A 237,151-nucleotide genomic window follows, 5' to 3' on the forward strand; every position below is an offset into this window, starting at 1 on the left:
CCAGGTGGGCCACCCAGTCTGGCCTGAGAACCCAGATAAAGGGTGGGCCTATCTGGGCCAGGAGAATGCTGCTGTGTCTAAGCTCGGTTTGGCTGTGGCTTTGGCTTTGGTTGAGTAAATCAGGGATGGTATTCCATTATGGAATACCATGTGGGCAAGCACAGGGAGGGGGAGGAGAGGCCCAAGAGGCAGGGTGAAGGACAGTAAATTCTAGCCACTGCCTCTACAAAAGGCCCCATGTGTGCAGCAGCAGCCACCTGGTGCTGATGGGTTAATGATGGGGGACGGTGGGCGTGTGAGTGACAGGATGTCAGGGGAGCCCGCCTCCCACATAATGGGCCACATGGTCGTCAGAGCAGCAGGGGAGGCTTGGCAAGATTTGGCTCTGTTCCATAGACCCCGGGAGCTTCAGAAAGAACCCCACCCAGATGTGGATATGAGGCAGGGACAGGGAGGGAGGAATTGGGGGTTACTCCCTTGAAGGACCTTGGTCCTGTCTAAGCCAGACACTGGCAGCTGGCCCTCAGAGACTTCCTTCCTTCCATTCATTCATGAGCCACAAGCCCCTGGGGAAAAGCAGAGACTCCCACCTAAGGAGACCAGCGTAGAAACTATGATGATGGACTAGCTCCAGGGGTCTTCTGCACACCAGGCATGCCGTCCCTCACTGAGCTGTCAGCAGCCCCTGTGCAGGGTGTTCAATCCTGCTTCACAGAAAGGAAAACCGTGGCTCAAGGTCACGGAGCCAGCAGGTGGGGAGGCGGCCCCACTGAATCCCCTGGCCTATGGACTCTAAGGTTTTCTTCTCTCCACCACACTTGGGTGGCCCCTAGCCTGGCTACTCCCTTGACGTCCCCTGAGGGCTTTTTGGATGTCAGAGGGTTGATCTCATGTCTTTTCTGCTTCCTGACTTGTCTCTCTGGGTCAGCAGGGGCAAAGTGGGGAGACAGGAGCAAGCTCTGGGAAATCCTGTGACCTCTTCCTTGTACCTGGCTCCGCCCCCTCTTGGCGGCTCTGATCAGCCTGGATCCCGAGGGGCAGTTCTTGTACCTTCTCCCCAGCACCTGAGCCCTCTGACAGCACACCCGGTTGTTTTCACCCCAGCCGCTCTCACACTTTTGCAGCTGTCTTTCTAGAATGTTCCGCCTCAGCCCTGCTTGTGGCTTACTCTTGCCTCTCGGTCCTTCCGGTTCCTTGTGCGGCTGTGGACTCTCCACTCATGCCTTCCTGATGTCCTCAGCTCCACAGCTCGTTACTCTCAGGCCCTGTGTCTTCTGCCAGGGCACATCCCACATCTGGGACCCAAAACTGCTGGTGCTCGGAACCTACTTGGATCTGTATGTTCTCAGGCTCAGAACAACAGAAGCATCCTGGGATGTCACCAGATTCTCGTGCTCTGCCTCAGGCACACCTGAACTCTTACACACTCCCCCATAGAGTGAAAAGCCAGATGTGGTGTGTCCGTGCTCCGTCACACACCTTTCACAGAAGTGAGGAGATCTGGGGACCCAAAGGGGAACCTACCCCAGGGGGCATTCATCTGATCCTCAAGTTCTTCCCTGTTTCCTGGAAAATTCCACTACAGGTGCATCTATGTCCACACAAGGACAGAAATTCCAGAATCCTCCCTGAGATGATGAGACTTGTGTCAGGAGACAGGACAGAGTTGAAAGTGGAAGAGCATGAAGGAGCTCCGAGCATGAGTCCTTGTTAAGATGGGCGCCGAGACCTACAAAGTGGGAGCAGAGGCTCCGATAAGGTGTCTGAAGAGGACCCACGGGGGGGGGGGCTGCAGGTTTCTCCCCAGGCCCAGCATCCCGTGTGACCTTAGCCGAGTGCCTGGCCTTCTCTGGACTTCTGTCTCCTGCCAGTGCATGCAGAGTTGCTGCTGAGGTGGTTCCTAGTCCATGGCCTCCGAAGTTTCTGTGAGCTCTTTCCGATCAGTGCAACCCCACACTTGCCCAGCAAAGGGTTAAGCTCTTGGCGCCAGCTCCACACTGCAACCCCCCTCCTTTTCACAAACACTTGTAGGGAATCCGGCTGGGCGCTTCCTGTGTGGAGGAGGCAAGGCCAGGCCTCAGCTGCAGGGGCGGGGAGAAGTGAGGAGCGATGCTTGTCTGTGAGCCGAGGCGGTTCTGGCTGGCAGAGCAGTCTGGAGGCGGTCCAGGGTGCTGTGGAGGCAGGGGACTCCCCAGGTTTGAAACAAAGACCTCGTGGGCAGCTCCCCTGAGCCCAGGCCGACAGTATGGTGGTGTAGTCCAAGTGAGGTAAGGAGCTGAGCCAGGAGGAGGGCCAGGGGGGAAGGCCGCCTTCCCACTGGATGGGCCAGTCATCGACTCTCTGGACACCCCTGGCAGTCAGCCCAGCCCAGCCAGGAAGTTACAACTGCCACTCCTGTCCAGCTCTGGGAGCCCAGCCCCCTGGCCAGAGTGGACTCCGGGATGCTAGTGTCCAGTTTCAGCTCTGATTTGGTGTCCTTGGTGAACTCAGACCACTGTTGATCCCTCTCGGTGGCCAAGGTGGGCCTATCTCACGGCCAGTTAGTGCTTGGGTTGCTCAGAGTCCGTGAAGATGTGCAGGAGTGAGGAGTAGGCCAGGAGATGACACCTCCCCTCCCCACATAATGTCAGGGACAGAGTCTGGGTGTTCTGGGGGCCAGAGGGTCAGTTTGGACCTAAAGTAGGGCAAGATAAGAGTCAGTACAAGCCTGGCCCCTTTTCTCTTCATCCTTGGCTGCTTGAGTGAGTTAGGGACAGGCTGGGAACATCCACAGTGGGCGTCTCTGCCTCCTGCAGCCCAGAGGCCACTCCTAGTGAAAAACTGGCCCATGCCCTGTCTCTGAGCCGCACTGGCTTTGGAGCCTTACTGCTTAGTCCTTTAGAAGGGCCCAGTAGCTTGATCTGGAGGTCTCTCCGCCATCCTCTTGCTTCCCACATGTCTGATTGCCTTGGTTTAATAGCCAATCTGAACTTCCTCGTTGTGAGGCCTCGTTAGGTGTCTGCCTTAGTTTCCTCCTTGGAGTGAAGTTATGGTAGAGATGCCCTGGTTGTCCTTGGCATAGGGCTTTTGAGGGCCAAGACTGCTGAAGGCTGTGTAGCCATACTAGGGGAGGCCCAGTGGCCCAACCTGAGTGGGCCTTATTACAGAGGAGCTGGCCCTCCTGGGGCAGAACATAGCTAGCTCGTTCACCAGCTTCCACTGCTGCCTGTGACAGCGGCCACCGCCTCACTGCCTGCGTGTGGCACTCAATGACCAGGCTCTCAGCTCTCCTTGAAGTTCAACCTGTATTTTCAGGCCCCCTTGCCTTTGTCTGTGCTGTTCCTCTGTCCCAAATACCCTTCCGCATTCCCCCCTAGATGTATTTGGTCTGTTAAAACTGTCCCCCAAACTTCCTTCTTCAGTGGCTTTTCTGGATTACGTCCTTTTTGGCGGGCAGGATCTAGGCAAGCTTACTCTTTTCTATATCCTAGGGCATGAGAGCCTCCATGTTCATTCAATTCATCTCAGGCCAGTGTGCTCACACGAGCAGGGTGATAAGCACAAGAGTAGCTGGGCTAGGTGACCTCCTCTCCCCATACAGAGAGGAATACTCAGCCAGCCACAATGCCTCAAGAGGCAGCCACACCAGGACTGAGTTCTGCTTCCCCGATGCTCAGTCTACTACCTGGTTGCAGCTTCATCTCTTCCTGAGGTTGGCACTGTTGGCATTGGTGTATGTTTGTTGATTGACTACCTGACTGTCCGCTCCCAGACTCCATGGCACTGAGAGCCGTGGCTTGCACAAAAGACTGGGGTCTTTCTCAGGAAACTCTCACAGGTTGAGGCGCCTGAGGGATGGGTGCAAAACTGTAGCCACAGACTGCTGCTGCCTGTGGCGTGCAGACTCCGCTGAGCACAGTGAGATTTCTGCCCTGAGTCATTGCAGAAAACAGGCTCTTCCTCTTTTTGCATGCAGAGGTCTCTGTGATTGGTCAGGCTGCTCTGCGGTGGACTGAGGGGGTGAAAAATAACCTTTCAAAAGTCAGAAAATCACACACCACAGCCCTTCCTCAGCAGAGACGTCAGGAGGAGGCAAGATGTGGTTGTACCCTTCTGTCTGCCCGCGCGTTCACACTGAGAACCAGAAGCTGGGAGAAGCCCTGTTGTTTTAATCCTGGTTTAAGGATTATGAGGCACTGTCCCGGGGCCACTGAGCCAGGATCCTGCAGACATACAGGTGCTTGCAGTACTGCACTCAGCTGCTATGTGGGTTCAGGTCATTAGGGTTAAACACAGCACTTGGCCTGCCGAACCATCTCTCCAGCCTCAACTTAAGAACTTTTCCATTCATCCCTTTAAAGGTTACCTTTAATTGTTACACACGTGTGTGCTTGTGCACGTATGTAGAGGTCACAGCACTTTTTTTTTAAATATTTATTTATTTATTATGTATACAATATTCTGTGTGTATGCCTGCTGGCCAGAAGAGGGCACCAGACCTCATTACAGATGGTTGTGAGCCACCATGTGGTTGCTGGGAATTGAACTCAGGACCTTTGGAAGAGCAGGCAATGCTCTTAACCTCTGAGCCATCTCTCCAGCCCAGAGGTCACAGCACTTTTGAGAGTCAGTTCCTCCCTATCATGTGGGTCAAAGGGATGGAACGCAAGGTGCTCAGGGTTGGCAGCACTTTTGAGAGTCAGTTCTTCCCTATCATGTGGGTCAAAGGGATGGAACGCAAGGTGCTCAGGGTTGGCAGAAGTCCCTTTGGCTGCTGAACCATCTCACCAGCTCTCGGTGGCGTCATTTAAAATATTCTTTCTAGGACTATAGTCCATTGATTATGCAGATATACTAATGAACGGATACCTAGAAGTAGAGGTGTGCAGATTTTACTATTGGGGATATGTGGTTACAAAACCAAATGAAGCCAACGAAGAGAGCCTGGCCAGGGCTGACCTCTTGTCATCCTCCTTGCTGACCAGGTGACCCTGGTTGAGGCACTGTGCTCTGAGCCTTGTCTTACCCGAGATGGGAAGCAGGAGATGTAGGAGTTCTATAGGAACTGGGACAGAGAGGAGTGCTGGCTGAGGAGCAGGCAGAGAAGCCAGAGTCACAACTCAGGGAGGGTTGTGCTCTTGTCACTGCTGGCCTTTGCGAAGCCAGCCTTTCCCACGCATCCCCGATCTCTGGGGAACTCAGTCTAGAATAGCTGCCTGATGACTTTTCCCAACGACGTACTGAAGGCAGAGTCCAAGAGCCCCAGAAGCTCCAGGGCCACTCTGACTCCCAGTCCAAAGGCTGGGGGGCTACGCTGGCCTGGAGAAGATGCCATGCTGCTACCAAGAGGCCGGCCTCCACCCCGGTCTCGTTTTCATTCTTGTAGTGCTCTGGGCAAGGCCCCTTCCTGTCTGGGCCTCAACTTCCCTTCCTTTATATAAACCAAGTGTGGACAGTCGGGGTTGTTTGTGAACTGGGCGCTGGCAGCGCCTAGCTCCTGGGCCTTTGTCCCGAGGCTGAGTTTCCTGGGCTCAACACAATGATTGACACAGGAAATACCAGGAAGTGTTAGAGATGGAGAGTGAAGGGAGAAGAGAGAATGGGAAGAGGTGCATCCTCCCTGCTGCCAGGCCCTTCCCACAGCCCCTCTGTGGCCAGGCTGTCCACACTGATTTACTGTGACAAAGAGGGCCTTCTCCACTGCCGGAGAGTCACATGCCGCTGCAGACGGTGTCATGAGAGGTTTTCTGGGTTTGGCCTCCCCACCGTCCAGCGCTCCCTGCTGCCAGTCACAGGACCCCTGGCCTACAGAGCTCCAGTTTCTCTTTTTGAGGCAAAATTCATATAACATGACACCAACCGCTTAGCAGCACCTACCGTAGCCACACGGTTGCGTCTTGTCTCTACGTTCACAGCATTTCCCTCACCCACGAAGGAAGCCCTGTGCCCACTGAGCATCTAGGGTCCCTCTCCTCTCCCCAGCATCACTGTGGCGGCCACCACTTGGTCCCCTTCCTGACTCAGACACGGGATTCTTGTATCTGGTTTTCACAGCATAGCACTTCAGTGGTTTGTCTACATTGTCACACATGTCGGGACTTCATTCCTTTTCCTGCTGTAATTCCATCCCTTTCTGCAGCTAAAGAATACTCTGTTGGGTGTAGAGACCACAAATTGCTTCTCCATGTAGATGGACAGATGCCTGAGTGTTGAGTGGGGTTGCCAGGACATGCGTGGAGCTGTGTTTGCGTGCATGCCTGCTTTCAATTAGTCTGGGCATCAGAATCGGTTCTCCACTCCCCACTTAGGAAACCACGTGGTGTCTTCCCTGGCTTCCAGGACTTGGGGTGATGGGATCAGGGCTTCTATCACTCTTCACCTGGACAGTGACTGCTTGCTAATCTGCGCATGTCCTCCCTCGGGCAGTCAGTGCTGTAAGCAGGCCTCTGCCTGGTGCCTGCAGACAGAGGTGTGCAGGGACAGTAGCTGGCATCTAGGGGATGCTGCACAGTGTGCTGACTGTACCCTGAGGAAGAGGAATTCTCACTTCACTGATGACAAATGAGGACAGTGAGTCACCCAGGTCACAGGCAGAGGGTTACCTGCCTCTGAGGAAGCTGACTGGATGATGGAAGACCCTGACAACTGACTTTATCCATTGGTTATGTCCTCAACAGGCCACAGGCAGGATGGCTGCTGCTGAGAGGAGCCCCCTGTGACTTGGACCACCAGCTGCAGCTCAGTCTCTTGAAGATGAAGTGGCCCAGGTGAAGCTAGGCCAGGCCCCATGGCCAGCTCAGGGACAGAGGCACACTGGGCTGGGCCAAGCCTAGGGCAAGAACCCCGGAGGCAGCGCTGGGCTTGGGCTGAGGAAAAAGACGCAGAGGGAGGCAGTGACCAGGGCTGGGCAAACGAGCCGTCCCTTCCTAAAGCCCCCAGCCCTGAGCTCCTGGAAGACTTCCGCCGAGCACAGGAGCACCCGCCACCCGTGGAGTGGGCCCCAGACACGCAGGAATCAGAAGAGTCTTCTGGAGAAGGTGAGGTAAACTCTATCCTGCCGTGGTAATATGTTTCCCAAGGAGTACACCTGCTAGCATAGGCAGGGAAACTAGGGTATCTTTGCAGCCCTTACTTAAATTCTATTTTTTAACATTTAAACTGCACAATAATACTGTGCATTTTGGAAAATGTAAGCAAGTAAGAGGTAAATTTAAAAACTTCATTATTCCACCCCTCCCTGGTGAGATGGCTTTTCAGTGTGGAAAATATGAATATGCAAATGTACTTTGGACTACTCCGTTGTCTCTTGCTTTGTTGTTATCTCAATAACTAGGAACTTACTTTGCCCGTTCTCCCAGCATTCCTCCACAAGTCTCTCGTAGGACCTGCATGGACTGGGGCTCTCCCATAATCCTTTGGGCCAGTTTCTCCTGCCCTGCAGGATACAGCTTCTGGTTTGTGGGGTGGTGAACACCACAGAAGAGAATGCCATCCGACCCTCTCTGCATACTTACCACAGTCCTGGCTTGGGTAATTTGAATTGCCTGGCTCAGGGCTTAGCTTGTTCTAAGGATTCTTCTGAACCCTAGTGAGCAGAGGAAATGTTGGCATTCTTCATCTTCTAAAAGGCTGTGCTCCCATTGCCAGAGGCCAGCTTGGAGGGACTTCTCAGCTTCTCCCATGCAAGTTTGCTCTCCTCCCTAGTCTTGGTTTCTCCATCTGTAAAATGGGCATGATGACAACGTTGGGAACAGTGATGTCTTGACATATGGTGGCTCCTCTGCTGGATTGTGAATAGGATATGCCCGCATTGGATTCCTTTAAATCCCTATACCCTCGGACCATAGAGAAACCACTGTGCCTGCGATAGCTGTCCACTTGAGAGCTGTTTTCTTGCTTTTCTTTTTTTATTTTGTGTGTGTGTATATGTTACTACAAATTGAGTCTTGAGCCTTCTATAAACCTTGCGAATGCTCCAAGGCTGAACTATATTCCTGGCCTCTAAAAAAGAGTATATTTTTGAGATGCAATAATTTCTGAGGGCACAAAGACGGATGTTTAAGGCAATAGGCAGAGGTGCCTCTTCCTAAGAGATACTTGGTATGATGTAACAGCTACTTCCCTCCCTCCACTCTTTGTAAGCAAGTGGAACAAGCCTCACGTTTAAATTAGCCTACCAGGGAGCATGACCTCTTCATGGTTCCAGGCAGGGACCAGAGGAGCATAGAGTGAGTGTGGTCCCTGCGTGGCCTCTGGCAGCAGACCCTTGCTTGAGTTCCAGGTTCAGGACTGCTCTGAAACAGCTTTGGATGTGCTGCTGTAAAACAGAGTGACTGGGTAAATACAGTTTTGAGTAGCTAAGAGATATGCAGTGTCAAGAGGAAGGGGGAAGAGCACTATGGACCTGCAAGTCTTCTCCCTCCCTTTAGAACAGTCTGTTGTGTTACCTAGTGTGTCTCATGAAAAGCTCGATTATTCCAGACAGATCAGACTAGGTAGGTATGCAACAAACATGACTGCCTTCAGGATTTATGTATGTATGTATGTATGTATGTATGTATGTATGTATGTATGATGGATAAGTGAATGCCTTAAAGGATGGGTAGGTGGATGGATTCTTGAAAGGATCAATGGACTGATGGATAGGTAGACGGATGGATAGATGGATGGATGGATGTTAGGATGGATGGATGTTTGGATGGATGGATGGATGGATGGATGATGGATGGATGTTTGGATGGATGGATGGATGGATGGATGGATGGATGGATGGATGGCAGGGTGACAGGATTCATGGATGATTAGGTGAATGCTGTACCTACTACATAATAATTACAACAGCTACTATTCCTTAGAAGCTGTGCACACTTTATCCTTCTTTATCCCTTCTTCCTACTCTGTCAAGGAATAGTACTGAGCACCTGCTCTTCAAATGCAATAGCGCACAAAAGCAGCCAATGTCCTTGGCCTTGGGAAACTTGCAGAGTTCTGGTGACCTATGTTAACAAAATACTCCCCAAACTGAACAAACAGCTGTCACGGCAATCAGAGTTATGGTGCAGAATGCTCCAGGCCTGTGAGAGCCTGCAGAGGGAGAGTTTGACCTTATCCATGAGCTTCTGTACTTCCCTGGTAAGGTTAAGATTGAGATTCAGTCTGAAGGACCAATAGCTCACAAAATAAAGGAAGGAGACAGGACCCTAGTGGAGGATGAATGTAAGCACAGTACTTTTCAGGGTCAGTGGGGTTACAGGTGTTGGAACAGCAGGAACCCCAGGATCCCAGAAAAGGCTCTGCTTTGTGCTGGGAACAATAGGGAGATGTGATGGGATTCCAGGGGGCAGGATGGGGCTGAGGAGGAGATGGTTGACTGGTTATTGCATCTGTCAGAGTATAAAGACATTGGCGTTAAGTACAGCTATAAAGACAGGAGTCTGCAGAGATCTCTGTAGGAGGTAAAGGGGACAGGACAGGAGAGAGTCTGGATCAGGGGCTAAGGAGAGAACGACCAGGGTGCCTCCAGGCCCTGCCTTACCCAGCTATATGGGATGGTGTTGCCATTTCTGGAAAAAGGCTTGAGTTTGGAGGACCTTTGAGGTGACCAAGGGAAGAGTCATATAAGTACCAGGCTGTGTGGAATGTGTCAGGTTCTTGCCATCTACACATCATGAGGTCATGAAGTGACACAGAGCCAAGGCATGCTCAGCAATGAATGACTTATCTTTGCAGAGACTGAAGCTGAGGATGTGAGCAGCCCAGAGGATTCCACTTTGCCTCTTCCCTGGCTCTCCAGACACAATCAACAGCTGGACCTGTCTGAAGAGGAACTGTATGAGGACCCTGAAAGACCTGAGGCGGAGTTATCTGAAGAGAGTTGCTCGGAGCTGGAGTGTGAAGACCCAGAAGATTCCAGCCCTACGGCTCCAGAGCAGGGGCCAGCTGGAGGCTGGGTGGCTTCTATCAAGCAAGGCAATAAACACAGACCTTCTGAGCACCCCACAGCCTATCCATCTGTTGAACACAGCCCTGCAAAGTCCTGGAGCAGTGGGACTGTGAGTCTCGGTCAGCCTAGTGACAGCCTTGATTCTACCTGGGAAGGAGACACTGATGTCCCCCAACCTGACACGCAGACCAAAGCTCTGTCACAACGTCCATGCCATAACCTCCCACAGCCAGATGACAGAAACGGAGATGGCGTTGCTCTGGCAACACCCACGGAATTCCAGGACTCCTTAGCAGCACTGGCCCGGAATCCTCCGTGCTCTGCAGGCACATGGGGGCGAGAAACCACCAGTCTGCCCAGCCCTCGGCCTGAGGACCGAACCTGGAAGAGAACTAAGACCTCACCGAAGGCACTGCCCTCCCGATTTACTGGCTCTATGACCCCCCCGAGTACTCGGCGTGGGGCAGTAAAGAAAGCTGTCTCACAGCACAGTCAAGGAGTCACTCTGGCTGACCACTCTTCCTCAGATGTCCCCAAGTATGGCCGGGGGCGCCTGAACTACCCACTCCCTGACTTCTCCAAGGTGGGACCCCGGGTGAAGTTTCCCAAAGATGAGAACTATCGACCCCCCAAGTCCAGAAACAAGAACAGGCAACAAGGCCCTACCAGACCCCTAATCTTCAAGTCCCCAGCTGAAATTGTTCGAGATGTACTGATGAGCAGTGGAGACAGATCCCTGGCCAACGACCCTTCTCTTGCCCACCCCATCACCAGGGTGCCCCAGGAGTTCCAGACACCCGAACAAGCCACTGAGCTGGTTCATCAGCTACAGGTAAGCAAGACTCTTGTCCCTTTGTCACCCAGGTATCTTGTTGAAGTAGGGAAACTTTGGCTCTGGGCTGTAGCCCCTGGTGGTGAAGGTAGAGTTGTCCCTATGACAAGGATAGACCCTGCCCTTTGCCCAAAGAGGAGCAGTAGAGAGACTGGGGGTGGGACTCATTCGGCAGAGTGCTTGCCTCACATGAACCTTATCCCAGCACCTCAAAAGAGTGGTGGTCCATGTCTGTAACACTAGCAGTCCACCAAGAAGAAGCAGGAGGATCAGATGTTCGAGGCCATCCTTAGCTACTTAGCAATAACCAAGGTCTAGCTTGGACTAGAGACCCTGTCTCAAAGCAACAGATCAGTGAGAATGTCCATGTCTTATTCAACCACTGTTATGAAAACATATAACATTCTGGAAGGAAAACAGTTTAGTGAACACCCTCCTCCCTACCCTGCAACATCTACATAGAGCAGCTCCTGGGATCCTTTTCCATCAATGCCCAACTTCTTCCCACCACTCCCGCAACCCCAACTGAATTAAGCAAAATCCCAGGTATCCAGTCACTTTGTATTTTATTGTTGTGTTTAACTCTAAGAACTTTACTCACACAGTTGCATGCAGAGGCAGAAACAGGTCCCCTACACACTTAGTGCCTTGTTCTTTCAGTCTGGTAGTGTAGACAGAGGTTTCTGTCCTGCCCAGTCCCACAGCCTTAACACACAGAGGTCTACATTAATTGTAAACTGGATGGCCTATTAGCTCAGGCTTCTTATTAACTAAATCCTACATCTTAATCCATAATTCATGTCTGTGTTAGCCGCTTGGCTTTGTACCTTTTAACAGTGAGGCATGCTCATCTTGCTTCCTCTGTGTCTGGGTGACGACCACAGACTGAGCCTTTCCTCTTCCCAGAATTATCCTGTTCTGGTCGCCCCACCTATACTTCCTGCCTGGCTACTGGCCAATCAACATTTTATTAAACCAATACAAGTGACAAATCTTTATAGGGTACAAGACCATTGTCACATAGCACTAATACCCCTCCTTTTTTTCAAAACAAGAGCTCCTCTGAATCTAATCTCCTTTCTTTCAAACATCCACAATCCATTTTTTGGGAGTGTGGGTCTGATTGTGGATGCAGATAATCTTATGAGGAACCTAGAAAATTTAGAATTATGGTCAAGTCCTGACTGGAATATTCTGTGAGGCTTGATCATGTCAGCCAACAGTCTTAAGGCTGTTTCTGGATGTAGAACTCAGAGGAAACTCAAACAGAGGTCCTCTGAAATGTTGGATCATCTGGACCATCCACTTCTATCAGAGATTTTTTTCAGGGGATCTTCCTTGATCAAACCTGCTTTTTCTTAGCCCAGAAGGAATCCACAGCCTCTTATTTCCTGTGGAAACAAAAACAAAACCTCTTCTCCAAAGTCACATATCTTTGACTTAAATTTTGAAGTTAAGGCATTTCCAAAATATATGTTTTGGATTAATCCAACATTTATAAGCAAATGTCTTTTAACAGCTATTGCTCCATCCTCAGCCATCAAATAATTCAAAGACAACACAATACTATACAGTATCCATATTCTCTGTGTATTTTCCATTTTTATGTGGCTTTATTTTAAAATCTATTTCTTTTATTTTTACTTTTAATTTTTTGTTTTTTGAGATAGGGTTTCTCTGTGTAACTTTGGCTGTCCTGGAACTCACTCTATAGACTAGGATGCCCTTGAACTCACAGAGATTCATCTGCCTCTGCCTCCCAAGTGCTGGGATTAAAGATGTGTGCCACCACACCCAACTACTCTCTTTCTTTCTTCTTCTTTTTTTTTAAGGACTTTGTCCTTTTTCTTTTCTCTCCCAAGCCTACATAAATTTTTTAAACACACTGTAAATTGTTTAGAGGTCTTTTTGTTTGTCTGAATCTATCTTTATTGTATATCTCTCTTTTTCTGACAACATGAGTCTTTAATTTGATAAGCGATATGGCTAGGATTAAAGTTATGGCTTTGATGGCTGGATCCAGCCCATTCCTTAGTTTTCTGAGATTCTAGCTTCATGGTGGAGGTACTGTCCAGAGCCATGTTTATTGCCACAACTCTATGGAGTTTCAAGGTTCCTGCCACCACCAAGAAGCATGCTGTTGGCTATTTATAAACACCATTTAAGTGTGTGGTGGTGAGGCCTCTTAAAAGAGTTGCAAGGTTTTTGCAGCTAAAGCTGAGTCAAGAAGCCTCTCTAAATGAGATGTGTTTGCTTCTACCAAACAGAGTCCACCCTAGAAAATGCTGCTACCAAGAAGCTATGTTCTTTTGTGTCTAGAATTACTTTCCAAGCTCTCTCAGGTTTTATGTGAATGTAGCTGTCCATGTTGGTGCCATTTGTTTATAGAGGTCTTTGTCCTGCCTAGTCCCACAGCCATTCAGTCTCAAAGAAACACAAAGAGGCCTACATTAATTATAAACTGGTTGGCCTATTTTTCTTATTAACTAACTCTTACATCTTACATTAGCCCATAATTTTTGTCTGTGTTAGCCACATGGCTTTGTGCCTTTTTATCAGTGAGGCTTTCTCATCTTGCATCCTCTGTGTCTGTCTTCCCAGAATTCTCCTGTTCTGGTCGCCTTGCCTATACTTCCTGCCTGGCTACTGGCCAATCAGCGTTTTATTAAACCAATACAAGTGACAAATCTTTATGGAGTACAAGACCATTGTCCCACGGCATGCTAGAGTCAGATAAGGCTCGTAGGTGGCACTTGACCCATGTGCCCTTCAAGTCTCTGCAACTCTTCTTGCATGACTCCTTTCTGAATCTCTTCTGTCTTTCCCCCTCTGACCTCTTCCTTATAGATGATTATTGTGGAGCGGGCCCTCCCTGTAGTCCACATCTTTGCTGCGGCATGTGCCCTATGTCAGGGGACCTTTCATGTCTTTCCTTTACCCTAACTATTGATATGATCAGAACTCCGGGCCTGGGGTTGTAGTCTCCTATGTACACCTGCCCCCACTGGACCATGAGGTATAGGTCAGAAAAAGTCATCAGATCCCATTCAGCTGAAGCTGTAGATGGCTATGAACCATTTGTGAGTTCTGGGATCCTCACTTGGGTTCTCTGCAAGAACAGCAAGTGCCCCTAACCTCCGAACCATCTCTCCAGCCTTCCTCTTTTTCCCTTTCTTCCCTCCCATCCTCCCTCTTGTATACTTTGAGAAGTTGAAATCCATCCAACATCTTCCTATGTCACTCTTTACTGTGTTTTGTTAGTGAAGATAGAGCTCACAATTAAGTTAAGTTGGTAGGCCGGCGAGCCCCTGGATTCTGCTGTTTCCTTCCCCAAGCTGTAGGCATGCGTTCGCATACTTGGCTTTGTTTGTTTCGTTTTGTGAGACAAGATCTCTTTATATAATTCTGACTGTCCTGGAACTCACAGAGATCCTCCTGCCTCTGCCTCCCATGGCTAGGATAAAAGCCATGAGGCATCGTGCCGGGCTTCAGGCTCCACTCCGCTACAGGTGCTGACATCTGAGCTCAGGTCCTCACCCGTGCACAGCAGTGCATAACAGACTCTTCACCCTCTGAGCCAGCCCACACCCTGAATCTGACCTTTAACAACAGCTTATTTTCAGGGGCTTTTCTTGCATCACAGGCAACAAACGGCATCTGCTTTGTGTTTTCCCTCCAGTGAGTTGTTTTAATAACACGTGGGTTTTGTGTAAAGCCAGTGATCCTGAGTAGATAAGAACTATGATTAATTGTTTTTCTGTCCTTTGTGTGTGCTTGTGCACATGTTCATGTGCGTGTGGATACATGTGTGGATGCTTGCATATGGAGGCCAGCAGTCAGCCCTAAGCATCTCCCTAGTTCTCCACCTTACTTGTTTTTTGGGGGGCGTGGTGGTCAAGGTCTCACTTTTACCTGGTGCTCACCAATTCAGCTAGGCTGGCTGGCCAGAGAGTTCCAAACACCCACCTGGTTCTGCTTCCCCAAATGAGTGCCACCACACCTGACATGACTTGAGTTTTGGGGATGGAACCCGGGGATGCATGTGTGGCTTGGGATGACTGCTCCTTTTCTCTACAGGAGGACTATCACAAGCTCCTTACCAAGTACGCGGAGGCTGAGAACACTATCGACCAGCTTCGCCTTGGGGCCAAGGTAGTTGCTGGAGTGGGCTGAGCAGGGGTTGGGGAGCCAAGAGCTGGGGTCCTTAGGGAAATGGTCTACCCTAGAGTCTTAGAAGAAGGTAACTGGTTCTTGCATTCTGAGACTGTATTGAAGGACCCGAGTCCTTGTATTACCACTGGGCCTTTAGGTGAAGTTGGCATGAACCGAGCCATCCCTTGGCTCTCTCTCTCTCTCTCTCTCTCTCTCTCTCTCTCTCTCTCTCTCTCTCTCTCTCTCACTGTTACTGTGTGGTGGAGTGATGGAGGCTGGTGTACCCAGGAATGTCACCAGATGCTGTCTCTTTCTCTGTGACTTTGGGTATGACCACCTGGGCTGACTCCTATCCCCATTCCTCATTGGCTGGGTGACTTTCAGGTGATGGCTATGCCTATCTTGTAGCCAGGACTTTCTGCTCCATCTTTGGTGCCCTGTTCTTCCCAAATCACACTTTCCCTTTCCCCTATGACTCCCTGACAAAAATAACCCTCCTCCTTGGATCCAGCTGGAACTGAGTACCACATGTGGCAGGTGGAATGTCCTGAAGACCAGCATGCCTCCCGCCATGGCCTGTCTCCAGAGGAGGCTGAGAACCGTCTATGGGGACCTTCCTCTTTCTAGGGTGAGGCAGGAAGTGGGCCAATTGTGGCCTCTTGAGCTTCCTGCTTTCCCCATACCCCCTGCTTTCTCAAGCAGGCAGCATAGAGCAGGCAGGATAGCTATGGGACAGAGATTCAGGGCCTTTCCTGTTCTGGTTGTCCCCCTAGAATGAGAGTACCCCAGTATCCTACAGAATGCTCCCTACCCTAGGCCCCCTGTCAAGTCTTCAGTCACTCCTGGGGAACACAGGTGAAGGCAACCACAGTAAGAAGGAGACCTGAGCCTGTTGTAGGACCAGAGTCTCTGTCCCTACACATGTGGCCCTGCCAGATGCAGGAGGGACCCTGCTCACCTGGTCTCCTGGGACGTATTTTGGGTTGTGATCAGATATCTTCAGGTGCCCCAGAGCTCTGAGCAAAGGGAGTGTCAGGAACAAGGCTGGGGCAGCTGCGGAGAGGGCTCACCGAGAGGCTGTGAGCAGGAGAGGCTGAATGGTTCGCACCACCCTCCCTCAGCTGCTCTTTGGGCCCAAGAGAAGAGTGAGTTCTGTCAGGTGGTTGCACTGAAAATGGCCCATAATTTCCTTCAGCCTCACTGCTGCCCCAGGAGTGATGGTCCCAGCCGGCAGGAGAGAACAGGGCCAGGGCCCACAGATGCCCCCCTTTGGAGCCCCATGTTCTCTACCAGAAGGTATCCTGCTCAAAGCCCACGTCAGGGATCCTGGCTCCTGTGGATTTCCTGCCTCTCACAAGGATCTGTGAACATGACTTCTCCAGGACGTCCCCAGCCCTTTCAGTCTGAGCCCACGGTGATGCAGGAGAGGCGAGGCCCAACTAAGAGGGAGCCAGACTGGAACTTACCTGATGCCTAGGCTACCTCTGTGCTGAGTAACTGGGGACCGCAGTCCAGTGCAACAGATACCAACATTGGCAGAACCAGAGTCCAGGCTCAGACTAAGGGAGTCTGCTTTGGCTTACTCCCCTTGCAGACACAAGGCTAAGACAGGAAAGTCCCACAGCAAGTGTGAAACACAAAGGTGGAATGCCCTCTGATCTGCTCATGCCAGATGGTGTTCTTTTCTGAGGTCTGGAAAGCCTCAAACCCTGGCATGGTCTACAGCCAGGCAGGCCATGGGATAGAAAGAGCCGCCAGTGGTTCTGTTGACTGCTATCTTAAGTCATTTACAGCTGGGCTCAGTGAGGTTAAGCAACTTGTCCGGGGTCTCACAACCCACTGGTGCCAGAGCCAGGGGTGTGCACTTACTCTGCCAAAACCAAGCCAACACTTACTCAATTTGTAGCCAGAAAAGCTGGCCAGGGAAAACCAAGCATCTGTGGAACCAGGGGCTAGGGAGCATGATCTAGAGGACCAGAATGAATTAGGGGTCATGGTGAGTTTTATTCTCCTTGCTGACTTGAGTCTGCGATGGTGTCACCATTTGCTGTCTTGTTGCTGCTTCTCCCCAGTTCCTGTCCCCCCCTTAGCTGTAGGGGGGGTGAAACAGCTGAGGAGACAGAAACCACCCCAGCAGGAATTGGGGGATGATGTTACCACTGTTCCTGAAGGGATTTCTCTCTGGATACAGGAGCTCCAGCTAGGATGCAGTGTGGGGATGGGGTCTTCTGTGCTCAGAGGAGTTGAAGCATTCCTTCCCCCTCCCCTCTTACCTCACTCATAAAGCTCATTACCATTTGAAAGGCTTGCAGACCCCATCTGTGCCCAGAATACTCGTTTATTTAACCCTACGTTTCCCAAACTCACTGGTCCACCCTGCACAGAGTCCTGAGGGCTTCAGAGTATCACCACAGGACCCACTGTGCCTAGAAAGGTCGTTCACAACTGGGACAGGCCCGTGCAGCTCAGCAGTGACTAGGTCCCCTCCCTATTCCTCACTTCCTCTGGAAAGTTCGACAGGCCTCGGACTCTGCTTCCCCTGTTTTCATCCTCTGGATCTGAAAGCTGCCAGGTTTGCCTGGATCCCCAGGTGGGGCCTTGGCACAGTGGGCAGGAAACTCAAGAGGGTGGGGCCTCCCATGAGATTTGGGTCACCTCAGGAAGACAGGGGTGCTAATGTGGAGCCTCCCCACACACACACACAGGCAGAGCTGAGCAGATGGCACAGAGGATTATGAAAATCCAGCTTTGTTCTCTGCTAGTGAGGCTCGATCTGGAGGTGGGGGAGGCAGCGCCACCAAATTGTGCTCAGAACAGCCAGCCCCCAGACAGCATATGCTAAGAGTCTACCTGTCTGGAGGCTGTGGAGCCCCTAGGTCCTGGTGGCAGAGGACAGCCTACTGAGCTCTTAAATAGGTACCAAGGCATGCAGGAGTGTGGCGTTTTCATTGGCCCATCTTCATGGTGACCATATACACATAAGGATAGGGAGGATGTTGAAGGTCGAGGGATGATGATGGAGGCTGATGGTGAAGATGGTGATGGTGGTGATGATAGTGTTGATAGTGATGGTGACAATGATAGTGATGGGGATGGTGGTGATGATAGTGTTGATAGTGATGATGTTGGTGATGGCAGTGATGAGGATAGTGATAGTGATGATGATGGTGATGATAATGATGGTGGAGATGATGATAGTGTGATGATGGTGATGATGATGATGATGATGATGGTGATGGTGGAGATGGTGGAGATGGTGGTGATGATGGTGATGATGATGGTGATGATGATGGTAATGGTGGTGATGGTGGAGATGGTGGTGATGATGGTGATGATGATGATGATGATGATGATGATGGTGATGATGATGGTAATGGTGGTGATGGTGGAGATGATGATGATGGTGATGATGATGATGGTGATTATGGTGATGATGATGGTGATGGTGGTGATGGTGATGGTGGTGATGGTGATGATGGTGAGAATGGTGATGATGATGATGGTGATGGTGATGATGGTGGTGATGATGGTGATGGTGATGATGGTGAGAATGGTGATGATGATGGTGATGGTGATGATGGTGGTGATGATGGTGATGATGGTGATGGTGATGGTGGTGATAGTAATGGTAGAAATGGTAGTGGCTGTATTAGTTAATTGCTGTGATAATTAACAATCCTAGAAGGGTTACTCTGTACATGGCGTCTCCTTTATACATTCAAACAGCCATTTACTACTATTTACTATTATCAGTGTTGCTATTAAAATAGGTAAGATAATGCATATTGTTAGTAACAATTATTGTTAACAGCATAAAACCACAGGCTTTGGGATTTGCCAGAGTGGTATTGTGATGTGGTCCAGATGCTTAGCTGATGACCTTGTGGAACTTCTCAGAGTCTCAGGGCTCATAGGGGCTCAGAGACTGTGTGAGAGAGAAGTAGCAGTCTCAGAGCCTGCATGGGTCCACTCCAGGTTCCCCTCATATTGCTGTGATTGCTTAGCTTGAGATTTTGTGGGACTCGTAACAGTGAGAGTGAGGGTGTCCCTGTTTCACCTACTCTTAGACCCTTTCCTTCAGTTGGGTTGTCTCATCCAGCCTTGATAGGAGGGTGTGTGCCTAACCATATGGCATCTGCTATGCTGTGTCTAGTTGATGTCCCCTGGAGGAAAACGAGGAGCAGTGGATCTGGGGGAGAGGGGAAGTGGGGGGCTGGAAGGAGTGGGGTGAAGGGAGACTGTAGTCAGGATATGTTACATGGGAGAAGAATAAATAAAAAGAAAAAGAAAAGGAAATTCAAGAAAAATGGGTAAACTGGTCCCTGCCTGTCTCCCTTCCAGACCTCTGTAAAGGGAATAGGGAGGGGCTATAAGTCCTCTGCCCAGTGTGGGAACCACTGAAAAGCAGTGTTCATGATTCCCAGGGCGAGTGTGGGGCTCCTGCATCGAGGATGGATGAAGCCCAAATGACAGATGCATTGCTTGCCCTCACCTGACCCCTCCCCTGCCCCCTTCTTCCTCAGGTACACCTGTATTCAGACCCGCCTCAGCCCAGTCAGAGCATCTGCTCTGGGTCGATGCCACAAGGAAGCAAGGTCTTGTCCTTCTCTATCCCACAACCCAGATCAGCAGAGTGGGGGCCTGCGCAGAATCCACAGGCCTCTGAGGCCACAGGTTAGTTGGGGAAGGAGGCAGGCTCGTAGTGTCCTCCTGCTCATGACTCTGCCCCAGGACATTTCGTGGTTTACCCTGGGGTGACACTGGCTTAGAGCCAGGGGAATAGAATGCCAAGGCCCTCTCTGGGCCAACTGATTTGACCAAGCTAAACAGTCAAGTAGATAGACCCCTTAGCTAAGCCACCTGGCCTCTTGTCTCTGGTGTGAGCATTTTCACTCATTGTAACCCCTAACATTGACGGACACATGAGACTTCGGTTAGTCCCCCACAGAGCTGGTGAGGAATACACCTTTTATAACTCCATGATAGTCGGGAGAGCTGGGACTCAGAGAGGCGAAGGCTAGAGTTACAGAGTCTGGAAAGAAAAGGACTGGGGTTTGAATCTGTTTCTCCCTGAATTGGAGTCCACACCCCAGGCTCCACCCCCTCTTAGCTTTCTTCTGGGGAGATCTGTGCCTCATTTTCTCTGGGAGTAGAGCAGCACAGTGACCAGGCCTCTTCCTGGGCTAATGGGAAGTCGCCGGAGGGGTCAGGCTATAGCTTGGTGATAAGGTGGTCTGAGTGAGCCTCAGGCCTTCAGCCTCAGTGGACTGGGGAACTGTCCTCAGCATCAGGGTTCAGCGGTTGTGTATTCCAGGGTGGCTGTCCCCACGAGCAGACCTGAGTCCTTCCTCGTCCCCCAGCATGGCCACCCCAGGGTGGCTTCCTCGGAACCAGGGCATTGTCACAGACCAGCCTGCCACAGGACAGAGCCAGACACTGACCTCTCAGGCCAACCGGCTTCTAGCAAAGGTGAGTGAACCCCAGCTTTTCCGCATGAGACACCTCGTCTATGAAGCCTGTGTGTGTGTGAGATGCTTCCACCAGCCGCAGATGGCTTTCTCTGCCTGCAGAGGTCTAACTCAGCCTTCTAGGAACTTGACTGTCCCCCTTGTCACCCAGGATGAGCTTGGACCTGTCTATTGAGCGGCAACCCTTCTGTTGTTCCAGTTTCTCCAATTACGCATGGGAGTGCCCGCATGGTTGTCCATAGGGTGTCCCTCAGCTCACTCTGACCTCCACCTGACCCTTCCCTACTTATGACGAACTCCCCCTTCTTAGTTCGTTATTACCAAAGTCAACCCTGCTATGCTGCAGCTCAGAATCGCCTGTAGGTCTTTGTCTAACTTCACACTTGGCCTTGTTCCAAAGGTGTCTCATGAAGACACAACGCCTTAACCACATTCTGAAAACGGAAGTGGGGGTGCTGGGGCCAAGGGGAAGTCCACAGAGAGAAAGATAAAGTAAGCTAGCCCAAAGTCAGTAAACAAGATGTTCTATTGGGCCTTGAATTCTACCTTGGGCCTGGAGCTTCCCACTCTCCATTACAAAAATTTAAACACAATCATAACTTTACCTTGTCCAGAAAACCAATGTCTTTCCCTATTACCACACTTTTTTTCCTTTTTTGGGGTGTGTGGTAGGTAACAGCTCCACTGAGGTCTAGTTCACCTATCACACACTTTGCTCATTTCAAATGTGAGCAGTCACGTGTTTTCCTGTGTCGTAGTCCTGCGGCCATCAAGGTCTATGTTAGAACACTTCTGTCCCTGACAGTCCCCCTTCAACCGCCTGCCTTGGTCTCTTCAGCTCTGTTTGGGACCTGCCATTCACTCAGACTCAGCCGCATCCTTCCCTGTGTGTCTTGCCGTGCCCTGGTGTTTCTCAGCTCCTTTGTGGTAGAGCAGTCATTTCATCGCCACCGTTGTTGATCCTGCCTCTAGGACGCCAGCTCTTTGGCAGTCAGGTCACTCAGCAGGGCGGGCATGACTTATGTCCCACCTGGGCACCGCTGGCCTTTATTGGGCTGCTGTGTTCTTGACATGGAGCAGGTTTGAGTGAGGGTGTGCAGAACATTAGAGCTCCAAGTGGGGCTCAGCTATCTCACAGGCCGGTACCTCATGCCGGTAACCCCAACGCTGGAGAACTGGGGCGGCCAGGTCCCTGTGAATTCAAGACCTGCTAAAGGGACTGAGTAAGACCCTGTCTGTAAAAACAACAGCAACACATCTCTCACTGAACTCATTCGTAATTTTAATTGATTGCATATCAAACTGGTAGTTGTGATCAAATAAAAATATTTAGGGCCAACAAGATGGCTCAGCAGAAAAGGGATTACTACCAAGCCCAGTGACCTGAGTTTGAACCCCAGGGTGTGGTGTGCACACCTACACACACACACACACACACACTGTAGAAGGAAAGACCCGACTCCTAAAAGTCATCCTCTGACTTCCACATGCACAACATACGTATACGCAGACAAACGTGTGCATCCACCCATCCTTACATGTGTGTGTACACGCACACACATAATGTAATTTAAAAGAAAAATATATAATATTAAAATTAATTTCACTTATTCCTTTTACATTTTAATTTCCACAAAACTTTTGATTATATAGCATATGTAGCTCACATTACATTTCTATTTTATATATTATATAAGTAACATGTTATAATTCATTTATATAGATTTTTCTATTTCATTTATCCTAGTTCTTAAATAAACAGGCATTGTGATTTTTATTTTAACTATTTCTGTCCTTTTTTTTCTGCAGCACCAGCACTAGAACTCAGATTCTTGTTTTCTTTCCCTTCTATTGTCCAGGTAGAATCCTTCAAAGAATTGGTACTGGCCGGACATCTCCCACCCCAGGACCAAATCAAGGTACCACTATCCAATGTGGTGTTGCAGCAGCAATTACCAGATAGCCTGTCCCCAGAGTTGAGTCTCTGAGCCCCTTTTGCTGAAGGCAGGTGACTGTGCCCCAGGCTGCAGCTTACTGGGTCATGGTAGCAAGCCCCTGCTGAGTCATGATGGCTTACCAGACACGCTGGGTGTGTCTTTACTGTTTCCTGTCTTCATCATAAATGCCCACAGGGGACCTCTTACTACAACGACACAGAAGCCCAGCGAGAAGAGACATTGAAACCAAACTATACAGCCATAGACGGCAGAGCGCGCCCTGAGCCAGGGCTGCTGTCTCCCTAGTCACCCCTGGGCTCCGGAAAAGGACCTTTGTCTTCTAACCTCCCATTGTTTCCCAAATCTTGGGACTGAGGATAAGCAGGAGAAGGGATGATTTGTCCACAAGACTGCAGCTTCAGGGCAGACTTGTCTCCTTTGGATGCAGATTTTAGGTAGTTATAGCCAGAAGTGTCTAATCTCTTTCCTGCTGCTAGTCAGGGCCCTGAGAAGGTGCACGTGGGGTCCTCAAACCTGGGAGTTTGTGTTGGGAAAGACTGGTAGCATGGTGTGGGTAAGATCAGAGTCCCACAGAGGTAGCAATGACCCAGGAGGGATACTTGCTCCACTCCATGGCATGCATGTTCTCCAGGGCTGTGACAAACACCACAGTGGTTCCCAGCTACAGGGTGTGTGGCGTGCACTGTAGCGTATCACCAAGGGGATCAGGGATCTCCCTTGGAAACTAAAGTCATTTCTTCGGGTGCTAGAGTGTTTGCCTAGCGGGTGTAAAGTACTGAGTTTGAGCCCCAGCTCTGCACAAAACTGAGTGTGGTGCCTCACACCCGTAATCCCAAAACTTGGGAGATGGTGGCGAGAAGGTCAGAGTTCATCCTCAGCTCTATAAGGAGTTTTAGGCCAGCCTGGGCTACATGAGACCTTGTCTAAAAATGAATCCCTTTAAAATGTTAATAGACAGCAGTCTTATTTATGGAATACAATTTAATGACTTCATACATGTGTGTAACAAACTCTAGTTCCCTCTCTTTAACTACTGGTCACTTCTTTATGTCAGAAACCTTTTGAATTCCTCTTTTCTAGTTTTTTTTTTTTTTGGTTTTTCGAGACAGGGTTCCTCTGTAGCTTTGGTGCCTGTCCTGGAACTAACTCTTGTAGACCAGGCTGGCTTCGAACTCACAGAGATCCGCCTGCCTCTACCTCCCGAGTGCTGGGATTAAAGGCGTGCGCCACCACCGCCCGGCTTTTCTAGTTCTTTGTGTTGTTGCTTTTGTAGTACTGGGATCTGAAGAAGGGCTCCGCGCGTGTACACTAGCAAAGACTCCATCACTGTCTGTATGCTCCACGCATGTACACTAGGCAGACTCCACCACTGACTGTATGCTCCACGCATGTACGCTAGCAAAGACTCCACCACTGACTGTATGCTCCACACGTGTACGCTAGCAAAGACTCCACCTCTGACTGTATGCTCAGCCTTCTCTTTACTTTAAAATTAAAGGAAAGGCCGGGCGGTGGTGGCGCACGCCTTTAATCCCAGCACTTGGGAGGCAGAGGCAGGCGGATCTCTGTGAGTTCGAGACCAGCCTGGTCTACAAGAGCTAGTTCCAGGACAGGCTCCTGGAAAAACCACAGAGAAACCCTGTCTCGAAAAACCAAAAAAAAAAAATAATAATAATAATAATAAAATAAAATTAAAGGAAAATCTTTCACATTTTTATTTATTATTAGTGTGTGTAGGTATAGGTGAAAGGGGGAGAGAAGCGAATATACATGTGTGTACAAGTACAAGGGCTATTCTCTGTAGTCAGTCCTCTCTTTCCAACTTGACCTGGGCTCTGGGAATCGAACCCAGGTCACCAAGCTCGAGTGATAAGTACCTTTACCCATTGAGCCATCTCACTGAGTTACCCAGGATGGCTGTAAGCTTGTCATCCTCCTGCACCACGCTCAGCTCTCTTCTGGCTCCAAAGTATGCAATAATGTTATAACACAGAACACCAGAGTGTGCTCCTCCTGCCTCACTACTGTGGGGCGTGAGGCCAGCCTTGCCCTTCCCTTCCTGACCTTTCCCAGTCTCTAGGGCCCATTGCTCCCTCTTCTATGCCAGTGTTTTTAGCTTCCACGTGTGAGTGAGGACATGCGACTTTTGTCCTTATCTGTCTTCACTTAGCATGAGTCCTGGGAAACCATGTTTCCTGCCACAAATGACAATTTTAAAATGTCATTTTCTTCCTCTCCATCCTCACTCCTCCATATAGGGAACCTGGGGCTTCTGGGAGATGAGACATGACTGGAAAGTGTATTCTGGGTTCCTGTTGGCCTCCATCTGTTCATTGGCTCATATAGAAAGGGGCTCACAGGCCAGAGACCAACCGCCATGTATTGATTGACTATGTTTGTGCTTACGACTATGAGGGCCTAGCAGAGTTGTTAGGACCGGGCTGGGCCTGGGTTCAAGTATTGCCTGTACAGCTTGCTCACTTACCCTGTGAGTTTCTCTGTGCTTCCCTGGCTAGTTATCTCTAGTTGAGATTCTCTTGGAGTGGAAATGAGTGCACGCCCCGCGACAGTCCCCTTTGTGTAGTGTGGGAGGACAATGCCATCTCCCCTCACTCTCTGTAAGAACTGGAAAATAGAGTGACTTATTTTCTGAATGGTGCAGTTTTATATTGGGGTGACAATCTGGGCCCTCTGGAGTATTAGATCCTTATGGGGCCACAGTGGTAGCAGATTTGATGCTGCTTCAGACAAGGTCCCCAATGGGTCCTATATCAAGTGTTTTGTGGCAGAGAGTTCCATCTGGGCAGAAGCCTCCGGAGGTGCCCAGACACAGCCTTTTTCTCAAGCCCCATGAGAGCCTCCTGGCTCCCCAGAGGCCACCTATCCGTTGTGTGAGCATGGAGCCCCTAGGGAAGATGCTCCAAGCTCCTCGCCCTTCTGTTTCAGAGCTTGGAGCAGCTGCAGGCAGCCCATGCGGCCCTTGAGGCAGACTACCTTCAGGCCTGCAGAGAGCGGCACCCGAACACAAAACTTAACGCCTCCAGCGGCAGTCCCAGGACCCTCAATCTCTGCAGGTAGGTTCTGGAGAACAGGCCCTGGAGGACAGGTGGGACAGGCCCTGACTCCCTCTGTGTCCAGGAAGGATTCATTTTACACACATCACTGACTTACAGGAGCAGAGGGGGCCCCTGTCCTAGGGAGTAGCGTGGCTAGAGCTGAGGATCCAGCACGTTTAGATGCACTTTGGAGATGAGAGGGCAAAGCCCCTCACTAGACAGTGGGGAGGACACTGGGGTATACTTAGAGTCGCATAGCATGGGGTAGTAGAGGGTACTGAGATGAGGCCTCCTGACTCTCAGCTTTGTCATCTTTCTATTAAAGTTCTTGGTGCCATCTATTACTGGCCTATGTGAACCCTGAGAGGACATTCCTAGGGTCTCTGATTTGACACCTATTGCCATGCTGGTATTTCCCCCTTCCAGGGAACTAGAGGCGGAGATATACCAGTTGGGACGGCACCTGGAAGAGCTGCAGAACCATGTGGACCAGACCCAAAGAGAGCCCAAATCATGCAGGCCAGACCTGCAGGCCAGCACCCCCGCCGTGCCCTTCCTGTCCTGGCCAGCTCATCTCCCCACGCCTTCAGGACCAGTCTCCTTGTCAGCTGTCCACACCAACCATGAGGTACTGCTTTGCCCATCACATTGGGCTAGTCCCCATTTCTTTCTTTTATTTATTTCATGTTAATTTCTTCACTTACATATTTAGGAAGTGTGTACCATAGTCTAGACCCCATGACACACAGTGGGGATTCAGTGAGGACAGAAGGAGGAGAAGGTGACCTCTGTCCTTATGGAGTTTTCGAACTAGTAACGAACTAGTTATAGAGTTATCGTTTTGACAGCACTCTGAAAGAGAAGTCCAGGCTCTATGGAAATAAGGGAGGACACTATAGCTGCCTAGGAAGGGCACAGAAACTGTCTGTGCAGAAATGTTTACGTGAGATCTGAGAGTAAGGAGTCACTGAGTAGGGTAAGGATCCTGGCACGGGCACTGCGGCCTGGGTGTGGAAAGGGGGTCTATCGTCTGCCACATTCCTGGAGACACTAGCATGGGCCTTGTGATGAGCTTGTGGCTCATATCTCCAATTGGAATCAGATTCTCCTTGGGTTTTCGGCACCCATGGGTCAACAAGAATGGGGCAAGACATGGCACAGCAGAGGGAGAGATGGATACAGGAACTTGGACAAGGTTCAGAGGTTCATTCGGTCAGATTTGGATGGCAATGAGAGAAAAGGCAGCCAGGTTGGCTTCCAGGCCCCCAGCCTGGAGTAGGGGACAAGGGGTGTCCCTTACAAAACTAAGACACAGAGACAGACTTGGTGTGGAACATGCTTCAACGGGGCCCTCGCTCTACACCATGGTCTGCTGGGGACAGCCACTCTCCCCCTTGGGCTGGTGAGCTGTGATCACACATATGGCAGTAGTGGCAGCTCTGTGTCCCTAAGCTCCTGCCTGCAGATGGTGACAGGGTGGGGCTAGCACATTAGTTAGTGGGCTGAGAAGGCTGGCCCTGGGGTTAGGGGCTCCCCCTGAGCCTTGCCCTGCACATGGAACAACCCAGACAGGCAGCATTTCTTATGCTGACAGGAAGTCTGGGTGGCCAGACTATAGAGGAAGAAGTGAGGACAGGTACCTCTGGCAGACAGTCTGCTCTAGCTGCTGTATGGCTCTAATGCATTGCAACAGCCTCGGTTTCTGTGTGAGGTGTGTGCTGGGGTACTGAGGAGAAATCGTGTCTGCAGTATGCCTGGCAGGTGCCAAGAGCTCAGATCACGGCAGCCAGCCATGAAGACCCTGTGGTCTTCAGGGTGTCACACACACGAGTGACTGTCAGGAGACAGGTCAGCAGGTTCCCTACCGAGTGCTCCTCGGCGTGTGACACAAGATGGCAGAGGCAGGTGCTAAGAATGATCACTCTCTGTCCCTCACTTGCTTGGTCCAGCCTGCCACCACTGCCATCTCCCCAGGGAGCTCTTGCATACTCCCCATGAACAAGGAGGTGAACCTGGGCAGTATCACGGCAGAAGAAAGTCCGAGAGAGCTCCCAGCACCACTCAGGGACAGGGAGCTTCAGGTGGAGCAGGACTTCCATGGCCTTCTGGAGCGGTGAGTGCCCGTAGGGTGGAGGCTGGCCACACTAGGTCTTGTTTGTCCCCGTGGGCGGAAGTGACACTCTCTGGGCATCCTCCTGCAGATACCTCAGTGTGAAGTCCATCCCAGAAGCCTTGCAGGTGGAAGATGAGGAGGACCTGGAGGAGGAGCAGGATCACCACGGTACCTTGGAAACGGATCGTTCAGCCAGAGCTTCAAGGAAAGCAGAAGCCACAAGGGTACCAGCAGAACAACGCCCAGCTCAGGCTGAAGAAGGTCATAGGGCTGCCATCCAGTAAGTCACTGGGCATCTGTCACAAGCTCCAGTGTCCCACACAAGAGTGACCACTGGCAGCACAAGCAAAAGAGTTAGGAATGTAGCTCAGGGGTAGAGCACTGGCCTAACAGGCCCCGAGTTCAAATCCCGTTTCTGGGAAACAAAACCAAACAGCAAAGGGCATCCAGCCTGTGATATTGTTGTCATGTTTCTTATATTATTTTTAAGGTTTTTTTTAAAAAAATTTAAAGTTTATGTTTGCATAACTTTATTTTGGTCTTCCATTTTAAGAACATTGTCTTTTTGAGTCCATGGAAGTCTGTGGAAATAGCTAACATAGGGAAGGAGGCATGTGAGCCCTTGGGCTTTCGCCATGACCCTCACAGTGTTTCTGCTATCGTGTGCTGGGTGAGTTTAGTTGGCTTCTTGCCTTTTATTAAGAGTATGAGGTTCAGAGAGTGCCATGTCCAAGGTCTCGTAGCTAGGTGACAGAGCCACGATGCATGCCAGGATTGTCCCCAGATCTGGGTCACCTGGCTCACATGGGGGCTCAGATGCGGCTGTCTCTCCTTCCCTGCTAGGGAGGAGGAGGGACAGGTAGTATCCATGAAGCCGCCAAGCGTCCAGACATCCACGACCCGAGACAGGTATACCCCAGCCACGGATACAGCTGAAGGGTCTCCACGGGGCACCAGACCCGTGGCATCACACCAGAGCAGTCTAACCAGCCTGGAGGAATGCGGACCCACAGAGCGCCTTCCTCGGAAAGCTCTGCTGCAGGCTGGCGGCTCCCACACTGAGGTGAGTGTGCTTGTGGCATGGGCCCAGAAGATCCCTGGTGGGTGAGCTCTGTCCCCGGCCATTGCTCACCCTGGCCCTTATCATGTGTCACCTCTCGTGTGCCACTGCTCCTGCAGCCATAAGCCTGCCCACCAGTCAGCATTTAGGCCCAGTGCCACCTCCAGCCCTGTACTCCTTCCTGAGCTGTGTCATGTGCCCATGTCACAGTGTGTCTGAGCTGGGACCTGGTTCCTAACTCTCGCAAGGGTGACAGGCCACAGATAAAATGCCAGAGGCTTTGTATATGTGTGTGCATGTGTACATGTATAACAACACAATGTTACATACATGTATACCTACACATACAAATACACACGTGCATGCACATGGCCGCACTTCTGAAGTCCCCATGAGCTTGTGCTCGGCCGTCTCTACTCGAGATGCTGAGAGCACTGACGGTGGGGCACTGACATTACTCACATGTTCCCTGCGTCCTGCTTTAAAGTCATGTTCTGGTATGCGCATGCTGTGTGTTGTCCTGAGCATGTCTGCGGCACACGGAACTGCCCGCACCACAAGACTCTGGGTTAAGGCTTTTCCCACCTCTTCCCTCTCCCGTACCCTGCAAACCCGAGCATCGCTCCCAAGAGCCCAAGTGGAACCCAGTCCTCAGCGCACTGAGCCTTTCTCGGCGTCCTCTTGAGACAGGGAGAGTTATGCTAGCCTGGCTGTGGTTTCCCAATACATGTGAATGTTTTCCCCAAACTTAACAGATATGGCCTATTCCAGGAGCCCTGGATGGTGTCACCAGAGACAGACAGTGGCTTCGTAGGCTCGGAAACCAGCATAGTGTCACCCTTCACCCAGACCCCAGAGCACCGGCTCTCCCATATCAGGTATTCTAACCCACCATTTTCACAAGCCTGGGACATCTTGAAAACCCAAGTGTCTATGGTGGCCCAGAAACAGGTGTCACTTCAACCCCAATGAGGCTCCAGGAACAAGAGTGTCTCACTGAATATTGTTCGGTCCGTTAGTAGCTGTTGGGAGATATTTTTACCAAGGGAGTTCAGGAGTAAATGGAGTGAGAAGATGGGACTGCAGGGAGGGTAGTGAGATAGCAGAAGTCATGAGCAGAAGGGCGTCTGGGTGCAGGTGCAGAGAGACCAGGATGGACTCAAGGGGAAGCAGAGGGTGAGGACATCTTCAGGAAACAGCAGTGGTGCAGTCACCATGGAGACTGGTGGTGCTCAGGTGTGCTCATGAAGAGGGGCTAGAATCGACGAGATGAGCAGGACTTCGCTCCTTCCCTGTACGGCTGCTGGGTGCACTGTGATCAAATGTAAGAACAAGGATGCCCCAGATATACTGAGACCCTGGGGACTGGAGCCCTAAGGCTGAGTTCACACTTCAGCACAGAGCAGCTTGGTTACCATGGCCTGAGGCCTCTCTGTCTAACCTTGGTGTTTTCCTGGCCTCCAGCACTCCAGGGACATCAGCCCAGCACCTCACTGCCTCTGAGCCTGGCGATGGAGCCCCCCGTCCCAAGGCCAGGGGTTCTGTGGTTCCCAGAAGATCCCCAGAGACCGAGACTGGTACACCCAGAAGCCGAACCCAGCGGCATATCTCCGACCTGAACAGCTCTCTCCAGCAAGGAGCACACAGCTACCAGCAGGAACAAGCACCTGCGGCTAAGATGCGTGAGTGGGGAGCCTGGGTAGGCTGCGGCCTGGGGAGCCTGGGTAGGCTGCGGCCTGGGGAGCCTGGGTAGGCTGCAGCTGGGAATGACCAAACTATGAATCGAAGCATCAAACACAGTCTTGTACTGCACTTTAGACTGGGAAATACTATGGAGGTTCACCACAGGAAGATTAAAGATTACACATGAGGGCGCGGGAGAGATGGCCCAATTGGTAAAGTGCGTACATTGCAGGCATGAAGAGTTGAGTTTGATCCCAAAAACCCAAGTGAACATGAGAGTGAGTGCCACTCGTAATCCCAGTGCTAGAGAGGCAAAGGTGGGGAGATTACAGTGGCCCTCAGGCCTGCTAGTCCAGCCGAATTGGCAGCCCCAGGGCAGGGAGAGATCCTGCCTCAGAAACAAAACAAAACATAACAACACACAGGGACTGGGAGGATGGCTAAGTGGTTAAAAGCACCTACTGCTGTTGTAGAAGAACTGAGTTCAATTCCCAGCACCTCCACCAGGCTCTCACACCTGCCTATACCTCCAGCCACAAGGGAATATGACCAGCATGCACTAGTGAGCAACACACACACGCACACATACACACACACACACACGCCCATCTCTTCTTCAGCTGAAGCTCCCAGGCTTATCTCTGCAGCTCATGATGGCCTCTCTACCTCTCTTAGGACTTCCCAAGTCTGAGTTCAAGAGACAGAAGCAGATTTCGAAACAGCAACTTCGTAGTGGGGCAACCAGCCCAGCCTCTGCCCCAGCCCCCACAGCTGCTTATGTGCCCCATGGAGCAGCCGAGAGCACTGCCAACCTCCTCCTCACCAGGACAGAACGCGAGTAAGTGGGCACAGTCTGGGCAATTCCACCTCTGTGGGATGAAAAGTGAGGAGGATGATCTGTGGCAGTTCACCTACCTGCCTTACACATTCAAGGGGCCTTTGCTGGGTCCAGATGTGTTCAGATCTTGCCTCCTAGCTTAGAGCTGTTTTATGGAACCTCAGTGGTATTGACTTCAAGGACTCTTGTTCATCCAATGGGAAATGCTTGACAGGTTCACCTTTCTGACTCTAAGGCCACCCCCCACTAGCCGGGCTATGCAGTATCTGTATTTCAGATTAGAATTGAGCAAGGCATGGGGGCCATACCCTCTAATTCCAACGAATTGGGAGGATTATGGGTTCTAGACAAGCCTGAGTTAGATGTGAAAATCCATCACCTCTCTCAGAAGTTTTCTGCTGAGATCCTTCCCTAATCAAACAGACAACCCTCTGTTAACTCTTGGGACACACTGGGAAGCTCGCAAGGCTGTCCTGGCCAGTACAGTCATGTGTGCTGCCCTGCGCACAGTCCTGCCCAGCAGCTGGTGTTCTGTGTCACGGTCTGAACTGAATTTCTCTACCCCTGCAGTCTACCTGGACCTCAGCGAAGGGGTGTGTGTGTGTGCGTGTCTGTGCATGTGTGTACTTGTGTGTGTGCGCGGATGTGTGCGTGTATGTGTGTGTGCACGTGTGTGTGTGTGCTTGTGTGCACGTGCAGAGAGACAGACAGACACAGAGAGTGATACATTTGCTCACAATGTGCTCGGCTTTGGAGATACAGCAAGGGACTGGACAGGTCTCAACTTTGGGAAGCTCAGTATCTTACAACCCTAGAAGCGTGCACTGCTGCCCAAGTGCCTTCAGTCCATTGGTAGTGGAGTCAGGAGGACTGTGGGAGAGCAGAGGTTGAGCCTTACCATTGAGGAAGCTGAGAGTTAAAGAAAGTTCAAGAGCAGAGCATCTCTGGTGGTGGAAACAGCACTGCAAGGGCTGGGAGGCAAGGGTGATGACCATGATGAGAGACAAGATGCTCTGCGTGTCAGAGCCGCTCGGGTGGGCTGGTGGCCTGTATCCTGCAGGGCCGTCAGCACTACAGGCAGCAGTTTATACAGTGACTAGCTCGCAGGAAGCACCCGTGAATGCTGGGTGACTGTGTTGGCCCTGAGGACAATGAGCAGCTTGATGGCGAAATGGCTTGTCATTATTGGGCTCTGGAAGTTCCCTGGCTGCTACCGGGGTCAGCAGAGGCCCAGAATGATGCTTCACTGGAAGGTGACTCTGGACTCGGGAAAGAGGGCATTTTTAAGAAGAGCCATTGGTGGCCTGCTGCTATGCTGGCATGCACTGGGGATTGGTGGTCGACAAGGCTTGGGGCATGTGGGGAAGGAGGACCTGAAGCTCTGCTGGCTGCTTGACTGGTATCAGGAGTGAATCTACAAACAGAGGTGAACCACAGTCCTCGCTGAACCGTGGGCAACTGAAGTGTTAAGTTAGGAAGCCCAAGAGCCCGACAGACCCAGCCAGAGGACAGATGACACCCAAGTCGCTCTATGTCCCAGGATTAACCAGTTGCTGGGAGCTTACACTCTCCTGCAGCCACCATGGCCCCTGGGCTTTGCCTTGGAAACCCCAGCAAGCATCTCCCTGGGGATCACCTAGGAGACCCATGTTCGGTGCATACACAGCTTGGTTGGACATGGCCAGAGGGAGGTCCTGAGCTTTCCTGTGCAGTCACCACAGAGGTCGTAGCGGCACCAGGAGACGCTCACTCAAGAGTCCAGCAATCCTGAGTGGAGTCCCCAGCCTGGGTATCACACACAGAGCGGATCCTGCCTCAGCCTGGAAGATGGCCACGCCAAGCCCAGCCTCTAGGGGTGCTCCGTGCATGGGGTCTGTGTTGGGGTGTGAGTTGGTTTGTCCTCAGCTGTACTGGCAAGGCCATAGGACCCTGAGAGTTTAGCCAACGAGGAGCCTAGCAGGCCAGAACAGGCAATACTATTTCCTCGAGCTGTGCTGTGTCTTTGGACAGGAGGTGGGCCTGTGTCTAGAGGTCTCACGGGGCCCAGAAGACAGCCTTGCAGTCATCTTCCAGCCTGCTCTCTTCACAGCAACAGAAGCTTGTGGAATCCCCTTGTCTCTTCCTCCTGAAGTCTGGGTCCAGGAATGTTCCCCAGCATCTGACGGATATGGAATCATGACATGGGATGCTTACTCTGCCTGCCTGTGTGTCAGAGCTCGGGAGGCAAATGCTCAGAGCGTCTTCTGCTGGGGGTAACATGGACAGTAGGGGTCATCTGTGGAAAAGGAGCAGAGAGCCCGGCTCAGATAGTTACAGCTTCTGAGAGGAGGCAGGGAAGGAAGGACAACCCTGAGCAAGGCAGGACAGATGTTTGTGAGCTGGGGTCCCAGGCTAGCCTTGAACTCATGGTAATCCTCCTGCCTCCATTTCCTGAGTGCTGGGATTGCAGGGGTGTGCCACCTAGCCAGCATCGATGTTTTCTATTCTGTATCTAGTCTTGTCTTGAGCCGCTAGGCCTTCATGATAGGAGGGTCACCCTCACAGGTGGGTCACCCAGATTTGCTTGTGAACCATAAACTCAGAGAAGTGACAGGGTGTGTGGCAAGGGGCATTCCAGAGTCACTGAACTGTACAATCTGATCTCGTGTGTGCAAAAACAAAAGCCACCCCATTCAGGCATCACTGGGGTCCAATAACTGTTCCTGGCTCAGATATTCTTGTCTCTCTCTCCTCACCGGTCCAGCCAGGCCATCAGGGATCTCCAGGCAGAGGTGTCCCGGCTCCGCCTACAGTTGGAGGACAGCCTGCATCGGCCACACGCAGACAACCCAGCTCCTGTAGCTTCTGCTTTCAACCACTCCGCCCGGACACAGGACAAACTGGTGGAATCCTCTCCCTCCTGGGGCTCCCGCTATGGCAGGTAGAAGACCGCCCCCAGCTCCTACCTCTGCTTCCTATGGAGTTAGCCCGCTTCTGGCCCTCTCTGGGCGCATGGACTCAGACACTCATGCCCCACCCACATTTGTTTAGTTTATGGCGGAGGGGCAGCTATGCCATGGTCATCTGTGGAGGCTGCCTCATCCAGTGATGTCATCTCTCTTTCCATGTTACTAGTAAATCCACAGAGAGGTTGTCTGCTGAGCCCAATGCTACAGAACCAGCTGGGCCGACAGGAAGACGGCGAGTCAGGTCCTCCTCTGTGCCTCGGGATGTGCCCAGACTGTTCCTGAGTAAGTGACCAGAGACTGGAACTGGTTTCTGGGGGGCCCCTGTCAGTGCATTGGCTCTGTGGTCAGGGAACCCAGAAAAGCCTGGAGAAGGTCATCTGTGTATGTCTGGGGCTGGGGCTGTGCTCTGGGCAAAGCACATCTTTAGTCCTAGCCCCGTAGTCTGCAGCTACCATCAGGAGGGAGCCTCAGGAAGGTCACTAACGCCTACACTGCAGAGCCCTCACTGACGGAGAACAGTTGTGGACTTTGAGCTGGGGTTCAACCCCAGTTCCTGTCCCTGGCCAGTTTGTCACCTGCTCTGAGCAGATGAAGTGACAGTAAACCACATAGAAATGAGAGCACCATCTCCTGGGTTTGCTGCACTGGTGCATGATAGTCACAACGCTCCAGGCTGAGATTCTGGAGGTGTGGACCCCTGGGAAGACCCAAGACCCAAACACAAGCACCCCCCTGACCTCTGCCCTTGCATGCTCACTCCTCAAGCAGTTCGAGCCCCTCACCTGCCCCTTCTGAGGCTCCCTTTCCACACAGGCTCAGAATTTAAATCGCTGTCCCCTGGGCTGTCATCTGAGAAGAGCAGGACCTCTGAGGAGCCTCCCCAGGCTGCACAGGAGGGGACAAGATCAGTAGGCAGCATGAGGCAGAAGGAAAGAGTCTCCTTCCGGGGCCAGTACACAGATGAGCCTTGTGCACGCTTGACATGTGTCGACCACAGAGCCCCGCCCTCGGTCCTTGGCTTATTTTTAGCTTGTTTTAGTTCCCATGTAAACATGTTGTGTGTATGAGCATATATATGCATGATCACATGTGCATATGTGTCTTCACATGTGTGGAGACCAGAGGCCACTGCCTGCCATCTTCCTCCATCCCTCTCCACCTTATTTTCTGAGGCAAATCTCTCACTGAACCTGAATCTCACCAATCAGCTAGTCCGATCGGCCAGCTTGCCCTGGGAATCCCAGCCCCTAGCCTCCTCAGCGCTGGGATTACAGCTAGCTGCACCCACCCAGCTTGCCCTGGGTATCCCGGCCCCTAGCCTCCTCAGCGCTGGGATTACAGCTAGCTGCACCCACCCAGCTTGCCCTGGGTATCCCGGCCCCTAGCCTTCTCTGCGCTGTGATTACAGCTGGCTGTACCCACCCAGTTTGTCCTGGGAATCCCAGCCCCTAGCCTTCTCAGCGCTGGGATTACAGCTGGCTGCACCTCAGCTTGCCCTGGGAATCCTGGCCCCTAGCCTCCTCAGAGCTGGGATTACAGGTGGTTGCACCTACCCAGCTTGCCCTGGGAATCCTGGCCCCTAGCTCCTCAGCCCTGGGATTACAGCTGGCTGTACCCCACCCATCTTGTATCTGGTCTTCCATTTGTGCTGTAAGCACTTTACCTGCTTACAGGTCATCTCTCCTGCCTCAGCCCTTGGTTTTTATTAAGTATCCCTAACTGGCTAGGAACTCAGAACATATTTTCTTCCATCCAGTGTGATTTCAGGAGTTTCAGTCCATGCTGGGAGCAGCCAGTTTTCCAGTGCCTTCAAGGACTTTTCAGTAGCCGTCCAATACAGTCCTGTTCTGTCCAAAGTCCCAGGAATTGGTTCTAGGATGTCCCCTCTTCTAGCCATTTAAAAGAGATGCTGCTGACCCCTCAACTGAGCCTGAGGCAAGGAAGGGACAACACCAAGTCCTAATATATGACATCAGTCATGACCTTTCTGTCACACCAGCTTCCATGCCCTGCCTCTGCTGAGTGCGCTAATCACTCCCACAGGGCGAGAGCTGGCAGCTACTTCTAGAAGAAGTCTGTGCACACACGTAGTAAACAGACGTCTGTGTTCTGTACACACACGTAGTAAACAGACGTCTGTGTTCTGCACACACGTAGTAAACAGACGTCTGTGTTCTGTGCACACACGTAGTAAACAGATGTCGTGTTCTGCACACATGTAGTAAACAGACGTCTGTGTTCTGTGCACACACGTAGTAAACAGATGTCGTGTTCTGCACACATGTAGTAAACAGACGTCTGTGTTCTGTGCACACACGTAGTAAACAGATTTGTGTGCACATGTAGTAAACAGACGTCTGTGTTCTGCACACACGTAGTAAACAGATTTGTGCGCACACGTAGTAAACAGACGTCTGTGTTCTGTGCATACGTGCACACACGTTCACAGTGGGGACATCTACATTGTTGCTTCATGTGTGCACAGGAGTCAGGCAGAGGACAACTAACAAAACTGCGGGAAGGAAAGAGACTGTTATTAGACTGGCCCCAAGTCCACACAGGTGTTGACATGATCATTCTGGATTCTTCCCCAGGCCAGGAGTACCACATTCTGTCCCCCAAGGCTGTTCTGAAGGGCGGTGCCACAGCCTCCTGTCCCCATTGCCAACCCATTAGGACCTGGGGCACAGGTAAGAGACAGCGTTCTGGGCAGTTGAGGCTTAGCTTCTAACCACTGGGAAATTTTCTTAGCGCTGGCCATGGGCCGTTTTGTGAAAGGAGAGGCTTAGAGATTAAGTAGCTTGCTCAAGGACTACTTACTTACAAGTGACAGAGCCAGCATTTTAACTCGGGTCTTTATGACTCCAGAGCACTGGCCCCTCACTACCATGAATCGCTGTCCTGACAGACCACATGCATTCATTCACTCTCACTCAGCACCCACCAGTATTGTCCCTAAGGAACCAGCAACAAAACGGGGCGACCACAGACCAGGGGTGCATGACAAGAAGGGGCTTGGGAGGTTCCCAGAGGGTGTACTGGCCTAGCTTGGTCTGGAGAGCAAGAGAAGTCTGATGCTCAGCCAGGGGTAGCAGGAGGGATCTATATTGTATGAACACCATGACCCTCAGCCCCCACTGGTTTCCTGGTTTCCAATGATTGTTCTGAGAGGATCGAGACTATCTCAAAGGCAAAATGGGCTTATCATCTAGAGGGTCTGGGCATGAGATTAGATGGCCACTTCCTTTGGCAAAGTACTGTCTTGTGGCAGCTCAGCTTCCCCCGACTGTCGAGGGAGGTGGGCAGAGTAGCTAGCACAGTGAGCTGCTAGCATGTAGTTGGTACCTAGTTACACCATCGTGGTCGCTGCTTGTGTTGTCCTCTGACGCCCAGTCTTTCCAGGTATCTCTCTCTCTTCCCTTCCAGGCAGTGCTGTCTCTAGAGAGCCACCAGAACCATCCACGGCTGATGCCCTCCGCTGTCCTCTGTGTGGTACAGTCAGGTCCACTGCAGAAGTAGAAGGCCCCAGCTCAGTCCGCTCTAGTAAGAATGCACGCTCAGCATCTTCCTTCAGTCTTGGGCTTGGTCAGAGTTCGGGAACGCTATAGGCTCCGCTGCATCTGCCCATAACGCCACACAATTTCTATGTGTCCTTCCTTCCCTTACAGAGAAGGACACCCCAAGGAAATCTGCATCTTCCACCCCCAGTCCCAAGCTGAAGAACAGGCAGTCGGGCTCACCTGTACAACCACTCCCTGGACTCTGGTACCTGGCTGCTGCACCCTCAGCCCCAACCCCACCAGCCTTGGCCTACATCTCCTCAGCTCCCATCATGCCATACCCACCACCCACTGTGTGAGTCTTCCCTTCCAGCTGCCCTAACCTGCCCGAGTACCTGCAAAGCCAGCTGTCTTACATCACGTCAGAGGGATGGGAGCCATGGTGGCGCCTTCTTGTAAAATAGGGCACAAGCCTGAAATTCTTGTACTCGCTCAACAAACCCTTAAGGGCAGACTACAGGGTGCTGGGGACCCAGCGGTAAAGCAGACTGGCAAGAGGGCCCTGTCTCTGGGAGTCACAACTTTCTGGGTACCGAGAATCCTAGTGATGTAGTGTATTTTTATATAGTGGTAGGAATAGTTTCTTGGTTTTTTTCCTCCCGTTTTTTTCAACTGATTTTCATTGGTGGGATGGTTTTTAGATTTGAGTGGACTTTCCCCAGTTCTCCCACGCACTGTGCCTCCCATAGCCTGCTCTGCTGTCTCTCTTCACACACGCATGTTACTGCTGGAGAATCAGCTCCAACGCTTCAGTATGAGTCCAAGCCTGCGGCTTTCCTCCCCCTGCATTTAACTGGGCTCCTCTTGGTTGTGGCCGCTGCTCCACATTGCCCTGTCCATGCCTGTGTTGTGCAAGGACCACCAACTAGATGGTTTTGATATTGAACACCAGCTACCAAGAAGGGAAGAGTGGGCATGGTGGCCTGGTAACATTTCAGGGTCAGATATGACTGTGCAGGAATACCCTCCACCCTCCCCTCTTATCACTGCTGTGGCCGAGGCAGAGGACTGTTTCTGTAAGCCTCAGTTTCTCCATCTGTTCAATGGGGGCTGGCTCTGCCAGGAACTACTGTGTGAGGATGAAGGATGCATGTCTCAAGACTCCACTGGTTGTCTGTGGAGTGTTTTCTGCACTCTGGGAAATGTCATGACGAACTGAATGATGCCTTGGCCATCTCTCCAGACCCCCTTCTAGGCTTAACTGTCACCAGCTACTTCTCAGCCCGTTTCCACCACTGTAAAGTGAGTTAGTTAGGATGCGATGTTATCCATAGACAGTCTCCCTCTGTGGGGAACAGAGCGGTAGCTGCCTCTGTGGCAGCTGATGCCAGGAGGGACAGAAGTCCAAGGCACCAGCAGGCAGCCTTGCTTCATGTCCAGGCCCCGACTCTCATGGTATGGACACCTGCTCAGGTTTCCTGTCCCCGGGCAGGGAGATTGGTGGCATTTCTCAGCCCTCCGGGAGCCTCAGGGCTCTCTGCTGTTCTCAAGGCAAATCTTTACAGTCTGGGCCTAGGAAGAGCTCACGAGGTTGTGGTGGCCACAAGAAGATGGGATGCAGTAGCCAGCAGCTGGACAGATCACTATAGCTCTCTGGCCTGTTTGTTCTTCTGAGATAAAGATGACTACAAGAAGGAACGTTTGGGAAGCTGGTGCTGCATCAAGGGCGACCAGTAGCCTAGTGTGTTAGGTATAGTTAGAGCAAACCACGCCCCGGGTTCCTCTTGGACCAGACTGCAGGATTGAGCATGCGCCATGGCTGAGCTAGAAATTGCAACGGTGCTGTGCTGCCACCTGCTGGCCGTATGCAGCCCCGCAGCAGAGGCTACATAGTCCAAGCGCCTTTGGCTTCTGCTGGGGAAAGCTTGGGACTCTCAAGCCAAACTGGTCCTCACGTGAGCTCAAAGAATGGGAGCCATTGAGAGCCCAGATTCTCCAAAAAGAGGGAGTGTGAACTGTTCTGATACCTCCAGGAAGCGCAGTCATTCAGCTTAGCATTCTCCATCAGTACCTGCAACCTGCAGATTAGAGAATGTTCCCTATATTGGTAGAATTCCATAACAGCCCCAGGGTGCACACACAGGCAGCGCACGGTGGGTGGTCTATAAGTGACTGCTAAGGGAGAGAATGGTGTGAGCTAATTGTGCCTTGCACCTGCCACACGTATTCTCCTTTACCCGTCCAAGTTCGAGCAGATGTGCAGCTGGGCCTCCAACCCACAGGCTCTCGCTAAATCGTGCTCTTCTCCATTCTCCCCAGATATTATGCAACCCCAGCACCTACCTCAGCCGGGACAGCCTCCCTGCCTGCCCAGGGACGTCGGGGAACCTGGCACTCTGTCCACCTGGGTCTGAATGACCTGGAAGAGCTTCAGGCAGCACTCAACGAGGCCGCGCAGGCTGCTGAGAATGTACGCGCCACCACCCGGCAGCTGAGCCGGTCCCTGTCTACGGACCTGCGCCGCGCCAGTAGCCTGAGAGGCTCTTGCCTCTTCTGACTCCCTGGAGACTCCAACCGAGGAGGCAGGCAACCTCTGTTGTCCCCTAGTCAAGTCTCCTGGAGCCATTGATGGCTGGAAAACGCCATGCCCCCTCCCCAGGAGCTCCACCAGCCTGCTCCACATAGCATGTTTAAAATGGACAGACATTAGCCTGGGCAGTGGTAGATGGAAATCCAGGTGTAGTGATCAGCCCACCTCTGTCCAGGCAGAGCCTCTGAGACTTTCCTTGCCATCCCTTCTGCCCATGACCACCTGCAGCTAACAGCATGGACCTTACAGGACAGGATGTCTTTACACTGGGGAGCTGCCTTGAGCTTGGATCCTTCTCAGAAGGCCAGCAAGGACGAGGAAAGCCTAGGGTTGCTGCAGTGTTCCTGTCCCTGCCTGTGATCGCCACACCGAGGCAGGGAGACCCTGGCTAGGGGTGTTCATCCTAAGTAGCCTGTGGACAGGGAGTGCTTGGAGACCCGTGGAATGTCTTGGGATAGAGGCCTCCGGTGGCACATGTCCAGATCTTCTGTGATTACAGAAGTTTCCCCCATGAGCCCACAGAGCAGAGGCTACCCATGTAGGGCCAGAAACAGACGCCAGCCTCAGACCTTCCCGCGACCTGCCAGGCCCTGGCTGAGGCTGAGAAACCAGGCCAACATCCCTTTCCCCATCCCATAGCAGAGTGATCTTAGCATTTCTGAAATGTGTGTGTTTCACAGATTGTTTATATATTTGAGGCATTTAAAAATCTATTTTCGTTATTAAAGCAAATGAAGAAAAATGAATAATGGTCTTAAGAAAGGGAAAAGAAATCCCCAAAGCTACTTGTGTCTGTGGTGTTTACTGAAAGTTTGCAGCTTTTAAAGATGAAGGTGGGGTGGGGAAGTGGATGCCCAGCTAAGATCTCCCCAGGTACCTGCTGCATGGACTTCCGGAACAATCTGCCTGCCCTTCTATTGTCTCTGAGTATTCCTTCCTCCTGCTGTTAGTCCAGAGAGGCCAGCAACGCAAGGCTGTAGTGGCCAGAGACACCCCAGGCCAGATTCTCCTTGCGGATGGGGCAGCACCTCTGCCCGTGCCCACCTTGACACTGGGCATGCGGGCAGTCCTGCAGTCTCTTTCTTCCCCCAGTGCTGACAGGCAGAGCGGGGCTCCACAGAGCTGTCTGCACACTGCCTGTCCCATTCTGGGTGGAGAGGGACGCCGTGTCAGGAGGCTGGAGACGCTGGTCATCCAGGCAGCACAGATGACCTCAGCAGAGGGCCGAGTGTAGGTGGGAATGGCGCTGCCCACGCTCAAGCTGAGTGGTCCTCTCTGGAAATGTCCTCACAGATACACACACAGAGTACATCTCCTGGATGATTGCACGTCCATTTGAGTGTGAAGATCACCTCACACCTTGTGACTGCCGCTGACACGGAGCCCCTAAAACTCCAGTCGTAATTGTGAAACAGTTGTCAGCTGCCAGCCAGTCTCATCTCACAGTGCCACTGTGTGGGCGCCCTGCGAACTCCTGGGGAACCCACCCCTCGGACCTACACCTGAACCTACCATGCCATCTTGCCTTGGACTTTTATACCATGCCCATGGCAGCATCCACACGAGCCCAGCTGTCTCCCAGCTCACCTCTCCTCAATGGTTAGGACGGCACCCTTGTGATGGGCATTACACTCCTGCATTCTCCATCCCAACTCCTGGGTGGTCTTCTGCCTTGCCGTCTTCAAGTGTGCCCTCTTGGGATTGGCACTTACAAAAACATCAGTTTTTCTCAGCTCTTTGTAGCCTGACTCAGATGCTCCTTCCTGGAAGCCTTCTCAGATTCCCCAGGTGGGGCTTGTTGGACTTAGCTGAGACTCTACTCATGGCAGGCCTCTCGTGAATGAATGAATGAATGAATGAATGAATGAAGCAAAGACATGGTTATTGAATGTTTTCCCAAGCCTTTATTGGTGTGAAGAAAGGACCAAGATGCACAGGGTGGGCGGGGTGAGCATGAAAACAGAACACAGAGGCCAGGCCAGGCCACGCCAGGCCTTCCTAGGGACCCTCCTCTGTCTTCTTTCTCTCCAGCTCACGCTGCTTCTGCTGCTGACTGCACATGTCCTAGGGGACAGCAGGGAAGAGAGCAGAGTGACTGAGCCAGTTGTGGTGGCACATACCTGGCGGTGCTGAGGCAGAAGGATTGTAGAGTTACAGAGTAACCAGGCTGGTCTTGAATTCACAGAGATCCGCCTGACTCTGCCTCTGCCTCCCAAATGCTGGGATTAAAGGTGTGTGCAACCACCACCTGGCTATAAATACATTTTTGAAAGGGAAAAATGATCACAATGATTGACCAGAAAGGCAGGGTAGTGTCAGCCAGCTGGAACTGAGATTTACCACAGCTTCTCTGGAGTATGTAGCTCAAGCCATTCCCCTCTGAGCCTCAGCTTGTACACCCCATTGAGTGGGAGCACAGAGTCCCCCAAATGGGAGCCAGCATTTCTGAGCACGCCTGACCACAGGCGCAGGTTGAGTTTACTGGCCCCACTGTGGTGAGATGAGGCACCTGAGCCCCAGGTGGCTGGGTGACCTTTCTCCGTGCCCTGGTTGTGAGGCGGGTGGTGAGCTGTGAAACACCTCAGTTCTATGATTGTTTCCCCCTGGGAATGTGGCGTTGGGGGTGGCGGGTAGGGCTCAGGTGGAATCACAAAGAGCTGTGATTCTCTGAAACTACGTGCAAGCTCTCTGGCTGATCCTGTGACAAAGTCAAAGCTGAGGAAGCCTTTCCCTCAGCCAGGATTAGAGAAAGCATCAGGACTCTGGGCCACCCCTGCCTCTACCCAAAGCCGGTAGTCTTGCTGGAGTTGGGGTATCACAGAAGACTTCGACCGCAACTCGTAGTGAAAATGGGGGCCAGGGAAAAGCCTGGCACCCTGGCATCAGCTGTCCCCTCGGTTGCCTTTCTCCTGCTCCTTCTCCTCCCCGGTCTTTCCAGGATCTCCTTCTTAACCTCACCCACACCCAGCCTCGTCGCCTCTCTATGGTCTCTGTGAATCTCAGCTGCCACAGCAGGCTGCAGAGTTCTTAACAGCAGGACACCTGCCTCCCTGGGCTACTGCAGCCTCCAGGTCACAGACAACGAGACCACATCCAGGGTGATATCGTCCAGCTCTTCATTTACCTTTTTCCAGTCCGTATAAATGATTTCTGACCCATCCATGCCCAGACTTTTGACAGCTTTCAGGAATTCCTCAAGAAGCTCTGGGGCAGTTTCTGGCTCATTCGCTGCAGGGAGAACAGGTCAGCACATGGGAGGGTGTGGGATGTGGGTGGGGGACCAAGGGCAGGACCCTGTGGAGCTGGGGATCAGGGCGGCGAGGGGCCTACCGTACAAGGACAGTCCCCAGTTCTTCTTGTCTTCTGGGGCAAAGGCAAGCATGAAGCCCCTATGTTTCATGAACACTTTCAGGTGGGCAACATGTTCTACCGCTTCCTCTGCAGGAGGAAAGACTCTGAGTCACGGGATGGTGCCAAGGTCTCCATTCTCAAGCTGAGGAAGCAAGTAGCTGTGGGCAAAGGCCTGGGGCTCCCCAGAGCTGCCGTGTGCCCAGTTTCTGCTGTTCTTCATAGATGAGGAATGCCAGGGGCCTTGGAAAGATGGTGACTATCTACCCCCATTACACAGGTGAGGGACACAAGGGTTAAAAGCCTCGGGGCTGCATCGCAGTGTCTGATCAGGCCCATCAGCATTTGTGTGGCCTTCCTGTGTGTTGTCCCTGGGGACATGGAGGCATGGGTGAAGTCGTGGCTGCCCACCCCATGGGTTGCCACTCTGAGCTCACAGAGAATGGGAAAGATTGTTAAAAGAATGACATAACCACCCTGTGCTGTTTCCTCTTCTGATCCTTGCGATACCCTCCCAGAAAGGGCCAAGTTCACATAAAGTATTTCCAACAGGGCCCAGCACACGGCATGAACTCTCAGTTTCTGCTGGCCAGCTACTGTTCTCTGTGCCCATAGGATCCAGGGCCTTGGCCACCCTCTCCCCTAAACTGGCCTAGCCCCCTCCAGAGGCAGATCCTTCCACATGAGTGCTGGCTCTCACCGAATTTGGAGAGAGTCCCATTCTCTCTCTGGACTTCCAGCTTGCTGGAGTTAAAGACGCACCGGTCCTCCCTATAAGCAAAGAGATGGAGAACAAAAGTGAAAGGTGATCAGGAGATGTGACCAGCACGGGGGTCAAGAGGCAGGTAGAGAAGACAGCTGTCCCCGTTCCTGAAGATGGGTGGGAAGGCCAAGCAGAGGCAGAGTCTGCTCAGGTCCCCAGGCATCCAGGAACGGAGGCCAGGGCTGGGTGGGGAGCTGCTGCAAGGACTCACGTGGTCTGGTACTCCTGGATCAGGATGGTGTCATCTGTCAAGTTGGGGGTAAAGTAAAAATATTCTGCCTGTATCTTTTGAGCCGCCTGTTTGAACTCAGGGTTGTGTAGAGCAGAGCCGATGTAAAACCATTTGCCAGAGAGCTGGGAAGATAAAGGCACACAGGTGAGCAGGCCTTGGTGTGTGGCAGTCAGCAGTGATGAGAGGCAAGTGAGAAAGGGCTCCTGAGCCACACATCGGGGAACTGAAGCCCCAGGCGGGGATCACACAGGCAACTCAAAAATCAGGCCTCCACTGCTCTCGTCCCTTCTAGAGACTTCAGAGGAATGCTTCTGAGTGTGGAGGCAGGAGATTGCCACCAGAGTCCCAGGCAGAGGCAAGGGAAGGAGCCTGGAGATGAGCAGACTGGAAAGGAAAAGCCCGAGGAAAGGTAGCTATGCACAGTGCTCAGAACCAGGCCCTGGGCAGGCACTCACCCAGATCAGCGTGTCGTTGGTAATAGCTGTGCCTGTGATGCTGGCAGGTTCTGGGTTCTGGGCCTCCAGCAGTGGCAAGAGGCTCAAAATGACAAGAACCATGTACAGCACCATGCCAACACTGAGAGGCACCAGAGCCAGGAAAAACTAATTCATGGCTGGAGGGTGCAGTGACCTTTATAGCAAGATGTGGGCACGGCTCAGGAGTCCAGCCAGGGACTGTAGGGCTGTGGCACAATCTCACCAGTGCTGGGAAATACCTTGCGCAAAACATCCTCCCAAGCCATCTCTAAGTGCAGTTCTCACAGCCAGCCCTGACCCAGACTCCTGCCCCACAGTTTCCTAAAAGCCAGAGTGTTGATTCACGGTGAAGGTGGCTACAAAGCTATTCCGAGGACACCTAACGTGTTACCAGCCATAGACTGTTAATATAGATCCCAGCCAGCAATCTCATCCATTTCTTATCCCATGGAGCACGAGTGAGACACAACCCCCAGTCACAAATCAGACCCCCAAGGTGCTATGAAGAGGTTCCAGGTCAGAGTTGGGAGTGAACTTGGAAGACACTTAAGGGGTCAGGTTGGGGGCCAAAGTCAAAGATGAGTGGTTAGATTTCAAATGAGCGTGATGCTTTTGGGGAGCCCTGCCCCCCTGAAGACAGCCAAATACCCAACAAAGGCCGGTGTAGATCTGAGGGGAATATGTAGTCCAGCAAACGTCCCAGTATCTCAGCCAGACAAGGATATGGCAGTGCTTGCCCAACCCAGGAGCTGTGCCCAGCATCCAGCATGCATCCAGTTCTAGTTTCTGCCTGTAGCTCGCTCTTAGTTCACATGAATGAACACTCTCAGAAAGTGTCGCTGTGGCCACACATGGCGACGCCCACTGGGGCCGGGGATTGTTGCTGGGGGCTTGAGACCAGCCTGGCTTACACAGTTTCAAAACTTCAACAACAAAAGTGTTATAGCATGGTTACAATTTGTTCTTTCTAATTCCTGTGGTATCCATTATTTTTATATTTTAGTATAGTCAGAGTTACAGTTTTAATGACACATAACTTGTCACTCACTCACTATATTCTAATTCACGAGGCCCTTTCTTTAATCTGTGGCATTTTGTATTGTATCTCCCCACCCCCTTGACAAGCATTCTGTGTGTGGGTGACTCTGGTGGGGTGATGTGAAGTAGCCCTAGGATCACTATGTTAAATGCACCCAGGAAATTGAGAAGTGCACTGAGGTCTCCTGCAGAAAGAGCGCTGTCAGCACCGGAGGGAAATGAGCAGCACAAATGAAGCTCAGCAGCACCGTAGCCAGTAGCAGAGCTCAGATATTCCAGAGGCAGGATGCTATAAGTCCACTTATAGATGTTCTAGGATAGCCTAGACCAATCTGTAAGGATAAAGATGAAGTCAGTGGCTGCCTAGGGCAAAAGAAAGGGGCCATGGATAGCAGGGAAAGAAAAGGCAGGCTTGACTTTGTTAATCACAGATTAGAGTCCACTTCGAAAGGCACTATAATTAAAAAGCATACCTATCACTGGCTCAAGAAAATAGGAGAGGGGCTAGAGAGATGGCTCAGCGGTTCTTTCAAAGGTCCTGAGTTCAATTCCCAGCAACCACAATGTGATTCCTAACCATCTGTAGTGGGATCTGCTGCCAACTTCTGGCATAAAGTCAGGCATGCCAATGGAGCATTCATACATTAAATAATAAATAAATAAATAAATATTTTTAATTGGTTTTATTGAGCTATATATTTTCTCTGCTCCCTTCCCTGCCTCTCCCCTCCTCTTCAACATTCTTCCATGGTCCTCATGCTCCCAATTTACTCAGAAAATCTTGTCTTTTTCTACTTCCCATGTAGATGAGATCCATGTATGCCTCTCTTAGGGTCTTCATTATTGTCTAGGTTCTCTGGGATTGTGATTTGTGGACTGGTTTTTCTTTGCTTTATGTCTAAAAGCCATTTATGAGTGAGTACACACGATGTTTGTCTTTCTGGGTCTGGGTTACCTCACTCAATATGATGTTTTCTAGATCCATCCATTTGCCTGCAAATTTCAAAATGTCATTATTTTTCTGCTGTGTAGTACTCCAGTGTGTAAATGTACCACATTTTCCTTATCCATTCTTTGGCTGAGTGGCATTTAAGTTGTATCCAAACAATGCCGCTATAAACATGGTTGAGCACATGTCCTTGTGGCATGATTGAGCATCCTTTGGATACATACCCAAAAGTGGTTTTATTGGGTCTTGAGGTACGTTGTTTCCTAATTTTCTGAGAAATTTCCATACTGGTATCCAAAGGGGCTGTACCAGCTTGCATTACCACCAGCAATGAAGAAGTGTTCCCTTTACCCCACAACCTCTCCAGCAAAGAAACAAAAATATAAAATGGAAGCATATTTAACAAATGGTGTTGGCATAACTGGATATCAACATGTAGAAGAATGAAAATAGATCCATATCTATCACTATGCACAAAACTCAAGTCCAAATGGATCAAATACCTAAATATAAATCCAGCCATACTGAACTTCATAGAAGAGAAAGTGGGAAGTACACTTGAATGCATTGACACAGGAAACCACTTCCTAAATATAACCCCAGCAGCACAGACACTGAGAGAAACAATTAATAATGGGACCTCATAAAACTGAGAAGCTTCTGTAAAACAAAGGACACAGTCAACAAGACAAAGCAACAGCCTACAGGTGGGAAAAGCTCTTCACCAACCCCACACCAGATAAAGGTCTGATTGTTGGATCAAAATTATCTTAGGGCCTGTACCTCAAGGCCTATAAGACAGAGAAAAATCTGACTTGAGTCTGAGTGAGGATGAGACAGCAAAAACTCGGTAGTCTTGGCTGTCACTCATTGGATGGAGGATCCCCACATCACACCATGTCACTTGACCTATATAAGCTGATGTTCACAGTAATAAGCCAAGTTCCTGCTTTGACACAACTCCCTATCACGTCTGACTGTCCTTCATGGTGGGGCTGCAGAACAGGCAACTTGTGTCGTGGGGTTGTGGAATGGATGGATAGCAAACTCATCTTTCCCTGGGGAATAAGGTAGCTCAAGGAAGTCTAGCACTGATCTAAAAAATATACAAAGAACTCAAGAAACTGATCATCAAAAGAACAAACAATCCAATAAAAAATGGAGTACAGACCTAAATACAGAACTCTCAACAGAGGAATCTAAGATGGCTGAAAGACACTTAAGGAAATGCTCATCCTTAATCATCAGAGAAATGCAAATCAAAACAACTCTGAGATCCCATTTTACACCTGTAGGAATGGCCAAGATCAAAAACACTGATGATAAAATAAATGAATAAATCTTAAAAAAAAAAAAAACTAGGATAGTCTCTATTGTGTGGATGAGATAACAAGAAGCAGAGAGAAGTTAAGCGACCTGGAGAAAAACACACAGCAGCAGGGCACCAGTAAGTTGACACCTCAGATATGAGGACCCCTTTCTACCTCCTTCTGTAGCAGCATCCAAGAGAAGGACTGCTGATTCTTGATGTGGGATTCACCTTTGTATGCTATGATTACCATTGGTTAACAAAGGAACTGCTTGGGCCTATAGCAGAGCTATAGGGAAACAGAGCTTGTCAGGGATAACTAAACTAAATGCTGGGAGAAAGAAGGGCAGAGTCAGGGAGAAGCCATGTAGCCCTTCTAGAGATAGATGCCAGAACTTTTCCCAGTAAGCCACAGCCTCTGGCAATACACAGGTTAATAGAAATGGGTTAAATTAATATGTAAGAGTTAGTCAATAAGAAGCTAGAGCTAATGGGCCAAGCAGTGATTTAATTAATACAGTTTCTGTGTATTTTGGGGCTGGGCAGCTGGGATGAACAAGTGGCTCTCTCCTTCCTTACAACAAATTGGCACCCACATTGCCAACTAAATCCACTTAAAACCTGAGAGGGCTTGCAAAGGAATTCTGAACACTAAAAAATAAAGTTTAGCCACATTTTTTTCCCAAATGGGTTTTGCTTGCTGGTGGCATGCTGTGGCTCCTTTAAGAGAAGTTGTCCTGATTAAGCCATAGGGGAAAAACCTGCACTATTTTGAAATGCCAGCTTTCTGGGTTGTGCTGCCAATTCGACCTCTGGCTCTTTCAGGAGACTGGGCATTTGAATGGGGTTTGTAAGCAACCTGCTATGGCTTGTTTGGTGGCAACATGGACTGGCTGTGTGCCTGGAGATGGGCATTGTGCATGGCTCTGGGAGGCAGTAGAGGCAGCGAGCAGCTCCACCATGCTGGACTGGGCAGGGCAAGTAGGAACTGCTGATTTCCCCTAGGAATGGTGCAGCTTCAGTTTTAAGAAGTGCTCCTGGACAGTAAAGAATTACAGATACACAATAGGACAGATTCAGACATAAAAAGACCTCTAAATGGGTCACAGTGTCAGATAAATGTACGTAGGCTTAGGAGAGAGAAGAAAAAATAAATTATAGACAGTTCTAAAAGGAAGTAACTGGTTTTAAAAAATAAAACAAAGTTTTTAAAGATACAGAGTACAGATAGCCATAGATTAAAAGGAGTAAAGAAAAATAAGTTATGTAAAAATGGAAAATTCACAGGGAGTCTGGATTATGTATATTATTTGTTTTCTTTGAATTTTCTGACTGCAGAGAAACATTTTATTCTGGGGATTGATAAGCTAAACCAACATATATACTTTAATGGTATCTTGCTTTCAAAATATGGATATAAGGATATGTTACTTTGGAAAAGAGGTTCTTCTTTTGTTTCCACAGAAGATGAGAACCTGTGGATTAATTCTAGACTAATGTGGTTTGATGGACCAAGACCCCCTGAAAGGTTGCCTTGAATACCCCTCAAAAATTACTTCACCCAATAAACAGCAAGAAGCAGATTGGAGAAAACTATGCCTATATTCCCAAATATTCTTTATAAATGTCTGTTTACATTTAAAGAGAGATATGCTGTAGAGATTTGCATTAGTATGGGTCTTGGTTGATTGATCCAAATTTAAGGTCAATTTTGTTATATGATATTTCTGATTTTGATTAAGGTATTGTGTTTGTGCAGCTCGTTAAAAACGTAATGTATAATTAAGAAATATAGGCTAATAGGTAATCACCTATAATAGTCAAGCTTGTAGTCATGTTAGTTAGATTTTCTAGATGTACAGAGATGTATTTCAAATGGATAGGCATTCTTCAAACTTTTAAAAGACTACAGAATATGGCATTTAAAATGTTTTAAGAAGTTAGGACGTTTCATGACAATGAGACACATATGCTCCTGGCAGCATCAATTACTTCAAGAGGAAGGTGGACACCAATGAGGCTCCTTATGGAGTTTGCTAGCCATTTTGGCAAGAAACTGCTCTTGCCTGGACTGCTTGATGGTATGCTGTATGAACTGAACATGCAGCACCCACAGAAAAATAACTGCTTAACTTGCCTAAAGGTGAGACCATCCTTCAGGGTTCCTGCTTTATGAAAGAGTCTGCCAGACATTCTGCAGGACACAGAAGAAAGCAACTGACAAACTGTCAATATATGTGAAACTGTCTTTGAAATTTCCTGCTTCATGGAAAAGTCTGCCCAATGCAATGAGTCTGTAGGCTGAAGATGGATGCCCCAATTTTGCAGAAAAACTTTGAATGACTGTCCAGGCAGTGAGATGTCTCTGTCAATTCTAGAGTTTTGAAAGTTTCTTACAATGAACTTCCTGTTAACTTAGGTAATATTATATCCTTCTGGAGTCTTTGATGGTGTTGAAGAATAAATATAGTTTTCCTTAGTCATGATATTGTAACTGTAATTCTTGCTTGATACCTGCTTTGTTCTATGTAATTTTACTATGTTAAAGTTAAAACTTTTCTTTTTCATTTAAACAGAAAAGGAAAGGTGATGTGGGATTCCCCTCTGTATGCTGTGAATAACATTGGTTAATAAAGGAACTGCTTTTGGCATATAGCAGAGCTATAGGGGAACAAAGCTAGGTGGGGAAAAAAAACTAAACTCTGGGAAAAAGAAGGGCAGAGTCATAGAGAAGTCATGTAGCCCTGCCAGAGATAGACACTGAAACTTTTTCTGGTAAGCCACAGCCTCTGGTGATATACAGGTTAATAAAAATGGGTTAAATTAATATGTAAGAGTTAGCCAATAAGAAAAAAGAGCTAATGGGCCAAGCAGTGATTTTAATTAATACAGTTTCTATGTGATTATTTTTGGGCTGGGCAGCTGGGAACCAACAAGTGGATCTCTCCTTCTACAGATTCTAACTAGAATCTGTAGGTCAGGACTGAGAAAATATACCAAAATTGTTGGGACAAGTCCAGGTCCTGTGTGGAGATCTTGATAACTTACGTATGACTGACCTCTTTGAACTTCAATTCCTTTGTATGAAAGCCTTTCACGGTCTGCCCACATTTCACAAGCCAAGCACATGAGATGAAAGCATAACACACAATGTACTCATTCAGGGGGTGTGGCCAGTGTACAGGAACTATCTCCATTAGGAGCATAAATGGTGTTTTTCCTTGCATGACCCATGTGAAGCTGGCTTCTACAGATCTAAGAGCAGGTGCTGAGGTGTTGGCTCAGTGTGTAAAGTGCTTGCCCTATAACATAGGGACTTGAATTTGATCCCAGGAACCCATATACTAAAGTCTGGCCATGGTGGCACACACCTTCCATCCCTTCAGAGGAAGGACAGAGATGTGCAGGTTCCTGGTGCTCAATGTCCAGGCAAGCTGGCTGACTTGACGAGCTCAAGACCAAATGAGAGATCCTATCTTTTTTTTTAAATTTATTCATTTATTAAAGATTTCTGTCTCTTCCCCGCCACCGCCTCCCATATCCCTCCCCATCCCCCAACCAACTCCCCCTCTCTCATCAGCCCTAAGAGCAGTCAGGGTTCCCTGCCCTGTGGGGAGTCCAAGGACCTCCTACCTCCTTCCAGGTCTAATAAGGTGAGCATCCAAACAGCCTAGGCTCCCACAAAGCCCGAATGTGCAGAAGGATCAAAACCCAGTGCCATTGTTCTTGACTTCTCAGCAGTCCTCAATGTCTGCTATGTTCAGTGAGTCCGGTTTTATCCCATGTTTTTTCAGACCCAGTCCAGCTGGCCTTGGTGAGTTCCCGAAAGAACATCCCCATTGTCTCAGTATGTGGGTGTACCCCTCATGGCCCTGAGTTCCTTGCTCGTGCTCTCTCTTCTTCTGCTCCTGGTTTGGACCTTGGGGTTGTAGTCTGGTGCTCTAATGTGGGACTCTGTCTCTGTCTCCTTTCATCGCCAGATGAAGGTTAATATCCAGGAGGATGTCTATATGTTTTTCTTTGGGTTCACCTTCTTATTTAGCTTCTCTAGGATCACGAATTATAGGCTCAATGTCCTTTATTTATGGCTAGAAACCAAATATGAGTGAGTACATCCCATGTTCCTCTTTTTGGGTCTGGCTTACCTCACTCGGGATAGTGTTTTCTATTTCTGTCCATTTGCATGCAAAATCCAAGAAGTCATTGTTTTTTACTGCTGAGTAGTACTCTAATATGTATATATTCCATATTTTCTTCATCCATTCTTCCATTGAAGGGCATCTAGGTTGTTTCCAGGTTCTGGCTATTACAAACAATGCTGCTATGAACATAGTTGAGCATATACTTTTGTTGTATAATAGGGCATCTTTGGGTATATTCCCAAGAGTGGTATTGCTGGGTCCAGGGGTAGGTTGATCCCGAATTTCCCGAGAAACCACCACACTGCTTTCCAAAGTGGTTGCACAAGTTTGCATTCCCACCAGCAATGGATGAGTGTACCCCTTTCTCCACAATCTCTCCAGCAAAGGCTATCATTGGTGTTTTTTATTTTAGCCATTCTGACAGGTGTAAGATGGTATCTTAATGTTGTCTTGATTTACATTTCCCTGATTGCTAAGGAAGTTGAGCATGACCTTAAATGTCTTTTGGCCATTTGAACTTCTTCTGTTGAGAATTCTCTGTTCAGCTCCTTGCCCCATTTTATAATTGGGTTGATTAGCCTTTTACGGTCTAGTTTCTTGAGTTCTTTATATATTTTGGAGATCAGACCTTTGTCAGTTGCGCGGTTGGAGAAGATCTTCTCCCAGTCAGTGGGTTGCCTTTCTGTCTTAGTGACAGTGTCCTTTACTTTACAGAAGCTTCTTCAGTCTCAGGAGGTCCCATTTATTCAATGAGGCCCTTAATGTCTGTGCTGCTGGGGTTATACGTAGGAAGTGGTCTCCTGTGCCCATGTGTTGTAGAGTACTTCCCACTTTCTCTTCTATCAGATTCAGTGTGTTTGGACTGATATTGAGGTCTTTAATCCATTTGGACTTGAGTTTTGTGTATGGTGATAGACATGGATCTATTTTCATTCTTCTATAGATTGACATCTAGTTTTGCCAGCACAATTTATTGAAGATGCTCTCTTTTTTCCATTGTATACTTTTAGCTCCTTTATCGAAAATCAGGTGTTCATAGGTTTGTGGGTTAAAGTCCAGGTCTTCTATTTGATTCCATTGGTCGACTTCTCTGTTTTTATGCCAATACCAAGCTGTTTTCAATACTGTAGCTCTGTAATAGAGTTTGAAGTCAGGGATGGTAATGCCTCCAGATGATCCTTTATTGTATAAGATTGTTTTGGCTATCTTGGGTTTTTTGTTTTTCCATATAAAGTTGATTATTGTCTTCTCCAGATCTGTGAAGAATTTTGATGGGATTTTGATGGGGATTGCATTGAATCTATAGATTGCTTTTGGTAGAATTTCCATTTTCACTATGTTGATCCTCCCAATCCAAGAGCAAGGGACATCTTTCCATTTTCTGGTGTCCTCTTCAATTTCTTTCTTCAAAGACTTAAAGTTCTTGTCAAATAGATCTTTCACTTCCTTGGTCAGAGTTACCCCAAGATATTTTATGCTATTTGTGGTTATCGTGAAAGGTGATGCTTCTCTGATTTCCCTCTCTGCTTCCTTATCCTTAGTGTATAGAGGCCACTAATTTTTTTGGAGTTGATTTTGTAACCTGCCAAATTACCAAAGGTGTTTATCAGCTGTAGGAGTTCTTTGGTAGAGTTTTTGGGGTCGCTTATGTATACTATCATATCATCTGCAAATAACGAAAGTTTAACTACTTCCTTTCCAATATGGATCCCCTTGATCCCCTTATGTTGTCTTATTGCTATTGCTAGAACTTCAAGCACTATATTGAAGAGGTATGGAGAGAGTGGACAGCCTTGTCGTGTTCCTGATTTTAGTGGGATGGCTTTGAGTTTTTCTCCATTTAATTTAATGTTAGCTGTCGGCTTGCTGTAAATAGCTTTTATTTATTTAGGTATGACCCTTGTATCCCTAATCTCTCCAGGACCTTTATCATAAAGGGGTGTTGGATTTTGTCGAATGCTTTTTCAGCATCTAATGAAATGATCATATGGTTTTTTTCTTTCAGTTTATTTATATGATGGATTACAATGATATATTTGCATATGTTGAACCAGCCCTGCATCTCTGGGATGAAGCCTACTTGATCATAATAGATAATTTTTCTAATGTGTTCTTGGATTTGGTTTTCCAGTATTTCATTGAGAATTTTTGTGTCGATGTTCATGAGTGAGATTGGCCTGTAATTCTCTTTCTTGGTTAAGTCTTTGTGAGGTTTTGGTATCAGGGTGACTGTAGCTTCATAAAAGGAATTTGGCAATGACTCTTCTGTTTCTATATTGTGAAATACCTAAAGGAGTATAGGTATTAGCTCTTCTTGGAAGTTCTGGTAGAATTCTGCATTGAAACCATCTGGTCCTGGCCTTTTTTTTGAAAGGAAGATTTTTTTAAACAGCTTCTAATTCTTCGCGACTAACAGTTCTATTGAGATTGTTCACCTGGTCTTGGTTTAACTTTGGTATATGGTACTTATCTAAAAAAATGTCCATTTCTTTTGCATTTTCCAGTTTTGTGACATTCAGGCTTTTGTAGTAAGATCTAATGATTCTCTGAATTTCCTCTGTGTCTGTGGTTATGTCCCCCTTTTCATTTCTGATCTTATTTATTTGAGTGTTCTCTCTCTGTTGTTTAATTAGTTTGGATAGGAGTTTGTCGATCTTGTTAATTTTCTCCAAGAACCAACTTTTTGCTTCATTGATTCTTTGGATTGTTTTCTGTGTTTCTATTTTGTTGATTTCAGCCCTGAGTTTGATTATTTCTAGTCTTCTACTCCTCCTAGGCACGTCTGCTTCTTTTTTTTCTAGAGCTTTCAGGTGTGCTGTTAAATCTCCAATGTATGCTTTCTTCGTTTTCTTTAAGTGGGCACTTAGTGCTATGAACTTTCCTCTTAGCACTGCTTTAAATGTGTCCCATAGGTTTGAGTATGTTGTCTCTTTATTTTCATTAATTTCAAGGAAGACTTTAAATTCTTTCTTAATTTCTTCCTTTACCCAGGTGTGGTTCAGTAGTTGACTGTTTACTTTCCATGAGTTTGTCGGCTTTCTGGGGGTAGCATTGTTGTTGCCTTCTAACTTTAATCCATGGTGATCTGATAAGACACAGGTGGACACTGATTTTTTTTTTTTGTATCTGTGGAGGTTTCCTTTATTACCAAGTATGTGGTCAATTTTCAAGAAGGTTCCATGAGCTTCAGAGAAGAAGGTATATTCTTTCCTATTTGGGTGGAGCATTCTATAGATGTCTGTTAAGTCCATTTGCTTCATTACCTCCAGTAATTCTCTTAGTTCTCTATTAGGTTTCTGTCTGATTGACCTGTCCATTGGTGAGAGAGGTGTGTTGAAGTCTCCTACTACTAGTGTGTGTGGTTTGATGTCTGTCTTGAGTTTTAGTAATATTTCTTTTACATAAGTGGGTGCTTTTATATTAGGGGCATAGATATTCAGGATTGAGACTTCATCCTGATGAATTGTTCCTGTTATGAGTATAAAATGTCCATCTCGATCTCTTCTGATTGATTTTAGTTTGAAGTCAGTTTTGTTAGAAATTAGTATGGCCACTCCTGCTTGTTTCTTAGGCCCGTTTGCTTGAAAAACTTTTTCCCAACCCTTTACTCTGAGTAGATGCCTGTCTTTGTGGTTGAGATGTGTTTCTTGTAAGCAGCAGAATGTTGGATCCTGTTTTTGTATCCAATCTCTTAGCCTGTGCCTTTTTATAGGTGAATTGAGTCCATTAATATTAAGTGATATTAATGACCAGTAGTTGTTTACTCTGGTTATACTTATTGTTTTTGTTAGTAGAGTTTGTGTGTCTCCCTTCTTTGAGTTGTGCTGGTGAAGGGTCGCTAGATGCCTGTGTTATTGTAGGCAGTGTTGGCAATGTTGGATTCCTTGGGTTGTGATTTTCCTTTTATTACTTTCTGTAAAGCTGGATTTGTGGCTACGTATTGTTTGAAATTGTTCTTATCCTGGAATGTTTTGTTTTCTCCATTGATAGTGAATGATAGCTTGGCTGGGTATAGTAGCTTGGGCTTGCATCCATGGTCTCTTAGTTTCTGTAGTACCTCTTTCCAGGACCTTCTGGCTTTCATGGTTTCCATAGAGAAGTCAGGTGTAAGTCTGATCAGTTTACCTTTATAAGTTACTTGCCCTTTTTCCTTTGCAGCTCTTAATATTCTTTCTTTAATCTGTATGTTTTGTGTTTTGATTATTATATGGCGAGGGGATGTTTTTTTTTGATCCAGTCTATTTGGTGTTCTGTATGCTTCTTGAATATTCAAAGGAATATCTTTCTTTATGTTGGGAAAGTTTTCTTCCATAATTTTGTTAAAAATATTTTCTGGGCCTTTGAGCTGATACTCTTCTCCTTCCTCTATCCCTATTATTCTTAGGTTTGGTCTTTTTATTGTGTCCCATATTTCCTGAATGTTTTGTGATGAGAATTTGTTGGCTTTGGTGTTTTCTTTGATCAGTGCGTTTATTTTCTCTATGGTGTCCTCAGAATCTGAGATTCTTCTACCTCTTGTATTCTATTGATTATGCTTGTTTCTGTAGTCTCCACTCATTGACCTAGATTTTCTTTATTCAGCTGGTACTCAATTTGTGTTTTCTTCCTTGCTTCCATTTCAGTTTTCAATTCTTGAACTGTTTCCATTACCTGTTTGATTGATATTTCTTGGTTTCCCAGGGTATCATTTACATATTTACTCATTTCTTCAAACTTTTTGTTATATTTCTCATCCATTTCTATAAGGGCATTTTTTACATGTTGTTTGAGGGACTCTATTGCTTTCATAAAGTCAATTTTTTCCACTTCTTCTGTGCTAGGGTGTTCAAGTCCTTCTGTCGTAAGATCATTGGGTTCTGATGTTTTCATGTTGTTTTTCAGATTGTTGGGTGAATTCTTGCCTTGGCGTCTGCCCATCTCCTCCTATCAATGCTATCTAATGAGTCTTCTAAAACAGGATCAGGCTTCCCTGCTGGCTGGGAGCCCGCATACAAAATGCCCCTGCTCCGTTTCCTGGGTCCGGCCGCAGGCCAAGATCCCTCACACCACTCAGGAGGGTCTACAGGAACAGGAGCAGGCTCCCTGTTCACCAGGGACCTCGTCAACAAAAGGTCTACCACTCTGTAGGCCAGCCACAAAAACAAAGACACTCCCACTGCCCTCTTCCCCGAGCACCCAACCCAGTGCCTAAACAGGCTGAACTGCGTGATCCCTGCGGAAGGGAGGGAGAAGGAAGGAGGCCTCTGGGGGCAAGCTGGGATGGACCAGGGAGAGAGAGGGCGCAGCAGAGGAGGAACTGCCCTAGCAGGTTGACCGGGGAGTCAGGGGGGTCAGGGAATGCCCCCACTCTGTTTCCTGGGTTCCACCGTGGGTCAAGAACACTCCCAATACTTAGGAGGGTCTTCAGGGGCAGGTCCAGGCTTCGCGTCGCCAGGGACCTTGCCAACAAAGGACCTCCCACTTTGCAGGCCAGCCACCAACACACCTACTTGAGTTAGTTGTAGTGGAATGATCTGCTTTCAGTGTGGGCTTCACTGTTTCAAGCTTGGACCATCAGAAAATATAAGTTTGTGTCTGCCGAGCCTGTGCCCGCGTCTGCGCCGGTCTGCCTGCGCCGCTGCCCGCGTCTGCTGAGAGATCCTATCTTAAGAAACAGGGTTGACTTCTCTGAGGAAAAACATCTGAGGTTTGTCTCTGGTGTATACACACACACACAGAGAGAGAGAGAGAGAGAGAGAGAGAGAGAGAGAGAGAGAGAGAGAAATTCATGTGCACACTCAGTAGCAATTGACCACTATTCTACTCTCCTACTGTGGACTGAGAGCCCTACCCATGACTGGCATGCAAGACAGAGCACACTTCTCGTGGCAAAATGAGGTCCCTCTCAAGGCCTTGACCCAAGCAAGACGCTGGACCCAGAACTTTCAGTGTCTTTCTGTTTTTCCTCTTCTTTTCTTCATAAGCTACTGGACATTGTGGGGTGAACTGGCTTTGACTGACCTTGCAGCATCGTGTACAGGACAAAGCCAGCAAACTGAGCTTTTCTCTGGAAGGCCAGCCTGCAGGGGAACCCATTCTGATGACTTCCTGACACCTAGGTTGCACAATGGGAGGTTGAGAAATGTGGGAATGCTGGCTTAGAGGATGCTGCCAACTGCAACTTCTGGGAAGAAACTGGCTCAGCTCCAGGGTTTTAGCTGGCCAGGTCACAGGGACCCATGAATCAGTGAGGCAAAGCGGTGCAAATACTCCCTTTTCCCCTCCAGCCCTTCCTGTTGGCTACTGTGTCTCCGGTGTCACATCTATGAAGCCAGAGAGGCTACTGACAGTGTCAGAGTTCTGATTCCCAGGCCAACCTGTCCTGTTGTCTCAGCTCACCTGCATAGACTCAGTGACTCTAGTCTCTGTTCTGAGCAAAACAGTGATGTCTGTTTCATGGCATCCAAGCCCCTCTGCCACTGCCCTATCACCAGAAGGGGGCCACTGGCTCTTCCCACTGTGTGAATGAGCAAGGCTTGTTTCCCTAGCTGCAGTCGTGGACTCCAAACCATGCTGATGACTGGACACTGAGGTCTGTAGTAGTAGGTGTCCATATTGCACAGCATAGAGAAGGTTCTCAAACTGAGGAAGCAGTAACTTCAGACTTTTGCCTGAACCTTTTCCAGGCAGGTGTTATGAATTCTCTCAGATGGAGTGTTACGATAGCCAGAAGGGGAACACAGCCAATATCTACCAACTGAAGAACAGATAACTTGCAATCTGTCATTACTGTATGCATTCAGGCTCAACAATAGCCATCTTGAATTAGGCACTTCTTTCAGGGAACTCTCCTGTTTTCCTTGCTTAGTTTCTCAGCAAACTATAAATTGGCACATTAGCATGGTATGTTGAACTTTTGTGTATATACATATATGTGGGTAGGTGTCATGTATGTTCATATATGTATGTATGAGTATACATGCATGCATGTGCCTGTAGAGGCCAGTGATCAACACCAGGTGTTATTTCTCAGGAACTGCTCAGCTTATATTTTTGAGGCAGGATCTTTCACAGAACCTAGAGCTCATTGATTTGGCTAGGCTGTCTGACCAGCAGGTCCCAGGAATCCTCCTGTCTCTACTGTCCCTTTGCTAGGATTACAAGGGTGTACCACCACATCTGACTTTTTATGTGGGTCTGGGGATTGAACTCTGGTCCACACACTTGCACAGAAGACACTTTACTGTTCGGAGCTGCAGACCCTGAGACCCTGAACTTTCTATGACTTCTTGCCTGCTGGAGTAAACAACTTGTTTTCCTATGCTTGCAGCTGCTCTGAGCATGTTACCCTCAGGAGTTCCTGAAAACAAGGAAGTGGTTTCTGGTGGGCTTACAGTGGAAAATTCCCAGATCTAGGAGATTTTCTCCTTTGCTATTAGTCAGGGAGAGCACTATATAAACTGTCTGGGAACATAATAAAATTGGCATTTGTGCTTCAAGGAGTGGCCCATGTCTCTGTGTGTTCTTTAATCCCCAGGCCCTTGCCTGACTGTGGTTCAGGTGGTACAGGAGCCTCACTTTATCAACAGAGTCATCTTCCCAGTCCCAGTACACAGAGCTTTAAAACCAGGCCCTTGTGCCATGAATGCACCCTCCCGTCTAACCCAGACTACAGGGATGCTCTTGGAGTTGCTGTGTCCAGGATCCCAATAGACGTGTACACTCCTAATCAGCCCGCTTCCTTCTCTGCTTTGATGGCACCTATGGTCATCACTTACATCTGGGCTGGGTCAACCCAGAACAATCAGATGTAACAGCATTGCCACAAAATGAAAGAAGAAACAATACATGATTCAACACACACATGCAAAACCGTGGGTCCCATCCCTGAGAAGGGAGCCCAGTGGAGGCTGGAAGGGCCCAGGACAGCTCCAGGCCTAGGGCCTTGGTTAGAGAATGGCTCTTGCTCCTCCTTCAGAACCCTGGCAGATGGCATCCATTTTGTTCTAAGCTTTAAGACTCAGCAGGGCACCAACGTGCATCTTCCCCCATCACTGAAGAAGCTGTCTGTGAGTGAAGAAGCATCAGACCACAGCCACCATTCCATTGCTCAGTTTTAAATATTTATTTAAAGTCCAGAAGGGAACTTGAGAAACAGAACCCACTAGGGGTTTGACCACACTGACATTTAGACAGAAACAAAAGGACGGCAGTGAACACACATCAATGGACTGGAGGGAAACACAGAAGGGCAAACAGGAAGCAGCACTCAGATGGGGACCAGACAATGCACATCTAGCCTGCGGCGGGGTGGGAGGGGTTCACAGACAGTGTCTGGGGAGGGTGGACGGGGGAGGTATTAAATAATGGAAAGCAAATCCAATTCCCCACAAGACACAACTTTAGAAACACACAAATAGACACGGTAATATCAACCTTCTATAAAAATAACTCCATAGTTAAAATAACTTCAAAATCCAACTGGGTCCCAACCTATGTAGGTTGCATGGAAGGTTACTGTTGTGGAGACCGATGAGGTGCTCGTCATTGGTCCTTCCTTCCCCACCCACATTGGCACTTAGGGGAAAGGACAGCTGTGAAATGCTGAGAAAGCGGGAAGGTTGGCTGCGCTTGGAGGGTGGACTCTTGGGAGGGAAGACCTTGGGTCTTCGGAGATGGCTTCATATTTACATCCACCTTCAAGGTCAGCCCTAGCCAATACTCTTTCCTCAGATCCGAGGAATCTTCTCCCAGGGCAGGTCTTCTAAAGGGAACTGAACCCTCCAGGAGCAAGCAGGACCGCGTTATCATCAGGATGCCTCCTCAAGAACAGAAGCAGAAATCTCTATACTTCTGGTTACTGGTAGGATTTTTTTTTGTTTTTCTTTTCTTTTTTCCTTTTTTTCTTTTTCCTTTGCTTCCTCCTCAGCAGATTACAGGGGTAGCAATAGTAACATTGTTAAATCCCCATTTGGAGGAGAGAGAGATTGTGGACAAGGTCCCACTAAAAACATTTCTCCAAAGCCTGTGGTAACAAAAATAGTAGCACCTTCAGAATCTTAAATAAGATTATTTTTTTCTTAGTAAAAAATCACATACATTACAAGAGACAATTGTGAGCACCAGCGATTTCACAGTGGGAGGTAGCATACAGCACCCCAGCCTGGGGGTCAGTCTCTCCACACCCCCAGCTCTCTTGTTCTTCCTCACTTCTCCCAGGTGAAAAAATAGGAATACATCTTCTCTTTGTTTAAATAATATATATAGATAGATTTCTTTCTTTCCTTTTCTCCTCTTTTTTTTCATGTCTCCTTTCTAATATTGCACATCAAAAGCTCTCTAACAGGGACCAGCTGACAACAAGCAGCACCCTTCCCTTGAGGTGGCATCAATGGGGGTGGGGCTCTTTGGGCAGGAAGTTGGGGAGGAAGTTGGGGAGGAAGGGGGTGTCTGCAGAACTGGGCAAGAGGCCATGGCTGGAGTAGGCTACAAGTTCTGCTTGCTCTGATTGGCTCTTTGGTTGGTTCTTGGGGCTAGGCTGAGATGGCAGTTCTCCAGGACAGCCTAGTACAGCCTGGTACCCTTTCTCAGTTCCTGCTGAGCAGATAACCTCTGGGGCCTGCACCAGGGTCCTAAGGTGGCGTCCTGAATCTTCTGGAACTAACTGCCCCCAGCCTCTTCTCTCCCCACAAGACTTAGAGGAGCCTCTAGGTCAGAGGTCGGAGGTCAGAGGAAGCATGCAGGTCCGACTTCGAGGCGGTACTGCTTCCCTGATGAGACAGGTGGGAGGTTGTCCACACTGACAATGGGCAGCTGCTGGGGGTCCTGAGTCCGGAAGGTGAACAGTGTCTGGTGCCAGCGGCCATCATGGATCTGTAGGAAGGTGACAGATGCATTTCTCATCCTTCTGTGTTTTGCAGAAACAATGACTTGTATGTGGCACATCTGGGCAAACATCTGATTGGTTGCTTCCATTTTATTTCCATTTATCTTCTGTCCATCCATTCATCTATGCATCTATCTATATATGTATCTGTCATCTACCTATCTATCTATCTATCTATCTATCTATCTATCTATCTATTTATCTATGTATCTATTTATCTATGTATCTATCTATCTATCATCTATGTATCTATCCCTGTATGTATGTATGTATGTATGTATGTATGTATGTATGTATCTATCTATCTATCTATCTATCTATCTATCTATCTATCTATCCCTGTATGTATGTATGTATGTATGTATGTATCTATCTATCTATCTATCTATCTATGTATCATCTATGTATCTATCCCTGTATGTATGTATGTATGTATGTATGTATGTATGTATGTATCTATCTATCTATCTATCTATCTATCTATCTATCCCTGTATGTATGTATGTATGTATGTATGTATGTATGTATCTATCTATCTATCTATCTATCTATCTATCTATCTATCTATGTATCATCTATGTATCTATCCCTGTATGTATGTATGTATGTATGTATGTATGTATGTATCTATCTATCTATCTATCTATCTATCTATCTATCTATCTATCTATCTATCTATCCCTGTATGTATGTATGTATGTATGTATGTATCTATCTATCTATCTATCTATCTATCTATCTATCTATCTATCTATCTATCTATCCCTGTATGTATGTATGTATGTATGTATGTATCTATCTATCTATCTATCTATCTATCTATCTATCTATCTATCTATGTATCATCTATGTATCTATCCCTGTATGTATGTATGTATGTATGTATGTATGTATGTATCTATCTATCTATCTATCTATCTATCTATCTATCCATCTATCTTTGAGAAAGGGTCTCATAAACCCCAGCCTTGTCCTGTTTCTCCTGCCTTGACTTCCCCTTTCCTCCCCAAATCAGGTACTGGGATCATAAGTGTGAGACACTCCACCAACTTCAATTTTTAATGTTTTTTTCTTTTGTTCTTATTAAGTAATAGTGTGTGGAGTTCACTGTGCTTTAATTTTGGGGCACATTCCTAGTTACTTCCCACGAACAGTTTCTACAGGTGGACTCCAGATCCAAGGATAGCCCGTGTTCTGGAGTCCGTCCTGGTCTCTGTTTACAGAGAGCTGTTCTCCAGCATCTTTTTCTCAGTAGCTTCATGTGGGGTGCCACATCCTAATGATACCGAGGGTTACTAGATTTACTTTATGAAAATAGTTTTACCTTTGGACGACTTTCTGTCTCCCTCAACCCCTAAAGCACATCGTGTTTAAGACATTAGAAAGTGACCAAAACTGTTAAAAGAAAGAAAGCAGCCTGACCAGTGGAGGGAAGAGAATAGGTACTCTTTCAACGAGGCCTTTGCAAGATAACAAATGTTCTTAGCCTGGAGAACTCAGGTTCCCAGAGAGGTTAGCCTGGGGAGGGCAAGGCCCTGGGTTCATACATACGCATGCGTGCACGTGCGCACAGGCACACACACACACACACACACGCGCGCGCGCGCGCACGCACACACATAGGCACTCACACACAGAGGAACGCAAAGTCAGTTTTAAAAATAAATCACTCTAATGAGATTACATGATGATAACAAAGTATATACAATGTAATATAAAATGATAAGACATACACAAAACTAAACAATTTCTCTAGCGTCCCCACATCAAGGGACAATGAGGGGCTCCAACAGTTACCTTGCAGCCATCCACAGACACCTCTGGCCTGAACTGACCCCCAGCTTCGAAGACCTGTCCATTCCAGGCACGGAAGCGCACAGCTTGTCTGGCAGAGGGGTGTCCCGGGCCTTCCTGCCACACTGTCAGGTTTAGGCAGTGGATCGTGATGTGCTGTGTCCCCTCGGAGCTGAGCAGGTGCAAGAAATTCATCTGGACTCGGCTGACAGCAAACTCCAGCTGTGGAGGAGACGCAGGTGGGAAGCAAGCCTCAGAAGCCCCACCTTCCTGGAAGGCACCAGGGTCAGCCCTTTCCTGGCTAGTTTTTTCCTGCATCATCTTTCCACTTGAAAGACGGGGAAACCAAGTTCCATGTGAGCTGGTCCTGTAGCCCAGTGGCTGTTCAAGCCCAGAACCAGAGGTCTGAGAGTCTTGCTGTGGTTTGTTTTCTTTTCTCTCAGGTAGGTGAGCTAAGGGTTCAGCTGGGTTCAGAGGCTGGCAAGGATTTTGCCCAAGCTGAGTGTGGAGGAAATATAAGTGGCCATAAAGAATTTAGTCTATAAAGGACTCAAGAGCTACCAGAGCTGTGGTGTGGGGCTACGGGAAGGTGGGGCTTAGTGGAAGGAGGTTAGTTCACTGAGGGCGTACCCTTCAAGAGGATATTTTTGCTTCCCATCGCCAGGAAGTAAGTAGCTCTCCTCTACTATGTATATTTCATACCTCAGACCCCAAGGCAAAAGAGCTAAACAATCTGTAGGAGACAAAGAAACCTCTTTTCCTTCCAGTTGTATCTGAATTTTGTTACAGAGACACAGAGCTAATTAGTCTGTCATTGTTTCTGCTGGAGAGGACACGGCTGCTGGGCCCCTCTGTGGCCAATCCAGAGCAACACCATGTGGTCCCCAAACCTCAAAGTGGCCCTGCTGAAGTGTGAGCTCCAGCTGCAGGGATAGTGGCAAGTTTGACCTGTCCACACCTGGCTCGGGGTCTGGCTAGGTCAGGAAGCCAGCAGACTTGTTGAGTGGACTCAGCACCATCTCAGTTATGGGGAGGCGCCTCAGAGAGTCACTGGATACAAAAGTCTGGGGCTCCCTACCTCCCCTGCAGCCAGAGCAGCTCTCTATGTGGCACACCCCTACCCTTACCTCACGTGGACAGCCTTGGGTAGCAGACAGACAAGCCATGGAAGGTCATCCTAGCCCCTCAGCTGCTGCCTGCCTGCTTTACTGTTGAGTGGCCTGGTCCCACCCCAGAATGCCTAGCCCAGGGACAGACGTGGTGTGCAGACACTGACCAGGAGTTAAAGGGTACACATGCAAGACCGACGCATGTCCCCGGCAGTCAATGCGTGATTCTCCCGGACTACAGACTATTCCAAGCGGAGCTCTTCAGCGTTGAGACCCCAAGTGTGTGAGAACACGGCACTGTAAAAGGGCTTCTTAATCACACATTAGACCTACACACACCCGACTTCTGAGTAGGAAACTATGTCTGAGAGGGGATGGCTTTCCCACAGCCCTTCAGGAAGTCTAGCAGGGCTCAGGACAGGGACTGGCCAGATGGGCAGAACCTGGTGGGAATGGGGAGCAGATGGTACCTTGGAGGCCGTGATGGGCTTCAGACACGTCTGTCCACCATGTGTAAAGTTACAGGAGACTTCAATGGTGTCAGAGGAGCAGCCGAGGTTGGGGTCCACCCAGTAGGTCCCTGCAGCAGAGCAGGACAGGGACATGTGTATCAGAAGGAGACTGGACGGGTTTCTGTAGGACCTGTGCCTGTGACTCACAGGGCTGCCACGGGGTGGGAAGTTAAGGGGCAGGGCAGACAGACACAAGATTTCTCAAGGCACAGGCAGGGAAGTTTGCCTTCTAGATAGAGCTGACAAACGGGGAGTCCCACGCTCTGGAAACACAACCTGGGCTTCTGCTGGGATGTATTTACTCTATAGAGCACACAACTAGGCTCTCAGCCCCTCTAGCTTCTTCAAGGCTCAGGCTTCCTCTCGACTTGCCCAGGGAGCTGGCGCTCTGGCGACATCTGACTCCCTCCATCTGCCCTTCTGCCTGCATCTGGCATCCCTGCTGGGCTTCCTGGCTGCCAAGAGCTCAGCAGCAAAGGAAGGGGCGCCCCAACATCTACTTCTAGCTCTGTACCGATGTGCACACCCTAACTCACATATGAGGTCAAATGAGGTTAGATGCTGAGGATCCTTGCTCAAGCAGGAAGCCCCTGGGGTTTTCTCAGCCCTTGGAGGGTTTTTTGTTTTGTTTTGCCTTTCAAAGTCCTTATCTCTGTGCTCTGAATGGTCCCAGCTTGCGACACTATGGGGTCCATATGGCCCCTTCTCTCTACAAAGCCCTCAAAGCCTGAACCACACCCCAGGCAACTGAAGCTTGGAGGCTGCTTGCTGAGTGAATAAAGGGGGCTGTGTGTCTCTCTCTGTGAGGACAGAGACTTGGCTGAGCTATGCCAGTGCCAACACTCCGTGGGCCCGAGCGCCTCCTGAATTTGTGCCACCACAACATAGGCAGGAAGCCCCTGCTCAGCCCACAGACACTCTTACCGTCTGCCACCCTCTGCTCACAGTCCAGGAGGTCGCGGCAGACCCGGGCTGGATTCTCCTTGGTGCCCAAGGGCGTCTTAATGCTCTGGATGAGGTTGCTGAGGTAGTGTAAGGTTTTGAAGATCTCTCCTCCCTGGTCCAGCAACAGCTGCTCTGGATAGCTGTACCCCTGCTATGGAGAAGCAGGACCGTTGGCCCATTTTGTCCTGGCCTTGTCCAATGTCCCAGACACATCGCTCTAAAGTTCTCACTGTCTGGGGGACCCGGAGACCTCCCAGTTCCTGGCTAGCTTAGACTGACTACCACTCCATATCACAAATAAGGAGAGGGAGGGTCAGGGACATAACAAAGCAGGGACAAGGGCTGCTTCCGTGTCCCAGGCCTATGAGCCCAGCAGTGTTGGTAGGAGGTCAGAGCTAGAGGAATGAGCTCCCCACCATGAGAAGGAAGCAAGGCTGCATCATGGGCTCTGATATTGGCTGGAACACCTGAGACCATATCAGCCTGGAACTGTGGGGCAGAGCTGACCAGGCATTGTCTCAGCAGCACCCTGAGGCTCCCTTGCTTCTGGGTGACCCCTGGGTGACCCTTGGAACCTGATGTGGGCTATGGTCCAGAAAAGCATCTGTCTCTCACTCAGGGCAGATACACACTAGATGTGAGAGGCTTCCAAGACATGGAAATGAGTGGTGTCTGCATCTGGCCTCACTGTGGTACCACTTTGGACTGTGGTTTCCATCTGAGCCTTAGTGATGATTTCCACCTGAGACTGTGAGGCATCACTATGACACTTGGTGTCAGCCATGGGGACAGCATCCACTTCCATGACCTTTCTTTCTCCCAGGACCAGAGGTCATGTGAGCAGAAGGTCCAGCAGTACCTCTGGTCTGACTGCTCCATGAGCATCCATCCACGTCTGGAAAGCTCTCCCAAGGTCATCTTGTTGCTATACAAGGAAAATAAAAGATGTGTATCTTGTTCCCTTCCCAGGGGAGGCCAGATTCAGAAAGTAGAGCCAGGGGTGCAAGCACCTACTTTCTCACCCGTGTCGCCACCCCACAGAGTCTTGACTAAGACACACATCCTCTGCTGAGTCCCCCCTTCCTTTGCAGAGTCAATGCTGAAAATGCCACTCCCTCCCACCAAGTCCTTCAGTGGGTCCTCAGGGCACTCTTGGTATCAGGTTCAAACTCCCCAACATGGTTAAAAGCCCCATGTGGTACTGTGATCTTCATCCTTGTCTCCCTCCACAGTGAACTAGAACCAGACACACATAGCTCTTCTGCCTAGCCCCAGGACCTTTGTGCATCTTCCCACTGCCTAGGGAAGTCTTCCCTGTCCCCAACACAGTATCTATCCATTTTTCCCAGAGAGGACACTGAGCCCCACCAATGGTGTGTTTTTAATTGTTGTGACTAGGAAAGGGATATTTCTGTATCTCAAGGCTGGAAGCAGGAAATGCTGCTAACCCAGCTCAGGCATGCAACCCAGTGAGCTGGCAGTCGTCAGCAGTGCTCTGGTGTTTCCGCCTCCAGGCTGCTGAGACCCACCCTCCACATCTCCACGGACTCCATGGTTCTGATTATATTGCTCTTGTGTGTGCTTGGCTTCAACCTTGGCACCCAGATGGGTTGAGCACAGTTATAGGCTTACAAAGAGCATGGCAAGGGGATGGGGGCTGGGGCTGGGGTCCAGAGCAGGGCTATTGGGGGATTCCCAGCCCTGAACGTTCCCTGGTCTGGGAGATGACTCCTGGTAAAGCATTATCCGGGAACTACTAAAAGCATTTCTAATACTGCCTGGCATCCGAAGAGTGGCATAGTTCAGCCAATAGTGCTATAGAGCTCGCTCCCCTTTTCCGTGTCTAGGAAGGAAAGGGACTTTGTCTAGCTCTTCTTCCTGCTTGTCCTTCTGATGAAGAGATGGGTGATTATAGGCAAGTGCTTTGTATGTACGACAGCACCAAGGGAGGAATGCATAGAAGCTGGGATGTAAAGAACAGGGACTCTGAGCATCTAGTAGCCGTAGGGCTCCTTCTCCATGTCACGCCCTGGAGATGCTGTCAGGGTCCGAGCCAGTGCTCACTGGAGTAAGGATATCATGGGAACTAACTGGTCTCCAGGCTGGAAGAGTTGAGCTGGGATGGTGTTGCTGTGCCCACCAGAGAACGAAAGGAGCCCAATGCAGCCTCATTCCTGACCCTCTAGACACACAGTCAACCTTCATGTGTAAAGGACAGACAGCCCCGGGGGCTGGTGCTAGAGCAGCCCCTTGCTCACAGTTAGGACATGGTTGGCCTCTTGCTCAGGGCTCCTGTGCAAAGGTACAGCCACTGTGGCCAGAGAAGGCTCATCAGCTTCTTCTCCCCTGCCCACCCTACAGCCTCACCCTAGGAGTCAAAGAGAATGGTTGGTAACTTACAAACTGGACCGGATGCCAAGGAGGACCCTGGAAAAGAAGGTGCAGGGTCAGTATTTGACAGGAACTTGTGCTGAAGGCTCAGGTCTCTGGAGACCAGAGGGGCTATCCAGCAGGAGGACACTTGCTAAGCCACAAGCCTGTGGGATTCAGTAGCTGTTCCTTCGGGTTGGAATACTTCCTCTTGGAGGGAGAGGGCAAGGGGACCTCAGGAAGAGTCATCAGGCCCCTCCCAGGGTAGATAATGAGTTGCAAAGACTGGGGTGTATGTTGAGGGTGGGGCAGACTCTCCTGCCAGTCAAGCTGCTTGCAAGCTGGGGAGGGAGCTCCAGGGACACAGATTTCAGTAACCATCACCCATGTCAGGGAGCTTCTCAGTGATGCAGCTGCCTAAGTCCCCGGTAAGTACACTGAATGGCACACTAAGCTAGACTTAGGTGGGTGTGTTTCTTTGCCCTGCTGATGTCCTGTCTAAATGCTGGTTCACATTTCCCCAGGAAAAGTCACACAACAGGTCTCCACTGGGCCTGCACTATGCTCTCCACAAGTCTGTAGACCACAGGAAGTACACAAGGCCCATGCAGCTTTGGGGCTGGACATTGTCATCAAAATCTTGGTCATATGGCTGGAGAGAGGGCTCAGAAGAGCACTTGCTGTTCTTACAGGGGACCTGGATTTGGTTCCCAGCTCTCATGGCCATCTATAACTCCAGTTCCAGGGCATCTAACCCCCTCTTCTGACTTCCAAAGACACTAGGCATGCTTTCAGTGCCCTTAATGCGTGGAAGCCAACATTCACAGGCATAAAATAGAAACAAATCAATACTGAGAAACAAACAAAAGCAACCCTGGTCTCCCTCAAAGGAACCTGCCTCCTGCCCTGAGAATCCAAAAGGCTCAGCATGCAGCTACCTACCGGTGGACCCGGCCGCCCCCTCGGACCAGGAGGACCCTGTGGAAGAAGAGGAGACAGGAGACAGTTGGCACTGGAGAGTCCCTTACCCAGGCTGGCCTCTGTCCCACCCAGACTCAGGGGTGATGTTACCTTGGGACAGAAGGATATAAAGGGGAAGGATGGAGGGAGGGAGGGAGGGAGGGAGGGAGGGAGGGAGGGAGAAACAGAGAGACAGAGACAGAGGCAGAGACAGACAGAGAGAGAAACACTTAAGAATGACACCATGGAAAGGAGGTCCTGGGAGCCTCCATCTCTGTCACCAGCTCCAAATCCTCACACCAACCTAAGTACCTTTGGGCCTTGCAGTCCCTGAAGACAGAATTGAGAGACAGTTAGGAGTTGTGGGCTGAAGCAGTGGGGCACCTCCCACTGCCCCACTGCACTACCTGCCAGGCCGTCCACTCACCCAGTCCCCTCGGCCGCCTCTGTCACCTTTGGGACCCTGCAATAAACCATATGAGTTGGGGCTCAGAGAGAACTCCTACTTCCCATATGGGAAAATTGAGGCTCAGACTAGCTCCGGGTCATGAAATGCTTGAACCTACAGTGCAGGAGACCCCGCAGCCTCCTCCAGCACATACCGGGAGTCCAGAAGGTCCTAGCATTCCGGGGGGTCCAATGAGACCTTCCTTTCCCTAAAGGAGAGAGAGGCTATGAGTCCTCGATCTGGGCCTGGGGAACAGAGTGACAGAGGAGGGTGGCAGCTGAGTGTCCCATGGGAATGAGAAGGATACCCCATTCAAGCAGGGCTGGGCCATGCATCTTCTGAGCATTCCTGCATGCTGGGGTGGGCACAAAGGACGGGGGCAGTGGCAGCGGTGTGTACAGTGGTGTGTGGTCTGCTCGCAGGGACGTGGCGAGAAAAAGCAAGAAGCTGGCAGCAGCTGCAGGTAGGGAGGGCTTGAATAGCAAATGAGCAGGAAAACTTGTGGGAAAACTTGTGTGTTCAACCAGCTGACGCCGGCCTCGCACCTGGGTGTCTATCAAGATGAGACGGGGAGAAGAAAGACCTACCATCAAGCCAGGGGGCCCCCGAGGGCCTTGGATGCCTTTGAAGCCGAGGTCTCCAGGGGGGCCCTGTGAGAAGCAGAAAAGGGTGTGCCTGGGACAACCACTGGGGAGTACCTAGGAGTCTTCTTACCCCTGAGTTCCGGCTGCTCTGTGCTCTCTTTATTTTAACTGAGAGGCCCTGAAAAGAATAGTAAAGGCCCCTGATTCCTAGACAGGAGCCAGCTGTGTGCCAGCAGTGGGGCTGTGCGGTGTATGTCTCAGGTCTTAATTTCTGCAATAGTCTTTGCCTGTTCTTTCCCGTTCACAGACTGGGAAAGCAAGATTTTAACTGACTCATGTGCCCGGGGTACAGAGTTGCTAGGATGAATACACTTCCACCTTTTGACTGACACTGTGAGGGCTAAGTGCAGACCCAGGTGTGAATCCACAGATGGATGAGCACCTGTAGACACAGTGGGAGGTGCATTGTACCTTGGGTCCAAAGAGGCCAGCCACTCCCGGGAAGCCCATCTCGCCAGAGTCACCCTGAGCAGAGAGCAAGGCAAGATGGTGTTAGTGGAACCAGGACAAGGGTGCTGCCAGTCAGTCGAGGGGTGGAGTGGACAAGCATCTGTGCCCCCTGCCAGAGGAGCAGGCAGAACCTAGCTCCGAGTCCCACAGTGACGATCTACACTCAGGAGCTCCTGTCTGTCTCCCGCCCACCCAAACAGTACTAGTAAGCACAGTCTCCTAACAGCAACCCTCCGCTGACAGCTGGGTAGGAAATCATTTCGTACAACAAACTTCCACTCCTTCCTTTTTGATGTGAATGCCTTTATTTACTTTTCTTGCCATACTGCACTGGCTAGTCTGTGGCACAACACTGCCAGAAGTGGTGATGTGCTTCTGCCCGTGGAAGAAAGCCTCAGCCACCACCACGCTAAGAAACTCTAAGATGTGCTTGGTGTCGGGTATCAAGTTGAGAAGTTCCCTTTACACCTAGTTTACTGGGGTTCCCACCCCATCCCTAATCAGAAATAAACTTATCACATTCTCAAATGCTTTTCTGCACCTACAGACAATAAGTGACCTTTTTTGTTCAGGTTGATGAGTTGGTTTGGTATGAATTATATACCACCTTTCCTTCCTGTGGGCCCTCACTTGGCCTCGATGCATCACCCTTTTTATACAGTCTTAACTTCTATTTTGATAATACTTCGTTGAAAATTTCTCTACGAGTTACACTGGTCTTTTGCGTTCTTAAACGTCTTTGGCCGACTTTCATATGAAAACAATAATGACTTCACCAACTGCCTTCTGGGGTTTAAGCAGAGTCGGTGTCATCACTCCCTCAGGTGCTCAGTAGGACCACCCGGGGAGCCGTCTGGGCGCAGCCTCTCGGTGAGGAACTTTCACCCTCGTTCAGAGGCGCCAGGCGGGGCAGGATAGCCGCTCTTTTTGCCATCTCTTATCCTGACATTAGTTTTCTATATAAACATACCTATTTTGCTTGTTTTGTCTTGAGAAATCTGGCTAGACATATATAAACTTTATTAATCTCGAAAATCCAATTTTCTATTTTTGATCTTCATAATTTGCTTTCTATTGCTTCTATTGTTCCTATTCTTCTCAGAGTCTTAGGGTGGGCTCCGATGCCGCCACTGATTTAAGTTGCTACCAACACTCCTGAGTATAGTCTGGGCAGTATCCTACCAATTTTGGCATAGTGTGTTCTTATTTCACTTGATCCAGAATGCTAATCTACCTTCTGACTTCTCTTTTGACTTGTGGAGTTTCCAGATAGGTAGGGTGTGAGGAGACAGGGTTGTACAGAAAGAACACTGTGCCTGGAGCCCACAGAGCCATGTTCTACCCGTGATCCTGTTCCCCATGCGGAATGGGGCCACTCAAATGTTTTATTCTAGCCCCACAACACCTCCTTCCTGCATGCCATCGTGGAGAACACCATTGAGCGCTTGGATAGTGCATGACTCTGACTTTGGCATCACGTATGTGTACACGGGTAGCTTCTAGGCCCGTGAGTGCACGTATGAACATGAGTGTCTGTGTGTATGTGTGTGCGCGCGCGTGTGTACATGTGCATGGCTGTGTACTCGTGACTCTAAGCATGTAGGGGTGTGTAATCGTGTATATGACCTGGGACTCACTCACCGGCTGGCCTTTGGATCCTGGCTCCCCCTGATTCCCAGGAAGCCCTGTTCCACCTTCTGACCCTCGCTTTCCAGGAGGACCCAGTTGCCCAGGTAACCCATTTTCACCCTTAAAGAAACACATCAACATTACCAGTCAGGAGGACACATGGTGGCAAGAGCAGTGGGGATGGTGTGGAGCAGGAGGGCAGTGATTTCATGAGGTCCCAGGATGGCAGCGGTAGAGGGAGCCATGAGGATCAGTGAGACACGCTCACCCTTGGCAGACGCCTCTCCCATGGCTTTGCCTTTCTCTTTGCTGCCCATCAAGGCTCCCTCTTCACTGTTCCTCCCCAACAAGAAATGTAGGCTTCATCTCCAAACTTGTCTCCCACCCCACTTCCCTGGTCAAATACAGAGGGTCCTAACTTTTCCCCAACTAGACCAAGAACTTAGGGAAGACAAACACCATGTCTGGGTCCTTCTAAGGTGTGGCCCTAAGTCAGACACAGAAGCAGCCCAAGGACTTTTTTTTTTTTTTTTTTTTGGATTTTTCGAGACAGGGTTTCTCCGTAGCTTTTGGTTCCTGTCCTGGAACTAGCTCTTGTAGACCAGGCTGGCCTCGAACTCACAGAGATCCGCCTGCCTCTGCCTCCCGAGTGCTGGGATGAAAGGCGTAGGCCATCACCGCCCGGCCCAAGGATCTTTTCTTAAGAGGCTACGGAGAATTCCAGCGGTAAGCAACCGCTTGTCTCACAAAGGCCCACCAGAGGGCGCCTGTGGACAACTCAACTATTGTGGAAAGTTTGTATGGTTCAGTAGGGGGCAGTATTGCTCGCCACTTGGACAAACTATCCTTTAAACTTGGGTCAAGATGAGGACAGGGATCCCCAAGAAAAGACCGCAACAAAGGTTCCATGTTCACATGGGCCTTAGGACATGGATGCTCAAGGAACCAGTATCATTATAGTCAGGATTAGGGTAGAAAGGAAGATTAATACGAGCTGACCTTGAACCCTGGAGGCCCCTGTGCTCCAGGCAAGCCAGCCACACCTGGGTTTCCTCTTCTCCCAGCAGGGCCCATGGGGCCAGCGGCTCCATCATCTCCCTGCTCTCCCTGTAAAGAAAGCAGGTAGGAGGATGCTTGCTGACTGGGACCCAGTGAGTTGGAGGAAGGAGGTCATACTTGCTAGAGGCAGGACAATATGGTTCACTGACTAGCATTAAGGAGAGGGGTGATAAGAACCCGAACAGATGACACCCAGTTTTCTAACTGACTCCAGCCTGTGGGAGTCCCTAACACCGGTTTTGACCCAATGTCCTGCTTACCTGATATCCCGGCCAGCCATCCTTGCCAGGAATCCCATCAGCTCCAGCAATGCCCTCAGGGCCCTGTCTTCCTACCACACCCCGGGGCCCTGGCAGCCCTTGCAGTCCCTGGAGGCACAGAAGAACCTGGTCAAGGCTTCTCGGGAGGACACAGGAACTGGTGGTGACAGAGGAGCTGTACCACTCACCTGAGGTCCCCTCCGACCTGGTGCCCCAGCCTTGCCAGGCTTTCCCTTTGGGCCCTGAGAAAACAGAAACAAGAGATAGACGTTAGCAGGACCTAGGAGCCCTGCAAGGGGCACCAAGAGGAGGATCATAGGTCCTGTGAACGAGTGTGATCTACCAGAGAGCCTCATGCCTAGAAACTCAGGGCTATGGCCACATATCCCTGCTGCTCTGGGCTGCCCTGACTTCCTTCTCTGGCTCCCTTGCTGCCAAGACCATCCATAGGTGTTACATTTGTGCCAGCTGGGCCAGCGGGCCCTGAGTGTGAACGTCCTTAATGCGCGTGGGCCCAGGGGACACAGTGAGGGAGGTCTTTATCAGGCCTAGCGGAGCAGACTACAGGAGTCGGGGACACACAGCAAGGAGTCCTCTGTGACCATCTTGTTCCTCTGCTTTTCTATCTCCCTCCGCCTTATTCCCCCACTAGCTCCTTCCTGTTCCCACTCCTCCCTTGCAGCCCCACAGAGATGTGAGCTGAGTTCCTGGATACATTAACTTCTACCCAGGCGCTGATCCTTCAGCCCATGCGGATGGCTGCAGAGCCTATGGACATGGTATCTCCCAGCCTGCTTGCTGACTATGCGGCTCTAGGGCAACCCATGCCTTGACTCCAGGACTCAGCCGCCCACTGAACCCCAATACTCTCACCTCTTCGCCTTTTGATCCTTTAGGTCCCGGCTGCCCCCGGGGTCCTGGATGGCCCTGCAAACCAAGGTGAGATGACACAAGGTGGCCCCAGGCCTCTCTCCTGGGGAGGGTGACCAGTATCCGCCTGGAGGGGGATGGGTGGGGAGGGGTGGGGGGGTTTGGGGTGCAGGCTCTTCGGGAGCCCCAGGGTTAGGGCATAAAGTACAGCATGGGCTGCCTTCCCATGTCCCCCTGCAGGGTCAATTCCTTTAAATTTTAAAGGCTCTGTTCTGTCATTTCTGATGCTCCACCCTGCTTATAGTAAGAAGATACAAGACTCACGGGTTGGCCCTGCTGACCCGGCTTTCCACGGAGCCCTTGAACTCCCTCTTGACCCTGAAAGCCAAGGAGAGACAGGTGAGGGCCTTCTGAAGTGGCCAGGGAACCGCTGTTCTGCTGGCCACATCTCTGACCCTGAGCTCTAGCTTCTTAGCTGCTCCGTGGGTGGAAGAGCAGTAGAGCAGCTGGAATGGAGGGAGATGGCTGCTTCTGCTTGGAAGGCTGTTGCAAAAGACAAGTGGGGAACCTAAGCCAGCCCCCTACACCTCGCCCCCAGGTCCTGCTGGAAGGAAACTCAGCCAATCCACTGGCTGTGTGGATGGTTAATGTTCCAAACCTCACCCTTCTGTTCCTCAGCAGATGTCAGGGCTTCCCTTTATGGTATTAACCTGGCCTCATAAAGGGATGTTCTCTGCCCCTATACCAGTGGATGGATGCGGTAGGGGCAGGAGCCTGTGTCCAGTGCAGACTGCTCCGCTTTACCACCATCTCCATGCCCTCCAAAGGTAGAGCTGTGATACTTACAGGGTATCCAGGGTCGCCTGGCTCCCCACGGTCTCCTTGGTCACCCACGGGACCCTGAATGACGAAGACAATGGATAAACATGAGCCCCATCTTCTGAGGGCTCTCAGCAGCCTATGCCTGATTACACTGAGAAGTTCAGAGGAACAGAAAGGGAACTTACCGGAACTCCAGGTAGCCCAGGGGGGCCCTCAGCCTTGCCATCCTCGCCCTGCTCTCCCTGTGGACACCACAGAAGCAGTATTAGGCCAGGAGCACTCTGGGAGTTACCTTCCTCAGGGGTGGAGCCAGCTTCCACAGGTAGGCAGACTAGGAGACCAGCAATCAAGATTGCCATTATAGGTAACAGTGGGGACAATGTCCGCAAGCCACAGGGATGCCTAGGACAGGCTGAAAGAGGAGCAGATTGGAGTGGAGACCTTGGGCCAAGGCAGTCCATCTGAGGCCCGGTTCAGCTGGGGGATGGGCTCTTGGCAGCCACAGAGATGGTTGAAACGCAGTTGCACAGGGCTGACAGGACCTCGGGGCTCAGGCTCCAGCCCTAGAGAACTGCCATCTCCTCTCCTGAGAATCCCTTCTGTACTAGACAGGGCACCCTGAGGCCCCATTGCCCACAGAATTGGAAGGGAGAATTAGGGGCAGAAAGAGGGAAGTGGTCAGAACTAGGATGCAACCTTGGCCAGTCTGAATGTTGGTACCCTACCCTCAGATGGGGTCCTGTGGCTCCTACAGGCAGCAGTTAAAGGCAAGTGAGATCCAGCCTGGTGCCTAGAACAAACCATCCCCAGAGAGGTGGGCTAGAAGGCAGAACCCTCTCTGTTCCTGCCTGCGCTCTTGATCCACCTGTGAACGGTGTCAGGGAACCAGAACTCTCCAGGGAACATTAGGGCTTACCAGATAGTCTTTTGTCTGGCGTGTGTCAGTTCATGTCATATATTGTCTTAGAGATTCTACAGCAACCCTGGGATAGTTCCCTCACCCCCACTTTGCAGACTAGGAAAACAAGGCCCAGGAAAAAGCCATGTTAGCAAGGCCAATTGGTAACCAAGGGCCAAGACATACAGTGCCACCAGCCTGGCTGCAGTGTGAGACCCCATCTGTGCATTACAACATCAGCGCACTACACGGAGACAAGGACAGTGTCTGCAAGTGTAGACCGGTTCATACACTGCTTCTGGTGCTGGCTAAGGCTCAGCAGCACCCCTTCCCACTGTTTAGAAGCAGACCCCTATGCTCCAAGAGACTGGATCTCTCCACTGTTCTGTACAGCAATGTCAGGAGAATTCTGGGGAAATCACAGGGAGAGAGCAGAGCTTCTGCGAATCTCCCTTGCAACCTACTTCCCGTGCCAGCATTGGCCTGTCTGTGCTTGGCTTTTCATTGTGGCCATTCCCATCAACAATGAGCTGTACACACAACCCTCCCACAATATTATGTCACCTGGAGACGTCATACCATCTACGGCATGGTGATACATTATATGCAATGACCCTGAGAGGTGGCGCCAGGGGCTCAGTTCCTGCCTGGCCCCAGGGTTTCATGGCAGCCTTGTGATGGCTGAGGAGAGCAGAGGGCCTGAGTGTGCTCCCTCCAGCCTCTCAGAGTCCAGCCGGGGCCTGCCGGCAGATCTGCACTCAGCTAGGCAGGAGAAGGGGCCAAGGACAGCGTGCCAAGTTAGTGTGACTCACCACAGCAGGACTTAGTTAGATAGGAGCTGCGTCGGCAAAAGAAACGAGGCTGGAGAGGCCAGGGACAAGGAGGCAAAGACACAGTCCGCTAGGAAGCCTTCCAGCTAGGAGGGGAAGGAGGGGGGAGTGGAGAACAGGGGATCCCAGAGTTCTGCCTCCAGGACCACTGGGCCCTGTTGGAGACTTGACCCAGGGGCCATTCCTTACACCTTCGGACCCTCAAGTGTTCCTTTCTATGAACAGTGTCCATGGCCAGCCGAGATTTTCCTCTGGCCATTTCTTTCATTTCCAGAGGCCCATGGGAGGGCACACATCCCTGGGGCCCTCGCCCTCCCCCTGAGCCTTCTCCTTTCTCAGTGTCCATCCTTGCTCATGCTGAGTGAGCTACCGTGTGCAGGTTCAATGCTCCTGTTCACAAGCATGACGCTCGGTGGGGACACCCTGTTCATTTCTGCCAGGCGACCCTGAGGCCACGAGTGAAGGGATGCTATGTCCTGCTCCATGCGATCCTGGCCCCCAAGCCCCAGAGCTGGTCTTGGCTCCAGTTACTACTCATAGACACAACACCTACCTTCTCACCTTTGGGCCCAGGAGGCCCGAGAGGTCCCCTGACGCCTTTGTGTCCCTGCAGGCAAACACAAGGAGAGAACTGAGGGGGTTTGAGGATACAGGAGGGACTAATGACAATGGGGCAGTGTAACAGGACCCCACCCTCTGCCCACACCTCCAGATGACACACTTCCAATCCTGTGTCCTGAGTAGCAGGCCCACTGTGGTGCCCTGGGCAGGTTGGGGTCAAAGGGAGGGGAAGAGGCCATCTGGCAGCTGCAGACAGCTCTGGATTGTCAGGGCATTCCCTCGCTGGTCCTCACCCCCACTGTTCTTGTCCTCTCTTTTCCTGCTGTGTCCCCTGAATTCCCTAGGCCTGGCAAGGGCCACCAAGGCGGGCCAAAAACATCAAGCTACCAGGCCAGGCCTGCACATGTGTGCTCCAACTGCTCTGAGCACCCATGTCCTCTCAGAGGCCTCTTCTCCTGAATGCGTATGTAGGATCAGGGCACACAGTGGTCCCTCTTTAGGGGACAGATGAAGCTGGGCTATGCATGGAGCACCCCCTTACTGCGGGAAGCACTCAGGACCTGGGGTGGGTACTGGCACCCTTCTGCCCTCACCACCACCCTACTTTACCATAGCCAGGAGTTCCCTCCGGCTATGAGACCTGAATCTCCTCCCCTCTGGTGAGAAGGTGATTCTTCTACATAGATGTCACTTACATTATAACCAGCCAATCCTGGCTCTCCTTGGGCTCCCATCCGTCCTGGAGCACCCTAGAGAGGAGTAGATGCTTGTTGGTATGCAGCATGGCTCCCGCAGTGGGGACATGGTGGTGACTCCCTCCCCTCGCACAGCTACTTGGCTCAGCACATACAGCAATGTTTGAAGCAAGGAGGACAAGGTGAAAGACAAGAAGGCAAGCAGGCCTTTCCCCGGGCCTCCCTGCCCTTCCTTCTCTCTGCTCCTATGGTTTGTGAAGATGCCGGTGGCATTTTCCAGAACCTTTATAGCCACCTGAGCTCACTCCCAGTTAATGAGAACTATTGAGGTGCCTCTGCCTACTCTGCTGCCTCCAGCCCCCTGCTCGCATTATCTGGGTCTGGATTCCAGGGGTAAAGCACTGTCTAATGGGTGTTACTGCATATCCCCCCACCTTTTACCCATGACGTCACATGGGTGGCAGGAAACCACCACCATGAAAGCTTTTACACCACGTAAAAGGCTACTGCTCCATCTGTCAAAGATGCCACAAGCCTCCCCTGCCCCACGCTGGAGTCTTCTCTCGCCTCAGGAAAGTCTAGCAGGACCCCGAGACTCTGTTCCAGCCGTTCGAGCACCTTCAGCACCTCACCCTGTACCAGACACCTGACTCCTTCCCCACCCCTCAGTAGAGTGTTTCTTTCAACCAGGGTCCCCGAAAGCACCAGGGACTCACTGCCGCCTGCAGTTTACAAGATACATTTTGCCTGCCATGCCTGTGTGTATCCAGGGGCTGTAGCTTTGGGCCGTTCTCAAAGGGACCTGGGACAGGGATGGGTGGCTGGGATAGGAAAGCTGGGGTTTCAGAGCAGTGGGGTGGGTGATTATTACAGGGAAGCAGGTGCCCCTCCCTGTTCTTGTTCCCTTCCCCAAGCCCAGCTCCTCACCATTGGTCCTAGGGTGCCCCGGGACCCTTTAGGACCTGGGGTGCCAGGAGGCCCAGGCTCTCCAGGGATGCCCATCTCCCCCAGCTGTCCTTGGTAGCCCTTGGCTCCCTGAAGAGAGAAAGAACAAGAAGTTGCCTTTGGCTGCTGGCCCTGGAAGGTGGGTGGGGAGGGATGTGACCGTCGAAGGCAGGGGACCTACCTTAGTTCCCATCTGGCCCTTCTCACCCTGTTTGCCGGGCTTCCCTTCAGGACCCTGAGAGGACACAGAAGCAAGAGCAGTAGAGAGATGAGGCCTGAGGGAAGAAGGGCAGCTCCAAGAAGTTTCCTGATTGGGAGCCCAAGGCCTGGCTCCAAACCCACGTCACCCAGTCCCTATGTGGCTTTGAGCATAACCTAATTTCCTGAGTGGCACCTGTCTGTCATGGTCATGGCATTTTAGATGTCCTCAGAGTTTAAGGATTCAGCTTGGTGACAGGGCACGTTCTTTACTGTGTCAACCACAGCAGGTGTGTGGAGTGTGGCGGGGGCTTCTGCTGCTTCCACCGCTGGCCCAGTTATATGTGAAGCAGGGGACCAGCTATCTGTCCTGAGCTCTGTCTAGGTCCCACTGATGCACAGCTGGCCCTGATACACCCCAGTCACTCTGTAGACTCCCTGGGGGTCTCCTCACAGTGGGCAGCATGCTGGGACCAGACATCCTCCCCTCCCAGGTGCCCAGGCCATTCCCTCTGTAGATCAAATGTACGTTCTCAGCTGCAGATCTGCAGAAGTCTAGGCACAGGTCAGGTGTTCCCAGAGAAACTCACATGTGAGCTGGGCTGTCTGTGCCTGTGCCCGAGTCTGCAAAGCTTAGCACAGAGAAGAGAACAACGGTCCTATTCGTGGTTTTTAAACTTGTATTCCATTACCATTTATCTATCTTGTGTGTGGCAGGGAGCACGAGCCACAGGGCATGTGTGAGGTTGGAGGACGGCCTGTTGTGGTCGGTTCTCTCCTTTCAGCTTGTGGGTCCCAGGGATTGAGCTCAGGTGTCAGGCTTGGCAGCAAGCACCTTTACCTGCTGAGCCATCTTCTGGGCCCCATTAATGCTTTCTAAATATTGATACTATGTTTCAAGACTGTTTCCCATCTGCTGGGCTGAAGAAACGCCACTTCCACTCCCCCGCGCCTTCCTTTCTTACTGGAGGACTTTAAGTTACATGTGTGGTTCTCCTATTTGGACAGCACGGTGCCAGCTGGCCAATGCTGCTGTGCCAATAATAAAAGCCCATCCCTGGGACCTTCTTCTCCACAGCTTTTTAGGCACTCTGGCCTGCCTTCGTATGAATCCCAGAATTGGTACAGTGACGGGGGATGGGACCAAGCCTCTGTGGGGGCAGGGGAGCCCTGTTTAAAGGGGTTCCTCCACTCTGTGGTGGAACCCCGGGATTATAGAATATCCGGAGGCCACTGCTGCGTCCTATCACAGATAGGCAGAAATCACCTATTGTTGGGGGCACTGCTAAGAAATGTATTTCTAGGCAGTTTGGCCATTGCTGTGCATCACAAAAACTAAGGTGGCACCACGGTCCATACAGTCTTAGGTGATCACTCATGCACTCCCTTGAGGCTGCACATCGTCACATAGCGTGTGACCTTGGACACATTTCTAGAGAGGCCCTGGAGGCTGATAAAATGCTATTTTCAAGTCAATAGCTGTCTGCATCCACAGAGTGGAAAACATTCCTCCAGCAGTCACCATGCCAAAGAAACCCAAACGCAGAGTTAGCGTCTACAGTCCCATGTGCATGTAGGCCAGAAACACCCTGGCATATGAGAACTGTGAGGGACCCTGTCACCACGGCCACCACAGCCACGTGACCAACCACAGTCATTACCAGCAGCTTCTATGTATTTTTTCCTCCAAAATTTCCTATTTCTGTGCATTTTTGTAAAGGCTTGGGGGGGGGTTGGAGACAGGGTTTCTCCGTGTCTCCTACCTGGAACCAGCTCTTGTAGACCAGGCTGGCCTCGAACTCACAGAGATCCACCTGCCTCTGCCTCCCAAGTGCTGGGATTAAAGGCGTGCGCCACCACTACCTGACTGTAAAGGCTTTTCTTATTTAATGTTTCTTCTCCCCACTCTCTGGCACATGTATGTATACAGTGTGTGTATCTGAGTATGTATGTCACATGCCTGTGTGTTCATAGGTGAGGGTCAGAGGACATTGCGTGTCTTCCTCTATTGCTCATGACTAATGTCTGGAGACAAGGAGTCTCGTGTTTGGGCTATGCCAACTGGCCACCATGCTCCCAGGATCAAGATCCCATAGTACTGCAGTCACCAGCACACTCAGCTGTGCCCAACTGTTCACATGGCCGCTGAAAACTCCAGCTCAGGTGTCTGTGGAGAATTTAAACTCCACCAGATCATCTCCCCAGCTCCTCATTTTCTCTTCACGACTGAGAAAACCAAGGCTGAGAGATGGGCAGCAGCTTGCCTGATGCACTTCGAAGACCCCAGGGTTGACATCTGAACTCAAGTCCTAAGGATTTGTCTAGGTCAGCTGCTCCGCCCCCACAGCAGAACCACACACTCACTGAGAGAATGGCCTTGGGACTTTGGAACTCAAAATAACCTTGGCACCCATTCTTTCCAAATTTTCAACATAGCAAGACTGAGGCCAGAGAGGGTCGGGGGCAACTGCGAAGACACAGGGGATTAGTGAGGTGAGGGCCACCCCTTCCTGCTGGAGCCCTTCGCACCCACATTCTCAGGGCTGAGGTGAGCAGCAGAGGGCAAGTCTGACAGGCAGCCCGCCTGCACTCTTGGGCTAAGCGGTGACTTCATCCCCTTGCTTCGGAGGGCAGGGCGATTAGCACTTTGGCTCTATTTTTAGGTAACAAATACTTTCCCACGGCTAGTGGCTAGCATGCTGCTGACTAGTCTGGATCCCTCCCAGACTGGTAACTTCGATAGCTGAGAAGCCATCGGAGCAGGCCAGAAGAAACGCCTGCTGAGCCCAGGTAACAGCAAGAATCTGTCATTGGTGGGCAGGCAAGCAAGCGGGGGTTGGGGGCAGTAGGAAAGCATCCAGAGAGTGGAGTTGGGCTAAGGCCAAGGCCGGCTCACAGCAGACACCTGTAGGCCTGACACTGGTGGCTTGTTACAAATACCAGAATACCCTACTTCCCATCCATCCTTGTCCCCACAGCCTGCTCAGGCTCTGAATTCCAGTGAGGCCACAGCAGAGGGACAGGCTGGACACACAGAGGTTGAAGTCCTGACTCTGCTGTTTCTCACTGTGTGGCCTGAGCCAGGTTCCTTTATTTCTCTGAGTCTCCCAGCCATCAGGGCTGCTATCTAAAGAACAATCTGGAAAGCACAAAGCATGCTGTCTGAAATCACTGAGAATGGTTTCTGTCCTCTGCCAGGGATCTGGGCTCAGGGAAGGTACTCATGGCGTCCGTGGTACTCATGGTTTAACCCAGGTGAGGGGTAGAGTTTCTGTCTTCTTGCTCAACCCTGTGTCCCCCCGACTGTCACAGAAAGGTCAGGGATGACTTTCAAGGCTAGAGATTATGAGAATGGCTGAAGGCACACAGGGACACAAGGAGAGCAAGGGAGGGGGTGTGTGCTCCACAGGAGGCAGCCAAGCTTGTCCCAAGAGCTGGAAGGGGCAGGGTTGCAGGGACACAGGGAACTGCAGGGCACAGGAAGGCTGTGCAGGGGAGGGACAGACTAGGCGACTTCTCAGGAGGCCTGGCCAGGTATGAGCGTCCCTCACCAGAACCCCATGATGCTAGCAGCTGCAGCACTCACCCGGATGCCAGTGATGCCTGGGGGCCCTGGGGGCCCATCTTCTCCTTTCAACCCCTCCTGGCCCTTCTCGCCACGTTCACCATCGGGCCCTGGGTCACCTTTGTCCCCCTGGGTCAGGGGGTAGGAAGAGGAGAGAGAGAACATCAAATACCAGGTCATCAGAAGGTCTACAGCTCAGGTCACTTGAAGACGGGGGACCTCCATGCCTTCAGCACCAGAGCCAGCCTCACCAGAGCCGTCACCTGGAGGTCCCTTTCTGGTACTAATACAGATGAGGAAACTGAGGCAGAGCTAAGTCAAGCTACTTGGCCCCAAATCAGCTGGCACCAAGTCCTGGAAAATGGGGGTCCAAGGGAGGAGCTCTGGGACTTAGAAAGTTGTAGCAAGGACTACCCGAGACTGAAGAAAGGGGCTATAAAAATCTGCCATATGAAGGGACCCTTTGTACAGGTTTCAAGAGCCCAAGGCACAGACATTTTGCATTCTTTATGAGCACTGGTTCTGCAACAAATCGTGGGTGTACCCCTTGATGGTGTACCCCAGCTTGTCCTGCCTCTTCACCATCCTTCCCTCGGGCCCTGGGCAGAACAGAGCTGTCTGGGCACCTCTAGGGCAGAGAATGGACTACGACTCCGGCAGTGGCCACAGGGCTGGGCACTGTCCATCAAAAGCTTGTCTCTGAGGGGCTGCCAGGCATGGAGTCTGTGCCATGTCTGTGTGGCCTAGCTGTGACTGTTGGTAGGTCATATGGGGAGGGAAGGGGCTAGGAGTAGATTTGGGAAGGCACGGTGTTGCCTTGCAATAGTTTATGGCGGGATGCTGACAGCAGCACACACGGGGCTCCGAGCATCTGTGGGAGGTGTAGATGGAGTCTGGCTTGGTTTGGCTTAGCCAGGAAGAGCAGCTCAGGATACAGATGTGACCTTCGGGGAAATGAGACCGGCAGGAGGAGTTGGTACTTTCCAGCTTGTCCTTGGGGACAGCCATAGATGACACATGAGAGAGGCCAGCTTAGAGCAGTCTGGGCACTAGGATGGCCTGAGCAGTCCCCTTCCACTGAGTTTCTCAGATTCCAAGCACAGCCTGGCACAGAGGCCTGCTGGCCCAGACCCGGCTCTCACAGACTCCCCTGGCTCCAGGACAGCATTTCTGCCTTGGCATTCTGACCACCTGCTGTCTCATTTGTAGACTGGTTTCTGTAGGTAGCCAAACGAGGCCTCGGCCCAAATCAGTCAACAGTGACTCCCACACAGCTGGAAATGGAGGGGGTACTGTGGGACCCATGAGAATGGGTTGTGAGGGTCCCTGGAGACTTCTGGAATCCATGAAATCTGGCAAGGCTCAGAGAGCCTTCTGGGTGACCTCTCAACCCTCCCAGTCCACAGATTGGAAAACTGAGGATGGGAAGTGGAGGAAGCAAGAGTGCCCAATAAGAGAGCCACAGAGCCCCCAGAGCCCCCAGAGTCAGGATTCTAAGTTCAGGGTCAGTCTCCCTCCTACTTGGGTCTCGATCCTCAAAATGCACTCAATAACTGCAATTCTGACCAGCTCAGTCGATCGGGCCCCGTAAAGACGGAATAGGAGATCCTGGGCACGTCATCCAGAAGGGCCCCAGCTCAGTCGATTGGGCCACGTAAAGACGGAATAGGAGATCCTGGGCACGTCATCCGGAACGGCCCCTGGCAGTGTGAACTGCGGGTGACTGCCCACCGCGGCTGCTACCACGCACTCCTGCACAAGAGTGCACCGCGAAGTGCTGCGTCCCCTGAAGAAGCGGAAGGCGAGCCACCTACGTGCACTCTGGGTGCGGACATCTGAGTGGCCACTCCAGCCCAAGGACAAAGGCATGACTGTAGCAGCCAGAGGCGAGAGTGGTGAAAAGCAGAGGTCAGGAAACTTTGAAAGCCTGGACCTGCTCTCCTGTCCCCAGGAGGAAAGTGGCCATCCAGGCCCCAGGCCCCAGGCCCCAGGCCCCACCGTTTCTCCAGTGGGGATCCGTGCGAGGCTGCTGGAGCTGCCTGAATGAGCACATTCTCAGCAAGTCCTGTGATTGGCACCATTAGGTCTACTGACACCACCGCTGGGTCTGGCCAGCACCTGGTCAAGGAGGGCTCCGAACAGATTCCCCTCACCGTTGTACCAGGAGGCACAGAGCCGGGGCTAAGAGCAAGTAGATAAGTAGCCTACAGGGGGCGCTCATTCACGTGCAAGGAAAACAGAAGGGCTGGCAAAGTACCTGGGGCAAAATGTTCTCTGGACCCAGGGCAGCTGTGGGGAAGGCAGGGCACGAGGACCTAGTTCTGGGTTTGGGAAACTGAAACTCAGAAATGTGGAGGTGCTTATGTGAGATCTGTGGAAGGCAGGTTAGTGGGGACCCTTAGGGCAGGGACATGCAGTCTCCTTGGACGTGGTGCAGGTCAACCCAGAGAAAACCTTCCTGAGGAGAAAGGCTCAGAAGGAGCCGGGAACAAGGCCTGGAGGGCTCAGGACCCGCCTGCAGCTCCGGTGCAAGCTTATAGCTCCCATAGGGCGCGGCAGTACCCCCCAGGCACCTGCGACCCACTGATCCTTCGCTCACAGCCAGACTCTGAACCCGCGCCTCGCTACTTTCCTGCAAGACTCATTTTTCCCTCTTTTTCAGAATTGGTGTCCAGTACAGCAGAGTTAGAGGGCACTCTGGGGCCAGAAAGGCCTTGGTTTGGGTATTGGATATGCAGATAGCCTTTTAACTTCTCTGAGTCTGTTTCCTTGTCTGAAGACTGTAGTCTTCTAGTACCAACAACAGAGACCAATAGAGAGCTCAGCATCGTACCTGGCACCCACGAGAGGAATTCCTCAGCATCGTACCCGACACCCCAAGACTAGTTCCTCAGCATTGTACCCGACACCCGGAGACTAGTTCCTCAGCATCGTACACAGCACCCTGAGACTAGTTCCTCAGCATCATACCCAACATCCCAAGACTAGTTCCTCAGCATTGTACCCGACACCCCGAGACTAGTTCCTCAGCATTGTACCCGGCACCCCGAGACTAGTTCCTCAGCATAATACCCGACACCCGGAGACTAGCTCCTTAGCATCGTACCCGGCACCCCGAGACTAGTTCCTCAGGATCATACCCGGCACCCCGAGACTAGTCCCTCAGCATCATACCCGACACCCCAAGACTAGTTCCTCAGCATAATACCCGACACCCGGAGACTAGCTCCTTAGCATCGTACCCGGCACCCCGAGACTAGTTCCTCAGGATCATACCTGGCACCCCGAGACTAGTTCCTCAGCATCGTACCCGACACCCCAAGACTAGTTCCTCAGCATAATACCCGACACCGGAGACTAGCTCCTCAGCATCGTACCCGGCACCCCGAGACTAGTTCCTCAGGATCGTACCCGGCACCCCGAGACTAGCTCCTCAGCATGTACCCGACACCCCGAGACTAGTTCCTCAGCATCCTACCCGACACCCCGAGACTAGTTCCTCAGCATCGTACCCGGAACCCCTGAGACTAGTTCCTCCTGAGTGGAGCTCAAAGACTCTGATGGTGATCCAAACTTTTCAGATTTTTAAAAAAGTTTGTAAGGGAAAGGGATATCAAAGCCCCAGACTAGGCCGGGCTTAGCTGACAGAACCTGGTGTTTTCGTGGGAGCAAAGAAGACCCACAGTGAAAATAGGCCAAGCCCCATGGGCGTTGGTAGAGGGTAGGTAGAACACGAACAGCCTTGGCTCGGCTGACCCTCCGCACTGTCCTCCACAGAGGGAAAACTGGTCTCTTGGGACTCTATGGGAACTAGAGAAGAGACAGAAGCCATTCCCAGATCACAACTCACCTTCAGCCCATCGGGCCCCATGGGGCCAAGGTCTCCCTCAAGGCCTGGCTCTCCCTGGTAGAAAAAGACAGGGAGGTATTACTGGGTAAGGGTGCAAGGCCCCCCCCCGGGGGTGGGGGTGGGGTCAGGAACCCATGGGTTCTCAGGAGTTGAACAAGTGGATGTTTGGGGGACAGAGTATCATAAACCAAACACCTAGGTTCATGGGTTAGACTGGGGAAGCCAGTGTGGTTTGGGAGGTGAACACAGGTTCTGACAAAGGCTAACCTCAGCATCAATGTTTGTGTGACCTCAAGCAGAATCTTGTCTCTAAAGGTGCCTGCTTCTTATCTGGAAAACATGGCTGACCCCGGATGGGTGGTAGCCACCTGAGACCTCCTTCAGGAGCTGGAGTAAGTGCTCCTGGAGCCCTGTTCTCCTACAAGGAATGAAAGCCAGCTCATGGACTTCTGTGGGCAAGTTTGAGAAAGATGCTAAAAATGCAAGGGCTCATCTAGCACCCCTGCTGGTCCTCCTGGCTCTAGAAAGGCCCCAGTTCTCCAAACAGCTGTCAGCCTAAAAATTGCATCTCCCTCGGGTTTTACAATTCAGAGATGTCTAGAGTCAGAGTTAGGAGGAGAGCCAGATCGGCAGCTGCAGGGATAGCAAAGGGTGACAAATGAGTAAATCCTGCTCCTTTTGTACCCATAACAGACATCAATAATCAATCTACCCGAACACCATTAGTCAGGCCTTCCGCTACTCATTCAGTGTTCCCACCCAGACTGTGAGAAAGATGTCTGACACACAGTGGGCGTTAGGGGAGTGCATGTCTGCCTAACTTATTGCGCCTAGATGGATGGGGCTTCAGGACCTTTCTTAACACAGCCTTTGAAGCAGACTCAAGTGACAAGCTTGGTGGCCACACACGGCTAGTTTTTCTAGACTCTGAGCTCTCATATTCTCTTCTGCCCTGGGACCTTCCTCTCTCCCTGGCCTTTTTCTGGAGTCTCTGGACTCGGCATGGGGAGTGTGAAGTATCATAAAGAAGACAAGATGGAAAATGTGGAGGTTAGGTGAGGACCTGGCCTGAAGAGTGATTGCGTGAACTCTCCTCGCTCTTGACCTTTCCTGCCCATCTGTAAGGTGCCAAGGATCCTTGCTGTGTCCTTACATGGCCCAGAGGTCCACATTCAGGTAGGGGCACAGAGGTAGACAAGGGAGTCTCATGGGGCTTGTTAGAACAAGGAAATCATGTGGGCTTCTTCGGGGAAATGGCAGCTAACTGCAGAACAGTTCTTGAAGAAACATTTGAAGGGAGGCATTTGGAGGCTAAACGCTTCTGAAAGCCCCAGGTTAATCCAAGGAAAGTTGATTTCTCAACTGCGGGCCTTGCTAATGGTCCTCTAAGCCATCACAGGACAGCAAGTGCAGTGTGGAGGCCAGCCCTGAGGCCGGAGTGCTCACAGAGATGCCCTGGGGTTGAGCCACACGCTTCTCCTGCCCACTGCTCACAACTGACTGGGAGCTGTTGAAGGAAAATCTACTTCACTTACCCGCTGCCCAATGAGGCCCTGCTCCCCAGGGGGGCCCAGAGGTCCAAGGTCACCCTAGGAAAAGGTAAACAAAAGCTGTGTGTGTAAGGCAGCCTCAGCCTCCCAGCCAGCTGTTCTTACTTCCAATGTTGACTAGGACTAGAGAAGCTGGGGAAAGTTACTTCTTGAGAACAATAAAGAAATTCCAACAACACATCAGCCCAAACCCCTGCTCCGAGTAAGTCCTGGCCATGGATTCTCCACCACTAGGCAGCAGGACCACCTCCACCCTCACCCACCACCACCATCACTACCAGCACCCAGAACACCAAAACCGCCATCGCCATCACAGTCAGCATTCCAATCACTACCATCCCAACCGGCATCTCTATATTACCACCACCATCACCGTAAGCACCATTACCATTACAAACAGCAGACCACTCTCATCATCACCACATACCCACTACTGCCGCCATGATTACTACCATCACTGCATGGCCGCCACCTCCACCATTGCTAGCATCCTCGCCATCAGAAACCCCACCACCGCGGAATCTCATCGTCACCATCTGATGTGGGAAGTCCTGTGTATGTGTCACTTTTATTGATTAATGAATAAAGCTGTTTCATCCAGTGGATTAGCAGAACAGAACAAGGCAGAAATTCCAAGCAGACAGAAGAAAGAAGGCAGAGTCAGAGAGACATCATGTAACAGCCACCGAAGGGGACCTACGCCTGGAAACTTTACTGGTAAACCACGAGCCTCGTGGCAAAATATAAAATAATGGAAATGGGTTGAGATACAAGAGCTAGCTAGCAATACACTTAAGTGATTGGCCAAGCAGTGATTTCATTAATACAGTTTCTGTGTAACTATTTTGGGTCGGCCGGGAAATGAATGTGCAGCCTCCACCAACAGATTGGCATACCAATGTGGTTGACTATATCCATATAAAACCTGAGAGAGCTTTAAAAAAGAATTCTAGACACACACACACAAACAAACAAACAAAACAAAAACAAAAAACAGAGTTAAGCAAGGCTTCTTGGTAGCCAGCATTTTTGCTTGTTTATTTGTTTGTTTGTTTGTTTGTTTTAGACAGGCTCTGTTTGCTGGTGGCAAGCAGGAGCACCAAAGCTCCTTAAGAGAAGTCTTCCTGATTCAGCATTAGCAGCAAAAACCATGCTGCGGCTTCCTGGTTCGCCAGCACAAATGGCTCTGACTCTTTCAGGAGGTCCAGCTACAGAGCACTTAAATGGGGTTTGTGGGCCCGGGTGCTTGTGTGCCCGCTCAGGATTTGTAGCTGAGACCATGCCCGTGGCTCAGCGCCCCCTGCATGGGCAGGCAGCAGGATCAAGTGTGCTAGGAGTGCACAGGCAGGAGAGTGTGGCTGATTCCTGTCATCATACACAGAGATGTTTCCAGGTGGCACACTGAGCTGCATGGCAGATTCAACTTTTACTCAGATAAAAAGGGTTTATATGTTACACGGTGCTTCCCAGAGTTGAGGTGGTGAGGATGGCAGTCTCAGAGGCAGTGAACATGCCTCCACCACGTTGAACAGGTGGGGCCAATTGGCAGGGCTGCAGAGTTGGTCCTAGCCATGCCTGCTTATCATTTGGAACAAAAAGCGCTCCTGGTCAAAAAATAATTACAGATATGCAATAAAGACAAATTCAAACAAAAATAAACCTCTAAATAGGTCACAATGTTGGATAAATGTACATATGCTTGAGAGAGAGAAAAGAGTATAGAGTTATATATACTCTTTGCCTCCACCAACAAACATCACTGCATCACCACCATCACTGTTACTACGTCATCACTCTCATCACCACTGCAACACCATCATCATTATCATTGTATCACCACCATCACTGCATCACCATCACTGCATCACCATCATCACTGCATCACTACTGTCACAAACACCATCACCACATCACCATCACATCACCATCACTGCATCACCATCATTGTGTCACCTCCAGCACATCACTGCAACACCACCATCACCATCACCGCATCACCATCACTGCATCATCACCATCACTGCATCACATCACTGTGTCACCTCCAGCACATCACTGTGTCACCTCCATCACCATCACTGTATCACCATCACTGCACCACCACCATCACCATCACTGCGTCACCACCATCACTGCATCATCACCACCACCATCACCGTCACTGCATCACCGCCATCACCATCACTGCATCACCGCCATCACCATCACTGCATCACTGTCACTGCATCACCGAATCACCACAATCACCAAACCACCACCACCACCATCACCATCACTGCATCACCACCATCACCATCACTGCGTCACTGCCATCACCATCACTGCATCACTGTCACTGCATCACCACAATCACCATACTACCACCATCGCCATCACTGCATCACCGCCATCACCATCACTGCATCACCACCATCACCATCACTGCATCACCACCATCACCATCACTGCATCACCATCACTGCGTCATCACCATCACTGTCATTGTATCACCACTATCAACATCACTGCATCATCATCACCACCATCACTGTCACTGCATCACCACCATCACCATCACTGCATCACCATCACTACATCACCGCCATCACCATCACTACATCACCACCATTACATCACTGCATCACTGCCATCACCATCACTGCATCACTGTCACTACATCACTGCATCACCACCATCACCACAGCACCACCATCACCATCACTGCATCACCACCATCACCATCACAGCATCACCATCACTGTGTCATCACCATCACTGCATCACCACCATCACCATCACTGCACCACCACTGTCACTGCCATCATTGCCACAGGTGCTGCTCATGCTGTTCTAAACACATTTCATGCAAATGAACCGGCCCTTGGCAGAACCCTGAATAAACAGTGTCGTCTTTCAGAAACTAGCCCCAGTGACATACTCAGGGCTAAAGTGGGCAGCATGGCTAGGGAAGCCTGGGCTGTAGGCAGTTCTGCTGAACATCATGTTTCCTCTTCTTTGAGATTTGGTAAGAAACTAAACAAGGAGGAAGCCAGAATGCCTGTACCCCGCCCCTGAAGGCCTCCAAAGAGCACCCTCATGGGGATTTGCATGCCATGCTCCCCGCTGGTGTCTGGACCCTAGGAACAAGAGCTTGGGGCCCCAACCCAGCCCTGATTGGAACAAGCCAGTCCAATACAGTTTACATGTGGGTGGCACTTCATACCTAGGTGGCTTTCTTTATTGCCTGAGGAAAGGAGGCAGAGCTGAGCCCAGGCCAGTAGCTCCAGGCCTGGTTCAGCTCTCTTAGAGTGACAGCACTGCAGTCCCTTGGCAGGTGCTCCCGGGCTCTCGGGTCTGCAGGGCGAGCAGGGCTAGCAGGGTCCTCCAACAGCAGAAGCGGAATGGGATGGGATGGGAGCTCCCTAGGGCCAGGGATCAACAGGTGCCTTCACCTGTGCTGAAGTTCTGATGTATCAGGGAGACCGGGAGGGGAAAATGTCCCAATGGGGGAACGAGACAGGTGCCAGAGAAAACATAGCTGGGCAGGTGACAGTGCAGAGGCTCTGTCCTGGATGGGGACTCTGCTGTGACCACCCCCTCGCCAGGACAGAGACCCCATTATCCCAAGCACAAGAAAGGCCTGTTTCTCCTCCAGGGAGAGGACGAGGCTGCCAGCTTGGAACTGGTGTCAACAAGTCATTTTCCCATCTTTCATCTTGTCTCACCTTCATTCCAGAGTCCCCAGGAAGGCCAGGCTCTCCCTCTGCACCCGGCGGACCCTGCAAGAAAAAGTCAAGTCTCATCTGGAACAAGGGACGGCGCTTCAGGTGAGCAAAGGCCCACAAAGAGCAAGGGACATGCTCAGGTCACACAACAGGGAGGACAGAGGTGGGCTTAGGCAGCAGCTTCCGATTCTTGGCAAAACTGTGTGTTTTGGTGCAGGTTGGCAGAGCCTCACACTACCCAGCAGCTGCTGGACCTTCTGCCTGCCCATGAGTGTGGTTTTACCACACAGGAGCCCTTGGCAGACATACGAGGAAAGTCCAAGATCTGCATGGGGTTGTGGGGAGGCCAACGATGGGGCAAGCCTTGGCTTCCCCCGCTTTTTCCTGACACTGGGCCAAGGTGCTGAGTGTGGGAAGGGGACCCCCAGCAGGCTGGGTCTCTGTTCATGATTCTGTACCAGGGTGCAGTCTCAAGCAAGGCAGAAGGTAGGTCGGTCCCCCAGGAAGCATGTGACGCAGGCTCCCAGCCCCTCACCACATGCCCTGTAGGGTCACCACCCTCTACTCTGCAACACCAGCCTGACCATCTCTGCAGACCAGAGCAGGGATCAAGCATCAGGTGGGACTGCTGACCAGGAGGATTGCAATGCCCCAGTAGCAGTAGAGGACAAACCAGGGCTCCTTGTCACTCACCTTGGGTCCCATCTCTCCTGGAGGACCAACTGGCCCCTGAGGTCCCTGAGAGCCCTGGAGACAGACAGATGTACAGACAGTTAGGGGAAGGCACCCTGGACTCCCACATGTGGGGAGCTATGGGGGGTGGGTCATACAGACTGGCATGGTACCCGAAAGAGAGGACACTCACCCTTACCTCCAACCATATACAGTTGCTCCTCACCCATTTCCATCAAACTGTACCCCAGCACTGCTGCGCCCCACCTTTGTTACAATGCAAACTGAGTCCTCTCCTGTTCTGCCCTCCCCAACTACTCCTAACTACCCCAACTACCCCTAACTACCCCAACTACCCCTAACTACCCCAACTACCCCCAACTACCCCTTTAACTACCTCCAACCTCTAACTACCCCCAACTACCCCTAACTACCCCAACTACCTCTAACTACCCCAACTACCCCTTTAACTACCCCAACTACCCCTTTAACTACCCCAACTACCCCTAACTACCTCCAACTACTTCTACTACCCCAACTACCCCTTTAACTACCTCCAACCTCTAACTACCCCTAACTACCCCTAACTACCCCCAACCTCTACCCCCAACTACCCCTAACTACCCCTAACTACCCCTAACTACCCCTAACTACCCCCAACCTCTACCCCCAACTACCCCCAACCTCTAACTACCCCCAACTACCCCTAACTACCCCCAACTACCTCTAACTACCCCCAGCTATCCCTAACTACTCCAACTATCCCTAACTACCCCAACTACCCCTAACTCTCCCAACTGCCCCTAACTACCCCCAACTACCTCTAACTACTCCCAACTACCCCTAACTACCCCCAACTTTCCCTCGTCATCCAGGGTTCAAAGGCTCTTCCAGATCTCCAGCTGTCTGGCTCCCTGCAGCCTCCCTGGGGACACCTAGAATCTCTGCCTCCCCAAACCCACACCTTGGGACATCTTCTGAAGGACAAGCCATGTGTCAATGGCTTCCCTTATCTCCTCCCATACTTCACAAGGTCCTTTTCCCCACCTTCCTTCTGCCTTTCTGGGTGCTAAGTGCCCACTCTATACATTCCTTGGGCTGTTTTCACCATCCTCCCACAAGGGTGAATCAGCCATCCCCTTTAGTAACAAACCCAGTGGTCAAGCAAGCCAAGACGGGACTCACACCAGAACTCAGGGTCCAGCCAAGACTCGACTCACACCAGAACTCAGGGCCCAGAGAAGACTCGACTCACACCAGAACTCAGGGTCCAGCCAAGACTCAACTCACACCAGAACTCAGGGCCCAGCCAAGACTCAACTCACACCAGAACTCAGGGCCCAGAGAAGACTCGACTCACACCAGAACTCAGGGTCCAGCCAACACTAGACTCACACCAGCATGCAGGGTCAAGCTCTCCATCCTTGCAGGCCATGCCTAGCCTTGTCTTTTCCTCCCCTTCCCATCTATCTACCTAACCAACAGTCCCTGCTACAGTCAGACGGTGAGAGAACTTCCAGGGCAGAGGAGAGGGGGAGAGGCAGAGAGAGATGGGGAGATATGGGAGGAGAGAGAGAGAGAGAGAGAGAGAGAGAGAGAGAGAGAGAGAGAGGAGAATAGACACTTACCGGTTCTCCTGAGAGGCCCTTGGCACCTGAAGGGCCTGAGGGGCCAGGGATGCCCTGTGGAAAGGCAGGTGACCTTAATCTCTTAGAGCTTCTCCATTAAGCCCATCCCCTTGACCTTAGGCTAGTTCTATGGTGTGTCCAGGTTCCGTGCTTATAGCTGAGATGAGGCCACAGGGCACCTGGGGATTCCCACGAAGGTCTAAAACTCACGGTGATCTTTCCACCTGCCCCCGAAGCCCCAGCTTGAGAAGTCCAGAATGGACATTACTTACACGGAAGCCTCTTGCACCTGAGTGGCCTCGCTCACCAGCTGCACCCTGGGAACACAATGGACATTATTAGAGGCATGGGTCACAACAAATGGAGGAAGGACAAGGGACTTGTCACATACCTGTTGTCCAGGCTGGCCAGGTCTGCCCCGAGATCCCACACGGCCCTGTGAGGAGCAGAGCATGGGAGGTGGGAGATGGGCTCATGAGGACACTTTCAGAGAGGAGAGGACCTCCGAGGCCTCATGGGGACACTTTCAGAGAGGAGAGCACCTCAGAGGTCAGATGTCCTACCCAACACACTGCCTGTGGGCATACCTAAGATTTGCCAAGGGGATGGCTGCCACAGTCACCACGGAAGGGAACTGCAGAGCTATGTAACAATGGCCTTCCTTTGCTTTCATTGTCTGGGCTCCAGGAGGCTGGGCCGTGACAGAATGAGTTGCTGGGAACATGCCCTGACTTCTTCTAGGGTCTCTCTGCTACTTTAGGGGGCCAGGGGCAAGAGGGAAACCCCAGCGGGAAGTCTGTACCTTCAGGCCCTTGGACCCTTGCTCCCCAGCTGGTCCATCAGGTCCTCGAGGGCCCTGGAAAAGAAGAAGACTCCAGCACAGGGAACTGGACAGCAGGGGTCTCCCTTGGGCTGTGAACCAGGAGAGTGAGCGTGCCTCAAGCCTCTGGATTTCCCTGTTCCTCCCCTTCCACACACAGCCACGGCTTGGATGGCTCTTCAAAGACCTGGGAGAATCAGCTAGAGACCCTAAATGCAATGGCTGTATGGGTCATTCTGTCTAAAGTGTCCTGGGTGCCACCAACCAGCCTGTTTCCAGATGTAGAGGCTGCTTTAGCAGGGAAGCCTGTGGCCATGCTCCCACAGTGGGCCTCAGTTTACTGCCTCTTTCTCCTTCACTACCCCACAACCTGGTTTTAGGGAGATGCAGGCAGGAGGGGTGGGGCATCCCAGGTCACAGGTGGAGCTGGGCCCGAGAGATACTCCTGGTTTGGGGCTCTGTGTGTGGCACAAGCTCACACCTCCCTGGAAGGGCACAGTCCTTGAAGTGGAGGCTCAGAGGCCTGATTCACACAGCACACTGATGACCCTGCCTGAGATCCAAGCCTTTTTAGGAGAAAAGCAGCAGACACAGTCACAGAGAAAGACAAACGGACATGGAGCTGCCTGTGGCCAGCAAGTAACAGGGGGCCAGAACTGGAGCCCAAGCCAGCAAGGTGCCTGTTAATCCCCCTGTGGTTAGCAGGTAAAGGGGTGGGCAGAACTGGAGCCCAAGCCAGAGAGGTCGCCACTCATCTGGACGGGAGTATACTCCCTGCCACAGAAGGTATCACGCCAGGACCTCTAGGCTTGCCTTCCAAGAAGGCTGTCCATGGAGTGGGCTGTCCATGGGCACAAAGTCTGGAAGCCAGGGTTGAGGCATAGAGAAAGAGGAGCCATACCTCCTGTCAGGGGGAGGGAAGAGACAGTGGCTACCAGCCACCTTGGCTGTGCCCTGTTATAGAGGGATATGGTACTTGGTAGCCTGTTCTGAAGGTCCTCCAGCTACCCTCCTTCCCTTGTGGCCTGGGAGGGCCTTCCTATGATAGGAAGCCTAGGGTCCAGTTCAGGGGGTGTCTTAAAACCAGACCCTGCAGGATGAGAATGGTATCAGAACCCACATGGCACGTAGGAAGTGGCTTGGACAACCTCCACCATCTTGTTTCCTCTCCAAGGAGGCCACATGCCCTGGCACCTTCACACCAGTAGGTAGGAGATCACTCCACTTACCCCTTAACTGCAAAGGAGACTAGATTCAGTGTGTCTGAGAGGCAGATTCTCGGGGTAAAATCTCTGCTCTACCACTTCCCAGCTGTGTAGCCCGAGGCAAGCGTCATAACCTGTCTGTGTTGGCATTTTCTGAGGGAAACAGCACTTCCCTGGCAGGGTGGTACCAAGAGTCAAATACATGGCAGACAACACAAAGCATTGGCGAATACCCCTGGCTACTGTACTCAGACCTGTATTCAACCTCTGTGGTTTCCCGCTACGCTCAGCGGCTAGCTTTGGGTGTGCACCCTGTGTCTGCCTCACGAGGCCAGGCAGGGCGTAGGCCTGCCCTATTGGCCCAGGTGTCTGCCTCCAGTGGTATCTCACACAGTAGGAGTGGCGGCCCAGTCAGGGAAGGATGGCTGGGCTCAGCTTCCAGCATCAGATTCTGGATGTGCCTGGCCACTGGCCCGTGCTACAGGAACTTCACGGCTCAGAGTGAGGCAGGCAACAGGAGCAGAAGCGTTCTCACTTACCCGGCGTCCCTTGGCGCCCCTCATGCCTGGTGGACCTCGAGATCCTGGAGGGCCCTGTGGGGAGGAGAGGGCAGTTAGAAGCAATGGTGGGGGAGGGAAACCAGCTGTCGTAGAGCTCAGAAGTAGGCACTCTGGCTTGCTAGGAGAAGCTCCCGGCAAGTGACAACCCTGAGACTGACTAAGTGCCTGTCTGGGTGAGCAGGGACTCCCTGGACAAACCATTTTCCTATCTCACAGTCACCTGTGAGAGGAGATGGTGATGTGTGTGGCAAGCGTCTCCTCTAATCCCTGTGTCCTTTCTCTCCTGAAGGTGGACTCGAGGTCTGTTCCTCATCCCCACCTAAACCCACGCACAGCCCTAGATAGGTGTCCACTACCCCAGGCATTAAGAGCCCTGAGGATGGAGGAGGAGTCTGTGAGGTCAGAGTGGGACAGACAGGGGAGAGGCAGAGACCAAGGGGCAGGACTGGACTAGGTGTAGTGGCTCACACCTCTAATTCATACCCTAGGGTTGTTGAGGCAGGACAGTTGCCACAAGTTAAAGACCTGCCTAATTCAGTCTCTTAAACTGTGGCCCGAGAGTCCATTGGGCTCACATAACGAATGTGGAGGCTGAGAAAGTAATTGGCAATACTTAGAGGTTTCTGAATGTATAAAATGAACCAAAAATGAATTTAAAATCAAACAGATTGTGAATGAGAGGTATTTTTTGACTGTGCTCACCTGTGTTGCATTGTGTGACCACACAACACACACACTCTGCTCTACAAACACCTGTGTTGCATTGTGTGACCACACAACACATACTCCGCTCTACAAACGCCTGTGCTGCATTGTGTGACCACACAAAACACACACTCTGCACTACACATGCCTGTGTTGCATTGTGTGACCACACAACACACACACACTCCGCACTACACACATCTGTGTTGCATTGTGTGACCACACAACACACACTCCGCTCTACAAACGCCTGTGCTGCATTGTGTGACCACACAAAACACACACTCTGCACTACACATGCCTGTGTTGCATTGTGTGACCACACAACACACACACACTCCGCACTACACACATCTGTGTTGCATTGTGTGACCACACAACACACACTCCGCTCTACAAACGCCTGTGCTGCATTGTGTGACCACACAAAACACACACTCTGCACTACACATGCCTGTGTTGCATTGTGTGACCACACAACACACACACACTCCACACTACACACATCTGTGTTGCATTGTGTGACCACACAGCATATACTCTGCACTACACACGCCTGTGTTGCATTGTGTGACCACACAACACACACGCTCCGCACTACACACACCTGTGTTGCATTGTGTGACCACACAACACACCGCACTACACACGCCTACAATGCCTGGGCTCGACTGCCTGTTCTGAACTGCAGTGCTTTTACTGTTTCCTGCCCTTACAGAAATGGAACGCTTCAATAAAGGAAAACAAAGACTTCAAATGTTTTCCTACCACCATCTTCAGCACAGAAGTATCAAATTAGCATATCCTAGATTGTATTAGGATTTTGATTTTTAAAATGGCTTTGTTGACTTGAGTTCCCCTAAAAACAAACCATTCAGTGAATCTGACTTGGAGTTAGAACAGCATTCCCAGCAGTTTCTGAATGGCTCCAAACACACTCCTGCCATTTTTATTACATATTTATGCAAAGCAGAATTTTCAGCATTGGTGATTAAATTTAAAACATCTGACAATACCTCTGCAAAGCAGTGAGGATGCCTGAGGAACGGCAGTATCAAACAGTCAGCCAAGCTGTAGAAGTGAGTGAGTGCTGCCGTGTTGGTGGGATGCAAGCTGTCATACTTAACGATGGTGAAATGACTCAGGTGCCAAAGGTGCTCAGAGAGAATCTCTGGATGACGTAATATCCATGGCTATTCACCTGTCGAGCTATTTTATATACCTATATACCCAGCGTTGCATAAAAGCTTCTAGGGTGAGGACTCATGAATGCAAACTGCTTAAGACTCTCTGGCCTCTGTGCCAGCCAGCCAGACCCTGTGATGGAAGCAGGAGCCCTCTCAGAGAGGGGCAGCCGCACCCTACTCTGGATCCCAGTGAGAAGCCAGATCCTCCCTGCTGCTCCCACAAACCTGAGGTGCAGACATAGCTGCTGTCCTCCACAGACACAGTCTACCACTGCTGGGGCTTGAAGTGAGAGCCTGCACGCAGCCTGACCCCGTGAGAGCCAGTGGGGCAGCCCAGGCTCGTATAGTAAGAAGGCAGACCTGGCAGGCAGTTGGTGGGGACAGGGACAGCCTGAGTAAGACAGTCTGTTTTCTAGAATATTCTCTCAGAAGGCATGTAGCACATTCTCTGAGGCCCCAAGAGACAGGTTCCACATGGATAAGCTAAACTCTTCAAAGGATCCAAGCACCACAGCAGGACCCAGTTCCGGGCCACTAGCTGTGAGGTCTCGGGCAATCATCTCACCTTAGTGAGCCTCAGTGTCCTCATCGATGTCCCTCACCCCTACAGGACCCTATAGGGTCCTCAGCAGGCCCAAGGTCCTTCCCACCTGCCTCCCTAGACCTAGGTGTGGGGCTGGGGCTGAGTTCAGAGTACAGAGTGAAGATGTTAATGGGAAAATGTTCATCAGATGTGCACACAATTAGCAGAAATGGTATCCAACAGTAGATTCCATCCCTGTGGCAAGCATTGTATCACACAGTAGCTGGTGCCATCTATGAGATGGGCACACAATTAGCAGGAATGATATCCAACGGTAGACGCCATCCCTGTGACAAACATTGTATCACACCAGTAGCTGGTGCCATCTATGAGAGGCTCGGGCATAACAGCACACGGAATATTAGCTGATTCTTGCCACGATGGTGATGGTAGCATGATGCTGACTGACAGGTGGGGAAACTGAGGCAGAGGAGGCCTCATGTGTGGAGGTGCACACAGACATGTGTGCATGCATGTGTGCAAACCAGAGGTCAGTTCTGGATTTCCTCCTCCCCACCTTGTTATTGTGAGACAGGGTCTCTCACTGAATCTGGAGCGTGATAACTCCGCTAGGCTGGCAGGTCAGCAAGCCCCTCAGAACCTCCTGTTTCCACCTCCCTACAGCCGGGGAGGTGGCACAGGTGCTCACCACACCTAGCTGAAGTCCTAGTGTTTGCCCAGCAAGCACTTTACCAGATGAACCATCTCCCCAGGCCCAGAGGGAAGAATTTGGTGGCAGACCCTAAGCACTGCTGGGCTCAGGCTTCAGTTCTGAACACGGGACTGCGGCTGGACCCCTGGGCTGAAAACCATTCTCCGCCTCCATCTCCTTTCCATCAAAGTGCCAGTCCCGAATTCCTAGGCAGTTGTGGCTTTTCCCTCTCATGATCAGGGCAGAAAACAAACAAAAGCAACCAACTAACCAAGCAAACAAACAAAACCACATGTGACTGTGACCTCCAGAGGTGGCTCTGCCCAGGGACACCTTTCCACCGGCTCAAAGGACTGTGGAGGGGGGACACAACCAAGCTGCTCCCGCGTTCCCCTGTACAGAGCCTCAGCCCCGCCCTGTCCCATCTGCACTCTCACAACATTCTCTAGATTTCACAAGAACGAAATATAGGCTCAGGGAAGAGGTTCTGTCTGGGAGCCCACCCAGGTCTGAGACTTGAGGTCTGGACTCGATGGGTTTGTGCTTAGGAGAGATGAAAGTTTTATTTACCCGGGATCCAGGCTCTCCAGGGCTCCCAATACCACCTGGCATTCCGGGATGGCCCTGCCAAGGAGGAAGAAAGATGTAGAGTCAGCTGGGGAAGGTGCCATATCCCCTTCAGCTCTGTGACAGGGGATCAGCTCCAACCCAGGACAAGGAGGTCAAAAGCCAAGCCTGGCCAGGGATTCAGAGAGATGGCCTCCTGGGTGTCTGGAGCATATGGTCTGTGAAGGGAACGAGACTGACCCCTGAGGATATGCCAGGAGAGGAGAGAGGATGCAGATGTACTCCTTACCATCAGCCCCTTGGGTCCAGGTGCACCTGGGGGTCCCATCACTCCACGGTCTCCCTGTGTAGGAGACAGCAAGGCACATAGGTCATGGCTGGGGCTCAGCGGCTGTGGGACTCTCTGGGGACAGGGACCCAAAGGGAGTGAGGAGCTTGACAATGGTCTATGGACTCATTCTCAGCTCATTCACATCATCAGGTAAGTAAGTTTCAGTGGCAGAAAACCTCAGCCTTCTCTGACAGAGCAATAGCACACGTCCCTGGGCCAGGATCGTCCCGGTGAAGGATGCAATAATTGCATCACCTCTTTGATCCTGGCCCATGTCACGTGGTTCTCATTAGGCCTGGCACCCCGGGACTGGGCTTGCTAAATGGACATCCTCCTGGTCTGCTCACGGACATCCTCCTCCCCGATGGTACACCAGATAATCAGACATCACTCATGTCCTCTGGACCAATTCAAACAGGTTGCAAAGTCAGAGGCAGCAGGCAAGGCCACAGCCATCCTGTCTCGGTTTCTGCAAGGTCTATTCCTCCTCTTCAGGTAAAAAGCAGTTAAGAACCCACTGTGTCCTGACACTACTATGCATGAAACCATGAGAAGAAGATACAAATCAATTCCCATAACGCAAAATACCCGACATGGCAGGGGATGATGGGGACCTCTAGAAAAATGCATCCTGGACCAGGTATGGGTGGCAGGTGTTGGGGTACAGTGCTAGACCCTGTCATAGGGGATGTGACCAGCTGGTGATGAAGGAAAAAGATTACCTTTGAAGGACCCCGACAAGTGACCCAGGCAGAAAGGACATGGGTGGATGGGCACGGGAAGAGGAAACCCACCCAAAGCCAGGGTCCATAGGTGAGGAAGGACGTGAGAAACTTAAGCAATAGAACCGGAGTTGGCTTTGATGCTGTGGGATGGATACATAAGCTGAGAGCACTGGGGGCAGGGGAGGGGCTCCGGTAGAGACTCTGCAGCTTTGGTGATGGTTACCTACTCTGAAACAGTGTGAAGGGGCAGGAGGAGAGTGGGAGGCAGGTGGAGACCAGATGGTCTAGGAAATGAGGAAGAGGGACGTACGTGAGTCTGCAAGGCCAGGAGGCCCCAAGACAGACAAGGGAAGCCACAGACTTCTACTTGGCTGAGGGGCTGAGTTGGCAAAGTGTGGCCTCCGGGATGGACCAGGGTTCTAATCCCAGCTCTGTCATTTATAATACGGGTGGCCTTGGGCCAGCCACCGCTCCTGCTGTCAGATGGAGCTTCCAGGGGCTATGGAGGCACTGGAGGCACTGTCCACTGAAGAATTACCCCAACCACTGCTACGGGAACTGGGTGATGCCAGTAGGCAGCTCCAGGCCAGCATCAACTGATGGCCACACCAAAGTCTGGTTGTGCTTATGGGTGAAGACAAGGACAGGGACATAGGCTCTTGGAGAGCAAGGGATGCCAGAACCAGAGGGAGGTGGTGCAGTCTCCGCAGCTCACTGGCCCACTGGCTCTTCTCTGGATGGAAAAATGCAAGCTCTGAGGGTTTGCCTCTGTGGTGCTCACTTACCTTCTCTCCCACGATTCCAGGCTCCCCGACCAGACCAATGAATCCCATAAGTCCCTGGGGAGGACACAAGAAAAACTAGTGAATCTGTGGGCACGCTGAGTCTCCTCTGAGGCCCAGCCCTCCCACACTCACCCCCAACCCAAGCTGCATCCGGTGACTGTACAGCTGGGGCTGCCGCGGGAGGGCATGGCCTCTGCCGTTTCTCCCCACTGCTCCACCAGATGGTTCAGATTTGAGAACCAAACGGTGGGGCTGCTGCCAGCAACCCTGGGAGCCGAGCATTCTTCCCGTGCCAGAAGCAGGCTGGGATCCCTACACATTTGGAGAACCATAGTGGGGGAGATGAGCTGGGAAGAGGTCATCTGTTTCCATCTTTGAGGGCTCTGGGACTGTTACAGAGACAAACAAACTTGTTGACTGAGACAGGAACACCCTAACCATCTACACTAGAGACAGGGTGGAATTTGGGAAGGGGAGGTTTCCACTGAAGGGCTTCTCTTTGCTGAAAGCACATGCGCTCAGACATATAGATATAAACACATGAACAAAAAGGCACCCAGATACACCCAGATAGACACACATATACAAAGACACATACACAATGCACACAGAGACACACAGATACGCATAGATATGCACATACAAAGGCACATACAAACATGCATAAAGACATACTTACACACACAAGCACACAGATACACATAGACACACATGCACAAAGACAAACACAGATACACATGCACACAGACACAGATACAGATGACACACACATGCACAGAGACAAACACACATGCACACAAATACACACAGATACACATAGACATGCAGATACACAGAATTATACATACAGAGAAATATGCACATGGACACGAACATGTACACACACACACACACACACGTGTGTGCATACATATCTCCTTTGGATCTCTTTAACCCTACTTTGTGCCGGGTCCCAGAGGCTGCTCTTAGTGGTCTCGCTGCCGCCCTGAGCAGGTAAGGGTGCACATGGCTAGGGCAGGTAAATAGCCAAGAGTTCCAAGGAGGTGGAGCACTGGCTGGAACCCACTTCCTTCTGTTGAGACGCATACTCAGCGGGTTTATGCATGGGTCAGGAGGGCTTTAAGAAGTTTTAGGAGATCCCAGATATACGCCAGGCATTTCCCTAAGAATTAGGACATACGGGGACGGGTGGGTTTGTCCTGTGAAATCTGTTCCCTGTGCCGAACTTCTGAGCAAAGTGAGGTGAGACCCAGTGTTGTTAACAGCACAGAGGAGCTGGAAAGCCAGGCTACCTGCTGGGGCGCTGGGAGGGAGAGAGCACTGCTCAGCACACAAAGCCTGTTCTTCCTTCCCTGAAGACGGCTGCTCCCAGGGGCCATGAGTGTGGTGGCAGCCAAGGGGGTGGAGCTGGGGATTCAGATGATTCACCTCCCAGCACAGGGGACAGCAAAGGACGTACTGACTGAGTGGACCAGCATCATTGCCACCCACAGGATAGTCTCCTGGCCTGTCTCTGCCCAGGGGCTCTTTCCGAGGTGGTGTGAAGGGCTACGGTACGAGCTATGGGCCATGGATAGTATGTCATGGAGGACCCTTGGCAACACCTAAAAAAAGCGTGGGTATGAGAGCTCATGTCATAATCCTACTACTTGTGAAGCTGAGACCGGAGCATAATCTCGAGTTTGGGTCCAGCCTGAGCTGTGTAGAAAGTACCAGGACAGGCAGGGATACTTCAAAACCAAACAATCCAATGATATGTTTCCATCAATATGTTTCAATAATGTATCGATTACATATATAATTATATATAATATAATATATATAAATATAATTCAATAATAAATAAATCAGGCTATTTCTAAGGTGACAGTGGCATGTACTCACCTAGCCCTGTGTGTGGAACTCTATGTCACTCATACTCAGATTCCAGGTTTATGGAACCTGAACACATTGGTCTGTCTACATGGATCAATGAGATTGACAAGAATAAAGGTTCCTCCAATCTCCTAATAGCTCTGACTGTTCAAGACCCAGATGCTTTTCAAGGGGCACAGGGTTAGGACAGCTTCCTACCAGGAGGCACCCAGACACGTAAATGGTACCAGGGAAGGGAATGAGCCTGGCTCTGTGGAAAGGGACCTGCCTGATGGGTCTCAAGAAAGGAATTTCATGGCTACTTTAAATTTGTTATTTGTCAGGACCTAGAAGACAGAAGCCGACAATAAGAAGCCAGATGGATCTGAGTAAGAGATGTCCTCACACCATGCCCTCCAGAGTCCCTCCATGGTGTGCTCCCCTTGTGGGGAGGGCTTTGATCTGGCAGGATGTCAACTGGAAAACAGTAGTCTCAGAGGCTCCAGGCTTTCACCTGATGGGGGAGCAGAGAATCAGCTCTTAAAGCCAGGGCACAGCTGCTCCTCTCTAGCTGGTAAGATACAGCGGCACCTCGCACCTTCTCACAGCGTTCTGCTGGTCATGGGCTGCTTGCTTCTGAGAATCAGACACCACTCTGGGTAGGAGCTGATATGCTCATTGTCCTTGGGGGCTCACACCTTGTCCCCAGCACCCAGGACAGGGCCTGACAAAAAGTCTGTGCTCACTGGTAGATAAACACGAGAGTTCTGGGGATGGTAGCACTTGGGATCCAGAGTCTCTCAGAGTCAGAGTCAGTTATGAGTTACGCTACTGCCTATGAGATCTTGGTTGGACAAGCTATTTAATTTCTCAGGGCCTCAACTGTCTAATTTTCCAGATGGGAGTGCTAACAGCTCCCATCGCAGGACTGCTGGGGGACCGCAGACACTTGTGTCGAGTGTTTGGCGTAGAGCCTGCTACCTCATGGGTGCGCAATAAATGAAGCTGTTACTGTGATTACAAGCAGGGCCTGTGGTGTGAGCCCGGGGGATCTCTCCCGGGGAGCCCGTGCTTCTGCACAAAACAGAAAACGTTACCCGTTTGCTGTGGCCACATGGAGAGGAGATGGTGTTGCTGTAGGCCTTACAGCTAGTGCAGGAACCAGTGCTGATCTCAGCTCAGATGCCCTTCGGCCACAGTCTGTGACTGCCGCTAGACCCACAGCTAGCTGGGGGCTCTGCTGTCCCAGTGAGCCACGGCTATTCCAGGCAAGGTGTCTAACCCCTCTTGGCCCAGCTCAGACACTACCCCTTTTGAACATACTGTTGATCCCATTTTTCCTCCCAAGTTTGTGACCCAAATTGCCAGTATGGGCCAGAATCCAGGGTTTCTTAACCTGGGGATTCTGTAAGCCTCTATGGATGGAAGTGTCCAGGAACTTGAATAGAAAAAAATACTATATATACCATAGTATATGTATATATGGTGTATATATAGTATATGTGTGTATACACACACACATATACACACACATTGCCCTCTCATCAAAATGTTGTGTTTTCTTTAAATACTATGTATGCAGTGTATGCAACCAGTCTAGGAGTATCAAACATCTGTGAGTGACCATCTGGTTATATGTCACTATAACCAATCCTACACAGATGTCAAAACATCATTACATTTTAATATGGAAGTCACTGACTGCTAGGTATCAATTCAGAAGTCGATCCATGTTCTATATGTATCTCAGTATAATTGGCTGTCTTAGAATCATTCACTTTTAACTTTATCCACTTGAATCTACTCAAAGAAGTGGGAGGGGTCTTCGGGCTTCCATAGCCTAGCAAAGGTATCTAACGCAAGAAGACGATCAGGGCTCTGGAAAAATAAATGATTTCCAAGGATCCTGGTGTCCTAATGGTCTAGGGTTCTAAGTATCTGTTTCCCCAGGCCAATCATTAGCATAACTATGAACTTGAATTTGCTGTTTTTTTCCAGTCAGGAAATACATGGAGGCAGCAGCAGCCTTCCCGAGCTCCTGGCTTCCCACAGAATGTGCTCGAATGGCACTGGAAAGATTTCAGACATGTTGACCTCCCCCACTTTAATTCCTATCTTTCTCTCAGCAGATGTCACAGGCTTGTGAGGAAGCCTGTCACACACGAGTCTCTTGCCATGGATGGCACTTCTAGGCACAACTGAATACTTTTGAGCCCTGCTACTCTTTCTCCTCCAAACTTGAAGAAGTCCCTCCCAAGGAACCTAGAGGGCTGGAAAGTATCCCCCCAACTCTACCTGTGAGCCTTGAAGCTAAGCCCAAGGAGGCATTGAAGCCTGGAGGAAGGCCCCAAGGTCACCATCTCCACAGCACCCAGAAGCGCTGCTCTCACTGGTAGAGAAGGGTGATGAGCTACAAACTCCCTCCAGCTGACTAGTGGCCACCTTCCTTCTGTAGACCTTGCTCCTGCTTCCCAGCTGCCTGGAGCCTCTGGTTTGAGTTTTACCTTCTTTACAACTCAGGGTGGCCTGGATTTTGAGCCTCTGGAGAGCAGATCTATTTCTCTAGCTAAGTGAACACAGTCATTTTGAGGAACTCTCTGATTTAACCCCAGTTCTAGGAGGTGAAATCACATTGAGCAAATGCACCAAAAATTTTTGCATTCAAGAGTCAGGCCTTAGGAAGGAACCGTGTTAGTCAGGGACCTCTCTTTCTTGAGAGTGTGAGAGGCCTGGCTCTGGTATGTTACCAGCCCAAGGACTGTGTGAGCGCCTAGCAATGGGCTTGGCATAAGTAGTTGACACCATCCCTGACTTACCTGTTCACCCACAGGCCCTGGCCGTCCAGGATCCCCAGGTTCTCCCTGTAAAGGAACATAGAAAAGGGAAAGTCAGGACAGGAGACGGGACATGGAAATCACTGAGGAAGTAGTCAGGGCCAAGTGGCCTTAGGTGTCATTGGTGAGGCTGAACTGGAAGTCCCATCTCCAGACTTTGGCTTTGAAGAATCCAAATGGTTAGCAACAACCAAAGAGTGCCCCCCAACACTGCACTCATCCACTCCCCCATCCTGCTGCTCCCCAACACTGCGGTCATCCACTCCCCCCATCCCGCTGCCCCCCAACACTGCACTCATCCACTCCCCCATCCTGCTGCCCCCCAACACTGCACTCATCCACTCCCCCATCCTGCTGCCCCCCAACACTGCACTCATCCACTCCCCCCATCCTGCTGCTCCCCAACACTGCGGTCATCCACTCCCCCATCCCACTGCCCCCCAACACTGCACTCATCCACTCCCCCATCCCACTGCCCCCCAACACTGCACTCATCCACTCCCCCATCCCACTGCCCCCCAACACTGCACTCATCCACTCCCCCATCCTGCTGCCCCCCAACACTGCACTCATCCACTCCCCCCATCCCACTGCCCCCCAACACTGCACTCATCCACTCCCCCATCCCGCTGCCCCCCAACACTGCACTCATCCACTCCCCCATCCTGCTGCCCCCCAACACTGCACTCATCCACTCCCCCATCCCACTGCCCCCCAACACTGCAGTCATCCACTCCCCCATCCCGCTGCCCCCCAACACTGCAGTCATCCACTCCCCCATCCCACTGCCCCCCAACACTGCACTCATCCACTCCCCCATCCTGCCCCCCAACACTGCAGTCATCCACTCCCCATATCCTGCTGCCCCCCAACACTGCACTCATCCACTTCCCCCATCCTGCTGCCCCCCAACACTGCAGTCATCCACTCCCCCTATCCTGCTGCTCCCCAACACTGCACTCATCTACTCCCCCATCCTGCTGCCCCCCAACACTGCAGTCATCCACTCCCCCATCCTGCTGCCCCCCAACACTGCACTCATCCACTCCCCCCATCCTGCTGCTCCCCAACACTGCACTCATCCACTCCCCCATCCCACTGCCCCCCAACACTGCAGTCATCCACTCCCCCATCCTGCTGCCCCCCAACACTGCACTCATCCACTCCCCCCATCCTGCTGCTCCCCAACACTGCACTCATCCACTCCCCCATCCTGCTGCCCCCCAACACTGCACTCATCCACTCCCCCATCCTGCTGCTCCCCAACACTGCACTCATCCACTCCCCCCATCCTGCTGCCCCCCAACACTGCAGTCATCTACTCCCATATCCTGCTGCCCCCCAACACTGCACTCATCCACTCCCCCCATCCTGCTGCTCCCCAACACTGCACTCATCCACTCCCTCTGAGCAAGGTTCCCGAGCACCTTGACTCCTGTGGAACCTCAAGCAACCTGGCTCATTTTGTTAGGGTGGGAACTAAGGCCCAGAGAATTGGAAGGATTGCGTGAGGTCACAGAGCCTGCTAGAAGGAGGGCTAGAATTGGGACCTTCGTCAACCTGACTGTGGCCCATTCCATGCAGGGTGCCCACTGCAGGTAGAGCTGGGAATGCAGGAAAAGATCACTAGGAAACTAACTTCCACCCTGCAAGCTTTGTGACCAGCACAGATAGCCTTGAGAGTCCTGTCTCTGTGCTGGGCTCAGTCCCCCAGCTTCTAGTACTTGGCCTCGTATGGCTTTGCCTGGCAGCTGCGATCTCTGCTGGACAGATCTTACTCTAGAGGTGGCCATAGCAGCCACAGTCTCTCCATAGGATGAGTAGATCAGTGGTCATCAGCTGCCCCGGAACGAGTCTGCCCTGATGTGTCACCTTTCGCCTAACAAGTATCCGAGGGACTGTCGCAAGGTCTCGGAGGGCAGGACACATGATCGCAGAGGGCTTGGAGAGAAAATACAGCTCATGTACCCTAACCATCGTCTCGCCCTCCCCTCGGTTCCTCCCCAAATGTCATTCACACACACTGGCAGGGCCAGTCCACTGTGGGGGGACCACCCCTAAGCTGGTGGCCCTGAGTTCTAAAAGAAAGCAGACTAAGCAAGGCACAAAGAGAAAGCCAGTAAACAGGATCCCTCCAAGGCTTCTGCATCAGCTCCTGCCTCCAGGTTCCTGTCCTGTGTGAGTTCTTGTCCTGGCTTCCTTCTGTGATGAACAGTGATGTGGAAGAGTAAGCCAGATAAACCCTGTCCTCCCCAAGGAGCTCTTGGTCGGGGTGATTCCTCACAGTAACAGTGACAAAGACATTCTCTGAACTAGGTTTCCCTCAGGCATTTGTCACTTATAAGAAAGGTAGCCACTCCCTCCCTGGGGTCAGAAAAGACCCATTAACAAACACTACTTAGATATTGCACACCAGGGGCTATACAGAGGCCTCGAGAAGAAAACAGATATCTTTTACTCCGGTTAAGCACTGTCTGTCTCTTGCTTCTGCTCAGTATAGGAAGAAGGCAGGTACCACCCCTGCTCAAGCCCCCATTCACAGCCTGCCCCTGAGTGTCTGCACTGTACCCCACATTCACAGCCTGCCCTCGAGTGTCTGCACTGTACCCTGCATTCATAGCCCCCTGAGTGTCTGCACTGTACCCTACATTCACAGCCCCCCAAGTGTCTGCACTGTACCCCGCATTCACAGCCTGCCCTCGAGTGTCCGCATTGTACCCTGCATTCATAGCCCCCCGAGTGTCTGCACTGTACCCCGCATTCACAGCCCCCGAGTGTCTGCACTGTACCCCGCATTCACAGCCTGCCCCCGAGTGTCTGCACTGTACCCCGCATTCACAGCCTGCCCCCGAGTGTCTGCACTGTACCCTGCATTCACAGCCTGCCCCCGAGTGTCTGCACTGTACCCTGCATTCATAGCCCCCCGAGAGTCTGCACTGTACCCTGCATTCACAGCCCAACCCCGAGTGTCTGCACTGTACCCCGCATTCACAGTCCACCCCCGAGTGTCTACCTGTACCCCGTTACTTGACAACTCCGGCTGTTGGACACTGTGGCTATATCTACTGTTTTTCCCTCTTCTGTTACCAACATCCTGGGATGAATATGGACCACTTTTTTCTCCCACTTCACTAGTCATGAAATTCAGGGCTTGTCCTGGGGCTTTATATGTCTGACTCGCCCCTCTCCCTCCACCACCACCCCAGGGAGGCCCACATCTCCTCACCTTTGAACCATCCGGGCCAGGCTTCCCAGGAAACCCTTTCCTTCCAGGCTGACCCTGCAACAGACAGGCACATGAAAGGGGCCAGCAGGGACAGTGCTGAGGGACGCTGGAGATCTGCAGAAGTCCAGCAGACAGAGGAACAGTGATATAGAGATCCAGTGTCAGCAGGCATCCAAAGAAACTCAAAGATGGTCTCCAGCTGTGTGGCCTCAGCATTGCTTCCCCAGTCCCTGGGCTGAGCTGTCGTAAGTAGGGACAATGACCCCTGCCTGCTTTTTATGGGAGAGGACAGGGAGAGGTTGGGCAGAGGACATGGGCACAGGGTGATGCAGACTTCCAGACATGGTCAGAGAACTCTGAGATTCCAGGGACTCCTTTGGGAGCGTCAGGTGGGAAAGTCTGCTTCAAAGTGGCCATGAGATGTCATCTGCCTTCACCAGAGTCTGTGTGACACATGGTACCATCACTCTCAAGTGAGAACCCAGATGACCTCACCAGAGTGACACTCACACTTTGCTTCAGGAAGCACAGTGATTGTGGACACACACACACACACACACACACAAAAAGATTTCTGCCTATGAGAAGCAGGCTTATCATTAGTTTCCACTGAATTAATAAGCACATGTAGAGTGTGTTGGTTTTAACTATTCACATATTCACAATAAGATGTGACTCACACTAGCAAATGCTCTTGGGTACCTCATCCTTTCCGAGTATAAAGAGATACTGAGATCGGAAGCCTTGTGGACTGCCAGCCAACACCGTCGCGGTGGCACAGACTGCCGGCCAGCACTGCCACCGGCAGCACAGGTGGGCAGGTGGTATGCAAGGAAGTTGGAAGCTGGGGAAAGAATGTGTCCCTAGGTTCTGGGCATCCACACCACATCCTAGCTATGGGACCCAGGACCGGACCTTCCACTTTTGCAGCCTCTGATATAATTGTTTATCTCTGATCTAACAGCAATGTGAGAGGAAAAAATCTATAAAGAAACAGCCACATAGAACCCAACAGAGTCAAGCAGGCAGTTAAGGCCACCAACACTCGCCCTCAGTATCTCGTGTTCTTTGACTGGCCAGAGGCCTCCCTGCTGGCTGCCCTGCATGTGCCCACTAGCTCAGTTCCAAGAAGTCTCACCTCCTCTTGGTCAGCAACACTCACCTCCAAGCCAGGGACTCCTGGTGGCCCCACAGGTCCTTCATCTCCCTGGAGCAGAAGAACACAGAAGAAAGACAAAGGAGAAAATTAAATGGGGTTCTGGGAGAGCCTGTGCTGTGAGGAGAGATAGGTGCACAGTGTGTAGAGTCCTCACAGGTGGGTGGAGCGCCCGGCTCAGAGTCTGTCTCCACAGTGTCCCGGGTGTCTGGTGAATGAGTGAAGGCCTCATAAGCATAAAGCGTGGCTTTGCCTGGACGGCTACATGAGCAGACAGAGGCCTGGGTTGCAATGTCTCTCTCTTCTCTCCCTTCTATTCTATTCCTAGCTATGACTCTCCAGCCCCCCGCAGGTCACAGTACCCTCCAGGTTGATCCTCTTGGCAAGCCCGGGCCTGACCACAGGGCCCTCAAAGCAACCCTGTAGCAAGTATCTCCAGCTCCCAACTCCCACAGCGACTCCTGGGGCCAGCCCTGGGACTCTGCCAGACCCACACCCAGCTCAGGGAAAGGATCGCATCATCAAAGGCTTGCTGTGGTTGCTCCTTCTCCCTGAGCTGTGCACCACGATGCCCAGCAAGGCTGAGGGCCTCGTGTACGAGCAAAAGCCAGGCTGCCTGTGGAAGGCCCAACAGGCCCGAGGCCAGCTCCTTCCCACCAGGTGCAGGTGAACTCTGCTGACATCCTAGCTGGGTAAGGCATGGCATTCCCATGATGCCCAGTGTCTCCCAGGAGTGTATCTGAGAATAGCATAGGATCTGAGCATGGACTCTGGACTGAGGCACACCTGGGTTCTAGCCAAGGCCCTGATGCTACTAACATAGGGCCTGGCAGTCATTTCCCTCCCTGGATCTCCAAGGACTGACTTCTAAGAAGGGGCTGACATTTCCTATCCTCCCACATAAACTGTGACAGGTGTGGAAGGAAGTCACTTATCCCACCAGGTCAGAGAAGAGTCACAGGCAGGGTTGTAATGGAACAGAGGCTCTGGTGACGAATCTGGAGTGGCCCTGGCTTCAGCAAGGCTTTGCCACCCTGGACAGAGACAGCTGGGTGCTGGGACAGGCTAGAGAAGGCAAAGAGGGACAGGAGGAGACAGAGGCATCTCACCTCAGCTCCCAGCTGCCCAGGCGGTCCAGGAAGGCCTCGGGCTCCAGGCTTACCCTGGGGAAAGAGAACAGAAAGAGTCTCAGAGGTAGCACCTCCATCTGATGTCGGCAGCCAAATTGGGCCGTGAGATCTCTTCAGGCAAGGACCTTAGGCAGGAGAGAACTCACCTTCATGCCTTCAGGACCATTGTCCCCTGGGGGGCCAATGTCTCCAGGGAAACCCTGTGGGAAAGCAGAGAGCTAAGTCATCTGGGCTGCCTGGCAGGTGCCTCCCAACCGTGTGCCACGGGTGTCCACCCCACCACTGCTGCCATGTGACCCGAGGTAGTTCAGATACTTGATCCCTTCTCTTCAGCCCCCAAGTCTGACCTTGCAGAGTGGCTGAGAAAACAGAGAAGGAACTGAGTGTAACACTGGGAGGAGGAGTCAGAGACAGGAAGATAAAGAGTTCAAGGTCATCCTTAGTTATATATCAAGTTCAAAGACAGTCTGCTGCTTGAGCTGTGTGGAGCAAGAGGTGGGGGAACAGAGATACAAAAGACCATCCAGGAACGTGTGAAGGCTGTCACACATGGTCATCTGACTCAGAGAATGGAGTTCCAGGCTCTGGGAACAGTGAACCCTGAGTCAGCTGCCTGGCCTGAGAAGACTTACCCATGAGCCACATTCATTCCGTGGGCCATGACGTGCCACATTGGTTGTGCAGAGTCAACTGTTGACATCCTTAATCATGGCCTCCTATCAGAAGCTAGACTTCCTAAGATCCCTGCCCAGAGTACTGGACTCTGCATCACACTCCCATGCTGGCCCGCAGCTTTGAGGGCCTATCCCGCTGGGTGACTGTGCTCCGGACAGCTTAAGGCTGGAGCAGAGAGGCCCTTTGACCTAGCTGTCTCTACTGGCCCAGCGTCTGCAAGCCAGCGTGGAAACCTTCTCTGAGTTTTATGTGGAATACCTCTGTTCATCCAGCCTAGAAACCCATGAGCTTAGGACAGCCCTACTCCTTCCTTCCATGACTCTCTATGACTAAAACTCCTTTTCTTCTTTGTTTTTATGTTAGCTTTTTTTTCTTTTCTTCCCTTTAAACTCATACTACTAATTTCTGTTAAATCCTTTTTCTTTTTTCCAAAATGATTAGTTTTTTCTTTGGAAGTCTCACTGTGTCATCCAGACTAGCCTGGAACTTGCTAGGCATACCAGGCTGGTCTTGAACTCCCAGAGATCCCCTGTTGCTGCTGCCTGAGTGCTGGTATTAAAGGTGTGTGCTACCAAACTAGACATGCAGTCCTGAGTTTGGAGCTACCACTCAGTTCTTCAAAATGGGACCCAAATCCTGTCCTGTTACTCCTCCTCTGTGTGATGGGAAAGCTACTCAGCATCTCTGGGCTTTGGCCTATATAGTTTTAGGGCAAATGCCTCCCAGGGCAATGCTAAGGTTGAAATGAGTGATGGAAGCCAAGGGCTTAGACTGGCACCTGACGGTGAGTGTACAATACAAACTTGTATATACACGAGCTTGTTTGGGAAACCACCCTTGCCTGGGGTTTCCCTTCTCCTGTGGGAACACAACTGCCAGGGTGCAATTAGGTTCTGGTATTGAATAAAGGAGGCAATTCAGGCCAGAGGCTGTGGCCAGGGGGTCCCTCCCCACTCCTGAGGGCCAGGTGCTAACCAGCAGACACCAGCACCCTCATGACCCAGCCAGAGTCTCTCCTAGCCATGGGGTCGGCCAAAGCAGCACAAAGATAGGCCAAGCAGACCCCAGAGGGACCTTGGGAGCCAAAATCAAGCTGAACTGCTACTGAAAAGTGACCCTGAGGCTCCAAGTCTTGTTTTCCCATCCGTAAAGAGAGGCAGGGCTCTCCCACACCCCACCCATCCCCCTGCCATGGTATGGCAAGTTCCCTTCCCTAGCTGCTACCCAGCTCCTGGTCCAAGAAGAGCCTCATCTCTCCATCAGTTTATGCTCAGGAGTGAGCTTTCCTCCCTCATTGGCCAGGCTGCTGGGAAATCCAGACTCAAGAGTCTTTTTCCACATTGAGCAGAATGGAGGAGAAGCCAAGTTCATTTGTCTAAAGATAGGGCTGTGTCCTGGCCAAAGTCAACAGAGCAAAGAGTCAGACTGTGGCTTTTAGGAAGCATGCCCTCATCCACTGGGGAAGGCTGAGTGATCTGGAAACCTTGGGCGAGCCTATAGGGCCAGGCGCTTCCCTTGGCTGTAAGAATCTAATGGAGGACCAAGGCCCTGAGGCCAGGGAGCTCCAGGAAAGGGTTGGGAGCCCTGGCTGGAGACTGGGTGACAACAAGCCTAAGATGCACAGAAACCCTGGTTAAGGTAGCTTTCTACTGTTAGAGGGGACCCACTTGGTATCTATGATCTAGCCATGAGATGGTCATCACATGTATCAGCAACTGCCACGTGTTCTCCACATTCCCCACCCTTCTCTGTTTCACATTCTTCAGCCAATCCAGAATCAGCGGCTCCCTGCCCTCCCCACCATGTCTAGGAGCTCTGAGCCCTGAGGAATGGCTAGGGAAAGGAAGGTTCAGAGGAGTCCCTGTGAGTAGATCCACATCTCCAAAAGGGAGGCAGAAGCCCTGGAAGGCTTTGGAGACGGCTCTGTGGAAACCACAAGTGTCAGGTTGGCCACCACTAGGGAAGGGCGCTGAGGTTAGCTTGAAGAGCCCCTGGTGAGACAGGCCAAGCCAAGGAGGGAAGAACACGGAGGGTACCGATCTGTGGATTTCTCTTCTTTTTGAGTCAGGGTCTATCTACATAGCTTAGGCTGACCTTGAGCTATCCTCCTGTCTCTATCCCCATAGTGCTGGGATCTGAGCATGCAACACTGAGCCCATTTCTAGCCCTGGCCTGGTCTTTTATTGTGTATGTTATCCCTAGCAACTCCCTCACCATCTATGGGCACAACATCAAGTCTTAGTCAGATGTAGGGAGTGGGGGAGGGAAGCAGAGACAGACAGATGGACAGACAGAAAGACATCACGTACCTCAGGACCAGGAGGTCCAGGAAACCCAAGAGCGCCTTTGTCTCCAGCTTTGCCCTATGGAAGACGTAGGATCACCACACAGCATCAGCATGGCCCTACCTTCCAGCTACACTCTATCCTCAGGTGAGGGCAGTTGGAAAGTTCTGGAACTACACAAGTGAGGTCTGCGGAGTAGGCTAAGCAGTCACTGCAATGTCTTCTGCTATATGCACCAGTCCCGGAGACCCAGGCGAGTCACGCCAGCCTTCAGAATCTAAACTTGCACATCTAGAAATGGAGGCTGCCACCATTGCCCACCCTCGGCTCTTGGACATGGGCAGCGCACATGTAAAGACAGTGACCACAGATTGAGTGACAGGAGACAGGTGACATTAGGAGTGTGCACCGGCACGCAGAGTCTGCTTCCAGGTAGAGGCCATTGGTGTGCAGGACCTGGGGCCAGGCTAGGACCCAGCATGACTCCTGCCTCTTAGCTTCAGAAACTCTACCCAGGAAACTGGCCAATGGCCATCTGTGCCTCACTCTGCTCCACTCCAGGACTACTAGAAGGCAAACAGAAGTCTTGGCTGTGTGTGTCCCCCCAGCCATGGTCCGTAAGTAAGTGCAGGGAACTAGCCTCAGTATCCCAAAGCTAAAGCCAGGTGGACAGATGAGGAAGAGGAGCTTACCAGAGGCCCTGGCTTCCCTCGGGCACCTGGTAACCCTGGCAAGCCCTGACTGCCCTGTGAAAGAGAAAGCAAACCGGGTTATCAGAGAATAGCTGTGCCAAGAGCAACCACAGTCCCCTCCTGCCAAGCCACCTTCAGGAAAGATGACCTCGTTCCCCCATTGCAGGCTTGGGCTGAGCTCAGACTTGTACCCCAAGACCTGGGTACCAGGGTTGGGAGCAGCCCTGACCTCCAGTATAGGACCCAGGGGATCCTCATCCATACCAGGCCACTTGGTATCAGAACCCAAGAGAACAGCCTGGCCTGTATGTTATAACCTAGACATGGATACTGGGTCAGGGCAAGTCAGCTAAAAGGAAGGAAACGGGAGGGGGGCTGGTCAACATCTAGGCTTGGTGGACTGGCCAGGAGGACCAGATGTGGACACATGGTCAATGCAGGCAGAGAAGCCGTTCTCAGCAGGCCACAGTTGGCCTCTGGAGATCAAGGCCACCATGGTTCATCCATTGTTCCTTCTGTCAACACAGCTAGTCCCTCCCTCCCTCCTTCCTTCCCTCTGGCCAACTTGTCCAGAACTTTCCACTGAGCATGGGACCCGAGCAGAGCTGTCAGGGCAGCTGAGGGCCCTGTTCCTTGAGGAATTCAGTCTGTAGGAGGTTAAGCACAGGTTCCCAAACTAGGGCAAGTATTGTGAGTGAGAGACAGGCATGGCCCAGGAGATTAAGTCCACTTTCTGAGAAAGTAGGGAAAAGGCGTCTGAGCAGGGCAGTGCAGAGGCCGGGCTGGGCTCAGAGAGGGAAGGGGTGTGTTCAAAGAGCCAGAAACTCCCAGACAGTTTAGTGGTTCTGAAACACAGTCACGGGAAGGAGAAAATGTCAGAGGGGCCCAGAAACTGGGGTCCTGTGCCGCCGGGTGGAGCACCAGGACGTGCCCCTAGGATCAGCTGGGAACCACTGACAGTGTATGTGCCCTCAAAGGACAATCTGGGGGCAGTGACAAGGACAGGCTGAGACAGGTAGCTGCGGCTAGGAAGGAAGTCCAGAGGCCACTATGGCAGCAGAATGAAGAGAGAGGTTGGGCTGGAGGCGTTGGATAAAATTACCTTGTCTCCTTGGAAGCCAGGATCTCCCGAGACACCTGGGAAGCCTTGTTCACCCTGAGGACACACCAGCAAAGAGATTATAAGGAGGTGGAGCACCCCAAGCTTTCCCCGGACAGGAGACCCAGGGAGCCTGGTGGAGGCTGTTCGTGCAGCCAGAGCAGCCTTGGCTCCAAAGCACTTGAGGTCCCATCCCCTAGGTAGAGCGAGGATCTTAGGGCGAGGGGAAGCCTCCCACTCCATGGCTGCCCAGAGCACTGCCGAGGCCACCTGACCCCAGTTTTCCTGTAGACCGTCTTCACCCTCCAGGCTCCTCTGCAGCAGCTGATGTCAGCTGAAAAGCTGTAGGATAGAGCTGAGCCGCCGTGCCTGCTGGGAGCTGCCAGGTCTCCCTGTCTTCCTTCCGTACCAGCAGCTGGCTTCTAACTGCTTTGAATCAGCTATCGTGAGGGACTCCAGCTAGCTGGCTTGTTAGGTCTGTGTGTAACAGGAATCAAATGGGCCCTGACTGAGCTCTGGGCGGGTCTCTTCAGAAGGCTTGTGACAGGATTCCTCTGCTCCTCATGGTCCAATTCTGGTAAACGAGCTGTCCCCAGGCCAGCTGGAAAGCTGCCTCCCCTTTGGGCTAGAGCCATCTCGAAGCCCTTAGCCTACCAGCGTATAGCTGTAGCCTACATTTCAGTAGCCTACTTGCTCTGGTCACTGAGCCCTCATGAAGCTCCAGGAGCAGGAGGAGTAGAAGTCTCAGAAGACCAAGGTGGCAGTGAAGGCGGTGACTTGGCACATGACCGAATCATCGGAACAAAAATTGGAATTGAAAGCTTTTTTTTTTTTTTTAACTTGCTTTGCTTTTTGCTTTTGTTTGTTTTTGTTTTGGGGGAGCTCGTACAAGGTTGTAGAGTTTAGGGAAGGATTATCTGTCTGTGTGCCATGTGTAAAAGGAGCTGAAAATATTTAAACATGAGAGAAGGAGAGCTTAAAAGTCCTAAAAGGAAATCTGAAGAGCCAGACTGAGCAGGAGGCCACTCCAGGATGCACCGTGGCTGATCTGAGAGCTTGACTCAGGGCCAGGTGGGGTCATGGACAGTCAGAATGAGCAGAATACAGGGGGCCCTGGCCTAGCCGAGGGGCAGGGCAGCAGCTCTCCCTAAGGGACATTGAATGGCTTCCTCCTCCTTCAGTTTGTTTCAGAGCTAAACATCTCAAGTGCTGTGACAAGGATGTGATACACCAGGTTCCCTTACATCCGTGTTTTTCGGCATTGCACACTGACGGCCAGCCCTGCCCTGTCACCCGTGCAAAGCCCTCGACCACAGCTCCATCTTCCTACTTCCGTTCTCCTCGGCCAGGACTTCAGCTATTCCACAGAGCTGATGTCTCCAGCCTCATAACAGACAGGAGGGTGTCGGGAGCCACGGCACCCCCACAAGTCCTTCATTTTAAGAGGGCTAGACAAAAGGGCTGGGAGGGCGCAGGCAGAGTCTAGAAAGGCAACAGAGGCATATGCATGATGGGAGAAATCAGAGAGCTAGCAACAGGTAGAAAAAGAGCTGAAGCTACCCCATCTTGCTGGCTGCCTGGGGAGGTGAACAAAACCATCTGGCTCTATTATTTGGGGAGGGGGGTTGTAGTAATATTTCATTTGCATTTTAATAAATAAAGCTTGCTTGAAGTTCAGAGCATAAAACAGCCATATGATCAGTCTTACAGACCAGGCCGTGGTGACACACTCCTTTAATCCCAGTAGCCATGCTAGTTTGTCATAGAAACCAGGAGGTAGTGGTGCATGCCTTTAATGCCAGCACTAGTGAGGAATATAAAACGGGAGGAGACAGCTCTCAGGAACAGTCTCATTCTGAGATTCCTGGAGGTAGGATCGCCATTTTGGACTGAGGTAGAGGTAAGAGCCAGTGGCTGGCTGATCAATATTATCCCTTCTTTGGGACTCAGTCTCCACAGTTGTCAGTTGTAGGTTCTAGAGCAAGTCCCCAGAGCCTTGTCCACTCGGATCTTATGAATTAAATTCTGTTCAGTGGTGGAACTCTCTGGGAAGCCAGGTGCCTCCAGAAGACACAAGAGCCCAGCCAACTGGCACAGGCGCAGGTGCCTGGATGAGGAGAGACTAAGAGGTCATCTCTTGTGGATATTCAGGGGCACCCCCAAACGTGCTACATCCCCTTTGGCATTCCTGGCTCACATAGATACTAGAGGGGAAGGAAGGATATCTGTTCAAGGCACAGCACGCCTGTTCTTGCTGGGTATTTGTCATTCTGAGGCTGTGCGACCTAGGCTAGGTGTTACCTGTCTCCGGCCCTGGGCTCACCTTCCCTTTTCAACAAGGTTTGGCACAGGGCTGAGACAACAAACGTTCAGTGGCAGGGCCGTTCAGCCTAGGCTTCCCACAGTGTTTCAGCCTAGCTACTCTCTAGGTCTGGACTCTCAGAGCCACACAGTGCCTGTGTGGGCTTGTCCTGTGAAGTCTCCCTCCATGCTCTGAGGCCGTGATCCCTGCATGCCTTACCGGCATGCTCCGCATTTGAGATTGAGGTCAGTCTTGACCTACTCCAGACCCGTGTCTCCATAGGCCCTCCTGCTCTATCTGCCTCAACCATCAGACACTACAACTGTTCACTTGAGTCTCACACACCAAGAGAGCAGAATAAGACAGAATGGTAGGCACAGAAGACTGGGGAGGGAAGACAGTGTGAGGTGGAGGAGCCAAGCCATTGCAGGTACCGGGGGAGGGGCACGAGGTAAGGCAGGAAGGGAATAGTCTGGTCACGGGGGAGGGAGGGCACGAGGTAAGGCAGTAGGGAGCATTCCGATCACCTTATCACCTTTCTGTCCGGGCTCCCCCACGCCGCCCAGCAAGCCCTGCAAGACAGGCCAAGGTCACAGAAATCAGGAACTGACATGCTTCAAGATCCTGAGCTGGTCCCCCCAGCTGGGGCAAAGTGGCAGGGATGCCCACCTCACAAGGGAAAGGACTGAGCTGAGAGAAGCTGCAGTGCCCCCATCCCTAAACTAAACCCAGAGCAGGGGAGGCTGACAGCAAAGGGGGCCTGTTCTGCCTTGGCCAGTCTCCTCCACTGTGTGGACCAAGCTCACTGATTGCCATGAGGGTTTCTACATCACCAGTCATGAGTACCAGATCCCAGAACCACATTGGCCTCCCACTCAGCTTGTGGACTTTGTGTCCAAAAAAGATGTCGCGCTAAATGACACACAGATGCTGGCCAGCTCTCAGGCCGGAGAACTGAGCTAGTCAGCCTTTCCCGTCTTCCCTCTCAGTGACATCAGACAGTGCCTTCCTTCTGGGGTGCCCAACTGGGATGGGACCTGAACTTGGGGAGCCCACATTTCACGTACCTTCATGCCTTTGGGTCCTGGGTAGCCAATTGGACCCAATGCTCCCATGTCACCCTGAGAAGAGACAGAGAGGAGGACATCATGAGAGGTGTCTCTGGGGGCAAGACCCCAGAGACTTGACTGAAGATACAGTCCACACCCTTGGGGTGGTCTTGGACTTAAGAGCATTCCACTTGGAGTCAGAGCTGGCTACAAGGCCTGATCTTGGTCACGTCTGGAGCTGTTACACCCCTCCCAGAATTCTCATAGATATCAAGACTTATGACCCCTCCATAAAGAGGACAAGGATTCTCTGCTCTGGGCTGCTGCAGGAGTTAAGGGCATAAGGGATGAGAAACATTTCCTGTTCCCCAGGGTAGCTGACCAGCTCCTTGAAGGGCAACAATGACTGATAGAAGACATTCTGGGTGTTCTATACTGTCTATGGTCCCCAAGATGCAGAGATGCCTCTTGAACCAGACTGGGCATCCAGCTTTAGAGTCAGGAACAATAGGGCCTCTGGGCTTGGGAGGTCCAGTGGCCCCAATGGCGTTCTTCACAGGGGCTCCAGATGACTGGACGGATATTTCACACACCAATCAGCTTGGCCCTCTGCCCCTAGCACTGTTCCAAGGAGTAGCAGAGTTAGCAGGTGAGAGTTTGTCTGGGGCAGTGGGGGTTGTCACAGCTTAAGAGAACTTATTGTCATCTAGCAGATGGAGGTCAATCAGAGGCCACCCAATCCCTGCAGTACACAGATGCAGAGCCCAGCAAAGGGTAAGCCAGCCCCAGACTCAAAAGTGCTGAGGTCAGGAAATCCAGGCTTAGAGCAAAGTGGCTGAATTTCTTCATTCAAAGCCCACTCCTTCTCCTCAAATGTCACTCCGCTCTCTCCCTCAGTCACCCCCAAGCTTGGCCACACATGGAGCTGTTCCAGGAAAAACACCATTCTTTTCAGCTTGCTCATCTTCCCGCACTAACTGAAGGGCCTGCTGTATAACTGCAGTCAATGTACTTGACCTCCCTGGACATCAGATCCCTACTGCCCTGATTCGAGCTCTTTGGACATGGTGGCCAAGGCTCTGACATTGGGGCACAAGGTCAACCCTGGATAGCCATGCTGTAGAATTTGACCCCGTGTTCCTGTCGGAGCTGCTGGGGACACCTGGAGCTGCTGGGGACAAAAGACGGCAGCAGCAGAGAGCTGCAGGAAAGCTGCGGACCTGGAGACCAGGAGTGGAGAGGAGCTCAGGCTGGACGCGCCCATCCCTCTCCTCCTGAAGCACAGACACCGACCCTGGGCTGCCTGTAGCCATCGCCAGCACGACTTCACCCAGAACTGCCACTTGACTGGACTCAGCCTTCATTGCTGAGCCTCCGCTAGCAAATTCTGCTTTCAGTGTCCATCAAGAACACCCCAGTCTAACAACGATCTTCATAAGACCGCTGCACGGCACAGAGCCAGAGTCTCCGGCTCTCCTCTAGTTCTCACAACCCTGGCAGGTCATTTTACTTTTTAAACGGTTCATGCACCAAAGAAGAGACCAAGAGACCAAGAGGCTGGTGCTGTAGCCATGTATAGTTCTAAAGTCTTTGGAGAGAAGCAAAGCTCACAGGCAGAGTTAAGAGGGAAAGCCACCCTTCCAAGACTGCATTTAAAAAAAAAAAAATCACTGCTGCCCAGCCCTAAAGCTGGCCAGTGTCTTTCTTGGAGGAAGCTGATGCCCGTGGTCCCCATGGTATGGTGGACAGAGAAGACTCTGTAAGAGATGGCTGCTCCCAGGGTTATTGCCAGAGGACAGGGCCAGCCAGCAACTCCAGGACCTCAGGCTGCTTTTCCTGTCGCAGCCTGAGCGAAAGGCAGCTTTCTGAGGACTAGAATCACACAGGCTGGGCGAGGAGTATGTGGGACAATGTGGGTGATGGAGAAGGGTGTGGCATAGACACACACATTACTCCAAGGGGAAGACATTGTGACGGAACGACCTGAGATGGGAGGACTGCGGCTGCAGTCTTGGGGGAGGCAGCAGCAGTTGCAGAAGGTAGGTCTTAGAAATATGGGGTCCCAGACTGGCCTACAAAGGGAAGGGAAGGGACTCTGCAGGCCACTGTCCCCAGAGGACACCTCACAGAGTCTGACTGCTGAGTGTTCCCGTAGGAACGAGGAAGACCCTTGTGCTGGAACCATACCTGTGCTCCCAGACACTGCTCACACCGTCCCCTTCCTCTCAAGGCTCCTCCAAGATCACAACCAACACAGCTGAAAGCAAAGTGCCCCTGCTGTGTACCCAATTCCAGGGGCAGCGGCCCACTCTCCTTAGTCCAGTCCTCTCTAGCCAGACTCTGGAGCATGGGGCTGGGCAGGCAGTTGACCATTGCTCACCCACACAACCAGCATGGCAGTCACAGCTGAGGACAAAGAGGCTCCAGGAAATCTGCCCTGGAAGTACCAAGTCGGGCAGAGGCAGGACCAGACCTCAGGACTGTCTGTCCGTCCTGGTGTGATTCCACGCTTACAAGACCTGGGGTAGCTACCGACAGCAAGAATCTAAGACACACAGAAATCCAGATCAGGATCTGCAGGGGACCATGGAGAAAACCTGTGGGGGTTTCCAACGCGGGACCCCGTCTCCTCCCAAGGTACCTCTCCTTCCAGCCTTGCAGCTTCTCTTTGGGACATCTAGCCTGCCCTGTCCCCAGTCCCTGGCTCGCCTGTGTCTTATCTTGGTGCACTGGGCAGACACTGACACCTTTGCTCCTGTACGTGCATCACTACCGTGAGCCCAGAGCTCTGCCACCTCCCTGCTCTAGGGTCTGAAGTCAATACCTTCTGTCACAGCTGTCCCTGTGTAAACACTAAGATTGTGTGTGCTCACAGGCCACCACCTGTCTCAGCACCAGCCTGAGGCCAGGCCCCTGGTTAGAGGCCTTTCCCCATGACTCCAGTATCCAGCAGGGTGGGGCAGCATCACAAGCAGTGCGCCTTACAAGTGCCCGGTGAATGACTGCATGAAGACCCCCGATCTTGCTCACCTACCCACCAGGGAGCTGCCTGAAGAAAACTGAGCCTCTTGGGGTCTTAGGTTAGGGACAGGAAAGGAAACTGGGGGCTCTGGTCTTATACCAGAGCAGCACAGCCTAGCCCATGTCCCGCACACCCCCCCCCATTTCTGTCTGACACAGAGGAGGCTCTGGTCCTATACCAGAGCAGCACAGCCTAGCCCGTGTCCCCCACACCCATCTCTGTCTGACACAGTGTGGGCAGTGAGGAGCTTGAATGACATGTGCAGGCAGAGCCCTGGTTTATGGGCTGTGCAATCTTAGGTAGGCCTCTTGCTTTCTCTGAGTCTGTTTTCTTCCGTACAAGATGGTGATGAGCTCTCTCTCCAGGGCTGGTGTGCTCATTTAATTATGATCAGGGTCTGGCATGCAAGAGCGATTAACACCAGCTGACCAGGTTCCTCCACACAGAGGACAGCAGAGACTCAAATTGTGGGTTTGGGGACAGATCACAAGTTCTTGGGTTCTGTTTGAAGTCCCTATATCTCTCTGAACAGAAGATCCAAAAGAGGTTCTTGTGGTGTAGATTCTGAAGTTGGTAGTTTCCCTGCAGGCCAGCTACGAGCTTTGATGACACCAAGAGGGCTGATTCTAGTGCTCTCACCTTGGAGATGGCAGGGAACCACTGGGGACATTCATGGGTCATTAGCCAGACACCTCCACTCCCTAGAGGGCGAGCCAGGGCAGGGCGTGGCTTCCAGAACTCCAGCACAGCAGACATTGTGTACACACACACACACACACACACACACACACACACACACACATGGGATGGGGGCACACGGACAAAGGCAGGCTGTAGGCTCCAAGAGACCAGCTTCAGCTGATTCCCGACAGAGGGTTGAGTATATCTTGGTTTTTACAAAAAAAAAAAAAAAAAAAAAAAAAAAATGACCACCAAAGCATGGAATTCACATCCCCCTCAACACATACACACTTGGCTGAATACACACATTCTAGAAAACCATATATGACTCAGTCTCTCTTGCTCCTACATCTCAGGACAGACTCTCTTTCCTTCCCACTTCCCCAGGAAGTCTTTCCTTCAGGTTTCCACTCACAGATCTCCATGACAAGACGGGGCACTCGCTCAGAGTTTCATGGTGTTCTGGTGTTAGTTCCAGCCCAGTGACCCCACCTAAAGATGCTAGAATGAGAGGAACTTCATTCCAGCAGAGAAGGGAATATGGAAATAGGCAAAGAGAGGATGACAGTGGCCAGAGGAGGACACAGGGTGAGGGAGGCTGAGGAAGAGAGTCGGGGTGAGGGAGGCTGAGGAAGAGAGTCGGGGTGACGGAGGCTGAAGGAAGAGAGTCTGGGTGAGGGAGGCTGAGGAAGAGAGTCTGAGTAACGAAGGCTGGAGGAAGAGAGTCGGGGTGACGGAGGCTGAGGGAAGAGACACAGTACAAAGGAGGCAGGAGGAAGGAGAAGCTCTTTGGAAACCTTGTAGGCATGGGGCTGAGAACCCCCCTACATGCAGGCATGCTCAGAGCTCATCCCAGGAGACATGGAAGGACCCTTGACTGGAAGCTGGTGATACTGGATCTGAATCAAGCTCCCTCCCTTGCTCTGTCTGTGATCTGGACCTGGGGTTTGCTTTCCCACCTTCCAAAGAAACACTGTAAGCTGCGGCCTCAGGCCAGAACAGAAAGAGGGAAGCCCAGTTACATTTTGATGTCAGGTAAATATTCTAGCACAAATGTGTCCTAAACATCACACCTGTCATCCAAATTTGCCTGCGACTTGCATCTTGTCTGGTAGTTTCAAGGGTGGAAGGAACCAGCCGAGTGTCGGCAGGAGAATCACAGAAGCAGTAGTCTCTGGGTCCATAGAACCTATTCATTCATCCAAACAGAATTCATTTTCTTCTAAGAATCCAACCCAGAGGATGCTGGGATAATGCCAAATGAAAACACATGCCAACGATGACTGTCAGGATTGTGAGTACCCCCTTAGTAACGTTTGGGACCAGTATTGCTCACACTGAAGGAGTTGAAGAGCAGGCAATAGCCATTTGACCCAAAACAGCCTCTCAGGGATGAGGATAACCTGGGCTCAAGACAGATAAACGCTGGAAAGGAAGACTCTGCTTGGATAGACCAGGGAAGAAGAGAGTTTCTAGCACCCATGGTGTTCACACTGGAACTTAATGACCGTATGCTCCATAAGCCTCAGAGCTCAGACAAAAATAGATACTAAGACTTCCAGCATGTTCTCAGATTCTCATGGTGCACGCTGCCAAACAAAGTACTCAGCAGAGTTCTGCTGAATGAACATAAGAGATGAGTGTCTAAGTTGATGCTTCCCCATCCCTAGCCAAGGCAGATATCACTGTCAACTGCAGCATCTTCAGCCAAGGAGAATAGTACTAGCTAGCCATAGCATCCCCTTTAATCACCACTAGTCAATTGTAACACGCTCTCCCACTAAGTTCCAATGTGCAATGCCATCAGGCATGTAACAAAAAAATTAAAATAGCTATTATTATGTTTATTACTGCTTGAAGTCTTTCTATATTCTAAATACTGTGTATTTGTTAAGCTTCTTAAACCAACACACTAATCCCCCAAAGCAAGCACTGCTATAATGTCCATTTCACAGGTGAAGAAACTGAAGGACAGGAGGGCAGGAACTGTATCAGGATTGGGATCATCTGAGTGGGTGAACTAAGCCTCAAACCCAAGAGGTCTGGCTCCAGCGCGTAGAATGGACTATGTGCAGCTGAGTTCCCAGAATAAATGAGGACAATGATACCATGTGACAGATGGTTCCTGGGGCTCATGGCGGTAAAGCCGTCATTGGAGATCAGAGCCAAGGTTAACCTGGCTTCAGCCGTTCTCCCAGGCTCTGCTCCCACCTGCCTGAGCAGGAGCAGTGTTTCTGGGGAACCCTGGGCCCTCTCCCAAGGACAGAATGTTCTGGGGGATGGGGTGCTTCCCACTCTTCCTACGCCATCTTCAGCCTCCACCTGAAGAGAACTCTCAGCACAGCTGTTGGAAGAATAAGGTCACCCTTCATTTCTGGGGAGCCACTTTACACCCCTGCCACCACACGACAGGTTTCATAAGGCCAGAGAAGAGAACCAGATACTATGGGACGTTTCTAGGTTCCTCCCAGGCTCTGGCCTCTCATTGGTCCTCTGGGCTGAGTCCAAGGTCAAGGTTAACTCTAGAGGCCAGGCAGCAAGCCGTTGAGCTGAGTGATAGCACCACCTGCCAAGGTCTTTCAAGCCCAGAATAGTCAGAGGCCCTGTCCCTTCCAGCTCCCCAGACTCTTGGCCCAGGGCATCTTCAGAGGTAGCCGCTGAGATAGTGATATGGCCCACGGCCTCAGCACCTGCAGAGGGCTGGAGCTGGCCACACTATGCCCACCACTCCTTACATCCTCACCACGAGGAATCCAAGAGGACTCTGCTCCATCTCCCTCCACAGATGAGGAAACTAAAGCATAGAAAGTCTCAATGACATGGCTTGGGTCACACTACAAGGATTCAACAGAGCTGGGACTTAAACTGGGTGCTCTCTCCAAAGTCAGTGCTTTAAGGAAAAGGGCGAGGAAGGCTGCCTACCATGGTCTAGAGATCTGCGCCGCTGCTAGCCACAGCCTCCCTGTGCACTGAGCCCTTCACTGGCTGAATGGGCTGCTATCGCACTGCCTGCCTGCCTGCCTGCCTGCCTGTGATTCATAGACAGGCAGCGAGCCTAAGAATGGTTGGCCGCCCATACGCCAAGACTCCTCCTTGTCTAATCAGCGAGGAAGCAGGCTCCGAGAATGTGGGTGAGCTGCCGGCGCTGACAGCATGGTTTAGGATTTCCTCCCTCTCTCTCCCTGCTCATCATTCTCCTCTTCATCCCCTGGGTCCCTTGCCTGTTCCTTATTCCCTGGACCCCACCTCTGCCCACCAAGGGCCTAGGCACGAGTGTACTTACAATGAGGCCGGGGACTCCTGGTGGCCCTGGCAGGCCAATTTCTCCCTGAAAACACAGAAATCAAGGTGGTGACTGCCCTGTCTCTCTCCATACCGTACCCCATGCAGGTGTTGGAGGGACCTTATTCCTGACCATGGTCCCTAGGGGCTCTTTCATGCTTGACCTGCGGTTGAAGAAGACACCCCTCTCCTGTCTGTCCCACCTCTAATTTCCAAGCCCGGTACCTAGCTTGAAGAACAGACACACAAGTTGGTGGACTCCAGGTCCCCCCATTCTTGGGGATTCCCACATGTTAGGTGGAGTTCTTGCCTGGGGGCAGAGGATGGGACAATGTGGGGCTGACTCTCCAACTCCAGTCCCACAGAGCATTGAGCATCTACTGTCCACACCAGGATAAAACAAGACAAAACAACAGAAAACTCAAACAAACAAACAAATGAACAGAAAACTAAAAACTTGTGTTTCTGGAAACTGATTAACAATAAGAAATGCCAGCCTCTCCCCAGGGCTGTCCTTGTTGACACAACCGTGGGGCTGCCCTGAAAGGAACGACTTGCCAAGGTCCCTCAGCAACTCCATGACAGAGCTGATGCCAAGGCCAGGAAACTGTCTGTTCCCCTAGACCCTAAGGAGAAACACATCTCTCCCAACCCAGGGAAATTTCCAGGTCTCATCCCTTTCAGTGTGATGCTAACCCATGAAGAGGCAAACCTGTGGGAAGGCCCTCACTCCCCCTGTGAACCTTTGAAATGCATCTTGCTCCACCTGGAGACCTTACCTCAGCTCTCCTGCATCCCCGCAGGCCATTCCTCCTTTCCCCTCCCTCCTCTGTCTACCCAGTTCTCCCTAGCCAAGTGTAATGGACTAAGGAGGTGACACAGAGACCAGGGACTATCTTATGGACACTTAGCATTGATGACAATTGTCCACTGAACAGCTGCAGTGGCCTTCTCTTCTCTAAAGCATGCATTCTGACCTGCATTTCCAGAGGTAAGCTGGGGTGCAGAGGAGTGCACTGGTTTACCACGAGACAAACTCCACGTTCCTGGCTATGTCAGGCCACAGTTTTGTACCTGGGGCACATGGCCAGGTGAGGCCACAGCTTTGTCTCTGGAGCACATGGTTAGGTCAGGCTCAGGGACATTTATGGCAGAGAAATGGCCCAACACATGCTGAAATGCTGATGGAGGACCCAGTGGGCACAGCTGGGCATGGCTGCTCTGTAGAGAGCCCCAGGTGAAGGCAAGGACCAGAGCAGGTGTTCCTGAGAACACTGGCCACAGTCTGTACCCCAGGCCGACATTAATGTCCTCTCCCACCCAGGGCTTGGAGCTGGGACAAGAAGGGAAATGCAAACAGACTCCCCAGGGGAGGGCAAGCCAACTCCTTGTAGGCGAGCTGGGCCTCTGCGTGTTTACAAACTGTAAGACTGAAGATGCCTGGGAACTTGTATCTGCCTTCAACAAAGTCTGCAGCAGCTGGCTTTACCACGCCAAACTACCTATAAATGGTTCTGGGGCCTCCTCCAGGTAGTAGCTGGGCTCTCTCCATCACACAAAAGCCCCAGAGACTGGCACAGCCCACAGCTGCTCAGTAGGTGGGCCTATCCCTGGAGGCCACAGAAACCCATAGAAGAAAGGAACTCACAGACATCTTTTCATTTTGCCAAGGGCACCCAGCCTGGGGACAACCCAGTTCTGTTTGACTCCCCTCGAGTCTGCTGTACTCAGGTCTATTGGCAAGCACTGGGGGTACTTACAGGGTTCCCATCAAGGCCGGGAGGGCCTCTTTCCCCAAAGTCTCCAGGAAAGCCCTGTGGTAAGGAAAGAGAAGAAACGTGGAGGTTAGCATTCAAGGTTGCAGTTTGGCTCTGGGCCATGCTCCCAAGGGATGCAAGGACAATGTCGGAGCTGGCTCACTCCTCAGAGCTGGGGTTCTGAAGTCCTCCCCGCTACCCACAAATACCAGCACACATGGAACCAAGGGGCAGGCTGCAGTGAATCTGAGCAAATGGACAGGCACCACCCCCTAGGTCTGGAACTTGGGCCCAGTGGAGGGAAATGGCACAGACTGAGGCAGGAAGCTAGGCTCAGACCTAGACCATTGCCAGCTGGCTGAGGTTTGTAGTGCACCTTTCTCAACCATAGGCCTCAGTTTCCCCACCGGTCAAAGGAAGGGACTCTGTGGCTGTGCTTTGTCCCTCAAAAGCCATACTGTGGAATTACCATTCTTATGCTACAAACTAAGGCTGTGACCGGGCAAATGACAAGGTCACATAAGGTCACACTGCTAAGGACGATCAGCACTATGGTCGCAGAGAGGCTGGGCCACCAGCCCTGGGCAGGTCTGGCCCTTCAGCCTCTCTGTGACCAGACTAAGAAGCCCTGCACCCCTCAGGGAGCAAGGCAGCTGGAAAAACATCAGCTGTAGGAGGCGACAGGCAGTGGTGGGGGTGGTGGGTTCGTTCCTACTTCAAAGGAAAGGGAGGGACATAGGGAGAGCCTCCAGTTCCAACCATGGCTTCCCCAAGATGAATGCAAGCAAATTTCACGTTTGCCTGACAGAAAGAGTGGATGCAAATGCGGCCAGACTGTGGAGACGCGCGCAGAGGAGCCTCACACTGTGACTTGCTACTACTTCTGGAATATCCAGCTAGAGAACAGGAAACCAAAGCAACACATCCAGGAACAGTCCCATAGTCTGTACCAGAGCAGAGATCCTGACTGTCTGAGCATGGAGGCCTGCATGCCCAGGCCCTCTTCATGCACAGTGCAGCACAGGGCGGAAGCGCAGCATCAGACCCTAGAGCATGCAGACACTTGATCTTCTGGGACAGGCTGCTGTTTCCACATGCAAGGCTGCACGCCTGTCTGACTGCTGATGCAAAGGTGATTGATCCTATTTAACTGATGGGGAAAGTCGAGAGCCTGGCCTGCTCCTGTCCAGTTCCACCCCTGTGAGCTGCACACGGCCTGTGAGTGACAGAGTGCGTCCATGCACAGTCCTCCTTGTGAAGTGCATCTGACCCATACAAGCTTTCTTTTCCCATGCTCCTGAAGTCTTGCCTAACTGACACTAACCTTTCTCCAATCCAGACCCACTGTCATAATGTAGAGTGGTGTCACCTCATGGGACCCTTTCTGAAGCCACCGACTTTCCCTCGGTGGTGGTTGCTGGGATAGGGGCAGGGAGGGGCAGGGTAGAAAGGCGGTCCCTCATGGAATGAGAACAATGTGCAGCGCAGCCCTGGCTGGCTCCATACTGTTTCAATGGCAAGGCCTGCGGACTGCCTGGTCTACTCTCTAGGTTAAGGGTCTAGAGGTGACCGGGGGCACCCTGGCTTCTCTAGCAGCTGTGTGATGTGCTGACTAAGGGGCTGATCCCCAAAGACAGGCCTGACCCTAGACAAGGTGGGAGATGAGGAAGAAGACCATTCACCTAAGCATGAGGTCCACTAGCCTGGGCATTTATTGGTCCATCTTGTATGCAAGGCCTGAGATGTCTAGGTAGCAGCATCCGATGGGCTCTACATACTGGGCAGCTCTGAGCTGACCCGACACTCCACTCAAACCCAGTAAGTAACCAGGCCAACAGCCCCAAGCCATCCTAGATCTACCACCCAGAGGGCTCTAAGAGCCTGAGTTATGCCTGCTTTACTCTTCAGAGAATGCTAAGACCAGTGAGAGACTCAAGATATTGCCTTCTGAAGGTTGAGTCCAAAACCCCATGAGGCCCTTGCTGCAGCTCAGTAGCCGGCTAAGCCATTCGATGAACCACAGGAGGACAAAGCCGTGGCAGTAACAACCAACCTCAGTAGGGTCACAAAAGGGGCTCTATGCTGACCAGAGAGGTTAAGAAACCTGTCCAGAGTCACATAGTTATGGTGGGGATTTGATTCCAGGCAGCCCAGTCTCAGAGCTGTTGGTCTTTACGCTGTGACACCAAGGATAAACAGAGGAACTAGAAGCTCAGCATCTCAAAGGCCATGACAGCTCTGTACTAATGCTCACTATGTCTGGCTCTGCAAGACCATACACCATGGCCTTGCTCTCCTTCTCCAGTTAGCTCTCCTCCTTCACCTAGCTCTCCTCCTCCTTCACCTAGCTCTCCTCCTTCACCTAGCTCTCCTCCTTCACCTAGCTCTCCTCCTCCTTCACCTAGCTCTCCTCCTTCACCTAGCTCTCCTCCTCCTTCACCTAGCTCTCCTCCTCCTTCACCTAGCTCTCCTCCTTCACCTAGCTCTCCTCCTTCACCTAGCTCTCCTCCTCCTTCACCTAGCTCTCCTCCTTCACCTAGCTCTCATCCTTCACCTAGCTCTCCTCCTTCACCTAGCTCTCCTCCTTCACCTAGCTCTCCTCCTTCACCTAGCTCTCCTCCTCCTTCACCTAGCTCTCCTCCTTCACCTAGCTCTCCTCCTTCAGCTCCAGCTTTGCCTCTAATGGATGGGTAACCGCTGGAAGTCCAGAGATTTCTTTAAGGAGACTGTTAGGAAATACTGAAGCTTTTAAAGGTGCGAGAACAACTACAGGTGGTCGAGATGGAGCAAGCCTAGGTGAGCAGCAGTTTGCTGCACTGGTCGGGGACAGATTCAAAGCTCCTGCCACTCCACTCCCTAGCATGTAGCCATGCTATGTAGCCTAGCATGTAGACCCAGCGGCTACTCAGGGTCTCTGGCCTGCTGGCCACCCAGTGCCTACTGGCTATGCCTAATGTATGTTTGACAATATGACTGCAGTCAGCCCATGACAGCATGCACTTCTTTCCTCTGGTGCCCCAATCCCTGACAGCAACAGCCTGGCCCATGGCCTAAGGGATGAACTTGGCTCAATGCCGGGCCTGCTGCTTGACTCCTCTGCTCCCCCAGCTTGGGTCCCTCTGGGACTGAAAGTCTCTACTGTGAGCAGGACCAGGTCCAGCAAAAGAAAAAAGACTGAGGCAAGGCTCTGCCCTCTCTGTATGGCAACAGTTCAGAGGGCCTGAGATGTGGACAGCAATGTGCCAAGGGCCCAGACCTCTAAAGGCATTTATTTCAGCCATGCTCCTGACTCCAGAACCTGGTCCTCTGCCCCAGGGGTGGACACAGGGCCAGGACAGCATTCAACAGATGACCTGCCGAGCTTCGCTATGTCTCAGAGCCTGCAAACCAGACACCCCTTTGCATCCTAGGCAAGAGGAGCTAAGAAAGCATCATTAACTGCTCCATCCAGTCCCCGGCAAGCTGCAATGCACTTTTACACCACTAGTCGGGGTTGGTACCCACCATGGGATATCCAGCAACCTCCAGGAGCCACCGACTTTTAAAGGGTATAATAGTTAAATTCTTGAATGTCTGGAAGTACCTGCACAGGTCTAGCTTGCATCCTTCCTACTGTACTTGAAATGTGCTGTTGGGAAAGCTCCCCTGAGGCTCCCAACCCCCTAACTTCACTATGAAGATCATCTTCTACCCTGATCCGTAAAGCCAGCTAGGAAATCCACTGGAGCAATGCCATCAAAGGGAAAGAGATGGGGACAGGCAGGCAACAGTCTCACGGAGATCCTTGGGACAGCTCTGGCTCACATTTAGCCAGACCTCCAGTTTGTCTGTTTGGGCCTCAGTTTCCCCATGTGGGAATATACACTCCCTGCTTCCCTATTCGATGTCTGGAAAAAGCCCAGGGCAGGAAGCCCTGTCCTGAACCAGAGAGTTGTGTGTCCTTGGACAAGCGCTCAGCATCTCTGGATCACACAGTAAGAGACTGAGCCAATCTGGGCCGTCCAGAGAGAGAGCTAGACAAGAGGACTCACTGCAGCCTAGAATCAGCGAGAGAATCTGGCTGGGAGAGGGCTCGCATCTGCTGTACATACGACTGAACCAGCAGGGCCAGATGCTTTGCCAGCTGCCAGCTGCCAACAGTTTATATCTGGACCTTCTTCCAGAATTACACACTCCCTTTCTAGCACGAGGGGTGAGGCAGGGGTGAGAGCCACGGATTCCTCAGGAGAAAGGACTGGGTGGAGAGAGGCGGGACCATACGCAAAGCACCCTGTGCTGTCCAGCGTCCTAGGCTCAGATCCTGACTTTGCTGCCTATTTACTGCGCGACCCTAAACAAGTAACTTGCATTCTCTGGTCAATGGCAAGCCTGGCCAGATAACCAGGGTCCTGAGGCTGGACAGCAACCTACAGCGTGTCAGCAGAGAGCTAAGCCATCCATGGGGTCAAGGTGGGAGAATGTCTCAGTGAGTCACGAGCCTCCCAGCACGTGTCACTGTTTCTCACAGCTTCACTTCCCCCTTCTGGAACCAATGACTCCCTGGCAGAGGAAACCTGCTTTTATAATATTGGTACCGTGCAGCGTCCCCAGCTCAACTGTTCAGTGACTTCGAAGCCTTGGGATGATAGTTGGCTTCTCTAGGCCTTGCCATTGTCTTTATGCCCCACCAATGGCCGAACAGCGACAGAGCCGGCGGATTTGGGGGCAGGGCCAACACTGAGTCCTCCTGGGCCCACTCCTCTCATGGCCTACCACACTCTATAGTCGTGTGACCTTGTACACACACGTACAAAGATTGATGGAGTGGGGGACCCGACACTGTGGAGATGGCATGATGTCTGGGTGAGTACGTAAGCCGTCTAGTCCCTGCTGGCCACTGACAGAAGCCCCAGATACCCACAAGCACACAGGGATAGAGGAACCACCCAGAGCAGAAGGAACCCCAGGCAGCATCTCAGGCCAGCAGCTATACCTGGGTACCCCGCCCCACACCACAGCCGAGAAACAGAGCGGAAAGGCAGACAGCGCCAGGTCTCAGGGACCACCCGTGCAGTACGGTCAGTGGGAGGTGGGGCTACCCATAGAGTCTGCGTAATAGACACGGAAAATCTTTACCGGCCTACCCATCTCGCCCCTCTTGCCAGGAACACCAGGGAGGCCCTGTGGAGGAAAGAGGAGAAAGATCGTCATCAGGTTCCAGGGGGACCACCCCCACCATACCCAGGCAGAAAACCCAAGGAGATTGGAATGTTCGTACAGAGCAGTAGTGCCGCCTACATGGGGGTTCATGGACTCATGAGCCCCTTTTGGGGAGTTCCTAAAGAAAGCTGCCAGCACTCCCAGCTTCAGCAGGTGCTCACTAAGTGCACCTTCTTCTGCTTTCCTACAATGCGCTATATTTAGCTTAATGACAGGGTTACAACTGAGCTTCCAAGTAGAGGCTCAGAGGGGAAGGAGCTTGTATTAAAGTCGCCAGCCCCAAAGGCCCGTGGGCAGCTCTTTCCTGACTTGGACACTTAGTCTGGACGACAGGGCATCTTGGGAAATCATAAACCTACGCACCCTGAAGGCAGTCTATATTCACCCCCAGGGCCCAGGACAGAGCCAGGCATCCATGGTGTCCCCCGTCCCTGCTGCCACCAAAGCTGCCATGGCCCTGTCTGGGATGCCTGGTCTGGCGTCTGACACCTGGCTTCTGTCCCCACCCTTCCTCCACACAAGCCTCGCATTATTTTACAAAGCAGCCAAGTGTCTGTGCCAGCGATGAGTGGCCACGTGTGAAAGGGAGGGAGAAACTTCTTGGGGCTCTGTGGGTGGCCTCTGTCACAGCTACTCAGCCCTGTCAGTGCGGCAGGAAAGCCCCTACAAACAGTGGTAAGTTATAAGCATGGCTATGGCCAATAAACTTCAGTACGAAACAGCCAACTGGCCTTCCCTGCAGAACACATATTTAGAACACAGTGTCTGTTCTGGTTAGAGACTCCTCTATGGAGTCCCCTCTCTAGTCTCTGTCCCCCCAAGTACCTAGAACACATGCTCCGGGGCCCCTCCACTTTGTGACTGCCCTCCCCTGGCCAGGTGCCCCCCTCAAGGGCTGCACTTCTGCAGCAGCAGGACGGAAGGGGGTTATGAGGCACAGACAAAAGGACTTACCCGCTCTCCATCCGACCCCGGCAGGCCGAAGAGCCCCGGGAGACCAATGTAACCCTAGAAAAGAGCAGGTGGGGATCAGAGAGGCTGAGAGTGGGGTGCAGTTACCCCAGCCTCCCTGCTGCCAACCCACAGCCCGATCCTCTGTGATGACTGCTCCAGGAGTCCTCGATGACATAGACCTTGAGGCAAGTGTATATGCCCGTGGACTGCATGGTGCTGCGTTCACGATGTAGTCCAAAGGCACATACGCTCACACCAGGGAGGCAGCATCGGATGACCTGTGGAAGGAAGCTCGTGTCCAGGTTAGATCTGCGGGGCTGGGAGATCTGCTTGCCTTGGGGTGTTCCCTATAGTGCTTCCTGAAAGGTTCTAAGGTCCTGGACCTGGGGACGTGCATTCATCCTGGTTGCCAAGTACTGCCAGTCAGCATGGCCATCCCAGAGAGCTGACACTGTGCTAGGCACGTGGGTGCTTCTGAGTTAACCCTGGCAAGGGCCCCACGGACTAGAGGGGCTACCAATTTGTATTCAAATAACTTGTGTTCAGCTCAAATGTCAGCCAGGCATGTCACCATTTTCCCTGGGCCAGATAGAACGTACCTGATTTCCAGCCTCTGAGCCCTCGAACAGGCATATCCTACCTACATCACGGTGGCAGGACCATGACGGGCATCGCCCACCCTGAGTGCTCTCCTGTCTAGTGCCTAACATGCAGGCTCATTGCCCCAGCACCACCCAGTACCCTGTAAACGGTGCATCTCTCTCCGCCTCCTTGTCATCAGGTAACATAAGGGCCAGGATCTAGCACAGGGCTTGCACCACTCTGCAGTCTAGACGCCGTGCAGCAGTTTATGCAACTACAGCAAAAGCAAATGCTTGCTGAGCACAACTCCCTACCAGGTCCGACCCAATGCTCTGCACACTAAGCACCCAGACGTGTCTTCTCTGACATTGCGAGAAAGTAGTCATCATTAGAGCTCACACTTGAGAACCTCACAACCAAGAAGGGGGGATCACACACACGCATGCACACACACGCACACACACACACACAAACTCCTTACAGAATATGTTAAGTTTATTATTTCATGTTGGGTTGGGCTGAATCCATAGCTATCCTCAGACAAATGCAGCCCACGGGCTACAGACTGGACACATGATGTGGGTATGGCATCCTTGCCACACCTCTGGCAGGAGGCTTTAGTTAGAATTCTATACAGGTGAGAACATTTAGGCCTAGAGGGTAAGGGGACCTGCCTATGGTCACACAGTTGTAGTGTAGTGGATCTGGTCTCTGAGTTCAAGCCCTGTGGTTCCTAAGCCCACACCCCTAACCAGTGTGTCACGGACACACACCGCTGAGGGAGACTGGTAGCAGCTCTCCTTGCCCATGTACCCACCCGTGTCCCCTCAGTGACCATCAGCAGTTGTCCTGACTCTTCTGTGGAGAGCGCATGACTTGTGTTCACAGTAAGTGAACATGAAAAGGCTGGTGACCATCTGAGGTCAGTGGCTGAGGGAATCCCTGAGTCAGTCATGCAGACCCTAGTGCTGGTCTGGGCAGTGAGTAGAACTCAAGACCTGGCACCTTTCTCCGAGAGTCTAGACATTCCCTTGGAGGCCACTACTCATGGGAACCACAGGAGAAAGACCCAGAAGCCCAGACAAGAAGAGCTGCCCTTCTCTGCATGCCATGTAACACCTGAGGGACCTTGCCTTCTATGCTGTGCCCACCTCTACCACCACTAGACTGCAGCAGAGATTAAGGCCAACAATGTGTCCATATTGGCCTTCTAACCTGCCACGGTCTAAATAGCATTGGTTTAGGAGAGGACTGGTCACAGGGGACTTGCCATGACAGACGGTCATACGATCCACTTGCTGAGCCCCACTTCAGGACGCCTAGGTCCTGCCTCACCAGTGTCTTGGTATATATCATGAACAGAGCTACCTACGCCTACTGTGACCTATGTCCTTTGTGTTTCCCCATTCAACACACCCAGAACCTTCTCTTCCTACTGATAACTTCTGGGAGATCCATATGGAGCTCCTCCTCCCTTTGCAGTTTAGGCAGATGGAGTTCAGGGGTTGCCATGCCCTGACCCCAGCTCCCCTAGTAGCCCTGACCTCCCATGAGCCCATTAGAGGGGCAAGTGATGCCCATTCACAGCCTACCAGTATAGGACTAGCCAAAACCCACTTACCCGGCTGCCTTTGGGGCCAGGATCTCCTACAGGTCCAGGGAACCCCTGAAACAGAAATACAGGGGGGCAAGGCCATATGGAGGCGCCATCCCTGCTGCCAATGTCCCATAGTCAGTCGCGTTTGGGGCCTCAGGTGTTCTTTGGAACATTCATGGGATGGGTTGGACCAGGGATGGCTCAGAAGGAGACTGGACAGTAGGCGTCTCTGGAAGGCACTAAGTCACAGTTCTCTGGCAGAACCTCCTAGCCTGCAGCATGGCTGCCGGGTCCAGCGCCTAGCTAGCCCTTTCCTTATGGCCCAGCCCGCAGCCTCCCTCTGCTTGGGGCACTATGGTCACCGCTATGGCCACAACTTCCAGAGAATATACTGCACCTGCCTGCCAGGGTAACCTTTGGCCCCTGGACTGCCCTCAGGTCCTGGCTGGCCCTGCAAATGAACAAGAGGAATGTTAGGAGATGTGAGGCCCTGCGCAGCTCTGTCAGGGTCCAGGTGTGGGGGAGGGTACGGGTGAGGAGAGAGGCAAGAATGTGAGGCCAAGGGGAAAGAACACAAGCAGGGCCTGCTGAGGCCCCAAGCCCACCCCTCTAGAAACTGGTCAGACCAGCTCCAGGTTCAAAATAAGAAAGCACAGAAGAGGCCTGGCTGGCTGTCCCCTGGCAGGACTGCTGTTTGAGTTGGGCCAGGAGACCAGAATTCCTGCAAACCCCAAGGCGAATGGAAGGGATAATATCGCCTAACATCGCCTGGGACAGGCCAGCTATTCATGGCTCTAACCAGAGTCCAGGGGCTTCTGCCAGCCCTGGGCTGGGCTGAGCACTACAGACACAGGCTCTTCCAGGACAGTGTGGCTGACTAAGTAAGGGCAGGGGGGCGGAGTCGCACAGGCTTGTTCTGGGACTCCAGAGAATCTCAGTACAAGGAGCAGGCTGGTACCAAACCAAGCAGTGCAGGGCAGTGCACATGGGCCTCACCTGTTCTCCAGGGTGCCCTGCTGCTCCAGGATGGCCCTTGTGTCCCTGTGGAATGAAGAATTGGCATCAGGCAATAGGCTTTGTGGTAGTGATAGGAAGCACACTCCCCACATAGACACAGGGTATGTGATGTTCAGAGACTCCTCTGGCCTCATCTTTTGTTAGAGTAGAGGATGGGGTTAGGGTGAAGACTATGACCCAGTGGTCCACATCCCAACCATGCCTTTGAAGTCCAGAGAGTTGGAAGTCATTAGAAACAGATGCAAAGGGCCTGTCATATAAGGAACAGGTCGAACTGGCACACGCACAGTGACTGGTGCCATCAGGATCCACTCCAGCTCATGTACCGTGACCATGTTACCAGAGACACTGCCTGCTTCCTCGCTGGAAGGCCACCTAGATGCTCAGCAGCAGCCTTGACTCTTCGTCCTCAACACTGAGACCACACTAAGCCCGGGCAGGCCCCTCACACCAGAGCTCTGCTAAGAGAGACTGTCCCTGACTTACTATGCAACTTTGGGTGGGGGTTGCCCTTCTGTGGACCTCAAGATGGAAGATCTGGAACTCTGAGACCCTTGCATTCTGCTACCTTAGAACTCCAAGTTCTAGGACCCCTGAGAGCCTGTGAAAAGGAACAGCAGCAGCCACCTGCCACTCAACACAGGCTCGCAACACCTGGACATGAGGAGATGCTCACAGACTCACTCCCACGTCATTTCTCTCTGTTCTTTTCCCATTCTCCCCTTCTTCTTTCCTTCCTTCCTTGGTTCCTTTCTTTCCTTTTTTTTTTATTTAAGAGAGGGTCTCATGAAGCTAAGTGGCCTCCAACTTGTCATGTAGCCAAGGATGACATCGAATTTCTGATTCCCCTCGCCAAGTGCTGGGCTTACAGGCCTGCACCGCCCCAGCTGATGTACAAACCCAGGGCTCTAGCATGCTGGGCAAGCACTAGTCTGCAGTCCCAGCCCCTGAATGCACACGTTCTCCTCACACAAGTGTGCGTCATCATCGTGAATCCTGAAGATGCACAGGAAGTGGCGGTCTTCATCATAAATAGCAGAATCTATCTTAGGTGGGGGGCTTGGGAGGTCCCCCAGCATTCCTTCTGAGTCATCACATGCCAAGAGGATCCGCATCTCCCTCTACATCAAGGCCCACCATGGGGAAGATTCCTCCATGGGGCAGGAGTAGGCAAATCCCAGACCACAGGGAGCAGCTGGACAGAAGGATCCAAGTACTTCTTACAGTCTGATCTGGATTCCAGAGCTGCTCACCTTTGGGCTGGCTATGTGGCCAGAACCAATGACCCCACCTCTCTGAACCTTGATTTCCTCAGAAATTATACAATGGGGAGGTAAAAGCCAGTGCCTGGGTGGCATGAGCTGTGTGGGAAGCACCAAACATGGTGCCTGGCACTTAATTCAACAGCTTCAGAAACACCACCTACTGTTTTGTTTCTTATTCATTCATTCTCTCATTCAGCAGATACTGATGAGTGTGCATGGGCCTGCAGGGTTTTCCACATGGGAAGAGAGTCAGGCAACATCCTTTGCCCTGGGAGTTTACATTCCTAGAAAGGAACTAAAAACAAAGTAAGTAAAGAGATAACTGTGGGTGGCCCGACGCAGAGGTGGGTGTAAGAGCAGTGGGTGTCCGTTTCGCAAGATGAATATGTTCCGGGGAAGAGCTGTTCAGCGACACCAGTGTGCTCAATCCACTGCCCATGTACTAACATCTGGATGAAATGGCAAATTTGATGATATGTGTTTTTACCATAATGAAAAGGAGCCATAAGCAAGTAAAGTTAGGGGACGGAGGATGGCATGACTGGGGAGAAGTGGTGACTGCAGGGACCATCGAGGGATGGGTGATGGGAGGAGAGGTAGACAGGGGAAGTGCCTAGAAAAGGCATCCGGCATCTGGAGCAGAGTGCAAAGGTGCTCAAGGAAGAGGTGCTTTAAGTGGGCTTGGAGAAGCACACGAGGGCCCATGGGACCAGAAAACAAACAGGGGGAGAGGGCAGAGAAGCAACTGGAGGTCAGAGTAGGTGAGGGGGCTGTCACAGGAAGCCTTGGGGACACAGGGACATGGCATGGCACGATATGAGGAGGAAGAAGCTGAGCCCTCTTTTTCCCACAGAAGCACCAAGGTGATCCACGTGCTCTGGGTTGTGTGACTGAGCAGAACGATCACCTCTCTGAACACACTCTGCTTGCCAGAGGATTTCCACAAACAAGTCGCAGACACACAGGGCTGGGGGCAACAACGTGGGCAGGATGCAGCAGGAGCCCCAAGTCTCCAATACGCTACTGAAAAACAATTCAAAGCAATTGCTCTCCCCAAAAGACAAGGGATGTGTTCAGTTAAATCCAAGATGAGGTATAAGCAAACTTGTGTGCAGGAAAGAGCTGGACGGAATGAATGACAGAATCCACCAGGACTAACCTGTGCTTGCTCACTGCCAGCGCCTTGGGCACAGCTGCTCACTAACACCTCGAATCACTTCTGGGATGTAGGAATCACCTAGTACACTCACCAGTGAGGAAACTGAGGCTCGGGGGATGGAAGGGACTTTTCTGAGGCCACACAGTTGTCTTGGAACAGCACATGAATCGTGGCCCAAATCCCTCAGACCTTAACTACCAATCACTGAGCCTGGACCAGCCCAGAAGAACAAGAAAGGTTCCCTTAAAGATGCATCTCCCTGAGACAAAGCCATTGGGTCATAACAATATCCTAAGGGCCAAGATCAGGTGCTGGAGTACCTGCATCGGATGGGACCAAAGTCATTCTGACCACTTCCTGCTTCCCCGAACCAACAAGAAAACTGAGGTTCCAGGAGATGAGCTTGCAGGAAGCTGTGGCCTAGGCTGGACTGTCCTCTAAGCTTGTAATGGGCTGAGCCGTCTTGATAAGTGAACCCCAGAGGGCCTTGGATGTGACTGGGAGCGCATGCTTCTAAGGCTGGAGGAACTGCACAGACAAACAGAGCCGAGGTGGGAGGTGGGGTGCAGAGGGGGCTCCCTGGCAGTGCTTTTGACAGTGTTTACCAAACAGTTTTAAATGACAGGGGTGAGGACATGAGTCTCTAAACCATTATCTTCTCCTGGCCCTGGCAATTACAGGACCAGCCCATCCCACAAGGTAGCCGCAGGGCAGTGATTTCCCACGTTTGGGTGAAAGATGCCAGGTAAGAAGGAGGCAGAGGTGCCTCAGAGGAGCTGCTGGCTGCCTGGCAGGCGAGCCTCCACAGGCCCCCTGTTTATAATACAGCACGCTCTCTATTTTGGTTTGGAAGCCAGATTAATCACTGCTTACAGTGCATAAGGAGGAACCAGACATCACCTCACCCTGCCACAGACAGCGGGGTGCTATTTGGACTTCAGGCAAGTAGGGAGGGGATCCTGTCCCTGCCTGGGGGTCTGGACACCAGTGTGTGTCCAGACCAGGGCTGCTCCTCAGGTTCCACTTCAACAGGAAAGCGGAACCCACTCTCCATTCTTGCTCAGCATACAAAGGTTGCCCACAGAACTCACCTGCCACTCCCAGAGCAGCGAGCAGAACAGAGGGTCAAAGAGGAAGAAATCGCATGAGACTAAGCCTCTCTGGGCCTCAATTTCCCAAACTGATCTCTCAACATGCCCTCTGGGCTCTGATGTTAGAGGACTCTGAAATCAGAGGGTCACCTAGAGCGTCAGACAGACCGCAGGGCATTCAATGTAAGTTGGGGAAGGGAAGAGAGGAAGGTCTACTTCTCAGGTAGCTCATTCACTCATGTAGTCATTCATTCATTCATTCAACAAACACCTGCTGAACCTGAGTCATGCCCAAAGCTCAGGGGGCAAGCAGTAGCAGACATAGCACTGAACAAAAGCAATGTGGTCACCATCTTCTAGAAGTGGGTAGGGAAACCAAGAGCATGTGAAGAAGGGTGTAGTAAAGAATCGAGTGCCCGAGGTGGAGCTCAGCTTGGGGAGGTTGCACAGTGCCCTGACTGGGGCAGTGAGGCAGAGGTGGGTGGGAGTGGACATGGGGCTGGGGGTCACCCTCAGAAGTATGGCTCCGCCTTCCACTGTCTTTCTCAGGACAGTGCCAACTGGACAGCACATCCGGGCCAGTGACCCACAGAGGAGTCTGGGGAGGTAGGGGTGAAAAGAGCAATGATTTTCGGTATTCCAGCTTCCTTCCATCAGTCATGTCTGCCTGGCAGTGTGATCAATGGATGACGTCAGCCAGAGGAATGGGAGAGAGGGAGGGGTGGGGCCAGGCAGATGTGGATGCCCAGCACGTGCTGAGCCTCTCGGAGGACGACTCTCACACAGGATTCTGACCTCAGAGTGCTGCTCCAGCTGGAGAAATATGCTGAGGGTGAGTGAATCATCCAATAGCCAGAAAGCAGGGAAACCCAAGCTGGCTCAGAAGATGAGTCAGAGTCTGAGAAATGAGGGTGGGAACTGTTGGGGGTGCTAGGGAGAGATTCGCGGAAGAGGGTCTTCAAGAAGAGAAACGTGGCATTAATGATGGGTACAGAGAGGTCAGGCCAGGGGCACAGCAGAAGGTAACACATGGAGGCAGGAAGCCAGGGACAATGCCACTGACCACTCAGCCTCCCTGGGGGCTGGGACTGCCCTGCGCTCTGCAGGACTGAGGAGCGTTCCCAGCTCCCACGAGTGATCAGCTACAACTTTCCTGCCTTCTTTAGGGTGAGCATGGCCGTGTCTTTGCTATTACCTAGTACTCGACACACAGAAAGGTCACTGCAAGTCTGAGGCCAGCCTGGGCCCAGAGTGCCGGTGACCCTTCCTGTCCCAGAGGGCAGTTACCTCCTGCAGTGGAGCATGGTCCACATCACCAACAACAGAAAAGGCACCAGGTTAATGCAGGCCCCACGCGGGGGAAGAGTAGCATGCCCGGTGAGCTGCGAACTGCTGGAGGATTAAGGATGCCAGGTGGGCAAGAGTTCTTCAGCCACTTCTCTTCACCACCAACACTGTCGTTCGTTCGTTCGTTCATTCATTCAGCCAGTATATATGGTGTCTGTCTGGGTGAGTGCCGGGACCACAACGTCCCATTAACCTCCCAACCACCCCTGGACAGCGGAAGCTCAGCATGTAGAAGTGGCTAACCCCTATTCACAGCCCCATGGGACTCCATCACATTTCATTGCAATGAATAAAGAAGCCTCTTCTGAAAGTGAACTCGGCAAGTCCTCTCTTGGTTGAGAAACTGTCCCAGTCAGCCTTGTGGTAAGAAAAGGCCAGAGGGTCAGAGACCCTGGTTCAGATCCAACCTCCACCCTGAGACACAAGGAAGGTTTAAGGGGCCGGAGGGTCGGAGACCCAGGTTCAGACCCCACCCTCCACTCTGAGACACAAAGGTTTCTTCCTTAAGCTGGGAAACTCTGGATCTTGGCTGCATGGGAAATCACTGGTCTTTCAAAGGTTCTCTTGCCTGCGTCTAATGCCTAACCTAGAATCCCACAGCGGCCCGACATTCAGCAGGGTTGAAGGCCACCACGGAAGAACATACCGCGAAGCCCTGACAACCTCCATCTGTCACTCAACACCAGGGTCAACTCAGGGTTTAGAGCATTAAGTCCTCATGTGCTGACTAACAGGAAAGGTGAAGGAATAAATACTATCTAGCCGGGCCTCAGTCTTCTTAGCTATGAAATGGGCATAGGTTTGCCTCACTCTGTGAGACAGCATCATGTGTGTATGTGTGTGTTCGAGTGTATGGATACATGTCCACATATGTACCCATACCTATGTGTGCATGCATGTTTAGAAGAGAGATCAGCCTTAGGTATTGCTCCTTGAGAAATGTCCCAGTTTATTTTATTTCAGAGACACCGTCTCCCTATGCAGTCCTGGTTGACCTGGAACTCTCCATGTAGACCAAGTGGGCTTCAAATTCATAGAGATCTACCTGCCTCTGCTTCTCAGGTACTGGAATTACAGACATGCGCCACCACACCGGCTTGTGTTTAGGGACAGGGCATCTAAGAGGAGGACCTGGAACTAGACCATGAGGTGTTGGGCCCTCGTGCTCTCCACCTCCCCAGCATTGGGATCACAAGCTCGTGCAAATACATGTGGTGTTTTACAGGGTGCTAGGAACCGAACTCAGGCTCTGTGTCTGCTGGACAGCTCTTCAGCAGTGAGGCTTCCTGCAAGCTGATTGACCTCTGGCCTATATTGTCTTTCCTGCGTGTCGGGAACACCCGCTGTGCATAAGTTCCATGTTGTGCCAGGAGGAAGAACCAGAGTTACACACCCAGTGTGCATTCTCTGCTAGTGAACACAAGTAAGATGGGCCAAGGGTCCCTGAACAGGTAACCATGCTGGCCCAAGTCTGAGCTCTCCAGAGAGGCTTCAAGATTCCTCCTGAAGGATAGGGGATGCCTGCTGGGGGCAGGGAGGAAGGAGTTCAAGGCATCTTGAAAACCCATCCTGGAAAACAGCAGAAGCCTCACCAATAACAACCAAGAGTAGACCTAGAGTGGCTGAAGAGGTGGCAGGTTTGGGTTAGCGTAACAACGACGTGGGACACTCCAAGAATGTGTATCTGCAGAGCACATCCCTTTGTCTGCAGCCCACGACTGAGGGGTGTCTCAGACTCAGAGGTTAAGAGTGGAACCCAGACCTCTCCCCCGAGTCACACAGTCATCCCCAGGCAGTGGAGGCCTGACAAAGAAATCGCTGTCCTTTGCACAAGACGAGAAACACAGGTCCAAAGGTATTCAGTGGGACCTTTCAGACAGGGCGGTATTCACCTCAAGCATCCTTGAGGGTGCTGTTCTGGGAGGTACAGTGAGCCAAACACACTTCCGGTCACACTGCATTGACCACAGGAGACCCAAATCCCACCAATGGACCCCAGCATCCCCAGGTCTCAGAAGCCTCTCATTTCCTGCAAACATGCTTATGACCAGGAAGTGCAGCTGCAACCAGGAGGCACAGGTGGCCCACAGTGCTCCTGCTCGAAGGCCAAGCTTGCTGGCAGGCCCACAGCCGCGGCCAAGCACAGTTCCGAGGCCTACCTTCCGTCCCAAAGGTCCTGGATTTCCGGAGAGCCCAGGCAAGCCCATGTTGCCCTGTAAGACAACAGAGTTAGATAAGGACCTGAACAGTGTGATCTCCAACTCCAAACGGTACAAACACTCATAGAGGTTCACTGAGGCCTAAAGACTTCAGAGAAGACGGGTGGTCATTAATCAAGGTAGGAGCAGGAGACTGGGTGGGGTCACCAGCCCCCAACTTCCTGAGCTCACTGGCTCCGTCTGTGGCTTTTAGGGCCTAAGCAGAAGACATCATTTGGAGAGTGGGTTCTGAGGGTAAAGACATGGTTAAAGCCACACTGTACCCCACACTGACTACTTCTTTTCTCCTGGACCACCTTGCCATCACTGGGGATGGTGGTCACCTAGCAGGAGGTGTTTCTGCCAGGCAGGACCAGAACAAAGGCCTTTCGGCCACCCTGCCACTAGTGACTCGTGGAGTTCCGACTTTCTCCTTTTCAGTCTAGGAGTAGACGTGGACACTGTCCTGGGACTGGCTCACTTGGCACAGGTCGACTGAGTGGTAACACTGGGCAGTGGGGTACAGAGTAGTGAGCCTCCTGTGACAAGAGAAAAACAAAGGGGGCACTCCCCACCTCGAGTGTGTGTGTTCATGTGTGTGTGTGTGTGTGTGTGTATGTGTGAGTATGTGTGCATGTATGTGTGTACATGTGTGTACATGTGTGTATGTATATGTGTATATTTGTGTGTATGTGTGTACTTGTGTGTATGTCTGTATATGTATGTATGTGTGTATATGTTTATGCATGTGTGTATGTGTGTACATTTATGTATGTTTATGTATGTGTGTATGTGTATGTATGTGTGTGTATGTGTGTGTGTGTGTCTTTGTGTACCTAGCAGCTGGCTGGAGATGCAGAGATACAAGCCCTAATCCTCAGGCCCAGCCGGAAGCCAGACAGCCCTGAGCGCTCTCCTGCAGACTCTAGAGTATGCTATGCGAGGCCTGTATTACCTCGCTAGTGTTTGGGTTCTCAATGCCTATCTGTCCTCCAGGGCCCTTGCTCAGCCTGAAGGTGGATGCATTGGGGATGGAGAAGGTCCTTTGACCTATGTGTTTTTTCTTCTGCAAGCAACCTATTTAGCTTCACAGCTCCAGGGTACTAGAAAGTCTGTGTACCTGGTCCTTTCATGGCCCACCCCCTAAAAGCACCAGGTCTCTCTGTTCAAGTGAACACTTGCAAGGGCTTTGAAGGTCAGGAGGAAGTTTCCAGGTCACTGAATGCCAGGAAGCTTTGGTATGGCAACATCCCCTAGCAAGCTTCCCAGAAAGCTATGAAGCTTCCCAGAAAGCTATGGGGCACTGGGTGAAAGGACATTTACCAAGAGGTGTTCACACACCGAATCTTTTTTGATTCACCAACTGCAGCCCAGAAAGGTGTTTTGGGGAATGGTCATGGTGTCAGTGTTGGGATGGACCAAGACCTTTAACTTAGAAAAAACCAAATGACTTCCGCTTTTCAGGAGTCTCTCCTGGAGGGCACCGGGGGAGGGTAGAGTACCGGAGTTCCTGAAACCTACCTTTGCCCCATCGTGAGCCTGTCCTGGTGAGAGTCCCGGGTCCCCTTTTTGTCCCTGAAATAAAGACAAGTATGCTTTGTCACCATGTCACCTCGAGCAGCATCTCCACACAGACTGCATTCCTAGCTGTCTTCCTTAGCTATCCGTTTTATACACGTACACTCTCTCCCTTAATTCTGTCTCTCTCTTATTCCAACACTGTCCACTGCTTCCTTCTGACTACAACGACTCCAGATTCCTTCTAATCTCCTAAGTCTTCCATGATCTGGCCCCAGGCAGTTCAAATTCTGCTCTCTGGCCACCAACCAAGCTCACCAAACAGGTGTTGTGACGCACCACGTACAGTTAGCCTGTCGTCTCTGCCTGCCTTCCCCACTCCATCCGCTATCACCAGGCCACATCCATACACCCCCAGACCCCTAGACAGCTTGCACTCCCAGCCACCAGGGAGAACCATCCTAGAACCAGACAAGATTCTTTAAGACTCCTGACCACTGCTGGGGACCAGTCCGCCCATGTGTTGTCGGCTGCCCTTCCCTGGGCATCAGCAGATCCTAAGAGACAGACTGTAATTTTCCAGGAAGCTGACATTTGCCTCCTTGATCACAAGGAGCCCAAGGGTCACACATTGAAGGCCATTCCCACCTGCACACTGCATTAGACTCGCACTCTAGGCTGAGGGCTGATAACAGGGAACCCTACCACCCCAAAATACATCCAAGGCAACTGGGGCCAGGAATAAGAGTTTTCAAGGATAAAGTATACAGAACTGAGATTGGACCCCCAAACCATGACTCCCTGTGGGATGAGGGCAGTGCACTGGGGACAAGATGACAGGATTAGCAAGTCTCCATTTGGGGTGAGCACTGTCCACTCCTGGCACATGAGACTGTTGTTACAAGGGTCCTGATCCCTGGAGTCTGGATCAGCACAAAAGCCCAAGAGTTCATGGCTGCATCTCACAGGGACACAGAGAGCTCTCCCCTGTGACAGAACGCTAGGAACTCCCAAACCCTCGTGTGTCCTCTGCTCCCTGGCCTTGGTGCCTCAGTGAGCTCAGACCAGAGCTTCTGGCTGGAAACCCTGAGCCTGCCATGGGCTCACAGTAGGACCACAGGCCAAGGGTCTTCTCTCTGAGCCTGGGTTTCCTCACCACTCTGAAAGCTTACATACACATGTAACCTACATACACACTCACACCAAGACCAGCTTCTCGGGTTTCCAGGCGAAGGGCCAGTGGGGTAATGGCTGTGACACATGAGACTTGGCCAACTCTATTTAGTTCCCATTAAGTCTCTTCTTTGTTGGAACTCAGCCTTCCCAAATCTTCACATGGTCCATCTCCACCAGAAACCATCTCTATCTGGGCCGGAAAGAACCCCTCTGCCTGCTCTCCTGCTATGCGCTACACACCAACTCTCTGCTTCCTATGAAGGAGACGCCATCACAGCCTGGGCTGACCCAGCAGGGAGGAAGCAGGTTGGCTGACTTCAAAGCCTTTGTCTGCTGCTTTAAGGTTCTTCCCTCTCCACCACATCAGCCATATTACCAGTCCTCCATTCAGCTGCCCTAGGATAACGGCCAGCCTTCCTTGGTGGGTTCCCAGAATTTTATCACCCAGAGTACCCCAGGAGAGGGGGGTTTCTGCAGAACCCTACCTCCAGATGTACCTGACATTATGACTACCCCTCCGAGACACTCGCCCACCCTCTGCAAATCAGAAGCCCAGTTCCATGCCTTTTATGTCCACGGTGCAAGGTTTGGCCCAGGATACCGAGCTACCAAGGATTCCTGTGGCCAAAAAAGGACAGGTATTCTCCCGGGCCCGCCTTGCCCACCATGATCTGCAGTCGGCCGAGGAGTTGGCACACAAAACTCACAGCAGTGGGTCTTTGTGAGCTCTACTCATTCACAGAGAATAAAGACTGGTACTCAAAGTCACAACAGACTGGCTCCCCGGCCAGGGCTCCTTGGTTATTGGTGGATTCTCTATACATTCACAGCAGGAGTGCTTGGATAGAATCTCTGTCCATAGACAGATAACAAGAATGACATTCACTACAAGCCAGGATCCAGAAGTCAGAGCATTCACGACAGGCCAGGTGTGGTACTGAACACCAGTAATGCCAGGGTACAGAAAAAGACACAGAAGTCTGAGAGGCCGGTCACAGCAGACTAACATTAGCGAGGGCTCTTCTAAGCCCTACGTGCATATTATTTCACTTAGCCTCTGAATCCATGGAGGAGCAGCATTCATGGTTGCATTCTACAGAAGAGATGAAGGCAGATCCAAGAGCTGTCACTTACCCAAGGTCAGACAAGGTCAGGAAGCCTGGTTGTCAGCTCTCCACATTCAGCACAGTGCAGTGAAAATCTGCACTCTAGTGATAAGTGGGGGACAGAATGGAGGCTGAGAGGTAAATCCCTGAAAGGATCACAGTTGAACTGAGGCTATATAGAAGACAAGAAGGCTCAGCACAAGGTATTGCTGCCTAGGCAGAAGAAGGCTTCCAGCGTGGAGACTTTCCTCGCATCTTCAACCTTCTGACATTGCAACAACATGTTGTTGTCTACAAAATTCATACCTGAGACCTGCACAAATGATTTTCAAAAGAATCATAAAATTGTATGTTTTAAACAAGTTTATAACTGTGCTGCATCACTTGTTTCCAACCTTGGCCCTTTGCAAGCCTGAGGACCATGGGCTAAACATCCCTGCTTTGCCTAGCTAGATGTGTGCAAAGGTGCCAATGAGAGAAAAAAACTAGAGATGATGTTTTATGAATCTTTTATGTGCTGAGGGCAAGGATGTGGTCCTTAAACCCAGCTCTTCAGTCAACAAACCCATGTGACCTGGAGCATGCCCACACGACGGCCTTTGCCTGGACTAGTTCATGAAGACTTACAGCCAAGTAGACTACAAAGGAAGGTAAAACATCAATGTTATACATTAAGACCATGGTGGGGATGGGAACTGTGCTGGGCTCCAGCCCTTCAGGAAGGAGAGTAGAGAACAGAGGGCTCTCTGTGACTGAGGAGGCAGAGTAGGACTAACCCACAAAGGATCAAGAAATCTAGACTGGATGTATCCTACATAACTCCCCTGTGACGTTAGTATACAGTAGAGGGCCTGGTCCAGAGACAGAATCACAGAACAGTTCATGAATAAGCAAACTGGTTATCAAGAGAAACGAGAGCCACATCTGGCCAGGTTCTGGGACTTCCTCTGAAGATTTCCTTTGTGGCTATTACTGTTTCACAGGTTCAGAAGTTCCAGCCAATGCAATAAAGCATGAAAAACAAAGAGAGGGAGGAGAACAAAAAGTATGTCCTTCCTTGCAAACATGGTTTCCTGTCTATAGTATTCAGGAGAACTAACTGAAGCACGAGTAGAACAAGCAATAACTTCAGAAGAGAGAAAAGACAGGGCTGCAAGTTCCATACAAAAAGGAAAAAAATCAAAAGTTCTCTTTGGGAACCAAGAGCCAGCAGAAAGTATAGCAGCAACAAAACATTACATTTTGAGTATAACTGAATAATAAATGTGCAGAGTTTATGCAATAAAAACTATAAAAGTTTACTGCAAGATGTTTAAAAGCCTCAATGAAACCGGAAGACATACCAAGTGTGTAGTGGATAGGAAAGCTTAATATATTAAAGATGCTGAGTCTTCACAAATTAATACATCACTTAGTACAGTTCCAGATAAAAGACAAAAGAACTTTTTAAATGAGAACGGAAATAAAATTCATCTAACAGAAAAAATAGTCAGAAATATTTGAAATGAAGCAAGGAGAAGAAGCACATAAACACATTACAAACATAGTAAATGTCATATAAATAGTATTTCACTAGCATGCAGATGGACAAACATCAATGAAGCAGAGTAGAATGACCTAAGACAGACCCTGGTCTACTCCACAATGATCACCCGAGCAAAGGCTGTTTCATAAGTGGCCAACTACAAGGGGAGAACAATGTTAGCATGCTAGTTCCCATCCCAGCCCCACGAGATCAATTCCAGATGGCTGGAAAATTGTGAGTACAAATGAGACTATGGAATGACCAGAAATAAAAGTGAACACATCTGATCCTAACACAAGAGAGAGAGAAATCTCAAGTGCAAAAATGAAATAATCCTGGACTACAGCTGAATAACAGCACATGCTTGGCATGCATGGGACCTGCAACATACATGGGGCCAGGAAGATGGCTCAGCCAGGAAAGTCATTTGCTGTGCAAACTTGGCAACCTGTTTGATCTCAGAACTCATGTAAAGGCAGAAGAAGAGAACTGACAGCCAAACCACCATGGCATGAACACATGTGGGGGGGGCATGTACACATGCATGCATATGCATGCATGCATGCAAAAAACACACAGTAATATTAATAGCAATAAATTAAAACTTTAAAATTTTAAAGAGAAAGAGCCAAACCAAATAGTGGTGCCTCTTCCAGATCATTGTAAGCTCCTTAAACATGGTAATATTGCTAAAGTGTATATGTGAGTATGTGCATGTGTGCTTGCACATGTGTGTACATGTATGTGTAGGCCAAAGGACGGTCTCTGTTACGATTCTTGAGGTAACCTTTATCTTTTTGGTTTTGTTTTGTTTGAGACAGAGCCTCTCACTGGCCTGGATTTCACAAAGTAGCCCAGACTGCCTGGCCAGCAAGGGATCCTCTGTTCCCCTGATGCTAGCTTTACAAATGTGCCCATCACACATAATTTTTTAACATAGATTCTGAAGATTGGACTCAGATTCCCAAGCATTTCACTAACCAGACCATCTCCCCAGTCCTATTAGTGCAAATTTTTTTTTTTACAGAAAGAATAAAACTTACATTTGTGAAACCACCATGAACAGCCTCATGGACAATGAAATGAATCAGGAAAATATATTTTTTTTCGACACAGAAAAGAAATTTATTTTCCTCCGTGTAACAGTCCTAGTTGTTGTAGAACTAGCTCTTGTAGACCAGGCTGGCCTCAAACTCATAGAGGTCCACCTGCCTTCGCCTCCCAAGTGCTGGAATTGAACATGTGTACCACCACCACCCGGCTAGAAAAATATTTCTAAGTAGGTGAAGCTTTCATAATTTCCAAATACGAGTAATTTTTACATGGCAATAACAAAGACAGCATCCCACCCCTCCCAATAAAACAATTATAAGTGGCGACACACATTTCTAACAGACAGAAGAAAACGTGTCATAGATGACCAGCAAGAATGATAGACTGTCTCTTCTCAGCATCGTCTTCTGGTGCTCTTCCAGCATTAGTTCAACCCCTCTCCCCCAAAGGCAACGACTAAGACATTCACAGCAAGGCACTCTCAGTTGTTCCGTGCAAGCATGTAATAAATCATTTACATGTGCTGCTTGCACACGCTTATTCATACTGTGCCATACATAGACACACATAGCTCAGTCCTGGGAACAATGCAGCGCAGTGTGGCTGGCCCACTCCTGTTCACAGACATGGAAGCCAGGTCTAACCAAAGTCACACATGCAGCACACAGTACAACCAAAATACTGGCTCCTGAGTCCATGTCAGAGACTTTGTTTTATCCTAATGAAATAATTAGACATCCCAACACTCAGGTACAGTTGTACTCTTCAAGATGCTACATGTACATTAGCAGAAATTAGTTTTGAGAGAAAGAATGGGGTAAGAAAGTCAATGGTGAGCCTGCCACCAGCCCTTAGAGCACACTCAGAGTTAAGTGTGATGGAGATCCAAACTGCCGCCTCTGTGAGAGAAAACCACATCCCACACATGCACATGTAGGGGAATCGGATCGTCCAAGAGCAGGGGCTTCAGGTGCCCTAGGGCTGTGTTGGTGTCGGAATCTGGGTATGGTCTTGCCACCCACTAGAAATGTGACCTCGGTTTCCTCCTCGGGAAATGGGAGTGATAACATCTGCCTACAAAGTGAGGGAAGCTCCCCAAGGAGCCTTGCATACCACTGCTGCAAACACATGCGGTGCTCATTGCTGGGCAGGAGCTGCTGCCACTGCCGGCTTCTCTTCCCATTCTTCCAGAACCTTCCCACGTTCGCCTCAGTGACTGTGTCCTACCTCAGTCATCACGGGAAAGAGCGTCACCTGGGCTGCAGGCCTGAGAGCTGTTTCTGGTTGTCTCCAGCCCACTCTTGGCCATTTCTAAATCCCCGTGCTCCCGCAGTGCCCCAGGGTCCATACTCACCCTGGCTAATACAGCAGGCCAGACCAGGGACAGAGTGGCAGGCTGGGGATGGGGACTTCGTTGACCCCAAGAAGCAGAACCCGCCTTCTTTGTGAAGAATGTCCTCCCTACAGGTGGTATGCATCACACCTGACCCTCCAATCTGCAGCAGCACTGCCCTGGCCAGCATCACACTTCCCTATGGACATCAGGCCAAGCCTTGCTTACTAGGAAGCCATGCAGGTCACAAACCACACCCCTCCTGAAGCCATTCTCTGCCTTTTCATTGCTGCTTAGATAACGTCCAAATGTCCCAACCTCTGCCCATGCCTTCACCTTATTGTCCACAGGGAAGCCTCACCCCGGTGCAGATCAACCCCATTCCACGGGTATCCGAGGGAGCCCAGCCAGAGCTGTCCTCCATTCCCTAGCATAAGGGTATGCTCTGTTTCTTGCTGGGCTCACAAGCAGGACCATGCTAGTCTGGGCCCTTACATCCTTTGAAGGGTATCCCTGCCCAGCACAGGAGACTTAGACACCCCTCACAACCACCTGGGGTGGCTGGAAGTTGCCCCCATTACTCTACTCTCCAGGTGGGGAACCTAAGGCTCGGTAAGTTCAGTCTGCCCACTACCGTGGAAGCAGGGAGAAGGGAACTTGGACGATTAGGTTTCCAAAGCCCTTGCTCTTAACACCTGAACTTTCCTGAAGTACAGCCAGTAGCTGATGAGTGAATGAGTCGACCCAGTGACCCCACCCTGAGCCACTCGGTTCACCAGCGCTGTCCCCCACCCTGGTCTAGCTCCTCAGTGCACTCAGATCCCCTAGTTTTATCTGGGAGGAAGCTAAGGAGCCTTCTTTCTGACAGGGCTCTGGAGGAGGTAAAGTTGTATAGAACTTGGTCTAGCCTGGACTAGCTGTAGGGGCCCACGCAAGATCTCACAGGCAAACACAAAAATCCTGCCTGTGTCCTTCCACCTGAACACAGGACCTAGCCCCGTCACCTCAGCTCTTTTGCTCTTGTCTCTCCTGAACGATAAAGTCCTCTATATTTCCTCTCTCCCGTTCCCATTCCTCTTCTGCCTCTGCCTCCCATCCTGGAGGCTGGTGACTCTGTGCCCCTACAGCTGAAAACAACACATGGTAGGGGCTCAGGGAGCTAGATGGGCAGTCCCAGGGGTAGCCAACTTCATGCTGAAATAGGAGAGCAAGGTAAGCCGAGGTCTGAGCAAGGCTAGCCCTGTGCTCCCATCAGGTTACCCTTGAGCCCAAAAGAGCCCTGATGAGCAATGAGGAGCCTCTCCACACACCCTTCCCCCAACTCAAACACACGACCTTCTTCTCCTTGAGTCTCAGCCAAGCCACAAGCTCTACCCAGAGAGAAGGAGCTCTACCTGCTACCCCACATGGCCCAGCTGGCCAGCCCTGATTCATCGACACTGTGCTCAGAGTTAAGCATCCAGGCAAAGGACATGTGGCCTTGCCTTAGATTCTAAAAGAAGTCCCAGCGGGAGGGGCAGCTTTCATTTCATGGTTTTCTCTAGAACTCACACCCTCGGTTACACCCAGTGCAGAACATTCTGCATGGCCTGGGACCAGTCATAAATAACTTGCATTAAGCCAACATCATCCACTATTAGACTGGCACAGAATGACTTCAAGGCCCAGCTAATGACCAGACTTGGTGCCAAACCCTTCCTTTGGGGAAGGCCACTAGTGACCCTTTTGCCACATGGCAAATTCATAGGCAGGATGGGTAGGCTGCGTGCAGTGCTCAGAGGATGACCAGGGCTAGCAAGGGGCAGAGGGAGCAGCAGGCAGAGCCTCCTCCTGCAAACAAGAGGTCAGTTGTGAGCGAGCAAGCCACGGGCAATCCCAACCATTGAAACATCCTGATGGACTCCCAGCCTCTGCCAAACAATCTCTCCAAGGAAGAATCCTTTTTCCCTCACCCATCGGACAAGTTCCTGCACTGGGCTTACAACTGCCCGTGCCTCAGTTTCTCCATGAATGGGTAGAGTCCCCACACTTATCTTTTCAGTCAGTTTGGGACCAAATGAAACAAGTGGGTGAGGCAAACACACAGTATCCATAGGGAGAGGTGCAATATAACACCATGGCAACTATCCCCACATTGGCCTGGGGATGCTAGGGGCAGGATTCCTGAGGGCCCCATTGCCTGCCTCAGAAAAGGAATCACAGTCCAGCCCGACCTGGGTGAGTCACAGACTAGGGCAAGTTGCCTGCAACTTCTTGCAAGGACTCAGGCATGGGTCACTGGTCCCGTGTGTCTGTGTGCCCAAGAATCTCCATATGCAGCCTTTGTCTTTCACTTGAAGAGAATCTGATAGGCCAGCCGGCCGGGGCCCCTCTGTGAGTCTCGAGAGCTAGAGGTCAGCCATTGCTTCCTCAGCATGACCAGGCCGGAGAGTTAAAACTTTCCTCAAGCCCTTCACCTTTGCATCCAGCTTAGCAAAGAGTGACCCTGGACCCTGGCCAGACAAAGCTTAGGGCTGTTGCTCACCTGGTTACCCTGCGGCTGGTAAGAAGAGGGAGACAGGAATCCGGGGAGCCCAGAGACCCTCTGCTCCTCTCGGCCTGCCCACTGGTAGGTAGATCGCTAACCTCGCTCCATACAACCTGACTTCTCCCGATGTGGGAGCTCCAGCTGTGACAGTCTCATGAGGCGCAACCCTTCCAAGAGGGTCCTGGGGGAGGTGGCAGCCTACGCTGACCCTATGCTCTCTCTGTCTCCAGCTCAGAGAACTCTCCTGTGACCATCCCCGGCTGGGCTGCAGGGCCACAGACGTGACTGTCTTGGCTGTCACTCAGGCCTGTGTCCCATCTCTTTCCAGTCTCCGTCTTCTCTACCCAACCTCTTCTACCCTAGGCTGCCCCTCTCCCTGGCTCAGCCTGGTCCCCACCCCATCCTACCCACTGCAATCAGCCGCCTGCTAAGCTTCCCTCTTCCCAGGCCTCTCCCCTTCAAAGCTGCCACGCCTCCCCAAGGTAAATCTTCTGTCCTATCAGACACTCAAGGTCAAGGCCCTCCCTGTGAAGCGCCAGGCCGCCTTTCTACCCGTCCCCACCTCAAGGGCTCTAGGTCCAAGCTGCCACCTCTCCAACCACAAGCTAAAGCACTGCTTTGTACTGCAGAGCCAGCCCCCGTGCAGAGAAGTGTAGGGAGAAACTAGGGTATCTACAGTCCAGAAGGGAATTCTCCACAAAGACTCTGAGAGTGCTCCACCAGGAGCTCCTAGAGACATCCCAAGTGAGGCCCACTCCATTGCCACCCCATGGTCACACCTCCAGATCTCACTGATAGTACTCACTTTGGCTCCAGGAGGGCCAGGTGGGCCTGGGTTCCCATATGGCCCAGGAGGACCCTGGAAGGGAAGAAATAGAGATAAGAGATGAGAAAAAAGGAACACTGCATTTCTGAGAACACTGCCTGCTGTGTGAGCTCCTTCCCCAGGCTCAGCCCAACAGCACTCTTGGCTCAACTTCCTCCTAGAGGGGAACCCTGGGATTCTGAGACCGCATAAGTACGCCCTATGCCTTACTCCATCATCGTATGCAAATAGGCAGGTGCCAGAATTACTTCTGCTGTGAGGACAAGGAGGCCAGCACTCAGAAGGTGCTCAACTGGCTGCAGACGGAAAGAACTTAGACCCGACCTGTCTGAGCTCAGGGTATACCTTCTGCTTGCGGACCCTCAAGCACCACACCTCGCTACACTTTTCTCCAGCCTCCAGGTACTTTCTGTCCTTGGCATCCATCTAGAATGTCCTGTCCACCATCTAGAATGTCCTGTCCTCAGCAGAAACTAGACCCACCTTGACTCAGGCTGGCTCCTTCAGAGAACCTTCTAGGGCTACTCTAACTGAAGTGACCTCTCCCATTAAATTTTAGCAAAGCTTTGAGATGAGCCTTTGTGAAGGATAGGCGTTGTCCCTCGTGGTCAAAGGTGCCCTCCTTTTGACTGCAGACTCCAGGGTAAGGTCCTCCAGACATGGCTAGAAGTTGTACCCAGACAGTTCAAGAGACTTGGTCAAGGTCACACTACAGAGGGGTGAGCATGCAAGAGGAGCCCTCAGCTGCTGACTTCAGACTGTTTTTCATGCACTGTACTATTCAGGGCATCTTCCAGGCTCCTCTGACAGCTGGCCTCTCTCAATCCACTTCCTCTGGCAAGAACCCATCCACAGGCTCCCAGCCCAGCAACATCAACCAGCAGAGCTGGGTCAAGCCCCGGGGCCTTTGCCCAGAGCAGACTGGGTAGGAAGAGGCATCTAGAGGGCTCCACTGGTCCCTGGCCACTATGCTCTCAAGGTCTCGAGCAGATCCCTCTGCTCGTCTGTTGACTGTGTCTAACGCAGCTTCCTCCCCTCCTTCTCTGAACTATCCCTCAGCCGTAGCCTGTCACTTTCAGGCCAAAGCACCTCCTCCTTCACCAGTGCCTAAACGGGACCCTTCCGTTTTCTGAGTCCTGCAAGAAGGAACGATGTCCAGAGAGCTCTCAGCCTGGGAAATTTATAGTATTATGTGTGGCCCGCCTGTCCCCCTCCAGACAGTCTAGGACTTGGCCCAGGCTCTGAATCTCTCTCAGTCTTCACCCTGCCCCTAGCCTCTATCATAAGAATAACCCCAAACTATGAGTCTCTAAAACGTCTGAAGAAGCTCATATGTTCACCCTGCTAAGGTTCTGGGGTGTAAACAGAGTTCATGCTCAATGGGGGAGCACTGAGGAGGGATCCTTGATGCCCAACATGACTTCCCAAGGGCCAAGCGTGGCTCACAGGATCAAAAGCATCTGCTTTTCCCTTTGTCTTAGTTGTGCCACACAGACGCGCGCGCGCACGCGCACACACACACACACACACACACCCTCATGGCTGTCCTATCTGCATCCTCCCAGCTACCGCCTTGTAGGCGCATAGTTGGTAAAGAGCCAAGCAGACTAATTCCACAGAGTTTCTTGGAACGGTGGCTGGGGGCTCGCAGATGCTTCTGCAGGCTCAGAGTGTGTACAAGGCCACACAACTCCGGTGATCTCAGGTAGGACCCTGCCACTCCCAGGGCCCAGAACTGCTGTGTTTGCAGAGGCACCAGTGCTGATTAACCCAACATTCTGCTAGCTATGGAATTTTCAGGTCTATGGAGTTTCCAGTGAAGACACAGGGTGAAGGGAGAGAAGAGTACGAAGCTTATCCAAAGAGTCATCTGAGCCGGAAGGAAGCTCCGAGAGGCAGGACCCTGATCCCACAAGTAAGGATACTGAGGTTGGTAACAGGGATGGACTAGACTTGCCTAAGGGCAACACGACTTCCCGTGGGGGGAAAGCTTTCCCAAACACTCCCCCACACCCTCACAAGGCACCATGTCAGATGCTGCTAGTAATCTTTATTGTATAGCAGAGAAAACCGAGATTGCCAAAGGTGACTTTATTCCTTTAGTTAAAGTGAGAAGAAACGCCAGAGCCAGGGTTGAGCCAGGCAGGCCCATCTCCTGCCGTGGCCACGTGGGGACCCAGGCCATGCTGGTAGAAAAGTCAGTGCAGTGAACAGGCAGGCAGGTGGGTGAGCCACAGAATGGAACTGCGGCGTTTCCTCTCACTTCATCTAAAGGAATGAAGTCTCAGTTTTCTCCGCTGTACAACAGAGAGACTACTAGCACCTAAATTTCCCGGGCTGACTGGAAGACTGGTGACATCACTTTCACCTGGGTTAGCCAATAGAGCTCTGGGAACATGGGTGTGCCAGGCGAAGCGCTGAGGAGCTCCAGACAGGGAGAGTCGTCAGAAAAGGGGGTAGAATCTCATCGGAGCCACAGAGAGAGCCGCCTGAGGAACAACACTCAGCAAAGCTGGCTGGTGGTCAGGTAGAGTTTCGGAGCAGGGGTCAGATTGCTTGACCCTGGAATACGAGGCCAAAGAGAACGGTCCTAACACCTATATAGTTCCCAGATCTGGACATACTGCAGTCTGCAGCCAGGAGGAAATGCAGATCAGATGGAAGGTTCCAGAGTTCTGGGCTCAGGAGGACACAGTCAGGTCTGGAAAGAAATAGGGCCCAAGTAATTGCATAAGCAAAGCCAACTGCGAGGCTTCGAGCTAAAACTATGCAGCAGGCAGTTTCCTCCTCTGCTGCTCGCTTGACCCTTGGTGTGAGCAAGGCTCCAGCAGCCCGGGCACAGATGTAAGCACCGTTCGTCCAAGCCTGGGGCTCAGCACTTCTCTAGGGTTACAGAATTGTTCTATCAGACCCCCAGGCCAGAATGGCCAGGTAGAGTTGGGGCACACCCCAGGCAGGGTCTCTTCCTCTTACACTAGGGTTTCCAGGTCAGATGTCCGCTCATGCAGATGAACTCCAGGAGTCCCTGCCTTGGGTGGAACAGGTAAGGTACCAGATGTCATCCCTGTCACACACCATGTCCACCCCAAAAGACAAAATGGAATATGGGGAAAACCTGTGGATGACAACGGGACAGGATTTCATGGGCACTGGGATGCAAACTAAAGGGTCATCTAGAACCCCAAAGAACAGCCAGCAGACAGCACCACTTACCCGTGGACCTCGTGCACCTGGAGATCCAGGTAATCCCGGCAGCCCAGGAGGACCCTGAAGAGGAACAGGAGAGTGTGAGGCAGTGCTGAGGTACAGCAGAGAGTGCAGTCAGCCAGCGAGCCTCCCAACAGTGCGGCTGTGAGGAGTCCCCATGCTCACTGGAGTTTTCAGGCCGTCTGGAAACAGTACTTTTCTCCCTGATTGTGAAACCCAGTTGTTTATCAGTTTATCACTCAGTTAACCTGTTAGGGTGCCATCTCCTCCAGGAAGCCTTCCTTGACCCTTTTTCTCTTCTTGGAGAAATATCTGTTTGGAAGCCTGACTCTCTCTGCACATGGCAGTCTCCTCAAAGGCACTAACACAGATGAGTCAGCCTTCCCCCAGGGCTCAGGCAAATGTCTGATAACACAAACCAGCAGGCAAACTCAGGGCTCAGCCAAGTTCTCTGCAGAGCCGGAGCAGAGAAGAGACTCAGCCAAGGTCACACCAAGCATCCTTGGAGGGACAGTGAGCACAGAGGCTCAGCAGAGGCTTTGAGACAGCTGGGCCTGAGTTCAAATGGCCTTGCTGCCACTTACAGCTGGGTGTGGCCCACTCGCCACTCTGACAGCCCGGCCTGTATAATGGCCATAGTCCTTGTAGATTCCTTAAGGACAAGAGGCAGTATGTGTCTACTGCCTTCTATACCACAGAGCCTGCGCGGAAACACCCATCTGTTCCGTGGGGGCCAGCATCATCACAAATCCCCGGAACCTGCAACAAAGCCCCATAGGTATCTCTGCCTCCTCCAGTGTAATCCCCGGGCATGGCTTCTCATTTCCCAAAAGAGAAAGGCCTGGCCTTGAAGTGACCTAAGAGCACCTGCATGGCCCTATCTTGGCTCCTTTTGCAGGAAAGCAGGAAGGGACTGACTAAGTCAGAGGCTGGACTTTGCATTCTGCTTTTATCACTACATGCTGGGACTTTGTGTGATTCCTTGCTCCTGCCCAGGCTTCAGCTACTCCCTTGAAAATGCAGGTAGTACCATGACCATCCGCTCCACTACAAAGAAAAAATGGTATTAGCAAGCATGCATGCAAAAGACTGAGCCCAAAGCCTCAAAGGAAGCCAGGCTTTCGAGGAGCATGAGGCCTGGGAATTCATTTGTTTCAAATAACCATCCGCAAGATTCCAGGTTCCCTGCCCAGAGTCAGAATCGGTGTTGAAAACTGAGTTCGTTCTGGCTGGCAACTGATCCTGCTCTCACACTGGGCAGCCCGGCGAGGCTCTGCTCAGCTTGGCACGCTGGCCTGTGAACATTCTGGGGCTTGTCGTCCCTGAGAATCATAGTCCAGATCCAGACAGTTAGATACCAGCAGTTAGGCCACGGTCACTGGACAGTCCTGAAAGAGGGAGGAGGACACAGCATGGCCTCAGGCAAGTTCCAACCTGCTCTGAACTTTTGGATGCTTCCAGCCAAGCCAACAGCACCTTTCCATTTGTCCAGTCCACACAGATTTGGGACTGTGGCCAGGCCGTCTCCCTCTTTTCCAGAGCCAGAGTACAGCATGGAACAGGGGCTCACACAGGTCGAGCACCCTGCTATTCAGAGGGGTGGCTTTGCGCCATCTGCTCCACTCCCTTCCCAAGCCTGGGTTTTCGTGGCTGTCTATGAGGATAATGATAGCCCATCGGCACAGATAATCTATAAAACGTGCCTGGCATGAAGTTGATGCTCAAATAGTATGAGTTGTTATTTCTGCTAGGCAAGCCCCTGGGACTTCCCCATCCAGCAGTTTAAGCTACACACAGCCCTGGCTACTGTTTGGGGGAGAGTACTATTTTCTTCAAGTAGGCTCTCCTCCTTGGCTCAGTTCTACCAGGCAGGTGACCCACAGTTGGAGGGAAAAACAATGCTGGAGGTATTCTGAGCCCTTTTGAAGCATTAAAAAGAAAATTCAAGAGATGGCTCAGAGAGGCAAAGAGACTTGTCTGAGGCCACACAGTTAGCAGGAAGCAGAGGTTTGCCAGGGCCACCAGGCTTGTTTTCTCCCCCTGGGCAACTCCTTCACTGACAATGCTGGACAGTTGTCTCTAACTAACCCTGTGGCCCGCCTAAGGCCCTTCCCTGTGAGATCGCCTGGGAAGTGAGCATGCCAGCCTTCCAGGTACTCGTGTCTTCTGAGCTGTAGGGGACTGTTGTGGGCTTATCAGGCGAGACAGTAACGAGACCATTCCCATTGCCAGACAGTAAAGGCCAAACTCCAGTGGACCCTGATGGGGCTACAAGTGTGGAAGCCTAGTAGCACCCTCTTGACATTTCTTCTGGGGCTCTGGGCCAGAATCTGACCTCATTCTGCACATCTTGTCAGTATACCCCAGTGTACTTGGGGTCTATAGCTCACTTAGGAAAGGTCAGACAATGGCCTGGCTCTGGCACAGATGTCCAGGTCCCTAGCTGAGGCGTGACCACTACCTACAGCCCACCAGCCTGAGGCCTGGGCCATGGCTACCCAGCCCAGCAGCAGACACACCCCTGGCATACACAGTATTCACTTGGTTGGCTAGAGTAATGGCGGGTACCCTGGTCCCTCTGTTCTATCTGAGTGAATCCCTGCTTTTACACAGTGGAAAACGTGGCTGTTTCTTTCCAGGCCCATAGCCTGAGCGGGGGAGCCCTATGAATCATGAGCTGGGGTGGGATTTTTCCACTCCACACTGCAAACAAGGAGGCCTCTGAGAGGGCTCCAGTGGGGGAGGGGCGGGGCCGCAGGCCTGTCTCTGTCCAGGGAATGCAGGAGGCCTGGGCCAGGGTACAAGCACACACACAGAGCCTTGGAAACATGAAACAGCCCTGCAGGCTTCCTCTAGTGTCCTGACCCCCCCCATAGCCAGTCCAAGGGGATCCCCCTCCCCTTGTGCCAGCCACGGTGAGGCCCTGCACAGTCAGAGCTGCCAGGATCTCCCCCTGGCAAACAGCAAACCAGGAGGCATTCTATGGGCCTGCATTCGGGCCTGAGTGTCCTAAACAAGGTCCTCCTGGTCCCTGTCTGCAAGGCTGAGCATCCATCCTCTGTGCTGGGATGTAACTTCTCCATGGGAACGCAGCTGTGGCCCTGTGTGAGTCACCTCCCTTTCCTCAGTCTCTGCATGTCCAGCTGCAAAATGGAAGAGTAACTACGTTTTCTGAGATCACGTGTGCACTCTGGACAGTTCCTTTTGGCCCCCAGATCCCCTCTGTTCCCCAAGAGCCAACTTTCAAAGCCTGCGTTCCTGGCTTCTTCGCTCTCCTCATTCTGGTGGCCCAAGCATCTTGAAAGCCCAGCAAAGGGGCTACCAGCAGGGAAAGGGACCGCCTCCCTTCCATTCACTCACTACAAAGGCCTGGCTCAGGGCTTCAGTTCTGGCTGAATGTTGGTACTCCTTTCCTGTCCCTTCTACCTGGAGGTCATCTGGGTATGACGGGTAATAGCAAAAGCTGCAGGACCCTGCTTCCCAGACTTTCAGAAAGTTCCTCTTGAAATTATACTACCCTAGAATGTCAAGTCTTACTGTATCCCAATCCACAGAAACTAAGGCTCAGAGAGGTTGAGTGACCTGCCAGAGGTCACAAAGCACAAAGCATCTAGAAGTGTTATCGCCATTTGGACTAGGAATAAAAACATGCAGGTTTTTCAGAATGCTTCTTAACTCTCCACCATCTTGCCTTTCCTTGACAGGACACAAGAATCCTGGCATAGCAATCAGGACAATCTGGTCTTTTCAAGGATCAGATCTGTTCACATTTCTGTCAGGAATCTTCACTGAGTGCTGTGGCTCATGTCTTGGCCTGCTCTCCCCAGGGACACAGAAGTACAAGCTTTAAATTAGCTGAGACCAGCAGCCTCAGCTTAGACAACTCTGTACCAACATCTACAGGCAACCTCATATCCTCAGCTGAGAACCAAGACACACGCCCATCACAGCCCCTTATGGGCACTACAGTCCAATGCCCGTCCTAGAGGGGACTTGGATCCATGAGAGGACTGAGAGAATTCCCTTAAGTCTGCGGTACTTCCTCCCAATGACAGAGCTCTGGAATCCTCTACTAGAGGAAGTATGGAGCAGAAGCAGGATTTGAACCTAGACCCAGAAAGCATGGCCTCCCTTTGCTGTGCTCAGATCCTATGGATTAGAAGAAATGAGAGGGTAGGATGTGTATCCATGTCACCACCATCTCCATTTCCATATCTAGGGAAGAGACGTGACCATGTGAACCCCTTGCCACATGGTGGGCAAAGGTTCTAGTAGCTTTGTGGGTCCTACCGGAGAGTTTGAAGCTGGGGAGTTGGTGGGGGTCAGGGGCAGAGTGGAGAGAGAAGCAGGACTGATGTTCCTCTCATCCCTAGCTCCTTCAGGAACATGCTGGTCCCCTTGGTCACACACCCTGTCTCACAGGGCCTAAAGGGATCCACTGGGCACTAGAAAGACACACAGAAACCTGGCCTGTCATCTTATGCCAACGCACACGTTTCTGCAACCCCTCCTCTGAGGCCAAGGGCAGGGCCTGACGCATCTCTGAAGCCTCCCCACTTCAGCCCTGAAGCCAGAGCCTCTGTGTGGACCCGTAGCTGGGGAGTAAAGGGTCGGAATGTTCTGGTGTCAGTGTCTAAAGTCCAGAGCACCGTCTTGACTCTGTTTCCTATGTGCTGTAACTGCAGCACGTGCTGGCCTTTTCTGGGCAGCCTCCTATCCCATCACCTGCCCCAAGAGGAGTGGTCAGCTAAAGAATCCCCAAGCATCCATCTGCTGAGCATGTCAACTCCAGGGCCTCCTCTGACAATGGGAAAACTCAAGAATAAGACTGATAGAATGCGAACGGCAGCCCCAAACCCCAGGGAAACGGGACATAGTTTACAAATTCCACAGGTCCAAAAGATAGTCTACTTGCTAAAAGTCCACACACCCACACATGGCCCTGTCTGATGTCCCACTCCCGGCCTGGAGAGGGTTGGTAGCCTCCTTCATTCAGTTGAGGTTTACCGCACAGCCCGAGTCAGGACCCTTGTCTCAGGAGGGCAGTTCACCTCCTCAACCCTGTGCCCCATCTGAACAAGAGCACCTGGGCCAGGGCCAGGCCAGGTGCAAAGGTCCTTTGTCTTGTCCTCAGATCCTTTGATCCCCAACTCCAGACTGTCGGTTTGAGAACAACGAGAAGTGTGAGCCGAGTGCTGACCTAACTGTGGAGTGATGTGCACTGTTTCCATAAGCTGTGGAATATGGTTATGATGAGGAGACTCTGTCCCCTCGGAGACGGGCTGGGTAAATATTATTCCGAATGATTATTAAAACTCATTAAATGTGTTTGTGAGACCCAGGAAGCTTCAACATCTGCCACTGTCTCCACATTGCAGGGTGCCTGGCCCTCAAACCCAGAGCCCAGTGGGAGACCTGCCTTTGTGGAAGGGCAACTACTGCACCAGGCCCATTGCCAAGGTCAGAGCAGGGGCCTGAGCCTTCTAGAAACCCCACCTCACTCCTCCCTGCCTGGAGTGATGGCCTTCGGCCAGGGAAGGTCGTTGACCCTGGACACAGTCCCAGCCAAGCCTCTGCACATGGAAAGCCTTTTCTTTGTCTCTTTCTTGTTTCCTGACCCACAAAGTCCTTCCTCATCTTCAACTCCCCAGCTAGGGGTGGACATTCAAGCATGGGTACCAACCAGGTAGGTGACACGTGCCACTGGGAATGCCAGCTAAGAAGTTCTGAGGAGAAAGGCATCATGATGATAAGAGGCCACATGAGAGTCACCACGCCTCCCGTCCTCCAAGAGAACTGAGTGGACTAGACTTTCCTATGAACCATCCCACTGCTTCAATTTCGGTAACTACTAGATTGCATAAAAAGAATGCTTCATGTGCCAAGCAAAATACATCCCGAGCTACTCATCCATGATCTCTGTCCACAGCTCCCAGACAGGCACACATGCCAGCAGGGCCACATAGGGAGCAGCTTGTCAGCTTACTGTGTTGGCCTAGGCCTGTCAACTATGGTGTTCCTGAAGCCACAGACCCTTGCATTGGGACCTGAGCTAGCTAAAACTTAGGGACTCCTGCCAAGTCTGCCCCAATGTTCCACAACTCTGCCCGATGACGTGTAGCCACTGAGCCAGTAAGGCCAAGGAGTTGGGGACTAAACTCTCTCATCCTTACGAGGGGTCATCCTCTAGACCGAACTGTCCCATAGCCGCCCACTAAGCACCAAGCAGCATTCAGACCCCACTCAGTCTTACCGGCAAGCCACAGTCTCCTTTGGAGCCCGGAGGCCCCATCAGCATCGGGAAAGCTGTGGGGCCCAGCATGTGGAAGAAAGGGAAGCTGCTGCTGGTCTGCTGAGGGCTGTAGGACTGGAGGTGAGCTGGAGCAAGGACCAGGGCTGGGGTGGACAGTCGGCTGGGCTTGGATGTCAGTTCTCTCGGGGTGTCCCTTACTGTCTTCCCAGGGCCGAGAAGCTTCCGGAGGCTGCTCTTAGGTCTGGTTTTCTTGAAGGCTTCCAGTCTTGTGAATTTCTTGCTCCCAGCAGGAGTTGAAGCGTAATCACGAGTGGGAGTAGCCATTCTAGGACTTCCAATGCCCAGTGGAGGGAGGGAAGTAGCCAGGGTCCGAGAGGCTCTTGCAGAGCCAAGGTAGGGAACAGGAGATTGGGACACAGTCTGATGCAGAGTTTTAGGGGCACTGGTGTTGGCCCAAATCGTCATCTTGGATTTAGACTCTGCCACTGTGGGAACAGTAGACTTCTTCAGTAAGCCAACAGTGGGGCGCAGGGGCTGGGGGCTGGGCGCTAGAGGTAAGGGTGTCACAAAGTTCTTCTGGACAGGCCTGATTGTCGGACTAGAGCTTCTGAAAGGTGGTGGGTGGGATGTGTGGGTCACTGGCATCTGGGTAGGTAGAATGGGCTTTGTGAGTGAAGGGGCAGCTGTTTTCTGGGTTGGATAGGGGCTTTTCACAGGGGTAACTGAGAGGGAAGAAGCAGAAGGTTTGGTGGGGGGATGTTTGGTGGGCCTAGTGGCTGTGGTCTTTAGCAGCTGGGCAGCAGCTGGATGAAGAACCCTGGTCGAACTATCTAATGACTCTGAAGGTGAGGGGGAAGGGGCTTTTCTGGCTGACTGTTTGGCAGCTGCCAGTGGGGTCTGGGCAGAGCTGTGTTGGGGTACATCTGGAAGGACAATCCTCGGGGGCTTGGTGGGCATGGCGGGAGCCATAGTCACCATAGGTCCCCTGTCTATAGGCCTGGTTCCCACGGTTGCTGGAGCTCTGGTCAAGTTTCCCAGACCAAGCAAGCCTGGTTCAGGATGCAAAGCAAAGGCCAGGCCAGAGTTCCAGGGGAAGAGGGCTCCCCCCTGGGGACTGTGTGTGTCCATCTGTCGGCACCGCTCTCTCAGGTGGGCACAATAATTATGAGCAACCTGCGCCACGGGGTGGACGCTGAACTGGCAGAGGGCACCTTCGAACTGGACAGCGCGAGGGTTCATCTTCCCCAAGAGGAAGGAGCCCTGGGGGTCGAGCGTGGAGTTCCTCTGGGAAGGCAGCAGGATAGGTACCCTGTCCTGCCCACAGGCTGTCACCAATGTGACCGTGCGGCCACGCAGCTCCAGGGCCAGGTGGTGCCAATGCCCATCATGCACATCCAGGTCGAAGGCCACAGATTGCCGGGGCCCCAGGTGCACAAGTGTCCTGCCAGGGAGGAACTGCAGGCCCAGCTGCAGCCTGTGCTTCCTGCTGCGGATGGCGAAGAGGAAGGCATGGTTCACACGGTGTGAACAGAGGCTTAGCACCAGCGCCAGCTCCTGGCCCAGCGTGGGGGGAAGGATTGTGGCGGTAGGAGCCTGCAGCCTGGCCCGCTGTGTGAAGATGAAGCCAGATGGGAAAGGAATAACACCAGGCGGTGCGGGGCTCCGGCCACCCCCAGCCTTTGTCCAACTGAGGCCCAGCCGTTGGAGGACATCCACATCTGGGAGGGAAAGATAGGACAGGTGAGTTTAGCTCTGGCCACAAGCAGCCACCTGCGCAGAGCCCTACCTCAGGCTGAGCTCTCACATCGCAGCCGACTGCTACACACTGCCACCTTGCATTCCAGGCTTGGGCTGCATGCTCCTGCCTGCCCTCCTGGGTTCTTCCTGGATCCACAAGGTGCTCTACTCCCTCTTAATCCTGTGGCCCTAGAGCCTCAGTCTCCCATCTCTCAGAAGGAATCAGAGCATAGGACCCACACGTAGGACGTTGAGATGATTAAATGGGCAAATGCCCTCCTAGCAAAGTAACTAGCAATAAGTACTTTCAAATGACAACTGCTTCTACCAAAAACAAAGAGATGCCCTTTCCCTCCTCTTCCGGGAAGCAATCCCCTTAGCCAGGAAGTCTAGGGAGCTTGGCTGGGCTCACCACCTCATCAGAGGCACACCTTCTCTGGCTGGAGCAGGCTGAGGAGCTAGGCTCTGCTCTCAAGGGAGCTAAAACTCCACTGCGTCTGTCTTCCTCCCGAGCATCCTTGAAGAACACAGAGGAAGTCCCCCACCGTACCCACGTAGTCTCCAGTCTCCAGCCGAGCATACAGACATCTGCCCACGCTCTAGCCAGTTCCTATCCTTAGTAACTATGTCGTGGTGCAGCTTCCCAGAACAAAGGAAGAAAGAGTTTTGACCAGAACAAATGCAAATATGCTGTCCTGGTTCTCTCAACCATCTTTAAGGTGGGAACTCAATGATCCACACTGTACACATACATTAGATATAACAATCTTCTGGGTATTTTGTTTTGTTTTGAAACAAGTTCTTCCATGTAGTCTTCATGGAAAGGAAGCCACCATGACCAACTTCTCTGTGCTATCTGATTATCTTCAGCTATCTGAACTACCAGCATCTACAAAGTCTGGCTCCTGCCTCGACCTCTGCAGGCAGCCTTCAAGTGCCTCCAGAACTCCCAGCTATCTCTAAAACTGCCATCTTAAAGGTCTGCATCAGAGCCTTGACACTCTAACATTGAGAGCTGAATTTCTCTCCTTATTGCCCAGTGCACAGATACAGGCCACACCGGAGCCTCAATCTAGTACTTGATAACTAACTGATCCTCAGGTGACACCCATGAGCAGATGATGGATGGATGAATAGATGGATGGATGGATGGATGGATGGATGGAGAGAAAGACACAGATACATGTCCAGATGTGCAGAGATGGATGGATGGGTGAATGGATTGGTGGATTGAGAGAAATACACACATACATGTCCAGATGTGCAGAGATGGATGGATGGGTGGATGGGTAGAGAGAAAGACACAGATACATGTCCAGATGTGCAGAGACGGATGGATGGATGGGTGGATGGATTGGTGGATGGAGAGAAAGACACAGATACATGTCCAGATGTGCAGAGATGGATGGATGGGTGGATGGAGAGAAAGACACAGATACATGTCCAGATGTGCAGAGATGGATGGATGGATGGGTGGATGGGTAGAGAGAAAGACACAGATACATGTCCAGATGTGCAGAGATGGATGGATGGAGATGGATGGAGAGAAAGACACAGATACATGTCCAGATGTGCAGAGATGGATGGATGGATGGGTGGATGGGTAGAGAGAAAGACACAGATACATGTCCAGATGTGCAGAGATGGATGGATGGATGGGTGGATGGGTAGAGAGAAAGACACAGATACATGTCCAGATGTGCAGAGATGGATGGATGGATGGATGGATGGATAGATGGATGGAGAGAAAGACACAGATGCATGTCCAGATGTGCATAGACGGATGGATGGATGGGTGGATGGAGAGAAAGACACAGATACATGTCCAGATGTGCAGAGATGGATGGATGGATGGGTGGATGGGTAGAGAGAAAGACACAGATACATGTCCAGATGTGCAGAGATGGATGGATGGATGGATGGATGGATGGATGGATGGATGGATGGATGGATAGATGGATGGAGAGAAAGACACAGATGCATGTCCAGATGTGCATAGACGGATGGATGGATGGGTGGGTGGGTGGATGGAGAGAAAAACACAGATACATGTCCAGATGTGCAGAGATGGATGGACCAAAGTCTGGGACAACGAGGAGAACCTGCACTGCCATCCTCACTCCAGCCCTCCAGAGTCTCTTCCTGATACTCGGCCTTCAGACAGCACAGCAGGCTCCCAGTGTCATAAGGACTCTGCACCCAAGGGTCCTGTCCCTGCAACTTCACGATGACTTAGACCAAGCCTCTCTTCTGTAGAACCCAAGGGCATCCTATTCTTGCTCACACCAGTCAGTCCTCAGTACTTGGCTAAAACAAAATACTGCCTATGATTTTCTTAGCAGCTCTTACTAGTTTTAGCCACTGAGATTGTCTTAACATGAAATACTATTCACTATAAGCAACTTCAAGTGGGAGGAGCCACTTGGCTGGGGAGGGAAGTCACCTACACACCCCACAGTGCAAGGGTATTCCTCGGGCCAGCTCTTGGCACACCCCCACATCCTTCTCTACATGCCAGGCCTCCAGCCACCTCAGAGGAGACACAGCTGTCCAGGATAGCCATCAGATTGGACCTTCAAGCCTGATGATCACCCAGCTTCTTGGGAACTCTGAAGCCACTAAAGCACCAACTGTGAGTCCGGAAGTTTCCAGCCACAGTAGAAGGTGGTGCTTCCTGACCTTTCAGATGCACAAAATCACAGCTGACAAGAACAAAACTGAACTTGCTTCCCATGCAAGCATATCTGTTTCTCTCGGTCATCTTGGAGACGGGCACTCAATACATGCAAGGCATCGAATAATCCTCTCTTTTTAGAGACAGATCTCATTATGTGGCTCAGACAAGCCTGGAACTTGGGAGCTTCCTGTCTCTTTCTCAAGTGCCAGGATGGCATGGCAGATGGTGCTAGCAGGATGAGGCTTACCCAGGGTGCTGTGCAGCTCGCAGCTGGGGCTGGGACCTGGGACCCAAGCTCAGGGTCTCAGTTCTCAGGCACCCTCCCACACTGTTCTGAAACTACTCAGTCGGCCAGGGGGCAAAGCACAGCCCCATCCTGACTCCCAGTGGGAGGAAAAGACAAGGGACAGGACCGAACTGAGCGCCTGAGCCAGGGTGCACAGGCCGGCCAGCTGGCTCCAGCAAGATCCCTTTATTACATAAACCTGGCTCAGTAAGCTCCGGTCGCTCCCACCCCCTGCCTGACTCAGGACTCTGGACAGCTGTTCCACGAGCTCGGAAAATATGACACATGAACAAATGTTGCTGGGCAGCGAAGTCCCTTCCGGGCATGGCCCTTACCTCCCAGGGGTACAATTCCTACCCACTGGCCAAGTCAGGATATGGGGACTCTTGAACATGGCAGTCAGGGAGGAGGGAAAGGCAGTTAATTTAAGAGGCATTATGTCCGCTTGGCACGGATATGGGAAAGGTCTGAATTTCCATGGGCAGCGGAGAGGCTAGCCCGTAGATAACTGGACAGCTCTTCGGGGACAGCCTCCATGTTCCCTAGAGGTGGCTCTTACGATACCCAGCAGACTGAACCAAAGAAGGCGCTCAGATTGGACTCCGGGGAACACTGAAACGGTCTTGCATGCAACCCTTCCAGCCCCTCACAGACCCCAGGGAACTGGGCCCGTGGTTGGCTCCATTCTCTGGATGGGAAAACTGAGCCTCTACAGTCCAGCTAGCGGTGTGGATGTCTGCTACCCACGTTCTCGAGTTCTCTTCCGCCCTCCTTTTGTCTCCCACTGGACAAAGAAAAGAGAGAATTACCTTCAGGAGCTCCTTGGGTGGAGGCCAGGTGAGAGGCAAATGAGACCAAGATCCAGGCGAAGAGAAATCCCCTGGAGACAGGCAGACACAAATGCACAGGGCATCAGCTTCCGCCCTCACACTCAGATCCGGCTAGGGCGCCAGTTCCCTCCCATTCTGGTACAGCCTTCAAGGACCAATCAGACTGACTCTCGCTCCCAGGATGCTCACAGGCCCCAGCACCCCAACAAGCTAGCAACACAGTTTTGCTCTTTACAGCAGGGTCTAAAGCCCTGTGTTAAATGCTGGGAGGTCTAGTGTCCAGCCCTCCAGTCTATTCATCTGCGTTATAGCCTCAAAAGATCAAGACAGGCTTCTTCAGGCCCCAGGCTACGGATAACAGAGCCACGGCTGAAAGGCAGATGGAAAATAGAAGACCGGGGAAAGAGAAGACCCCTTCTCACGGCTCAGTCAGCGGCTGAGAGAGGAAAACAGGGATTGGAGAATGGGGGCAGAGTCAAGCAAGGAGCCTCCAGGTGCAAACCTGGTTCCCTGTGCCTTCCAGGCTGTGTGACTCCAAATGGGTCACTCAGCCTTCCTGAGCTCCTCAGTCTGCAGTGTGGACTGACACACCCTCTCTTGCAGGCCAGATGCCTTGAAGAGCTGACATGGCCCAGCCAGGGAAGCCCTCCCTTATCAATTGCATCCACCCCACTGCTGCGTGCGGAAAGTCAGTAGCTACTGCCATCATGGGAAGAGGTGAGGATCATATGTCACCTTCCTGTGGGAGCAGTCGCTAGGACACCCAAGCTACTCAGGGCATCTGATCCCCAGGAGGGCAGCGAGGAGGCTGGGGCATGTGGCCAGAGATGGCTGAGATGGTGGCTGGAAGCCGAGCTGGGTGGCTGGGGAGCGGGAAAGGCTCTGTCTGGGGCAGACTGGCCAGGTTCCTCTTCCAAGAGTAAAATCAAGCTGGTGTGCTCCTGGGGATCAGGGCAATACAGGAAACCCAGGGATTCTGCCGGCAACCCTTGGCTCATTCCCTGCCAGGTCCCCTACTTTCACACGTAGTAGGAGCTTGAATCAATGGCAAGCGCTGTGTGGCACCCCACCTGGGTTTGCCCACTCACGGAGTTCAGAGGACACTGGATGGATACAGATCATGCCAGTGACTGCTTTACATATATACATGACTCAGACATAGCCAATGAGATGTAAGCGGATAGCTATCACCCACTCCGGGGAAAATATTGAAATGAATAGAAAGAGTTTACTACTGGCCTCCGCCTGCTTTTGAATGAGGACACAATTCAGAGATGCTGCTGGCCACTTGGCGTGTGAGAGGTGAGGAGGTCCATGACCACACGAGGATGGCAGCAAGGGAACAGTCATGGGTGCTAATGCCACCACCCCTACACCGATCTTTCTTGAAGTTTTTCAAAGGGGAATGACCACTGGCCCCTTGTTAAAATCAGGTTGGAATAAGTTTTCGGTCTCTTGCAGTCTACAGCTGACTGGGTGAAAGGGCCCTGGGATGCTGACATAGGCTCTTGGTGCCTCGTCCAGCAGGCCTGAGCATGGGCAGCAGTAAAGGAGCCACGTATGCCTGCATGGTGCATGGGGACCACGTGGTGTAGCAAGACTCTGGACTTGAAAGCATGTTCCCAAAATTCCCCTCCACGGCTCTGCCTTCTTCCAGGTCCCCCCTTGCCCTTTCCAGTCTGCTGTCATTGCTAGGAGCTCTCCTCTTTCCTGGGTCTCTGCAAAGGATATGGAGTCTTCCCGTCATGGTTGGCTTTCAAAAGACACGGGCATCCTCGTGGCCCTGGAAACTGGGAACAGGCTACTTAGTTTTATTGGACAGAGAAGCCTGCACACCAGATGGGGCATGTGCTTCCCTCCAAAGGCACCTTATGTATATCCCCAAATACACCGCCATTCAGAGAAGTACTCTAGAAAAATAGTAGCCAGGAAGTCTTGGGCACAGCCAACCCCTTTACCCAAGCTTAGATGGCTTCCCCAGCAAGCCTGGATCCCAAAAGCTCCCAGAAGTCCTGTGGACAAGAAACTGAGCACCCAACCCCTGGCACCTCTCCTCACTCCTTAAGTCTACCAATGCTGTATCACATACAACCGTCTTGGATGTTGGGTCACCAGGTGAGTGAGAGAAGGCACAAGAGCCACATGTGTCCTCCGAGGTCATCTCTGGCTGTAGTATGGACACTCTAGAGGGTAGATTAGAGGGCACTATATTAAGTTCTCAATGATGATACAGGCGATGAATTGAGGCTTCTTCTGCTACTCAGCTGCCTAAGGCAAAGCCGCAGAAGACTATCAAAAATGCAGCTTGCCTTTGGGTTGGGTTTTTGTGCACATTGGAGGCTTAAACTTCATCATATCCCACTGAGAAGAGAGTCTTGACAATCTCTAGGGACCAGAGTCTGTCCTTAATCATCATTCTGAAGAGATGGGCAACAAGAGCTGAGAGAGAGGACTTGCCCAAAGCCACACAACCAGTCAACTCTCCCTCCAATGGACCAATGTCTTACTTGTTTTCCCTAGAGGAGAAAGTAGGATCTTTTAGAGATCTCAGCAGGGAACAGAGAAGCAGCCTGGAGCCCCGGAGCCATCTATGTGAGTAAGCTCCAGCCTGGAAAGTTGGCCGCGGAAGGGAGGAGGCCCGGAGTGTGGCTCCCGTTCCAGGGCTGTTTAGGCTACTGTTAATAATGCTGGTGGCTGCGCTGGCTCATGGCTTTGTTCTCCCTGACTTCTGTTTTCATTACAGCTCCACCGGCCTTGGTCTGGACACAAAGGAGTTCCCTAGTATACAGACGATCAGTGCATGAGGTCCACTCCCAGAAAGGGCAGCAGGCATCCCAGATACCAGCTACAAAGGAGGGAGCTGAGGACACACAGCCTGAACACGCAACCCTCCAGGGAGTAGCCAGCGGCTCCTGTCCTCTGCAAGAGGCCAGGCGACTAGTTCACCACACAAGGCCATTCCTGGTCAGAGACTGGCCAGAAGCTGCCTTCTGTTTGGATGGCTTTCCCTCCATACCTGTATCCTGGAAACACTGACGAATCAGAAGTCCCTCCCAGCTTCTACATTCACAGAGCTCCGAGGTCCTCAAGCCCAGAGCATAGGAACCCTTAAGGCAGGCAGTCCTGTGGCTGCTGCGTCCAGCTGTTCTACCATGGACTGAGCAGTGCCAGGGCTGGCTGGGAAGGACATTAGTCTGTCCCTGTCTCACCTGCTTCTCTGGCCTCATCAGACCCTACGTGCCCAAGACAGCCACACCCGAAGTCCTTCTCCATGGGAACACAACACACACATACACACACACATACACAATACACACACATACACACATACATGCACACACACACACATACACAATACACACACATACACATACACACACATACATGCACACACATACACACACACACGCACACACACATACACACACACACACAGAGTCATCTGTCTGGACAGGATACATCCAGAACTTTCCCATTGACTCACACACCCATTCACAAAGTAGTGAGCACAGATACAAATAACAGCTGTGGCTTTCTGAGCGCTTACTCTATGCCAGGCCAGGTCCAGGGCCCTTTCTGAGCAAACTTCTTTAACTCTCACAAAGCCTTGCCAGCGGGGAGGGTTGGTGCTCACCTTGTGGATGTGGAAATGGGGAGCATAGAGGTGGAAGGTCGGGTCACACACACAGCATAGCATACAGAACTCGAACTCAAACTGCTTGTTGCTAGGTTCCTATGTTCTACCCCAAAGCCTGCTTTCCATTGAAGTGAGCCCAGGACTGTTTCCTTGCCATTCATGACTGCCAGTGAACAGGATCCTCTGCATGCCAGACCAGGGCAGGCTATGGGGACGTCTGGAAGGTCCTAGGCACTGAGATCAGAGGAAGAAACTGCCAACAAGGAATCAGGGGCGTGTGCTGGATGCAAGCAGAGACAGGGGAAGGTATGGAGGATAGGCCTCCTCAGGGAAGGTCCCAGAGGCCAAAGCCTACTGAGGAGCAGCAGGTTGAATGGATGAACAGGAGGGAGGACTTCCCAATGCAGAAGCAAGGAGCAGAGCCGGGGGTCGCAAAGCTAGAAGGCTTGCTAAAGCCTCATTGTGGAGTGGGTGCTCCCTGGCACCACCACACTGTCCGCTGGCATCTGCCCTGGCACAGGGTCTCCCGGAGAAAATGAGTCATGGTGCGCTGTGTATGTAACTGTGTGTGGTGGGAGAGTGGGGGAATCTCAAACAGCCAGCTTTTTCCAAGGCATGAAAAGAAGGGTGGCCTCATCCCCCTGGCTTCAGCTCAGAGGGGTGTTTCTTGAGCCGGTGGGCGGTGCTACAAGCCCAGCCAGGCTCTCCTGGGAGCCCTAGAGCCCCGCCGGATGAAAGGACAAGCCCTGTGCCTGCGCTGCAGTCCACAGGGCCTCTCTGGACCGCGTTCTCGCACACACACCCACACGCAGTGACTGGATCCCTCATTCTCTTACAACTTCTGCACAAGCTGGGAATCCCAGCCGCGGGGTGCCAGCTGTATGCGGCCCCGCCCTGGAGATTCCCAGCCCCTCTCTGGCCGCGGTTCCCTGATCTGTACAAGGAGGTTGGACTTGGTGATCTCCCAGGGCCTTTCCGCTCCCACAAGCTGGCTCTCACTCCTCACTTACTCGGGAGAGGGACAGGAACTGCGGGCTTCTCAGGAGAAACTGGGAAAGTCTGAGGCACTCAGACCCAGGCAGACACATTCACAGGCAGAGAGGTTAGGAAAGGAGGGGCTTGCAGAACCACAAAGAATGAGCAAAGAGCAAACGCCCGGACCTGGAGACCTACAAACTTGACTCACGGGGCAGTGGAACCGGAGGCGTGCAAGCTCGAGACCTGCAGACACACCAGACTCTCTTCTTCTGCCCCATCCCCTGTCCGGCCCGCCACTCTGAGTGCCGCCTCTAGCCTTCTTTGGATCGCCAGTCTGGCTCTGCACAGACCCTCCTTTGCTGGCTCTGGCCCTAACAGCACCGCGTAGCTCGATCTGGGGGCGCAGCCCCTGTTAACCCTTGGCCTTCCTGCAGGAAGCTACAGGAAGCTGACGTTCCTCTGCGAGCGCAAGCGTCTGGCGTGGAGGGGAACCCCAGACTCCCGTGCTCATCCGAGGCGCAGGAAGCTGGGTCAGGGACATCTCTGGGATAGTACTCACCTCCAGTGTCCTGCCGCCACTGTGCCTCGGGACCCCCGTGCCGATCCCGTGCCCATGGCAGGCCCCTACTTCATACTCCCGAGCCCGGGGGGCAAGTGTGGGCGCGCCCCATGGGGCCGCCAGCCCCCCGTCGCGCCGCGCCAGGCCGGCTCAGAGCGCGCTGCCCGCGCACCCCCAGCGCAGCCCTGCGCCCAGAGGCGCCGGAGCAGGCGAGCAGCACGGCCTCAGCTCCGCCGGAGCCCGCGCCAGGCCCATGATCCCAGGAGTCCCAGAGCCGCGCTTGCCCCTGCCTCGCTCTTTTTCTGCTTCCACCGAAAAGGAAGAAGCAAGAAAAGGCAGAGAGTGAGAGAGCGAGCGAGCGAGCGAGCGAGCGAGAGAGAGAGAGAGAGAGAGAGAGAATCAAACTTTGGAGGTGGGCCGCTAGCGGTCCCTGGAGGCAGAGCAAGGCCGGGCGAGCGCACGCGGAGGGCGGTGGAAGCAGCCTCCCCGCCGGCCTGGGGGAGGAGAGGAAAAGGAAGGATTTGGGGGAAATGAAGGCGATTTAAAGTCTCGGTCTGCCGCTGCTCTCCACCTTCTTCTCCTCCCCGCTCCCGCCGCCCTCTGCTGCCACCTGCTGCCCCCTGCCGGACGCAGCAAGGGATGCAGCCTCGGTCGCCTAGCGCGACCAACCATACATCCAAGGGGGACATGCTCCCCGCTCCTCCTAGTTAAAGATCTCAAAACAGACAAGTGAAAAGGGGGCTGCTCCAGGTTGTTCAGAGATCCATCACAAATGAGGTTGGGAACGTATGATTTATGACACTAAGGTTCCTCCCTGACGGTTGGTGGGGGACAATGAGAACAACTATTCTTAAAAGGATCCCAGAGTTCCAGGAACACAGCTGGGACTTTGACTTGGCATCTACATTTCCACAACTGGCATCCACCTTAACTCTCAACTGTTAGCAGAAAGGTCGCACCCTAGATTCAGAGCTCCAGGAAGAACGCTGCGGGTGAGCGCGTGGATGCCTTCCTGCACCTTCACTCCTACAGCCTACCAGAGACTCCCCGGTATTCCATGCGACACACTAGGACACCCAGGGAGATTCTCACAAACTCACAACCACAACTTAGTCCTGAGGCTTTTAGCCTCTATAAAGCGATTCATACTGACTGGTGAGCGTGCGCACACGCTCCCTCCCACAGGCACACTCCAAACACTCACACTCATTCTCATGCAGACACAGCCACGCAATTATCTGAGCTCCCGCGAACCTCTCTCAGATGTCTGGATTCTGCTCAGACGCTAAGCTCGCAGAGGCAGCCACGAGAGTACTCATATTGCACGAAAGTACATGCACAAGGAACACGCTCCCATGTCCACACAGTCCATGAAGGTCCCCGAGTACACACTCCCCCTTGCACACAATCCTCTGCGAACAGCAACCACGGGGCATGCACACAAGACTTGCGCCCACCCTGGCACAAGCATGCACCTTTGCGCACTCTGAATGCCCAGCGCTCCAGGAGTCCCCGGGCACTTACTGAATCCCTAAGTGTGACGCTGGCCGGTCGGTTCTTCGGGTGCCTAACGGCATCTGTAGTCATGGGTCCCCGCAGCCCCGGGCACGGGGGCGGGGTTGCAGTCCCCTTCCCTAAAGGCGCGAGGGGCGCAGCGGCGCCGGACGGGACATGGGAGCGCGGGCCTGCGCCACCGGCCCGGTCCCCCTGCGCTGCACCCGTGGCCACTCCGCGTGTTCAGGCTCCGGCGCAAGCTCCGGGTTCAGGGGGTGGCTCATAGGTGCCGCGGCGCGGCGCGGCGCGGGCGCCGGCCCTTTTGAAGTCTCCGCTGGGGGGCGGGGAAGGGGCGCTGAAGGCAGCCTTTTAAACCGCAGGCTGCACGCGGGCACGGTCAAGCAAGGTGTCTGGTTTCAGCAAACTTTCGGAAAAGTCCCAAGTCGAAGGGGGAGAGGGGGTGGGGCGGAGGGCGCCACCGAGCTGTGCACGGCATCCTGCAGGGGGCAGAGCGCCCACGGCCTCCGGGGGCCCCCGCACACCCCTGGGTCCACTCCGAGTGCTACACCTTCCTTTGCAAGAGCACCTCTAGGCAGCACAAATTGTGCTTTCTTCTAGAAAAAGGGCCTCGGGGCTTCCTTGAGTTTTCCGAAGTTCAGTTTTGGAGGTAAAGCACTCCCTGTCCAATCCCTGCCCCCGTGTGTTTTTGAGCTGCATGCTCTGTGCCAGGCACATCCTGTCTTTATTTACATTTTTTTGGTATTTTGTTCATGGTGCTTTTTTCTTCTTTTTTTCTTTTCTTTTCTTTTTCTTTTTCTTTTCTTTTCTTTTCTTTTCTTTTTTTTTTTTTGCCTCAGAGACTTTTTAAAGTATTGAATTTAAGTGTTAGGTATCTCAACTACTTAGCGAGATTGACACTCAGATATTTATCTCCATGTCTGAGGGATTTGGCAACCGGTAATATTTTGCATCTTTACTAGCCCACACTCTATCCCGGCCGAGAGCCACTGCATTATGGGAAGATGTGCAATTAGCTACATTGAAAAGAAGGTTGACTAAGCTGGTAAGTGGTGCAGGGGCCACTGCACTCGGTACCAGGCTCTTGTCCTCTGCCCTTCTGAATGGTGATGCAATCCACAGCCCTTCCTCCTCCTAACAGACCCTTGTTAGACTCCCCCACTTCATCTCCTGCCCTGAGACACCCCCCAACCCTCCTGGCCACTTCAAAACCTGTGTCGCTGCTACCCAGGCTTCTCTCTTCCTCATGGCTGTTGAACACCTCTATTCAAATGTAGCCGCTCCACTTCTACCGAACGGTGCTGTCACTGCCCAGTTGCCTGTGTGTTCCCACAACCAGCCTGGAATCTGGGACATGATTGGCACTCCAAACATGGCCAACACAAGAAGGCCCCTGCAGTATGCAGTGTGCAAAATGTAAACCTCTGCCCCAGGGGAGGTGGGCTCCTGTTAAGAGCTAAGGACATGGCTCTGAACACAGATAAACTGTAACATAGACAGAAATCCCAGCGAACCACTTACGTCATCAGTACTCCCACCATGGCGCAAAGGCCTTGACAGGGACTTTCAAGGAGGGACACATGGAATCAATTGCACTGTCAGGCTGATTGACTTAGAGAATGGCTAGAAACCCAGGAATACACCTAGGAGGAGGCGGCTTTAAGATCCTGAACGATGGTAGGTACACTACAGCTGTGGAGAAGGGTGTCTCCCATGGGAAAATCATAGGACTAGAGGGTGGGCTGGATAAAGGTGTGGAAGGGTGGGTGTGGCGAGTTAGGGAAAGAAAGTCTCCAGGTCTCCCCCTTGTGAGGACACAGGTACACGTCCTCAAAAGTAAACAGCCGGCCAGTGGTGGCAAAAACCTCTTTCGAAATATGCCCCATGTTCTTTCTTTCTTTTTTTTTTCTTTTCTTGTTTTTTTTACCCCCTGAGACAGAGTTTTTGCCTCACCAGTGCTGGGATTAAAGACATGCACCACCACTGCCTGGCTCCTCCGATGGTCTTTAAAAGTAACATTCCTGTCAAGGACCAGACAGTCCCTAAAACACATGGGGAACTGCCAGAAACCCAAAAGGGTTGAAATGAGTTTATCCATGTTTTATCCTCCCCATCCAGACTGTAGGTGATGGAACTCAGTCACTCCAAGAATCTTCTGCACTTGGGTAGGGAGAGCTGCTGCTAAATTCGTTAGTTCAGTAAAAGGTGATAAGAAAGGCGCGAGACCTGGAGGCTTCTGGGAGTCACGGTCAGCTGGAAGGAAGAGACAAGGACAATGTACAAAGGTAGCAGAGAAGGGATCCTCCTTCCCGCTTCTCTGCCACACAGGTTTATGACATGCAGCAGTGACCAGGGATAAACTACGGGGTGCTGACAATGCTGGGAGGACAAAGCTCACAGTCAGCCCTCGGGCGGCATCTGTGAGGTCACAAGCCTGGAGATGGGTGAACTGACTGGTAAGCCTGTATAGGCATGTCAGGAATAAGGCAGAAGATGAGGGACTCTCAAGGACTAGATCTATAGCTCACTGGGCTTGAAGGAAACTATGGGTCTTGACAGTGTCCATGGTGAGCATACAGTAGGCACTCACTAAATGCCTATGGAGAAACCACAGAGGTGAGACTACGAACCATTCATGCCTCTACCACATTAGCTTACGGGCCAAACTTTTCTAAGGACCCACAGTGCACCAAACATGCCTCTTATTCTTGGGGTGCTCTTGACTTGAGAAAGGAGGCCAGCAAGGAGAAGACAGAAAAGCAGGCTCCCCTTACTCTCACCATGTTGAATTAGGAGGAAAAGCAGGGTCCTCACGTTAGCTCCCAGTCCTCCTAACCCTGTGTACCATGGGATACACCAACAGTTCTTGTCTGCTTATCTGGACCCCATTCAATCAGTAGTATGGGGATGGACACAAAATGCAGGTCTGATAATCAAAGTCATTTGTTCTGGGGCCCTCAGCCAATATGTAAATGGCTGGTGTGCCAGGTTCTGAACTGGTCACTGGTCACTAAGCACGGGGGGGGGGGGGGCCCAGCTGCATCCCTGCAGGGGGTTGTACTGCCTCCCTTTGATGAAAACTCGATGCCTGGGGCCTAGGAAGTGCTCCACAAATGCTCAGCCGATGGCGGCTATGGTCTGAGTGTGAAATCTCCCACAGACTCCTTCGGGTACTTGGTCCCTAAGAGGTATTCGGGGACATGATAAGATGGAGAAAGTGAGTCGCTCTGGCGTCCAGCTTTGAGGGTTGTAGCCAGGTCCCAGTTCTGAGGAGAGCTTTCTGACTGCCTAGTGGTGGAACCAGAAGCTTGTGGCCCTGGGCCATATCTGACACCATACCTTTTCCACCATGGTGGACTGTGTGCCTCCAAACTGTAAGCCAGAATGTATCTCTCCCCACCCCTGCCCTGCTTTCCTGCCCTCATCTCCTGCTCTCCCATCTACCCCAGCCTTCTTTCCTGGTCACTGTGTTTACTGAAAGGCTACAGCAAAAGAGTAATCCATAACTTCCTTTTGTAAGTTACTACGGTCAGACTTTTCGGCCATTACAATGAGATAAAAGAATGAATTGAGGGAGAGAGGGAAGGTCAAAGGGACAGCTTTCAGATGGCTCAGTGGGTAAAGGTGCCTGCGGCCAAGGCTGAGGATCTGAGTTCAATCCCCAGGACCCACATAGTGGAAGGAGAGAACCAACTCCACCCACTTACCTTCAGACCTCTGCATATGCACTATGTTAATAGTGTGCTCACACGTGGACACATAAAAATGAAAGTATAATAAATGTTAGGAAGAAAGGATGGAAAGAAAAGCAAGATAACCACCCTGTTACCTGCTCCTGTCCCATCAGCAGATGTGTACCGATGGCCAGAGTACGAATCCACCCTCTTCTCTGATGAGCACAGGGCACCATGTTATGTCGTCAGGCTTTGAGTTTCAGCAACCAGGGAGGATGGGACAGAGAGGGCTGTCCTGTCCTCAGAGAGGCCTGGCTTCCAAACTCCCTGAAGAGTTGTAGCTTAGCAGGACCTTGGAGGACTTGGGAGGCAAAGCAGCTGGGAGAAGGCTGAGTGGCCTCCCATTGCGGATCTAGAATTCCTTCATCAGCACGTAGTTCTGGCCTCACTCTTGACTTCCCCATAGCTAAGATGATATTTCAACAGGAGCTGAACTCTAGGCCAGAGAGAGAGACGCGTGCAGTACTGTCCCCACGCTCCTTCAGGCAGTATCCCTGGAATGTGGCTGTCGTCTTGCCTACTGGTCTCTGAAGACACGGCCTCCAGCTGCAAAGACTCCAGAGACAATCATTCGGCTGGGCGGGGTAAAGGGGTCCTGGCCCCAGCAAGTCCTGGTTGCTGTCTAGCATGACAACTTTTCCTCAGCACACAGTCCTAGTGTGTGAGCACTGCAGCCCACTCTGTGCCCTGGTTCCGCTCCCGAGACTGGCACCAGTATGCTCCAGATGAGGGAGGGCCCCAGGCTGCCTTGTTCCATCTCAGTGTCCTTGCATTACAGATGGAGCAGTGTGATTTCGTGCGGCTAGGCTGAGAAACAGGGCTGTCCATATTTGACTCCAGATGTAGAAGGCCAATCTGAGTTAGTGCCCTTCCATACACTTTCAGCATTCTGGGCGCTCTGGCTGGGTCAGCCCTTTGGCTATCCCACACAGGCTCCAAGTGTGAAGTTTCATAGCAGTGTAGCTGGGATGAGCTGCTCCTGCCCAGGCTAGACTGTGCTAGGTTAACTTCATGAGCTATAGTCTCCCAGGCACGCCTTACCAGGTCCCATCCTGTAGTACCGAGCCACCTCTGAACACTGGGTGTGTGCCCGCCTCACTCTCCTCTGATGGTCTCTGTTCAAGGCAGATAGCTGTGCCTTTTCTCCCCTAGGCCCTCAGCAAATGTAGGCTAAGAAGGAAGGCAGAGGTGGATAGGAGGGAGAAGAGACAGGAAGGCAGGGAAACAGGGAAGCCGGACAGAGGTAGAGGTGGTGACGGCCATCTAGAAGGCTTTGCAATAGGGGCAGGCATGACTCCATCCAGCTAGCAGAATTCAGACTTTGCCTACATCATCCCCAAATGCTCATGCTTCAAGGAGACTGCGTCCCTCCCAAACTCCCAGGGTTCATCACTGCAGATAAAGACCCCCTCTCCCCCGCCACAGTACTCTTCTTCTGGCCCATGAGTGGCTACAGTCCAGTCACTGGCACATGAGAATAATTATAGAAGATTCGCCTGAAGTTTTCTTCACTTGACAACTGGTCATAGCTCAACATGTCCTCTCTCTTTGAACTTGGTGGGCCTAGGCTGTACTTCTCAGAGTCTGCAAGTATCTTGTCATTATGGGATTTCAAAATCCAAAGGGACCTGAAGAACATGAGAATACAGGCTTCACTGAAGACCTCACCAGACACCCCCTTGATATCAAATCTGTTCGAATATTTTTCAGGCAACTGTGTCAGTAGATCACCAAAGCCCTATGACCAGCTACAGTTAGCACCCCATGGTCATGGCTCCTCATTCCCCATCCCCAGGCAAGGCACTCCAAGGCCTCCACTCCTCTACCTCCCATCCACGAAGCCTGCTGGACAGAGAGCCCTCCAGCCACGTCTCCAGCATCACATACCAAATCCCCTTCAGGGTGACTGTGGAGAACCACAACCCTAACTAAGTCACAGAAGACTGGCTGGCGCCTTGGCGGAACCACCTGGAAAGCCATCAAGCCATCCTTTCTTCAGGTCCAGCATCCTCATGTCTTCCAGCTCCTCCTCATCTGACACATCTTTCCTAACTCCCATCATCCTTCACTTCAGCGACTGCCAAGTGACCACAGCAGAGCTCAAGGGTTTAAGGTGGCGTCTAACACACTCGAGCAAGACTTCATTCACTTCCTTCTTGTGTTGTCTGTGCTTCTATTAATGAAGTCCAAGTTTATACTAGCGTTTGACAGTCACACTATAATGTTTATACTAAGCTATCGTCTCAATGCCTCCTCCAGGGATTGAGGTTTTACCCTCCCCCTACAGACCCCACTTACGCATAATCCATCCTGTTCATGTGTCTGGACCAATGCTTACTAAGTATGGCCTGAGAGTCTGTGACTATGTGGCACAATCCCTGGTCATATTGAGACATTGATTCCAGTGTCCCCTTGTGCCCACCCTGCAAGAGTATCAGACAGTTTGTGCCAATGCAGGAAAGACAGAGATGACTAGCTTATTCATATTTCCCAACAGTCACCAAAATCCTAATCCAGACCCATCTGATGTTGTAGCCTTAGAGCTGAACCACCCCTGTCCACACATGAGGAGCTTCCAAAAGTACCCCCTTTCCATCCTGGTTCCCACAACAGCCAAAACCAGAGTGACAGTGAAGGGGAGTGTCTGTGTGGTTTCCCTGACCTAGCCTGGCACCAGTAGTGAGGACAGGTGAACTTGGAGCACGTGCCATGATTTCTTCTCACCTTGGACTATAAGCCTTTCCCCAACCGCATTTGAAACGAGTGCCCTTAAATCAGAGAAAGAAATTGAAAGTATCTGTAAAGCCCATTGATCATAAGAGACACAGGACTGGCGGCCTCGGTGTGGGGAGAGTAGACATGAACAGTCCCCATTGTGGACAGGGCCCTGCAGAGAAAGGAGCCGTCTGTGAGTGTGCTGCAGCCGCATAGCGAGAAAGAGACCCTGCTCCCAAAACATCTGCCCGAGCTTGGGATATTTTGCCCATTCTCTAGTCCCAGGACGGAGAGGAATTTCCTTCGGCTGTCAGGTCCCTTTGTGACACCACATTAGAGAGCAGAAGTCAGTGGAAGGGGCTGCAGTGTGGGGGAGCTGCTTGTGAGGAGACTGGGCACCTCTTATCTTCCCCGGGGCTATTTTTATCTCACAGCTGGACTCACAGCTGGATAGGAGTACTGCCTCCCTGGTGGCTGGAACCCACTGACATGTCAGAATAGCAGCACTGGGTCTTCCTTGCCTGACAGCTTCCAAGGAGAACTCAGAAGCATTCTTTAATGTCACTTTCCTCCAATCCTGAGGTCACCAGAGCACATGGGGAGGATAAGACCTCAAGTTACAGAAGGGGAGCTGAAGCTCCCTGACTTCCAACAGCGTTAACCTCGGGCTCAGGAGCTGGAGAGACGGCTCAGTGAGCAAGACCATTTGCTTTGTAAGCATGAAGACCTGAGTTCAAATCCCAAATACACACATAGAAAGCCAGTATGGCTGCATGTACCTATAACACAGCATTGGGGGTGGGTGAATAGACACAGGCAGATACCAAAAGCTTGCCAACAACTTAACCAAAATAGAAAATTAAAGGTCTGTCTCAAGCCAACAAGCAGAGAGTGACAGAGGAAGGTACCCAACATCCTATTCTGGTCTTTGTGCCTGCATATGCCTATGTGTGTGCCGCACACATGCACACACAGTATATACCTTATATAAATGCAAAATAAACAAGTTTAAAGGCTAAGTGTGGTTACAACACTAGAGGGGCTAAGGCAGGAGGATTGCTGCAAGTTGGAGGCAACCCTGGCCCACATAACAAGAACTTATTTTTAAAGTGTTCAACACAGCAACAAGTGATGATGCCATCGGTGATAAAGTTTGATCAGAGACCCAGTCGAGCTGGTGGAGTGCCTGCCTAGCATGCACGAAGCTGTGGACTGAGTCCTAGCACTGCATGAGCTGTGCATTGGTGCAGACGTGTATTCTCAGCACTCAGAAAGTCAAGACAAAGGATCAGAAGGTCCAGAGAGTTTGAAGACAGTCTAGGCTGTATGAGATCTTATTCCAAACAAATAGATAAAATAAACTCGGGCTTAGAAAAGACCCTCTTTCCAGAGTGAGGGGGACTTTGTTGTAAGGGAGTCTGTGGTGTGGCAGGGGAAAGCTCACTGTCAGTCACTGAGCTCACAAGGGCACTTTTGCTGGGCAGGCATGCTGCACCATATGGTCCCTACCATGGAGAATTCTGACCTTCCCCCTTCAACGCCATCAATTTCTCGGGAAGCCCAGGTGAAGAAAAAGCTCCTGGAAAATTGGCACACACCCAATACCATCTTCCTCCTCATCATCATCATGAAGTCCATAGCGGGACCAGTAACTATGTGCTCCTTTCCTCCTCTCTGGGCCTCAGTTTCCCTGTTTGAAATCGGAGCAGTTTGACCCAGGGAATATCTGTGGGGCCTTCCTCCCAGCTCTGGCTGGCGATTTCTATGTCCCATTCATTCCATCAACAAGTGTTTATTGAGTCCCTCCTCACAGGCTGATGCAGTGGGGAAATGAAGGCAGGGCTTTTCCAGAAGGTTCTCTGTTCGGGTGGTTTCAGCCACATACGCAAATTTCCTTGCACTTTCAAAAGGCAAATTATGGGAAGCATGTTATTCACCAAAACACATTCTCTTCATCTCTCAGGGAAGAAAATTGCCTTCAGTGCCACCAAGGACTAAACTAACAGAGGAGAAAAACCCACCCTTGTTCCTCTGGGCACCCTTCCAGAGGCTCATGTCCCTAAGAAAAAGGGGAAGCTGTCTGCCACCACCAGTCTCTTGGGCTTCGTGGACCTATAAACAACCTGTGTTTGTCTCAGCCCTGCTATCCTGACAGAGCAGTCACGACGAAGCGAAACACAGCCTTGCTCTGTGTGTGCCTGTCCCCAGGGGAAGGAAAGTCATTCGTAAATATTTTTATCTTCCTGGTCACCAAAGGGGCATAGAGGATGACTTTGATCCTCCAAGTCCTGGGTCACTCCTGTCCTCCAGGGACCCCTGGGTTAGAGCTGGCCTGGCCATCCCATATCCACCCCTAAATGATAGGCTGACACTCTTGCCACCAGCCTCAGGCGGTGGTGGGATTACAGGGAGGACCACACTAGACACCACCGTTGACTTTGGGCTTGTGGTATAGCCTCCACGGGTCGGCTAGCTGCCTTCTGGGACCTTGGTGGTCAAGGCCGTGGAAGGGAAGATGAGGGAGGGTGCTGAGGGTTATAGAGGCAGGCTGAGGGGGAGAGACAGCAAGGTCACCATCTGCACCTATTTATCAGGGCTATGAAGAGGAAGTCCTGACAGCATGAGCATCACTGCCAAAAGTGCATTTGGCGTTCCAGAAAGAAGACAACTCCATTTCACGTTTTAAAGAAAGAAGCAGTAGTGGAGAGATGTCAGTGATTATCACCAGCAGGGATGAGGTTGGGTTTGTTGTTCTAGATCCCAAAAGCCACCATCTTTCCCTCCTATGCCCTTTATTTCTCTTTGAAAAAAAAAAAAGATGTATTTTATTTTATCTGTAGGAGGTCTGAACAGGGCATCAGGTCACTTGCAACTTGAGTCACAGATGACTGTGAACCATCATGTGCTTATTGGGACCCAACCCAGGTCATCTGCAAGAACGGCACAAGCTTTTAGTCACCCAGCCTTCTCTCCAGCACGATTGTTCTGCGACTGTCTGTTGTTGAGACAAACTCGCTTGTAGCAAGACTGGACTCAAACTTGTTATCTAGTGAGGATGGTCTTGAGCTTTTAATTCTCTTTTCTCCACCTATCAAATGATGAAATTAAAAGCTTACGTCATCATGCCTGGCTTTCTGCAGTGCTAGAGATTCTAGCCAGGGCTTCAGTCTAACCACTGAGCTCTGTCTCCACCCACTATGGTCAGTCTTCCTTGTGATAATTGCTGTCCATCTAAAGAAAACTGTTAGTTTTTGGAAATTTCTAGAAAGGAATACTTGCACCAGGAAGTTGATCAAACTTGAACTACTGCAAGGGTTGCCCAAGTGCAAGGTTTGAGTCCCCGGTTCCTAGATCACCAAAGCCATAAAATTTTATACTCCAAGTGCTAGGCTTCTTTCGAGAGAACCTGAAGGCCCTGGAGCTCCTGGAACCCTACCTGGGCCTGGCTCTGAGCTTCTATGATTCCATGCCTCAGAGACTGAGATTTCCATGGTCCTTCAACTTCACAGTCCGCTTCAGGGCAGGCAAGGACCTTGCACAAGAGGACATTCATACCTGACAGGAATTTGGTCCCCAGCAGCCCCATGGGGCTGGCTCCCTGCTCCTCTGTCTGTGGTGGGCAGTGCTCCACTAGTCACGGCTTCCAGTTTGCCTTCTGACCTTTTCCTGACCATGTCCTCATTTGGCCCTCCACTTAATCCTTCCCACCTAGCCAACTTTGTCAGGGCCGGGCAAGAAGTTTCAGCTGTTAGTGCCCATGCTCTTGCCCCATCTCCGGCATTATCCCTTTTTATGGGGCAGAGGGCAAGGAAAGCAGCAGACATATTTCTTCCAGACAGCGTGTATCCGGGGACTCTGATTCGATGCAGTGAGAGAAAGTGAACTGTCACTAGGCCCACTCCTAACTTTTTTCATCTTCAGTGACCAAACACAGTACCCAAACGACCTTATCTAGCTATGATGTCACGCTGTCAGCTTCACAGCCTTGAGACCCAGAGAAGCCTCTTGGCAAATCTGTGAGGGAGTTTTATGTTAGGTTAATTGAAATGGGAAGCACCAACCTTAATGTAAGCAGCACCATTCTCCATGGACCAAGGTCTCAGATGGGAAAGAGAGGGAAAAGCAAGCTGAGAACCAGTATTCTCTGCTTTCTGGTTCCTGGCCGTGGATGAAATAGGACCAGCCGACTCAAGAACCCTCTGCCATGCCTTCCCTGTCACGAGGTGCTGTGTTCAGACTGTGAGCCAAAACAGACCTTCCCTTCTCTAGGTTCCTTTGTGGATGAGAAAGCGGCCAAGGCACTGAGTCAGGTGCCCCTGTATTGCCCCCGTGGACCTCATCATTGCAGCTTCTCCTCAGGCCAAGGCAGGAGAGAGCCCTGTGGGTGGAGGGAGAGGATTGTTCTCACTCCCAGCTCTCCTTTCTTTCCTCACTCATGGGCTCAGCCTGTTAACCTGTCCTTCAGACAAGCCCCACCTCTGCTGGTTGTTGTTAACTGTTAATTTGATGCAGCCTGAAAACATTAGGGAAGAGAGTTGTAGCGGGGAATTACCTCAATCAGGCAGGCTTATGGACGGACCGGGCAGGATTGTGTTGATTATTAATTGACCGAGGAAGAGTCACGTGAATGTGGGCAGCACTGTTCCATGGACTGAGCCCTGACCTGTGTGTAAAGATGAAGAGAGCTAGCTGTTTACAAACATGCCGGCAGCACGGGCCCCGTTCTCTCCGGTCCTCACTGTGGATGTGACGTAACTAGCTGCTTGAGTTCCTGCCTTGACTTCTCCTCAATGATGGAAACCTGTTCATCCTGGAAGGTGGCAGGACACCACCTTAGAGCTAATCTTCACCAGAGGGGCAGGAACTCCGCCTTAGAGCTAACCTTCACCAGAGGGGCAGGAACTTTACCTTAGAGCTAACCTTTGCCAGAGGGGCAGGAACTCCACCTTAAAGCTAACATTTGCCAGAGGAGCAGGAACTCCACCTTAGAGCTAACCTTTGCCAGAGGAGCAGGAACTTAGAGCTAACCTTCACCAGAGGGGCAGGAACTTCAGTCTTGACCACAGCTACACGCCATTCCCTAGAAGTGCCAAGATCGTGGGGTCTTCTGCATTCCGGACCCTCTGCTGGCTCCTGAGCGCTCATGTTTAGCTGTTTCTGTGTCCAAAGGCATGGTGACATGTCTTGAAACATGCTGGAACTGGAACACTAGCACACTGGGTCCCCCAGTCTGGGGGTACAGTCGCTTAGCTAAGGCTCTGGCACTTTCGCTTTCTCCCTGCTCTCTAGGAGATTCTGCCTCCCTGTCTCCCTCCAGGACGTGTGGCTCCTCACTGGGCTCACCCCAGGCAGCTCAACTTTTCAATTCCTTCAAGGCTTCAGTGACCAAGTCACTTGGAGGGCTGACCCCTTGCCTCAGTAGGGAACAAGGAAGAAGCACACAGTGGACAGTGTAAACACACACACACACACACACACACACACACATCATTGGTTTGATGGGATCTTATCGAGACTGGGCTGGAGTTTTCTTGTAGGATCAGCACAGAGGTGAAGTCTGACGCTGTGTCTCCTGGAGATTTCCCGCTATGTAAAGCAGTAGAGGGGGAATTTGGGGGTCTAGGTGTTTTTGAGGGTGTGGTACACCCTGCCTGCAGCCTTCCGAGGAGGTTCAAACAATTGCCAGGGAGAGAGAAGTCACACCTTCAGATGTGGATAAGGCACACAGTGCAGACACAAGGACTCCCATGTCCAATGCCATGGGATGGAGTCGCTGGGATTCAGTCCCTGGCAAAGTCTGTCTCCACTCTAGGAACAACTACCTTTTGCCCAACCTCCAGAATCACTTGTGGAAACAGTGGTGCTTAGGGGCTCTCCTAGAAAGCTGGCTACAAGCTCAGAGGAGCGAACAGTGCTCCTGATCCTCCCGTGGAACTGGCCCTGCTCATTTGCAGGTGTTCCAGAGGACACACCCATCGTCTCTCTCCTAGGACGAACCATCAGCAGCTAGACAGACCTAACTGCCTACAGGGATGCATGGCTGTGGTCCACTATCCATTATCCAGATGGGAAAATGGTGGCCCTGGAGGTCTTCCAATGAGTTGGCGACAGTCCTGTGCCAGCCTCATCTCCTGGTGGCTACTGTTTCACCAGTTCGATCTCTAACCCCAGGAACTGGGCTAAGGGCTCTGGCTACAGAAGCATATTTATCATATTGATTCTGAGCCCAGGTCTTCTTACCCTACTGTCAATAAGAGGGGTTGTGGTCATGGCAGACCTAGCAGCTCTCTCGAGAGCTCACCCACTTTCAGGCAGGCAAAAGACACTGGTAAGTAGGGCTCCTCTCATGACCAGCAAATACAGACCCTCTCCCTGCATATGTATTGTCTGCAGCGACCTGGGTGAAGGTACTTTCTGGTGCTGGGGGCACCCAGGCCCTGGTTCCAAAGCCTGCCTAGGCTAGCCCTCAAAGCCCCTTTCATTGGCGTATTCCACACCCCACTGGGGAAGCCCAGACAAAACTGCCAGTGTTGGGAGTATTTTTCTATTTCCAGATGGATCTGTTTGCTGGCTCCATCCAGGGCCTCCCATGGCAATGTGGGAGCCGGGGCCCAGCGCCAGGTTAATATTAGGAGGCCCAGGAGAAAGGCAACCCTCTACTGTCCCCAGGACTCCACTAGCCTCCCACGAATGACTTGAAGACATTTAAGGGGGCCTGGAACCCAAACTGGCCTGGAGGCAGAAATACTTCCCCCACCCCAAGGAAACCCTGAGTGTCTTGTTTCAGGCTGGGGCCAGAATGGAGTCCCCAAGCGATCTGGGCAGCTGAGCTGGCAAAGGGGTTTCTGAATTCTTCTACTCAGTCAACGTCTGCTGGGCACCAGGCAACACTAGAGACACAAAGGTCGCTGCCCTGGTGGAGAACATGGTCTCACAGAGGTAAGAGGACTGGGGGTGACCACTCAAGAGGCACCGTGAGAGAAGGCCCACGACAGGCAGCAGGACACACTGGCCATTTGTTTTCTCTCTCTCTTACCCTTCTCTTACCTTTTCTCCTCCCTCTCTCTCTCCTCCCTCCCTTTCTCAATTCCTCCCTCCCTTTCTCAATCCCTCCCTCCCTTTCTCAATCCCTCCCTCCCTTTCTCAATCCCTCCCTCCCTTTCTCCTCCCTCCCTTTCTCCTCCCTTGCTTTCTCCTCCCTTCCTCCCCTTCTCCATCCCTCCCTCCCTTTCTCCTTCCTCCCTCCCTTTCTCCTCCCTCCCTCCCTTTCTTCTCCCTCCCTTTCTCCTCCCTCCCTTTCTCCTCCCTCCCTTTCTCAATCCCTCCCTCTTTTTCTCCTCCCTCCCTCCCTTTCTCAATCCCTCCCTCCCTTTCTCCTCCCTCCCTCCCTTTCTCCTCCCTCCCTCCCTTTCTCCTCCCTCCCTCCCTTTCTCCTCCCTCCCTTTTTTCATCCCTCCTCCCTTTCTCCAATCCTCCCTCCCTTTCTCCATCCCTCCCTCCCTTTCTCCATCCCTCCCTCCCTTTCTCCATCCCTCCCTCCCTTTCTCCTCCCTCCCTTTCTCCAATGCTCTCTCACTTCCTTCCTTTATTGGGTGACTCTAGGACCCTACACATGCTAGGTTGGTACTATACCACTAATCTATATTACAACACTTTTTTTTACCTTTTTTAATTAAAAAATTATTTATAGATAGAGAAACACACACGTGCATTGGACATCCGGGAATTTTCTGGAGTCCATTTTCTCCTTCTGCCTTGTTGAGTGAGGCAGGGTCTCTTTTGTCCCTGAAATGCTGCGTGTTCCAGCCTAGCTGGCCCATGAGCTTCCACTCAATTCTCCCGTCTCCACTCCCATCTCACTCCAAGGGTGCAGAGCATCCAGATGCGCACCTCTACATCCAGCTTCTTATGAGGGTTCTAGGCATAGAACTCCAGACAACAGACTTACATCACTGACCCTCTTTTTAATCCTTTTAAACTTTTGAAACAGGATCTTGATAAATTACCCAGGCAGGTCTTAAACTTGTGACTCCCCTTCCTCAAGCAGCCAAGACTTTGAACCTGTGCCGAAAGCCCTGGAACACCTCATATTTCAAAAGGTTAAAGAAATAGATAGGACATAGACCTTCTCATAAAGGGAACCAAAGCCAGAGTTGTTCCCATGACTGACATTGGACCATGGCAGAGGCTGGAACTCTGGTCACCTTGCCACTGATCTTGGGTGTGTGTGTAGTTTGGAGCATGGAAGCATGGAGAACTCATTATTACAGGAGCAAAGTGCTATGACCTAGTTGTCTCCCAGACCAAGAGATGTGAGCGCAGAAGCCTGACCCAAATGGTCCAGCCCAGACAGAGGGAGAAAATGTCTCCTCCACCCCTTGCTCTTTGCCTAGATCCTTACTTGCTGAGGCCCAGGCACAAAATGGACAGATAGATACAAACAAAGCCCCAGAAGCCCGGGGAGGGGGGGTGGCAAAGGCTGAGGTGAGGCTCCCAGGGAGTGGGAAGCCATGTTCCTGTTGGTTATTAGTGACTACCATCAAATCCACTGTCCAAGATTGTCTGGGACTGTGTCCTCAGGCAAGATTCCAGTTCATGTAAGATGGAGAAGAGGGTTAAACCACCAAAAGGTGATGGTGGGGATTAAAGAACCAGAATTGGGAGGACAGGTGTACCATGAACAGAACCCAATGACTTGCAGAAACTCGCAGAGAAACCTCTGGCCTGGTAAGGAAGCTGAGCTAGAATCCATGGCCAAATGTCTATGGATGTTGTCACACTCATGATTCTGGCAAGAGGCAGCACACACCAAGGGAGTCTACTGAAAGAACGTTCGGCACTCTAGGGACAAAGACCAAGAAGCTTGTGAACAGTGCGGTTGCCACTATTCCTGCCAGGCGTTGGAAAGCAGGGAAGGGACTTCCTAGTGGGGACTAGCGGGAGAGTAAGCTGGCTCTCTGATAAGCACCCTGAGACCAGGGGCAACAGGAAGACCTCACGCTGGGGCCTGAGGGGGAGTGAGAAGGTGTGTGGCTAGGGAGACACAAGACTGGAATACATGGTAGAGGCTTATCAGTAGCTGAAGCTCTAGGTAGCCACCACTACTGCAGAGCCCTGACCTCTCTTTTCTCCTGCTACCCCAATGGCCAAGAAAGAGGTCAGGGACCAAGGCAACCAGAACCTCATGCCCAGACAGAAGATATGGTCTTAGGGCTTCTGTTGCTGTAATGAAACACCATGACCACAAGCAACTTAGGGGGAGAAAAAGTTTGTTTGGCTTACACTTCCACATCACAGTCCGTCATTAGGAAGTCAGGGTAAGAACTCCAGGCGGGAACCTGGAGGCAGGTACTTAATCAAAGGCATGAAGGAGTGCTCACTGTCTTGGTTTTCACGGCTTGCTCAGTTTGTTTACTTATATGCCCCAGCACCACCTGCCCAGAAGTATCACCACCAGCGGGCTGTGCCCTCCAACGTGAAGCATTAATGAAAAATGCCCTACAGACTTGCCTATAGACCAATCTGATGGAGGCATTTTTCCCAATTAAGATTCCATCTTCCCAGATTATGTTTAGGTTTGTGTCCAGCTGACAAAAGCAAGCAACACAGATGCCAAGATGAGGCAGTCCATTCTGGGTGGGGAATCCCTTTGGGCACAAGGTGGGCACAAAAGGGTAGAGAATGGATAGGGATGGAACATTTGTGTTTCCGGGCTGATTCACCTGAGTTGTGGGCATCCATGTTGGGTAGATGGGTTGTTTGGTGAAGATACCCCACATGAGACAGACATTGCAGTACATGCACCCCATGTGGGTGGGCGCTACACAGTGTGTTCAAAGCTCAAGGGATCCAAAGTGGAGGACAAAAGAACTCTCACCCAGCCCACCTCACTGCATCCACATCACAATCTCAGGCCTTGGCCTGGGGTTGGCTCCGTCCAATACCCTGATTCTCAGACGGAGTTCACTGACATTCATGGGTTCAAATGCCTTATGACCTCCCACCTCTCTCTGTGTCTGTCTGTCTGTCTGTCTGTCTGCCCCTACCAGAGTCATAGATCACTTAATGATAGTGACAGTGTTCTGAAAAACATCACACAGTGATTTCTGTCCATGTACATCATGGAGTGTACATAGACAAGCTACGAGGCTGGCAATGACAGTGGCCATAGGACCCCAGAGGGAGTTTGGTCTACTATCAATGGAAACATATATGGCTAAGCAGCTCTCTCTCTCTCTCTCTCTCTCTGTGTGTGTGTGTGAGAGAGAGAGAGAGAGAGAGACAGAGAGACAGAGAGACAGAGAGAGAGAGAGAGAAAGAGAGAGAGAGAGAGAGAGATCACACCCTATTGGCTCTGTTTCTATGGAACCTCTTACTGATTCAGAAAGTTACATAGGGAAGAAAATAACCAAAAGAGATTTCCAAACATGTCCCCCAGTTGGCTCCTGGCCTCCTCACTCCCAACTGTCTTCCAGTCCATCTGGTTCCATTTGTGCAATGTTCCTAGCTGGCCCCAAGAGCATTCAAGCTGGTGACCCCTGGAAAGGTGCCTCGCTGTGACTCTCAGGAAGGAGAGGAGTGCATGAGGAGAGAGCCACTGTCTACTCTGTCCTGAAGCCCTGCTGTGTCCCGGGGCCCTGTCGGCATCCAGGGACTCAAGGACTGCCAAGTGTTATCTACATTACAGCATGGTGGGGACACAAGAGTTCACAAACTGGATGAATGTCTGCCAGACGCTCTCAGGACAGAGCAATAAGCTTTAATTCCTGGCCTTGCATTCTACTTGGGACAGAAAACAAACACGGAAGCCCTTAAATCTATAACAGGCATGATATCATTCTGGGAAGGAACACAGAGCAGGTAGCTGGAGCGCATGAAATGTGAGGAGAAAGATACCAAAGTCCTCAGGTGCTGTGTGAAAAAGTCAAGTGTCATTCAGACATGGTGGGACAAGATGGCATTCTCAAACCTGGAAAATGGAGGCAAGAGGATGAAGCACTCAGGGCCATCCCTGGCTATAGAGTGAGCTTGAGGCCAGCTTGAGCTGTATGAGCTCCTGTCTCAGGAAACCCAATGCAATATGAGCATGTAGCTCCATGGGTGGCTTCGTGTGCTTGGCTAGTGGGGGCCTCAAGTTGAGGAGAGTTTGGATGGGACCTGACAGGTGGCTGTAGCTATCTAAACATCTACGGGCTGGAATGTCCCAGAGGGGCTTCCTCTGTACGTGGCAGGAACCTTGGTGACCCCAGAGAGTGATATCCTTGTTCTGTCCCTCAGGAACTGTGACCCTGCTGCTCTCCATGGCAGGCAGACTGATCAATGTGACTGGCCTAGGGACTGGATGAGGAGAGATTATTCTTGGTTGTTCTGGGTTATGTGGATGGGAGGAAGCAATTGAACATTACTGCAAGGAAGGGAGGGAGCAGGAGAGCCCAGCAAGGCTGTGGACAGACACAGACACAAACGCCAAGAGAGACCTGGACACCAGGCTACCTACTTTGGAGATGGAGGAAGGGGCCACAAAGTGAGGGTGCAGGCAGCCTTTGTGATGAGCAGCAAGAGAAAAGCGATTCTCTACACAACCCTCGCTTCAGCGGTGAAGCCGGATTTGGACTGCCAGCCCCTAGATCCATAGAGAATAAATACATGCAGTGGGAAGCCATGGAGGCTGTAGTCACTTGCTTCTAATACATTGTGTCTGCTGCCTTGGTGGGTTCCTAAGGAAAGGTTGGGGCAGGACAACTGGCCAGAGTTCCTTCCTGTACCCTCTGTGTTGCTTGGACTTCCCCACAGCATGGCAGACTCAGGGTAGTTGGATTGTCTGTGAAATTGCAGGGCTCCAAGAAGTAGTGCTCCGGCAAAAATAGGCAGAGAGGGAAGAGGGGGGCTCCCTGGCCTTAAGTGACCCCTTCTCAGAAGTCCCGTGTGTCATATCCACTAGAAGGTGTTAGACTCACGGTCACAAGCCCATCTGGATGCAAAGATGCAAAGGAAGGGACAGTTCCTTGCCTCATGATAGGAGGATCAGAAAACTTGCCACCATGTTTTCTTCTGTACCTCTGAGGCTAGTTCAGAGAAGGTTCTAGGGAAGGCTCTCTAACAGTGAAGAAGGCCAGGAGGTGCAATGGAACAAAGCTAGGAACTGCAAGGGCAGAGCTTGAAACAGAGGCAGAAAAAGCTGGAAGCCCAGAGGAGATGAGGAAACAGACCAGTGGCCAACAAGTTCAGGACCAACAGGAGTCAGGGACTTTGGGAACCCAGCCTAGGGGCCAATACAGTCTGAGAAGATCCAGGAAGGTGTACCAGTCAGGGTTCCTATTGCTGTGATGAAACACCATGAGCAAAAGCAAGTTGGGGAGGAAGGGTTTGTCTGGCTTACACTTTCACATTTAAGGAAGTCAGAACAGGAATGCAAGCAGGGCAGGAACCTGGAGGCAGGGGCTGATGCAGAGGCCATGGAGGGGAGCTGCTTACTGGTTTGTTTCCCATGGCTTGCTCAGTCTGTTTTCTTATAGAACCTAGGACCACCAGGTGAAGTTTTGCTGATTAACGTAAGACTCTGTGAGCACACTCTCCTTGGAAATTAACAGAGCCAATAGCAACAGAGCAAGCCAGATTTAACTGGATCCTGTCTCTGAAGGAAACCCAGGCCTGCCCTGCAGCCGCCTTGGGGGTCCAATCAAAGCCTTCTCCTCTCTGCAGCCACTAGGGGAAGTGGGAGGAGGCCACAGTCAGCCAGGGAGGATGAAGCAGGAGTAAGTTCACTTTCTCTGGTTCTGAGTTGGTAGGGGTAGCGAATAGGTCAGTGCTAGGAAGCACTAGGAAATCAGGCCCCTGCCTGGGAAGCCAGGCATTCAGGCTTAGACTGGGATCTAAGATGCTCAGTAAACAACCAAGGAGTAACAAAAGGAAGAAGAGGGCTCCTGCTAGGCTCCCAGCTAAGCTATTAATGTTTCCAGGATCAGATTAAAATGTTGGCCCCACCTCTTATTCATTCACTATAGATCACCTTTCTGAACCCCAGTTACCTCATCTGTAAAACAAGGAAGATCACATCCACCCCACAGACTTGCAAGGAGAATTTAAGTTTAAAGAAGGGCTGATGAGAATGGTGGTGACATGTTTAAACCCTGGCGTGAACCAAGCATAGCGCAAAGACCACAGTCTGCGTGTAATCCAGAGAAGCATTTCGCAGATGAGGAAATGGAGTCAGAGAGGAAGAGTAACCCGCCAATGGTCACACAGTTGGTAGGCTGGGTACCATTCAATTGCAAAGCCAGGCAACGTGGCACCCACTTCTTCAGTCCCCCTAAAGGGCTGACATACATGAGCCTCTGAGGGCTGTTCCTCCATCCATAGGTAACTGATCCCTCTACCTACCTGCTAGGGGCAATGAGGCTGACTCCCTCTTTCCTCTATGAAGCTGGGTTCATAGATGGGGCCAAGAAAAATGGGTGTGACATCAACAACAGTGTCACTCAGTCATACCCGTTAGTGGGGACCCAACTGCTTGAAAGTTGGGCTGCCTGGAGTTGAATTCTGGCACCACGATTGACTGACCCCAAGCTGCAGTTTGCCTAAATCAGAGCACCCATGGTCTTGTTAGCATAAGATGGGGTAGGAGATAAACAGAGGACTGTCCACAGAAGACGGCTCCAGGACCCTTGTAATCCATACGAACTGGTTTCCCAGACCCTCGGTACCCATGTCCCTCGCACAGAACGGTGTATGTGGGAGACCAGAACACACTCCCCCAAACTTCCAACATCTCTAGGTTTACAATGCAATTATGATGCAACATGAGCCACACAGTGTTGTTTAGAGTGAACAAAAGAAAACTGTGTATACTAAGAGTATGCATAACTTTTTAAAAAGTTCTCCTTCTGTACTTTTGAAACCCGCTGACAGAAGGACGGTTGTACCAGCAGAGAGAGAGAGAGAGAGAGAGAGAGAGAGAGAGAGAGAGAGAACAATGGCTGTCAGCCCTGGTGATCATGGTGATGTGTGTGTGTGTGTGTGTATGTGTGTGTGTGTGTGTGAAAGTGCTCGTATGTGCATGTGTGTGCACGCAAGTGCACAAGCCAGAGGTAAAATCAAGTGTCTTATTCCATCCTTCGCCATCTTACTTTTCCTGTTACATTTGCTTATATACACTCTATGTGAGAGTGGGGTCAGAAGATAACTTGTAGGAATCCATTCTCTCCTTCCATCATGTGCGTCCCTGGGATCAAACTCAGATCTTCAGGCTTGGTAGCAAATGTCTTTACCCCTTGGGTCTTCTTGCCAGCCCTCTGCCTCAGTTTTTGACATGGAGTCCTCCCACTGGACTGGAAACTCATGGATTTGAATAGAATGGTTGGCTGATGGATTCCAGGGATCTTTTTTCTCCACCTTCCCAGTGTTAGATGACAGATACCGTCTGCGCATCTGCTTCTACATGGTGCTAGGCACCCGAAACCTTGACCTTGTGTTTGTATATCAGGCACTTACCACATTGGCCATTTTCCTGGCCCATATTACTTTATTTTCTGAGGCTAACCTTGCTTTCACCCTGCCACCAAGGATGATCTTGAACTCTGAATCCTCCTGCTTCCACTTCCCAGTTGTGAGGACTCAAGTATACCCCACAACAGTTGATTTATGTGGGTCTGGGGGTTGAACCCCAGGGCCCTTTCATGCTAGAGAAGGACTCTTCAGCTGAGCTACAGCCCAAACCCTGGCCACTCCCTTACCCCATTGCTACAGCCGTGCCTCCAGCCGTGCCTCCAGCCTAGCCTCTATGCCCAATCAGATTTCACGGTACGATATTGGTTTGCAGAGAGCAGGCTGTCCCAGCAGGCAGAAAATGGTTAACCAGACTCTTTGGGGAGAAAGGTAACTTAAGCCCCATCTTCCAGAAGTAGAGGCAAAGGCTAAGGCAGAGGTGGGGCTGCAAGGTGAGATAGAACCTGGGCCATGTGCTGGGGAGCTGAACAGCTGGGCTTTCACCAAAGTGCTTTCTTCTCCCGCCTTCCAGAGCGGTGTTCACAGATACGTTGAAATCAGATCAGCCTGCAGTGCTAGGCTGGGGATGCCGAGTGGTGGCAGGCTGGTTCACGGAGGGTAACACTAGCCCTCTCCGTGGCTTTCCCAGACAACATCAATCCTGCCTTCAACTTCCCCAGAGTCTCAGAGATGTTAAGGGCCTGAGCAGGGTCACACAGCATATCAACCAGGGGCTGGACTTTCTGAACCTGGAGGTCCCTAACTTTAGAGTTTCCTCAATGGCACTACTCAACCAGCCTGGCCCAAGATCACTGCTTGGGTGACAAGGGAGAGTAATGAGAGCTCCCAGAGCCTTTGCAGAAGACTTTCATTGGCTCCAAGCCAGATCCCTCCGTGTGATGGTGGCAGAGAGCCTTTAAGCAATAGGATCGGTACCAGTTCTGCTCCCCTGGGCACCAGGGAGGATCAGATGCTCAGAAGAAGGAAAGAAGAGGAGAAGAGAGGGAGGAGGTGGGAGGGCTGGGATGCTGAGATGGGAGGCAGGTCCCCAGGGGAGCCTTCAGCCTCATTCTCCTGCCCCCTTCTGCCTTGCCCCACATCCTCTCTCTACCTGTTACTCCCTGTACCGTCCTGCTGCTCACACTCCTCCTTTCTCCGTATACTTGTGTTTATTCCCTTTGCCTCCATTCTACCTCCCCATCCCCCACCACACACAGCAGCCAGGCTCTGAACATCTCTGTGATTGACACCCTTGCTATGGAGACATAAAATGGCGGCTACACTTGATTAGTGAGACTCAGAACCAAATAGTCCTGCCACCAGCCCAGGCTCTTTTCCCACAGTGCACCCTTTAGTCCTTTCATACTGCACGGGGAGTGAGGCTGCCTCGGAGCGCAGAAGACTGACAATCTTCTCTCCAGCAGGCCCAGTCAGGGGGCCTCTGCCAAAGGCCTTCTCCCACAGCCACTATGAGGAGGGGGGTCCCCAGGTTTCAGCTCTGCCATTGGCCCATTTGTGACTGTGGCCTCATCAGCACCTCGTTCTGTCCTATCTTATACCTGCACCAAGAGCTTCAGGCCTCAGGCTCTGGGGGAGATGCCAGCTGGGTGCCTACAGTGCCTCAGCGGGAGGAGGTGTGCTGGTACCCTCTGGCTCAGGCTGGCTAAGCAAGGGTTTGGCAAGCCATCTTTGCCTGTTCTGTTTGAGGATGAGTGTCTTGTTCCAACAAGGAGACACACCAAGGGTGGCCCACTTCAAGCCCCAGTGAGTCACTTATAGAGTGAGGGGCAGGCAGGAGCTGGCTCTGTGGCTCTTGGCGACCAGCAGAGCCCAGGACCCATGGGCCTATGCCAGGAGGGAACTCATGTCAACTCTGGCTCCTGGAAATCTCAAGGGGAGGGTTGGGACTGTGGGCAGCCCAGCCTTGGGAGAGAAAGCTCAGCCTGTGTACTCTGGGGAGGTGACCCTGGGGGACCCGGCTGGATGGAGGACATTAACGAGCACTCCATCTGGTGCCACCCTCTACAGGGAGCTGACACAGCACTCGGGTGGGAGGAGTGGGCGGTCTCCACGGTTAGTACAGGCTCAGATTTTCCAATCCAGGAAACTGTAAAGAAGGAGGGATTGAGGTCAGGAAGCTAGAGTAGCTAGCTTCGTGTTTCCCCATCTGTAGTGAGTGACTGGGACTCTATACAGAGACCTTGGGAGACCCAGGTTCAGATGGGCCCCACCAACAGGACAGTCCAGGATGGAAATGAGACTTCTTCCCAGCCCAAGCTCAGCCAACAGTCTTGAGACTGTTCTGAATGCAGAACTCAAAGGAAACTCCAACAGAAGTCCTCTGAAATGTTGGCTCATCTGGGTCATCTACTTCTCTCAGAGATTCTTCAGGGGGTCTTCCTTGATCAAACCTGATTTCCCTTAACCCAAAATAAATCCACAGCCTCTCATTTCCTGTGGAAACAAAGGCAAAATCTCTTCTCCAAAGTAACGTATCTTTTGACTTAAATTTTGAAATCAAGACATTTTCAAAATATATATGTTGAATTAATGCAGCAACATTTATAATCAAATGTCTTTTAGCAGTTGTTGCTTCTTCCTCAACTGTGAAACAATTCAAAGACAACACAATAACAAAGTATCCATATTCTCTGTGTATTTTCCATGGCTTTATTTTAAGCTCTATTTCTTTAATTTTTTTGTTTTTGTTTTTGTTTTTGTTTTTCGAGACAGGGTTTCTCTGTGGTTTTGGAGTCTGTCCTGGAACTAGCTCTTGTAGACCAGGCTGGTCTCGAACTCACAGAGATCCGCCTGCCTCTGCCTCCCAAGTGCTGGGATTAAAGGCGTGCGCCACCACCGCCCGGCTTAATTTTTGGTTTTTTGAGACAGGGTTTCTCTGTATATCTTTGGCTCTCCTGGAACTCACTCTGTAGGCCAGGTTGTCCTTGAACTCACAGAGATCCACCTGCCTCTGCCTCCGAAGTCCTGGGATCAAAGGTGTGCGCCACCACATCCAACTACTCTCTTTTCTTTTTTCTTTTTGTTAAGGACTTTATCCTTTTTCTTTTCTCTTCCAAGGTTCCATATATTTTAAAACACATTGTAAACTATTTAGAGTGTTTTTTTGTTTGTCTGAATCTATCTTTACTGTATATATCTCTTTTTCTGACCACATGAGTTTTTAATTTGCTGAGATATATGGCTAGGATTAAAGCCATGACTTTGATGACTGGATTCACCCCATTCCTTAGCTTTCTGAGAGTCTACCTTCATGGCAGAGGTACTGGTGGGAGCCATGTTTATTGCCACAACTCTGTGGAGTTTCAAGGTCCCTCTCACCACAAGAAGCTTGCTGTTGACTATTCATGAACACCATTTAAGTGTTTGATGGCAGGGCCTCTTAAAAGAGTTGCAAGGCTTTTGCAGCTAAAGCTGAGTCAGGCAGCCTCTCTTTAATGAGACATGCTTGCCTCTAGCAAACAGAGCCCACCCAAAAAAATGCTGCTGCCAAGAAGCCATGCTTAGCTGTGTTCTTTTGCATCTAAAATGACTTCCCAAGTCTCTCAGGTTTTATGTGGATGTAGTTGTCCACATTGGTGCCATTTGTAAACAGAGGTTTCTGTCCTTCCTGTTCCCACAGTCATTCAGTTTCAAAGAAACACACAGAGGCCTACATTGATTATAAACTGGTTCTAAGAATTAGTTAATAAGAAGCCTGAGCTAATAGGCTTTATAATTAACGTCAACAGCTGGAGAACTGGGTCTCAGTGCTCAGGTAACCTGGGTCTTGAGTCTAAACCACTGAAGAGCTACTCATGAGACAAAGGTTGGCACTTGCTGGGACAGGAACAGAGGACCCAGGGATGAAAAAGTACACAGGGCTCTAAAGATAAGCTTGTCGGTCTTCCTCCGCTTACTTAGCTACACACCCACGTAGCCATCCATTCACAATCTGGCCATTTACCATTCTTTTGTCTGTCCTCTCACTCACACATGCACCAGCTCATCATCCTTCCATTCATCATGTATCTATGCCTCTGCTCGCCCATCCACCCATCCATCCACCCATCCATCCATCCATCCATATCCATCCATCCATCCATCCATCCACCCACCCATCCATCCACCCACCCACCCACCCATCCATCCATCCATCCATCCACCCACCCACCCATCCACCCATCCATCCATCCATCCATCCACCCACCCACCCACCCATCCACCCATCAACCCATCCACCCACTCATCCATCCATCCATCCACCCACCCACTCATCCATCCATCCATCCATCCACCCACCCACCCATCCATCCATCCATCCACCCATCCACCCATCCATCCATCCATCCATCCATCCATCCATCCACCCACCCACCCACCCATCCACCCATCAACCCATCCACCCACCCATCCATCCACCCATCCATCCATCCATCCATCCACCCATCCATCCATCCACCCATCCACCCACCCACCCACCCATCCATCCACCCACCCACCCATCCACCCATCCACCCATCCACCCATCCATCCATCCATCCACCCACCCACCCACCCACCCACCCATCCATCTACCCATCCATCCATCCATCCATCCATCCATCCATCCATCCATCCATCCACCCAATTGTTGATCCATTCATCTACTCGTATGCCATCCTCCCACACACACTTATCTATCCACTCATATATCCATCTGTTCATTTACCCATACACCATCTACTCACCATCCATCCACTCATTCATCAATTTATCTATCCACTTATCTATCCATTTATCATTGATCTGCCAACCTACCCATATACCATCCATCCACTGATCTATTTATTCATCTTCTGTCTACTCTTCCATCTTCATCCATCCATCTTGTTTGTCCATTTATCCATCCAACTCCCCATCAGTTCATGTACCAGTCATCTATCTGCCTACCCATGTACACATCCACTTACCCATCCATCCTTCATCATCTCTCCTCTCTCCATTCATCCACCCATATGCTTGGTTCATCATCCATCTATTTGTCCACTGATCTGTGTACTCACCAGTCCATCAGTTCATCACCCACTCACCTACCCATCTTCTCGTCCATTCTCCTGGTTTTACTCACTGCCAAATCCCCCATGTTCAGCACAGTTCTTGGTGCACATATCTTCAATAGTATTTGCTGAGGGAATAAAAACAGATGTGGCCCTACCCGAGAGCTCTAGCTTCTCACCTTTTCCAGTCTCACTACAAAACAGGGTCCTGCATACTGCTTGCCATCTCACCTTGGGAAACTCTCATGGCAACCTGGCATACACTTTCCCAACTCTCAAGCGCCAGAAGCTGTACCCAGCATCGAGCCCCTGAGCAGCTGCCACGGGGTCTGTGCTGTGGTGCAGAGCTCCCAGTCTGACTGTGAGACCTGTCAGACTCTTCCCCTGGGCCTGCCAGCAGCCCAGAAATGAAAGGAAACTGATGTTTAACGGCTATCCATAAGATGCCAGGAACCTTCACATACTGTAACCTTCTCTTTCCTTGTATAGACTGCAGAAATAAGAGCTCAAAGAGGCCCATCATTTTCTCGAGACAACATAGCTAATGAACAGCAGAACCTAATCTTGAACCCAGGTCTATGAGGTCCACACCTCCCAGAGATGTTGTTTCTGTTGTTTTTGACCCCTTTCTATAACACCTGATGCATCTAATGTCCCGCCACTCAAGTCCCCGCACGCTCCTGTGTTTAAAGCTGCTCAGCCAGCTCCTGGCAGAACCTTTACAGAAGGTTTCCATTTGACTTTTGCGTTATTTCCTTTTTCTTTTATTTGCCAAGAAAAGCCAATGTAAATGTTCCCTCAGCCCCAGGTTAACCCTTGTTCTGTGCAGGCATTTGGTGCTAGGAGAGGAGGCTTTGCAGCACAACCAGGCTCCCTGTAGGCAGTTTCAAAGATCTTCACTGAGGGGGCTAGGTAGATGGCTCAGAGGTTAAGAGCATTGCCTGCTCTTCCAAAGGCCCTGAGTTCAATTCCCAGCAACCACATGGTGGTTCACAACCATCTATAATGGGGTCTGGTGCCTGCAAGCATACACACAGACAGAATATTGTATACATAATAAATAAATAAATAAATAAATAAATATTTTTTTAAAAAAAAGATCTTCACTGAGATTCATTCACACTTGGCTGCACTGTCCAGCACACTCGCTCCATGGCAGAACCTGGGCTTCAAATTTGCCACCTTCACACAAGCATGGCCTTGGCTGCCCTCCTAGGATCCAGGTAGAAATTGTTCCTAAAACCCAAAGCTAGGGGACTATCTTTTCAGAATCGCCTCCTCAGCACAGGCTGGGACAGGAAAAGAAGTGGTCCAGTCACAGTCCTTGGGCCACTCACTGAGTATCTGGCACAATGCTTGCTGTCACTAGCATCCTCCCACTTGGTCTCCGTGGGGAAACTGAGGCCCAGAAGAGCAAGTCACCTGCCTAGGCCACACAACTGTCCAGGGGCAGTATTACGGATCATCCCAGTTTACAGCTCACTTTAAGTCCAAGGCTGAAAATAAGACATTGTTGCATATGTGAGAAGACACCCCTGAGCGCATGTGACAATGTATCCTACTGTGGCAGACATTGTCTCATTCCTAAGTACCTACTTCTAGTAAGAAACTGCTGGACGTCAATGTTAATTCCACTACAGGCTTGCTAATGCAACTCAAGCTCCCGATTCTCCACCAGGCTGAGGCTTTGCCCCATGTGAAATGGGCAGATTGACCAAGTCTGGCCTTTCTGCTCTTTCTCACACAGTTTAGACACTTAGTGCAACTTGGTAGTGGCTGAGGAAAGCTAGCTTGTGTGATCACAGCATGTGGCTGAAAGGAGAGGTTCAGTTCCCTTCCTACAGCCTAGCCTAGACCCCCATCAGCACCCCTGAGCTGGGGAGTTACAGGCGCTGGGCTGGGGTTGAGCAGGAAACTACCAGTCCTTGGCCAGGCACCCGGGGCAGGAAGGGACATCACAAGCACTCACTGGCCACACAGCTTGTTGTCTCTGAATTCTACACACCCTTCCCAACTCTGTCCCCAGCCCCTCTTGCGGCAGCCCACACCCCAACTCCTGCCCAGTGCCCTGGCCAGCCCAACTCCTCCCTCGTTTGGCTGTGGCTCCAGCGCACCGGCCATTTAAGGCTCCACCTCAGCCCTTTAAATTCTATTTTTTCAAACCACATTCTTGAACTTGGCAGATAACATGGTCTCCCGACAAGAGCCTTATTTACCCAGCCAGCCGTGAATGGGTCCTTTATAACTAGGTTCATTAATATTTCTACCTATTGGCTGGCTCTCCAGTCCTCCCCCTATCCAAACAGATTCTCTACACAGAAAGACTTTTCAAATACTCCTGTTGACTTTCCTGAGCTAGTGGAGCAGGCGTGAGTGCGTGTGAGTGCGTGTGCAGGGGAGGGTATGCACTGCAGGAAGGAAAGAGGCTGCTATTCATAGCTGGGTGGCGGCCTCCCAGCCCAGGTATGTGGCCTCACAAAGGCCCACTGAGCCCAGTCAGCCGCAGTGCCAGGACCCACAGTGGGGGAGGCGGCTCAGCCCTTCCTGGCTCTCGTCTGGCCTGGTGACCCTGGGCCAGTCCCTGTTCATCCAGAGTCTGCTAGTTTCTCATCAGCTCTTTCCGCTGCGAAGGATTTGGGAGACAAGCAGATGCCCTGCCCAGAAGGGCTGCCCTTGTGTTTGCATCTTACTAAGACTCCTGGGTGTTGGGCACAGTGGTGCAAGCCTGGAGTCTCAGCTTTCAGTGGGCCGCAGAAGGAGGATCAAGAGTTCAAGGCTAGGCTGGGTGGTATAGCAAGTTCCAGGCTAGCCCAAACAACAACGATGACCCAAGGCTGGGGTGATTGCTCAGTCAGTACAGTCTTGCTTCCAAACACCAGGACCCGAGTTTAATTCCCAGAACCACAGGAAATAGCAACAACAAAATCTGGGCCTTGTGACCTCCGCTTGCAACCCCAGCACTGGGGAGGCTGAGAGAGGAAGATCCCTAAGGCTTTTCTGGCCAGCTGGTCCAACTGACTGGTAAGCCCTGGGCTCAGTGAGAGCCTCTCTATGAAATAAGCCAGATGGAGGAGAACTGAGACAGAGACACTCACTGGCGACTGCCGACTCCACATATGCACCCCCCATATATGCACCCCCCATACACATATGCACCCACACATATATATGCACCCCCGCATATGCACCCCCACACACATGCACCTCCCCACATATGCACCTCCACACACATATGTACCCCCCACAATGCACCTACACATATGTACCCACACACACATATGCACCCCCCACATATGTGCCCCCACACACATATGTACCCCCACACATAATGCACCCCCACATATGCACCCACACACAATGCACCCCCACATATGCACCCCTCACACATATGCATCACACACACATATACACCACACACACATATGCACCCCCACACACATATGCACCCCCACACACATATGTGCCCCCCACACATATGCACCCCACATATGCACACACACATATGCACCCCCCACACATATGTACCTCCCACACATATGCACCCCTCACACATATGCATCCCACACACACATATACACCACACACATGAACCCACACACACATATGCACTCCCACACACATATGCACCCCCCATACATATGTACCCCACACACATATGCACCCCACACACATAAGCACCCCACACACATATGCACCCCACACACATATGTACCCCAACACACATATGCACCCCACACACATATGTACCCCACACACATATGCACCCACACATACACATATGCACCCCCACATATGCACCCACACACATATGCACCCCTCACACATATGCATCCCCCACACACATATACACCACACACACATATGCACCCCCACACACATATGCATCCCCCCCACATATACACCACACAACACATATGCACCCACACACACATATGAACCCACACACATATATGCACCCCACACACACATATGCACCCCCATACATATGTACCCCCACACATATATGCACACACACATATGCACCCACGCACATATGCACCACACACACATATGCACCCCCTCCACATGATCCCAGGTGATTCACAAGCACAAAAACTCCTAGGAGCATTTGGTCTACACCATGTGCCTCACCCTGCCCTTCGCCCCTTCCAATACTGCAGCCAGGCTGTTCTGTGGCCTGAAGCCCCGAGCAGACCTTAGATGCCATCAGCATGTCAGCCACTGCAGTTGTGCTGTCTACACAATGACTGCAGACCTGGCCCCTGGTGAGACCTCAGGAAATAATGAACACACTGGAAAGGATGTTGTCCAAGGCACACACCTTGTGAAGGATGGCAAGTTCCATCTTCCTGCATGTCACACAGCCCTGCGAGGGACCTTCAACACTGTAGTGGCCTGGGTGGACCAAGAGCGCCGCAGTGGGGCAGTGCTCCCTGACTTTGGGGGACATGTAGAGCTGGAGGACCTTCAAGGGAAGTGGAGCAACCTCTTGCTCCCCACTATCACACACAGGATGTGCCCTGGGGTGGGGGGAGGTGCAACATCACCACTGACAGCCACCCCTGACAGTCAGGATTATTCCAGAATGCCTACTCTGTGTTAACCATGTCCTGGGCTTTGGTCCCTGGAACTAAAGACTCTGACCCTGCCCTGTTAGGGCAGTGATGAACAACAGGCAAAAGTGGATGTGATTTGTGGGGCAGATGCTGGGAAGCGACAGAGACAAGATGTGAGTGTAGGACACAGGGGAGCTTAAAGTGTCACCTCATGGAGGGTGGGGCAGCATTGCCTTAGGGCAGGAAGTGCTCAGTGCCTCAGAAAGGAAGCAGTGGGCAGAAGACCGGCCTCATGCAGGCTTCACACGGTGAGTGGAGGGATTTGTATTTAATAAGGTGCTGGGAGAAGAAGGCACCCTGAGAGGCTCAGCACAGGGTGTGATTGTTCCTAGACAGTCCTAGGCTCCCGTATGCTGGTATGGGGGCTCAGACCCCTGGAAAAGCAGAGGCTGTACTTCCCCACCCAGAAGATTGAAGAGAAACAGGTTCTAGTTGGGTAGGCGCCCTAGTCCTGGAAATCTGACTCCAGGAACTCGATCCCCCACTCATGCCTACCATTTCCTGAGCAGCAGCTCACTCTATTCCTGCCACCACTGGTATTTTGCACATGCTAGGCCATTAACCTGACATGCTTTCTTCCCTTCTCCTGATGTCCCTATTCTCTTCATATTTTCAGACCTAGCCCAGTGCTGCCTCTTCCAGGAAGCCTTCCTAGATCCTCTAAATCTTGTTTTCCCATGGTACTCAGTTCTAGCCAGTGTCTTAGCAGACACTCCCTGAGCATCCATTCAGTCTCCTACTAGTCTCGATAGGCCCACGGAAGAGGTTTGAGTTCCAGGAAGCAGATATTTGACTCACCCATAGACATGCAAGAGCGAATGGCCTCTCTTTGGCAACCATTCTGTGCTCACAGAGACATCATGGATAATTATTATGGATCTGTGGCCCTGTGTATCGTGTGCATAGAGTTAACATTCAAGTCAACACAATAACCACCTCCCCATCACCTCTACCAAGGAGGAAGAGGGACATGGTTAGAAGAGACTTCCAGAATCCTAACGGCTCTCGAGGCTGGGCCTGTGCAGAATTCTGCCCAGCGTAGGAAAAGATTCATAGTTAATCCCGAGCTGGAAAGGAGTGAAGGGAATCCATCATCCTGGGAGAAGGCTCATGAGGAAGAACAGCCTCAGCAGAAGGAAGTGTGGATCAAACACACACAGGACTGGGGGAGTAGCTTGGTCATCACAGTGCTCACCTGGCATGTTTGAAGGGTTAAACCCAGTACCACTTAAAACCAGACATGGTAGGACAGGTCTGCCATCCCAACATTGGGGCATAGAGGCAGGAGGATCGAGAGTTCAGTGCCATCTTTCAATGCATAGTGACTTTGAGGCCAACCTGGGTACATGAGGAAGGGAGCCAGTGTGATGGTTCAGTGGGTGCTGGGGTACATAAGGAAGGGAGCCCGTGTGATGGTTCAGTGCCTGCCTCCAAACCAGAAGAGCTGGATTTGATCCCCGAGCCCATATGGCGGAAGGAGAGAGCCTATTCCTGCGAGCTCTCATCTGACCTCCTCAGGGATCCAGGGCTTGTCTCTAAGGTAAGCTTCGGGTATCCAAGGACAGCCTTGGGGGAAGTCTGCAGAGAGCAGGGGCAGAACATGAGTTCTGGTCCCCGCTGTACCACCTAGATGTTGAACAAGTTATTTAGCCTCACCGATGGAGACAGTGGCTATTTCAGTTAATTCACAGGAAATAGAAAAGCACCCTTGACTCTGAGTTCTCATCCTCCAAAACAGAAGTTTCCAGACACAGAGGTATCCTTGAGCAAGAATGGTCCAGCATACTGTTCAGTTAATGCCAGGGACACTCTTCCTGGTGAGTCTTTGACTCCCCCACTGTCTAGAGGGGCTCCTCACTACCAAAGCCTGGCTTCAGGGTGTCACCATTTCTTTGCCAGACGTTCATCCCTCCACCAAGCAGCTGGGGTTGGCAGGACTTGTTTAGGGTAGTGGAAGTGAACCCTGAACCCCCCCCCCAAGACCCTTGTCTGGTGGGAGCCTCACACAGCTGCTACAGTCCCCTAGGGAGGAGATTGGCCAGGGTGCCGATCTCCGCTTGAGGTCTTTGGGTTTTTCACACCACCCCAGCCTGCACCTCCTTCCACTTTCCATCGTAAAAATGTGGCCACAGTCACTTGTGTCCTGCTCCGGAGGGCATTGTGCAGTGAGTCCTATAACCAACACCTTTCTATGAGCAATCACAGCAAGTGGGAGCCTCTACCAGCAGGCCCTGCATGGTTCTGCTTTGCCTTGCTTGGCATGAGCACTGAAACGCCAGCAGTGTGAAGGGGAAACTCTGGGCAGCAGCAGAGGGAGCCCTAGACCGCACCACTTCTGTTCCCTGAGTCCACCACACGGAAGGGCCAGGACTAACCAAGAGCACTGATACACAACGTCCCTAAACCAAGCAGAGCCTGACCTCCTCCCTTTGCAGATGATTGGGTTGAGTTGAGAGGCCGGCTGGCCCCAGCAAAGAGAATGTCACCCATCTCTGGGAATATTTGAGAGCATTCTGTAGCAGGAGCTGATGATCTCCATGATAAATGAGTCCCAAAATGAATCCTTACATCATGAAGCTGAGGGTTTGTGGTTGGGGGAAGGGGGGCAGGGAGGGGAGAAGGGTCGTGGAGGGAGGCAGGACCTCCGGCTCTCCTAACCAGCCCTCTTGCCTCCTTTCTGGCTCCTTCCTTTCCTCTATCCACGGTCCCTGATTCTGGTCCCATACTGGCTCAGAGGCCATGTTCCTGTTCACCATCAGTGTCCCGTGCCCCAAGTCGCTGGGACTGAAGCTCCAAGAATGGCCTCTAACACAGTCTGATGAGTGACAGGAGCTCTCCGCGGGAAGACTTGCAGGGTACGGTCATCACCAACCAGGAGGGAGGTAGAGTTCTTGGCCAAGGTGGCAACATGGGGATACCAGCTTCGGAGGCCGGGACACAGGAAAAGCCAGTAGGTGAGATAGCCAAATGATATCAGGTCTCGGGCTAGACAGTTTAGAATTTACTCAGATACCAAGGGAACCAGCGTGGGATTTTTCCAGGGGAGCAGTGTTAGAGTTGTAGGAGGCAGGGATGTGGGCGGAGAAACCCCAGGTTGCTTGAATTTGTCCTGTCACTCACTCAAAGAGCCACCTTGAGCGTTCATTCCTCCTCAGTGCACGCGCTGAGGTAAAGGCTGCACAGGATTCAGCTGACAAAGCGTCTTTGTGGTCAGCCCCAAGGCCACGCTGGCACGGTGCTCTGCCGCCCTCTAGTGAGGGCTGGGGCTGTGCCCTGTGAGGACCAGTCACCACTCAGAATACCTCGCACTCCATCAAGGGAGCAAAGGCAGAGCCAGACCTAGCTGTGGATGGGCAGCGAGCCCCGCAGTCACGGGCCACCATGCCGGGAGGGCTTGCATTTTCAATTCTTTTGATGAATAAGTATGGCTGCAAAGGATGGCGCTGGTGGGGACATCAGGGAGGGTGATGGTGTGAGTGACTAGATGACCATCAGACCACTGCAGGTGAAGGTATTGGAGGTGATGGAGACGGTGCTGATGAAGGCACAAAACTGAAGGAGATGCGTGGGTAATGGAAATGATGACTAATGTAACTCTAAAGCTACTAGAATGTTCTTGGCAACATTTTTTGGTGGATGTGTGTATTTTTTGTTGGCACAGATTGAGTGTAATAGTGGGGTATGAATATGTTTAGCATTAGTGCATATCACCAAGCAGAAGCACTAAACACAGCGATGTTTCCACCCTGACCTGTAACATGTGAACATGCCACACATCATTACACGCAGGTCTATGTTCATTCTGAGGCGTGTACCGTGGCATCTTACCACTGTTTTCATAGTATGTGCAAATACTATGCATTCAATTTGTTTATTTTGTAGGTGTGTGTGTGTGTCATAGAAGTGTGCCGTATCACATCTGTGCACACATTTGAGAGTATGTATGTCTAGACTGAGTAGAGACCAGATTGAAGCCAGCAGGTTTCCTGTTTCTCACTTTCTTCCTCTGTGACAGGGTCTCTCACAGTCTGGAGCTAGGCTAGCCACCAGCATGCCTCAGCAACCCTCCCTCTCAGTCCCTAGCATTGGGGTTATAACTGAACATAGCCATACCCAGATTTTCTTCACATGTGTGCTGGAAATTTGAATTCATGTCTTCCTGCTTTGCATAGTCAACACCTGTTGAGCCAGCCTCCAAGTCCCACCTGGACATTTTATGTAAAGAATTTGAGTGCCCATGGTTTTGGTATGAGAGAGTGCCCTGAAACCGAGCTCCCAAGGACACTAAGAGACAACTTTACTAATTTGTGTCATGATCATGGAAGAAAGAGTTATTTTAACCACGAAATAATATGTTAAACATAGATTTTCCATAGATAATCTTCTTATTTTCAATTAAGAAGTATCCATTTATGCTTCCTCATTGCTCAGAGCTTTTATTTTTTAACTTGTGAATAATTGTTAAAATTTATAATTGTTTTCAGTATTTATTGGAATAATGCTTGGCATTTTTCTTGAGCTGTGTTAAACTACACTGGTTGATTTTCAAGCTTTATATTTTATATCATGCTGTGTTTGACTGATGACAATTCTTTGATGTAGGTGGGTCTTCTTTCAATGTGTTGCTTTCATTGGTTAATTAACAAAAAAAAAACTGCTTGGCCTGATAGGGCAGAGTTTAGATAGGCGGAGTAGACCTAACAGTATGCTGGGAAGAAGGGAAGTGAGGCAGACGCTATAGCTCTCCTCTCCAAGATTGACACAGGTTAAGATTCTTCCTGGTAAGCCACCACCTCGTGGTGCTACACAGATGATTAGAAATGGGTTAATTAAGATGTGAGAATTAGCCAGTAAGAGGCTAGAGCTAATGGGCCAAGCAGTGTTTAAAAGAATACAGTTTCCGTGTAATTATTTTGGGTAAAGCTAGCCGTGAGGGAGCTGGGAGGTGGGAAACAGCCCACAGCTCCATCAACAATTCTTTGGAATTTTAATATTTGTATTCATTAGAGTTAATACCTGCCATTTTCTTTTTGTCTGATGTCATTGTAAGGATTGGATATCATGGACTAATTCATTAAGGAAGGAAGGAAGGAAGGAAGGAAGGAAGGAAGGAAGGAAGGAAGGAAGGAAGGAAGGAAGGAAGGAAGGAGAAAGACTTGAAAGTGTACCCTTTGGCTCCAGGGCTGAGTTTGTGCAAACTGACTTTACTGCTTCTTCTGTGTTTAGAAGATTTCTCAGTGAGGGCCCCTGGATCAAGAGTTTCCCTTGTAGGGAGGTTTTCAATTGCAAATCCACAAATCAACAGATACACAATCACACAGATACGTGCCCATCTCTCCTAACAGTTTTACCAAGTGAGTGATGGGGCCAATTCCAGATTTATTAGCATAAAGGCATCGATAGAAGCATCTTAATTTTTAATGTCTATAATATCCATAGTGAAGTCCCCTTTTTGTTTCTGATGCTGGAATTTGGGGGGTTCTTCTCTCTCTGTATTAATTAGTTTAGTATTTATACGAGTTAATGGTCTCATTCAAAAGCTAACTTCTGCCTTTTTATCAAGATGGCATCTAAAGAAGAGGAGGAAGTGACCCCAGCCTCATTATTTTCACTTCCTGATCCTGGCAGGGAGAAGACAAGACACTGGTTGACCTGACTCCTCACTGCAGCGTTACTTATTAACAAACTGGGCTCGTCTAAATGGCCTGAAGAGGGTGTTCAATTCCCCAGAGCTAGAGTTATGGGCAGTGTTGAGAACCTGAACTGTGGTCCTCTGTGAGAGCAAAGACTAGCTTCTCCCTGCTTAGTCATCTCTCCAGCTCCCTCATTATTATTACTTTTTAAAAAGACAACCTTTGTCTTTGTTGGTATTTTGTGCTGTGTGTCAGCTATTCATTTTATTAACCCCTGTTCTTAGCCATGCCATTTCCTTCCTTCTTTTCCTCAGTTGACTCTGCTGTCTTTCCAGCTTCCTGAGCTGGAAACGGATGATTGGTTTTGTCTCCTTTCCTTTTTTGCATCTGTTTATTTATTTGTGTGTGCCACGGACTGTGTAGTCAGAGGACAGCTTATGAGAGTCTGTTCTCTCTTTCCACCTTAAGGGTCCCAAGCATTAAACTTGGTCTTCAGTCTTAGCCTCAAGTCCCTGCGCTCACCAAGGCATCTTCCTGGTTCAGATGAGTTATTTAAACAGGTTTTTAAAACCATAATTATGTATAGCAATATCATATATAAATTAATAACACTATAGTAATATGATTTGATATAAATTCAAACAATTTTATTTTTAGACAGGGTTTCATTATGTTGCCATAGCTGGCCTGGAACTTGCTATCTAAGATACAGAGATCTGCTTCCCTCTGCTTTCTGAGTGCCAGGATTAAAGGTCTACACCACCATGGCTAGTTTGACATTATTTTAAACAAAAGTGGGAGGGGGGTTCAGGTTAGAAAACCTCTCTTTTCCAGAACATTATTTTTTAATTCACTTTTTCTAAATGTGTCAATGTGACAAAAGTATTTGGTGACCTGTCATGTCTTGACACTAATGGTCAATGAAATTAAAAAGAAAACTCAGTGTTCAGAGTTATGGTCTCAAAGAGATAACATATCTTCAACTCTTTTGGATGCAAAAATGGTTCTTTATACTTCAAGAGACAGAAAGTGGAATTCACAGATCCACTCCAAAAACAGAACAAAAATCATGATGAGGGTAAAACTTGAAAAAATAGCTTTAGATGTTCTTTCATGATCAGTTTTTAACCTCTTGATTAGTTACACTGTGACTACAACACACTTTAAGAAGGGTTTATTTTGGCTCACAGTTTGAGGACACACAGTTCACCATGGAAAGTGACAGCAGAGGAAACTGAGATGAATGATCCCATTACATTTGTAAAGGGAGACTGCACGTTCATTTCCCAGCTGTGAAGACCCAAATAATCACACAGAAACTATATTAATTATAACACTGTTTGGCCAATAGCTTAGGAGTATTCCTAGCTAGGTTTTACATCTTAAATTAACCCATTTCTGTTAATCTGTGTATCATCACCAGGCTGTGGCCTGCTGGTAAGGTTCTGGCATCCTTCTCCTTCAGCAGCTACATGGTGCCCCTCTGATTCCTCCCACTCTCTCTATCTCTATTCAGATCTCCTACCTGGCTTTACTCTGCTAAGCCATTGGCCAAAACAGCTTTATTCATCAACCAGTAAAACCACACATATAGAAAAGGACATCCCATAGTCAGGAGGCAGAGACTCAAGTTCAGCCCACTTCCTCCTTCTAATTTAACCCAGGACCCCAGCCCATAGATGGTGTCACCAACGGTTAGATGGGAAGAACTCTCTTAATGTGGGTGGCACATTCCAGTGGCAGCACAGATATAAGCTTTCCTAAGGGAAAAACATTTTTCTTTTGGCTATTTGCCTTGCAGTCTTGCTGGCAAAGCTCATTCACTCTGTTCATGAGTGTATCTACGCTACTACTGCGACTTGTTGTTGCTGCTGCTGCTGCTACCAAGGCTGCCACCATTCTTCCCTCATATCCAAATCCAGCTTCTTCCTCCTTCCACCATGGGCTAGTGATAGTGGCTCTGCAGCATCCCTCCAGGCCTGCAGTGATGATAGTGGCTCCGCAGCATCCCTCCAGGCCTGCAGTGATGATAGTGGCTCCGCAGCATCCCTCCAGGCCTGCAGTGATGATAGTGGCTCTGCAGCATCCCTCCAGGCCTGCAGTGGCAGATTGGAGTGCTGAGACTTCCAGCCTCATACAGTGAGCATCCACTGTGTCTCAGCCTTGTTGTCAGAGGCTGCTCATTTGTTTCCGACCACCCAGACAACACAGAAACTGTACTAATTAAATCACTCCTTGGCCTATTAGTTTATACATATTTTAAGCTAGCTCTTATATTTTTAAATTAACCCATTTCTATCATTTTATATTTTATCATGAAGTTTGTGGCCTACAGGCAAGGTTCCAGCTAACAGCTCACGCCTTTCTCCTCTGGTAGCTACATGGCATCTCACTGACTTCTCCCAGCATTTAGTTTAGTTTTCTCACCTAGCTCTATTCTACCCTATCACAGACCAAATAGTTTCTTTATTCACTAACCAATAAAAGCAATATATATACAGAAGGACCTCCCACACCAAAGACTGCTAGCGTACCAGACTATGTCTTGTAAGCCAATCTACCCCTCTTTAATATATATGTATATATTCCTCCAATCATTTCTGTTCCGCTAGAGAACCCTGATGCATGCAACTATCTATGAGGTGGACTTGTCTATTTCTCCTCTGTGCTGAAGCCTGAACAAGTAGTTCAGAACTCCTAGTTCTCCGAGGAGTGCAGAGGATCACCCCTCGCCAGCCCTCCAAAGCATCTCCGCTTGCCACATCCCTGCACCTCCCCCTGCCTTCCTGAAGTGTGTGCTCCCCTTGAGCACCTGCCTGGCCTCTCACTCCATGCATGCTCAGCAGCAACAGGCAGGTCTACATAGGGCTGATCAGGCCTAGGGTCATCCTGGTGGCCAGAAAGTGCTGGCCCAGCCTGAGAATACTCATCGACATCCCTGCTGCCGGTGCTGCCCTGGTAAGCCAGACCAATGGGGTTACACACCACACTGGCTGAATTAGCTCTGGCCTGGCAGAGGCAGGTGCACCAATGTTTAACCAGATGCGGGGAAGCTGATGTCAGTTTAGCCTAGAGGCCTACCATCCAGGTTTTCTGTGGTCCTCTATTTCCTGGGCTTGGCACAGTGGTGTGTGTGTGAGGAGGGAGACTGAGCTATTGGGAGAGGGAGGGTGTGTGCCAAAAGAATCTACTTCTTTCTCTGGCTCTGTGGCCTTGGTTGAGTCCTTCCCACGGCTGATTTTGTCTCTCTTTGACAAAGAAGAATGGTCTGGGTGGTCCTTTTGATTCCACCAGAAGAGACTGGCAAAAGCAAGGGATCCTCAGACTCCAGAACCCCCTAGTTAGAATGTCCTGGCATGGGACTTCCCCACTCCATGGGGTGGGGTGGGTAAATCTTTAACTTGCTAGCAGGCTAGAGTCTTTCTGGATGACTGGTTGTGGGGGATTGGGAGGAGGATGTAAGGTGTGTGTGGAGAGTCCTGCTGTTGAAAAGGAGGGGATACAGGAAAAGAATCGTGTACAGAACAGGACATGGAGGAACGTGGGTCTCCTGATGGGTAAGCATATTCACGTGAGGTTTCGGAGCCCTTGAGGCTCGCCCAGAGGACAGAATGGAAGCACAGGGATGGCAACTCTTTTTGTGGCCACAGAGACCCAGCGCGGAGCCTGGAGCAGGGCCCAGAAGGACCGGAAACCCCCATTCAAGTGGTGCTCAGGTAAGGATGGATGGGCTAGGTAGCACTGGGCCAGGAAGGGACCAAAAGCACTAGCCGGATGGACCATCTGGTCTCTCCTGGATACTAGGGTGCGTCCCATGAGCACAGCAGAGTTGCACAGAGGGGACCAGAGTGCTCTACACTGTTCAGGGACCCGGACTCTGCAGGTGAGAAACCTTCCCCAACCTCTGCAAAGGAACCTGTGCAGGGGACCCTGGTGCCCAAATGGAGCAACATTGTCTTAGGATCCTTCTTTCCACAGATTGCCCCTCCTCTACGGAGTGCCCCGCCTTCCTTTTAATTGTCCCGCCTCCCCAGGGTGCCCTCTCCCACCCCAGAATGCCCTACTCCTCCTAGATACCCAGCTAATTTCAGAGTGTCCGCCTCTTCAAATGCCCCATCCCTACACAGTGCCTCACTCATCCCAGAGGGTCTGTCCCCTCCAAGGTGTCGCATCTACTCTAAAGACCCTTCCTTCCGAGTGCCCCGCCCTCCCGGGTGCCTGGCCCTGCACAGTGCCCGCCCGTATGCCATCCCCATTCCAGGTGAGCCCCCCAGGTGGGGGCCCCGACATGGCATTCCGCTTCGGTGCGGTACTGGATGGGGCGTGCACGCAGGAGGATGTGTTCAGAGCATGCGGGGTGAAGCGCCTGGGCGAGCTGGCGCTGCATGGGTGAGTGAGGCATGGGCTGCACCAGGAATGGGTCTCCGCACCTCGCCATCTCCGCCTCCCGTGGCCAGCCACGCCCTTGTCACCCGCAGTTTCTCCTGCACGGTCTTCACTTTTGGCCAGACAGGATCGGGCAAGACTTACACTCTGACAGGACCCCCTCCGCAGGTGAGTAACTGGTTTGAGCTCCGTTCACCCACTACCGTCGGCTTGTGGGCGGGACTACTGGGCGGAAGAGGGCGTGGTCAAATGAATTCCGCCCTATTGGTTTATTTACTTGGTGTCTGAGGAAGGGAAGGCGCCCAGGGTCTTGCAGAGTTTGGAACTTTCAGTTAATTTGTCTGTGGAGTGGCACTGATGAACTATTGACTGAGATTCTAATGACATTGTGTGTGGGGGGGGCGTCGTATCGCTTCTAGCAGTGCACTGCTAAGAGGATGGCCTTACTATGCTGCGGCAGCTCCTGCTGTTTTTGCCCCCAGGGGGAAGGGGTGCCCGTGCCCCCCAGCCTGACTGGCATTATGCAGAGGACCTTTGCCTGGCTCTTAGATCGTGTACATCACCTGGGTTTCCCTGTCACCCTCCGAGCTTCCTATCTGGAGATCTACAATGAGCAGGTAGGCGAATGATAGAAGAAGGTCATATATTCCAAGGACCAAGGATGCTAAGACGCAGAAGGGGAGGAGGGACCATTGTCAAAGGGCTGTGAGTGTCCAGAGCCTGCTTCTTCCTCCTCTCCCAGGTTCGGGACTTGCTGAGCCTGGGGTCTCCGCGGCCTCTGCCTGTTAGGTGGAGCAAGGCTCGAGGCTTCTATGTGGAGCAGCTTCGGGTGGTGGAGTTTGGCAGTCTGGAAGCCCTGATGGAGCTCCTGCAGATGGGTAGGCTGCTTCACGGAAACTTTGTGAGCAAGGATTCTTTAACTCCCTCTGAGGCGCCCTGGGGATCTGGGCTGCTGGAATTGGGACTTAATAAAAAACACTTGTGGCAGAGAAGGGCCAATCAAGCAGCAATTCCAAGATGTGGCAAAGGTGTCCACATTCTGGTTGCCTTGCCTCCAGATTGCCTGCCCATGCCTCTTGTTCAGTCCTCTTGATTCATGCCTTCCACTCCTGCAGAGCCTAAGGCAACGGGCCAGGACCCTTAGCCTAGCTTACCTATAAGATCCTACAGTTCCAGCCTTAGTTTCTCGTCTGAGCATTTACTGAGAACCCTTTTCTGGCAGACCTGGGGACTCAAACACTGGCCCTGGCCCTGCAATTCTACTTTCTGCTGAGCTCTGTTTGATTGCTTCCTTTCCACACAGCAGGAGAGGTGCTTCTCAGCATTCTGCTCTCTTCTTCCATACTCCTTCACCTGTTCGCACTCCCTCCCTAAGCCGGTCCTTTGTGCCTCTGTCTGAGAACCTCTCTGACATCCCGCTCCTGGGGGATGGATGGCCCATTCTTAGCTGGTACAGCTCCTGATGTCCCCTTCCCCAGGTCTCAGCCGCCGTCAGAGCTCCTCACATACCCTGAACCAGGCCTCCAGCAGAAGCCATGCTCTGCTCACGCTCTATGTCAGCCGCCCAACTGTGAGTGCCCAGCCTGGGAGAGGGCTGGGGAAAGGCTACCAGCAAAGATCTGTCTTTGCATATATAAACCAACTTGGATTTTCTGGGTGTATGGGGGGGGGGCGAAATTTGACCTTAAGACCTTGTGACTTTTGATGAAGACAATCTTCTCCAAATTCTCATCAAGCCCTGCTCCACCAGCCTCAGCAGGTACCCCCCGTGGACCCTGGAAAACCTCCTGTTGGGGGCAAGCTGTGCTTCGTAGACCTGGCAGGCAGTGAGAAGGTGGCAGCGACAGGCTCCCGAGGGCAGCTGATGCTTGAGGCCAATAGTATTAACCGCAGTCTGTTGGCACTGGGTAAGAACTGGGGCCTGCAGACCTGACTCCTGGGTCCCTTCTCTGCTCTGGATCCATTGCTGTACTAGGGAGACCATGGGTCTTGTAGTTACAGATGAGGGCTGGTGTTCAGGTATCAGGTCTGAGGCTAACTTTCCCCCTCTGGTTATCATTCTGAGGTCAGCAACATTACACATATACAATTGGAAGGCAAACACAGTAAGGAGAAAGGAATGGGTCTGTGTACCCAACTGCATGGCTGGTCCCCAATCCCTAGGGAACTGGCCTCAATACTTGCCTGTGGTGTGGGAGCTGCTGATGTCCCTTTTCAGTTAGTTATTTGTTAGAGGTCTCTTGAGTCTCTGTTGAATGTTGGACATTAGGTGGGCACCACATCCGTACCTCCAGAGAACTCAGTCTGCTGCTGGACACCAACGTGAAAAGTGACGAGTTGAGACTCTAGTTTCACTGGTCTGGCTGAGCTTCCTGCTTTGTAGCAGTCCAGCCAGACAACTTTGGGCACACAGTGCAATTTCTCTGGGTCTCCCTCTTCCCACCAGGCCACTGCATCTCCCTGCTGTTGGACCCACAGAGGAAGCAGAGCCACATTCCCTTCCGAGATAGCAAGCTCACCAAGTTGCTGGCAGACTCACTTGGGGGCCGTGGGGTCACCCTCATGGTATCTGATGGACAGGGGAGCTGGTAGAGGGGTTGGGCCCTGAGGAAGGGTTTCTTCCATAGACGCACTCAGGGGAGGTCCTCTCTAGGTTGCCTGCGTGTCTCCGTCAGCCCAGTGCCTTCCTGAGACTCTCAGCACCCTGCGATATGCAAGTCGAGCTCAGAGGGTCACCACCCGGCCACAGGGTCCCAAGGTGGGTGGGCAATAGCCAGAGCCTGAGTCATCATCCTGGTTGAAGTCTAGGACTGGATCAGAGTTGGAATTTGGGTGGGAATCCTGGGAATGATGTCATGATTGATGTCAGGGTCATAGTCAAGGGTCTGTGTCACAGAGTCTGGGCAAACCTAGGGCTAAAGACTAAGTTGGGTTGTCATCAGGATACATCCAGGATTTGATCTGGTTAGGTCTAATATGGGGTCTGATATGTGGTTAATTTGGGGAATCAAAATCTAAGCTAAGACTGGGCTAGAACTGAGTTTGGGCGTGGAATCAAGTCTGGTTCTGAGTCCCTTCAGGATGGCCCAGTGAGGACAAGGTGCAACCTGGGCCAGTACACAGAGCTGGCAAGTGAAGCAGGGGCTGGAGTTTGGGCTCCACAAATACCCCCAGGAAGCTCTTGTGCAGTGTACCAGCCTGTATCGTCATAAACAGTGACCCTGGGTTTCTTCCTTGGCAGTCCCCTGGAGCAAAACCCCCCCAGCAAGGAGCGGCTGAGCTTCTGCATCTCCAAGAGGAGAATCATCACTTACAGTCCCAGCTGGATCAAATGCGGACTAAGGGTATGAGCCCCCTGGGGGCCGGGAGGGGTGTGGGTAGCAGCACAGCAATGCCCTGCTTCTCCACAGCACCAGGGATCCATGGGGCCCGGGTGGCCTGGGCCCAGAGGAACCTCTATGGCATGCTGCAGGAGTTCATGCTGGAGAATGAGAGGCTTAGGTAAAGCAAGACAGGGCCAACCTTATCCCTACCCCGTTTTGTTCATCTACTTTGGCCAAGATACTACCTACTCATCCCTGTTTCTCTGCTCCCCTTGGTGGTGCTGGTCCTGCCTCCATCACCTGGGCCGACCCCTGACAGGAAGGAGATGAGACAGCTGCGGAGCAGTCGGGACCTGGCCTGGGCAGAGCAGCGTGTCCTGGCCCAGCAGGTCCATGAACTGGAGAGGTGAGTTAGCCATATGGAAGGCCGGGGGCGTGGAAACTGGCAGAGGGGACTTATGAAGTCAGTGTCAGGCTTCTGATTCTGAGCATTGCCTTGGCTTCTGCCTCTGTCACCCCCTGGCTGCCTGTGCCACCCTCAGCTAATCATTGGACCGTGAATTTACTGGGCCCCTCTTCTGGGAGGTGGGGTCTTGGCTTGGCCGCCTCATGGAGTTGTTTACGAATGAGCAGGTGAAGTCATACAGAGGTGTCAAGGTTGAGAATTGAGGCTCAGACCCCACTTTTCTTCCCAGGCACCTCCATTCTGCACCTGCCCTTCCCCAGCAGGGCTCTGCCCCCATGTGCCCCTGCTCCATGTGTCCAGCTGCCTCCTGCCGTGTGAGTCCCCGCTCACCCAGGGTTGTGGAGGACAAGATGGGATGTCATAGTCATATCAGCCCTCTTGCAGGCACGGCCACCCTTCTGCCCCTGCTTTCACCTCTGTCCTCTGTGCCGAGTATCCCTGGCCCACTGGGCCTGCCCACGGAGGGAGTGCCTTGTGCCACAGGTAGGAAAGACCAGGGTGAGCCTGGAGAACTGGAGATACTGGTGATTCCAGGGCTCTTGTCTGGGACGTGGGGGTGAAGTCTCCGTCTGGGTCTCTCTCTGCCCAGGGTGTGGAATGTCTGCTTGCCTGGCCTCGGGTCCTTCCTTCTTTAGAAGAGCACTGTCTCGCTCACCTACTGTTTCATTCACATATATTCATCTGTGTCTCCATTCCCTTCTTCACCCATTCACCCATGCCATCCGTGTCTCCATTCCCTTCTTCGCCCATTCACCCATGCCATCCGTGTCTCCATTCCCTTCTTCACCCATTCACCCATGCCATCCGTGTCTCCATTCACTTCTTCGCCCATTCACCCATGCCATCCGTGTCTCCATTCCCTTCTTCGCCCATTCACCCATGCCATCCGTGTCTCCATTCCCTTCTTCACCCATTCACCCATGCCATCCGTGTCTCCATTCACTTCTTCGCCCATTCACCCATGCCATCCGTGTCTCCATTCCCTTCTTCGCCCATTCACCCATGCCATCCGTGTCTCCATTCACTTCTTCGCCCATTCACCCATGCCATCCGTGTCTCCATTCCCTTCTTCGCCCATTCACCCATGCCATCCGTGTCTCCATTCACTTCTTCGCCCATTCACCCATGCCATCCGTGTCTCCATTCCCTTCTTCGCCCATTCACCCATGCCATCCGTGTCTCCATTCCCTTCTTCACCCATTCACCCATGCCTTCTGGACATCTCCCCGAGCCATCCTAAGCTTTGGGCCCACCTCTGTTTTGGTCTCTGCCTTCAAGGAGCTCCCAATACTGGAGACAGGCATTACAAGAACCACCTGTAGGCCACAGACTTCTCACACTGGCCTCTGTTCTTGGTATCCTGTGCTGCCGGCATAGCTGAGGTCAGCACTGGGGAAACGGTACCCAGACGTGAACGCCTGAGCTCACCCAGTACGGGCTTTGGTCTTTTCAGCAGGAGCTAGGGCCTGAGGCCCCAGGTTACATATCTCTTTCTGCACGGCCGCCACCCTCAGCACCTCCACCAAGCCCCGGCTCTTCCAAGCCCCCACGAGAGAGGTGGGTCAAACCTGGGGTACTGGAGTGGGAGAGAGAGGCCTGGAGACACTAGGTTCATTCTTCCTCCACATCCACCCAGGAGCCATAGTGACTGGACACAGACACAAGTCCTGGCAGAGATGCTGATAGGGGAGGAGGTGGTACCCTCTGCACCACCCATGCCCACTGGGTCCTCGAACATGTCACCCATGATAAGAGGTAAAAAAGTGGGGGTTGAGCACTTTATGGGCCATGGGCTTCCCATCTTGAACCAGGAAACGATGAGAAGTGATTTTGAAGGCCTTCCTGGTCCCAGCCTTTGAGTCTCCTGGCAGGGTCCTCTTTCTTAGTCATGACCTCTGCTGGAGCCTGGGACTTGGAGAGAGTGTTTGAGGCTTCCACAGAAGAACATGGCTCTCAGTAGCTTGGCAGGTGACTGGGGCACACAGGATTTGAGTTTCATTGCTCCTTAGGAGAATCTGGGATCCCGAACCTGACTCAGAAGCTGGACACTGTCACACACCAGATTAGCAACTCCCTGAACCTCGGCCAGAGTCAGTCACAGCCCAGCGACAGCATGCAGGGCCCTAGCCAGGGCCTCTCTCCTCCTTGAAGACTGCCAGACTGGCTCTGCCCACCAGGCCTGCATCTCTGTGTCTGTGAAGGGGAAAGACATGTTTCTGGGTAGAGCTGGGGAATTCATAGTTAGTAAGACCCCTCCCCCTGACCAGACCTTGAACCTGAGACTGGGTTCAGAAGACACTGGCAGTGGGTATGGGCATCTCAATAAAGCAAGAAATCAGCTGAAATCTAGTTGGTCTTGTGCTCTGGGTGGCCATCTAGGGGGTGTCACTTCCATGAGGACTGGAAGAGGCTGTAGGGCTGACAGCAAAACCCAAAGACTTCAGGGTGCTATAACCACATCCAGAGTTTGGGCATAGGGGAGCTACGGAAGGCTGTCGAGAAGTCTTAGGTGTGTGTCTTGGTCATATTGACCTCATGGAAAGGAAAGCAGCACCTTGGCAGAGATTGGCAGAGAGAGGAATAGCACCTTGGTTTGTGGTACCTAATTGGGGCATCCAGTAGGGACTCCTCTGAGAGCTGAGCTATGGGACTAGCCAGGACTCCAAGCAGGCAAGCCTCAGCCATAGGCCTGTGAGAGCCTTGGGGAAATAGCCGGCCTAGCCAGTTAGGATCATCTGGGAGCCTGGGCCTGTTGGAGGGCTGCTGGACTGTCCTGGAGACCTCCTATCTCTGAATAACGTGGCCCAACTGTGGACACAAGGACCAGTTCTCCACCATGCTCCCCAATACAAGACCAGGAAGACCCCAGGTTTGCTCGCCCAGCATTCTCTAAAGCATGCTTCCTTCAGGAACAGGGGCAAAATGATAAGGCCCTTCTGAATGTGGTGTGTCTTAGGCTTTTCTGAGTCTCCCCGACTCCTGAGTCTGAATAGAGAAGGTTCTGGAAGCTGGGACTGACTAATTCAACCCAGGATGCAGCCCCCAGGGAGCAGAAGCCTGGCTTGTTACTGGACATCTGGGGGATTTCAGCAGAGACCATAATGTCCCTCGAAGGTTAGGGTCAAAGTAGAGCTCAGAGCAGGCTCTCCAAACAGGTTCCAATCACTAGCTGCTTCTCCACAAGGGATCCTGGGAAACTTAGCTGCTCTGAGCCCAGGTTACCTTGTGTCCAAAATGGGCAAAACAGTGGTGTTCCTTTACTTGACTCTTACAGAGATGAAATTCTCTGGTGTTTGGAAATGATGTCACAAGAGGCTTCTTTTGCCAAGAGTTTGGTCAAAACAAAAGTTCTAGTCACTTGACAGTTTGATAGAATTAATAGCCCTGACCCTGGAGATGGCTCAGTTGATAAGCACCAGTCCGTAGCACACACACAAACACCACGGTGTGCAGCTGGTGAGGCGGCTCAGCAAGCAAAGGCACTTGGCTGCAGTGCCTGTGGGCTCGAGTTCAATCCACAGGACGCACATGTGGAAAGAGAACCATCTCCAAGTGTCCTGACCCTCTCCAGGAGACTGAAAACAGACAGATGGACAGACAGACAAGCAAGTGTTGCATGCATACATACACACACACAATACAGGTGTAGTGGCACATGCTTACAATCCCATTACTGCAGAGGCGCAGATAGGGAGATCCTTGGGGATCAGTCAGTCTGGCCTAATCAATGAGGCAGGCCCAGAGGCTCTGGCTCATAAACAAAAGGTAGGCAGTGCCTGAGAAACCATTCCTGAAGTTCACCTCTGGCTTCCATATGCTTGTGGACACACATACACATAGACGCATCCACACCAACTGCTCAACAGAAACTTATGGGAACCTGCCTAGCGTGTGTGTTGCTCTTACAGGACACAGGCAGTGCCAAGGAGCTCTGCCTGGGTGGGGTGCGGTTTTAAGTACAGGGTTCCGAAAGAGTCTTGTGGAGGTGCTGCTTATGCAGAGACCTGAAGGAAGAGGGGATCCCAGTTGGCAGCATAGGGTCCCCTTTCCTGACACTTTCAACAGCACCATGTTGGTGTGGGTGGCACTGCAGTTTGTCGCTCCTCCTTGGCCCCCTGTACCCTCATCTCACTGCCTGGTATACAGCCCTGCTTGTTGGGAGGTCCTCTGCCCTGACAGCGAGTGTGAGAGTCTTCCCCAGCCACGCTGGGAGATGGAGGATGGATGGGGACCACCAAGGGGCGCCCCTGGCCCCGGCTGCCTCATTAGCATTTGGTGGACCCTCTTCAGCCAGCCAGGTTCCTAGTCCAGCTTCTGCCCTTAACTCAACAAAAGCCTCGTGTCCTCTCCAAGACACACGGTACTTGGCTAACCTCCACTGCCCATGGCTGCCTAGAGCAATGTTACCATTCCCTCTGCCCTCCTCCCAGGGTGGCCACTTCTCTAGGATCCCCGAGCTTTGGGGGATTCCACATGATTCTATTCCCAGATGAGACTTCACATCCACTGGGCCCTTATTGAGTCCTGCACACACCAAAGGATTAATCTGGAATTCTAAAAGCCCCTGCCTAATGCAGATTGCTGAAATTTGGGAACAGGGCTTTGGCCCCAAGTGTTTAAAAGGATGTCAAAAGACGTCTGCGAGCACCTCAGAACGCTGGAATTGGGGGAGGCTCTTGGAAGTCCTAGACACTACAAACTTCCCAGAATCCCACTTCCTTAGATCTCTATGGAATTTTTAAACACAATATTGAAGTTGGAATGGATCTGGTGGGGAGGAGACATTCCCTAGAGCTCTGAGGCCATCTATGAGTTTCTAGAATGTTGGCACATCTGAAAAGACCTGGATATCTAAAACAGCTTCTGGTTGAGTTGCCCTTGGGGCCCTGTCTTTAGCCAGTGCAGAGTGGGGTGTGTGCAGAAGCCACAGATAGATGTAGGACGGATGGTACAAGCACTGGGAAGATGCTGTTGAAGACACTATTCAGACTGCTGTGAGATGCTCATTTGCACACGCACGCGTGCATACACATACACAAATTTAAAAATCAATCAAGAAAAATAAAAAACAATGAGAGAGGGCCAGGCTTATAGCTCAGGGGATGAGCACTTACCCTGGGTTCAGTCACATTATCTTACAAAGACAATGAAGTCTCATCAGGAAAGAACCCCAGATAGACCGCCAAGAGGAGTTGACCTTACTGTCAGAGCAACTTGCTGCTTTAACCACCGACCCCTAATGCCCCAGTGGCTCTGTTTGCTCAGCAAGTGTTTCTCCTTTGGTCTCATGACACATCTGCCCAAACTCATGTCCCGCTTTAGAGCTCGTGTGGGAGTTTCAGCCCATTAGGGAATAGTTTGTCCATTTCTGGATAGGTGTCCATGATGCATCTACCTTAGTTTTCCAGACAATCATGGTGGACAGAGTAGGCAAATAGGTGTGGCCCTGTTGGTAATCAGGAGCAGTGTTCACTGGACTCCAGACAGGAGAGTGCCATGATCGGAGGGCAGGACTCTAATCCAGAGACCTTTTACATAAGCCTTGCATGGCCCTAGTTGTCCCTGATGTTGGCCCTAGAATGAACTTTGACAGCTGAGTTGGGCTGTGGCCTTGAACTCTCACTCACTGTGAGTGGAGACAGAGCCTCTACTAGCAACACTAGCCTGAAGCTGAGCTAGTACCCTGCTCCTGTGGATCATCTGACCACATGATGGAGAAAGAGAAGCCAACTGACAATTACTGCGCAGAATCCTGAGAACCAGCACATCTATGTGTGCCAAGCACTGCTCGCAAGCCTGGCAATGCGCTGGCGCCTTTACTCCTCAGCAGCTACTGGAAGCAATGTGGAAGGAAGGAGAGGCATGATGTGTGTGTGACAGAAATGGCTCATGAGACAGAGCAGTCCAGCTGCACCCCAGACGAAGGGCCCATCAGGGTGAGCAGAGAGTGCCCAACCATGTCAGAAGGAAGTTTGCCCCCAAGGAGAAAGTCCTCAGACAGGGTCATTGGCAGCATGGCTCAGCAGGTAATGGCATCTCCCTCCAAGCCCTGGGACATAAATGTTAGGGAGAAAATCAGCTTCTGAATGCTGACCTCTGACACCCACATGCATGGCTCTTGGGTACCCACAGACAGATACAGACATGCACACAAAATAAAGAAATGCAATGTTATTTTCAAAGGGACTCTCTCGGACGTCTCAGTGAAGCAGGACCCGTATGGCCCTACCTGGAACTGACAGGTCTAGAAGTGAAGGCCAGCGGTCTAACTGCTGCCCAATGGGCAGGCCTTGGGCAAGGCAGGTCTGGACGCTCCCCAGACTCCGGAGTCTCTGCAGACTTTGCTCTTTCTCAGCCTCCATCTGCCCAGCTTACTAGCTACAGAAGCCTGGATGAAGAATTAACCTCTCTGTGCCTTGATTTCTTCTGTGAAGTGAGGATAAAATTAGTTTATCCTAAAGGGACCCAAGCACTCATAGGGACGATAGGATTAAATGTGGACGCCTACAGGCTGAGGCCAAAGGCCTGGCCCTGGCCAGCGCTATAAGACACCAGCTTTTAGCACTCGCTCATCGCCAGCGAGTGTTCCCAGCTCCAGCAGGGCCCTGCTGTTCCTGTGCCTGCCCAGAGAGAATTGGGTTAACCTTCTGCTGCTACGGACAATGTTGTCATCTTTGGTGGTTTCTTCCTTCACTGGGTGCCCTGGACACCGATTCTCCAGGGACAACTAGGGCCAGTCAGAGGAGAGCCAGGGGCAGTCTCCGTTGTCCGAGGAATAGTTGGGAATTTTCACCTGTCTTTCTCGAGGAAAGGCCAGTGGCATTTTTTTTAAAGACCCCCACTTTCCTCATGGCTGCAGGGAGGAAAACTTCCATCCTTTCACACATGTTAGGTGCAGTCATGTGGTCAGCTGGGATGGGAGGGTGCTCAAGTCTCGCTTCTATGGGCAGATGAGTCCAGTCTGTAGAATGCAAGACAGTGACAGCCTGTCCTTCCTGGGCATCCTCAAAGACTTTACAAATTCCTTCTGGAGGCCTTCTTCCTGGTGCCAGACACCAGACTCCTGGAACGTTGGATCTCTAGGACACTATAAATTCCACAGTGTTCCACTTGTGTGTGACTGTCCATACATGCTCATGTGTGCAGGTGTGTGTGTGTACATGCTCATATGTGTGCAAGTACACGTGTGTGTATGCACGCACATTCCCATTTCCTTGTAAAGGCCAGACGTCAACCTCAAGTACTACGCTCAAGTGCCATCCGCCCTGGGTTTTGAGACAGGGTTTTTTACCTGGATCAGAACTTTCTGATTCAGCTAAGCAGGTGGCCAGTGAGCTCTTGGAATCTGCCTGTGGACACTGCCCCTCAGTCCCGGCACCCGCACACACATGAGCATGCACACACGTGCACACATGCGCGCACACACACACACACACACTGACCTTCCTATGTGCGCTCCGAGGCTAGAACTCGAATTCTCAGGCTTGCACGGCACGCACTGTACTGAGCCACCCTCCCAGCCCAACAGTGCCCCACTCTGTAAGTCATCTCTCCAGACGAAGCCACCGCTCTCTGCAATCCCATCTGAGGGCATCTCAGGTCCATCCACCAAGCCTAGCTCTCTCCGGGATCAAGAGCAGGATGGGCGTTTGTCATTCGTCTTCATATGAACCTTTGAACTCCAGCTCAATCCAAGTCACTCAGGACAGAAAGCAGAGGTTCTGCTGGTTGCCAGGGTCTAGGGCTAGGGATGTCAGCAGAGAGCCTCAGGGGGGTCAGGGAGATCTGGGGGTAATGGTAGCTTAGCTGCAGGTGGCCTTCAACACCTGATCTCTCAGCCACAGTTTTCCTACCTGCAAAACAGGGCTTCCAGTATAGTCAGAGTCTCAATAGAGACTTAAGACAGACAAGCTTCACGACATCCGGGTCTCCTAGGTGCATGGCAGCCTGTGTGCCCAATTACTGTTCCCCAGCAGAATGTCCCAAAGACTTCAGTTTTGTTTAAGGGCCTCTCTCAACCCTTCGGCTCTCTAGAAGGCAGGGATTGGCAGGTCAAGATGGAGGCTCACATGGGGATAACAACAGGCTAGAAGGAAGACAGGCTCTAACCTTGTTTTGTTCTTGAACTCGCCTTTGCTGCAGGCCTGAGGCCCTCCTTGTCTTTATTTTCTGCAAGTTCTCTGCTGCCCCCTGGTGGACAGGAGGCATCCCAGCACAATTCCAACCAGGTATGGAGGCCAAAGCTGAGCTGGCTCAGTGCCCTGTGCTGGGAATAACGAGGCTGCCTCAAGCCCACCCACTGTGGGGATGAGTTCACAGGTGTCTGCTGAGTCACCTGAGTGAGCACTCTCCTGTTCCGATGTTTGGCTGAAACAGTTGACACCACGGAGGGACAGGACTGGGGCTGATACTGGGAAGTCACTGGGGACTGATACTCAAGTCTCCAGGTGGTACCCCAACTCCTTTTTTTCTTTGTTAGTCTCAGGTAGCCCAGTTATGGCCTTGAATTTTATATGTAGATGAGAATGACCTTGAACTCCTGACCCTCTTCCCTCGACCTCTCAAGTGATGGTATTATAATATGTGCCACTATGCCCAGTTTATGTAGTTGCTGGGATTCGAACCCAGGACCTCATGCATACTAGGAAAGCCCTTTAACTATGGAGATAGAACACCAGCCTGAATTTGCTCTTGGGCACAGAGTGGGGAGTGAAAAGCAGAGCGTGGAGCTCAGCTGGACAGTGAGGACCTCCTCTGTCCACTGCCATAGCTCCCCTCCCCCCTTCCCTCTGGAGGCTCTGAAGGGATAGCCTGTGACAGGACAGTGGGCAGGGCCTCCACCCTGTCATGCCCTTCCACACTAAGCTTGCTCCTACCCTGAGGTCCCCGTTGGTCCAGTGTCCAGTCCTTTCTCTTCCTGGAAGCCTCCTGAACACTTACGGTCCCCTCACTTCCTCCCTGTCCCCTTATTGATTTCTCCTGATCCCAGATATGACCTCTATCTCCTGAACAGAAGCAACCCCGTGCCCCCAGGGCAAGGAGCAAGCCCCAGGTCTGGCAATCCTGCCAGTTCCACAGGCCCAGTCACTCCACCCTATACTCTTGGTTCTCATCTTAGGTATGTTCTTAATTTTAATTGAAATATTTTCACATGTATTATATTATAAGCCTGCACATGTATGCACATGTGTGTAGGAGCCAGAGAACAACTTGATGTAGTCAGTCCTCTCCTTCCATCGTGTGGGTGAAGTCATGGGGCTTGGCACTTAGCACTGTTACCATCTGAGCCACATCACCTGGTATTTATTTGTGTATTTATTGTATCCCAAATGCATTTCTCTCTATTTTCCTTTTCTGGGACGTTTGCGACTTTGTCCCATTGATGAAATGACTTCCCTTCTGGGACCTCCCTGTGCGCTCAGGTCTGAGTCCCCCTCCCCTGGCCTCTGCTCCCCACCACTATACCCTGCCTTAGGTCATTTCCCCATCTGCCTGCCTCCTTCTCAAACCCAGTCAGGATCCCTATTCTGTCCCTAGTGACAAGCTAGAAAGAATGAATACTTGAATGGGGGTGTCGGCTGTTGGGGGCCCCACTGGGGCCATAAGCTGAGTGACCTTGAACAAGTCCCTTCCCAGTGTGTTCATCTAAATGTCCACTGTGCTGGGTACCCTCGAGGTTCCCGGGGACACAACATCCTCTCCACCTTCAAATCGTCCCAGAATAATGATGATTCCTGTGAACTCTGGGTCCCAAAGGAGAGTAGGGCCCTTAGCTTCCACACTCTACTCTGCAAAACAAAGGAGCAGAGGGGATGGGGTCCCAGGCTGGCCTGTCTCCTGTCCCTGTAGCCCCTGTTAATGTTTAAAGGAGGTTCAAAGTCCAGATGCCCTTGACCGAGTGTCCTCTGTTTGCTCTAGTTAATAATCTCAGGAGTACAAACATCTGGAGTGAGAGGAGACATCCCCGCCCCTGCCATCCCCTGGGCGCCCCACCCCCCACTTACAGCTATGGGCATCAACTTCCTGGGCCACCCTCCCTCACCACAGCAGGTTGTTCTGTGCGTACAGGTTGGTCCCAAAGAGTCCGAGATCAGAGCTGAGCGCTTTAGGCTTTGCAGCCTGCCAGGAAGGTCAGAAAGGTCACATTGGGGGATGGGGAGAGTGTTCAGCAGTTAAGAGCACCAGATTGCTCTCCCAGAGGGCCCAGGTTCACCACCAGCACCCACTTGGTGGCCCGCATCTGCCTCTTTTGTCCTCCAAGTGACTCTGCTTTCTCGCTTACAGGTTAGGAAGAGGGAGAGCTGTCCCCAAGCTCCCAGAGGACAAGGAGTCAAGATGCCTTCTCTTGTCTTCTCTGTTCTCCCGCTCAGTTCACCTCCATGTGCCCACCACTAGCCAAGCATGAAAGACTGAGAAACTGGGCTGCCCAGATGGCTTGGTGGGCAAGGGCTTGTGTCAACCTGGAGGCCCCAGGTCCCATCCCTGGAGCCCGCATGGCGGAAGGAGAGAACTAACCGCTTCCTGCAGGTCGTCCTCTGGCCTCCAGGTGGGCCTCCGCTACAGGACATGCGCTGTGGCATGCACACTCCTGCAATACGATTTCCACACCGAATAACCAGTTTTAATTGTTTTTATTGAGCTCTACATTTTTCTCTGCTCCCCTCCCTTCCTCTCCCCTCCCCTTCAACCCTCTTCCATGGTCCCCATGTTCCAATTTACGCAGGAGATTTTGTCTTTTTCTACTTCCCATGCTCATTAGATCCATGTATGTCTCTCTTAGGGTCCTCATTGTTGTCTAGGTTCTCTGGGATTGTGTATTGTAGGCTGGTTTTCTTTGCTTTATATCTAAAGGTCACTTATGAGTGAGTACATATGATATTTGTCTTTCTGAGTCTGGGTTACTCAATATGATGTTTTCTAGATTCATCCATTTGCCCACAAATTTCAAGATGTCATTATTATTTTTCACTGCATAGTACTCCATTGTGTAAATGTACCACATTTTCCTTATCCATTCTTCAGTCGAGGGGCATTTAGGTTGTTTCCAGGTTCTGGCTATGACAAACAATGCTGCTCTGAACACAGTTGAGCACATGTCCTTGTGGCACGATTGAGCATCCTTTGGATATATACCCAAAAGTGCTATTGCAGGGTCTTGAGGTAGGTTGTTTTCTAATTTTCTGAGAAATCGCCATAGTGATATTTAAAGGGGCTGTACCAGTTAACACTCCCACCAGCAATGCAGGAGTGTTCCCTTTACCCCACAACCTCTCCAGCATAAGTTGTCATTATTGTTTTTGATCTTCACCATTCTTACAGGTGTAGGATGGGATCTCAGAATTGTTTTTATTTTAATTTTCATTTTCTACATGTTAATATCCAGTTATGCCAGCACCATTTGTTGAATATGCTTCCTTTTTTCCATTTGATATCTTTTGCTTCTTTGTCAATAATCAGGTGTTCGTAGGTATGTGGATTGATACCTGGGTCTTTGATTCAGTTCTATTGGTCCTCCTGTCTGTTTTTATGCCAATACCAGACTGTTTTCAGTACTGTAGCTCTGTAGTGGAGTTTGAAGTCAGGGACTATGATGCCTCTAGAAGTTTCTTTATTGTACAGGATTGTTTTGGCTATCCCGGGATTTTTGCTTTTCCATATGAAATTGAGTACTGTTCTTTCAAGGTCTGTGAATAATTTGCTGGGATTTTGATAGGCATCGCATTGAATCTGTAGATTGCTTTTGGTAAGATTGCCATTTTTGCTATGTTAATACTACCTACCCAAGAACATGGGAGATCTTTCCACTTTCTGGTGTCTTCTTCAATTTCTTTCTTCAAAGATTTAAAGTTCTTCTCATACAAGTCTTCCATTTGTTTGGTTAGAGTTACTCCAAGATATTTTATGTTATTTGTGGCTATTGTAAAGGGTGATGTTTCTTTGATTTCTTTCTCAGCCCAATAAACATTTTTTTTTTAAAAAAGTCTGAGAATCAGGAACACAAAAGAAGGTAACTATGCCTGAAAGTTAAGCTAAGACAGTTGCCATGTTGAACTGTGTATGGAGGCTTTGTGCTTTCTAGCAACCAGAACAAAAAGAAAAAAAAAGGATTAACATCCATGGACAGGTTGTCTGTTACGGTGCATTGGAAACCCTCTCATTTATAAAGAGAACATATGTGCTCTGGATACCTTTTGGGACTGTGTCTGTCGGGCCTCACAGAAGGACAAAGTGCACCATTTGCTCAGGCACAGACTATGGTAAGGACCCTCTGACTCTCTCAGGGGTCAGCTGTAACAGGGGCTGCATACTGCATGAAGGAATCTGCCTCTGGAGGAGCAGGGAGGCAGGAAAGATGAAGCCTGGAACCCCCGGAGGAGAGAGAAGCATATGGGGAGGGGTCATAGTATCATGGACAGGAGTTTGAGCTCTGGAGACAAACGGATGAGGATTTTAAAAAACTCCTTTTAGAATATGTAAATCAAGAGACTAAGGACGGAGCTCAGATGGTAAAGTCCTTTCCCAGCATGCACCAAGGCCTGGGTTTAACCCCCACCACAGTATAAACCAAGCATGGTAGTGCATGCCTGTGATCCTGACGCTCATAAGGTGGAGGCAGGAGTGCCAGACATACAAGAGTAGTTCTGTCTACCAATGGAGTTCAAGGCCATCCTGAGCTGTATAAATCCCTGTCTCTAGAAAAATTTTGTGGTTGCTGTTTTACGTCGAAAGGTTACCGTGTTACTCACCTTGGGCCGCTGGTGCAAAAGACTCAAATCATTAGGAGCTAAATGAAAGAAATGTGTTCTCCTGTTCAAACTTGCCTTAGCCAATCTCACCTAAAAGTGGGATCCTGTTCTGTGGTTCCAGACGGGCATACATTTTGCAGAGGTTGTGAGTTACCCTACACAGACATTTCAGGGGTAACGTCTCTTGCCCACTGGCTTTAACCCCTCAACCCTCACTCCAATCCAGTACTGATGCTCGCCCTGCTTATGGGTGAGGAAATGAGCCCCGGGAGGCTCGGCAACTTTTCCAAGCTCACAGAGCTGGAAGATCACAGGAAGTTGCCTGGCTTCAGAATCTCTGCCCTTGATCTCCTCCAGGCGCTCCCTTCCTCACGGTGCGATCCTGAGTCATTCCTGTCACCCCTGGGATACTCGTGACACATGTCTGTGACGACACATGTCTGTGCAAGGTGGTTGTAGGCTTGTGAGGTGGAGGTGGGGTTCAACTAG

At 51.4% G+C, this 237,151-nt stretch overlaps 4 protein-coding genes across 11 annotated transcripts; 2 read left to right on the forward strand and 2 right to left on the reverse strand.

Moving 5' to 3' along the window:
* The first annotated feature begins 2,099 nt into the window (after window positions 1–2,099).
* On the forward strand, window positions 2,100–40,853 carry Akna (AT-hook transcription factor). The gene is made up of 22 exons (XM_057785382.1): window positions 2,100–2,267; window positions 6,657–7,016; window positions 9,709–10,754; window positions 14,832–14,906; window positions 19,430–19,580; window positions 20,221–20,375; window positions 22,234–22,293; window positions 25,279–25,406; window positions 25,815–26,016; window positions 27,338–27,501; window positions 27,590–27,781; window positions 28,345–28,564; window positions 29,333–29,439; window positions 30,026–30,243; window positions 30,920–31,082; window positions 33,826–34,002; window positions 34,197–34,312; window positions 34,844–34,987; window positions 36,622–36,720; window positions 37,457–37,573; window positions 37,699–37,885; window positions 39,850–40,853. Exons 2-22 carry the CDS (start codon window positions 6,767–6,769, stop codon window positions 40,085–40,087), a joined length of 4,209 nt encoding a protein of 1,402 aa, XP_057641365.1. The 5' UTR covers window positions 2,100–2,267; window positions 6,657–6,766; the 3' UTR covers window positions 40,088–40,853.
* A 1,169-nt stretch (window positions 40,854–42,022) lies between these two features.
* On the reverse strand, window positions 42,023–45,087 carry Orm1 (orosomucoid 1). The gene is made up of 6 exons (XM_057784752.1): window positions 44,919–45,087; window positions 44,443–44,585; window positions 44,169–44,239; window positions 43,451–43,558; window positions 43,245–43,348; window positions 42,023–42,184 (listed from the first exon to the last, which is right to left on the reverse strand). The coding sequence occupies exons 1-6, from the start codon at window positions 45,030–45,032 to the stop codon at window positions 42,119–42,121; spliced, it is 606 nt and encodes a 201-aa protein (XP_057640735.1). The 5' UTR covers window positions 45,033–45,087; the 3' UTR covers window positions 42,023–42,118.
* Window positions 45,088–60,471: 15,384 nt separating this feature from the next.
* On the reverse strand, window positions 60,472–178,591 carry Col27a1 (collagen type XXVII alpha 1 chain). Of its 7 annotated transcripts, none has more exons than XM_057783558.1 (61): window positions 178,012–178,591; window positions 172,817–172,887; window positions 167,308–169,025; window positions 161,061–161,114; window positions 157,827–157,880; window positions 148,305–148,358; window positions 146,745–146,798; window positions 139,703–139,747; window positions 139,104–139,157; window positions 138,731–138,775; window positions 136,528–136,581; window positions 135,490–135,534; window positions 130,378–130,431; window positions 128,619–128,663; window positions 121,651–121,704; window positions 121,111–121,155; window positions 118,285–118,338; window positions 117,183–117,236; window positions 116,515–116,568; window positions 113,677–113,730; window positions 113,510–113,563; window positions 112,407–112,451; window positions 111,245–111,298; window positions 108,001–108,045; window positions 103,331–103,384; window positions 101,779–101,832; window positions 101,493–101,546; window positions 97,775–97,828; window positions 96,013–96,066; window positions 95,602–95,646; window positions 95,483–95,527; window positions 95,211–95,264; window positions 93,604–93,657; window positions 92,911–92,964; window positions 89,192–89,245; window positions 87,657–87,710; window positions 83,828–83,935; window positions 80,225–80,278; window positions 80,026–80,133; window positions 79,099–79,152; window positions 78,396–78,449; window positions 76,300–76,356; window positions 76,139–76,192; window positions 75,617–75,670; window positions 75,296–75,349; window positions 74,611–74,664; window positions 74,423–74,530; window positions 74,103–74,210; window positions 73,116–73,223; window positions 71,436–71,489; window positions 70,968–71,030; window positions 70,535–70,588; window positions 70,360–70,395; window positions 70,245–70,262; window positions 69,915–69,950; window positions 69,003–69,029; window positions 67,462–67,527; window positions 66,582–66,750; window positions 65,616–65,725; window positions 64,040–64,258; window positions 60,472–62,229 (listed from the first exon to the last, which is right to left on the reverse strand). In XM_057783558.1, the coding sequence occupies exons 1-61, from the start codon at window positions 178,065–178,067 to the stop codon at window positions 62,083–62,085; spliced, it is 5,520 nt and encodes a 1,839-aa protein (XP_057639541.1). In that variant the 5' UTR covers window positions 178,068–178,591; the 3' UTR covers window positions 60,472–62,082. The 7 variants fall into 7 exon arrangements, 5 of the variants coding, with proteins under 5 accessions (XP_057639541.1, XP_057639540.1, XP_057639542.1 ...); XM_057783557.1 differs by having other exon boundaries at window positions 66,582–66,753; XM_057783561.1 differs by lacking the exon at window positions 60,472–62,229 and having other exon boundaries at window positions 64,119–64,258; window positions 70,237–70,262.
* A 40,681-nt stretch (window positions 178,592–219,272) lies between these two features.
* Kif12 (kinesin family member 12) lies at window positions 219,273–226,085 on the forward strand. Of its 2 annotated transcripts, none has more exons than XM_057785159.1 (19): window positions 219,273–219,298; window positions 219,392–219,457; window positions 219,546–219,624; window positions 220,003–220,130; window positions 220,220–220,295; window positions 220,610–220,744; window positions 220,870–221,005; window positions 221,606–221,697; window positions 221,878–222,034; window positions 222,574–222,692; window positions 222,781–222,885; window positions 223,369–223,471; window positions 223,538–223,628; window positions 223,770–223,856; window positions 224,146–224,230; window positions 224,301–224,399; window positions 225,370–225,473; window positions 225,553–225,671; window positions 225,926–226,085. In XM_057785159.1, exons 1-19 carry the CDS (start codon window positions 219,273–219,275, stop codon window positions 226,063–226,065), a joined length of 1,947 nt encoding a protein of 648 aa, XP_057641142.1. In that variant the 3' UTR covers window positions 226,066–226,085. The 2 variants fall into 2 exon arrangements, with proteins under 2 accessions (XP_057641142.1, XP_057641143.1); XM_057785160.1 differs by having other exon boundaries at window positions 225,373–225,473.
* Window positions 226,086–237,151: the final 11,066 nt, after the last annotated feature.

This window comes from Chionomys nivalis, chromosome 11, assembly GCF_950005125.1.
Source record: "Chionomys nivalis chromosome 11, mChiNiv1.1, whole genome shotgun sequence".
NCBI classification, from domain to species: domain Eukaryota; kingdom Metazoa; phylum Chordata; class Mammalia; order Rodentia; family Cricetidae; genus Chionomys; species Chionomys nivalis.

Bases quoted from the DNA above. Each gene is read 5' to 3' on its own strand.
- Akna (XM_057785382.1), top strand. From the start codon at position 6,767: ATGGCCAGCTCAGGGACAGAGGCACACTGGGCTGGGCCAAGCCTAGGG. The intron at 29,440-30,025 runs GTATTCTAACCC...CCTGGCCTCCAG, and splicing joins CACCGGCTCTCCCATATCAG to CACTCCAGGGACATCAGCCC. The intron at 37,574-37,698 runs GTAAGAATGCAC...CTTCCCTTACAG, and splicing joins CCCCAGCTCAGTCCGCTCTA to AGAAGGACACCCCAAGGAAA.
- Orm1 (XM_057784752.1), bottom strand. From the start codon at position 45,032: ATGGTGCTGTACATGGTTCTTGTCATTTTGAGCCTCTTGCCACTGCTG. The intron at 44,240-44,442 runs GTGAGTCCTTGC...CTTTGCTTATAG, and splicing joins ATCCAGGAGTACCAGACCAC to GGAGGACCGGTGCGTCTTTA. The intron at 42,185-43,244 runs GTAAATGAAGAG...GCTGTCCCCTAG, and splicing joins TTTATACGGACTGGAAAAAG to GACATGTGCAGTCAGCAGCA.
- Col27a1 (XM_057783557.1), bottom strand. From the start codon at position 178,067: ATGGGCACGGGATCGGCACGGGGGTCCCGAGGCACAGTGGCGGCAGGA. The intron at 138,776-139,103 runs GTGCAGTATATT...TTTCTGTTTCAG, and splicing joins AAGGTTACCCTGGCAGGCAG to GGGTTCCCTGGACCTGTAGG. The intron at 80,134-80,224 runs GTAGGTCCCCTG...TTCTCTCTTCAG, and splicing joins AGGGCCAGATGGGAACTAAG to GGAGCCAAGGGCTACCAAGG.
- Kif12 (XM_057785159.1), top strand. From the start codon at position 219,273: ATGGAGGAACGTGGGTCTCCTGATGG. The intron at 221,006-221,605 runs GTAGGCTGCTTC...CCCCTTCCCCAG, and splicing joins GATGGAGCTCCTGCAGATGG to GTCTCAGCCGCCGTCAGAGC. The intron at 222,693-222,780 runs GTATCTGATGGA...GGTCCTCTCTAG, and splicing joins GCCGTGGGGTCACCCTCATG to GTTGCCTGCGTGTCTCCGTC.